This window comes from Camarhynchus parvulus, chromosome 10, assembly GCF_901933205.1.
Source record: "Camarhynchus parvulus chromosome 10, STF_HiC, whole genome shotgun sequence".
Lineage (NCBI taxonomy): Eukaryota > Metazoa > Chordata > Aves > Passeriformes > Thraupidae > Camarhynchus > Camarhynchus parvulus.
The window spans coordinates 2,616,704-2,894,000 of NC_044580.1; the positions used below are offsets into that span (position 1 = coordinate 2,616,704).

A 277,297-nucleotide genomic window follows, 5' to 3' on the forward strand; every position below is an offset into this window, starting at 1 on the left:
GCTGATCCTAGATAATATCTTTATAGGTTCTTAATTCACCAGCTCTAATCCATGGAGCACATCAGCCCCACCTCCTCCCCCAGCAGATTGATGTTTGGATGGTGAAGTGCAGGCAGGAGGTTTGACCAAGGCTGCTCAGATCCCTGAGCTGGATTTGTGGTGCTGGGTGTCCCTGGCCAGGGACAAAGCCCTGCTCCTGTGTTTGGTCACTGATCCTGTTCAGTTCTGGAGTGTTCAGGGGGTGACTGTGCTCATTGCTGGGGTGCTGGCACGAGTCGTGGGGTTTAGGCACTCAAGGTCTGGGATTAAAACCAAAAGCAAAGAGAATTTAACCCATGTATTGGGTTTTTCAGCAGAAAGCCCTTTCTCAGTCCCATGTCTGGCCAGGCAGGGGATTGCACAACACTGCAGATGTTCCAGCTGTGCTGCTGCAGTGCTGGGTGTTGCTTCTGTCTTGGTTTACTCTGGGCTTTGGCAGAAAGATGATTTCCAGGTGTTACCTGGCACAGTCACACTGGTGACAGCAGGACAGGAGTGTGACCCTCTGACTGGGGCAGGAGACCCCAGACTGTGGGACACAGAGCTGTGGGACATCAGGCTGGGCATGAGGTGTGGTTGGAGCTCCCTGGGGAATGTGAGCTGGAAAGTTCATGACTCCCAGTAATTCATTCCCTTCCTGGGGCTGTCTGAGCTCTGTTAAGACTATCCAGAGATGCCTGGGGTATATTTATTTTCCTCTTTTTTTCCCTTTGATGCCTCCTTCCTTACTGTGGGAGACTCCTGCAGCTCAAGGTTGCCTTTCTCTGCCTGGGCTGGCTGGGGCTCCCTTGGTGAGCAGGTATTAATGGCAGGGGAGGGCAGGACCTGTGATAACTCAGCCTGGCAGCCCCAGCAGCACCGAGCTGATGGAATGGTCTTTGGAGACCCAGAGAGCTTCAGTCAGCACTTCTGCCTGAAAGGAGTTGTTGTGAAAGGGTGAAGGAAAGTCACCCCAGATGCAGGGAAAAAAAGTCAACCCAGGATGCAGGGTTCTTCCTTTGGGAGGGTGTGACTGGATTGCTACCAGCAGCGTGGTTTCATTTCAAAATTCATTTGAACAGAGAATTAAAGAAGAGAATAGATTTCCCCTCTGCTAAGGATTTATCCCCAACCACTCCCACCCCTTCACTGAGCCCCAGGCAGAGTTTTGGGGGCTGCTTGTGGCTCAGTTTCCTGCAGCAGGAGCAGGGAGTTGGGCTCTGTGTTCCCCAAATTCAGATGTGAGACTCTGGGGGCAAAGCACAGTCTGGAGCACGTTCTGTGGTGGCCCAGTGTGGCTGCAGAAACCTCCTCTGTTCTTGCAGTGGTGCTGATGTCACTGTGCCATCCTATTCCCTGCACATGGTTTTCATCACCCTCCCATGAAGCCAAGCCAGCCTGTTAGCACAGCACATGTCCCAGGGCCCAGATTTGTGAACCAGATCTGCTGCAACACCCAGTGGGCTGTTACAAAATGCTTCTTTCCTCATGTCCTATCAGCCTGGAATTATTCCAGGACACCTCAGGGATAGGAAGCACCTTTAGTTTGTGAGCAGGGTTGTCACTTATCCCTGTTGCTCCTATTTTCATCTCCCCAACTCAGTGCCCAGGAGGGTCACCCCAGCACTTGTCCCCTACAATTTGGGACACCTTGTCACCACTGTGCATGTGGAGGTGCCTCCTGATGTCCATTCTGGGGTGTTACAGGAATCCCAGCTCCCTGTGTCACTGCCTTTCATCACCTGCAGCCCCAGTGCTGGTTCCCAGCTGGAAGGGGCTGCTGTGGGGCTGGCAGGATGGGAGCCAGGCTGGCAGCTGCCTGGGCAAGGGAACACTTCAGGCATCACACTGGCCTTGGCCCCAGTCAAATATTTTCTGTCACTGATCCTTACGAGTTTATGGCATCCCCAAATGAGGCACAGGGGATTACAGAGCAGCCAGCTTTCCTTTAAAGCTTGACCTTGGCATCAGGCTGGTAGCATGGCAAGGAAGAGAGATGAGTTAGCTGGCAGCCTGCCTGTGTGTGCCAAGGGGTCTTGAAAGCCTCAAAGGATGCATTAGTTTGATGTCAGAAGCTTTGTTTGTGGCATTCCCTGGCACAATCTCCCTCCCTGTGTGTGTGTACGTGTATTTCCGGCCTGCATCCCTGCTGCTCCCCCATGCTGTGTCCAGAGAGCTCAGCTAGGCAGCATGGACAGCTCCAGTGAGACAGATGGACATGGAGCCAGGCCTCTGTGGGGACAGCTGCACCCCTGACAGTCCCCTCTGGTCATGCACCTGTTAGGAGCTATACTTAGCATGGGAAAACTTTCCAGAAAAGAGAAAGCAGGGCAGAAGTGGGGAGGCAGAAAGGCTGAGAATTTGGCCTCATTCTCCTCAGCAGGTCCCAAAGCTCCAAAACTGCCTCTCAGTGATAGCATCCAGAAATGCCAACCAGGTGAGAGCAGGCAGTGCTCTGAGGCCTGCTGGCACTGTGTGGGGACAGCCTGAGCAAGTGATGGCTTCATAACTCCTGGGTGGGATGCCATGAGTGCCATGTGCTTGTCCTGGCAGCCCCTGAGCACTCAGGAGCTGCCATGTGGGAGCTCTGGGGGATCCTGGAGCAGCCACACTCCAGGGGTCACTGTGCAGAGCCCTGTGTCCATCTCAGCTCACCCAGGGCTGCTGTGGCTCCTCTCCCTGCTCCTGTCTGCTGTGCTCCAGCCTGGCTGCCACACTCAGCCATCCTTCCTCAGCCCTGGGCACTGCCAGCTGCCCGTGGAGCTCAGGGTGCATGGATGGATGAGGAAACCTCCTGCTGGTGCTGGGCAGGGCTCTCTGTGAGGAGACAGGAGGCTCTGCAGCTCTTCCTCTGATAAATGAAGAGCCCTAAGTTAGGTGCTCACAAATAATTGTGCCTTGTCCCCCTTCTTGCAGCAGGGGCTCCCTGGGAGCCTGGCACAGGGGCAGCAGGTCTGGGTGGGTTTTAAGGCCAAGTTTTTGTTGTGTTCTTTTCCTTTTGTAAGCGCTGAGCTGCATTTTCAGCACCCAAGTGTCCCGTTGGCACAGGAGGTGCCCAAGGGTCACGTCTGCAGCCTCTCTGTTCCCCTCTGATCTTCATTTCTGGAGAGAGACTTGGGCTTGCCTTTTCTGGAGCTCCAGCTGGTGAGGAGTGAAACCCTATCCATGCCTGGTGACTGCAGGAAGCTGTGGATGGATGAGAATGGTCGGATGCCTCCGGAGCAGCGGGCGCTGCTGACAGGTGGCATCTCCTCCCTGGAAGGACAGGATCCCTCTCCAGCTGCTCCCTGCTCTGCCTGAGGCATGGCCTGTCCAATATCTGCTCCCCACTTAGCATTCCAGGAGTTATGGCCACCTGAGCTGGTGCTTAGCGAGGGGATTTGCTGTGCTTAAATGAAAAATGCAACAGGCACTGTAAACTGCTCTGTAGCTAAATTGAGCTGAGTTTTCCAATCCCAGCAGCTCTCACCTCTGCTCCTCTGCCCTCTTAGCAGGAGGCAAGGAAATTGTTAGGTTGCACTTAGGAGCCACCTGAACATCTACTAAATGTCTTCTCTGAGTGATGCTCTTGGTCAGTGCTTCCCCAGCCTCAGGAGCAAGGTCTGAGTGTGAAACCAGGAAAGGAAGAGGGAATACAGCATATCATGTGGACACCAGCAATGTTTCCAGCTGACAGGATAAATCCATGGTATTCCTAAATGCCTCATTGAGATCTTTGTAGCACTGGAACAATTTGCATTTGCACACCTGTGCAGAAATGTGAATAGGCACATCTTACAATTTCCAGGTGCTTGAGCCCTGCTGGTACCAGTGCCAGCCCTGGTGCCCCAGGATTGGTTTCTGTGCCATCAGAGGTGAGGAAATGCTCATCTCCTTCCAGTGGCACTTACAGCTTTTTCCTTTTAAGATGGAGAAAATCCTTGTCACATTTCCTAATGTTTCTGTGTGGTGTGAGGAAGTGATCATAGAGAGAATCATACCAATTTCTGCTTGGGAGTGGGAGGAACAGCAGGTCATTCCTCATCTCAGGCCTGGGCTTGGATTGAATGGACCTGGTAATCTGGGATAACTAGATAACCTGTATGGTACTTGCCAGGTGCTTCACCCTTCTTCATATGCCAGGAAGGCTTTCTTGGAACTGGAGGCATTGGCCAACATAAATTGCTCCTGTCAATGTGCTTTATTGGACTACATCAAAGTAGAATCGATAGAGAGTTAAAAAAGCCCCTAACAAAATGGGCTTTTTAAGGCAGAGCAAGTCATAAACAGACAGGAGTGTGGTGCAGCTCAGGTTTCACCTGGCAGCCAGGGAAACAGGGGGGTTCTGGCTCTGTCAGGGGTGATTCATGGCCCTGGAATATTTCAGGGGAGGGGAAGCATCCAGGAGTTGTTAACACACTGCTGCGGGGAGAGGGGCTCTGAGTGGGTCGGGTTTGTGCCTCCAACTTTGCTGTCACAGATTTATACTGATATCATCTCTATCAGTGTGAGTTATCTGTTTCCATTTAACCTAGATGAAAGCTTGAGTGTGGTTATTGCATTCTAAGGTTGCTGGAACTTGTTAATAATTTAGAATAATCAAGTCAAATTAATTCACTTTTAAAATTGAGCTTATTTGCATTGGCTGGTCTGGTTTTTTGTGACAGATCTCTCTACGGGCATATGTTTGTGTAAGCTTTTTGTGTGTGCTCGTGAGTGTTTGTGTGCATACGTAATTTCCTTCTCCATCTCTCAACCAACAGAGGCTGAGCTGGATTTAAATGTTGTGCAGGAAAAATGTGAAGAAGGTCCACCCCAAAGTGAAGCTGAATAGCTGAGGTATAAATCCACAGGGAAAAATGGGGTTTGTAATGGAAATGCTGCCTCATTTTAAATTATAGCCAGGCATCTGTGAGGCTGAAATTCCTGCTGCAGCATCCAGACGGTGCCTCAAGCTGGCTGCACGTTGCCAGAAATGAAGAACCCCCCCAGCTTACCTGCAGCCTGACCTTTGTGCTGACACTGGCGTGCAGCTTTTGTGCTGCACGGGGCGGGCGCGAGCGCGCGGTGACAGATTGCTGCTGACAGGGAGAGGCTCCTCCAGCTGCATTTCTCTGCAGCCCCTGCCGTATATCCAGGGGCTTGTTAGAGGAACAACAGCACCAGCCAATAACCAGTTGGTCTAAGCCCCTGGGACAGACCGTATGGCCCACACTCTGCTTGCTGAGCTGGGAGTGTGGAGTAAATTCAGCTGCTGCAGCCCTGGTGTTACACAGTGAGGGAACACACCCGGCCGGGCGTCTGTCTGTACCTATAAATAACAGTGTTTGTGTGTGTGTGTGCATATTTATGGGTCTGTGTATTTATTGTGGGTGAGGCTGGTTGTAGAGCAGCCCAGAAAATGGAAATCCTTTTGTGCAAATGTGCTTGCATGGAGGCAAGGAGAGCCAGGAGAGCAGGGGTGATGAATTGGCCCTGGACTGCGATGACAGTCCTTTCTTTAAAGTCAAAACAATTTCAGGGAAAGGGTCTCCAAAAAAAACCGTCCAGTTTCAGGAGGTAGCACAATTGAATTTCTGGTTGCTGGCTGCCTGCCTGGAGGGCCTCTTGTCACTTCTACTTTCTTCCAACAAGGCAGAAGGCGGAATTGACAGCAGCCTTCCCGCCAGGCTGTTAGGGAAGCAGGGAAGCCAGATGCTTTGCCTCCCTGCTCCCTCCCCTTCTGCGGCCCGAGAGCCAGAGAGTTAAGTTGCTTAACTCTTCCTTTCTCCCTCTCCAGTGCTCCTGGTCTGATCCAGCAGGGATCCAGAGAAACAAAATGCCTGGGAGTGGGCACAAAGGGTCCTCACTCTCAGGGTGGGAGTGTGTGTGTGTCAAAATAAAGAACCTTTATGCTTTGTACAGAACAGGAAAATTAGACTTTTATACAGAAAGATTCTGCAGAGAGGCACATGGTGGGAATGGGCTGATACAGGAGCCTCTCTCCCAGCAAACCCAGGGCAAATCATATGATTTCAGAGCTTCCAGCCCAAACCCACTTCTAAACTCTCCCTCAGCTCCAGCTATTTATATCACTACATATAGGATACCGTGTAGGTGGGAACTAGAATGTTCCTGTAATTTCTCCAGCAAGGACAGTATGCTCAGGCCTCTCTTTTCTTTGTGTAGAATTATCATCTTTGGATGTTAAGGGATGTGGAAGGCTTTGGTTGCTGTTGAATTAACATTTCTATATGCATCATTTCACTAGATAATTTGCTGACTCTAAAATTTTTGTGTAATCAAATTGGCTGGCTGTTTTAACATTTGTCTGACACCATTTTTAAGTGGTAGTTAAATGAAGTGGAGAATGGAGCCCTTTCTTTAGACTCAGGCTGTAGCAGGGTGAGGGTCTCCAGTATGTTTTTTTGAGACAGGACCTGCTCTGTGTCAGGGGTTGGGCATTTCCAGCACTCACAACCCACAGAGCCCCTTTTAGTCTGCCCACAGCTGCAAAATGGGGTGACAAAGTGGTAGTGGATGGCCAGGAACTGATACCCTCTGTCTCCCCACGTTCATCTCATTGCCAAAACCTTGGTACAGTGGTTAAGGTGAGAATCCTTCTCCTCTTCTACTAAGGACAAGAGGAAAAGGCCTCAGGCTGTGCCAGGGGAGCTTCAGGTTGGACATCAGGAGGAATTTCTCCATGGAAAGGTTGCTCAGACATTGGAATGGGCTGCCCAGGGAGGTCTGGAGTCTCCATCCCTGGGGGTGTCCAAGGAATGCCTGGAGGTGGCACTCAGTGCTCTGGGCTGGGGACCAGGTGGGGATCAGTCATAGGTAGGACTTGATTGTCTTGGAGGGCTTTTCCAACCTCAGTGATTCTGTAAAATAGCTGCAAATGACACCAAACCAGGGCCTTGAAGGGAAAATTGTGCCAGGGGAGGTTTAGACCACATATTAGGAAAAATTTCTCCACAGAAAGGATGGTCAGGCATTGGAACAGGAAAGTGATGGAGCCACCATTCCTGGAAGTGTTCAAAAATGATGTGCAAATGGCACCTGAGTTCATGGTTTAGTGGTGACCACGGTGGTGCTGCTGGGGGGAGAGTTGGACTTGGTGATCACAGAGGTCTTTCCCAGCCTCAGTAGTGCTGTGCTTCTGTTTCTGAAGTTCACCTGCACTGACACTGCCAGGCTGTGGGCTCTGCTGGAGGCCATCCAGGTACCTCCAAAAGCAGGGAAATTGCAGAATTTCCTTAAAAGCCATAGAGCCCTTTCCCTCCTGTGTGCCTCTTTATGTCTCTCCGTGCCCAGGAGCTGGATCTCTGTGCTTGTACACTCCTTGTGCCAGCAGTCCCTGGGTCCCTGTGCCACCTTCCCCAGGCAGGGAGGAAGGTGATGGAGCAGGCATTCCTCTGGGTTTGGCATGCTCAGCTCAGGCAGGAGGGAACACCAGCCTGAGGCAAACCACAAACATTTGTCACCTGCAGCAAGGCAAAAAGTGTTGCCCAGAACAGCCTTTGGAAATATTTTAATTACCTCTGGTTAATCTGGCAATTGAGGAACTTGAGGTAAAGATCACAAGTGGAGACAAAGTCTAAGGGGAATTTTATGCTTGGAGTCAAATTTCAGCAATGTTTTTGAAGTGTTTCTAATTGGGATGGTTTAAGAGCCATCCCCAAACCTCCCTGAATCCAAACAGTTCTGATGTAAGTGGGAAGCAAATCAGTCATGCAGCTCTAGCCCAGCACTGAGAGCTGGAGCAACACAGGGCTTCTAAAAGAACCAGCCTAACCACCGAGGTCTTTCTGTGCAGCTTTACAGTGAGAAAACTTCTTTAATGGACTATAAATCAGAAAAGGAAATTTATGTTTTTGTTTCTCCAGGCTTGAAAGACGAGCATGCATCTGCCTGACAGCTTTCAGAGCGAGCCATCCCTGCCAGTCAAAGCAGATTCTCTGTGCCTGCTTCCAAGCAGCACAAGCTGAAACAACTGGTGGCAGAGTGGGGTGTCTCTACAGTCCTAGCCATGAAGAGAGGTGATTATTCCTCCCTCCTAATTCCACTTCCCATACGGAAATTATCCTGTGCTGGAGGCGTGCACCTTCCTCTGTTCTGTCAACGTGTGTTGCTAGGAAGATTTATTTCAGTAATAAGGTCTTAGCAGTGAAACTTAACAAAAATGAGGGGGCAAGTTTATTAATTATATATTTTACAGTTAATTAAAGATAATATTTAACAGAAATAATTGCAGGCATCTGCATTGATGGCACAATTAATTTCCAGTGATAAACGGGTTGTGTGTCCCTTTGTTGGGCTGATCAGAAACAAATCCTGCCTCGTGCTAAACCCCTCTTATCTCTTTGCATTTGCAGGAGATGAAACATCCTCCTGCTCACAGCACAGGGAAGAGGCTGGAGCTGGGCTGCTGTCTCCACACCTGTAGAACTGTGGTGAAATGGGGATTCTTTGTGTTTAATTGGCTTCTCTGAGGAAAACAGTGACCTTGAGATGAGACAGAGCCTCGGGGTGAATGCAGCTCCCAGCACCAGTTCTGCCAGCACCCCCTCCATCCCATCCTGCCTGGCAGCCCCAGCTCTGGGAGGCAGGAAAGCTTTGTTCCACAGGACTCAGGTCTTTCACCCACTCCTCAAGCTGCTTCTAAGCAGTCTCTTCCATTTGTGCTGAAATGCTGTGTAGGAGCACTTGTCACTCATCTCAGCTTGCATTCAGCATGTTCCCAGAGCCTGGGCATGGAGGGAGAGGAGCTGTCCATGTGGGAACTTGCTGGGCTCTCAGAGCACCTGCCCCTTTGGGATCTGACACAAAGGGTGCCCCCATGTGCCCTGAGGTCTGTGCAGTGGGAAAGTTTATTCTGTACTGTCACTGGCAATGTTTCTATTCTCCTGACACCTTTCAGACAGGGTGGTAGGTTCTACCTTGTGCAGGTGTCCTTGTCCCATTATCTTCCCCCTACCTGAGGTACACACAGAGCCTGTGACACACAGCTGAGTGATTTTTATTCCCTCCACTTGAGGGAAGTAGCTTACAATGTTATAAACTGGTCCTCTGTGATTGACTCATGCCACCTATTTCTGAAACACAGCCAATAAGGTAAGAGTAGATTTAGAAAGGTTTAAAGTGTCCAGATCTGTTTAGGACAGGAAGGGAGCCCAAAAGTTGAATAAAATACTGTAAAGAGCCAAGCCCAGCACAGCTGCTCAACACAGAGCCATCCTGTGACAGTGATGCTCCTTCCTGCTTGCTTTTTCATTTGTTATAGAAACTGTTGGTGCAGCTGGGGGGTTCTCCCCAGGGGCAAAGAGCTGCTCCAGGAGCTCTGCACCCCTCCAGGCAAGGTCCTTCCCATGGAGGAGGTGATGGGGGCTGGTCAAGGAGGTCCTTTTCCAAAGGCATGCCACAGGGATCAGGGCTTCCAGCCTTTTTATTGTCTTCATGAATGAGGTAAAAGATGGAGTAAGCAGCATGTGAATGACATGGAGGGTGAAAGGAAGAGAAAGCCATGCCAAGGGCCAGAGGAAGTCCCAGGTCCCAGCCTGGCCAAACTGAGCAGGGCTGGTCTGTGTCTGCTGTGGGCTCAGGAGAGCTGGGGCTGAGCCTGGGCAGCCTGAGCAGCAGGCTGGGTTTGTGAGTGCAGCTTTGAGCTGAGTGTTGGCTACTCTGCTCTAAAGCCCAGCTTTTCTGCAGGCCCATCTTGTAAATATTTAAATGCAGGAGTAGCAGGCCCAGCAAGTCTGTGTGGGGCTTTGCAGGCAGGGAGGGGAGCAGAGTGTGTGAGCTGCATGTCTCAGTGTCTGCACCCGTATGTGCAGTCTCCCAGTGCCTTCCAGAGAGATTTTAATCCAGAGAGCTCTGACAGCCTTTCAGGCATCAATCACCCAGCAGCACAACACCCCTGCAAGGTCAGGCAGTGTTATCAGCCTCCCCTCGGAGCTTTGTGCCTCAGCAAGGAGGGATGGGCAGAGGGAGAGCAGCTCTGAGTGTGTGTGAGATTCCCTGCAATCACAGCTTTCCACATTCCTAGAGCCAGGGATGGATCCAGCTCTCCTGGAACCCTGCTCCCTGCCCTGAGCACTGGAAACACTTCCTCCCCACAGAAACCTCACCGTGAAACCACCCAGCAGAGCAGGGCTTTGTAGTTTGGCAGGCAGAGCACAGGCTCTGCTCTACCCAATCCACAGGCACATTTTTGGGGTTGTGTGTTTACTGAAACCTTGGCTTTGCTGGTCTGCAGAGAATAAAAGTTGATTGTTGAGCAGCCAGGGCTCGGCGTCGCCCTGCCTGTACGTGTGAATTCCCTGCACAGCCAGGCCAGGCCAGGGGGGATCTTTGTGGGGCTGCAGCCTGCTCATGTGAGGAGCCTTGTCTCTGCTCTGTGCTGAACATGTCTCTGGTTACCTGCTCTCACTGGAGCTTTTCTACTTTCTCCAATCCCTTCCTTGGCTGCTCTGGCTGCAGAGCCTTGTGATAACTGGCTGGCTTTATTTATTTAATAATAAAACTTAAAGAGCAAGTTGTTTTCCAGGCAGTGGCTGTCTCTATGGAGCCAGGTCATGATGGGGTTAGTGTGGAGGGAAGCAGGGCTGCTTGGGGAGCTTAAAACCTGCCAATCCCACTATTCCTTCTGCTCCTCAGCCTTCTCCAGTAACCCCTTTCTCCTGCACTGGCAGGAAAATTCATGGTGCTGTACAGACCTTGCCACTTCCATCTCTCTCAGGATGTGCCAGGGGTGGTACAAGAGGGAGTTCACAGCCCAAGGCCACAAACAGGACAATATGACAGTAAAGAGAAGATGATGGAACGCAAAGAGTGGGCCTTCCTTTGGTTATTTCTCCTGTGCAGATCCCTACAGTTATCACAGTATATGTCTCCTGTCTCTAACCTTTTCTATAAGGGACAATGACATCCTCCCCAGAGGGCTTAGCAGTGCTGTCTTTATTCTCATGGCTGGGAAGCAACTGCACTCTTTTGGAGGATGGATTAGTCAGGGGTTTAAAACAAAAGTCAGAGGTTTGTGCTCTGGATCCCAACCTGAGGCATCTGCTGCTCCTAATCTGAAGGATTCCCCCACCCCAGCTTCACTCACAGTACTCCCAGGTTGAATGGGCCACTATGCTGCTTTAGGAGAGTTGATTTTCTTCATCTCCATGAAATCCTGTTGTGTGGTACCTGCCTGCCAGCACTGCTTTGGGCAGAGGTCCGTCAAATCAATCCCACTCCATCACCAGTGGGAAATCCCCTGGGATTTCCAGCTGGATGAGGAAGCCCACCTCCATCACTCCCTGACCTGGGCTGGGCACTGTTCAGGTGCATCTTAAAGATTTCACGTGCAAGAGGCAGGAATCTATCACAGCACAGCTCAGTGCCTCAGGGGGGAGGGGGGTTTGTTCCCTGAGGGTTTGGCTTCAGGAATAAATCTGTACCTCCACACTCTGCCCATAAAACTGATAACACCAAGATTGCTTTACACATCAGCAACAGAATGGAGACAGCAGAGGCAATCAGGACCCAAAATAATTATGTTTATCATCTGTAATCATCACACAGAGTCTAACAGCACATTAGCACTTCCAGCAGGCAGTTTTCAGGAGCAGGGAATGCAGGCAGTGTTTTGGAGGATGCACTGATTATTTTAAAGGACATCAGCCACATCTGAACATGCCATGGGGAATTCTCTGAGCTGCCAGCACACTCTTTTATTGCATTGTGGAGTACAGGAGCAGGGCCAGTCCTGAACCATCTCTGTAAAGTGTTACTGGGTGTAGTTTCCAGAGTCAGGCTGTGGAAACAACAACTCAGCCTCTTTTTGCCTCATCCCAGGGATTTGGAAGGTGTCATCTGGAAGAGCCTACAGCTGCTTGAACCCCTCTCCATGGAAGGGATTATTCCAAGGGAAGTCTCTCATGTTTCCCCTTGTGATGCTGCCTCTGCTCCTCCCAATTTTCCTGCCAGTCCTGGAATACACACAGACTTCAGGGCTGAGCTCCCTGGTGGAGAACTACCCTCCCCTGTGCTACTGCACAGTCTTGGGGGTCTGGGGCTACAAATGTCCAAGCAAATCCAAGTGGTCTCACTTCAAAACAGGTCCCTGCAAGCAACAGAACCCAACATCCTTCAATCCATGTCCTGCAGCGTGGTCCTGTCTCTCCTTGTGCTGCACTGTTAGGGAGGGCCAAACTTTGCAGCAAGGGAGAAGAGGCCAGAGAAAGTCCTGGTCAGGAGGAATGCAGTCAGTCACTGCATTCAGCCTTTTGATGGAAGGGCTTAGTAACAGTCTGCTTGGAAGGAAAGGAAAGGCCTTGGAGCCAGATTTGTATGTGGAATTAGTTGGAACCTTATCAAAAGCCCACAGCGCCTCATCTCTTCAGCAGAACATCTGAGATGCCGCACATTTATTTGCTGTGATGTTCCAGGTTATAAAGTGGCTTTACAACGCCTTGTTTTCCATGATGATCCCCAGGTGAAGGTGTAAAATCCATCCTTACAGGATGCCTCCCCAAGGTGTGTCTGGGTGTGAGGGAGGGGCAGTTCCCATCCTGTGTCTGTCAGTGGGAACTGGTGTTGGTGTTTCTTCTGCAGACAGCACCCCACTGCCAAGAACTGCTTTAGCAAGGCTCTTAGGAACTGTTTTCAAACCTGGAAGGGTTTTTGGAGCCAAACATTGGTCTAAGTGCATTTTTTACTGAAATTCAAATGCAAACCAGCCAGACTTTCACTCCAACATTTCAGCTTTCCTGCAGATTGTTTTTCCAGGGGCACCCTCTGGCTTATCCACAAGACTGTGGGAATGCTGTCAAGACAAGAGCCATTTTCCTGGGTGCAAAAGGCACCCAGCTCAGGGACTGGGCCTCTGCTGTGGGTACCTCATGCCAGGGAGCTGAGGAGGAGAGCTGAGCTCCAGGGAGTGCTCTGGGGCTCACTGGGAGAGCCTTGCTGTTCCCTGTGCAGCTAGGACTTGCCCGTGGTGTCAGGGATGTGTAGTTCCACAGGCAGTGGACAATGGGGTGAAAGGACATTCAGGGAGTCTCCAGAGCCAGCTGGAGCCAGTGAAGTCCAGTTGGTCTGGCCATCATCCAGTTAGATTTTGTTTGTCTTCAAGGGCAGGGATTGTTCTGCCTCTCTGGGTTCCTGCCCTGGATAATTGGGTTTTCCTGAGCACAGTGCTCAGCACTGAGTGTGAAATCTTTTCCAGAATCTTGGCCCTTTTCTATGCTAGCAGAGGTTCTGCTTTCAAAGCAGGTTTATCACTGACTTAACACCCACCAGGCTTCCCCTGTGCTCCTAGAGCTCCTCCAGCCTCTTTGTGGGCTTTTCCAAGTGCAGAAGGGATGATGCCAGCTCCCATCCAGCGTGTATCCAGGGTGGTTTAGAAAGGCACTTTATAACTTGGAACATCACAGTAAATAAATGTGCAGCATCTCAGATGTTTTGCTGAGGAGATGAAGTGTCACAGGCTTTTGAAGGGATTCCAGCTAATTCCACACACAAATCTGGCTCCAAGGAGCTCCTTCCCTGAAGACCACAGAGGACTTGGGGCCAGTCCAGACCATTGCATGCCCTGGCCCAGCTCAACCAGTCTAGGAAGAGAGTGGGACCAGTACAGTGAGGGGCCTGAATGTCCCTCCCATGGTCCTTCGGGAAGAAATGCATCAGAAGAGGAAAATACTGAAGCTGGGGAAGCTCTTGTGGTAGATCCTCAGCATGAGAGCTGCAAAGCCAAGCTCTGTGGTGTGGAATTGCACCAGGGAAAAGGAAGAGGCTTGTCCTGGAGAGCTCCTGCCAAAGTGTGAGACTGGTGGAGGTGAACAGAGGAGCAGTGAAGGGATCCTGACTGTGATCCTGGTGCTGTGCTGGCAAACTTGCTGTAGAGTCACAGCAAAAGGAGGTTTTGAAGACAAGTGAGGAGCTTTCTGGGTGTTTTTCCCCTGCTAGAAGCATGAATAAAGAAAAGCACGACAGTGCTTCCTTGGAAATCTGGTGGGTGGCCTGGTGCTAGGAGCTGATAGAAGGTGGGGGCTCATTCCTTCATAATGAATGAAAGATGACAGATGGGGAGAGGCAAGGAAAGGCCTTCAGCACTGGTATAATTAACTTACTCCTGAGAACACTGGGATGAGCTTTTCTCCTAATACGATAGAGAAAAGAGAGGATGTTTGAGAGTAAGGAGATAATGGGAATTGGAGAGGTGAGTGTGGTTGTCCCTGTGTTCCTGAGACACTGGAAGCAAAGCCTCCGTGCCAGCTTCAGGAGCAGATGTGGAGGATGGATTCCCTGGTCTGGGGCAGGGGGGGTGGGCTGCACCTCCTGGGGAGCTTCTCTGAGCTTAATCCATAGCCCTGAGCCCTTGGCTTGGAGGAGGAGGTGAGGAGCCAAGCCCCCTTCACAGCAATAATGACTTCACACCCTGACTTTTTCCCCACGAGCCTTTTCTCTTGCACACTAACGAGTCTGAGCCTACTTCATTGTGCCTCGGTAATTGTGCTTTTAATTATGCTGTGTGTCTGCCACCATCTGTTGTGCTCTTTTCAGAATCTGTTTCAGTTCTGATATCCCCTTTTGAGATGAAGGGACCACGAGTGCCCGCAGTACCCAAGGTGTGGATGAATCATAGATTTTTCTGTTCTGTTCTTCGCTTTCCGAATGATTCATTCCACTTGATCTGTTTCTCGATGGTTGCCGAGCCTTGAGCCGACATTTTCATGGAACTGACAGCTTTATGTGGAAAAATGAGGGCTGACTGAGAGAGGAGTGAAAAAGGTGTCTGTTGGAAAGAAAAATCCTGATCTTTTCAAGATGAGTTTATTTGGACAAGGGCTATCAGAGGACTCTGAAAGGAGAGAGGTTACAATAGCTCCCAGTGTGAAGTTGCTGGTGCTGGGACAATGCTCAGTCTTAGGGACAGACAGACAAGAGCAGCATGGCACCTGTCCCCCCGAAGCAAGGCTGCAAGGGACAGGGACATCAAGCCAGAAGAGGGAGCTGGAAAGGCTCCAGCTGCAATAAAGGAGATGAAGAGGAGCAAAACAAGGTTAATGAGCCAGAGAGCTTGTTAGGAAGGGAGGACAACTGCCAGTTTGGGCAGAGGATGGCTCCTTTCTCCTGGTGTGCAGGGCTGTCCTGGCCTGTCCCACTGCTGATACTGTGCTGTGTCTGCCTCTCAGCACCTTGTTCTAAACAGGGTGACCTTTCTTCTGTTCTCTTTGCTCTCTAGAGCTCTGTCACAAACCAGCCCTGACACCCAACAGTGTGGCTTTGTCTCACTGCTGTGCATGTTCTGTGCATCTGCAGGATGCTGCAGCTGGCTCTGGTTTGGATCTCTGCGTGGGATGTGGCAGAGTGGGTATCATCCATGGTGCCAGACCCTCAGTATGTGTAGAAAAGTCTTATTCCATCCCAGGCCAGACAGATCATCCCTTGACCTCTGGCAGCTGCTCCTCATCTTGTCTTCTTAGCATCTCTTAAAAACATTTTGGGCTGCCCTGATGTGATTTCCTGATGCTCTTTCTGCCCTTGCTCTTTCCCCTGGGCCTGACACCTTGGTGCTTCAATGCCACCCCCATGGTCATGGGAGAGAAGAAGAACCCCCTGAGCCTCAGTTTGCTGTCCCTATTCCAGCTCCTGGACACATTTCACCTCCAGCTTCCTACTGTGGGAAAGGATTGTTGTGTCCTTCTGCTTTTGCTGGTTTCTTATTCAGGGAGGATAGAGAACATAAATAGCTCACAAATCAGCTCAGGGGCTCTCTCTGTGTCATTCCTGCATTCCACAGGCAGGTTCCTTTCCAGTCTCCTCCTGTACATGCAGAGTGAGGAGCCAAGCATCAGTCACAGGACAGGACTGTGAATGAGGTTCCTTCCAAAACCAGTTCCATTTAGCTCAAAGCCACAATGGGAAAACCACTGTGTTTCCATGAAATCCACTTTGTATCAATCCATGGAGCTGGGCTTGGGTGAGAGGTGCTGGGATCCCAATAGGCCACTAATTAATTACCTACCCACACTCTTTATTGGCAAGGCAGGGCCCTTCTGATGGTTAATTAGGGTGGGAGCCAAGGAGAGGCTCTGTCTCAGTGGTGATCCACATTCCCTCTGGCTTCCTTCCTCGCAGACATGTCCTGGCACTGGGAGGGGAAGCCAAGGCTGAACATATGGCTCACTGTGGAGCTCTGACCTTCCCGGAGCGCGCCTGGAATCCCCTTCAAGCGCCACTCCAAACCTACCTGATGCTGTGGAAATCCTCTGTGGCACTTCTGGGAAAACAAACCCTTGGCCCAAGTGCCAGCAGTTGTTATTCCCTCATGTTCTTCCTTCCTGTGCACCATGGGCAGCTGAGAGCCTTGCGATGGTGCAGCAGGAGACACCTGTGACTCCCTTGTGGGCTCTGTGCCCAGAGGTGCCAAACAGCAGCTCAGCTCCACAGGTGCTCCCTGCATGGCTCTGGGAATCCAGGGCAACACCATGGGCTGGGATGTGGCTGCAGCTCTCTTCACAGAGAGCAGCAGGCACAAGTCTCTCCCAGGATTTTTCCTGGGAAAGGCAGTGAGAAGCTCAGAGAAGAAGAGAAAACAATTCTTATCTCTGTTCACTGCTCCTGCTGTTTTGCACACGTGGAATATGTTATGGAGATTGGTTACCCAAAGTGATTTGTTAACTGGACACCAGTGAAGGTTGTTTGGATTCCTTGGCCAGTTGGGTCAAAGCTGTGTCCTGGCTGTCTGCAGACAGTCATGGGTTTTTCTTCAGTATCTCTTTAGTGTAGTATCCTTTAGTGTAGTATTAGTGTAATATAGTATAGCTGAATAAAGCAATTGTTCAGCCTTCTGAATCATGGAGTCAGAGCACATTATTCCCTGCCTCAGGGGCTCCCTGCATCTATATTGGGATGCCTGAGGCGAGCCCCACACAGCTCTGTTGGGATCTCCCCTGTCCTCAAGCACATTTAGGGTGAGTCATGGTAGTTCAGAAACTGTCCTGCTGCTCTGGAAGTGGAATCCATGACTGGCTGGCCAGAGAGAGACCTTGGATAAGTGAAATGTAAATGCTCACAGAGCCTTGCCAAGATCTGAGTGGGAAAAACCTTCCTTGGAAGAGGATTTCCTGTCTCATCCCAAGGAGTCCCAGCTGCTGAGTGTGCTTTGTTGTCATGGCCTCGTGTCTGGGATTTGCTTTCCCAAGACCTTGAAACCCATTCCCCTCCCCAACTCCTTGAGGAGCTTGATGCAGCCTGTCTCCAGAAATGCAGCTGCTTGCTCCTTCTCTGGAATCAGAGAATATTTCTACTTTCTTTCCTCGTGCTCTGCAGTGACCTAATTATTTAACTTTGCATTGCAGCCTCTTCCTGCAGCACTTGCCAAAGAGCTCATCAAAGCCTCCCGTCCCCAGCGCTGGGGGAGCTGGATTATTAATCTCTCTCTGCTCAAGGTTACAGGAGATGTTTCCTCCTCTCATGGACAACTCTTCCAGACAAATCTTTGGCTTTTCCACTTGGTTCCTCCAGGCTGCACTGGAATATCACACACTTAATTCTTGGCATAACTTGATCTGTTTGGTCTTGGGGTGGCTGGAGGAGTGTCTGGTCTCCCTCCTTCCTTGATAAAAGAAGGGTCATAATTAGCCATATTCCTCTTGTTTTAGGAACACCGGTGCCAAAAATCTCTCACCTCTGGCTGTGATTTCCCAAATCTGTGATGTTCAGGAGCTGTGGCAGTGCATGGAGCAGGGGGGATGTGAGAGGTGGTTCAAGCCCATGTCCTGCACTGGGGTTTCACATGTGGATGCCTGTGCTGTGTGCAGGAACAGCTGCTCAGGGCTGACTCTGCCCAGAGTGTTGCTCCACAGGAATGCAGCATCTGGGAAGGAGTGTCCAGCCAGCCCCCAGCACTGCCTCCCTTCTCTGGGGGGGTTCTGTGGGGCTACATGGTGCAGAGCTGCGTGTGGGATCAGGACCTGCAGTGGGTCTAAAGCCACTGAAGCCCCTTGGCCACCCAGTGGCCCCACTCCAGGAGATCATTTGGAGTAATGTCAAGGGACAGGGAAGTAGGAAGAGAGCAGGAGATACTGGGAGGGTGTTGGAAGTTGCTGTCAAAGTCAAGGGAGCTGGATCTGACTGGTGCTGGACCCAGGATATGAGTAGGGCAGAAGCAAGTGAGGTGGTTTAGAGTCACCCCATCCCTTCCTTATTTGAGCAGCTGTGCCACTGCTGCTCTCTCCCCCAGCACCACCATCCCAGGACCTGTCCCCTGCCCTGCACTGTGCAGTGCTTGGGCTGGAGAGCAGCACCCAGCTGCCCCCATCCCACCCTGCACCTGTGGGCTGCCCATATCCATCATCCTGTGGCTGCTGGTGCCCAGCATCTGCCCCTGCTCCTGGGCAGCAGCTGCCAAACCCATTTGCTCAGCAGGTGTGCTCCTGCATTCCCTGGGAGAACAGGCTTTTTGGGAGAGAGGAGGGAGAGAACAGAGGAAAAACTGGAGGGAGAGCAGGAGGAAATAAAAGGAAGTAGGAGAGAGAGGGAAAAAGCAGCAAATGACTGGAAGAATTAGAGATGGAGTGTGGAAAGGACTGTGTATCCCCTGTTGCTTTGAGCACTCAGCAGATCCTGTGGTGTGTCTGCTTTATTACTGACAGAGTTCTCCCTTCTGTCGGCTTGTTTCCTAATTGCTGGTCTTGTAAACTGCTTGATTTATGGCTCTGTTCATCAGTTCTGGCCCTCGGGTATAACATGCTTTTCCTTCCAGGCTGGGAAGTGAATAACGAATTAACAGCCTGCCTTAGGTTCAATGAGGAGCTGAGCATTCAGGGATCTTTATTGGGCTGCACGTGCCAAATAGAAGTGCTTAATTTTTACTTCTCATTCACAGAGGGTATTCAGAGAGTCCTTCCCCAGGGCAGCAGCAGCGTTGTGGCTGCGTGGTGCCTTTGAAGTGTCCCACAAGAGAAGCCACCAAGGAATGGTTTTGCTGTTGGCTTGCACAGAGAGCTCAATCTGCCTCCTCACAGCTTGCTCTGAAGCTGGCATTGTGTGCCATGTGGGTTTGTCTCACACAAACTTCCCTTCAGAACAGCCCAGGGATGAAGATGAAGATGAAGTCAAAGAATAAATGGCCCTGCTGAGCTGGAGCTGTGCCTTGTGCTTGCCAGCAGCCAGCCCCTGGCTGTCACCCTGAGAAGGGCTCTGCCCTAAACCCTGGAGTTCTCTACAGTCAGTGTGGCTGAAGTCTTCACTGAGTGACTCAAATAGCTCTGCTCCCACAGCCCTCCATGGCAGTCCAGTGCCTTCCACACAGCTGTGATCCTCCATGGTCACACCTCCATGCTCCTCCGTGGTCACACCACCATGCACCAGGTTTATGGAGCAGCCAGGCCTTGGAATGCTAAGCCCAGGGTGGGAGGTTCCTTGGGTTCAGGGCCTGCCTGTTCTCCTTGCCCAGCTCCCAGCATTGTGATCAGGAAGTCACATCATGTGCCCCCAGCAGCTCTGCAGCACCCAGACACGCTGTGGGGGGACACCTGAGAAGGAAATGCCTGTAAAACAACACCTTTGTGGAGGAAGAAAATCTTGTAAAGAACAGAGGAACTGCTGTAGCACTGCAGGGCTCTTCTGTGAGCACAGTGCCCAACAAGTGTGAGCTCAGGGTCTGCAGGTCTCCAGCAGATAAAGTTTAAGCTCTGCCCTCAACAGCCTCTCAGGATGCTGCTGCTGCCTCTGAGCTGCTTCTTGGCTGTGGCAGGTGAATCTGATGTGCCTGGAAGGGTGAGCTCAGGAAAATGGCTCTGTAGGGCTCGCCTCAGCATCATGAGGCTGCCACTGAGGGACAGAGCCTGCAAAGTCAAGTGCAGCATTCATGGAAGGCTGCAGCACCTCAGGGGCTGTAAAGATTCTGTTACAGGGAGAGTTGTAACACACCTGCTTGTCACACTTGCTTTAACACACCAGCCCTCACTTGTCTGTGGGAGCTCAGCTGGATGGAGTGCTCTCTTCCAAGAATCCTACAGCAGGGAGAGCTGCTGGTATCTGGTTTCGCTCTTGGGGCACACAGAATAATAAATAAACTGCAAGGTATGGTGTTTCTTTCCTCCTGGCATTAGCAGCACATGATTACATGGTCCTACACCTCCTGTGTGCTCTCCTCTTGCTGTGCCTTCCACTGATGGGTCTGCAGGATACCTGGGGAGCTTCTGAGGAGCAGGGAACAGTGCCTTGGAGCACCATCATCATCATCTTTGACTTCTCACAAGGCTCAAGAACCTGTCCAGCCCCTGGGGAAAGCTGAGCCCACGTGTCCTTATGCCATATCCATCAGGACTCCTCCGTTTTTATTTAAAATCCATGATTTCTCACTCAGCTGCCTCCTTCCAGCAATCCCAGCAGGCTGTAACAGCAGGATCTTGGAGTGCAGAGCAGGAGAGGACACAGCAATGTTCTTCATGGGACACGAGCACCCACCTCCCATGGCTGCAGTCATGTGGTTCCTTGTGCCATGGAGTCCAGGATCCAGGGGAATGAAGACAGAAGATCAAAAGAGCTCTGGCTGGCATTTCACACATGCTATCACCAAGAATATTTACTACTAATCACTAAACTAGTCTGAATACATACCCAAAGTCCAGGTGTTATCACATCCTGATAAAAAAACTTGAACTGTGTTTGGTTCAGCATGTGAGTGTGCTCACACCCTGCACAATCTGTGCCACACTTCCTAAATTGCACAGCAGGCAGGATGGCTCAGGAGCAGGAAAGGCAGGAGGCCCAAGGTTCTGCCTGATCAGCCTGCCGAGGCTGAAGGAGCAACAGTCCTGGATCCAGGCTGAGGGTGGGCAGAGGAGGTGCCTGCACCCTTCCCCTTCTTCCATGCACAGGCTGGAGTAGTTTCTAAGCTTAAGTCCAATCCCTGTCCTCTCTGGGTGCTGCTGTGACAGCTCAGCACAGGCAGCCTCTCCTCCAACCTGTTCCTCCTGCTCACACTGCACAAGAGGCTGGAAACAGAATCGGAGGGAGATGCTTCCCTTTATACTCCACATTCACATGGTGAGATCCTCCCTCCTCACCTCTGACCTGGCTGCCAGTGTGGTTCTGAGCAGCACAGTGTTTAATCACCTTCTGGACCATTGAGCAGAGCCGTTCCCAAGCTCTCCCTCCCCTGCCCGTGAGCAGGAATTACCTCGGGCTGGCTGTGCAATGTGTCCATCAGCCAGCGTGGCTCCCGTTGCCTGGATGCAGGTTAAAAAAAAGCCTGCTGGTAGGAAGGGGATATCTTACAGCTGAACGTGTGCTAGATGAGCATCTGTTCTGTCCCCAGAATGGGATTTTTTGAAGTTGGTGTATTTCAGCAAAAGGTTACGGCCCCTCTGCTGGCAGGGCTGCTCCTGCAGCTCGGGGAAGTGGCTCTGTTTGTGTGTCTGTTCTGGGCAGGGCAGAGTCACACAGGGCTGGGTGAGGGCCCTGCTGACAGAGCTGCTCTTGTGCCCAGGCTGACAGTGTCAGTATCTGACCCCCAGCAGGAGCTGCCTCTGCAGAGCCTGCCCTGGCTCACCAGAGGGGCCCTGGGACACTCCCCCCCAGCAGGCACTTGTGGCCATCCAGCCCTTTGGAGCTACAGGAAAGGATGGAGTTGGGGGGTTTGGGGGGAGCCCTGGATTTGAAGTTCAGCAATAATGTTGGTTCTCAGGTCAGGAGCACAACCAGGACTGTGCCCTTGGCAGAAGAAGCTTCTGGACCAGCTGGGCGAGGAGGGTCTTCCTGGCTGAGGGCTCAGAATGTTTGGTGTTGGAGCTGTGGGGCTCATCTCAGCAGGCCTGTGTCCTCCTGCACAGGGGGCAGGCTGGACATTTTGATGGCTCTCACCCACCAAAGACCTTGGCCAGCTTCATGGTGATTGGATTCAGCCTTGAGAGCTCTTTGGCTGAAGGAACAGGGATTGCCAATGTCTTCCTTATCAAGCTGCAGACTCTGGAGACTTTATGGGTCCAGAATCCCTGTGTTCCATGGCTCCATTGTGGTGCCTGGCAATACAAGGCTGCCCTGAAGAGCACAAAGTGAATCCCTCTAAAATGGCCTTGGCTGAGGGATGTGTGACATAGGTGGGGATTGGGAGGGCTCCTGAGGAGCAAGCTGGGCTGTGGTCTTTTAAAACCTCAGGAAATGATGGATGTGAAATGTGGGACACCAGCAGTATGCTGATAACTCCTCATGTGCATTCCCCACCCATCCATCCATCCCTCCCACAGAGGGACAAGCAGGCAGAAGGGAAGTGCTCCTGCACGTGTAGGGTATGGAAAAAGACAGCTCATGTTGGCTGAGCCAATTCAGGGAGCAGTGAGAGGCCACCCCAGCTGGCAGATGGCACAAGGGTGGTCCTTGGGAGTGGGCAGTGACAAAGCTGGCACAGCTGCAGCTGAGCTCTGATTTTCCTGCTCGTGTACCCACAGTGTGCTCTTCCCTTGGCAGCACATGGAGCCTCCTTCCCTTCTCCCTACCCACAACACTGCTTGCAAGCTAGAGGGAGAATCTGGTGGCAGGCCCCACAAACGTTTGGGTGCTTTCCAGATCTCTCCCACTCTCTGTAGCAGCTCTCAACTTGCTTGGAGTCAAGGACACAGATTAACTCTCAGTTTGCCTTTCTCTCTCCCCCACACCACCCATCAGCTCCAGCTCTGCTCCCAGACAGGGATGGGCTTTATCAGGATACCTGCAGGGTGACAGGAGACTTCTGATTGATCCATTCTGAGTTCCCTGGAGCCAAGCTGGGGATGCTGCACTGCTGAGTTTGCTCTGGGCATCACCCCTCTGGGTCCTTGGATAGTGTCACACAATCATAAAATCCTCCAGGTTGAAAAAGAGCTTTAAAATAATCAATCTAAGTTCTGAGCATAGAGAAGAGAGCTGTTTAGACTGGTAAGGTGTGGCTGACCCTCAGCTCAGACAGACTTCTCCTTTTAGATCCAACATTTGGTCCCTAAATCCAACCAACCCAGCTTTGGTTCTGTGCCCTGCTTGGAAGCAAAGGCAGAAGTTGTAGCCTGAGCTCCTGGGCTGGCCAGAGCTGTGCTGCCCCCGGGGCTGGCTGGGGCTGTATCCCCTCTCCTTCCTGACAAGGCTGGGCTGCAGGGGGACAGGGCAGGGCTGGTCTGTGATCATCCCCTCCCTGCTGACCCCCCAGCAGGGCAGAGCCCCTTTCCCATCCCATCACTGCTGCGGGGATGAAAGGCCCTGGCAAGGCAGGAGCAGGGAAAGGGAGGTGACTTTCCTCTCTGGTTGCTTTGTTTGTTGTTTAGGGGTCAGGTGGAAGAAAGACTTTGCCGACTCTATTAAGGAAGTCATTGTTTAGTTGAGGACTTATTTGTTCTTTGGGAAGAAGATCGTGTTTGCCTTTTGGGGGGACATTGTGCAATGTCAGTTCTTTTTAATTAGTTGTTGTTTCTTTACCTTGGCTTGGTTTAGCCAGAGAAGAAGATTCTGAAAAAAGCCAGGGAGAGGAAACAGGAACACAAAAGAAAGCTCAGATGTGGGGCTGGGATTTGGGATCCATGCTTCTAGCTCGTCCCTGCTATGCACACACTTAGCAAGGAAAGCTTTTACCACAGAGGCTGAGGGTGTGCCTCCTTGCTTTCCCACTATTCCTGACCTCTCCATCCACTTCAGGGATGAAGGAGGGAAGGCTGTGTGTCTCAGTGCTGGGATCCAGGGCCATATGGAGATGAGCTGAATGTACAATAGCCTGTTTCCCAGGAGAAGGGGCCTGGACCAGCAGCCGTTTGGCCCAGATGTCTGGGAGGGCTGTACCTCTCCCCCTTTTATGTGAGCACCTGGTCATCTTCCTTCAGCCCTTCTGTCTTTGAGGCTGGGTGGAAAGATCTGGGGATCAGGGCAGGCTGCTGAGCAGAGGGATGTGTCATGCCACAGCTTTGAGGGGGTTTAGGTACCTGTTTGTCCGACTTCAGTGAGAATGAGGCACTAAACAGGACAGAGGAGCTTGCCCTCCCCTCCCTCCGTACCCACGCTCGTTTCTATCCATTTTCCTCTCTCACGGCCTCATGGGGAGGGAGCAGGGGGAGGATTCCCCTCTCTCCTCCCTGCCGTGTTTTCAGGCTGCAGCTGCTCAGGCCGGGCAGTGTCGGGGCCCTTTGAGCCCCGGCTGTGCCTCCTCAGCAGTCTGGCCCTGGGCTGGAAGGCGGTGACAGCCGGGGAGCAGCGACAGGCAGCTGCGGGTCAGGGGAGGGTTTGCTTTTGTGCAGGCCATAAGGAAAGGAGCCCTCGTGGCACAAAGAGAGTTAAAATCGTCTCGGTGAAAGCCCTGGGGCTGGCCGGAGCTCGGCAGGCTCCGTTTCCAGGCTGGTGCTTCGCTGGCAGCCCCCGGAGCAGAGCTGGGTGCCTTCTGTCTCCTCCATTCTTCCCAGGGCACCTCCCCGCTGAGCGGGGCTCAGGGAGCTGGGGGTCACTCCCTCTCCAAGCCCTGCTTTCCCCTTCCCTTTCCAGCTCCTTGAACAACAGAGGGGTTGAGGGAATTTATACCTCTGCCTGGTAACAAGGCAGATCAGCGAGACGCTGTCACGGTTTTCTGAGGGCTCCATAGATTTTTATTGCTTTTCAGTCCTTGGGTTCCCAACCTTCCTTTGGCTTGTAAATTGCCCACAAAATGCAGACACAGCTCCTATTCTGTGAGTCCCTTTGATGATTTTATTTATATCTCTGGCTTTGTCTTGTCTTTTATTACAGGGAGACTGCAATTAATTATTATCCCATCAGCTTCTATTTAGGCTGACAGTACAATGCAGTGCACAGTGTCCAACCTTGCCCTGCCCCTGTGTGCACGAGCAGGACACTATTCTGGGGAGGAACAAAGGCCTGGCAGCTTCAGAAAGGGACGTGCTGCTAAAGGGCAGCTGAGAGGCTTCAATAGCGCCAGCAGGGTACAGTTGTGACAGAGCTAAAGTGGCCAGGCATCCCAATTCAGTTGTGATGCTCCTGGTTTTATCTGCTCATCCACAGTGTATTTTAGGCTTTTGCTCTTTGGGCGTGTTTGAGCAGAGACAGGGCTCCTGTGTCTTTTTTTCTCATGTCTCTGATTGACCAGATCTTTTCTTTTATTCATAAAATAGAAATTGCACCTGAAAGATCTGTAAACCAGTCCCTGCCTCAGTGGGGGACAGGAGATGCACACACCAGCAGAGATGAGCAGCAGGTTGGAGCAATCAGAGTTCCAGGGAACATTTGCTCAGGGAGCAGACAGAGAGAACTGGGCGTGTTTGGGCAAGATAGCACCTGGTGATGATGCTCTGGCAAAGAGGGAGGGATGGGTCTGTGCTGGGAGGGCAAGAATGCCCTTAACAACAAGGGATATTCAGTGTAGGTGCTGGGAAAGTGGTAAGAATAGTAACAGTGTGAGCAGATCTCCTGGGCTGGAGAGGGACAGTCCCCAACGGCTGGAGTTTCTTAGGAGCAGTTGGGATACATTTCTGGCTTGTTCTGTGTGTATGTGTCGGAAAGAACTGATGCCAGGCACAACCCTGAAATAATAATGACTGAAGACCTCCAGAACAAGCGTCTGTTAGACAGGGAAATGTCTGATGGTAATTTCAGGGCTCATTTCCTATCCAGTGTTTGGTTTTGTTCAGGGAATATCAGTTTTCTCCACTGGCCATCCTGTCACTAGAAAACCAGTGAAGCTGTTTTTATTCTTCCCCTTTATCTTCACATCTTGTGGGAAGGTTTGTTTGCCCTCCTAGGATGGCACGGCGCTGATGCTGAGCAGTGCTGCTTATGAGATAAAGGTGTTTTGACAAGATCCAGGTGAGTGGAAGCTGCTGTTAAAGCAAATGTTTGTTCACTGCTTTTTTCTCTGCTTGTTTGATATGTTCATTTACACCTGATCTTGGCAGCCTTTGCAGTGCAGCTCTCGCTCTGACGCCCCCAGACCAGCTCATGACAACAGACCAGAGTCTCTGGGCAGTCTCCTTCTGAAAATTCCCTGTGGGTCTTCCCTGGGATTAGCTCAGGTGGTCAGAGCATGGTGCTAACAATGCCAGGCTTGTGGGTTTGACCCCTGTATGAACCATTCTCTTAAGAGTAGGACTCAGTGATCCTCATGGGTCCCTTCCAGCTCAGAATGTTTTGTGATTCTGAATTCAACACCAGCTCCTCTCCTGAGCAGAGTCCACTCCATGCTTCAGAGGAAGCTGGAATTGGGCTACCATGCCCTAAATTCTGAGGTGTTCCTCACTCCTGCCCTCCCCAAATAACATGTGCTCACTGGCCCACATGGCTGCCAGCCATTGCCTGCCAGAGGTTTTTCAGTCCAAGGGAATGTGGCTGTGGGGCTGTGTGGGGAAGGAAGGGCATGTCTGGGCAGGGAGGCTGGGCAGACTGAGCTGGCTCTGCCCCTGCCCCAGCCAGGGTGGGAGAGATGGGAATGGCAGGGCTGGGGTGCTGAGCTGGCTGTAGGAAACAGGCTCAGGTTTAGGGTGATCTTGGCTCACCCCACTTAATTCACCTTCCTGGGTGCAGTCCTGCTCAGCTGGGAGCTGGGGTGGCCTGGATCCCTGTTTGGGGGAGAACTGAGCTCACCTGTGCACTCCTTCCTTGGAGGATGAAGGTAAAGGCAAGAGCAGCAGCTCTGTGGCTGATTCCCTGTCTCTCACTTGAATACCCCAGTTGGAAGTGAGATCTTCCACCTCCATCCCAGCTGCATTTCTGCTGGATCTGTCATTGCCGTGATAAAATTGCATCTGAATTCTGCCAGCTTTGAAGCCTGAACTAGGAGGGGTGGTCTTTACATCAGACATGTAATTACCTGTCTACAAAATTATGAACGTGTACAAGGGAAAAAAGGGAAAAGCAAGATCTCTGTCAAATGGCAGAAAGGCTGTCATTTTCCCTGTTATTTTTTGGGTTGATTTCCTCCATTCACAGCAGTGCTTAATCCAGCTGGGAACCTGCTCCAGAGATCATTCTGCCTGATAAGCTCCCTTGTCAGTGCTGACCCTGAGATCTGTAAGGACACAGGACTTGATGTTAATAAAGCCTGGAAAAATTCTCCAATCTGCAGCATCTTAGAAGCAGGAAAAATCTGTTTTCCTGTGTAAGAACATCTTTTTATGGTGGCTGAACACTGGCTGACAATCAGGATGGCAGTACTACTTGTTAAATGCAAGTCACTGAAATACTTCATTTTGGGACTAATTACACAGTGCCTGGTTGCTCCAGAGATCCCATGTAATTAAGGAGAAGGTTCCTGCAGCACTGCCACGATGTTGATGGTGCTCGTGGAGAAGAGACTCAGAATTCCTGGTAGGGCACAGATTATGTGCTAATTCAGGGGTTACCTGGAGTGTGTCCTGTCCTTGGAGACAGTATCTCCTCCTCTCCTAGAGAGATCCTTGGATTTGAGCAAGGTCCCAGGTTATCAAAGCCTCCCATAATTTTAAATATGTGCTTAAAACCTTTTGAAGTCAACAGTGCTTAAGGACCAGCCTCAGTTACACTGAATTTTGCTGCTTGGTCAGGGATGAATCCTCACTGGTGCCTGTTCTTCCTCAAGGACAAAACTCATCCCTTGATCCAACACAGCAGGCTGGAAATGCCTCAGTGACTGTCACACTTAGCTTTATTTCTTTTAAACTCTTAAGAGCTTGAAAAGGTTTTTCTTTCCCTCGAGAAACTAAATGGGAGTTTATGTAGGAGGAAAAAAATATCATCTCTGGCTATATTATTTTACTGTGCCAACCACTGAGTGGGGAGGCTTGACAGAGGATTATGTAGTGAAAAAGGCCCAGTTTTCCAATGCTTTAATGACTGGACCTTTGTTTTACCTCCCAACTGTGACCATTTAAAAACTACTTGACTGACCTTGCCCTCAACACAATGTTGAATGTGGCTTTATTGTCTTGGAGAACAGGGTTGAAATTAAAATGTAATTTTATGATTCAGGTGGTAACACTGGTTACCCGATAGCTGCATGTGGAGTGAGCCTTTGGGAGCATCCTTTGATACCAAAATGCTTCCCTGGACAAAATTTAATTTACCAGTGCTATGTGGTTAAGTTCTCAAGTCATGGAATATCAGAATGGTTTGGGTTTAAAAGGACCTTAAAGCTCATCCCATTTCACCCCTGCCATGGCAGGGACACCTTCCACTGTCCCAGGCTGCTCCAAGCCCTGTCCAGCCTGGCCTTGGGCACTGCCAGGGATGCAGGGGCAGCCCCAGCTGCTCTGGGCACCCTGTGCCAGGGCCTGCCCACCCTGCCAGAGAACAATTCCTTCCCAATATCCCATCCATCCCTGCCCCCTGGCAGTTTAAAACTACTGCCCCTTGCCCTGCTACTACCTGCCCATATAAAAAGTCTCTCTCCTTCTTCTCCCATCTTTAAATCCCGCGTGAGGAATCTCAACTGATTGTTCAGCCAGCAGGAAAATGAAAGAAAAGTCTCTGCTTTGACTGAAAGAGTTGGAAGCAGATTTTGGCATCTTTGCCCAGAGGACTCAGGGAGATACCTGAGCTGCTCTGTCCTCTGGAGAGTTCAGGTTTAACCAAGGCAGGCTCGAGGTGGGAGGGAAGGCAGCTCTGGGAGGAAGGTGCTGTGCCTAAAGGTGGCACAAGAGGACAGGAGCAGAGCTGGAATTGCACCCCAGGCCCCAGTGAGTGTCTGTGTGCTGTGCCAGCAGCAATCCCTGCAGGCTGGGGCTGCCCCCTGAGCCTGGCAGGGGCATTCAGCTGTGGGTAAACCCTTTGGGGAAGGACATTATTGCCCACCATGGTGGGGAGAGGAACTGTAAGAAACAGGTAGTTTGGCCACTCAATAGCTTTTTTGGTTTTTGAGGAGGTGGGCTTTAGTAGTTTTATTAGAAGGCAATGGTGGGTCTGTGGTTGGAAGCTCCTGGGTGGATCTGCTCCTCTCTCTCTTGCCCAAGGTGCTTCACCAGGGTCTGTAGCAAATCAGATCAGATAAATCCCACTTTGAGTGTCTTGTGCCAGGCTTAATTCCTTGTGCTGTGTCTCTCTCTGAAAGGAGTCAAGAATCTTTGACTGTGGCTGCCCTCTCTGCAGTGATAGTTCTTTCATGCTTCCACTTGTTCCTGTGCCCTCTGGCTCACTTTTAGTCCAGCCCATTCCCAAAACAACCCCACAGTGGCTGTGCTCCATCCCAACAGAAACAATAACAGGAGGCAGAGATTCCAGAGGAATGTCCTTCCAAAATGTTCATTTACAGACAGCCTGCAGCTCAATTTTTTTTTTAGGATGTATAAATTTACTGTAACAGAAATGAGTCAGCATGGATATATTGCAGGTAAATCATGTCAGACTAATTTGATCACTTACGCTAATGAAATAACTATCAGGCTAGATAGTATAAATCTATCTGGTTGTCCATGAGGCTTTAAGAAAATTTTGCCTGATGGATTATGGTCCAAACTCCCTAAATGTAGGTTAAAATAATCTATTATGGAAAAGAGTAAAATAAAAAAGGAAGAAGGCTCAGAGCTCAGGGTGAGTGTCAGTGAGGAGGGGGCTGAGCAGCAGATTCTCTGCTGGGGCTCTTTAATATTTTTATTAAAGATTTACAGGACATGACAGCATGTAAGGTCATTAAATTTGCAGTTATACAGTGCTAAAGGGATCAGGCACGACTTACTGGTCTTTCTTTGCAGAGAAATTACTTCCTGGCAGTAAAATCTTGCTGAATTATGCAAGGAGACTGAAAACATGATCCTGACTGGACCAAGATGCTCCATGGCAGTTGCAGAGCTGGAGGTACAAACTGGGGTTTTTAGGGTGGAGATGGGGAGGTTTGTACTGGGAGAGTGAGGGCAGAGAAATCACCTGCAGGACACTGAGAGAGTTTTCCTTCATTTTTAATTTTTTTGGCTCCTTAAGACACTCTCACCATAAATGTTTGCCCAGTAGTGGTTGATAGAAGGTGACTGGGAGTAGTTTCCAGAGTGATGTGCTGCCTGTGCTGCTCCAGTGGCAGAGGGACATGCCTTCCTCTTCCAGCCTTTCCAGGAAAAAAGCTCAGACTTGGGAAGATGTTCTGTAAGTAGCAGCTGATTTGTCGCATGAGATTCTGAGCAGGGGAAGAGTGAAAATAACAGGAAAGTGGTTTTTCCTCTATTTTGGTCTCTGATTTAAATCAGCTCCTGAGGCAGAATTCATTTCTGGGAGAAGAATGATGCTTTTGAACTGAGATTTCTGCAAAGGGGGAGAACACCAGTGTTTCTGAGCCAGTGGAAGTGTCTAAAGGCAGCCAATCACACTTCCAGCACACCCAGGTGCCACACGCCTGATTCCTTCACCAGTGAGACACTGAAGTGCAAACCTTATCATTAACAGAAGGGCAAAAATATTAACATCTAACCCAGAAAATAAATCTGCTCAATAAATCAAAGATAGAAGCAAAGATGAAATCTGAAATCCCCATGGAGTGGGAATAACTCATTCCTGGTGCCAGTTCAGAATCAACCACCACAGGAGAATGTAACAATCCTGGCATTTAGTGAAATTAGACTTGACACCGGCCAGGGCCCTGTTATTTTGGTTAGGTAGGATTTGCAATTGTTTGCCACCCATTAGAAATCCCAGTAACCTGTTCTAAGGGCAGGCAAATTAAGATTCCCTCTCTGTGCAGGATTACTCATCACACCACAGCTCCACATTAATTGGAAAATAACTGGTGGCTGAGCACATCTTACCCAGGCTGTCATCGGAGCCCGCGAACGCCAGGCTGAGCTTACACACAATTTGTTGTACACACAACAGCTCACAAAAACCTTGCAGGAAATTAAAGCTCCAATAGCTTATCAGATGCAAAGATAATTATTAATCCTTAATGATCCTGGTAATTTCTTTATGGGAATTCACCTCCACTTCCTTCAGGGCCTTCCAGCATGAGAACACACCGTTCTCTTCCTGAACCTCAGCTCTGGATTTTCTTTTATTCAGAGCCCAAATTTTATTTAGATTTTCTTTAGATTATTTAGATTTTCTTTTATTCAGAGGCTGACAGTGAGTTGGAGAAGTCTGAGGGTTTGATTGTCCAAGCCAAGCTCCCAGGGTGTGGACCTCTGCAGGCTGCACTCACTCACAGACAAGAGGATAATCATGGAATCACAGACTGGTGAATTTAAAGCCCATCCAGTCCCAACCACTGCTGTGGGCAGGGACACTTTCCACTAGAGCAGGTTACTCCAACCTGGCCTGGAACACTTCCAGGGATGAGCTGCTCTTGGCAACTGTGGGCAAACTGTGAGCTCCAATCATACCAGCTTCCCTCTCCTGCTAATGGGAATCTTGTTTAGCTAAACCAGAACACTGTGGAAGGGGGGAGATTTCACTAATTGGGCTGTGTTGGCTGTCTGGGAAGCACCATGAGGTCCTGCAGGGAGACAGGCAGGGGCAGAGAGGCTTCCTAGAGATGCAACCTGCACTAGGAAGCAGGAAGGGGCAATATGGACAGATTTGGGGGGTGAAATGCCCAGTGCTGGCCCACTCTGTGTTTCGGGAGGAATTTCTCAGGATAGGTTTGGTCTGGCCCCATGGCTTGGAGCATTCAATAGCAGAATGGGTTCTGTGGGTCTCTGGGGCTCTTCCCATGGCTGAAAGGACTCCAGTTCTGCAGGCTGGACCTGACTGTAGTAATTGGCAAGGTCAGGAGAGTCCCCTCAAAGGGGCTGCCCTGCTCCAGACAAAGCAAACACCAGCACAGGCACTGGATGTGCAGGGAGCTGTCAGAGCAGCTCCTCCTTCCTGGAAAGAGCAGATGAAAGTTAATCTGGACATGCACAGCCTGGTTTATTGTTTTGATAACACATTCACTCTGAAATGCTGTTGTTCCAGGGAAGCAATAGCTCCCAGTCAGGAAGTTGCTTGTTTTGTGATTAGAATCGCTGTAGCTCCCAAGGGAAGGGATGGCACCGTCTGGGCAGACTTGGATCTGCCAAGAACACTTGCACCTGGTACTCCCCCAGGATCTGGTCTATGGTGGAAAAGTTGTCACTGATGATGTGGGATTTAGGAGCCAAGACACAGGGCAAGTGGGACACAGCACTGAATGGGAGCAGTGAGAAGTGGAGTTCACCCAGTGCCACGAGCTCACAGCTTGCTTTGGCAGGAAGCTGTACAGGTAAGATCAGTTTACTCCATGCATTCACTTTTGTATCCAGGAAATACACTCCTTGTATCCCCCTCCCCGAGTCCACGTGTTCCCTGTGTATCCAAAGAGCAGCTTGTGACAGTTCAGCTTGCACAAACCAAGGCAGAGATGGAAAAAGACCTTTGTGCATCAGTGCTATGATGGATCGCGTTTTATTTTTGCTCCGATGCCAGGTCTGGATTTGAAATAGAAAAGCAGGATCATGTTTTGTGGAGTAACTTTTGGAGGGGGCCCTGAAGGAGGAATGTAAGACAGGCTGGAGAGATCAGACAGGAGCCAGGAGAACAAAAGCTGCCACTGTTGGGGATGTGGGAGCTGGTGCTGGATGAAGCAGGACCTCCCGCTGTTCCCGGCTCGCTGCTGCCGTGGCCAGGCTGGCATCCTGTGCAGGGGGAATGCAGGGAAGAGCTAATCTATGGAAACAGAAGGACAGACTTAGCTTGAGAGGATGAGCATGCTGAGCTGGTTTCTGCTCTGTTACACCCTGAAACCTCGCTGATATCCGTGCAGCTCCCCAGCTGGAACTCAGAGCAGACGGGGGTTCTTTATGCATTTTCTCCAGAGCCAGACTGGTGAGGATTTGTTGAGGACTGGAGAAACTGATACTGAGATTTTCAGCTCGGCAGGAGGGAATCTCTGTTTACTTAATTTGGGAAGAGACAGCCCTATAACTTACAGTATGTAAAGCTTAAGCAGGAGTATCCCCTTGTGTAGAGTTTGAGGCAGCCAGGAAAAGTCTTCCAGGCTGCCTGAGCCATTCCACAGGCTTCCTCCATTCCTTCAGATACAAAGAGACACTTGCTCCAAACAGTCTGTGCAAGGACCAGACCCCAGTGTAGTAATCCAGGGAGTCCATAGTGTAACCAACCCCCTGTATAATTTCTCCCAGAGGTGAGTTAAAGAGCCCCTTCTGGAAAACACCTGACCTCATCATTTCACCTGGTGCCCTGGGAAGCTCTTCCAGTGCTGGACATCCTCCATGGCTGTTTCTGCTAGGTTTTACTTCAAGGTTAAATTTGCAATTGTCTTGGAAGAGGTATCATTGTTCCCAAGAGTCCTCCCCACCAACTGCCATCCCATATCAGTGCCTGGAGCAGTGATCCTTGACAAGTCACATCCTTGACAAGCTGACACCTTGGGCTCCTTCAGGAGAGCACTGGGCACCTTCCACTTCCCAGCCCCAGAGTCACTGTTTGGCTTTGAGGAGTTGCTCCTGTATTTTCCCTTTTTCCATTAAGGAAGGAACAGAGCCTGATCATGGCCTTTCAGCAAGTTCCTGGAGCTGTGTGCCAGAAGGAATCCTTCCTGCTGGGATCATCCATTGTCCCTTCTCAGCACTGAGGGATCACAGTCCCCCTTTATGGCAGCTTTAGGGCTACAGCAAATCTCCAATGCCCTCCAAGTCCTTTATCAAACTCTTCCTTTCTGAGGCAGCAGCCTGTGAGTGTAACCTGTGTTTCTGGTTTCAGTTTTCTTACCTTGTGTTTGGCTGTTTAAATCACGTTTCACTGGCATGTGGCCAGCTCTCTCTCACGTCAGATCCCAGTGTATTGATAGCCCAGTCCTGCTTCTTGTTCCCCTCCCACCAATCTCCTTGGCATCTGCAAACTTTCCCATGACAAGGATTTATATGGAGTCATTCAGATCATTGATAAAAATATTAAATAAAAGAGCAATGGGAGTTTCACTCTTCTTTTATCCCAGATATTTTTAGTCAGTATAATATTGCTGTGTGTTTATCGAGTCGTGGCTATTGGAACATCCAGTAAATATGTCTTTGAAGAACAGCCAGTTTCCAGGAGTGCTTTCCACCTTAAATGTGCATTCCCAATCCATTATGCTGGCAACTGAGGCCTGGGAAAACACAAATGTTAAATGCATGGGTGTGTGTGTCACTGCTGGTGCAGGTGTTTGCACCAGTGTCACCAGACCATGCCCTATGGTGTGAGGCAGCTCACTGGCCTCTGGATCAGGAGCTGACTCCTTGGCCTTCTGAGGTCCAGCAGGAGGTTTTCCATGTGGATTGCAGCAGTTTCTGGGCTGAAGGTGCTGTTGTTTGGGAAGAGCTCCTGTTCTGGCTTTATGAGTTGGAGCTAGGCCTGACTGCAGCTTAGCACAGCCATGCAACTCTGCTTTGTGCTGTGTGTCAGCCACGCTGGGCACTGTGGTGCTGGACATTGTCCTTGTGGTGGTGCCCACCCCCTAAAACAGTGTTAATGCACATTTTGAATGTTGCTTTTCAGTTGCCAGCCTGGATCCCAGGGGGACCAGGGCTGCTGTGATTGCCATGGACTGAGCTGGATCTGCAGGTTTATCCAGAGCCAGGTGTGCACAGGTCGGTGCCAGCATTCCCTGAATGGCAGCGTGGCACGATGATACCTTTGCCACCAACCTTCAGGTTTGTGGGTTGTTCAAGACCTCTCATGGGGAGCTAATTTAGATTCCTGGTTATGAGGTTATAAACCCAGGGAATTAATTATAAATATCACCTTCACCCTCCAAATCTGCAGCTGCCACGTGGCTTTGGGAGGTGTGGGCATGATCTGGCTTCCCACTTCCACAGGGCAGAGTTAGATGGGATATTAGGGAGAGTCTTCCTTGTGAGGGTGGGGAGGCCCTGGCACTGGTTGCTCAGAGAAGTGTCCAAGGCCAGGTTGGATGAGGCTTGGAGCAACCTGGGAGAGTGTAAGGTGTCCCTGCCCAGAGCAGGGGTAGGATGAAATGATCTTCAAGGACCCATCCAACCCAAACCAGCCTGGGATTCTGGGATTTTCTGATTCTATGGTCTGCCCCTTTTGCAGCACTTCCCAAGAGCAGAGGTGTCACTGTTGGAGGGAGGGATAGAGGTATCTCTTCTGCTGGCAGCTGTGTAGCAAATCTCCCTGCAGAAATACATCTCAGAATCTCAGAACTCCTCAGAACTGGCCAAATATCCCCAGGCTGGTACAGCAGAGCACAAAGGAAGTGGCTGATATTCAGATCTCAGTCTTTAGCTTTGTAAGAGCTGAAAGCACAGGCAGGGCTGTGCCCCTGGGAGAGTGGCCTGGGCAGCCTTTGGCACAGGAGCTGGAGCTCTCCTGTGCTCCACGGGAGACAGATGAATTTTTATTTAAAGGAGGTGCCTTGGCCCGTGCGGGGATGCCGCAGCTGCCCCGCTGTGCACAGCCCTAATCTCACTGTGGGGTCAGCTCAGCACAGACTGCTCTGGAGCGGGGTCATGGCTGGGGAGCTTGGACAGGAGGAGAGGAATTCTGCCTGTACACAGTATCATCCAAGTGCTCCATGTCAGGGCTGTTGCTGATGGCACACAGGCAGGAGGGAACACAAAGGGAGGGCAGCTGAAGGGAGTTCCTGCTACAGTTGGCTCAGTGTGGCCTAGGAAGGCTTTAGGCAGCATATCCCCCATCCCTGTCTGCTTTTCATTATTGTTTTTATAGCCAGAAATAAGAGCTTTATTGGCTTTATTCATCTCCTGTCAGATGCCCAATCAACATCTGGCAACGCAGTAATTCCCAGAAAGTGCTGACCTAGTGAGAGCCAGTGGAGCAGGAGGTGTGCAGGAAGGTCTCCTTCCCCCTTTCCATCCCTGGCTGCCCTTTTCATTATCTTCCCAGCACAAGTGGGATGTGTACCCCTCCTCACTGCATTTCAGAGCACCAGGCTCCTGGGAGATCCTGGGGCTGGAAGGCACCTGACAAAACAGCTGGGGCACGGAGATAGGGGCAGGAGGAACTGAGCAGGAGACAGGGCATCCCAAAAACCCCTGCTGGGGTGGAGTCAGCCCATGCATAGGGAGGAGATTGGGCAAATGGATCAGAAAGGAGCTGCTCCATTCCTTTGAACTGGGCCAGTGTAAGGGATGCACCCAGCAAGGCAGAGCAGCTCAGCTCCCCCTCCTCCCATTTGCCTTCGTTTGGGTTTGCACAGGACTCAGAACTCAGACATGAGAATGCAGGGATCCTTCCCAAGGGATCTTTGACAGAGTTTCCTTCATGTTAGAAGATTTTAAGATCCAGTGGAAGACTGAATAGAGAGGAACCCATTTTTATTTCTTGGGTGCCTATTGGACTCATAATAAAAACAGGGTGTAACAAGCCAGAGGCAAGTTGTGTTCCACTCAGAGATTAGCTGGAGTGTGGCTGCTCCAGCAGGTCCAGCAGGTTCCCTGTCAGATCCCGGGGCTCCCACACTGGATCTCCTGAGCCCCCTTTTCCCACACGGTCCCGCCCTGTCTTCTCCCTCAGGTGTGGGTGGCTCGGTTTGTGCTGGATTGTGGGAGCTGCCTTTCCACATCTTGGCTTTTCTTTGCCCCCTCTCCTACATTCCAGCTCCAGCCAGTTGGTCAGGGCAGTTTCTCCCTCTTCTCTGTCCCACATTTGGGTCCTTTTCTGCTGGCCACTTCCATGGCATGTTCCCTTCTGTTCCTGTGGCACTGTTCCTGTGGCTCTCATCGTGCTCCTGTCCCAGACCAGTGTCTGCACAGCTCTTTGATGGGCTCTCCTGCCCCATAAATCCTCCATGGGCTCTGCAGCCCGTCTGGAAGCCCTTCCCAAACCTCCATCCCGAGACAGCATCCAACCAAGGCCACTTTGTGACTTCAGGTGGTTTTGTCACCTTGCGCTGGCACTTTGGTGCCCGTGATGAGTAGAGTGGGTTCCCCTTTCCTCTTGCCCAGAAGTGGAGCCAGGGCAGGTGGTCTTTGGCTCCAGGAGGGAAAAGCTGTATCCCAACATGGATATTTCCCCTGGAGCAGCAAACCCTGCCATGAACAAGGACTCAGACCCTTGTGGTTCAAAGCAATGCTGGATACCTGCAGCCCACTCCCATCCTGCCCTTTTCTGGGACATGCAGTGTCCCCAAGCCCCCAGAGCTGGGTGTCTGTGCCCATCCTCTGCTCCAAAACTGCAACAGAAGACACAGATCACTCAGAGGAAGGTCCCAAACTGCCTCATCAGCTGCCCACTCACGTGAGCAAATGCCACCAGTGGGAGCCGAGACATCGCAATCCAGCCCAGAATGCTCCTTTGAAGACATTTCAGCAGCTCAATTAAGTTTCTACTTGTGTGTTTTCTTTTCCCCCCCTTTGCTTTCATGGTCATTTAAAACAAATAAAGTGAGCAGAACACGGCAGCGTGATAACCACCCTTTAATTCCCTTCCCACGGGTCTCCTGATTATTTGGTGATTCAGCGGCAGCGGGGGGAACATTTACGGAAAGGAGGGTGGGAGCTTCCCACAGGGACCCCGAGCTCTGGGGAGGAAATGCGTGCCTGGGGCTCTCCTTTTCAGCCTCGGGGATGTGCTGAATGCCGTGCAGTGCAGGGCCCTGGGTGAGCAGCGGCCCCGCTCTCAGTGCCCTCGTTGTTCTCGCATTGTGCTCTGGGGACGGCACCAGCGCTCGGGATGTGTTTCACGCTTCTGTGCAAACACAATATGAGATGAAGAATTCATACCCTCGCACAAGACCAGAGTGGATTTTCTCATAACAAGGAAAAGCAGCCAGATCGGAGCCTGCCAATTCCTGCCCCGTGCTCCTGCCTTCCCTGGGAAGTTCAAACAAGCCTGTGCTTTTAAACTGGTGCAGAGAAGTATATTACATTTTTTAAAAAACCAACACAAATCCTTTTGGATCTTTTTTACATTATTCCCCCCACCTCTGTCTCGGTAGGTGACTTTTCCAGCCCTCCCCCACTTGGTCTGCTGGGTGTGAGTGGGGGTGGAGGAGAATTCCATGTGTTTTATGTGTGTGAACAATTAATAGTGGGACTGCGTCTCGCTGGAAGAGCATGTAAAACACACCCCAGGAGGGGGAAAAGAACAACTGCCCAGCCTGCTAAACACTCCAGAGCTTTTCCTGTCCTGCAGGAAAACATGATGTGGGGGTTTGCTTATTCATCAGCAGCAGTAAATAACGGGCCTCACCTTGAGCTCTCCTTCAGCCACTTCTGCTTCTCCTTTTCTCAAAGGAAATTCTTGCTGTCCTCTGGGTGACAAATTGGAGGTTTATAGCTGTTCACATTTTAGCTTTTGTTTCCCCCCTGAAAAGCTCTGTTCTCATCCTTGTGGCTTTGTGTTTCCCAGTATCCAAAGTGCTTCTGCCAGTCTGACACTGGAGGTGAGTCCTGACCCCAGTGCCTGAGCTGTCAGTGCCACATCCCAGCCAGGCATTGTGCATGCAGGTGCTTTTCCTGGGCAGGAGGCAGGGTGCACCTGAGTCATTCCATACATTTATAATCTGATCCCTTGGAACAGCTCTGTCAGCAGCTTCTCCTCCCTCGTGCACTTCATGGAGATGTTTCCATCCCTGGGCGCCCTGGAAGTCCCAACAAGCCACGAGTGGCCAGGACTTGCCGAAGCGTGTTGGTCCAGACACTGGGTCCCTGAAACCTGTGCTTTCCCCAGCACCTTCATAAAGTGTCCTGAGTTCAAGTGATTCAGGGAGCACATTTCTGGGCTGCCAGTGAGCTGCATCCATCACTCCCCTGAACATGCACCAGATTGTTAATGCTCCAGGCCAAATACCACGTCTTTTTTAATGCCTACCAAATGTAGTGCGTGCTGCTGGCTTTATATTTATAATAATTATTAAAGTAATGGCAGTAGCTGCATTCCTATAGGCTAGAAGTGGCCAGGAACAGACAAAAAAAAATGATTCATTGTTCCAATTAATGCTCGAACTCACACCGGTGATTAATTAGCCTGGCGATAGCGCTATGCAAAAGATCAGGGTGAGAATTAATAGGGAGACACGTGCTGACTTTTAAGATGGTTCCAGCACTCTTTAGAGCATTTCCTTGGGCCTGTTTAATTAGAGGCAGTGCCACAGGCTTGCTCCGCGCCGACACCCCCGACGGCAGGCACTGAGGAATATTTATATGACAGGGTGCCGTGGAAAACTTCAAAATTAAATTCTCATCCAGGTCTCTAAATATAATTCTGAAATGTCAGAGATGCTGGGAAGAACGCTGGCGCTGGATGAAGTTGCTGTCAGGGAGAGGCAACAGTGTGCCAGATTTATACAGGCCTGAATAGGCAGGTGACTTTTCAGTGTTTAAGGAGCCTGAGGTGCTCTGATGGATGTGTTTCACCTGGTGGGAGGCACAGGATCCAACAGGAACACATGCTGGAGCCCTGTGTGCCTGGTGTGGATGGGGGAGATGGAGCAGGGGCAGCTCCCAGGAGCCTGCGAGTTCCCAGAGGGCACAAACCATTCTGGAGCACCAACTTTTGAAGGTGAGCCCTGTTGGCAAAGTTTCTCCTCCTGGTTTTATTCATCTCTCTTTCTGTAGCCTCATTATCTCTCCCTTCTGCACACTGGTGCCTCCCACCACCCCAATTCATTTTCCCCCATTGCAGCAGCTATTGAGTGGTTTATAGAGATGGGCTTGAGCCAGTCCCCCCTGGCTGCTCCCAAATCGCTGACGAGGCTGATTCCTCTGTTCACACATCAATCTGGGAGCACCAGCAAAGTTCCATCTTGCCTGACTTAATTGTTAGGAGCTGCAACCCCAATGTCTTTGTAAATAAAATAGTTTAATCTCATGGGGCCTGCCTGGAGAGAGGGGAATAAATACATCAATATGTAAATGGATCCACAAGAGGAGGATGAACTGGGACTTTGAAAAACTGATAAAGCATCTTAGGAGACGCGTTGTCACTGCACTTTGTGCATATTCTGATGAAGCAGACAGTGAGGCTGGATCTCAGCCTGGGTTGGGGAGGGAGGGAGGGAGGGAGAGAGAGGGAAATGAAAAGGGAGGGAGGGAGAAGTGTGGGCACCAGCACACCGTGACTGCAATTCTTGTATGGATTGATTTGACTCAAATATATTCTGAGGCTGGTTTAATTGCTCCTTTAGTCTCAGGCTTTGATTTTCCTGTTGTTTTCACATCTCTGCCACTGAGACTTTCCTGCATTTCAAGCAGCCTGGCTGGGGCACTGTCCAGCCTGAGCTGCACTTCTGTGTGACTGGGAGTCAGCAGCTGTCCTTGCCCAGCCCTTGCCCAGAGTCTCTGCAGCACAGTGGGCACGTGTTAATGTCAGCAAAGGTCAGGCTTTTGCTGGATCCGTGTTTTCGCTGTGTAACAGCATCGGGGGTTATTTTGGAAAACAAATCCTGAAGCTTTTGGGATGCCTTGTTCATGATGAACCTGTGCTGGTGTAACCCCCACGGGAGATGGGCGGGAACTGAGGGAGAGGAACTGCAAGGAGCACGGGCAGGAGAAGGTGCAGTGGCCAGTGTGCACCCTGCAAGATCCTGCCTGGCTGTCCTTTTCCTTTTCCTTTTCCTTTTCCTTTTCCTTTTCCTTTTCCTTTTCCTTTTCCTTTTCCTTTTCCTTTTCCTTTCCCTTTTCCTTTTCCCTTTCCCTGTCCCTGTCCCTGTCCCTGTCCCTGTCCCTGTCCCTCCCCGCTGTCCCCGGCTGCCCACCCCCGGCAGACGCTGCAGCCGCGGCACTCCCACGGCACAGGTGGCATTGCCAGGTTCCCCTGGCCACCGGCAGCTCCCTGCCCTGTGTCAGGCAAGAGCAAACCTGTCACCCACGCCGGCCCCGGGCACTTCTCCAGGATTTTCCAGGCCGGGAGAGCAGCAGAGCGCTCCCTCCCGCCGCGCTGCCTGCGGCGCTGCTCCCTCTCCGCGGGTGCAGCTCCAGCCCTTGTTTTGCAGAGCGCCACGTGGAATTTTATCACCTTCAACAATGAAATCTGTCACCTTCAAGCTGCCTTATTGTGATCTGGAGACTCGTGCCCGGCCGCTGGAACTGGGCTCTGTCACAGAGCACTGCGTCCCTCCCCAGCATTTACGCCCACGACCGACTTGAGGGGACTTTAGGGACCACAATTGTGCTGTTTTGTCCCCGAGATCAGGTCGTTAATTGATCTTTTTCCTTTCTTTCTCTCCCTCTGCCTCCTCCTGTCTCGTGTGCATCTCAATCTGCTTCACCCCCCCTCCAACTCGGAGAATAAATCCCAGCAGAGCCGCAGTAGAGCCGCTGTTCAGGAGGAGATCCGGGAGGTTAAAGAAGCATAAATACATATTTAAATACATATTTAAAAGGATGGCACCCTCGTGTTGCATCAGGTATAGAAACACAGGAGTTTGAGTCATTGCCTGCTGGACTGTTTCTGTCACAAAGTGATTTTATAGTAAAGCCAGGGAGTGGGGCCTCCTCAGCAGACACAGCTTGGATGTCACAGCTCTTCAAGGGGGCTTTGTGGGAACCTTTCTGGGGACACTTTGGTAATAAATTGACTTTTATTAATCTGCTTTAATTACCTGCTAAGATCAGAATGCTTGCTGCATTTCTCTGGTGTGTATTGTAGCTGCATTTTTGCTTTAGGGGGTGAGTAGTTTCCTCTGAAATGCAGTTATGTACATTTGTGTACACATTTGTATGGGCTAATTATAAACTCACCAGCAGCACTGCACTATCTGTACAGCAAAAGGGTTGTCACTGCTTGGAAATGCCTGCTTTGGAGCAGAAATCAGACCTTTTTTGTGAAATCATTTGGTCACATTTTTGGAGTTTAGATTTTCAATGAATAATCAATACCTGCAACAAAAGATTTAAACAAAAAAAAAAGGTGTTCATTGAAGTTTTTCCACAGGAAAAAATCGATCCCATGTATTATTAAATACAAAGAGACTTATGTCTTGAGTTTCATCTCACCACAGCTTATAATAACCCTTCAGAAGCTTGAAGCAGGGCTTTTTTTCATTAAACAAAATGTTGGGTTCCCCTGAGCATCTCTCTACTTCATTATAGGCATGTGTTGGAAGCTGCCTGTGCCCAGCAGCTCTGGCCTGGAGGGCTGAGCTCATCCCTGCCTGTTTTCATAAAAAGGGGAATATTTATTTCCAAAGTGGCTGCAGACGGAGTGTCAGCACATAAACAGTGATGGGTAAGCACATTTTCTGGATGGCAGGTTTAAACTTCTGCCTCCTGAGCACCTGGCTGGGGAAGTGGGGCCATGGAGAGGTTGCTGGTGACTAAAGGTGCAGTGGGTGATGCTGCAGCTCATCCCCTGGTCCCCCCCAGCCTGGGATCCCTGACCTCAGAGAATTCCCCATCTCTGTGCAGTTACTGTGCACTTATAGACACTTTAGGACATAACAGCATCCAAGGGCTGGGAACACAAGGATTTCCAGCACCACGAGAAAGCCCTAATTGCTCTGTCCCTTTATCTTTGGATTTTCCAGAGGTGGGACTCCAAGGCAGCCTGGCAAACTTGGAATAAAGAAATGCTTCAGTCGTATTTTCATTCCCCATGGCCAAGTTCCAGTCTCCAAAATGGGATTAGCAGGGTGAGATGCAGCTGAGTTTCACCTCTGCCAACCCTCAGCAGCTTCTGTTGCAGGCCTGGCCCTGGCAGAGCTCTGGGGATGCGCCTCTGTGGGATGTGCCAGGCATCTCTTGCTGTCCTAGGCCAGGGTGTCCCACTGACTGCCCCAGCTGCAGAGTTTTTGTGACAAGCCAGTGCAAACCATTCCTCCAGCACACAGAGATTTGTTTTGCAGGGCAAAAATCAGCAGCAATGCAAATATCTCACTCTGTTTCATTCCCCCTGCCTTTTTTCCCCTCTTTGCTTCAGGAAAGCTGGAGGAGGCGAGGCAGGATTGACACTTTCTCCCGCCAAGGGCTTTTCCTAAGAAGCCTGCTGGGAACACTCCTGTGTGTTTCTCTTTAGGTGGGAGCTCTTTTGATTTTCTCACTGCCAAAGTTGCACCAAGGCGCCTGGAGAAGGATTTGCTGCTTGCTTATGAAATCCATTCTCCCTCGAGGATCTGCTCTTTCCAGCTTGATAAACTCTTAATTCTTGCTGTCTAACAACACCGAGGGACTGTGTTTTGTGCTTTGATGAGTGTTTGGTGATTGATGTTCATTTGTGCTTGCAGGAGATCAGTAACCTCATTTCAGTTTTGCCAGAACATCGGGACAAGAGCTCTGTGTCCTTCTCTGTTCTTGGTCATGGAACAAATGAAAGAGAAAGTGAAGAGGCTGCAGCTTGTCCAGAGCTACCCTGTCACCCCCAGGCTCTGTCCTGGCACTGTCTGTGCCCCACTTTGCACAGAGGCATTGGGAAAGGACACACTTGGCTATTTTTGCTATTGTTGTTTTATCTTTCTTTTTTTAGTCTTGGTTCTGTTCACTGTCTGGGATATTTGGAAGGAGCTGCTGTAACTTGGCACGGGAGGAGATTGCTTAAATATTACCTCACAGAGTCGATGTTAATTTAGAGTAGATAAGACTTGGACTCCAAATACCTTTTTTAACCCTTTAGTGTCTTTTCCAAGTCCATGCCTTCTGCTCTTTCTGAGATCTTTCCAGCAGTTTTGAGAGGAACATGACTCCTGTTTTATCACTTATCTGTGATACCCAAACAGTTTGTACATGGCCAGCAGAGAGATCTTTCACTCACCCCCACAGGAGCACACACACAGGTACATCCTCTGGGGAAGGATTTATCAGCAGAAGAAATCCCAGAGGAAAGATGCCCATAATGATGAATGCACAGAAAATAAATATGCAATCCTACATCCAGATAGCCAGATAATATCATCCACCAAACTGAGACACTGTTCTCAGAGAGTAAATGTCATTTCCCTCTAAAAAATCCATTTTCTTTCCTTAGGGGAAAGGACACTTGGAGCACCTGTACCGAAAGGGAGAAAGGGAAGAAGCCTGTGAGCGTTCCCTGTCTCCTCTGATCTTATGCAGATTCTAAACACAGGTCTGGTTGTTTCTTATATATATTTATTTTTCCTTTCTGCTTTTTTTGCTTTGAAGTACCTGCCTGTGTTCTCAATGAAGAACAGCTGAGAGATCAGCAAAATGGCTTAAGAATTCAGCAGGCTGTGAGCTATTTGGATTGAAAACAGTGCCTGGGAGAGAGCTCTTCACACTGCCTTGCTAAACAATCTCCTCCTGTCACCATCCGGGGTTGCTGTCCTTTGTTTGTCACCTTCCCTCTGACTCAAGAGCCTTCGGGAGAACGAAGGAGGCTCCTTTTATTTTTTCTTTGTTAAATTCCCCCAAGTCCTCGTTTAAAAACCCACAGCACAGCCCTTATGGCCCATCTGCTGTTGTTTCAGGTTTTCTCCATGGCTTTGTTCACCATTTCCCCATTAAGCAAACCCTGGATCCTTGGGAGCCACGAGCAGGACCCCAGTGTCACCCTGAGCTGCAGCTCCCCCTCGGCATCCTGCCAAAGAGGAGTTGCCCACAGATTCTGGAGTGTCTCTAAAGCCATTTTTGTTCAGAAATTGCTGTTGTTGTTGTTGTTCCTGCTGACCTCTGTGGGCTGTATCTTTTCCAAACGTTTCTGACGTTTCTCACAGGGTAATCGGTGAATGTCACAGACAACAATTCTGCTGACTTCACTTTGGCTTCTGTTCCCCATTGGATGGGCTCCTCTCTTTATGGGGGAATGCCTCCAGCCAAAAAGAGAGGAAAAAACCCCCAGCCCCTGAGCTAAGTGAAAGCAGGCCCGAAGGGAAGCGCGTTCCTGCCGCAGTGCCTCTCGCTGGCTGGCTCCTGTTCCGTGCTTGGGGATGTGCCAGACTCCAGTGCCTCCGTGCTTTTGATTCCTGTTTATCCCCAGCAACATGATTGTCTGTAATTATATATAATCTCCTCCTTGTTTACTCTTCTTCCTCCAGGTCTGAACGCAAGCTCGATGGCAACTCTCTGCTCCGTCTGCCAGGGCTCCGGCTCCAACCGCTCCTCTCCATCCTCCACCTTCTTTTTCCAAAGTAACAAAGCCATTGGATTTCCTCCCACCCCTTCCCTGCGCCTCCCCTCCCCCTCGCTGGCACCGGGGTTATTTATACAGAATGTGGAAACAATTTGCAGGAAAGTGAACAATGTAAGCGGGAGCGAGGGAAGGGAGGCGAGTTTGCAGTGCATGCTGAGAGCCCCAGCAGTGGAACGCTGCTTTTTGGGGAGCAGACGGTTTTCCTTTCTTCCTTCTCCCCTCTCTCACCATCTCCCTGAGCTCCTTCCATCCTGCTGGAGTCGAGGCCAAACCAGAGCAACGAGATCGGAGTGAGTTTTGGAGGGTGTTCAGGTTGGATCCCACCCTGCACTGCCGCTCCATGAGGCGATATCTGTGTACTTAATCCCCTCAGAGGTTCTGCTCTCGCATCATCCCTGCTCCTGGATTAGCATTAATGAACAGCATGTGTGCTCCAGAGGTCCTGCTCCAGGCCCTGGAGCTGCAGCACTGCCTGGTGTTAGACACAGCTATTCCCAGGAACAGTTCAGCTCAAAGAGGACATTTCTGGGAGTGAACAAGGCAGGAACTTCTTGCAAAGTCTAATTTCAGTCTTTCTGCCCTCACCTGATCAGCACTGCATTTCCAGGGCATCCCAGCAGCTCCACTGGGAGTGTGTCTGTAAATCCAGCAGTTTCCCTGAGTGCTCTGGGCTGGGGGAGCTGAACCAGCACTCACTCAGCAGCTCTGGACAGTTCTGGGCTCTTTAGACCTTGCTCTGCATGGTGAAGTCCTCAAAGAGAGATAATCCAAACCCACACATCCTTTGTGGAAGGGCCATAGGCATTGCAGACAGAAGGGAATGTTATCCTGGGTTCCAGGTCAGAGCAGAGCAGCTGCCCTGGCCACAGTGGGAGCCTCCTGCCCTCCTGGGAATCTCCTTTCCCAACAGCCTCCAGCCCTGGGATGGGATCTGTGCAGTGTGCTCAGCTGGTAGGGCAGGGCCAGGAAGCTGCCAAGTAGGACAGTGTGTTCCTCCCTAAAGCAGGCAGATTCCTGGCTGAGAACTGTGCAGCTGATCCACTGTGCTCCAGTGGCACAGAGGGACAGGCAGAAGGAACCTCTGGTGGGCTTTTCCTTCCTGAGAATCCATCTTCTCCACTTCCCAGTTCTTCCTGCTCCTTCTCAGTCATTGTCCACACTCCCAGTGTGAACTTGCCGTGGATGTTTGCTCTGGAACCTGCCATGTCTGCTCTCCCATGTGGAATGGCAGGTGGGTCTGCACAGGCTGGGCCTCCCAAAGCTCAGGGCACAGCACAGCCTGTTCCAAATGCTGCTCCCTTTAGCCAGTTCTTGGCTGAGTTCACAACTCCAGGAGTAAAGCCCAGGAAGGGCTGGAGCAAAGACACTTTGGCCACTGATGGTTTCTGGTCAGGGCAGTTCAGCTCTTTGGGTTCTCCTGATTCTCACTGACTCTGAGAAGGGCCCAGGAAAACAATTTCTGTTTTCCCTTCCAATCCAGGCACCAACATGGACTGGGAGCAGACAGAACCCAGGCCCAGCAGAGCTGGGGAGTCACTGGTTCCCACTGCAGCCACGCCGTGTCCAGGAGCACAGCATGAGCCACAGCCTGGCTGCTTCCCATCCCTGCTCCTGGCAGGAGCCTGGTGGTGTCTGAGCACCTGCCCAGGCTTGTTCCACACTGTGCTTCCCTGCTGGCAAAGGGAGGGATGGGAGAGAGCTTGAATCTCTCATCCTCTGGAGAGGGAACCCCTCGTGCAGGCTCGGGCAGGAGGGCAGCAGCTCTGCTGCTTAGAGGGGCCTCTGGGCAGACACAGACATTTCCAGTCTCTCTCTGACTCCCAAGGGTCTCCCCTCATCTCCAGGAGAGATGCAGCCTTGAGTTACACTGCATGGAGAGCTCTCAACTCACTTTTGACAGGTTTGGGCAAAGTGGAGGCTTGAAGCTCCTACAGAGACTAAACTGCAAAGACCAGAGGGACCAAGGTAATTTCAGGGCAACAGCCATTGGAACACTTGTGCTTTTTCCCTTCTGGTTCTAAATGTTCAAATTCTCACAAAAATATAGACAAACTCTCCTTGGAATGACTGTGCTGCTGAAAACATTTGGAATTTCCTCTTTCATCTGGTTCTTTCTTTTTTTTTTTTAAATTATTCTGAGGGTTCTTTAGATGAGAACAGATTTGCATTCCTCTCTCCCTGCTGCTCACTTCCCACCTGAAATCTTCGGCTGCTCTTTGCAGTTCCCAACACAATGGTGAGCGAAATCCTGAACAGAGCATTCAAACTTGAGGTGAGGAAAAGCAACAGCAGCAGATGGGCTTGTAAACAGCAGAGACCTGGCTCAGGCACAGAGGTCCTGGTGGAGCAGGAAGGAGCAGGAGGGTTGGTAAACACAGAGCAATTTCCATTTTCTGGGCTGAAATGTGGGGATCTGGGGAGGGGAGGGCGGTGGAGGAACAGCAGTTCTCCCATTCTGGCACAGTCAGCTCTTCCCAGCAGAAGCTGTTCCTGTCAGAACTTGCAGCAAATGGGAGAAGATGGGAAAGTGGGGGACATTTTCCAGCATCAGGGAATTTGTGGGTGATGAAAACAAGATTTCCAGCAGCCCTTTTGCACTAGTCTTGGTTTCTAAAGAGGTATCCTGCTGTTTTCCTGCCATTCTTCCCTTTCCTTGAATTCCTTCTGAAAATCAGTCAGCAGCATTGGGAGTAACTTCACCAATACAAAATTCCCAAAAGTTACCTGAAAGTTTGCAGCTGGACAGAGGAAAAAGAAACTCAGAGCAGAGTCCCCACAGGTGGAAGAAAAAAGCAGAATAAGGAGGCTCAGTTCCATAGTTTATTGAACCCAGAGGGATTTCTACAAACCACATGGCATCAGGTGTCAAAGAAATGAGGAATGAAAACCAATGTGGAACAAGGGAGCAGCCCAAAACTCCCACAGCCCAGCGAGGCTCCAGGAAGGTTGGAGAGTTAAACAGCCCCTTAATGTGAGTGGGCTGGCCATGAGCAGCCCCTCCACCTTGTTCTGTCAGGAGAAATCCTGACTGATGTCATGGGTGTTCTTTCCTTGGACAGGGAGACTCTGCATGTCCTGTGGAGTCCAGGAGTCACAGAAACAGAGACTGATGAAAGATGGCTCTGGGCTGGGATTTTGGAGAGGTTTGTGCTTGAGCTAGGGTTGAAGGGCTGTTGTTTCTGTTTTTCTTGGGGATTGAGGGGGGAGAGGTTACTGAGTCCCTGAGCCTTAATGTAACATGATTAGAATCTGGAACAGACTCCAAAACAGACATTTAGGGACTACTAAATGTACAAACAGCTTGGATATCTATCACCAGAATTTATCCTGGAAAAAGCCTCTGAAATGGGCAGTGCTTTAACAAAGTACAGATGTCTGGGGACTAAAAATACAAGGAAAAATTATGAGGAGGAAGAGATAACACTTTCTCCATTTCTTAGAGAAGAAGAAAATGCCAAAAAGTTATTAATTTTATTCCCAGGACTGTGGTAGCTGGACAAGGATCCAAGGTTAAGGTGATCCCCATGACCTGACACTTGCAGAACAAGTGGGCTCCCTGCATCCTGACACGAGGAGTTCTAGGGAGATCTGTAATCCCCAGTAATAACCTCACAGGTTAATTGGTGTCTGGAAATGAGTTTATTAGGTAGGTGGGCTAGAGAGAGTTTAATTACATGTTTAGATCAGCGTTGCTTCAAGCATTAATTTTGCCTGGGAAAGGAGGGTGTAATGTCAGGAGCAACACTTTCACACTGCTTAGATTGGGCCAGGGGGGCTGGAGAGAGCCCCTGGACTGCTGGGGAGGATGGGAATGAGCTCTGAGTTCAAGCATCTCTTTGTTGTTTTGGGCCAAAATTCCCTGGACTTCGTGTAAGGCCCAGTTTCCTGAGAATGGCACTCAGCAGTTTTGGACAGTCAGGCTGTCAGAAGGAATCCCTCTGAAATACACATTAGATTTCTTTTTTTGGGCCTTATTTCTCTTTTCTGCTTTGTGTCATATTCTCCTCATGGCTTTCCAGAGCAGAGTTACTCTTCCACTTGTTCCCTTTTGCCTCCTGCTGAGTCAATTCCTTTCTTTTCCAACATTATTTGTACTGTAGTCACTCCCAGAATCTGGGAAATCATCCTCAGAAGTCTCCCCATCTCCTGAGCTTACTGCCAACTCTCCCACTAAAGCTTTGAATTCTTTGTTATAAAGAAGAATAAAAGGCCAGCAAAGTGCACCTCGACACCCATTCAGGTGCCATTACCCTGTAATTCTTTAAAAACTCCGTGTGCATTTATAGTCACTGGGAAGTGCTGGACTGGGAAGCCTCTGGACTAAATTGGTGTTAGCACATGAAAGAGAGCCAGTCCTGCACGGGCAGCAGGCTCTGGGCAGGTTTGGGCACCAGCTTGCTCGGTGGGCTTGGGGCACTCATTCCCTGCCTGTGCCCCTGCTGGCAGTGCCCAGCTCCAGCTGTGCCCGTGTGGATGAGGATCTCCCAGGGACACAGCCTGGAGCTGCAGCAGAGCCTGAGCTGAGCAGGGAACACAAACAGGGATGAGAGGAATGCCCAGACAGCAGGGCAAGGCTCCCAGACACGCTGCCCTGTGAGCATGGCTGGAACCCTGGGTGCTGCAAACTGTCTCTGTTCCCAGGCCTTGGCTTCTCTCTGCCAGCCAGCAAAGTGCTCATCACTCCCAAATACAGCAGAGAGGTGAACTGGCAGCTTCCCAGTTCCACTGGGAAACAGGGGAAATCACTAAACTCACTCTGCAAACTCAAGCTGAGCCTGATCAGACCCTCCATCCTGCCTGGAGCTGGGTCACCTCCCTGCAGGTGAAAAGCTCCTCGTGTTTCTGAGCCATCCCATCCCATCCCATCCCATCCCATCCCATCCCATCCCATCCCATCCCATCCCATCCCATCCCATCCCATCCCATCCCATCCCATCCCATCCCATCCCATCCCATCCCATCCCACCCACCATCCCACTCTGCCCATGCTCCAGCCTGTTCCAGCTTGCCAGCAGAGAAATCCATTTTCTCCCCTCCTCCCTTGTTTGAGGAGCTGCAGACACATCCCTTGGCTTTCCCTCTTCTCTGCAGGCTTTTCCAGAGCCCCTTCCTCCTGTTGTTTGCTCGTTCCCTGCACTCCATCCCATCTTTTGCCTCCCTCCCTGCTTTGATACAGCATCTCGCTGGTCCTGCCTCACACTCTGAGCAGGGGTATTAGATGGATTCCCCATAGAGTATAAATTGAATGGAGAGAAGTGGCTGGTTTCCCAGCAATAATTTATCTGATTAAAAAAATACTCCCCAAACTCCCCCTCCTCTGCCAGTCCTACACCCCCTCCAAAAAGCACCATTGGCATCAGGGCTGGGGTTTGAACTGTGTGATTCAAATTGCTGGAAGAGGGATTTAGATGGGAAAATAACTGGCAAAGGATGGTTCTCAGGGGGCTTTCAGTGCTGAAATTTGGAACCTGGGTTGTTGTGTGGAGAAGGCAGAGAGTAAATAACTGTGAGTCAGGTACCTGGGTGGTTTGTACCTTTGCCCCCATGTGCCCAACACCGGATGCACACGCGTGTGCTCTCACACGTGTCTGCCCAGCACACACCCTGCACAGCACCCTGCTCCTGCTGCTCCCTCTCTCCTCTTTTCCTCTCTTACCTCAGGGCTGGTTCCAAATAAAAGAAGGAATCTGCCTCACAAAGGGCATGTCGCCTTGTTTGTTACTTGCAAAGGCTTCATTCCTTCCAAACAATTTTCTTCTCTGACGTTCCTGTTGTAATTATGGGATGGAAAAGCCACCCCAAGGCCCCTCTCGGGCAGTGGGTTTGGCTGGTGCCTGTTCCTGTGTGGGTACCAGGCAGGTATTTGCAGGTATTTACATCCCAGAGTGCTCCCAGAGCACCGGGATTTACAGCAGGGGCTCCCCGGTGCTGTCAGGGGCAGCCCTGCTACTGCCACCCGAGTGTCTGCAAACCTTCCCAGGGCCTGGCATGGCCCCAGCTCCCCGGGCTGCTGGACATCCCTCTGCTCACAGCTCCTTTCTGGCCACTGGGTGAAACGGGAACGGGCCCGGCTGGAGCTTTTCAGCCCGGAGCACCCTCAAGCCAGTGGCCAGGGCTCAGGTTTCCAGCGTTTGACAGGAGGGCTGCTCAGATGAAACCTCTCTCTGCTCCTTCTGGAGGATTTACACTGCCACAAGTCCTCATTTTTTCCAGATGTTTTACCTAATAAATCAAGGAGTCTCATCAGAGGATTGGGATCCAAAAGCTGTTACCATGACTTCAAAGGCACAGGCTGGAGTGGAAAGAAGTGGTGCAGACATTTTATACCACTCTGTATGCACTGATCATGAAAATACACCCTGCTCCCGGGATTTTTTTGCTGTGGATACCAGAACTCCAACCAAGATTAAATAAAATGGTGCTGTGCTCCTTCAGCCAACCTTTGCTGAAAAGAATGGAGCTGCAGGAGCCTCGGGCTGCAGGGCTGGCAAGAACCAGGCTGGGGCTGGTCCTGAGAGAGGCTGAGCTCTGCCAGCCCCTGTCCAAAATCCAGGAGCATTAACTCAGGGCTGAACTCGCTCCATCTCTTCAGATCAATATTCAACTGCATATTTTCTCCCAGTGCTGGTTTAAGCAATTCCCACATAAAGGAATCAGATGTTCATCTTCTTCAGATGTTGGGAGAGAAAAAGATAAAAAGAGTTACATGGCTGTAAAATGTGATTGTGACTATTCAGACCAGTTTGTTCCTTGATCAAGAATGTAACTTTTTTTTAATGTAGTGAAGGCTTTTTACAGTGTCTACATGGTGTCATTTTCTTTTGCTGTTCCATTTCTAAAGATAACTGTGTTTGGAGAAGCTGTTACGTGTTTCTATCACTCCATAGCACAGGGTGCTGCAGGAGACAGAATGAAGAAAAGCAGCTGAAGAAAGGAAAGCTGATCCTGTGGTGGGTGAGCAGCAGGCCCACAGGGTTGGCTTTTGGTTCCCCCTTTCCCAGAGCACTGGCCTGGCATCAGAGATACATGAGCTCCTCTGCCTTGAATTCCATTGGATCCTGTTGGATTTGGAATCACAGAATGGGTTGGGAGAGACGTTAAAGCTCATCTAGTTCCACCCCCTGCCATGGGCAGGGACACCTGCCACTGTCCCAGGCTGCTCCAAGCCCCATCCAACCTGGCCTTGGGCACTGCCAGGGATGCAGGGGCAGCCACAGCTTTGTGTCCCCTCTCTGCTCAGTGCTGCAGGGCTGAGGGCAGGGTGCCAGGCAGGGACAGGCTGCTGGGGCAGGAGGCTCAGGTGTCCTGCTTGTGGGGAGCCCCTGCAGCACGGACTGAGGTGCCCGGGCCAAGTATTCAGTTTCAGGAGAGTTTTTGGGTTTCCTCCTGCACATGGCTGAAGCACAGCCATGGAGGGGAGGCCCTCACAACCTCCTGGGGGTACCTGCAGCAGGTGATGTGAGCAGAGACCTCGGCTTGTGCTGCCTCAGGATTCTGGGATGTAAATAAGTTGTCACTTAACAACAGTGGGAACTGTAGCACTTGGAGTTCTGGGGAAATCCTGTGCACCCCCAGTAGGCACTGTAGTTATGTAAAACACAGGACATGAATTCAGTCCAGGAGACTGTATTTTGTGTTTCATGTGTCCCAGGCAGTGGGGAGCAAGAGGGCATTTGGTTCTGCACGATGTTTAAGCAGATCTGAAAGCCTCACCATGGAAGTTTAGGAAGAGGTGATGTCCCACTGCAGCCAGGTGGAAGGGAGCACCAGGTGCAGATCTCCTGTGTTCTAATGGTATGTTCAGCCTGAAAAATAGCCTCATCTAAGTACTAATGTTCAAATAACAGTCACTACAAATCCATTTGTTCCTGCCACAGACTTCAGAAAAATTGCTGCTTGTCTTCCCTCCCCCACAAGGCTGAATCCCAGCACCCCAGATTGTCGTGACTGCCTGGGATTGGTGACATCTCCAGTGAAATGTGTTGGAGCATCAAAACAGAGTGGGAGAAGCACAGCCTGGCTCTGGGAGCCAAAAATAGGTACTATCACTTCTGAGCTGAAGCCTCCCTTCTCCTTCCCCACCCAGCCCTGCCTCCCTGGCACGTGCAGCACATAATCATGGTGTTCCCATCAGACCAAAGGAAAACCACATTCCTAAAGCAAGCAGGGCATTAAGTGGTGGCCATGCTTTGGAGGCAGAGAACCTGAGGACATGGATTCTAAATTAGGGAACATCAGTGGTGATGGTTTGTAGATTTTCTGTGGGGAATGGGTGTAGAAAGGAGCACGGCTCATCTCCTGCAGTGCCATGTGGAAAAGCATCAGAGGTACACCATAAAAATGGGGAGCTTGAATTCCCTTCATTGCACAGTTGCTCAAATCCTTGTAATTGAATGAGTGAATGATGAATGTAGCACGTTGGATTTCTCCCTGGATCCTTTCTCTCCTTTATTCTGTGACTGTGAATCTCAGTCATGCTTTCACCTGTTTTTTTTTCAGTCTGTCCATTGGAGTATTTGTCCGCTTCTGCCAAACCCTAAAAGCTCCATTTCATTAAAAAAAAAAGAGATCATTTGGGAAGGGTGAAGTTTGATTCACAAAGATAATGCTCTTTGAAGGTGTCTGCTTCTTTGGCAGTGACTGATTCAAAGCAGTTCCATTTCAGAATGTCTGTTCTGCTGCTCCCAAGGCTGCCCAGAGGAGGAGGGGTTGTGAGAGGCCATATAAATCAGGGGCTGTTACAGGGATGTCAAACACAACTGCACCACGGGGTGCTAATGGTGAGCAGGTGAGGAGTCAGAGCAAGTCAGAACCAAAGAAGAAAAGCCACAAAGCTCCTGTGTCTGGTTCTTGATGCTTCCCAAAAGTGCAGTGTCTGCACACTCCTGTCTGTCCTGGGAAAAGCGCAGGCTGCTCCTCTGATCCGTATCACAATTTCAAAGCGCTCCAGTAATTGGCTGAGTAGGTTTGGTGGGAACATCTTTGGTTCTCAATTCTCCCATCAGGAAAGATCTAAATGAAGCTATGTGAGCACACCTCCAGCTCAGGCTGTTTTCCCATGTCAGCCCACTGGATTTGTGCTCACCTGAGGCAGTGGTGACCAGGACACTGGACACACAGCAAGGGTCCTGCTGGATTAAACTTCCATTGGAGTGGAGGAAGAAAACACATAATCTTTGTGCATGCAAATAGGAGTTTCCTCCTTTTCCAGCAGCAGTTAAATCCCAAAGCTCTGACTCCAGTGAATTCCTGAGTGCTAGAGTAAGAAGTGATTTGGGATTTTGGTGTGCAGCTTTTAGAGAAGGGGCCAGTGCTTGTGCTTTTCCCCTTCCTCAATCCCATGAGCATTCCAGGTTTCCAGAGGTTCCAGCTGGCTCTTTCCATGCAGACTCAAGGCTGTGTGATGGACCCTGAGGTTTGCGGGCACAGAGCAAGGGGGATGCCATGGGGGAACAGTTTTCTCTCCCACAATGATGGTATGGTCTTCACAGCTTCCCAAACGCCTGTTAGTCAGGAGAGAAGCTGAGCTCGAACCAAAATGAAGCTGTTAGAGCTTTAAACCAGGCCATGAGACTGCCTTTGTACAGAAGGAACTGAGGCTGGTGGAAGGTTTCAGGGAATGGTTGTGAGCCAGGATGGTGGATGACCACGAGTCCGTTGGACAGGCTGTGCCTGTGCATGTCCCTGCGAGCACATTCCACCGTGGTTTCTGCACCAGTTTTTGTTATTTCTCAATATTCCCACTAATATTTCATGTATTTATCTTGGCTGTGGGTAATTTCAGCAGTGAAAGTGCTGACTCTGATGTCCTTCTGGGACATTGGCTTGGGACAACCCAAAAGTTTTGTGTGGGCCTGCAAAAAATGTTCTGCCCACTGGTCTCCAATCCCAAGAACATTCCTGTTTTCTCTGCAGATCCTTATGCACAGCACTGATAGAAAGATTACATTTGTGTAGAGGAATAACCCAACAATTACAAATATTATTTATTTTCCAGGACTTCTGGGTCACTAGAATGATGGGACAGGAAAGACTGAGGTGCAGCTGGATAACTCCAAATCCCTCCCAGTGGGGTTTGTATTTCCCTTCCAAAGCAGGCCAAGCAGAACCTGCTCCTCCTCCTCAGTCAAGGGAGTGTGTGAGGAAGTGGGAGCTGAGAGAAAGGGGAATGTTGGCTGTTGTCCTCTGGAAGGTTTTAATGATCTTTAGCTTCCATATAGAAAGAGGCTCCTTCTGGAACCAGGAGAGCTCCTCACTTGAGGAACAAAATCAAGGTCAGCTGCAGCCCTCGAGCCCGAGATTTACCTTTCTCAAGCATCTCACATCTCTCTGGACCCCAGGGTTAGATGGGATATTGGGAAGAAATTCCTCCCTGTGCGGGTGGAGAGGCCCTGGCACAGGGTGCCCAGAGCAGCTGTGGCTGCCCCTGCATCCCTGGCAGTGCCCAAGGCCAGGCTGGATGGGGCATGGAGCACCCTGGGGCAGTGGAAGGTGTCCCTGCCCATGGCACGGGGTGGAATGAGATGAACTGTAATGCCCCTTCCAACCCAAACCATTCTGGGATTCTGTGAATCCTCTTAGTGCCCTCAGGCTGACCCTGTTATTTGATATCCTCTTTCACTTTACTTTAGTTGAAAAATGAAGATTTTTTTGTGCTGTACCTTCCACTCTGGCTCTTGAAAAGTTTAGCAGTGACACTGGGAAACACCATGGAAGTATTGCTGCTCTCCACTGGAAAAACAAGGGACATCTAAGGCTGCATCCAAGCAGAGACAGAAGTGAAATGTACATAAAATTTAGACACCTTAGTCCGAAATCATGATCCCGGAAAACCTGCTTTTGGCTTTCCCTGCTGCAGGGCCTGCCTGTGCAAGGCAGACTCTTAACCCTCAGTGTTTAATTTCTTCCTCTGCCATCTCCAAGCACTTGAAGGGATGTCTTCCCACTCAGACCTTTCCTGCTGACAAGACTGACTGGTATTTCTCCCTGAAACACTTGGATCACAATGGCCTCAAGTCTGGTGACAGAGGGCAGGAGCTGCTTCTGCTGGGTTGGCCGTGTGTCCCACGGTTGGAGCAGCCCAGTCCCCAAAGCCAGCTCATATCTCTTTACCTGCCCTTGAAAAGGCCAAATGACCCAAGTACACTGTCCAGGAAGTATCCCATGTTCAATGCCAGCCTTGGAACTCCTCCTAAAGTTCCTTTGAGCTCTGCACCTCTTGGGAACAAGGAGGATTCCCATGATTTATCAACATCTCCTGCCCAGGGGTTTGTGTGTTAACTCTGAGTGACATCATCACCTCGTTGCAGTTTGGGGCACCAGGGAGTCCCAGACCACACTGCAAACAGGGCAGGTGGCGCAGACAGAGCTGAGCAATTTGGAGTTAAACAGTCTCAGTTATTTAGGGAATTCACATCCTGGCAGCCAGAGCAGTGAAGACAGAGAGGTATCACTTTAGGGTGCTCAAAGTGGGATGGGGAGAGCAAAACTACACCCAGCTAAGTCTGTAAGTCAAGACTAAACTATCTCTAATTGCAGCCAGGTGAAACACTCGAGTAGACAGTCTGCAAGTGCTTTACAAAAAGTGGAAAGCTAAAGCTTTTTGTACAAGCATTAATCTTGATGCCTCACTGGGGTCAGCTGGGAGTGCAAGGAGAGAATTCAGCGCAGTCAGCACCGGGCTGTAAAGATCTATGTCCAGCTTTGCATTTCATTCTGTTTATCTGGGCTATTAATTAGCTCCTTTCAGTTTCCCTGTGAAGATCTGTGTGTTAGGGCTCCTGAACACTCATAAAGATCTGTCATTGATTGCTTGGGCAGCTAAATTGGGTCGACACTTCACCACTCAGAGGTTTCTTAACTTTGCATCCTTTTCTGCTGCGCAGGAATACTGGGGATGACTTCAGCCTTCTCAGAGCCCACTTGTCCACATTGCTTTCCTAATTTCATCCTAGGTATGGCATTTCCATTACAAAGGAGTTGTGTAGTTGAGCTCTGCTTGGTCTGGGTCTTTCAATAGCTGATCAGAGCTTCTGGTCATGTGCTTGTGCTCTTTTCCCTCAGAACAAAACATCCTCTACACAGATCCTGGACTATCAAAGCCCCCGAAACAGTTCAAGTGCCAAACACAACCCCAACAGCAGCCTGAGAAATGATGTTTCCCAGTGGGGCTGTTGAATATGCACAAATGTATGGTCTGTTTTCCAGCGTGCCTGTCAGAGCCCTGCTGCTGCCTCCAGCAGAGAAAAATATTTGTCATAGGCCATTTCCCCCCAAACTTTACTGCTTGCAGGAAATAGAGAATGTTCTTTTCCAACATATTTATTTGTATTTCACTGTAATCACAAAGGGTTGTGTTTTCCCCCTTCCTCTGGTGACCCAGCAGGGTCCACTGCTGGCAGTTCTGTCATTATCTCTCACAGAGCTCCAAGCCTTTTCACCCTTTCCTCTGGTGTCAGCTGCACTCCAGGTAAAAATTCCATATAGGAGATGAGCTTTAAGGTGGCTGTTCTCATTTCAGATTTACTGAGCACCCTGTGCAGGTTTTCCAATTTTTAAAATCCCCATTCTCTTGTTCAGGTACCTGGGGAAGGTGTTCTGATGTGAACAAGGCTTTCCAACACAACTGTAAATGCTGCTAATTTTTCCCACCATCTCTTTTACTGTCTGTGTTTTCCCATCCATTGAACAAGGGAGCTCTTTGGTCAGAAGGAAAAATCCCCCCTGTGGGAGCTGACTTGGAGCAATGTCACTGCTCACTCCCCAAAGTCTGCGTGTAGCTTTTTGGGTTAATTAAGTTCCTAGAAGTTTGTAGGTTGGTGTACAACTTGAATATCTTTATATCTTGAATATCTTTATGAATAACTTATCTTTGAGGTTTGGACCCTCCTGCTGCAGTGTCACCCCACCTATCCTGGGACCAGGAACTCCAAACAGGGATTTTGTCCATGTTCCAGGCTGTGTTGGCATTCTCACATTCTTGATCACAGAATCCCAGAAGTGTTTAGTTTAAAAGGGACCTTTAAGACCACCTTGTTCCACCTCCTGCCATGTGTGGGAACACCTTCCACTTGCTGTTCAACCTGGCCTTGGACACTTCCAGGGATGGGGCAGCCACAGCTGCTCTGAGCAACCCCTGCCAGGGCCTCAGCACCAAACACAGCCAAGAATTTCTTCCCAATATCCCATCTAAACCTACCCTTCTTCTGGTGCCAACTTTAGGTGAAGTGCAAGATATCTTACCTTAGTCACATTTAATGGGACAGCCATCATTCACTTGTCTCAAGTGAGAATGAGTGAAACCTTTCATGTGTCAGAACCGCCTGTAGCCAGGAACAAGACCAAGTTCTTCCTCTTTCTGGTGTGGAAACTGCTCACAGCAAGCTCACTGCTCTTGTGTCTAAGTTCCCACTGCTCCCTTCCTACAGCAGGTGCCTCTTCAGGAGCCTTCTGGAGGCACCTCACCCCAAGGCACTGCTGCATTTGCCTGAAACTGGATGCAGAACCTAAAAAAAAAGAGAGAAGAGAGAGAGTAAGATAACAGGAGTGGTTTTGAGTTTTTTCTTCCTGATGTCTTTCACTGGTACTTTTTACAGCTTTCTTTTTAAGCTGAACATAATTCATGGACTCTGCTCTTTAGAAAAAAAAAACCAAACAAGACACGTTAACAGCAGTAGTAAACATAAAAACAAATGTCAGTCACACTATTCCTTGTGGTCCCCTGTGCTGCCTTCTCCAAGGGCAGTGGTTCCCAGAATGTCCTGGCAGCCTCAGGAGTGGTGGATACCACAATGACACCCCAGAAGGAGCAGCTGAGTGCTGCTGATTGCTGGAGGTCAGCAGGAAAATGCTGGACTCCCATCTGAAAACACAAACCCAACAGATCATGGACTGAGCAGCAGCATGGAAGGGGGTGAGAGGCAGATTGTGGCCTTTGGGGACTGGGAAAACAGGAGATTTGTGAGAAAGCTTTTCTCCCTCTGTCAAATCTCTGTTATTTGTTACCTGCCTCAGAGGGCTCACGGCTGAAAAATACCATTGCTTTGCTTCATGGAATCGAAATGTCCACATGATACAGACATAAAGCTCAATTCCTGCTCAGCCCTCACCAAAGGTTTTTGGTCACGGAAGGAGAGTCTTTTCGAGAAATTGATTTTTGTTGAATACCTACACTTCTGTGCTTTCAGAAACGAAGGACACTTCTGATAACAACTTCTGATAGCCTGAACATCTTTCTTGACCAATTCCCCACTTTTAGCAATATAAGTTTGTTCCAAGCATCTGAATTCTCTCCAGTTTTTGGCAGTGATGCTTTTTAGCTGAATTTCTCTGGGAATGTGAAGGCATCTTGCTTGTGCACAAAATGCCCATTGCCTGTTAGCATAAGAGCATTTTCCTCCCAGATTCCCCTGCCAGCATGTGCCTTCACTATGGGAGGAGGAGGAAATGCATTTCCACTTTTGGTCCTTCTAAGAGCATCCCTTAAAAATGTGTATTAGTGCAGAGGGAAGCAGGTGGAGCAACAGCCTGGGCAACATTTACCCTGTGGTGGTTTCTGGTCACAGGGAACCTGGACCAGCACCTTCACCTCTTCTTGGGGCGGTGCTGTTCAAGCCCCACCAATCCCTGCTGGAGTCAACTCCCCACCTTTTGTTTCCTGCTGCTCCCTCTGCCCCATTCAGTGTCTCTGAAGGCCTTAGTGTCTCACTTGGACACAGAGTCCCATTGTGACCTCTCAGACACATTTCATACTTCCCAGAATCAATAACTTCCGCTGCAGTTCCAGGAATAGCGGGCAGTCGATGAATCCCGTCAGGTTCCGTTAGGAGGAACAGAGGAGCAGCCTGAGGATGACATTTCTTAGAGAATGCTACCCAGGCATATTTATTGTTTCAAGTCATCTGACTTCAGGGCTCAGGCAGGGCCTGCAGCCTGTAGCACTCATGTAATTTGATTTTAAACCTGCCACTGAGGTGCTGAGGGAATAATAGCAGTGGTAGAAGCCCTGTGTGACAGCAGACCCAGCAATCCTGACGTGCAGTGCCCAGACCTGTCAGGGAGATCTGAGGGCTCACGGCTCCATCACCCATGTTCCACATCCCATCAGAGCCTCTGGTTTGCTCTCCTGGCTTTGATCACCAGTCCCCTGGGATGAGCATTGAAAGGTGGGAGAAAGGTGGTGTTTTTGCAGAAGTATTGCCCTCAAGGAATGTTTAAACAACAACAAAAAAAAAGTGAAATGAATGTCTGTGAGAAGTGTCAGATTGAAGCTTGAGGAGTCAGACTCTTCACCTGTCTGAAGGCTGCCCACATTCTCCCTGCCAGAGCTCTCAGTACAGCACCGTCCCTTGGCACAAAGTGTGTTCTTTGCTTTTCTTTTATGTCCCCATATTGCTCAGCCCTGCAGCTGAGAAAGAGTCAGACTGTGCTGATGGGGTAAGAGGTTGCATTGGTAACACTAGGAAGGAATGTTGGCTAATTCACCCTGGTTTTAGAGATGCTTAAGAATTGCAAGAAGTTAGAATGATTTAAAAAAAATGTATGCAGAATGAGCCAATAACTCTGATTTTAAACCAGGACCTGCTGGGAACAGAAGCTTGTTTCTCTCCTTAGCAAATCAGGGCTGCACCCCTGCTATTGCTCTCTGGGAAGAGACCTCCATGCTCTCCTTTCACAGCTATGTCACCAAGGTCTTGTCCAGACTTTTGCAGCATTCCCAGGTGCTGCAGCACAACCTTTCCTGGCAGGAAGGTGATTTGGGAAGCACCATGATCACAGTGTACAGGTCCTGTGGCAAAAGAAATCCCCCAGGGCTCCAGGCATCCTTCTGTGGCACACTATGAGCTTGGGGTGGAAGCCCTTTGTAAACCAGGTCTTGTTCTGAAAAGTTTAATTTTACAACTGTTCAAGTTTGTCCTTTTGTCAGATAATGTGGCAAAAATGAAGAAGTCCAATATTTCCTCCATGAAAAATTCATTTTATTTATAGGAAATTCCTTCATAGCATTTGAAAGGGTGATGAAGTTTGTTTGAGCATTCCAGTTGGAGGAACCAAAGCCAAAACTATGACTTTAAAGGGCTGTCTGAGAGTGCATGAACAAGATTATTACAGCAAACAGGACTCTGTCCCTGTCCCAACCTATTGTCCAATGCCTTTATTCCTTCCTGTTTCTGTGGTTCATTGTCCCTGTCTTCACTACATCATAGCAATGACTGGTTTTGAATTGTTGAATTAGTTTTGAATTGTTGATTTGCAGACTGAGGTAATTTTGCTCTTATTTACTCTTCCCTCGGTTCTAATAGCACTCCAGTTCCTGCCATTTAAAGCAGAGGGACACTTCAGCCACCATGTCCAAGCAATGACTCCTGGAATCATTGTTCCTGTATATTCAGTTTTAAACACCTAAAATCACAGTCTGGGATACAGACCAAAAGGAAGGACACTGTGGGAGTTGTGGGTGTTGACACAACAGTCAAATCTATTTGGTGTCAAGTTTTATGTGTGGACTTGCTCATCTAACTCTGGCTCATCTGTTTGTATCTCTCACAGATAATGAGAGATTCTTTCCATTTCCAGGAAACACATGTGATTCCAGCTGTATGACCCAACACCTCAGCTGACCCTTTCAGGTATCACACAGAAAGGGCCGGGCTGTGCTGCTGTTGGTTCCTGCCATGGGCAGAGGTGAGGTTTGTGAGGTGTGCTGGGATCCCCAGGCGTGATGGGCTGTGTTTTCCAGGCATCCTCTGCTGCTGGTCTAAGGTTATTTCTTTGATTTCCCAAGCCCAGAGGTAAATGACCATTTCTCTGTGCTGAGCATCAATTCTTTCCCTTTTGTTCTTCTCCTTTCTCTTCTCCACAGTTTTCCTCTCGCTTTAAATTCTCTCAGAGCGCTGCAGTCTCACTTCCCCTGGCACAGGAGAAAACGTGGTGGTGTTTACAGAGCAGAAGCACTGGGACTCAGGAGATGTGGAAGGTGGCCCTGCTGGCTCTACCTCCAACAGCTCTCCATGGTTCTGACTTCCTGTCAGGATAACCTGCACTAAAACCCCTCTGTCTGTTCCTGTGTGATCCTACAGTGTCTAACACAACCTCAGGTAAGACCTTTAGGCACTCCCATTATATGAATGAGAACAAGATTGTTGGTGTCAGTAATTAACATTCTTGTGGGATTGTTGGAAAAGCTTTGGGATAAACACCACCTGGAATCCTTGCCTGGCTTATGTGGTTTTTAAGAAGCAGAGGAGACTGATCCTGCTCGCACGAGAGGGCATGGACCATCTGTCTCCTCTCTTACTGGATGTGCAGAGTCTGTCAGTCCAAAGATCAGTTGTTGCAGCTCAGGGAGAAGTGGGACACTGCAAAAGTGAGGGCATGGTCAGTGTGTCCCCAGTAATGATCTCATCTGAGAATAAGGACTGATGACAACCACCAAACCAGGAAAACACAGTCACTGTGTGCACCTGTGGCACAGTGTCATGCCAGGACAGGCTTCCAGAGGTGAAATCTCACACTACTGACATGGATGACAAAAATCCCATTGACTGCAGTAACATCAGCCTTTCCCCTGGGGGTTACTTGCATTTCTCTCCTTCTGGATGCCCAGAGACCCATATCCCACATCATTATGTACTTCTTGATAACACATGCATTATCCTTCTCTTTTAAATTGTGGATTGGATTCCAGTAAACCCTGCCTTTTGGATTCTAGGTTCCCTCCATCTACCTCTGAAAATCCTAAATAAACAAACATTGGATTAGACCTCAGCAGCTCCCTTGCTCAGCAAGGGAAGCCTTTAAAAGCATTTTACACCAACTGCCCTGTTTATGTTTCAGACTCTGTCAACCTGGCACTCAAGGAGCTCCACCTTCCTCTCAGCCTTCTCAGGGAACTCACCTCAGTGATTGGAAGGTCTGTCTCCATTTATGACCCTCCCTGATTCCAGTGAGGAGCTGGAACTGCTGTTGACCTCAGGAATGACAGAAGTATATGCTGGGGTTAGGGGGTTTCTGGCATATGACCTGCTAACCTAGAATTTGCTTGGCAAAGTCCAGAGGATGACTTTTAACCTCAGAGCAGTTTGCAAAACCACATCTGTGACCAATAAATGTAAAAAAATAAATGAAAAAATAAATCTAGCTCCTATTGAAGGATGAAAGACAGCACACCTTGCTGGGCACTGCTGCTGGAATCGGGATGGAGATTGGGAATAATCGGACAGGCCATGTGCCAGATGTTGTCCATGAATGGAGCCAATGCCTCACACAAGGGAGGCAGCACAGCAGGTTAAACTGAAGGTATCTCACACCTCTAAGTCTTAAACTTAACGAGCCACGTCTTTATTTGTGCTGCAGCCCCTTCTTATCCCAAATTGCCTTTACCAGCTGCCAGAGGATGCCTGGTAATGGAAAATTCTCTGGATAACAATAAATTGGTGTAACGATTGAGTGTCACCTCACATCCTGCTAAGCAATAGAGAAATCACGATGAGAAAAATAGGCATGAGCAGAGTGGCACTGAACAGTGCAATCCTAATTCCATCACCCTTCTTGTGGGCCACAGATAACCCAGAGCAATTTACAGCTGCTCTGAAGCGGCTCCAAGTCTCAGCAGGAGTCGGGAAAGCTCAGTGCAGCCTCGGGACTGAGGAGTCGCAAAGATCAGGGGAGTTGTTGTTCCATAACCTTGCCTCTGCACCAAAACCAGGGGGCTGCTTTGGAATGGGAAGCACTCCAAGCAAAACACAAAATTTTAATCACTGAAATGAAGGTCCTCCTCTGGCTCCCTCTCTGGAGAATAGTCTGTCTCTGATGATCGTGCACAGATTCCCAAAGAAGGTAAATTTTGGATTTAAATCTCTATGTCAGCGTGTGAATGACACCGTTAAATCTTGGCTGTAAGGCTGAGATATCTCCAAGAGGAGAAAAACACTTTTTTCCACTTAAGTGGCTGAGGTAGAGAAGGTAAATATATTGTCTCCCACTATTAAAGGGCGAGGAAATCATTTATACATGTGTATTACACCTTTGCACCTAACAGTGGAGTTCTTTTTTAAATTCAAGAGTCTAAAAGTTTAGAAATACCAACATTAAGGTGACCTATGCAACTGTAATTTGTCCCTTCCATGCATTTGCATTATGATACAGTATTTAATTCTAATTAGATCACACGCTGTTCTTTCAACAGGTTCCTGGCCTTACTCATTGTACAGAATAGACTGTGCTCACTAAGTAATAATTTTATTTTCTCCTCGCTGTTCACTGTGTGGCCCGTGCTTTATTTACAGCAGACTATTCAAATATTGTTCTGAAGACAGATTTATTCATTTCTTCCTGAGCTTTTCCATGGGACTCATCACTGTGGTATCCAAGTGCTTCACAAACTCTAATTCATTTTCTCAACACTGTAGCGAGAACTGGTGTTGCCCTTATTTTACAGACGAGGAACTCGGGTGTACAGACAGAATAGTAAAAAACATCTTTCATTTCAGAGATCCAATTAGAAATACTCAATGGCCTGATTTTGTCAGAAAATAGAACATGGCCAGGCATCTAATTGAGTCAGAAGTTGTATAAATTCTCAGTTATTGCAGATTTATCTGCAAGAGTTCTTCATTTCTGCAAGTCAGGCTTCAAAATGTGAGCCCAGGCACCTGGGCAGTGCTGACTGCACAATTAGTGCAGCGCTGGGAAGGTCTGTGTAGGGACTGTGCTTTGCATCCCACAGATTCCAGAGGCTAAAAATCCTTTCTGGGAGCAGCAGTCACCTGCCCCACCCACAGTGCTGTGCTTGCTTGCCCAGCAGTTCCTCACAAGGTGCATGAAATACCTACATCTGATTTTTGCAGTAAATGAGGTGGAAGTTTTGGGGCACTTGCTTGGGTTTCCTGACCTTGGTTCAGTGTCTGAGCCTGGCATATCCTTTCGCACTATTTGCCTTTATCCTGGTGTTTGGTAACTGGGGAGTGTGTTACTGTGCAGCCTGAGTACTGTTGCTTTATTGAATATGTACTTCTTTCCCACATAGAGATAACCCCAGTAATGTAATCCTGAGTTGACATCGTTGCAGGCCATCAGCAATGTGGAAATTTCCCTCCGTGAGGGATGTCATAGTTGGCACAAGCCAAGGGGGTGAGGTACATTCTCAGTGTATTTCAGGTACTGATGAGTGCTTTCCAGGTGGTCTTCATTCCCATTCCCAAATCCTCACCTTTCTGCTCTGTCTCCCTGCCCCAGTTTCTGTCATTCCCATTCCTACATCACTGTTCCTAGTGAATTCCCTCTTCCCACAGGCCCTGTTGCATCTCACACCCAGCCTTGGGGTCCTTTTCCCTTGCCCCACTGCAGCTCTTCCATTGCATTCCCTTTGCCCAGCAGGCTCTCCCTCAAACCTTGTCCAGAGCACAGGGACAGCTCCCAGTCCTGCCAGGCTGCATGTCCTCCTCCCAGCAACTTCTCCCATTTCCACTCTGGTTTAAAGCCTTCTCCCAGCAGCCTGGCTTCCAGACTCCTTCTTATGAGCTTTGCTTTATCCCTCCCTCCAGGCAGACCTGTTTTTCCTTCTGGCTCCTCATTCCCTTTCACCACCCCGGAGAACCTGTCTCTCTCTAGAGCCTCTGTGCCTGCCAACTTAGCTGTCCCAGACCCAGTTCCTGTCCCCACTGTGTGCTTTTCAAGGAGCTTCCTGCTCTGTGTTTCCCAAGAAGACTGGAAGGACAGGTCTGCCCTTCCTACCTGCAGACGTGGCATGGTCCAGAGCAGCCAGGAACTGGAGCTGCAGGTCCAGCTCTGATCCCACAGCCCTGGGCTGTGGTGAGGATGGAGCTGCTGGGGAGTGGAAGCGCCAGGAAGCCCCTGCCAAGAACCAGCAGGACTTTCAGGATGGTTTTCATAGCAGGGTTTGAGGGAACACCTCTGACAAAGTGACCACTCTCATTTTCAGACTAGAAAATCCCTGACAGAAGAAACAAAAGGAGAAATGTTTATAATTTAACCCAAGGTATGAACTTCAGATGCCTAAATTTCAGCACAGTGGTTAGTCTGGCCCTATTAAATGCGACTGAGGGCAGGATTTTATGATGGGAATTGCTAACCAGCTTTAATAGGAGTTACACTACCAGTCCTGCCTTTTAATCACCGCTTCCATTTTCAGGATAAATTGCAGCTGGTTGCTGGTAATCCTTGTGGCATATCAGATAGCAGCGTAGCTCGGCAAGGGTAAGCTGGAGAAACCCAAACATCCTTCTGAGGAGGTAATTATTCCATTGTGAAAATGCCCCAGGATATTTTTAGTGGCCAAACCCCCTGTTTCCTGACAGAAACATAAAATAATGAAGCAAGCTTCACAAGGAGAGACGCCTCAGACACCTGTATTAGCTGGTGCTTTGCAGCCACGTCAGCATTTAATTTGCTGTGTGCATCCCTGTACGGCAAAATCCACACCTGCGTTTGGGGCACTGAGCACTCTGCCAGCCTCTGCCTCGCACAAAACCCTCTCCATAAACAAATCTCCAAATCCCGCTGGATCAAGAGGAATTTCACGGGAATATAGAGCTGCCTGCAACAAGAGGGACACCCTTGCCACACACACCGAGGTTATCAAGGGAAACTTTGCTTAACAGGAGTCTCACAGCCAGTGTAAAAGCCTGGATTTTTGGAACAAATGACTTAAAATTAGTTGTAAAATGTTTTGCAACGTGTTTTGCAGGGGACATACCCATGTTTCACGTCCTGTGGTGCCTCAGGGGTCTGGCTCTCTCCTGGTTACCTCCGGCTCGGGTCCCATGTAATTTATGTCCTGAAAGAGACGATTCAATTAGTCGATAATAAAATGAGCAAGGACACCGTATGCATTGTAAAAATATAATTTAGTGGGAAACAAGCTGAGATGGAAAAAATATCAGGGTACACTCCATATGATTAATGAAGGAGGAATGTATATTTATAGTTTTTATTGTGTCCTTTCTAAGGAACCTGGATCTGGCAGCAGGGCTGGAACGGGCTGGTAACGATGCGGCATTCCAGTGATTTGGATTTGAATGGCAAATGCTGTATAAAACTAATTACCCCCAGGAGGATGAAAATACATCACATTTGCCTTTTTGGAGCATGTCTGGCCTTTTCTTCACGTTATTTATCTTTGAGAAGCATGTTTACTGGGAGAGGCGGCATCCCGAACAGAGCGGCAGAGTCGCTCCCCAAGAAAACAAGTTTCTGCAAGTTATTTTTCTACATTTAGCTCGATTTCGGGTTTCTGGGCGGCTCTGGATTGCTGGTAACCAGCACCATGGCAGAGAAGGGCTCCCTCTTCCCACACCCTCCGGCTCGCCACATAGCGGGCATACCCGGATTGGTGCCGAACCGTCTGGTTTTCCATGTTTTTACGTGTGGAAAACGCGCAGGTCCCGCACTCATGCTGGGCTGGTCCAGGAGAGGGGAAAACATGCATTTATTGCCTTAAAACCCACGAACTTTACGCACCAAACGCCTGAGGGGAACGGGGGGCAAAGCGTCGCCCCTCAGGGGAGGGCGGCGGCCCCGCCCCCCCGGGCGCGCACGCGCAGGCGCGGTGGCGCGCGCGTGGGTGTGGGCGCGCGCACACCTGGCGCGGGGGTCGGGGGGCGGGAGGGGAGGAGCGCGCGCATGCGCGAGGCGGGGGGCGGGCGGGAGGCGGCGCGCGCCCCGCGGGGTCCGTGGGAGGGAGGGACGGAGCGAGCGAGCGGCGGAGCCCGGCCCGCGATGGAGTGAGGGAGGGAGCGCGGCCGCTCCGCCCGCCCGCCGCTCTCCCTCCGCCGCCTCCGCGCAGCCCGCCCGGTAGGGAAGGAAGGCAGGAGGAGCCCCCCCGGGGGAGGGGCTGGCGCTGGGTGCAGCCCGGCTGCCGGGCGCGGGGAGTGGAGCGATGGCGGCGCGGAGAGCCCGGCGGCTCCTCGGCTCCCTGTGCATCGCCCTTCTCTTCGCTCAGCCCGCACCGACCGGCGCCGCGGCGCGGAGCGGCTCCCGGAGCCTCCTGACGGGTAAGAGCGCGGCGAGACCCCTGCGGCGGCAGGCGCGGAGCTGTGCAGGGGCGCGGAGGGGTCCGGGGGGCGGCGGGGCCCGGGGCGGCCCCGGCAGGGCGAGCGGTGCCGAGGGGCTGAGCCCGCTCCACTCCCCCCGTGCGGGCACCAGCAGGGGCCACTGCGAGCCTCGGGGAGCGGCGGCGGTGCCTCCCCGCCAACAAGGGACACCTGGAGCCCCGTCTGCGGGGGATTGAACGCTTCACCCACCTGTGCTCCCGGCTCGCTGGTACCGGGGAGGGGAGCCAGGCACACATGAGGGGAATCAGCCTTGCAGCTCACAGGGCACACCTGAGGGGAATCGGGCTTGCAGCTCACCCCTGAGGGGAGAAGGGCACACGTGAGGGGTATCGGGCTTGCCATTTACCCTTGAGGGGAGCCGGGCACGGGCGGGCTCTGCCCCGGCTCGGGAGGGTTGCTGGAAGCGGCACGGACTCGGTACCGGCAACCTGTGGAGAGAGAGGAACTTGCCTGGGAACTGCCGCAGTAGCCCAGAAATGAGCGGTCTGGCAGCGTTTCAGCCGCGGTAGTTCTCACACCTTTTACCATTGTTGTCTTTAATGGTCCATGATTGAATCCTGGTTCTTTATAGACTACGGAAAACGTAATCTCAGCCAGGTGAGGCAGGAGAAGGCTCTCTCAAAAGCCCTTGCATGAGACCATTAATACCACAGAAGCCTCCTTAGCTTTGCAGCGATGTTATCTGCTCGTTATGCCAAATGCTGGCTTTAAAAAGTAACTTCTTTATTTCCTTCTTGCCAGCAATAAGCTAGTAGGATGCTTGAAAGAAAATCTGGTCTTGAATGCTGAGTGCTGGGATTAAAAAAAATACCCCCTATAGGTTGATTGAATCCTCGTATTTTAAGAGAGAGCTCTGTGCAAATGGAATATGGAAAAAACTGTTGGTCAAATGAGTGTTTTTTAGCAAATTGGGAAAGTAAGAATGGTTAAATTCTGATATTAAATGGTGTAATTGTTCTGTTTCAAATCACATGAGGCAGGATCTTCCACGGTGGTTCTCATCTTGGACACCACTGATGGAACCATGTGAGCTGACTCCTGTTGACAGGGAATATTTTTATTTATCCTCTTACACAGTACAAACTTTGCAGATTCCAGGTCTGAAGTAGATTTTTTTTCTTTTGAAAAATATTACAGTTTGACTCAATCTGCAGAACATGTGTAACAGATAAGTTACTTTGTTATGTGTAAAATCTTGCCACGTAGTGATTATTTTCTGATATTCCTGCTCTCCTGGCAGCTCAGTGGTCTTATGGTTGTGTTAGTAGCTCTTTACTAGTTTAAAATAATCTTTTATGGTTTGAGGAAATCAAATTAATAGATGAAGTTCTGTCTGTTGGAGCCAAATATGTGAATTAAGTCTGCAGAGGGGGGATGATGTGCTGAAATGATGTGGAATAAAACCTTCACTGGAGCTGTTTATCAGAGCAGGAATTTAGGAGTATCATTGTGGAAATCTTGGAAGTTGTGGTGAGCTCCTCCTCTCGTGTCTGTCTCTTGTGGAAGGTGTCCATGGATGTGTCCTGTGGGATCCCTGGGGAGCACCAGGAGCTGGGCTTTCCCTGTCTGAGGGTGTTTGTACCAGTCAGTTAGAGGAAAGGGAGAAAGGCTCTCTTAGCTCTTTGTCTCAATGAAGAGGGTGTGTAGTGGATGAAGTTCATTTTAATTCACACTATTTCCCATCTAATTGTCAGTAGTTTTTCTTAAATACAGGATGTTCCACATGCTTTATATGAGCAGGTGCTCACAGGAGAGGGACTTTGGTGCAGATGTTCCATGGCATGAAAGTTCTCTTGTTGGAGTTTAGATGTGAGGGGGGTAGTGCTGACTTCTGTTCCGTGCTCTGGGTGAAGCTTGATCTCTTCAGGATGCTGGAAGAGCCTCCTTAGGCTGATGCTGAGGGCTGGAGAGGCAGAGGAACAGCAGGTTTGTAGGTCCAGGTGGAGCTTTGGCTGTGGGACTCACAGCTCTCCTTGCCAAGGCTGAAGTGCTGCTTGTATGTCCAGATCAGGGCGTTTTCATGAAAAAAAAAAACCAAAAACAACCCATGCTGGCAGTTTGGTGTGGGTAAAAGTGCCATAAATGAGCAGAAGTTGCAGATTTGGAAGACTGTATTCTTTGTATGGAGTCATGTGTGTTGGAGGGACATTTGATCCTATTTATAAATAGCTCATCATGGCTCTCTGAAGAAGAAAAGAGTGCAGCTGAATTATTTTAGGAGAAAACTGTGTAACTTCATTTATTTGTGTATCTGCAAACATTAGTGTGTTTTCCATTGTAGCTGGTTGCTCTGCAGATAAGGCAAGATGAGCTGCTGATTTTAGAATTGGGACAACATTTCACTTAGCTGAGGGAATAAAACAAATCAGGAAGAAGCATCAAATTAAGCTAAATCCTGCCTCCTATAACTGTTTGTAACTGAGTTGAGATAAGCATGAAAACTTGGATCTATACAGATTGCATTATTAGAAATAAAAATGAAGCTGGTGTCACCTAATTTTTAATAGGAAAGTTGTGATAGCCTGTATACACCATTAAGATTGCAAATGAGATTATTCAGAAGGAGGAAATTTGTTCTGTCTCTCCCTGGTATTCTTGAAGTCCTTGGAATTGATATGTATTTTGTTTTTAGAGGACAAACTGCTGCTTTGGGAAGTCCCAATGGAGCAGAATTAGCAGTTGGTGGGCCTGGAGCTGCAGGAGGAGCCCAGAACTGAAGGGGTCTGTGAGCAGCAAGCTGGGAAGTGCATCCAGGTGCTGCTGCCAGGGATGCTCCTCCTGGGGAGTAATGGAGGGTATGGAAAGCTAAGGATGGCAGCACAGATCAGCTGGGTCCCTAGAAACAGCAGGTTGTCATTTGTTTCTGTTTTGTGTGTGCTGCTTGATTATTTCTAATTATATCCCAAGTTAAAAATAGAGCAGAAATATTCAGGTCTCGGTTACGTCCCAAGTCAGTTAAGCACCGGTCTCCCTGCTTGATATTCCTGTTCCATATGGACACGTTGCATATGGCTTTTGCACTGCATGTTTATTAGTCATCTAAGAAAATTACTTGACTGGCTTATGAAGCTTTCCTAATAAACTAACACTTCAGTTTCAAAGTTGTCAGGTGTGTACACACCTGTGCCTAATGTTCATCACAGTGAAAAGCAGCAAACAAAAAGTGTCATTAAAAAAAAAAGCTTGGCTTAGTTACCTGGTGTTACCTTATCAGTGTAAGTAAGGAAGTTACATATGGTAGATATTTCCTTATACAAATAAGAGTATTTGGTTGTTCCTGATGATAAAATGCCCTTGTGATTTACACGAGGTTTACCTTCAGCCAGAGATTGTCACAGAAGTCTGGAGACTCTGTAGGCACCTAACTGGAGTTTGTTGCATGGCCAAGAGAAAGAGAGTGATAACAAATGAGTGAGGAAATGAAGTGGGAGTTTAGGAAAACTACACAAGGAGCAGTGCAATATTCTGCTTAAGTTTTGCTTTCAAGCTCTAAAAACATTTAACTTGGGCAAAATCAGCCTGAGTGTCACGGGGCATTTGAAAGTGAATTTTATTATCATCACCAGTTTCATGGAGATAATTTGGTGTGTAAAATGTGTGCCAGTGTCTGTAGCCAACTCTTCTGAGCATGCAGTGGTTTTATAGATGCAGGATGTTTAAATGCACTTTGCATTGCCTATGAGGAGGTGTAACTGGAGTTGTTGCTGGAGCTGGTTAGTGCTGGTTTCCCACGAGGAATCCGTGCTGATGTTGGGATCTCACTTGGTGGAAGGGAAACTACACTTTGACTTAGCTGGTTTGTAGGGGTCTCAGTGGCTGCAGGACCCAGGCTGCAGCTTCCATGCTGGTTCCAGAGGAGTTTTCTACCTTCCTCCAAGGGTTGTGGATGAAGTGTTCAGCCCCTGAGAGCTCCAAAGTCTCGGTGCAGCCTTTGGGAATGGCCATGGAGGCACAGGCCTGTGTTTGCTTCTCTGTGTGCCAGCCTGAGAGGGGAGAGCCGCCTCAAACACTGGGGTGCTGCTTGGATTGTCCTGCCAGAGTACACCTCTGGGTCTCCAATATTGAAACATAATGCCTGAGGCTATTGATTTTTTAAAAAGGCAGAATAGTTCTTAATAGAGCAAATGCCTCAGCGCAGTGGAAACAGTCATATTTTACTGATTGGGTGCTATTGATTTCGTCCTCCAGTGAAATTGCCAAGATGAAAGTGGTAATCCTGATTAATTCCATATAAATAGATAAGCCTGATTTGTATGTGTAGAGTTGCAGGGTTGTGTAGGAAAACTGAAAGTCTGCTTTATGTGGTCTATTAGGTGCTTTAATTTCCAGGGTTTTTACCATTTAGTATTCATGCAGAGGAGCAAATTTTACAAAATAAGCAGACTATCAATTTATGATAAATCCTTTTTGCATCAGTTAAAATATATTTTTTTCCTCATTAAAGCTGCCCTAACCAAAGGCAATGAAGGAATTGGATTATTCTGCTGCTAAACTTTCTTGGGATTTTGGATAATTCCCTGGAGTGTGTAACAACCACAAGCTGTTTGATTTGTGCAAAAAGAGAAGAGGTTTAATTTTAATGAAAAGTAATACATTACTCTAAAGGAATTTTTTCTTTTTACATCAACACTAAACTTATCACTCCATTTGTTGCTTCTGAGTGTTTTGGGATTGGGTGTATGAGTATGAAAGAAATGACAGTTAAATCCATAAAGGTACTGTTCACACAGGACTGCCCATCTTGGGAACTCACTGGGCTCCAAATACATAAACTTAGGTATTTTTTAATGGCATCACTGATTCTCATTGCCAGTCTCTGAACTTTCCTGGTTCAGCTTTGGGTTTGCTGTTGTGGTATGACCAAGACTGAGTATGGCATTTTTGGGAAGGAATATAGTGGTCATTCAGTTATTTAACAATGTTTTAGTTTCCTATTCCTCTGACATTCTAGCTTTCGTAGTTTTCCAGTGAGAAATTTCATTTTAAGTTGATTTAGAAACAGTGAATTGTACAGTAGAGAGAGCTTTTCCCCCCTCAAAGTGTGTTGTTCTGCATATGTTAGCTGTGAATTTTCTTCACTGTGGAGCTGTTTGTGCAGCTGGCTTGGTGTTGCTTACCACTGAAGCAATTCAGATGTTCTGCTTAGCCTGAATTTCTTCATTTGTACATTTTAATCTATTGATCTTCTTTTCCTTAGTGCATTGCAGAGGTTTTAGCTTGTATGATGGACTGTTGTTGATGGTGTGGATTTTGATGACTTAGTTCTTTTGGGTCTCATCAAAGCATGGCATTTTGGTGATAATTTTTGGTATCCTCTAGTCATACAGTCTTGTTTGGAGATCTTTTAAAAGTGGAAAGGCTGTTTTGTGATGAAATTACCCACATAATTCTTCTCTCCGCTCAAAGAAATTGCGCACTACTGTCTGTTGTAGTCAGATCAGATTTTAATTGTTATGTATATGGGTGTGAATCTTACTGTGTCTTCATTATGTTTTGTTTTGTTATTATCTTAAAACCCCATGTTTTTGTACTTCTGCCTGCTGGTTCCCTTTGTCTCTCCTAGTAGGCACCTCTGTGCTTGGTATCCTTTGGGGTTTCAGTGCTTCATCAGTATAGCTCTGTTGGACTTTGCCATCTGTTTGTTTTTTTAACTTTCTTTTTGGCTTAGAAATTTGTGTGACTTACCAGAGGGTTTAATTCTAGCTCATATATATGGAGTCCAAATGTATTTTAGCTTTGTTTTTGTCTGATGCCTGTCTTGGATGTCTTGGAGCTGTCAGGTTTTGTGACACTGGGTCAGAGCATGTGTCAGTAGCCAGCACAGTTGTCAGCTGTTATTATTACGATACTTTGATGAATTTATCTTGTTTGATGTGTTTTTAACTCGTGACATGTGTCCAGTGTTGCTGCTGACCTCGGGGTGAGCAGCACAGAGCAGGCTGTGTGCTGAGGGCTGCACCAGTGTAGCCTTTGCTGCTGTTTCTTGCCTGTTGACATATTCAAGTTAGACTTGATATGGTTCTGAAGAGACATTGTGCTTATCTACAGCTTCCATTTATTTCATGTTCTGCATGGAGTTTCCAGCCATTTAATGAGTGCTTTTCTGGGCAAGTTTTGCTTTATTTGTTGTGTACTTTACAATGGTATTTTGAGCCATGTTAAATCTCAGTTTGTCTTCATGTTTATGTGACACTATGAATAGATCCAGTATCTTTCTATATTTCAGATTGTGTATTTATAACACAGCACTGCTCCCTACATTGTCTGGGAAGTAAAAGCTCCAGCTCTGATTGTGTTGGTTCCATTTCTTCCTTTCATCTTCCTTTTGGCAGAGCCACCTTTGTGTTACTGCCATCACTAACAGACTTGAGCACTTGGAGGCAGCTTCCAGGTTTTTTTTCATTCCCTAGTTCTCAGTGTAATTGTCCCACAGCTTGCTTCCACTTGGACTGAGATGGAGTCGAGCCCTGTATAAGCTTCATCTTTCTTGGCTTTCCTCTGTAGTTAATGAGCCCGAACATCTCCTCTTAACACGGCTCTGTGGTTTGTGCATTGAAACCTTATAATGTAACTGTAGTGAGGAAGGGAGAGCCACAAATAGAGGTGTTTGGATATTCCTTCTAAAAGTAGAACAGCCTGCCAAAAGTCATTTAAGTCATTAGACCTGTCATGACTTTTAAAATTGAGAAGTGGAGTCTAGCTTGTCTTCAAAATTTTAAGAGAGGTCACATTGCTTTAAAAAAACAAACAGAAGAATCATTAAGGTTGGAAAAGCCCTCCAAGATCGAGTCCAGTCATTTCCTCAGCAATGCCTAGCCCACCACTAAACCATGTCCCCACGTGCCACACCCACATGTCTTTTAAATAACTGAATAATTACTTGAAATTATGGCTGTTGTAGTGCTGTGCATAGCAGAGAGGAAAGCTGGGTGTTAACAAGAAGATGAAATATTTCCAAAAGTGATTTATAAAGCCAAATGTTCCTGTTTGAAAACAGGCAAGGAAGGAAGTATAAAAAACTGGAAATAAAGGAAAACTGCATCCAGAACCATTTTTTGCTGTGGTAGGATACCTCAGCAGTTTGTAGTACGCTCCAGTGCTGTTGGGATTGGAATTTTTAGTGGTGGGTTGTCAGTGCTCACCTTGCAGAAAATCCAGGTATTTTGTTATCAATTTGTGAGTCTTCCATTAGAAATGTGCTTGGCCAGATAGGAAACGCAGGCGAGATGAAGTCGTAGCCAAGTGTTAATCCTATTTTGGTGTTTAGTTTCAGTGTTTCAAGCTGGCAGTGCCACTGCAGTGAGGGGTACTGTGCCCTTCCTTGGCTTTCCTGAGTGTTTGTGGAGGATGTAGAGAATTGGATCAGATCCCTGCTCTTCTGCCTGCATCAGTACTCGTGCTGGCAGAAGGGAGAGGGTGACACGGGCACAGGGAACGCTGCCACTGCTTTTCTGGTGGGGTGGGGATTGGCATAGAATTGGAGTATGAAAAGCACTGTGAGCAAAATAACATTGTGTCTCTCATCTCACCATTTTAATCTTTAATATTATGTATTACAGCATATAGATTTCAGATCTATAGACTGAAACTTTCTCAGAAACTCTGCATTATTTATTAGCAAATTCATTGAAAAACAAATGTTTCATAAAAGTTCATTTTCAGATTGGTAACGAATTCTCAGTTCAGCTTAATTACTGCTTTGGTTTGTAACTTTTTTCCCACACTGAAATTTCATTTGTTTGTCTGGTTCTGAAGTGGGAATAAAGCTACGTGTTTCATCTTAAAATACTTAGCCTTGAGGGGAAAAAAAAATGCAAAACTGCCCAACAGGTTGTGGTTTCAGAAAAGGATGGAGGCCTGACAGCTCTGAATACACTCACTCGCATAAGTCCAGAGGGAACCTCGATTGATGATGCTTGTCTTGTGTAGTGTATCATTTTTAACAGCTGTACTGTAGCTTTTTGGGGCCTGGACTTTCACAGTCATCCCTGTATCAATAATGAAATCCTGGAAGGGCAGCACTTCATAGAAACCTGGTTGGAAACATAAGAAAAATGTAAGTGTTGTAGGGCGTGCCAGTATGGTTGTGAAGGGAAATGGGAAGCACTCTTGACAGCCAAACCAGCCCCCAAGAGTGAGGAGAATGGCAGCCAGTTGAATGGCTCAGGATGACAGGATTATTTTTTTCGGGGTAAAAAGAAGTTGAAATGAAGTGCTGGGGCTCTACATGTCCTGGGTGGAAAACTGCTCCCTGCCTGCACTGGGCTCTATTGTGCTGTCTTCTTGTTGGTTCTGCAGAGCAGATAAGGGACAAAGTGTTTTGATTTGTCTTGGTTACCCCTTTTTACCGAAGGAGATGTTGGTGATGCAGAGGTAGAAATCATGGGGCTGATAGACCAACCTCTGCCAGCCCCTGTAAGGGTGCAGTGCACTGTGCCTTGTTTGTGGTGAAGGGACAGACAGTCCCAGGGATTCCAGCTGAAATCACAGCATCTGTTCTTACTCATTTGCAACAGCAAATTTAATACATTTTATGGGACACTATTTTCATTAGCATTAAGAGCTCTTAGAGACTGCACCACAGATTTTGGGTGGGACAGCCCTCCTTCATCATTTTCCCAAGTTGCTTCCTTTTCTGGAATCTGACAAGGCTTGTCTTCTGTTTGAAGTGTAAAATAGCTTATTTATCCAAATCTTCACATGTTCTTGTTTGCTCATACCTACTTCAGGTCTTCAGAGCCTTAATTTTAGGTTCTATAGTTCTTCTGTTGCTATGGATTCTTTTTACTTATCTCCTTATTTGAAGTTATGGTAGGTTTTGAAAAATACCTGGATAGTATGAGATAAGAGATGGTTGAGATACCTGCAGTGATTTGGTAACCAGCTTGTGTTGTGGTTTTATGTAACTTTTTGGAGATGTGGATGAAAGAAAACCCACACAAACCATAACTGCAGAAAATGGAGTGTCCTGTTGGCACAGCTGGAAAACCTTGGCAGTTCCACTGAGTGTAGGTTCATGTTTTCCCCCTTTCAGTGTGTTTGTAAGTGCAGATATATAGGATTTCTTGTAGGTGATGTAAATATTGTAGGTCTGCTCTAAACTGAGGGGCCAGAATCTGCAAGGCAACACCACAGCATGTGAATAGAGGTTTTTGTATTTCACATTGGAGACTTTTGGAGGGGAAAATTGACTTCTGAATGTGGAAAGAGGAGAACCAGGCATCAGATGCACCCAAAGCAGGATCCAATGCATTCCACATTCTAGGTAGTGCTGGTTAAAGGCTTTTCCTGGTTCAGCTCAGTTGGAATCTCTTGTGCTCATGGTAACAGCATGAACAGCCCCAAATCTGAAGTGTTGGTTTTCTAAAGTAATGTTTTCCAGTTGTTTTCTTTGCTGTTGTTGCCAGCTTTTCATTTCACTGAGGAAATCAGTCTGAATGGAAAAAGGCAGCTGGAAATCTCTGCTAGATCTGATCTGTGTGTGCAATCTGGTTTGTGCTGTTTGTTGTTCTCTCTGGAACTTCCTGTGGAGACACCACTGCTCGGGGCTCTAGCAGGGCTTGAGCCTGTGCTTTGGGGTTTCATCTTTGCTTTCACATTCATCCTGGGCAGACTTTATGACTTCAGCATTTTCAAGCGTGTCCTTTACTGATTTACTAAAATAAGGACCTGTAAGAAGTAGATTTTTGCCTTTACTTTTGTCTTATGTGGTCTTAAGCATTTTCTCCAAGTTTAGCCCATTCAAGACATCCTTGTTTCTTCAGAAGGATTTGAAAGGTTATCAAGTGCATGTTTCTGTTATTACAGGTGAATATATGGAGCATATTGATTGCTTAAATCTAATTTAGCTCCTGTCATGTGAGCAACTTCATCATTCTGAACTTGTGTGCTGAAAGCCTCTTGGTTGTTGTGTGTGAGCGCGATGAGTGGAGGTGATGGTGTTCATTAAAAAAATAAAATAATAACTGGTCCTTGTGTGTTGTGCCTCAGTGATGGTACTGAGAGCCTTGTGGAACCATTACCAAGCGCAAAGCTGGGTTCACTGCCCTTCTTGACAGCGATTCCCTTGGGATGCAAAGCTGGATTGAGTGAACTGAAAGTCAAATCACCACCCGTTCAGTGACCTACCATGTTACTGGCATCTGATTTCTTGTAACTTGTGCAGTCTTTCAGTGTTGTGAGTGGATGGTAGGTTGAGTTGATGCTTTATATCAGCAACCCAAAGACTGAAAATTTATTCGGGCGACTCTTGTCATATAACAAAATCTAGGAGTGGTTTTAAGTTACAAAGTTTTAAAGTAACTTTCAAGTACTGGTGGGGTGGGACCAGTCTGTTACCTTGTAGCCAGGGAACTGTTCTGGATGTTACTGCTGGTTTTCTTAAAACTTTCTCATAAGTGGTGTCAGAAACCGGGGGTTCATCTTCTTTCAGGGCTCTCCGGAGGTGCTGTGTGGGTAAGGAGCCATTACCCATCCTCTGCAAAGGAGCAGGAATATTTCTGTTTTCAGGAAACTGTTACAGCTTTTTAGGCAGAGCTTTGGAATTCTGCTAACAAGAAGCCTGTTTGCTTTATCGCCTGGAAAATTCCTCTTCAGGCAGTTTTCCTAGAGATTGATAGGCAGGTGTTAGATGCTGACCAAACTGGGTATCACTGTGAAAGCAGAGCCACATTTAATTCATTCTTCAGCCTTTAATGATAATAACAGTTACATTTGTGCAGACTTACAGCAGTTGGAATCAGAAACATCCATGCTCCTGCTGTAATTGCTTCTATACCCTTCCAAGGCTGTAACACAGCCTTCAGTGGTGGCTGTGCAGATGTAATTTCATTTTGAGGTGCCATTTCCTAAATGCTTTTAGAATAAAAAAATGTAATACTTGTTTCCAAGCCTTCTGATCTGCATGTGAAGGGAAAGATGGGTTGAGGAATGGAACTGGAATGGTCTCTGCAGGTGTGTTACTGCTCACTGTGAATCAGGTGGGGTAAGTAAAGAGTGAGCTTGAATAGACCAGGAGGCAAAAACCAACTTTTAAACCCCCCAAACCTTTTAGTTTATGTAACTGTAACTGCCCTGCATTTTTGTATACAAACGAGCACACACACGACTCAAAACCTGATTAAGATAGTATAAATATTTGACAAAAATAGCTCATAAATGCTATCTTTGAGCAGGCTTTTGATGCAGGAAAGGAGCAGCTGGACAAATTTGCATTTACAAATCATTTACCTTAGGAGAAAGCTCAAGCTTGGTGCCTTATCACAAAGGCATTGCACGTTAATTATTTATCATGTGCTTTGATGCCGGGTTCTTGCTTTAATAAACTGTTCTGGGGGAGGTGGCTGCTGCTCCTTTTAGCTCAGCTCCTCCCTCCCCTCCCCTCTGGGTAAACCCTGCAGTGCCTTTCCTCAGAGTTTGCCTTCCAAGTTGCTGCTAAGTTGGATTTCACAACTTTTTGTTAAAATTAGAAACGTTGCTGTGATATGTGTTTAATTGCTCTGCCTCTGTCATCCCTGTGTCTAACTTTGTAATCTCTATAAAGATAGAACTGGACCTGATTTAATTCCTCTGTTTTACATGTGTTTTTGCATTTTCAACATTTTCTTTACAGAAAACGATCAATAAAAATGTTTATCATGGAAGTCTGATTAGAACTGTCTGTGCCATCTGTACTTGGCTTAAAAGTAGAAATTTGGTGGTCTCAACACAGAAAATGTAAACTGCTCTGGTCAGTAGGACAGTCACTTCAAGCTTGTAAATTCTTGAGAAACTGCACTGATAACTTGGAGATTGTTTTGAGCATGACTGTAACACCATGTGAGATCTTTCTGAAGTTGCTTCATGATTTTTGGAGTACAAAAATAAAGATTTTTCTTAGACTGTACTTCTGGAATGTGGACATCTTGTGTTATCCACAAGCTAAAATTAAATAGCAATTAGGAAACTGTAATTCTTGTGGTTAAAATCTGTGTTGGAGTTTTAATCAGAAGTTCTCTGTATAGATCTGTTTTCTGGTGGCTTTTGTTTTCAAGTCTGGAAGAATCCTGTATTTCCCTTTGCATCCCCCAGCTCACAGTGTCTTTGGGAAGGTGTGTGAGATGGATAATGTACACACAGCCATGGGTTTGTTTAGGTTAGAAAAGTCCTTTGGATTGTTGAGTCCGGCTCTTCCCCCAGCACTGCCAAGGCCAGCACCGAGCCATGTCCCCAAGTGCCGCATCCGCACAGCTTCTAAATCCCTCCGAGATGGGGACTCCAGCACTGCCTGTGCAGGGCCAGGCAGCCCTTCAGTGATTGTCCCCGATACCCAACCTCAGCCTCCCCTGGGGCAGCTGGTTCCTGGGGGCTCTGGGGACCCTCTCTGCCCTCCTGTCAGGGACTTGTAGAGGACAATAAGGTGTCCCCGAGCCTCCTTTGCTCAGGTTTTGTGTCTGGCTGTTCATTCCCGGGGCTCTCTGAGGGTGTTGGAGCTGTCGGGCTCCTGGGAGGTGGTGTGGGGAGGGGACAGTTCTCTCCCTCCACCCCAGAATTGTTAAGGATCACGTGTATGCTCGATTTCTAGCTGTCAGCAATTAGCTTTTCAAGTAAACATTGGAAGGATTTTTAAAGATGTGAAAAGGAGTATAATTAAGGAGAATGTTACTACCTTAATGTGGCCTGGAAGCCACACTGGGATTGAATAATTTTATTTAAATATATTTGCTTGGCAAAGGAGGTGAATGCTGTAGTGAGGGCCTCCTTCTTCAGGACCGTTTTCTTTGTTAGCCTGGTGCTTGGAGCCTTTCTCAAGTGTTCCTCGTTGTAGAAAAAATGGTTTTCCTTTCTTAATTTTTTTTAAAGCACTTTAACCCTTGAGCACTCTGTATGAAGTTGAATAGGAGAAGAACAGAGTAGCTGGCTGTGCCTGTGCCCGGGATGGAAATAGGAAGAGATGTTTTGCTTTCTAATTTCGCTTGTTCTCGTGGTTTTTTTCCCTTAGTGTAAGTGCCAGAGCAGGAGTCTGCCCTCCTTAATGAACACTTCCAAACGCTGGCTGCATCCCACAAGAATGTGAAAGTACCAGCGAATTTTTAGAGGTCTTAATTTGTCAGCGGCTCAAGCCGCGCCGTTAGCGCTGTAATTGAGGGTCATTCCCGCTCCTGTGACCCCCCAAAGCCGTGGGTGCCTTTCGGGGGCCGGGGATGTTCGGGAGCCGCTGTCTTCCCCAGGGCTGCTCTAATCCCCTCGGGGATATTTTCATTGCCTGACAGAGCACAGGAATGTCTGAGGCCGCCGCGGGGGGCTGCGGAGAGCTCTCGGCCATCGGCGGAGCGGCTGCGGCCGTGCGGGAGCGGCTGCCCTGCCCTGGGGAGCGGCCGGAGCCCGGAGCGCGGCGCATTGTCCTGGCCGGGAGGAGGAGGAGGAACCCACGCCCGCATCGCGCTCTTGCGGCGCGGGTAGGGCTGAGGATGGGTTTCTGCAGCTCGCTTTGCCTTTCTGTAACGCTGGGCACAAAGGACCACGATTTCAGCCTTCACCTGCAGCCACACTTGCCCTGCCCTGCCCTCCCATGCCAGCCCTGGCTGCTGGGAGTACCAAACCCGCAAGTTTTCAGTCTGGTAAATTCTAGAAAGACTGAGAACTCCAACTACTGCTTCCAGCGTAGCTGTTGGAGACAAAGCTTTTCCCAATCCATTGTGGCAGCTTTTCTACGTGGTTATTGTTCTTAATGCACGCTTGCACTGGAATCCTTTGCAAGGGAAAAGCTGTTTTGGTGATCTATACAGAGAAATAAATCCTGATTCTTACACATTGGGGGAGAAAATGTATACTGTGAGAGCTAAGTGGGTTTTGTTACCCCAAAGTCAAGTGTAGAAAAGCCTTGAAGATGTAAATATGTTCAAATTCTATTTTAGTCAACACAATTGATTTCGCACACGACTTGCATCAAAAAAGTAATTTTTTATATTTCTGAGGCTAAACAGTTACAATATTATTCTGAAACACTGCAAAACACTGTGTTGTGCACAAGTTACAAGGAAATGTAGCTGCTTGCACTTATGTTGTTTATCCAACCCTTACTCAATGTTGTAGCTCTTTGATGTAGCCTTTGCTTGAAGAGTGTTCTGAATTTTGCTGTTAGATGTTAATGATGCCAATATTAAGTCAATTCTTTCTGAGTACCTAATCAATATACAGAATTATTTTTTTATGTGCCAGAAATTGATTTTAACACTACTTTTCTCTCTCTAGCTTTCCTGGGTTCTCAGGACATTATTATGAGAAACAGGTACAAAAATGTCTTTTACACAGGTATTAGTTTTGTGGCATGGTACAGATCTGACAAAGGAATTAAACTTATTAAGTATAGAGTCATTGCAAGGATTTTTCATGTGGGCTAGGCAATCTAGTTTTTAATATATTAAAGCAGGAGTTTTGTGGGAATATGGCACAGTGAACTGCCTGGTGTCTTGAAAGCTCCACAGAAAACTCTGTAATTACGTTCACTAACTTAGAAGAAAACAATCTGTGAATTTGACTCGACAGATTCTGTCAGACACAGATGTCACAAAAATATCTTAAGTCCTTGTTTTGGTACATTTGCTGGACTCTGTTACCCATCCAGAAATCTCCAAGATATCGAAACTTTGGGGTCCTTCTTTAAATGGCATCAGGTAGAGATAGAGGATACCATGCATACACATTTGTGCTGCTAAATTTAGAATAAACCCTAACATTAGCTCAGAGACTCAGATCAAACCAGTTTAAAAACCAGACTTGTCTGTTGCTCTGGGGTAGCCCAGATGAGCTCACCTGGTGGGGTGCAGCCTCTCTCCAGTGCCGTTCTTGGGGTTGCTATGCTGTTTGTTTTGCAGAAGACTGGAAATTAAAATAAGATGTCAGTCTTTTCATAACCGTTCTCATATGGAAGGAAGTCGACTTGGCTTGTTACTCTGACAAGTGGATTTTATTGTAATGTGTTGGTGCACTGTTGTTTTGTGCACATTACACCATTCTTATGCATATAGTCTGGTCACAGAATAGTTTATTCATCACTAAAATTGTTCTGGAAAGTGCAGAGCTACCAGCAATTGTCACTTCCCTGAGTCTTTCTGAATGGCTTGAAATCACTCTGAACTCTTGAACTGTCTTTTCTTCTTCCTCTGAATATTAACCTTATCACTTGAGAAACGAGCACAGTTTGGGTGCGGAGAATACACAATACTTCATCCTTTCAGTCCCTCAATTTTACTTTGCATGGAAATCAAAATACAAAATTCCAAAAGCCAAGTGTTCCCACGTGACTGCAGGGTGTAAGGTGACCTTCTTGGCTCTGGTCCCAGTCCAGGAATGTATCGTTTCTTTGAGTTAGACTTTGAAACAGGTATTACTTTACAATTTAATTGGCTGCATACATCTCAAAAAGGATATAAACCAGTGGGTTTTTCCACTATGGAGACATAAAGGCTTGTTTCACAGGAGAGGAGGCATAAACAAGCTGGTACAAGGAGCCCTGTATGAACTGAGCTATACTGTATACTTCAGGGGGAAAAAAACAGTCGGAATTTTTTTTTTTACCTTGTGGGTTTTGGCAATGTAAAACAAAACAGTCAGTGTTCTCTTATAAAGCTGAAGAATTCTTTTATATCTTGAAAACATATTTAAAGACCCCCCCCTCTGCCATGTCTTTGTGGATCGCTGCAGATGTTGTTCAACCTTAATTTTGCTGGAGGTTCTTCCTCAGTGTGGTCACTGCCGTGTTTGGTGCGTGCTGGTGACAATTTCAGAGCTGGGGCAGCAACCAGCTGCTTTGGAAGCAAAGGCCACTGCCAATTAGAGACAAGAAAAAAAGAGAAATTCAGAACATTTTGAGTGGTAAAACCTTTGTTTTGGAGATTTTTTCCCTTTTCTCTTTTTTTAATAACTGAAAGCGATCTAATTAGTGTCTGTAGTTGGATCTGAAAGGCTTTTGCTGACCTATATTCAGACCCCTTTCATCAGCTCCTGTGTGGGGAAGATCTCAGTAGCAGTTATTTAGCAGTAAGGAGCCAGACGTTGCAGGGAGGGTGGATAAGCCTCTTAGTTCTTTGAATCTTGTTTTGCTAGTTGTTTGTTCATTCCTGACTTCAATATTTGTGGCTTATCTGCAATTTTAATCTGACTTTACTGTTTTGACCCTTCTTTCTTTGTAATCTGTGGCTTTTAATGTCTAAAAGGTCCTAAATATTTGATCAAAATAAGACCTAATTCCCCTTCTGAAGGAATAAATCACTTTAAAAGTGGCAGAAAGAGAAACCATATGCAGGGAAAATGTAGTTTGAGGGGAAAGATGGAGCGTGCAAGCAGACCCAATCAATTACTGAGGCTTGGCACTAATGTTCCCTCTGCTCCCCACTCAGCCACTTGCAGGCTTCTGGTGCAACTTTGGGAGTTTCCATTAATCTGTTTAACATTGAGAGCTCTGAGCACACAGCTTGGGCCTGGCTTTTTCTGTCCACCCCATCCTGGGTGCTCCATTTGTGCTCCAGGTGCACTCGGTGTGCTTGTTCCTGTGGCAGCTGCACTGGCGTTTGCTCTGGGATTGTTTGGAGCAGAGGACAGGGATCTGAGTTCCTCTGTGGTTCAGAATTCCAAGAAGGATGTTGAGGTAATGTGTGTCCTTCCTAATGCTGATTTAGCAGAGTCTTCCTGCTCTCCACCTTTCACCAAAGAGAGTTTGTTAGAGCTGATGATGAAACCACCACGTGTGAGTTATTCAGACATAGGACTAGAGGATAATATTTTTCCTCTGAACTCCTCAGGGTTGCAGCACTTGACATCTTCAGAGCTCCTTAACAAAGATGATAAGCAGCCTTCATCCTGGGGCTGAATTAATCAAACTGATAAATGCCCAAAGGAGATGCAAGTTTGGGTAACATCCATGGCAAAATAGCTCCTAGTTATTTGCTGGAAGAAAGACTTTTAGTCATGAGGTTTTTCACGTGTGGATTTGGTTGCCAAGAAAAAGTTGGAAAAAAATTACTAGAAATTATCACTGTTCTCCCATTTTACAAAATGTCATTTTCAAGCAATTCCTGACCTATTAGCTCCTGGAAATTTTGTTTATCTTATCTGAATATTTACTGGCCAAGTAGTTAAAATATTATTTAAACACAGGCTATCATTTATAGCTGATTTTTTTTTTAATAAAAGCTAAATATTTAAAGTTGAGCTTGCTTTAAAGTCAACATTTATATTAATGCATAACTAAATATTCTGGCAGCACAAGCCTGACATTTAAAAGAAATTCATATGAGTAGGAAGGGGGAAATCACTGGATAAGCACTGGCAGTTGAGTTTAAGTAGTAGCTGGATTCTGACAGATATCAGGCTTTATGCTGCTGCAAGGAAAGTTCAGTGGATACTTCATTCAACCCTAAAATATTCATCAGGAACAGGAAAATCGGGGCAACTGTGTCTTCTGCTCAGTCTGGGAGTGAAGAGGAGCATGTGGGAAGTGGAGATCACAGCAGCTCGCGATCAAAGCTCTGCACTCCCAACCAGAGAGGCTTTTGTTCAACACATCTCACATCTGCACAACATGGCAAAACTCAGAGTCAGGAGCCTTTAATGTGTGCTGTTTAAAAAGACTCAAACAACACCCAAACAACTTCTCCCTGTGTTTACAGCATTCCAGTTAATTCCCCAGAAAAGCAGCTTGACACTGGTATTGAGTAATTTTATGTCATAAATATTTCTTTTGAATGTAATAACATGTGAAAAGTAGTACAGATGGGTTTTAAGCAGTCTGATGTATATAAAATATCTTTCTTGCTCCAAAGATTAAGGTTTGGTGCTGTGATTATAGGTTATCATCATGAAAATGATCAGCCTGGCCTCTAGGGGAGGAGCTTTGTAATAATAGAGTGATGATTTTTAGAACAGCCAGAGGATGGGATGACCCAGTAAAACTGTTTTCTTGTTTTTTCAGAGTAACAGGATTAACAGATCGATCCAAATAGATCAATTCTTTAGTCTGACTAAGCATTGAAAGGCCACCACCTGTGAAATCCTCACTTTGAAGTCCTGGTGATCTAATTGTTTTACTTTCAGGTGTAGCATTTCTGTGGAAAAGAAGTCTGATGGAATTTTTAGTAAGTAACTGATACATTACACAATAAGATCAGTTGCAGGTAAAATTGTGTCATGTAAAAACAAAACAAAAAGGGTGTGTTACATGTGCAGACCACATGGCTGTTTTGGATTTGAAGAAGAGGGAAAACCAGGAGTTTGGAGCATGAAGCATCAGGTTAAATGTGTTGTGAAGGAAATCCTTCTCCCCAAAATGACTGGTGATTTACTCTGTGTTCCCCTTCCCCTTTCAGACTTGTTCCCCTTCCTCTTTCAGACTCATTCCCCAGCCTGGTTTTCCATTTGTGGTCAGGTGCCCTGCTGCTTTCAGACAAATCAAAAAAAGCCCAAGATGTTGGGCATTACCTGACCAGTTCATTCCTTTTCTCCTCTTTGGAGTGAGAGGTTTGGCCAAAAGAAAAACCCATTGTTAGGGAGCCAGGAATGGGTCTGTGTGTGCTGTAGGAATGTGCTTTTAATATTCTTGGACAACTTGCCTCTCAACAAGAATTGTTGGTGTTGGAGCTGCAAAGACTGAATCAGCTTCCTGAGGGGAAGCAATTGTAAAATATCCAGGAAGCTGTTGGGAAATGCAAACTTCTGCTCCTGCCTGCTTGCTCTGGAGTGCTCAGCTCTCAATAGCAGCAGCCACAGGAAAATGGAGTTGTTTTCAGTGGTAGAAAACTTTCTTGTAGCCTGGGTGTCAGAAATGTGGCGTCAGGTACTGTTAAGCTCAGGCCCTTGCACAGGTTTGTAACCATGCTGAGAAGAACAGCTCCTGGCAGGTCTTTGCAAGGAGGACTCTGCACTGCTGAGAGAAAGGAATCTCGTTGTCATTATTTTTCTTGTTGGTCCAATTTTGATTTTGAACACCAGCATGTCAACTTCAGTGTACTTCTGTCTGGGAAAATAGGCAAACCAGAAAAAACAGCCAAGGGAATAGTGGGAGAGGCAGGTGTGAGAAGGAGCAGAAGTGTGTGTGTGATGTCTGCTTTGACAGAGTCCCCCTGGTTTTCCTTACCCGAGCTTCTCCTCATCTGCAAACAGCCTTGCAGTGGGGACCTGTATTGTGCTTCCTCCACTAACACTTTGTATCAGTGGCAGAGTGACATAAAGTGGTTTTTGTTGGTTTTTCCCCTCTCCCTGCCCTGGTTGGGCTGCAGCCAGGTGGGAGTCCCTGTGCTGCTGCACTGCTGTCCCTGTGAGCTTTATCCTCACTACATCACATGGATTTTAAAAGAGAGGAGGAGATTCCTTTCATGTGATTAAGCGTTCCTTTTTGTTTTTTAACTGATGTCTGTGAGGATAAAGAATATCTTAAGTGATGAAATGTGTTCTTTGGCTGCTGTAATGGACATGAGTTCTTTTTTTGTGTTATTAAAGTAAAGCAGATCTGGCAGTATGTAAGTACACGGTCCCAGGATTGGGTAGCAACTGCTGCAAAAGTGTATAATCAGTCTGTCCTCCTGCCTTATGATTATGTAGACAAGGAATAACATTTTTGTATTTGAGTATGAACATTTTCAAATCTGAGCAAGTTTGAGTTCAGATTTTTCCTAAGTCTTGCTAACACAAAATATTGTCTCCTGAATTTGAGAAAGTTTGTGAAGAGAACTGAAAGGCTTGAGAAGTTCTCAGGGTTGAAAGAAAAAAACGTTAACGTGAACTTTAAGATATATTTTGTGGCAGTGCTTTCACCATTTGATAGGTGAAAATGAACTTGTCTGAGGTGGTTTCAGACTTGCTGTCCCTCAGGAAATGAGGTGCTCGACCCCATGGCAGCAGTGCCCACCTTGTGCCCTTGTCCTGGGCACTGCTGCTGGGGAACTGTGGGCACAGTTTCAGAGTGCAGCTTTGTGTTCCTGTTCTTTGGCCTCTGTAAGGAAGGAGGGAAGGAATTAATAATTCTACAAGCCATGGAATGAATCCTTTTTGAACATTTGTAATTAACATTGAAATATTCTCTGGATATTTTCATGGTCTAAAAAGTGACTTTGTGGCCGTTTTCATCTTGAGAGCATCAAATCCTTTCTTGATTTGATTCAGTTTTTATTCATTTATGGGAATTCTTTGAAATAATCTTTGTCAAATATGCTCAAGATTTGCAAGTAGACTCGGAGTTTCTGCAAGTGGGGACTGTGTGTGCTCAAATATAACATAAATGTACATAATTAATGTACTTATGTACAAAATGAGCCTTTTTTTACTTAAAAGCAGCAGCAATATTGATACAAATATGGCTGTTTGGTGGATTTTGGTCTTACTTTTTCCATCTCTGACATGCAGACCATTGTCACTGCTTAGCTAAATTACAGTTTGAGCATGGATTTTGGGGGTTCTTTTTTTAGCCTTGGCCTCTCAGTGGGTTTGGACATTTTTAACAGCTTGTAGAATGAGTTAGCAAATCTCAGTGTTGTTCTGTGCAGTCTCACAGTAGCTGTCCTTGCCTGCTGAAACTGGACTAATTGGGGTCTGATTAAACTGATTTACTTCTGAAGAGAACAGAAGTCTAAGTACATCACTAATGAACTCTAAAAGGTCATTTAATTTGTTTCTTTTCCTTCCTTCTGTGCATTTTCCTGTATAGACTGGAAACTGCAGGACTTACCACGGAGTATTTTTGGGCAGCAGTGAATTCAGTGATAGCCAAACTTTGAAAGCTTTCAGCCACAGTGCAGTGTGAGTGTTGCTTAAGCTTGAATGTACAGGGTTGATCTTGTCCTCTCTGCCCCTCTCACAGGTTAGGAAGTGATTTGATAAAAGAAAGTGAAAGAAAAGAAAAGAACTTTGACAGTGTTTTATTCTGGAATTAATAATGTAAGAAGTGGTGCTAGAGTTTGATCCAATATTTATATATTTCTGCTATCTAAGAGTTAGAACAGTCTCATGAGAACAGGCTAAAACCCACATTTGTAGTAATCTCTTAAAGCTGAAAGATTTGTGGAGTCCTCAAGAAAAGTTTTGTAAAGAATTCAGTAGTGAGAATTGTACATATTCCTGTTCTGTTGGGTTCTTTGTTTTCACTGGAAATACTTTTTTCCCACTGCTTCAGAATTTTGCCATTGTTCCTGCAATATAATCCTTATATTATTGAGGTGTTACAGACCAGGTGGAACTTTTGGCTGAGAACTCTTGTACTCACCCAAACCCACCAGACCTGGATCTTTAAATCCTATCACCCATCAGTGTCTCTTGTTGAGCCTTCTCCTTGAGGGCACTCAGTGCTTTCAGTGTGGTATTGCTGAGGGGTTGGCCCCACTGCTGGCTGAAAGTGAGGAAGTTCTGATGTATCTAATCTATGGGTTCATCTTTGCAGGATCTGAGTTTGGCTTCTGTGGGAATCCTCACCCAGTCCCAAACTGCTCCCCCTTGGGGATAAGGACTCAGGATTGTAACATGCCAAGTATTTTCCGCTCTTGTAAAATGCCAAGTATTTTCTGGGACTTTGCTCATAAAATTGTTACAAAGTATTGCTCACCTACGTTCTGTGCAGGGCTGGAGCCTCTTGTGTTAATGAATGAAGGTCTGAAACCTGCTGGAAGAGGAGGAGGAGGAGGCTGCTGGGACAGCAGGAGTGTGCTGGGGCAGCGCTGCTGTTGGGACTTGAGCTCTCCTAGGCCACCTTGAGAGCCACAGGCACACAGAGAGTGTTCTTTCCACGCTTCAATCCAGAGTTTCCTTTGGATTACCCAGGGTCTGGGCAGCTGCTCTCTCTTGGAATTGCACTCTTGGTGATGCACTGAGCCTTGTAGAATCCACTGTGACACACGTATCTGTGGATTTGGGATGGAAAAGCAAATCCCATGTGCAGAAGAACCCCTCAGGAGGCTGAGAGAGCCTGGTGGGTGCTGGCCAGGTGTCACTCAGGCCCCGGGGAAGCTGTTGAGTCCCAGCAGAGGCTCCCTGGGATGTGGCCCATGACAGTGCTGTATTTGCCTGGGCTGTCAGTCTGTCTGGCTCTGGTGTCCTTGGGTGACTTGGAGCCTGGCTGTGTTACAGCCAGCACTGCCAGCGCTGGTCCAGCTGAGGAAACGGGCAGTAAACTTTGTCAGGACTATTTTTGGTAATTCTGAAGTAGAGAATGCCTGAGCATAAATAGACTTCCCCATGCCCTAATGAAAGCACTGGGCTTTAATTTGACTTAGTGTGTTTTCTGGTTATGCTAAATTACTTTTATGTGGCCCTTGTGGTTATGTATTGAATTTTTTTTTTGTTTGTTTGCAACAAACTGGCTCCTCTGGCTTAAAGCCTGCATGGACCAATGCTGGAGCAGAATTTTTCTGGTAAAGCCTCAGTAGGTGTAAGCACAAGAAGGAAGACTTTGATTTGTTCAACTGTAAGTCTGGTGAATGTTGACTAAACGTAGTTTGAGGCAGGGGTAAGGCTTTTCAATGTAAAAGCGAATTTCAGCCTAAAGGGAAATTTTGAATACAGGCTCTAGTTGTGTTTAAACAAAGTCTCCAATGGTATGTGGGTAGGACTCCCTGCTGTGCAGGATTTATTTTAAATTACCACTGGGTTGAAGTTTGCCATGTGTTGGGTTCCCAACAGTGCCAGTGCTGGGACTGCTGATTATGAAGGTTTTCTGTGAGGATGAGGTAATTTTTAGTTGATTTCCAAAATTTTTACCCAAAATACCTTCAAATTTCCACCTGTCTCTGTGTGAGAGTTTAGCCTGCTGTTTTCCTCCAAGCTTTGTGCCCCTTTGGAAGCCCCTCTTCATGTTTGTAGTGGTTTGTGTTTGAAAGTGTTTGTAGTGTTTGTGTTTGTAGTGTTTAATGTTTGTGTTTGAAAGTACTGGAGATTCTCCTTAGGACCTTGTCCTTTTTGGTCTCCTTGTCAGAATGGTGCAAGAGATGTCCTCCTCAAAGAGCAGCACTTCAGGGGGCAGTGTTGGGTGGGCAGGGAAAGGTGGTTTTGTAAAACCTCAAGCAACTGCTGTAGCTCCTCTGAGCTGCACCAAAGACAGATGGATTCAGTTACTTCAAACTTGTTTATTTATGGCATAATTCACTGAAGAAATGTCCTGAAGTGATGCACATTTTTAAACAGTCTGTCCTGGCATTCTCCATGAAATAGTGGCTTGCCTTAGGATCGCGTGTGAACTGTGCCTCTCCCGATGTACTATTCCTAATCACAAAGAACATGAATGATTTGCCTTTGACCATCTTGAACAATTCCCTGCCCTCCTGGTGTCTGAGCTCACTTCACCTGAGGTTAGCTGAGGAGAATTGCTCCAGCCTTTACTCTTGCCAGGTGTGTGGTGCACAGAGAGGGCCGGGCTTGCACCTTGCTCTGGAAGCTGCTGTGAGGGGGAAGCAAACCTTGGGGTGGAGCTGGACTTGTGGCTGCGTGAAGGGGTGGAAAACACATCTGCAAGGACAGCCAGAGCTGTGGGCTCTGTCACATCACGGCTCCAGGAGAACAATAGAAATGTGTTTATTCCAGTGGGAGCTCTGTGATGAAGTTGGTACTTTGCTGCCTGGCTCTAAGTACTAGATCTCTGTCTTTATGTAAATTTGTCTCACTCTCCACAAGAAGTCTGCTATTATCTAGGAAAACAAAAACAGTCTGAACACCTGCTTTGAAGACTGAAGAAAGAACATTTATGTACTGCTTTGTAGCAGTTGCATAGTTCGTGGCTGGACTGCAGCATCCCACATTCCTGCAAGCATCTTCCCCAAGATCAATGGGTGGACAGTGATGCCAAGCAGTTGGATTTGGTCATGCAAAAATTGAGGGCTTTATCAGCTGAAGAACTTCCTGTCAAAATGGAGTATCAGATGTGAGAACTCACCAAAAGTACTGCAGGTTCAGTGCTTTTCTTGTGTCTCAGTGAAATTTGTATTGTTCCAGTTCTACTGATAAGCATTGACCTCAGAAGAAATCGGGTCATGTCCTTCAGCAGCAGTGGCCTCGTTAAGATGCACTCTGAGCAAAACAGCTCAAATCCAGGATTATCCAGGAGAGGGGCTTCATTTAAGAAAAATGGCCTCACAAAGGAATTAATTTAGGCTCCAGCTGATTGCATGTTTGCATTTTATTTCATTATTTGATACTTAAAGTTGTTAAAACAATTGTTTAATGATCTGCCAATTTGCAAATTAATTGTTTCACCTTGAAGCCTTTTGCAGATTTAATAACTTCAGTAGTTGTGCAGCGACAGCAACGTAAAAGTACAGAGAGGGGATGGGGTGAGCATCCAGGTGCTGTCCACAGCCATCTCCAAGGAGTGGCAGTTCCATCTGATGGATATTCTGTAACTGGGCACTGCCTCGGTGGTGCCTGTTTGGATAATCCCTGTTTGGAGGGGCTGTCACTGCTTCATCCCTCCTTTCTGAGGACATGGATCACAATGCCTGAGCCCGTGGAATTGCAGGACTGCTGCCTTTGTTCATTGCTTCCCATTAGGATTCTGAAATCCCCCAGGCTTGAAAACTTGTGATTAAGACCTTAGATAAGTTAGAGGCCAGTTAAAAAAGGTATTTGCTACTATTTCAATTTATTGAGTTGTTACAATAAAAATGCTTATTTTATAAGGCATTTCTTTAAAGGAAAGGAGGAAAAACCCAATCCTGACATTCAGAACTCTTACATTAAGGTCGTAAATAATCTTGTCCTTTTTAAAGTCCTGTGTGTGCACATTCAGCAGGAGTAAAAGCTGGTGCCACAGCAGAAGGGATTTTGGTTAATCTAGTTTTTTTCCTGTGCTTTTGCTCTACAGAGCTGTATTAATTATTGACAAGACTGGCCTAATCCAAAGTCACTGCAGACTGAAGCATTAATTTACCCTGTAGCCTGCTGTGAGTAGGGAAAAAATGAAAATTGAGTCTTTCTGCATGTGAGTACCATATTCCTGAAGGCAGTAGTGTGGCTTGATGTATTGTTGGGTGTAAGGCTGGGGTGGGCTCAGCCTGGGCTGGAGTGCTGTATCCATAGCCAACCTCAGCTTCTGTGGCAGAGAACAAATTTCATGTTCACTGCAGAGCCAGCCAGGGCAGCCACTGCTGCTCTGCTCAAGGGGTGGTGAATTCACAGAATCTTCTGCAAAAATGGGGTTAAATCTTGCTTATTGGTGATTGTTGTAGTAGCACTCAAGCTTTGAGCCATCAGCAGTCAAAGTTAAGGTAAATATGATGGTTTTGAGTCTTGGCATTCCAGAGAAATGGTTAATTATGTTTGGAAGGTTGCATTGCCTTGGGTTTTTTTCTGTTGAGCTGTACTATGTTCCAGAGTCCCAGTGGCTTTAAAACACTTAATTTGCATCACTGAATCAGTTATCCTCTTGCTGACTTTTTAATTTGCTTCCTCCCCCATCTTGTAGATTCACTGCTAATCTGCCCTTCATTTTGAATAACCACTCACCCCCAGTGCAGCATGCACAATATACTGGTCAGTCATTTCAGTTACCTTTGTAAGAGCTGCTACAGACCTGTCACCTATGGGTTTAGATTAACAGCAAGATATTTCTGTTTATATATGAATTTCAGCAAGTTCCCTTGTTTCATGTAAAGTATTTCTTAACATCTAATCCACATCTGGGAAAAAAGGCTTTTTGTAGAGGCTGTCAAGAAAGGATACTGTATATTCTTATTAGATCTTACAGAGGGATTTGGGCAAATTAGGGGAAACTGATTTGGTCTTAGTGATATTTCCATTATTTAAGTTCTTTGTAAAATCAGATTTGTACTGTGGAACTGGTGGATGGCTGAGGGAAGTGAGCTGTTTGCAGGTGCCTGAGGAGGTTCTCAGATCCATAGAAGGCAAATAGCTGACTGGTGTGGGGAGCTGTGGTGCTGAGGAGATGCTGCTGGTTGGACAGGGAGTGCCGTGGGGAGAAACTGCTCTGGGCTGAAGAGGTGATGGGGAAAAAAGAGATGAGTTTGTGCCAGGAGGTGTGAAGAGCTGGTGGGTGGATGTGGGAGCTGGTGGATGGATGTGGGAGCTGGTGGGTGGATGTGGGAGCTGCTGCTGCCTGCTGTTACAGTGTGGGTCTGTGCTGCTCCAGGGGCCTGCTGAGCAGCTGTGGTGCCATTCTGGCCCATGGGCTCTCCATTCTCAGGCTTCATCCCTGGTGATCTTATCTCCCTCCCTTGTAGCACCTGTTATGCATGAAAGATCCAGTTCCTGCTTATCAGAGGTGGGAATGGATCCTCTCCCACCCCCATGAATCTGGGCCCTGTGTAACTCTGGTGTTTGGGAGCCCCCCACACCACCCAGCCCCTGGAATGGCATTGCTGCCTCACAGGATGGTGTCCTATGGTCTCTTTGCCTGTCTTTAACTTCTTGGTGTCCTGGGGGACTTCATAAAGATCACTTCCTCCAGCAAAGCTGCTGACATGGAGCAAAAGCCATCAATAAATTATTCATATGCTGTTCATTTTCTGTGTTTAGGAATTCATGCAGCTTCGCTTCAAAATTCCCTTCCGTGGCTGAAGTTGAGTGAAAGTGTTGCATACTAAGTTACTACGTTTTCATTTTGGGTGAATTACTGTGCATTTGGAGCCGAGGCTTTGAAACAAAGTTGCAAAATCTCCCACTGTAATATTAAATACTGTCAGTAGGTCCTATTTGAAAGGATTCATGGGATTTACTGCGAGGAGGGCTGGTTTTTGGACAGTCACTCATGTGAAGAGAGGTTGTGTACTGTTTAGAAGATAATTTGTGCTACTTCAATACTTTTTGAAGCAGAAGCTTCAAACTAGGTGATTCTGAAGTCCTCAGGTGTTGGTTTTGTTGAAGAACAAAACAAAACTCACAAGCCACACACCTCAACTTCTCCAAATCCCCCAGGCCTGTGGTGTTGATTGCTTCTATCACATTTATCATGTTATTTTTCAGGAAGGTGTTCTCTTTGTAATTTGAAAGAAGTGTGAAATTATGTTCTTTATCTCATTTTAGCAATTATCCAAGAGGCAAAGACACAGATATGCATATAATGTGTATCTCTATATAATTCTGTAATACTCTCACTCTTCACTTGTCTTTGGCTATTTTTTTTAAAGTCTTGGATTGTGCTTCTGGACTTGTGGGAAATAATCACTTTTCTTTAGACCACAGATTTAAGTGTTCATGAAAATGTCCAATTTTCTTCCACAGACACTTTATTTCAGGCACTGAAATGCTGGGAAGAACACACTGTGGAGGTAGATGGGGAATTTATGTCTTTGAAATGGCATAAATTTCAAAAGATGTAAAGATGTTTGAAAGCATTTTCCCGTTTGCAAGGGCAGCAAATGAGCAGTTCTGTTGGCCTTGCTTATGGGAAGGAGTGACAAGCATTAGTGTTTCCTGCCTGCTTGCTAAAGGAGCACTTTGAAACAGCTCAGTCATCTCAAAACCACTTTTATTTTTCAGTGTTAGCACAACTTGTTATTGTAGTTTGCACCGAATTATACAAAAGAAAAGAGAGAGTCAATGTTTAATTTCTGTGATGGCCCTAAAAGGGTTTCTGTGATTTGACAGCATTTGTCCTGTTACTTTGTCTGAAGGTGTTTTGCCTTGGGCACAACATGTAATTCACTGCAGCTTTTACACCAATTTCCTTCTCTTGACAGGCTGGAGAAGAGCCTGAGGTAGATCCTGCAGTGGGATGAGTCACTTGGTGAAACCAGGAGCTCTGTTAAGGAGGAGTTCCAGAGAAGCACAGCCCACAGTGGGGATGGAGCTCCTGGAACTCACTGCCATGGGAGGCCAGAGCAGGGGGAGAGGGGCTGGGGGTGGTGGGGAAAGGCAGCCACAGTCTGGGCAGTGATTTACCCCCAGCAATTTGTGTGTGTGAGCTGTAGGAACTGCAGGAGTGCAAGGGGAATGAGTTCAGACAGTGCCAGGCTCTGGTGTTCTCACTTGCAAAGGAATAACAGAACAAAGCTGCTGTTGGATGGCTGGAGCTGAGCTGTAGGTCAGGCCCAGTGTGGTGTCAGGTGGGTTTTCTTAGTCCAAGTGGGGACAACTTTAGGTAATGCAGCAGCTTAAACAGCAGTGAGGCTTCCAGCTGGTTCTCATGCATTCCCTGCACCCTTTTGTGGCACTGCTCCTGACCTCTCCATTCTGGAGTAGAGTGTTTTGCAAATCATGGAGCTGGTGTGCAGGTTCTCTGCTGCAATTAATGCTTTCTCCTTTCTCAGTGCCCTGCTGCCCTGGGTCACTCAGAAAACATAGTGGCTCTCCCTCCTCTCCCTGACTACAACTGGGAACTGTTGATACGCTCCCAGCTTGAGTCTGTTTGCACTCAGTACCTGTTAACCAGCACTTACAGCATTTATGTATGATTGCTTCCAAAAAGCTTCAAACCAGTGTGCCTTTTTAGGATGCAGGATGTCCTGTGATGGCAAATACATCCCTGAGAATCTTTCCAGTCTTAGTGATGGGGAACTTTCCACTCTTGTTGGTCATCCAGTCAAGTGGTCAATTATGTGTGTTAAAACCTAACTAAAATTTATGGAGGAAGAATTGAAATACATTCTAATGTTTTATGGGATCATTCTGTGTACATAGCTACTGCTTTGGAGTTGCATTCAAATTCCTCAACCTAAAAATTAGGTTTGCTGGAGGGGCTTTCTGCATCACTGACTTTTATAGGCATTTGTTGTGTTGACTTCTCAGTTTGTAAGTATGGCCTCTTTTGAAGGAGTTGAATCTGAATATAGATTTCTAATAATATTTTACCCTTATCAGAGCAGAATTCATATTTCATGTTAAATTTTTGTGATGATGTGACTGTAGAGGGGGTTATGGCACACACATTTCCATTTGTACTGGCAGCACTGGACCATGTGCACTTGGGGACATGGTTTAGAGCTGTGTTAGGCTCAGTCTCAACTGTCTTGTACAACCTAAATGATTCTATGATTTTCTGATTGCTCAGGATTTGAGGTTTTTTGAGCACTAGCAGATTGATGCCTGTTTTCTCCAAGTTAATGTAAGAGGAGAGGTGTGAAAGGTTGGCCATGGTGTTCATTAAATATTTTGAAACCTGTGTTTGCCTTAATCACAAAGCTGTTGTTTTGTGCCTTTTCCGAGGAGTTCAGAGTCTCTCACTGCCAAGTGCACCAGAGAGCTCCCATCTCTGAGGAATGAGGAATTGGTATCCAGGGGCTCTGAGGTTACAGCTGAAGCTGGTGGGAGGGCTGGCATCAACCAGGGACCATCTCTGGCACCAGCAGATCCCACAGTGCCTTTGGCTGATAGGCCTGTCACGATTTTCCTGGGAGGGGGCAGGTGTGGCACAGAGATGGGCCTTAGGAGGGTCTGGAAGGAGCTGTTCAGGCCTGGAGCAGTGCTTAGTGCACAGTGCCTTAGAGAGCAGGAGGTACATCTCCAGTGATTGCTGCTAATAATGGGGTGGATTTGAAATGGAGCAGAATGAAAAGAATCTTGTTTTCTGGGAGCAGTTGTGTTCAGGTCCCTGCACAGACACTTCACAGAGCTTGGGGTGATGGAAGGGGCAGAACCCCTTGTAAATCAGGGGAGCTCAGTGTGTGCCCTCCTATAGGGGAGAAAATGTGAGTCAATTCTGAATTCTGGCAGAATTACCCACTGTGACCTCACTGTAGGACCAGGACTTCCATGGTGGAGCAGTCTCTTTGTCAGGAAAACCAATGTTCATATTCTGAGGTTCAGGACAGATCTGCAGCTGAGGCCTGGCTGCATTAAACATGGTGCAATTCCATGGTGCAGACACATCCCATCCCTGCCAAAGAATTAAATAAGGAAAGAGCAAGCCTTGGGAATGGCATTGAAGTTGTACAGGAGAGTTTAGCAGAGACTAAGCCCCCAAATCTTTCCTTTTTATGTTTAGAAAAATGCTGTTGTTTTTGTATAAACATCTGGCTGTTTTGTGTTGGCTGCTGCAGCCTCATAGATACAGCGTCTGCTGCTTTTATTTAAATTTCCCCTGAAGATGCAAATTAAAATCAAAACCCCACAAGGTTCCAGCCGTTCCTGCTTCACTTTGCTGTGGAATTCTGCTCTTGAAAAGCTCTCTTAGGCTTTGGTGGATTCTTTTCCTGCAGGGACAAAAGAACACACAAGTCTGAAATGCAGCAGAGGAAGTTGGAGCGACTGCAGGAACAGACCTGTGGGGCTGAGAGTGTTCCGTTGCAAACACTTCCATGGTGGGCTGGGAAGGAATGAACTCCACTTAGGGGACAGACTGGAGGGATTCAAAGGGGAGTTTGGGCTTAGTTTGGGACACCCTAATGCAAGCACATCTTTGAGGGGCGTGTTTAGCTGGGTTTAGAGAGGAGATTGGCTCCTGGGAAAGGCAAGCCTGGCCTTGGAAAGCTGGAAAGACGGGACCTGCAGCAATGAATTTCTAGCTGACCCTGGATTAATTTGTCAGCAACAGCATTGCAAAGCCACTTTATTTTACAAAATTCTCAAGCTTCAAGAATATCTGTTTCCTGGATGTGGAAGATTAATGCTGTTTGTATTGGTGATGCCCATCTTTCCAGATGGCTTGTTTAAGAGCACTTGTTGGATTGATTTTAATTTTTGTTAAAATTGGTTAAATAATAGCTTCAGCTTTTTCAGTGAGACTCAAACTGGCATCCTGGGAGACCAAGCAGCTCACAGTAGCTTCAGTTTGCACTCAGGAATCGAGAAATAACTTTCCTTTGAGTGTGTCGTGGTGTTGTTAATCCACATCTGGCAGTTCCCTTCTGTGTACAGTTAAAATCCCATCACTGTTCTGTGGAGGATGGAAGCAAAGTATCCAAAACACCATTATTGAAACTCCTGCCATGGAAAGCTTGCTGCTGCTATCTCCTAATCTGTTATATTCTTTCATTTTTTTGAAATTGCACAGCTTAACCCCATTTTCAAAAATACTATTTGAATTATATAAACCTGCTGAATTTGCTAGATATCATTATAAATGTAATTTCAAATGGAAAATACTCTAAGCTTTATTTTTTTTCAAGAGTGTCTTCTTATTTCAGTTAATAACTGTTTCATTCTCTTTCCCTTTTTTTTTATTTTCAAATTGTTTGGTTTGGAATGAACCTGATGAAAGAGGGACAGATAAATCCACCAGATAAAGCAGGTGAAGGGGAAAGTCTGATAGAGCAAACATGGACATTATAGTTTGGTATCTGCAGGAAGGTGACTGTCAACAAGGAGTGCAAGTGCTGCCTCTTTGCAGCCTCTTCTCTTTCTGCTCACACCTCGGGGGAAGGAGATTGTTGTCCAGCCTTGCAAAGGGAAGACTGATGATTTTAAAGTGCTCAAAGCAGTGGCCTTTTGTAGGAGGAATTGGAATTTATCTGAGTTTCCATCCAGTCTTACTGGCCCTGGAACATCCCGAGTGACTCAGCCAACAAGAGTAGGGGAGGGGGAAATTGTTCCTAAGCTGAACTGGTTTTGTGTTTACCTTGATTTCATACACCAGACTTTGCCCTCAGCACCTCTGCTGTCCAAATCCATTCTCTTTCACGTTGTGGATCTGATTTTGTTGCCTTTGTGGAGCTGCAGTACTGCTCTGGACTGTGTCAGTTTTCATCTGGAGCGCTCTAAGTTTGTTAGAACACGTGGTCTGGGGCTTCCTTCGAAATTTCACAAAATTCTGGGTAAGTCTGGTTTTAATTTTGACTACTGCCATCAGGTTGAGAGAGGCAGGAATTCGGTCAAGTATTTAATTTCTTTGTCCTGATTTGACACTGTCATGTCTCTCCTTGGTCTCTCTGTCTTGCCTTTCTCAAAAGTAGGATTACTTCTGGGAGACCTGTCTGGCAGGAGATGATGAGAGCCACTGCCTGAAGGTAGTTGGGTTTGTCAGCTGGAGTGTCTTGGGAAATGCCTGTCTATAACCCCCATTCCCGTATGTTTTTCAGTTTATAAACCTCCCAGAAATAATAAAACACCATCAATCTGGTGAAGGCTCAACGTACAGAGATTGCAGGTGGCCCTGTGTCTGTAGCAGGGAGTTGCTGTGTTTTTAAGCCCCGCAGCTGGGGTGGAGGAGGCACTTTCCAGAACCTTTTTCCCCCTAGAAGAGCCGTTTTACAGAATGAGTAGCATTCCTCACCGAGGGCACAGCCCATTGTGTTGGTTGTTGTGTTGTACTTGTGGCTTGTGAAGTGCTCCTAGGAGAGAGGAGAGGAGAGCTTCTGGTGATTGCCCATCGAGGCCCTGAGTGGCTGAAAAGAATTCCCTCTTTCCCAGGGTCTCTCTCCGTAGGAGGCCAGGCTGCTCTGACCTCACACCAGGGCAGGGCTGCAGCAAGCAGTGCCTCTCTGCAGGGATGGCATGGAGCAGGAACAGGACCCTCCCTGGCCACAATCCTGCTGCAGACACGACACTGGGAACATAGGATTTTCCCCACAAGAGAATTCCTAGAGTAGATTTCCTTTTCCTGCTTGCAGTCTCTAGAACTGCATTTGTTACTCAGTTGGGAGCTTTGGGAAAACCCAGAGTTTTTCTCCTAATGTTGCTGTGAGACACATTGAAATTGCTTTGCTTTGTTTAAAACGAGGAGCATAGGAAGTCTGCAGACCGTGCTTTATTTTGGATACACTCTCCTGATCCCAGTGGAGGATCCCAAACCTCAGGTGGTGGGGATCTCTGTGGTACAACTGCAGGGACCAACAGCTCCGTGTTTCCTGTGGGAAAGGGATGCTGTGAGGAGCTGCAGGCAGGGCAGAGTGTGCAGTGACCAGAGAGCACATCAGCCTTTCACAAGGAATTCTGGAAATTACCTTCCAGACACAGCCACGTCTGTGGGGCTGGGGCTGCTCCAGCTTGGGCAGGAGGTGGAGGCTGGGGGATTGGATTTCCCTTAAAAGCTGCCAGGATTTCACTGAGTGGAGTTGTGGAGACTGAAAAGATGAAGGGATTCATTTTTCTTGCATTTTGTTGCTTTTTCTACTAAAGAGGTTTTTTTGGGCAGCCTCCCCAAAGACTGTTTAGTGTTAATAAAGTGGCCCTTGCTTTTTATCCCAGTTTGGAGAATTTCACTTTTTTGCTCTTAATGTTCTGTAAGAGAAACTCCCTGTCTGTGCTCAGTCAGGGGATACATGTTACCACCTTCCCTGCCTGCCATTATGAAATCATTAAATGTTCATTTTTTATAGGTGACTGGCCAGAGAGGAATCCTAGAATTCTCTGTGCTAGGCAGTTGTAATAGTATGGAATCATCTCAGCTTAATTGAGCTAGAAACATTTTTTCTTACTCTGATATAGAGCTTCTGAAGCTTTACCTTGCTTCTCCTGCATAATTTATTGTTCAGTCATATGTAACCTTATGAACAGTAAGGGTTTTTTGTAAGAGAATGGATTTGCTCCCATTTTGATTTCCAAGGAGCTGCTTACACCCAGAGGTTGTACTGTAACAATGTGCAATAAAACATTTCAGCAGGAGTGTGAACTCGTTATGCATCTGCTTTACGTGGGTTTATCCTAAAGCTTTATTCAAGTGTGTTTTATTATGGTTACTTTTTGTGCTGATAACTCTTGTGGTTTTTATTGTACTCACAGCATTGCAGGCTGATCTGTAGCTGTCTGGTGAGGTAAACTGTACGTGTTTTCTAATAGGGTTTTCAAAAACTTAATTTTTATGATTTTTTGGTAAATAACACGTGTGTGTGGGTTTTGCTTTATCATCTTCCTGGACTATAGCTTCAGTCATTATGCCTTTCTTCTTCCAGTTGTAATGAATGAGTCACTTCTGTTTATAAGGATTTGGTTGTTTACTCTGACAAACCCTTGATAGGAGACACTCGACAAGATCTCAGTAAATCAATTTGTTCAGGATCTATAAGCATCTCATTAGCATTTATTTGCAATGTTCATTGTAAGCTCAGCTGCAGCTGTTGAACGCCCTGAATCTCCCAAAGATTTCCAGGATTGTAAGCATATGTTTTGAGATTGTGCTTTAAGTGGAGGAATTTTGTGGGCTTTTTCCCCCTCTTTTCATTGCTTCTGCTAACAAAGATCTTTTTGAATGGAACTGCAGGCTCTGTGTCTATAATCTTTCCCATTTCTGACTGCTGAAAGCTTCCTTGGAAAAAACATTATTGCTGGAGTGGCATGACTGAGAGACCATTCTTCTGCCCGTCTTGCTTTTCTCTTCCCCATTGGTGGTAGGACAAGGCTCCCATTTTCACTATGGTTTCTGCAAGAATGCTTCAAAGGAACACGAGGCTTTTACCTTGGAGTGCCGGGTGGAGCCGGGTGATGTCATTGTTTGGGACTGCCGGGGCACCGGGGGGACAGCTCTGCTTCAGCTGCCCCTGTGCTGCCAGCACAAAGGAGCCCAGGGCTACCTGCAGCTCCTCACCATTGATTTCCTATACAAATCTCATCATGGCCTCTTCCAAAGGAGTGGGGCAGAAAACCAGGCAGATCCCGGCAGCTCAAAGGGAGCTAACAGCTCGACTTACCTCTTGCAAGGTTTTTACAAGGGGAAGTTATTCTCGGGTTTGTTTTCATTTTGCAAACGAGGCTGCAGGGAATGAGAAAATCAAGTGAAAAAACAGCTTTTTGAGAGAGAGAGTGGGTAATTGAAATAGTATTGAAATAGTGCCCAGCCCAGCTTGGAGCCAGTGCTGTGTCCAGGGCACTCAGATCACACTGATGTCTGTTAAAGCTCCCCTGTAACTTCTTGGCAGTGCCAGTCCTGGGAAGGAATGTGTGTGCAAAATGGTTCTTTTTTCCTCTTTTGCCATAGCAAATGGCAATGCCTTACTGGTAAAGCAAACGTGGGGATTTAACACTTACCCATAATATTTAAATTCCCCTGACTCCCTACCATCCATACCTCCCCTTAACTGAGATAACCCGAGTTTATTTTCATTTTCAGGCTGGAGAACTGGGGCAGGCTGCCTGCTGCTCAGGGAGCAGCCTTCAAAAATCACCTTTGTTTCTGCAAGTGGGGCTCACATTCTTTCACTGAAACCAGTACCCGATCTGCTGACGTTCTCCTACAAGTAGCCTGCACTCCAGCAAGCTGTTTAAATATTATTTTCTAAGTTCCTTTCCTTGTATGGCGTCAGAAATACCAGGGCTCATTCCAGCTGCCTGCTTGGAGATTCCTGGTGCTCCATGTATCTTGCTAGGCTTGACCTCACGTGATCAATAGTTCAGTGAAAATTGATAGTGTGTTTTCAGCTTGGCTCAATAATAGATCAATGATTTGGGGAGACTCAAAATACCACCTGTACAAAATACTTCCCATGGCAAAACTGGTATTTGTGGCTGTACCATTTATGCTGAAAAAATGATCTAATAGAAATGTGAGGTGGAATTGCAGGGCAGGATGCTGAATCTGAATGTACAGCTTTGGGGTGAAGAGGAAAAACATGATAGATTGTGTCAGTATTCCTGCTGTGTGACACCAAAGAGAGCAGAGTTTGGAATGGGCACAGAACTCCAAGGTTGTACTTCAGAAGATTGAACCAAGGTAGCTGTGAAGACAAAGGGCAGGTGTCCATGTCTTGAACTAATGGACTCCAAAAGGCCCGCCCTGAACCTCCAGCAATGGCTACATGGGAGCCATTCCTGTCCCAGAGTGGTGTTCCCATTCACCTGAAGCACCAGAGGAGTTCTCCAAAGCCTTTCCCAAGCCTGGAGTGCTGCTCCCTGTTGCTCTTGTTCACCGGCTCCAGTCCTTTCCCTTTGGGTCCCTGAGCAGGCAGTGGCCACATCCTCCTGCCAGCTGGGAGCCTGCCTTCGTTCCTGCCTGACCTCTCAGCCCCAGGCAGTCCTGCTTGGCTGCCTGCCATTAGCCAAGGGCCTTTTCCATCCCTTTCCATCCCTTTCCATCCCTTTCCATCCCTTTCCATCCCTTTCCATCCCTTTCCATCCCTTTCCATCCCTTTCCATCCCTTTCCATCCCTTTCCATCCCTTTCCATCCCTTTCCATCCCTTTCCATCCCTTTCCATCCCTTTCCATCCCTTTCCATCCCTTTCCATCCCTTTCCAGAGGCTGCAGTCATGACCTAACATTGTCTTCCAGACATGGGGAGTAGTAGCACACCTTCCTCACGGAAATAAACCCTGTTGCCTCCTCTGCTGTGCTCTTTTATTCCAGAAGTGTCTTTGTGTGTTCAATTATCACTTTTTAAAGTCTCCTTGTTAACTGTGAAATGGCAGAGAGTAGACTTGTCCCACCATGACCCACAAATAACACAAGGGTGGCCAAATCCTGCAGTGGCACTTGGGGGTGGAGGTAAGCCTAGGAATTGTTCTCTCCTGACACTGGGATCACAAAAAGGTGATGACAAGCATGTGGCTAAAAATGCAGCTTGAATTTAATTTAAATTTAATCTTTCAAATAGTGTAGTCTGGTAGGATACTCAAATTGTAGCTTGAAATAATATCTTTTTTTAAGCCCCTTTGTTTTTCTTTAGTAGCTCCACCTGTCCTCTTTTCAAGGTTACTGGTGTACGATGGGAGGAGGAGCTGGCTAATAGGGGAAATTTGGAGTGAATGAAATAGAGGGGTTTTTGTGTGGTGACTGAAAGTGAGGGTCTGAGGCAGTTCTTAACAGTCCTTGGAGATCTGCAGTTTTAACCTTGAGTTCTATAGTGGGGGAAGAGCTCCCATTTCCCATCTGATCACTTAATGAAGACTCAATTAGATTTTTGGCATAGCATTTAGAGAATGATCTATGAGTTGCATGCAAAATTAATGACATTTAATTTAATCGATGAGATATCAAAGACACCTTAGTCTAATAGTAAGTTTTGACCATGATTTTTTTTCCCTATGAACTAAAAGCAAGTTCTGCAAAGTTAATGAGCTGCTCTTGCACTGTTCTCAACTTGCTGCTTAGATGTGAGTGTGACATCTGCTGGGCTCTGGTTTGGTGGGGTGGTTTGCAGTCAGCAGCCCTTCAGACAGGTGGGTTTGGTGCAGAAAGAACTTGGGACAGCTCATTGTGCCCTGTGGCTGTGGGATCCTGCTTTTCTCACTCACGTGTTCCAGACAGAGCCCTCATTAGTGTGTCCTTCTGTAGTCTGTGTTTTTTCTGTTGTGTGGTCCTGCAGCGTAGCCCCAGATTCTCAGTATTTCTAGATAATTATTGTTCTCAGATCTCTGATTAAATATCCTCTGGTAAAAATAGCTCACCTGGATTACCAGTTTGGAGAAGTGGCACTGGTATCTGGAGTTCCCTTTGTATCTGTTAATAGTGAAGTGGGGAGATGAACCCCAGGGACTGCAGCCATGCCAGAAGTGGGGCTTTGTGCTGCCCTTGGCCAGCTCAGCTCCCACCTCCCTGAACAAGCTCATGAGGAGCACTCAGACTGCAGGAGCATCCAGAATTAATTTGGATGCTGAAGTGGATCTAATACCATTTTTGGTTGAATCTCAAATGATCTTGTCTATGCTGTATCAAAGCCCGTGGGTTTATTCATAGGTCTAGCTTAATTTTTGCTTTAGAAATCAGCAGGTACATCCATTTGCACAGGTGTGCTGATGCTTTTCCATATAAGTATATAAAAATAAGTCAGTATATAACTCAGTGTAAGATGTTTAAATGCTTGGGTTTGGGCTGTCTGCCTCGTGTGCAGCTGGGGAGATGCAGGTGACCCAGCTTTGGGTGCCCAGATTTGATATTGTTATATAATATCTCATTTCATAAGATTCCTGACACACTTCAGCCTGTGCCTTGCTGAGCTCTGGCCCATCTGCCTGCCCTGATTGTGGTTCCTTCATTTTTGTTGTTGGCACAGACTCCTGTGACAAATATTTGAGTCCCCTCATCCTCAGCCAAAGCAGGGATGGAGCCCTGGGTGCTGTGGCTGGGGAGGAGGTGCTGCTAGAACTGAAACTGCTAAGCAGAAAAGTGGAGTAATTTTACCCTCCCTCTCTTCCTTTGTGTTTACAGAGATAAAAACAACTTCTATATATGCAAGTCATGTATTTGAAAACTTTGGGAGACAAAGTAATTACACTTTAATATTGGCTGTAAGAAATCTGTGCTGCAGAAAAACCCTAATCAAATAAAGGCAAAGCATCTTACTTTGCTTAATATTCTGTGATTTATATTCTCTTGGATGTGCAAGCAAGGTAATAGTGCAGCAAGGCAAGGAGGACCTCAGTCGTGCCTGGTATTGAGACAAAGCCAGAAAATCCAAGAAAAGCAATGTTTTACACCAACCTAGCAGGTTTTGAATTTAAAAAAAAAAGTGAATATGATCAGGTTTTGTTTGTATTGTGCTGCTCAAGTGCATCACGCCACAGATGCTGCTGCTTGTGACCAGTTCCTGATCTCTGTTTTCCCCCCTCCTCCCATAATCCCATCTGTAGCGTGGATGTTCCTGTTTTGGAGCTGATACAATGATTTTACATGCTCTTGTCTGGGACTTTTTCATGGTTGATGGTGACACAAGTGCTTGCTTCTCCTGGCAAGCTGAATTTCACCCTTCTCACAGCTGAAAGGAGCCAGTTCAATAGCTCTGTTTTCTGCTGTAGTTCCTAAAGCAAACAAAGAACCCCACCACATATTAAATGACAATTTTTCTCGTGGAATTTTTTTGTTTAGAAAGTGTAAATTACTCTGCTAGAAAATAGAGCTTCCCTTTTGTGATAGTCATCATGTGCTGTGAATTACTTGAAATAAAGCTTTTTTATCCCCTTAAACATAGCTTGGAAGTGCTAATGGCAGACTTAGAGGGACCACAATCTAATTATCTGATTATGCCGTGATTTAGGTGCCTTTAGGTTGGGAGAGTTTCTCAGGAGAAGGCTGTGCAGGCTATTTACATAAACCCTCGGAAGGGACAGGGAAAATGAGACCAAAGGAATTTTTACCTCTGGTGGTGTCTGGTGGTGGCTCTGTGGAGGCTCTGCCCTGCAGCTCCCAGCGTTTGTGCCTTTCTCTGAAAGGTGCTGCTTGGGGACTGGGACAAATTACAGCAGGAGTTCTGACAGAACCTGGGAAAGGCTGTGTTGTTACATCTTCTGGAGCTGTGGAAAGGCTTTGTGTTTGAATGCACTCCTGTCAATGTGCAGTATTTAAAACAGAAAGCTTGTTGTGACACGCACTGACCTTGATGCAGATGGGAAAGATGTGCCAAAACCATCACATTGTTGCTGCCAGGGACCTTGAGTGGAGGAGAAAGGCTGCCCTGGCAGTGTGGATGGTTGGATTTAAGGAGAATGAACCAAAGACAGCAGTGTAAGGGTGCTGAGGTCCTTGTTCTGTGCTGGTGGTGATGACTGCTGACCTGGGGCGGAGCAGTCACATCAGAAATTGTAACAGCTCTCCCCAGATGTGCAGCTGAGGAGTGGGATCTGCCTGTGGTTTGGAGCTGGGCCAGAGTGCAGCTGAAGTGAGGAGGTGTTTGGGGACCCTGAGGGACACTACAGCAGTGAACAGTTCCCAGTCAAGCTCAGCCATGGCTCCATGTGTCTCTTGGTCCCTGGACTCGTGTGCTGGGCTCTGGGAGCCACAACAGCCCAGGTTATGTGCTTGGTGGTACAAACCAACCCATCACTGCAATGACAGCTCCACACCAGGCACTTTGTGGAGCTTTTACTGCTGCATTCCTCAAAACACATCTTTCCTAGTGTTGCCATTATTGTGGCTTTGCGACTTAATTTGTAGATGCTTAATTAAAGCTCACAGTTGTGATATGTCAGGAGGGAAATAATGAGAAGCCATTTTGGGGGTGTATCTCTCACCATGCTTTGCTGCTTTGGATGCTCACACACTTCTTGCTTGCTCTCTTCTATTGTTGGGAAAATGTTCCTTGGGGAAGTTTGAAGCTTGGCTGGCCAGATCCCTGAGCAACCTGATCTAAATAGACCTGCTTGGGGCAGCTGGCTGGACTAAATGAGCTCCAGAAGACTCTTCCACGAAAAGAATTGCATTTCAATGATGTTTTGTGAAGTATTATCATCCGAAATTTTTCGTTTGGGCAGTGAGTTGCCAGGTACTTTGCATCTGCTGTCCAAGCAAATTGAAGAGCTTTTCATTGCAATAAAGGTAAATATTTCTCTGGTGAAAACACTGGGATTAGATTGCAGTCTGTGAATTGGAACCACTGTTGAGTGGTAGATGCTTTGTGTGCTGTCTTTCCCTAACAGCCCCCGTTCAGGAGCTCACACTTAGGCTCTGCCTGCCCAGGTGAGCCTTTGCCTGCTCCAGGCAGGGAGGGCAGAGCCAAGGCTGGGACGGGCCCGGTGTGCCCAGGCCTCAGGAGCCATCTGCCACACGGCTGGGACTCGGGCACTTGGCACTGCTGCCAACAGGTACTGCTCTGTTTCTGTGCACTTGTTACTTCCTTCTGCACTTCTGTTGCCATAATTAGCCAAATTAATATTTCATCAGGTCTGTCTGTTTGTTTAACAGCTTTAGAATGAAGTGGTGTGAATGGAGTGCTGTTCTCAGACGTGATGCACAGAGTGCAGGTCTGGGACCTGTTTTGATGTTATTATTTCAACTGAAAAATTCTCCTTCGTGTTAAGCAGAGCAAAACCTTGCAGAGGAACCTTTCAAATAACCACCCAGGTAGCTGTCAGTGCGTGCCAATCCATAGCACAGCCAGGATTAGCCAGAGCAAAGGCTTGAGGGAAGCAGCAGATCCAGAACTGTGCATCCAGTAATACCCATATCTATATGATAATTCACTTAATACATGCAGTAATTGTATTTCCACTCTTACATAAGTTCTTTTGAAATGTACTTTCCCACTTTGAAATAATCTGTGTTATATAAATGAACAGAGAAATCTATTTTTCCCCTCACATGTATAAAACATTTGCCAAGCTAATACTTGCAAATGTTTTTACTAATATATTTGCAAAGCTACAGTTGAGCTTTTTCCTTCATTCTGACAAAAGCTGCGCCAGTCAAAGCTCCAGTGGTGCCTGGGAATCGGGGAGGTGAAGGCAGTAAACAGGGGAGATGAAAGGTGCTGCTTGTCTTCACACACTGCCACAGGAAGTGTTTTCATTAATGTGCTTTGAGGAGAGACAAGAATCTGTGTAAAGCTTTTAAAACTGCTCTTTCACTTCATTTTACTGTACTTTCAACTGAGATCAAATGGGGCAGGCATGGCTGTTCCACACGCTCCAGTTCCAGCCAGGGTTGTGTTACCCACTCAGCTCAGCCAGCTCCAGTGCTTTGGCTGCTGTGGGGAATGAATGGCAGGGATACCCTGGGGCTGCCCCTTGCCCTGCCAGACACGGGGAGAGAACCGTGCACATCCCACTCCCCGTGGGGAAAAGGAGACACTGAGAATCACGAGTTAAATTTGGAGGCATTTGGCTCTTTTTCTCATGGCTTTTCTTGGATTGTGAGACTTAGGAGCACTCAGAGCTTAGTAGGAATCTGTTACAGAGGAATCTCAGCTGGGTGAAATAACACGGCTGCAAAGTTACAGTAAAGGATTAGTGCAATTAGGTTTTTTTATAGATCTGTTTAGAATACAAATACACTGTTAATAGGCTGCAGTTGCCTTCCCAAAGTGTAGCTGCTTGATTTCTTATATAGCAAATAATAAACAAAAATCCAATAATTTGCTCTACTCCACGTACATTCACTGTACTTGAAATAATTAAGTTGTGGTAAATAAGACTTGGGGATATTTTGGGTTTTATTCCAGATCATTTTTGTGCATTTCATGAAGAAGGGGCAGAAGATTTGCAGATACTCCCTCGGGGAGGGAGTGCTGGGCCAGGCAGAGCCCGTGGCTTTGGTGAACAGGAACAGGCAAAGCATGTAAAAGGCATTAAACGTTTCAGGATCAATATGCAGAGTTCACAGCTGAGAGGATGAAAAAAAGCCAAACAAGCCACGGTTTGTTGTGGAGGTGGCACAAATGGAGAGTTTATCCACCACTCAGAGTAAAGAATGAGTAACTTGAAGGAGCTGTTGACTCCACAATGCATGTTCAAGGTCCTGCTTAAGCTGCTTTCCTGGTGGGCACAGGTCTGGGATGTCATTTCTTGGTTTCTTTTTCTAACTTGCACAGTTAAAATGGTGCTCATTTGAATATTGGAGTTGATCTGGATATCAGATTTAAATATTATATATATTTTTAGCAGTTCTAGATTTGCCAAGTCTTCCTGAAATCTGGTGCAGTAACATACTGGTTTTGTAAGCCTTGTTATGTATTATTTCTTTTATATGGCTCATTCATTGATGATACTAGCAAGGTATTTAGTGGTTTTGATGGGTGTTGTAATTTTTAAAGGCACACCTGATGCTGTGCTGTGGTCACTGACCAGAGTGGACATCTCTGAGGGGTTTAGCTTTGCACTCCACAGCTTTTAATCTGGGCTTTGCAAACACAGGCACAAACCGTTATGCTCAGTGGAAGTCCAAGAAAACCTGGGATACCTCTGGTTCTCTTATCTCCTCAGCTCCCCCAGGGTATTACCTTGGTGCTGGTGTGACTAAAATCTGCCCCAGTTTTCCATGTCATTGAGGGCACCTGCTGCATCCCTCTTTTCCTGTGACTGGTGATGTGCCTGTCATCCCACTCTAACCCTTGCTGCTGGAACAGTCTCAATCTGGAGCTCTCTGGTTGGCCAGCTCACTTTTACAGGAGTGTTAGGAGTTAAATTTGTGAGGGGCAGGTTTTATTGCACCTGATTTATCCCCAGGTTAAGCCACAACAGCACCAAATGAACTCTGCAGATAACTTTGAATTTTATGGGATGGAAAACTGGTGTAAATATGTTCTTAAAATAAGATTCTTGGTAACATTGTAACATGTGTGTGGTAGTGTGGATGTGCATAGTCTCCACTTTTCTACTGTTCCTTTTTTTTCACTACTGCCCTGAAAGATCAATAAAACCCTCATTAACACATTGCTAAGGTTATTATATTTTTATGTATTGTGAATTGGTGTGATTGGGCAGTGCTTGGTAGGAAACCAGAGAAGGGAAGGGCTGTACAATTATTGTGCTGAGTGCACAGAATTTACTGATTATCCTGATCTCTCTGCATTAGTCCCCTAAATTAGGGACCCTCAAATCAAATTCTGAACTTGTATTTGTTTTCCTTTTCCCTTTGTCCTTCCTTCTCTCTCAGAAGGCAGCTCTGAGGTGCTGGCAGAAGATTCTGGCTGTGCTTTCCCCCCAGCAGCTGCTGAGCCAAGGAACAAGCCCTGGTGTCCCTGGGCTGGGAGAGGGAGGGGCTGGGGCTGACTCTGGGGGGCTTTGCTGCTCTTGGTTCTGCCCTGGGTGCTCCCAGCATCTGCTCTGGGCTGCTGGCACAGGATGCTGAGTTCAAGGCATTCCTTTTGCTCTGATCCAATGCTGCTGTTCTGTTTCCAGGTCCTCTCAGATATTCCTTGCTTGATCTGACATTAAAGGTATTTGTTAAGAATTTTTTCCTCTTTCATGAAGTATGACAAAGAAAAGACACTTTTTTTAGAAAGACACTGGAAATTATGTTCAGCAACTTTCCATTTGATGCTTCCTTGCATCTTTTTTTTTCATGTTCATCCTTTTTTTCATTTTATGCTTCTTATAGAAACCATTTTTTTTTTCTTTTCCTGCCAATATTTCTTCCTGTGTGGCTTTTCTGGCCATTGCATTTCAAGCCCTGACTTGGTACCAGCTTTCCCCCTGCCCTTCACACTTGTGAGCATCTCTGTGGTCTGCCTGGAGCCCTGGACTGAAGAGGTGGCTGGGGGAGGGAGATCGTTCCCTGAGTGCAAAGCTTGCCTCACTTAAAGAACATCTTAAACTGAATTAGTTCTGTTGGGTGCCCCATAACCTCCTTGGCATCTGAGAAGTGGTAAAACTGCTTTCCCCTTGATGCACAGTTCTTGGATGCTGCAGCGTGTTTACACTTGGGAAATATTTAAGTAATTGGTTTCAGCAAATAATTCTCTTGTGATGTGTGGGGATTTTTTTTTCTGTATTTATATTCTAAACCGTTTTTGAAATACCAGTCTGGCAAAAAAACCATCCTGTCTGAAGCAAGGAATGTGCTCCTTGATTATCTGGGCTTGGTTTGCAGAGCAGCAGGGCATCTCCACAGGGAGCTCAGTGCCTTGGGAGGGTTTGGGGAGCCAGTTCTGTGCCTCTGAGCAGGGTGGTTTGAGTGGAGCCCAGGCAGGGGGAGCAGGGCAGGATGAGGAAGCTCCTTGCTTTGTGTGCAGTGTGTATTTTGAGCCTTACAAGTGGGTTTTCTGTTTGTCCTTAACCCTCTGAAAGCCACTCTCTTTCACATCTCTGTCTGAAGAGGTAAATTAGGTGCCTGAGTGCTCAGAAGACTGGAACTCTAGGAGAGGAAATCCATTACTCCAGGAAAAAATGGAAATTCCTCTTCACCTGCTGTAACAACTGCAGCATTGTCAGGAGCCAACATCTGGGAGCTATTTCTGGGGAGAAGTCAAAGTACTATTGTTCGCCCAGAGGAACAGAAATGCATTTTCTTCCTTTTGTAGGTGTCTTTACAGTGCCCTCTAGGAAACTTGTGGAGAAATGCTGGAGGGGTGTTTCTCAGCCCAGGTGGAGAAAATAATGAAAAGAGGCCCTGGAAGAATTAAAAATTAAATAAATAATGGAGCTCTGGTCCCCTGGGACTGAGGTGCTTTTTGAAGAAAGCACTGCTGATATTAAAAACTGATAGTTTGAAATGAGAGAAATGGCTTTAGTATTCCACAAAAAAAGAGAAAAGTGGATAAAATCCTTTAAGCTCTCCTTCTGAAATGGTTATGAGAAGGAATTCTGCAGTTTGGACCTTCAGAGAGCTTTCTTCACTGGCTTAATTCAAATATAGGGTGTTAGATGGTCTGACTTGTGTTCCCTTTGATTTACAAAAGCAAAATGACCTGAAAGAATGTTCCTTGCACAAGGTGAGAGGTTTGTGGGGCTCAGCTGCTGCATGAGAATTCTGTACAATCCAAGGATATTTTTAAACAACCTGAAAGAAATCCACATTTCTAGTGCTTATAAGGGATTTTTTTTCCTGCCACACCAGGAGGAACAAAAGGTGCACCAGAAGTTGTTTTTGAAGCACAGCTGGCAGGCAACTTTTATTTTCCTTTTTTTTGGAGTATGGATTTAAAGCAAATGAATACTGTTTCCTACTGACTTCCTTGTGAGTAGGAAACAGTTTAAGAGTGAGAATTTGGACTGAACATGAGGAGCACTTCCTTGGTGGGGATTTTTTTGGGACCAGTTGCACAAGGGTACTACAAGAAGTGGTTCCAGTGGGTCCTGCTTTAGGTGAAGAGGAGTTGGTGCCATCTTTTCTCCTGTAGTTCTCCAAGCTGAACAGAGCTGCAGCCCCACAATAAAGGGAGAGAGAGGTTGTGACCTGGTGTGACAGTGCTTGGGAGCAGCTGCTGAAGGGAGCCAGGGCACAGCACCTGGGACAATTAACTGTAATTAATAAAATCACTTCCACGTGTTCCAAATCCAGGTAAAAATGTCTGTCTCTCTCAAGGGGTTTGAAAGGCTGTGGAACTGAACACCAGATAAATGCATCTCCACAGACATCTGATCTCAGAGATTACAATCTGTGTTTGGATTTGGCTGCTGATCATTATCGTGTTTTTCTTGCCATTATTTAATAATATATGAGGTGATGGTATCACTTACAGAGGGAGTGGTTGGAGTAGATGCAGGGATTTCCTTGCTTCCTTGCAGTGATTTACTGCAGACACACCACACTCTTTGGAGGCTTTTAATTCTATTCCTGCACACTTTTTTAATGGGCTAATTTTTTCAGATATAATTTTGTGCTTGACGTCCATCAAGAAGGTCAGTTAAGATTAAGCCAACAATAATTTGTTATTTAACAAATGAAAGGTGTAACTGGAAATACAAACAAAGCTCCAAAGGCGTGGTTGCAAAATATGGCTTACTTTGCTTGACTGGCTCTTTGTGTATTGGCTGTGCTGTCTGGATACTCCCGAGTTACTGAGGCCAAGTCCTGAACCATATCACCTCTTTGTTGCAATTGTGCCATCATTGTGGGGACTGGCTTGATTTTTGTGTTCTTGTTGGTACATGATGCCAAAAACCTTTTCAGCTCAGTAGCATCATAAAATCTGGGGATGGTTTGTGTTGGAGAGGACCTGAAGGATTATCCATTTCCACCCCTGCCATGGGCAGTAACACCCTCCACTAGCCCAGGGTGCTCCAGGCCCTGCCCAACCCAGCCTTGGGCACTGTCAGGGATCCAGGGGCAGCCACAGCTGCTCTGGGCACCCTGAGCCAGGGAGAATCTCTTCCACACGTCCTCCTCCATCCTGAAAGGATCTCTCTCCCTTGGGGTTTCAGAGCAGCCCCTTCCCTTGTGGGCGGGGGGAATTTGAGGCAGCCCAGCAATCCTCAAGCACCATTCCCAGCCCACAGTTCCCAGCCATGCTGAGGTGAAGAGGAGTTACTCTTTGTGATGGATATCTTTGTTACAGCGTGTTAAATCATCAGAGGAGGAAATCTGCTTGAGCTGAAGGAGAAAGGAATCTACTGAGTCTGGGAAAGTCTGGATTTATACAAGGCATTACTTATCTCATAATGTTCCGTCACTTGCTCTGCCAGGTTCCACTGTCAGCCCCTGCTGGAATTATGGAAGTACCAGCAGGATTTATACTGTACTCTGCAGTCTGGGGTAGCTCTTACACTCCCTCCTTTTTTTCTTGATGCTTAAGTGCAATTTAATTTTTTTGTCTGGTATAATTTGTGGATTGCAGAGTCTTTGTGAAGCAGGACCTGAAGTGGTGTTGAGAGAACAGAGTTTAGAAATGTGACCTTGGTTTTTGAGTGTGGTGAACTTGCCAAGCACTGTGTGTTTGATTGGGCTTTGGAAGTGCTTTATGAAAGTAAAATCAAAAGATGTTTGGCTGGTATATTGCTGTTGTAGTTTAATTTGATCAGGTGGTGTATAATCTCTATTGCCTGTAAGAGGAAAATGTAATGTTAAGCAGAAAATACATCTTTGTCTAAACATTGGTACATTGTAGTATCATAGATAAATTTTGCTTATTGGGGAATGCAGAATGCTTCTGATGCTGTCAGGACAGTAAATTACCAAGCTGGAAGTATATACATTTATTTAGAGATTACCACATGCAGCAATTTGCCCACATAGATAACGTGCTCCTTAGCCATGAATATGTGAACAAAACCACAGAACAAGTTCCCTGTGAGCTCCTGCTGGCAGCTTGCAGGGAATGGTGTGGGGAACATCTTCACTTAAAGCACGTCTGGCTGGTTCTGGAGGCAGCTTTTTGTAATGATGTAGGTTAGGAAGGGCATAACACTGTCTTTAGGATTATAGAGGCCATTGGGAACGTTCATTAAATTCTGAGGAGAAGCCTTTTAAAAGTGCAGTCCTGCAGCCAGAGAGCTTGGAGCTTTTATCATTGACTCACAGTGAGAAGGGGCTGTCTAACAGTTCCTGCCAGTCTGATCAGGACCTGTCAGATGCTTCTGTTTTACATGTCAGGCTTGGAGGGTGTCATATCCATGCTCCTGAATTGCCTTGGAGAAGGACAGAAGGACAGGTATTGCCCCCAGTGCCACATCATTCCTCAGTTCCCAGCAGTGAGTGATATCTCTTCATCAAAGCCCAGTTTGACTCCTTCCAAACCAAAGCCTGGTGTACTGCTCATCAGCTAATTGTGATGGCAGCTTTTGGCTGCCTTAATTTATCATCCTGTTTGGAAAAAGGAGTTCTGAAATGATACCTGTGCTTCACATTTTCCTTCTGGGTGGTTGTTGCATTTGGTCCTTGTAAGATGTGCTGTGGTTTCTTTGCAAAGTGAAGGGAAATGAGGTGTTGAGCCCTGTGCTTGGGCTGCAGCTGCTGCTCGTCCTCAGGAGAGCATCACAACTGGGCAGTTCTGGTGGCAGCATGGAATCCCAGTCAGATCTGTGGCACTGCTGGGAAAATCTCCAGACACTGCTGCTGTGCACCAGTTTGAGGTGATTTATGTGGAGTCAGTAGGACTGAGATCAGAGTGGTTTTGTCTGGAGTTATTTTCCGAAGTGCTGTAATTTCTGATGAGCTCGTGGCAGGCGGTTGTTAAAGGATGCATTTGGGTGATTTAAGGTGGATATTGGAGTGCTTGTGTCTTCCAGAAATTAACTGGATAACGAAGGGAAGCTTCTTCCCACTTGTGCAGCTGCTTGGCGTTTACTGTTCTACACATTGCTCACATGAAGCCTTATCAAGATGTACCTCTGCACAGAAAATGGTGCAGGACAGGCTGGAAGCACTTCATGGTTAAATACTGTCAGATTCCTTTGGGGTGATGGGTTTTGTCTTGGCTGAAACAGTGTCACAGCTGATGGTTAATTGTGAGACTTTGAGCAGAGAGGAGCTACAAGGAGGACTAGAACACCCCAGAGTATTTTTAATAGTAGAGGGTAGGAATGTATGAAAATAGTTAATTGGGCATCAGTTCCTGGACAAATAGGTGAGGTGATCAAGCTGGTGATCAAGCTGAGTGCCTGTGTGCTGGGATGGGCACAGGAGTGCTAAGACTGACTGGGATGGGCACAGGAGTGCTAAGACTGACTGGGATGGGCACAGGAGTGCTGAGCCCAGCTGGGATGGGCACAGGAGTGCTAAGACTGGCTGGGATGGGCAGAGGAGTGGTAAGACTGGCTGGGATGGCACAGGAGTGCTGAGCCCGACTGGGATGGCACAGGAGTGCTGAGCCCGACTGGGATGGGCACAGGAGTGCTGAGCCCGGCTGGGATGGGCACAGGAGTGCTAAGCCCAGCTGGGATGGCTGAGCCCAGCCCTGTGCACTGGCAGGGTGAGTCAGGGAGCTGTGGAGTTTCCAGGACACAGAAATGACTCCGTGTCTGTGGCTCATTGAGATCTTGTCTGTGCCAGGGCATTCCATTGGGTTTTGGCACATCTGGCTCACTGCCACTCATCTCCAGAGCAGATCTGGGGAGAAATAAACTCCACCCTGGTGGGAATGAATGAGATTTATCTGTTCCTGTTCCTACCAGGGAGACAGACTTAGCATAAGCTCCTTGGCCAGTGCTAGCACAAATGGAGGCAGTGGTGTGTACCCACCTGTGTATGCAAGTGTGTGCAAGGGGAAGGACTCCCTGCACCAAATAAACACCCATTCTACCCAAAATAAGATGTTGTCATCGAGCTGAGTAATCACTAGGTTGATGGAGTGGGAGAAATGGCTTGTTGGTACAAATAGAAGTTTATTAAGGTCAAGGGTGTACAAACCCTTCTTGTGCTGAACTGAGGCTTGAAGGAGACTCGAGCTTAGCTGGCTGCAGTGTGGTTCTCCAGAGTGCCCCAAACCCAACTGCAGATCCTCTGAAACCAGATCAGAGACCATTTTTTAACTTCCTTCAAGCTGGAATGGAGTTATTCACCAACTCTTCACATTTTGTCCCCACTGCATTCAGTGCAGGAGCACAGTGATATCCTGGGACAAAGCAGCTTGTGCTGTGTCTTCCCAGGGCTCTTGGCAGGAGTTTGGTACCTCTGAAGCCTGGCTGAGAACCTGCTTCCTTTCTTCCTCAAGGTTTATAATCCCCGTGGAGCTGCTCTTAGGTCTTGCTGTGACCTCTCTTGGCATCCTCTGCTCTATTTCCTTGGACACATTGTTGCTTCCAGGGCAAGAACAATTTTACTCTATCGATGGATTAGATCTGCTCCAATCTCCGCTGGAGACTGGCAGGGCAAACAAAAAGCTGCCATTCCCCTTTTAAAGGTTTTCTGGCTTTTCTTTGAAAACTCAGAGTGAAGCAAAACTCAGACCAGTGTGTTTTGTTCTCTTAGGGGTCCAGATTTATTCTGGAAAAATTTGGAGAGGCTGGAATTGAGGTGGGGGGGGGAAATGCTTCCCTTGGAAAGCCCAGGGACCGTGCAGCTCAGTCTTTAATTTTGATAAGAACTTTATGTTTCTGCTGCACTGGAAGAGATTATAGGGATAAAAACGTCAAAGATTTCCCTGCTGTTCATGGCTCTTGTTTCTGCTCTGCCTTTCGCTGCTTCAGAGCTGACACTCAGAGGATTTCAGAGGCACAGAGAATCGAGAACATCCACACACAGGTGCCCTTGTACAAACCAGAGTAACATAAGCAGCTCCTAGATATTTTTTAAGTTTTATTGATTTTGGTTTTTTTTTTTTTTTTTGTGGTTCTGTATATTTGGTTTGGGTTTGTTTTTTTTTTTTTGGGGGGCGGGGGAGAAGTCTCTATTATCCTCAAGAAAGACAATCCCAAGGATTTGGATCCCAACCTAACAGGTCTCCAGCCTGACTCTGTCACTGGAGAAATGTCAATCTTTCTAGAATGTTTTCCTTTATTTCCTCTTTGAATTCCTGGAGGTAAGAGAGCGTTTGAATGCTATCAGCTGCCAAAGCCTCATTTATCTGTTGTTTCTTTCACACCACTCCTGCCTTATCTCCAAGTTGCTGTGAATTGTGAGTGGCAGAGACAATGGGCTCTGTGCAGGAAGGCTGGAGTCCCTCCGGCGGGAAGCTGGAGGCTCTTTGGAGACCAGGGACTCTCTGTGTAGTTCGGTGATAGAGGAAATCACATCAATTTGTTAATTAAGGTCATTTTAGAAGGTAAATCCGATTTTAAAAACACCACAAAACAACCAAGAAATGGGAGAAGCTGCAATGTTTCCAGGACAGCCTTTGTTTGCAAGTAAAGGTCGCCTTCAGAGTTTGTGCTTTTTCCTCAAACCCCAGAATTATTCTGTGGCTTAATTAAACAAATCATGTTATTAAATGCATATTTGTCTTTCAGGTGGTCTTAAAATATTTCACCATTTTTTTATTGACCATGAGATTAAATGGTCAATGGTGAGGGATGCAATGGTTTTGAGATGAGTGCAGGAGTTTGTTAGTGTTATATGAGTGTTATTTCTAAGGTGGGCTTTAAAAACTGAGATGCCCTTTTCCCTGAACCCAGGGTTATGCTGATTGAAAACTGTTCTTCTCTGGAAGAATTTGTCTTCTCTTTTCTATAGATGATTAAATTAAGACAAGTCAAAGTGATATTGACACACAGTCGTTCTGCTTGACCAAATACACCAGAAAGACAGTAATTAAAATTCACTTCTTAATGCAAACTAGATGTTAATTACAGAACTCTTTGGGGAATACTTAAAATGAAAAAGTAATCATGTTTATCCTGGGCTAGAACAGAAGTAAAAAACCACTGTATGACACTTACAGGATGTGTTAAGCCCAGAAAGGGAGACTTTCTCCTAAGGGCTGAATGGTTTGGATGGTTCCCAATCTTGGTTCCACAAACCAAAGGACAGCACTGCTGGGAGGGGACCCTCACCACTGAGGCCGAGAGCAGAGCAGGGAAATACATTTTAGGGATGAAAATGTCTGGGAATCTGAGGGTCCATGATATGAATAATCAAAGCAGAAAACACTGTCCTGCAGACCAAGCTGGTTGAATGTGTTCAGGGGGAGGATGTGAGCTGTGCTTGTGCTCATTCCAGTATCTTCAAGGAGGGCGTGTTTCACATTAAAAACTCTGCAAAACTCACCCAAAAATTCTGTGATGCTTTACAGAATCACTTGTGAGAACCTTCACTCCTTTCTACTTCCTGGTGGAGCCCCTGGACGTGCTGGCAGTGCGAGGGATGTCGGTGATCATGAACTGCTCGGCGCAGTGCGAGAGCCCGCCCCGGATCGAGTGGAGGAAGGACGGCTCCTTCCTCAACCTCGTGTCCGACGACCGCCGCCAGCTGCTGCCCGATGGATCTTTATTAATTAACAGCGTGGTGCATTCCAAGCACAATAAACCTGATGAGGGATATTATCAGTGTGTGGCAACTGTGGACAGCCTGGGGACCATCGTGAGCAGGACAGCGAAGCTCACCGTGGCAGGTAAGGCTCTGCTCGGGAGTGTGGCTGAGAACGTGGTGATGGAAGATGGAACGTGGTGGTAGATGAGTGATGTGATGGCTGACTCTCACAATTAAAAGGAAATATCATATATATGTGTTATGAGAAGTTTTTACAGATTTATAGTTAAGTTTCACCCCCCTTGTGTTGTTATCAGGGGTGACCTGGGTTTGGGACATTTGGGAGGGTCAGCTCCTTACTGTGGCAGCTCCTGAGCTCCAGTCAAGATGTCAGGAAGTGATCTCCACCACTGGACAGATGGACAGAACTTTGGGGGAACTAAAGGGTAAAAAGGCAAAACCTCCATTGTGTGGATGAGCACATGGTGGGAAAAATCCTCTGTTCCTGATGCTGTAATATTTTCTCTATTCACTCTTCTGTTGTATTTTTGATAAGGTTTTAATAAACCTTTTCAATTTTTGGAAGTGAGTATCATTTCTCCCAGAAAGGAATGCTCTGCCCTTGGAAAAATGGGAAGATGCTTCCCAAGGAGCATGAGCTGGTTCCATCAGCTCAGGGAAACTGGGACTGTGGCTCTCATTTTACTGGCTGGGAGTTGGCATGTGTTCTGTTCCTGTAAGCAGCTTAATGTGGGGTATTTCTCAGGAAATGCTGGAGATCAGCAAAGCTGCAATGAATGGATTAAGAGAAGTGTCAGGTGTCTGAAATCACAATGGAGATTTACCACAGCTTAGAAGGAGGAAGAAAACAGGATTTTGCTTTCTTTATGTATAAATAACCTTAAAATAACTTTCTGTGCTTGTATGAGGAGAATTACCTGCTCTGTCTGAAACATTTGGGAAGCTCCTAATAGCAATGTGTACAATCCCTGCAGGACTGGGAGATGGGTAGGGATGGAGTCCTGGGGAGTTGTATTTCTCTGTTTCTTGAGTATCAGGTGTGAACAAGGAAGCCTGAAAAGTAACAATGAACCAAATGCACACAAATTTTCCATGAAAAAGCCTAAGTCATAACCTCTGCTTCGGTGTTTTGAATACCTTTTAGGCTTGATAGGTGATAGCTTTATTTTTGGGGGTAGGAAGCAGTGAAGGAGTGAAGTTTGCGGATAAAAATAAAGACTGTGTCTGGGAAAAGTGATTTGTTCTGTCACTTGCTTATTTCTCAGGGCTTGGTATTGTCAGCTTGTGTCTTGTAAACAGTAAAGCAGGAAGAGACTTGTAATTACTGAGTAAGGGTGAGACTTCAAAAACCAACCCAACGAAAAAACAAGGTAAACTAAGGCACTGTAACTAGAAAAAAAAGCCTGTGAAGCGATTTCCCTTTGTTTCTCTAATGATGTTTGCCAGCCTTTTTCAAACAGTTTTTTTTTTCCTTTGCTTAATAAATGTCTGGGGGTAATGAATTCTTCCTGAGTGGTGCTCCTGCATCTCCCAGAGCTGCTGCTTCCATCGTTTGTATTCGGATGTTGTTCCCATTAACTTGGCTTGTAGCATTGTTGTGGAACATCAGTAGTGTCAGAAATAGAAAAATTGGGGTTTTATACCTTAAAAGAGTGACTTTGAGAATCTCTTAATGAGGAATAGATTTCCGAGCTTCTTGGCAATGAGGACAATAAAGGCAGTTCTCCCACACTTCTCTGCAGCAATTACCACCTCCTTGCCTCGCTGCTGTCGGGATTAATTCTGCTGCTTTCCACATGAGAGCCTTCAGCCTCCTGCCTCTGCTATCAGACAGCTCTATATGATCATTAGGTGAGGTTAATGGGGTTAAAAATGAAGGTAAGCCAAAATGTCTGCTGAATTTCCACTTCCATTTTCTCCTATCTAGGTAGAAGGTATGATTTCAATTGATATTTTCTAAAATGATGGAATCTTTAAGAGCCTTTTAGTACTTGTGGAAGAACCCAAGTACTTGGGGAAAGAAAAAGGAAACCCAAGAGCTTACTTAAAAAAAAAACCTACAACAAACAACAATGCAGTTCTGGTGAGGTTTTTTTTTCCAAAAAATCTTAAGTAGAAAAGAGAACAAATGCAGTCTAGCCCTAAACAATAAGGACCTTCCCCACACAACCAGTTGCCCCTTTGGCACACATTGGCCTGACAGCTGTGTATTTAGATTATTGATTAATTCCATGCCATAAAAATGGTACTTTTACTGCCCACAGCTAGAGGAAATGCTGGTGACACATGTTGTGCATTGCCTTTTGCCATCCTGTGCCTTGGAAAGCTGCCCCAGAACATCCTCTGGCTGCAGTGCTGCAGAGCTTTGGCAGATGTGGGTGTGTGAAAACCTATTTACCACCCCAGACAAGTGCCAAGAGCTGGGCAAGACCATGCTGAGTTTAATCCTCTTGTAGGGGAAAAGGCACTTTGGTTGCTGAAGGCTTTGGAATAAGAGGTGGAATATTTAAATCCTAGTTTAGCCTGTTGCTTTTCTTGTGCTCATTTGAATCCCTTAGTTTTAACAGTGGTTTTTAATATTCCTTCCCACTCTTTGTTTTAATTGGCAGCTTTCAGGCTGTGGTGAGCGTGGGCATTGTTGGCATAGGAAGGGTTCCCCTTGGCCTCAAAATTCCAGTGGGAGGGAGCAAATTCCCCTCTTAATTGAGCAGTGGTTCCTCTGCTGTGTGAGTGTGGTGCTGCCATGCACCCGATCTCTAAAAGGGAACATTATGAAGTGTAGGTTGCATGTTTTAACAGCTTCTTACTCATTAAATAACTCTTAAAAATGACAAGTTTAGGGGGGCAGGGCAAGGAAATGGAGTAATAACATGTTGTGGATACAGGGCTGGAATTTTCAGTCTTGGAACTGCACAGCTGGTGGATGATGCTGAGCATTCCACCTGCAGGAAAGTGCCCAAATTTGGATAAGTTTCTCAAGTTATTTAAAGGACTTCCTATATATTTTAGTTTGAGGGATCTAAATTTTTGGGGTTTTGGAATCTGAAGCTCTTTTGTTGCCATAGGGTGACAGGGGTTTGATTAGTGAGCCACTGCATGAAAAACTCAACCCAAAACAGGCTCTGAGTGCCTGGGCCTGGAGTGCTGGGTCAGGGCTTGCAGGAATTGTGTTAGAGACAGGCTGGCTGGGCTTTCATCAATTTGTGGGTCTGAGTCTGACCCTGCTCTGAGTGTGCTGGGACAGGGACTGGGTCATGGCAGCTTCCCTGGGCAATGTGCCCTTAAAGGACCTTCTCTGTGTGTGATTATCCATGGGAAGACTTTGCTCTTTTGGAGGGGTGAGGATCAAGAGGTCCTGTGGCAACTGAGCCTTGTAAAGAAACTGATCTTTGCTGCCTTTAGATTTCTCAAAGTCAGAGGACATGATAAAATATTCCATTGTGAAGAACACTTGAGTTAGTCTGTAACTTGAAATTGTGTGCTGTATACCTTGGTAGGAAAGTGTTTGCTGTTCTGCCAGGCTTGTAGTAGTAAATCCTTGACTTTTAGGAGCAAACCTAAATTTTGAGGTTGCAAACAACCATAAATGTTAGTTTTCTTTAATGAGCAGCAGTTTGAAGATATGAGTATCTCTTTCTCATTCAGTGTGAGCTCCACAGTTTGGTTCCTTCAAGCAGATGAAGGTTGAGTTTGCCATCACCAGTTTCTAAGGGCAGTGAAGGGAGAAGGTGGTCATACAGTCCATGTAATGTGTGGGATTTTCCCATTGTTATGATGGATTTGAAACAGGGAAAGTCAAAGGAACTGCCTAATTTATGTAAAGCCACAACACTTTAATCAGTGCCTTGGTACACTATGTTTTTTAATTGGCTTTTGAAATGCAAATCTGTCTTTGATACTTAAGTGCTAGTTAGATCTTAAGAAGGGTAGGGGGTTTAAAAAAGCTGCTGTAAAACATGGATTAAAATAGATTTACAAAGTTTTCGAGATCTGTGTCAGTAATTCATCTTGGAAAAATAAATATGTATGTATTTTAATAAAAAGTATAATGACACAAGCTGAAAATATTCCCAGGATGATCTTTCCCTAGTCCCTGGTTACTGGGGCTTGGTTAAAGCTTTTATTAAGAGCACAGATACACGAGGATCTAAAAGTTGGGAAGTGTGACAGGGACACTGAGTTTGATCAGGCAGACTTATTTGCTCTGTAAATCCATTTCAAGACTGTTCACTAAATTATTTGTTTCACCTCTTGTCATCTTCTTTCCCCAAGTGAATCCAGCTGTTTTTCTTCCTCTTCTTCCACTTATCCTTGCATTTGATAGTTCTTGGCTTTGAGCTTCGTGTCATTTGCTTGGCTGTGATGAGGCAGCTGTGGCACTGCATTGGTACAAACTTCAGGTGTGTCTGTGTTACATTAATTCAAAAGCACTCACTGATAGCTTCTGACTTGTTTTTTCTCACCTCAACTAAATAATCTCCTTGAATTATTATTTCTCATTTAAACACTCACAGAAATTTTATTTTCAAGCCTTCATTTTGTAATTACTTTTAGAAAAGGTACAGACATATCACTTCTGTTAAGAAATGCTCCTGCCATGTCAAGTCAAACTCTAAAATGGGTCAGAAACCAGAAATAGATTTGATATTTATTTTTTTAGTATAAGTGTAGTATCTCCTTTGGAGGCATTGAGCACATTGCAGAGGCAGCACAGGAGGAGGATGTCCCTGAGAAGTGACTCTGGAAATGCCACAGTGAAGTTTCACGTGTTGTTTTGTGTTGAGGCTTTGGGAGACTTCTGACTTCAAATTGGGGATGCTGGAGTGGGCCCATGGTGTCCATACCTGGAAGAAGGATTTGGAGCAAATCCAGCCATACTCAAGCTCTTTGTTCCTGAGCATGGTGTTGTTCTCTGCTCTGCTGACCTGGGTAAATCCCCTCCTCCTGCTGGTCCATCCATGGCTCCTCAGGACTGCTGTGCTGGGGCACAGGGCTTGGGGCAGCTCATTGACAAAGTGGGCACTCCAGAAGTGCACCCAAAGCTCCTGTGGCTGCTCCCTGTGTGGGGTCAGGTGTCCCCAGGTTGCTGTGACCATGCCAGGTGTCCCAGGGGCTCTGCAGGGAGGAGGGACCTGCTCTCAGTCAGGTTTTGCTGCTGAGAGTTCCTCCAGACATCAGACAGAGGGAATGGTCTTTGCTTGGGGAATTGCTCCAGTTTTTAGCTGACCACATTCCCGCTTCAAGATTTATTTGCATCTTATTTGTGTGTGTCCAGCTTGGGGCTTCCAAAGTGATGACTGGGAGAGCTGCAGGAGGCCTGGATGGGCTGTGGTGGTTCCTGAGGCCTGCAGGAGTTAATGGAGTTCTGAGCCAGGTGATGCCAGGGTCTGATCCTGCTTCTGGTGCAGCTCATGACACAGCTCCAGATCCCCATGCTTTGCCTTCTCTCCGTGGGCTAATAAAGAATTTCTCTACCATAAATTTCAAGTATTACTTGTTATAATGCACCAAGGTGCTGCAGATGAGGAAGGCAGGTAGAGATAAGGAATTCTGTATCCATTACAGAATGGATGGCAGGCAGTGGGTGAAGTTGTGGCCAAGAAATCATTATCCATTATCAGGCCATGTAATCATTATCCAGGCCATTCCCTGAGCACAGCCTGTGGGAGGGAGCAGGACCTGGAGGGATGTGGGCTTGCAGTTCAAGGTAGAGCTCTGCAAAGCTCAGCCTCAGAGGTGTGCTGTGCTTCCTTCTGGGGTGTTAGAGCTTAGCAATTGAGTATCAGTCACTTATTTCTGTATGAATAATGGTGAATAGATTAGGATATTTTTCAAACATTATTTTGAACTGAAATTTTGTCTTTGCTTTTTTTACCATAACTACAAGGAGCTGCACAGAAGTAGCTGGATTATTTGGTTCTGTTTGCTCATGTCCTCTGAGAAGTTTGCCAAGCTCTAAAGATTATTTCTCACTAGACTCCATGTGCCATCCCAAAGTGAGAGAGAAGCTCAGAACAAACTGTCCCAGCTCTGCAGAGATGGGGTTAATTTAGGAATAACAGCACATTTTTATTCAAGATTGCACATTTCCTTTAACAGCAAGGAGAAAAAAGCAATCTTGATCTCATCTTTGTGAATAAAGAACATTCTGTATCTTGGAATTGGAAAAAAACTCAGAGCAGAGATTCTTCAGAGGAGGGTATTTAAGAGCACTTAGCCAGTAAGTGACATGGGTGATAAATTTTCCTTGCAGAAATATGTTTTTTCTATGAAAAAAGCATCTGTGTTTTTTATAAATTGGCTTAGATCAAAATGCATTTCTTCATGACAGGTAAATGGCAAAGGTGGTTTTAACACAACTGCAGTTTGTACAGGTTCTGTCAGCTGTTACTGCAAGTGTGAGAGTTTAGACACTTAAGACAATAAATACTCTCTTATTTGTCATTCTCAATTCTTGCAGTTCACATTTGTCCGGTTAAAGTAGCAAAGAAAATCTATGTGAGCCTTTGAACTGGTTTGCAGTTCTTGGACTGAAGGCAAAGGTCCAAGTTCAAAACTATTATAAATTTATAGTCTCAGATTGGGATTTAATACCAGAGCCTCTTGCCATGTCCAGAGCAGAGAAGGGCAGGACTTGCCTGCAGCTGGATTATCACTGCAATCCTGGGGAAAGCCCACAGCAGGGAATGTGACCTGCTTGTTTTGAAACTCTTCATTGACATCTAATGACCAAGGCAGAGCCCAGGTGAAGAGACTCTTAATTGCTTGCTTAAAACTAGTTCCTATTGGAAAACACAGCTTATCTTAAGCTTTTATATTTCAAATTTATTTCACCTTATATCAAACCAAACCCAGCAGCTCGTTGTGACTAATACTATCCCTGTCCTGAATTCTGTGGGTCAGTGAGCCAGTTAAAGCTTATTTGTGCTTGCTGGAGGGTGACAAATGCTCTGCTGAGGCTGGAGCAGAGGGGGCACAAGGAGATGTGTGGCACTCGTGCCTGAGCTTCCTGCTTTGGTAATGATGTAATAGCACTGCTCAGAAAAAACCCTCGTGTTTTCTAGACTGAAATTCAAGTGCCGTGCAATGCAAGTCTTGTAACTGGCAAAGGGAATATCCTTTGTGCATTTAGTTCATGGGCAAAGTTATATTAATATACTTCAAAATAATATAAACTTACTGTAAATCATAAGAAATGGGAGCTCTTTGCAGCATATGTTCCATCTTGACCTTTGCCTTTGAAAATATGGCAGGTGATAGAGTTAATCTGTGGAGAAACAGGAATTTGGTGGTAGGGAGTTGGGAGCAAATCCCTGAAATCCATGAGCTGACGCTCAGCTGGGGGGTCTGGGTGGTGAGACAAGGACAAAGTGACACCATACTGATGCTGCATCAACACCCCTGAACAAGAAACTTGGCTGAACTTTGTTTAGATTGGATTCTCATTTGTTAATGTTTTGACTCAGATCAGATTTTTCCCTCTCTGTGCTCTGCATGTCAGCACCAGCAATCCCTGTGTAATTCTGTTTGACAAGTTAGCGCGGAGCTCGCTCGGAATCCCGAGCTGTCAGCACAGTGATGGTTACATCTGCAGCCTGTGCTCCTCACTCCCTGCCTGCTCCTGTGTGCAATCAGCAAGAGATTGCAGCTTTATTACTGCACAGTGAAGGCTCTGTGTGCTGACATTGTTCAGGTTTCTGCCTGACTCAATATTGCTTTTTGAAAACGATAAGAAGCTGTACTATTGCCCCAAGTGAAGGGTGACACAAAAGCAGCAAGGGTAAGAAGTATCAAGGCACAAGAGTATCTCTGATTAATGTTTTCTTTTTCTGTAACAAAAATTCAAGATGAAATTCAATGACCCTGAAAAGGAGGAAAAATATTTAGAATAAGGAGAAATTAGGTTATGACATTTGCTAGGGTTGAGTTCAGTGAGGTTAGTTCTCGGTAACATTGTTAAAAGCATAGGGTATGTTTCATCCTTCACATAAATATGCTGGGAATAAAGATGTTAAAAAATTGTTAACTCTCCAAGCCCTATTCATTTGCATATAGAAAACCCCTATTTTGGGGGGAACATGGGGAAATGTCTCTGGATAATTTGTATGTTTCTGTAAAGGTGTTCTTATTCCTTCTGTGACAGCCTCTGAAGTTGGCCCTGGCTTAAATGCACTGTCAATCTGCTCTTAAAAACAGAGTAAAAATTAGGCAAAGCAAGGCTCTGTTGTGGAGAGACCTCTAAAAACCTGTTTCTCATACTCTGAGGTTCATGGCCAGCAGCTGCTGGGGGGATCACTGGTGTGCTGATGCCACCTGAGCTGCGCTGGTGTTGGATAATTTGCAGTTATACGGCTTTTAGTGTTTGCCTTTATCCTGCCACACACCCTTGTTGTCTCCAGACACCTCTTTGAGCTGCATGTTTGTGTCTGTAAAAGTTCTTTGTGTTTTGTGTTTGTGTGCTGTTCTGTCAGCCTCCAAGCTCCCTGGTTTTGGGGCTTTCTTTGCCATTCACACATCCCGAGGAGTTTGCAGTGAAATTGTTGGTTATTTCCTGTCTCTAAATGCCTGTTGTCAGGTACCAGCTGTCTTTGTCACTGTCTATAGAGTTGCCTGCAAAAGTTTTTCAGATCTTTCCTTTCTTCCAGTTTTGTGATAAATTTATCCTGACAGTCCTCTCTGTGCATTAATCTTCTTTGAATAGCTTGTTCACATGAGCTTCCGTAATTGATAGCCTCGCCTGGAACTAAAATTATTTAACCTGTCAAGCTCTTTTCTTCCACCACAACCCTCGGATCTTATTCTTCTTTTGTTATGGCTCTTGATTTTGTTTTAGAAAGAGTAATTGTGAGCCTGTAGGGTTCTTATTTTTAGGCAGTCTATTGATGAAGACCTGAAGTTCCTTAAATGATGAGGCAATCTGTGTGCCTTATCTTTAGGGCTTCTCTTGAAATCCCACTGGGGTTTCATTGGTCTTGCTATTAGAATGATCTTCAGCAGCAGCAAATAAATGACTCCATGGTTTGCATGTCCTCCGTTCATTTTTTCTGGCATTAGAATGTTGTTTTAGCTGTTTCTTGGTGTCTGTGGAAGTCAGATTCATTAGCTGCTGCAGCTTTTCCTGCTGCTGCTGGAGCTTTTGTGTTGTTTGGCCCTTGGACTGCCAGTCCTGTCTCCAATTTTCATGATACTATTTCACCTCCCCCATCAGAAGATCTATTTTTTTGGTCTGTGCCATTTCTTGCAGCATTTCTTCAGCCTGACCATGTGCTATGGACAGACATCCCCACCTCACTTCCCACTGCTTTTCTTGTAGTTGTGGTTGTCAGTAGTGACCTCTGTATTTTGGAAGATCTTTAAGTCATTTTGTCTCTCCCATTTCATTTCTGAAATAATTGATTGATCTCCTCTTGATATCCCCTAACTAGAATTTGGAATTACTTGTTTTGCCAGGTAGAACATCATATTATGCTGATGTGTTTTCCTTGTCCAAACACCCTCTAAAATTTTTGGATGTGTAGTAGATAAAAGGGAGAAATTGTTCCCTGTGAGGGTGGTGAGGCTGTAGCACAGGTTGCCCGGAGAAGCTGTGGCTGCCCCTGCATCCCTGGAAGTGTCCAAGGCCAGGTTGGAAAGTATTTTCTGCAACATTTTGCTATTTCTCACTATGGTTTTTTGTGTACCTTGCCCATGTCATCAGATAATTGAGCTTGAAAGGGGCCTTGGGACGCCTGGAGTTCAGTTGTTTGTTCAGAAGAGCTCTGAGGTGGCACCAGGTCACTCGGTGTGTCATTGTAGTGACAGTACCTGTGTCTGTGAGTGTTACTGATGTGTCCAGTGACATTTTGCTCTCACTCTGGCCCAGGGACACTGTTTTGAATCAGCACATACCACGTTGTCATGGCTGTGTTTAACCAGGTCAGGATTGTGGTTATGCTCTGACATTTCTCATTTGTGTTCTGTATTCCATATACTTCCCACCTCTGTTTATCCAGCAAGGACAATTTTTAGGTTTTCCTCTCTCCATGTTGCAGTCCTTGTAAAAATCCCTATCCCTTCCCCAAGGAGCTGCCTCCTGCCCAGATTTTTGGTTGTTTTTCCCCTGTCTGCTTTGCCTAAAGCAAAGGGGGAGAATGATGTGCTGCTTGGTGTTTGTAGCAAGGACTGGAAGCATCTGGCCTTTTCCTAGTTCAGGTGCTGCTGGACTTGTGTTCTGCAGGAGTGTTTGTAATTACAAAGTCTGCTCCATGTGCCAGTGAGATCCATGAAATATGGCTCATTAGCAGCAGTGTATTTTAAGCCGTTTCACACCTCTGCCACTCCAACAAATGATGCTGAATAATGTTGGAGAGTAGGAGCTGTGATAATTTAATGAAGTGTCCACAGATGGCTGGACTTATTAATTTTTTAGCAGGGTTGGGGTGAGGAGCTGATGCACTAACAAAATAGGCAGCATCTTTGTGATGGCTGTGCTGCTGAAGGGTAGCAGATGTTGGAGCTGTCCTAACAATAGGGGATCATGTTTCCATTCTCCAGGACCTCCTCATGGTACTGAAATCTCCACACTCCCCAAGAGGCTGTTTGGGGAAAGGAGTTACAGTTATGGATTTGTCATGAGTTCAAATTCGATCAGGCAGACAGGAATGGGGGAAAATTCAAGTGGCTGGAAATTGTGAGCAGTTTGTGGTATCATTTACAGACTAGTTGGATGAATTTCAGATGGAGAATGGAAGCTGTAGGGTGGAATGTTTGGAGCTGGTGCTGCTGGAGTTACTTTAGACTTGGGTAAGTTAGGAGAAACTTGAATAAAAGTTAACTCTGGGCAGCAAAGGCTTTTCACAGATGGTATCCTGGAGGGAACAGGATGGAAAACCTGCCAGCTGCTCCTGTGCTTTGCTTTTTCCATATTGCAGTAGGAATGGGGGGAAAAATGGAAAACATTTGCTGAGCACATCGAGATGTCACAAGAAGGCCTGAAACCAGCCTTGGGAAAATGTTAATTGCACAAACATGTGTTGTGTGTGTTTAGAGCAGTCTAATGCTTGTACAAAGTGTTATCTTAAATTCCAGTCAGAGCAGTGGCAACAGAGGGGACACAAGTGAGGAAAACTCCCAGAGGCTTGTGACCACTCCTAGAGCCCTGCCCCAGGCAGGAAAAGGGGATTCTTCCCTAGAGATGAGGAGATGGTTCTCATTTCTCACTTCCCTTTTGCAGTATTGCATTGGTGAGATGGGTCCCAAAGGGTTGGCAGGACCCTGGGGGGGTTGAACTGTGCATGGCAATGGCATCCACGTTAACCAGAGCAGTGTTTGCAGTGTTTCTGGCAGGCTGCAGAGCACAGGCAGGTGTGACTCTGCAGTTACTGCACTCAGGTGAGCCAGTTATGTAGTAATGGTTGATAATGAAGCTTTTTTCCTTTCAGTCTCCTTGGAAATGATTGGCACTGGCTGCAGTTGCAGGGAGGCTGCTGAACTAGATTGGCATCTGGCTCAGGGCAGTGAATTCCCTGATTCTGCAGAGTCCAGGAGATGAAATACTGGCTCCATTGAGGGCAGGAGACTACAGCCAGAATTTTAACCATCTGTGTTTTCTAGGAGCATGGGAATTATTGCTCTTCTAGGCACATCTTTTTCAGAAATGGAGACAATGAGCCACAAATCTCAGTAAGGCTGAGGCTGGGAATGCTGATTGAATGCACCACATTTGCATTAATAGATTGTTCATTCACATTCCTACCATTGCTCTGGGCTTGGATGAGGGGAAGGAGGAAACAAAAGGGAAGGAGAAAAGAGGCACAGAGTTGACTTCCCCACCTTCTCTGCCATTTGCATTGTCCTGGCAGAAATGAGGGGTTTGGGATGCATCTAATCCCTGTTATGTGCACGTGAGTGCACTGTTGCTTATGTGTCCTCCTGCCTGTGTTTAGAGAACATTCCAAATGGAAAATCATCCTTCCTAAATTGAGTTTATTAACCTGCATTCTTGCTAGGTCAGTAGTATTTTCCTTTGGTGTCTTGAAATCGATACCTAATGTATGTGCACTGCCACAGAATGATTAATGTGTGTACAAACATGAAAAAATTGTCTTCAATGTCAGAAGCCCAAAGTGTCATTTATCATGACATTCATTTACCAAAAGATGGGCTGATGTCTTCAACTGATTGTCCTGCACCACATGGCTGAGGAGTGGGGGCTGCTTCCTCAATTAGGAGTGTATCTTCCATCCCTGGAGTGCCCAAGGCCAAGTTGGATGGGGTTTGAAGCACCCTGGGACAGTGGAAGGTGTCCCTGCACAGGGCAGGGGGTGGCACTGGATGGGCTTTAAGGTCCCTTCCACCCCAAACCATCCTGGGCCTCTACTCATCATTAGAACCCCTTGCTCAACCTTCTTGGTTGAAGTGTTTGGGAAATACCAAGCACTGAGAAAACTTTTTTTAAATTTAACTTTAAAAATGGTTTTAAAAGTGTTTGTAGTTTAACTAGACTGAGTTGGCTCATATGGAAATGCCTCTAAAAGTGACTATAGAAAGTTCAGGAAATGCTGGCTTAGAAGTTGGTAATTGATGTTTTGAAGGGAGCAGCTCTGTAATGGAAAGGTTCTGGGCTGGGAGATGAAAGGGTATTTTCTAGTGGCTCACTGCTGCAGGAGGTGTGCCAGCACTCTGGGACCTGCTCCTGGATTTATAAACAGATCTCCAAATTAATAGTAATTAAGGCCTGGATTTGGAGTGCTTTTTGTAATGCATCATGATTGTTTTGTGGTTGTTTGTTAGCTAAAGCAAAGGGTCCTCCTCCACAATGGAGGCTTTTAAGCAGTGCAAATTGCCAATAATTGTAGAATAAGAGAAAATTACTCTTTAGGACAAAATTATAGGCTAGGTTAAAATGTATATTTTAAAACCACACAGGACTATGACGAAATACAGGTTTTAGTGGCATTTAAGATGACTTGGAAAATGAACTGTAATTTCATTTCCAGTGAGTAATGAAACCATCTTGAATAAAGCTTATTTAACCTCAGTGGAGCACCTGCACACAACAGAAGGCACAAGGTCTGTCTTGTCCAGGAAATGAACAGCACTTGTCAGGGATTAAAATGAAAGGATATTTGAGCTGTATGTGAGAAATTGCAGGGCTTCAGTCCTCCAGGGGCTTTCCTGCTTGTGCTTGAAGTAGCCAGTGTGGGGCTGTACCAGTGGGAGCTGCTGGGAGCAAAGAGATGGCAAAGGTGAGCTGAAAACAGAAGTCACAGGGTCACCTGGCTGAAGGAGGAGACCCAGGATTCCCTCCCAGGATGGGGAAAGAAATGGCTTCATATGCTTCATATGCTCTCTTAATAAATGAGAATATTGAGAGAGATAAGAATCAGAGGTAATTATGAACATATAATGGCTTCTGTCAAGGAGGAGATTTTCAGAAAGGACAGATGCTTCAGAGACTGGAGTTCAGAGGCTCAGGGTTAACAGCCTCATCAGCTGTAAGAACAACTTATTTAGCCACTGAATTAGTGAGTGTGGCAAAGGAGGAGACCTTGTTACCCTTGCTGTGGCCTCCACGGTCTCACAGGAAGAATTAAGTCATGCTCCAGACTGACTCATGCTGGAACTTGTGAGCACAGTGTGCAGATCAGGCAGGTGCAGAGGTACCTTGGGGTTGTGCTGGGACAGAGGGATGGGTGATGCAGGACAGGAAATGGTTACTTGGCTTCTAGGATGGATTGTGCAGAGCCACTGAGATGGTTCCATCTTTGGGGAAGATGTTTTCAATAGAGAAGCAGTTTTGTACTATTTCTGTGGATATTTGTGATCTTAAATGACTCTAGGCACTGGGGTTTGTGTTTCTGCCAGGAGTGCTTGGTGGAGAGCAGGAGGCATTGGGGTCAGTTGGAGCAGGGCAGGTTCTGACTGGGTTTAAAGAGGGAGTTCTGCTCCATGAGGTAGAAGAGGTTGCCCCAGGGTTGTGCAGTCTCCACCCTTTGGGGATTTTTGAGGTCTGACTGGACAAATCCCCAAGTTACCAGCTCTGACCTTGTAGCTGATTCTGCTCTGGCTGGGTGCCTTCCTTCCAAACTTATCCCAGCAATCTGCATCTTTAAAGGTGAATGGGTGTTATGGGAATGAGGGAGAGAAACTAAAGATTGTAGCTTCATTAAGCAGAAGGAAGGTTGAAAGAAAGAAGTTGGATTTTTTTGTTCCTGTGAATACCTTGGAGGGACTGATGGATAAATATCAAAGATGCAAAATAATACCAAAACAATGTCAAGATCAAAGGACTGCAAGATGGTCGGGAGTACAGTGGGAGGGGAAACTAGAAACAAAGTTTCTTGGAGGAATGAAGTTATGGAAGGAGTCCCCGGGTGGGACTCAGAGAGGGAAGAAAATATGTAACAGTTGGAGCTGAGCTGTATGGGGTTGTGGAAGGAACTTGACAGCACAGAAGTGATTTATATGTTAGGATATATAAATCCTAAATGTTAGGATATATGAATCCTCTTCTGTTAGGATTCAGTCTGGCTGTCCTGCAGGATCAGTCCTTCTACTGGTGCATTCCCAGTGCATTTGTGATAGGTATTAAGTGAGACTTGTGAAAATAGGGGGTTGAACTGTGGCAGCTTTGATCATTTCCTGTGCAGAATGCTTAGGATGGGGTGACCGTGGCTGCCTGCCCATCCAGCTGTGCCCTCGCTCTGCTCCTCAGCAGGATGGAGAGGAAAGAAGATTAAAGTTACTGAGTCAAGATGGGATCACTCCCAGCTACTGTAATGGCAGAACAACCTTGATTTGTGGAAAATTAATTTAATTTCTTGACATCTAAAGTCATTTGAGTGGTAAGAAAAAACCAAAGTACTCTCCCTGCCTGCTCCCCATTTCAATGTTCAACTGTCTGCCTTCATTCCCAATTCTTCAGCCTCATGCTCTACCCTGGTTTCCCCAGGGTGGCACCCAAAGCTGCCCTTCCTCCTCTCCCTCCTCCTCCTCTGACCTGCCCACTCCAGGACTGTACCTCACCCTTCCCTCACTGCTGTTCTGTGGTATTCCCTGTCTTGGATGTGCCCCCAGCTTCACTGGCTGCCTCAGCTGTGGCTCCAGCTGTGTCCTCAGCCTCTTCCCACCACTCCCCCAAGGTTTGGCCTCTCCAGCCCAACTGTGAAGCCATTAAGTGGGCTCTGGGTGTTCCTGGAGAACATTTTTATGGAAAAGGTGACACAGGTTGTGCAGTGCTGCTGGGTCAGCTCTGTGGTGTGCCCTGGAGAAATTCCAGTCTCAGCCACACTGGGAATGTTCACATACAAATGTTTATCTCAATATTTACCTTGTGGCACCGTACAGAGGCTTTTGCAGCTGGAGGTAGTAAGTGAAGATGTTTTATAGGCTGCCTTGTAGAAGTTGTGGCTGTTCCATCCCTGGAAGTGTCCCAGGCTGGCCAGGGCTTGGAGCACCTTGAGATAGTGGAAGGTGTCCCTGCCCATGGCAGGGGGTGGGACTGGGTGAGCTTTAAGGTCCCTTCCAAGCCAAACCATTCCAGGATTCTGTGATTGTTGGGTCTGTTTGCCTTTACACAATCCATGTTTAGCGCTGTCCTGTCAGCTGTTAAGGTTTTTAAAGAGTTGGAGAGCATCTTAATGTCACCCTGATTTTTTAAGATTTTCTAAGCCTTCTGATGTTTACATTCTTGTAACAAGCTTTCTCACACACTTTCTGTAAATAACTTCTTGTTTTGCATTCTTCTATGGAGGAGGAGAAATTTGATGGACTGTTGGTTTGTCCAGTGTCATTGGAGAGGTGGCACTGTCACCCTCCAATCCACTGTCTCTTTTAGAAAGCGATAAATGTTAGAGTCAGAAAATAAACTTCCCTTTTTACCTTGAGAACAGCAGCGTGTCCATGTTGTGTTATTTCATGTCCTGTAGTGATGTGGAAAATGTGTATTTTTGAATGGCTTTTTGCAAATATTAAAATGAATATTATATGTGTTGTGTTAGAAAGTAATGCTGTATTAATTCTCTTAGGTAGTGTGTTAAATATAGTTTTAGGTTATAACATAATGTTAAAACAGAAACTATGCTATGTAAGATACTTTTTTTTCTAAAGAAAAGACTCACACTGAGATAGCAGTTACAGGACACCAAATCTTTCAGAGAAAGAGAATTTATTGCTCCATTATCAGGAGAAATGAACTTCTTCCCACCTCGCTCAAGCAGGATGACACTTTTAGGATTAAGGTGAAGAAGCTGACACTGACCAGACAGAATCCTGTGTTTGAATGGAATTTATGCATCACGTATGAAGTGTATGAATATGCAACAGGTTATTGTTTTTAAGGATTAATCCTCTGTTATCGTGGGTCCTTTTTCGGGCTTGTGCTGCCCAGAAAAAGGTACCTGGACATCTGTAACTCTTTGTTTCAATTGTCTCATATTGTCCTAATTCAAATTGTCCAAATTATTATCACTCTAATTGTATTACTATTTTTATAACCATTTTATTACTATTAAACTTTTAAAATTTTAAAAACAAATGATTGGCGTTTTTCACAATGACATCTTGACTCTTCCAAAACTACGTTCTTGAGTCTTGACTTGAACTTCCAGTCTTTGGTGTCGTGCACAGACCATCTCAAATCCGTTATCCTTTTGCTTTTCTCGCAGGTCTGCCCAGGTTCACGAGCCAGCCGGAGCCCACGTCCGTGCGCCGCGGGGGCAGCGCCGTGCTGGGCTGCGAGGTGACGGCCGAGCTGGCGCCGCTGCTGCGCTGGGAGCGTGACCGGCAGGCGCTGGCCCCGGAGCCACGCGTGCTGCAGCTGCCCGGGGGGGCCCTGCTGCTCAGCAACGCCTCGGACAGCGACGCGGGGCTCTACCGCTGCGCCCTGGACAGCCCCGGCACCCCCAAGTACAGCGACGAGGCCGAGCTCAAAGTCCTGCCAGGTACCCGTGGGATGTGTTCTCTGAACCTCAGAGAAGTGTGGTCTTTGTGAGGGTGCCCAGGATGAGGGAAGAGATGAGAATCTGACTGCATGTTCTCAGAAGGCTGATTTATTATTTTAGGATATTATATTATTGTTGCAGCCTGAATTGCTGCTAGTAAAGTGCAAGGTAAAGAAGCTAAAAGGGCCTTTGCATAATATCCACAGATGTTGAATTCAGCCACGTGGTGAGATGTTCCTATCCCAGACCCACACACCCCTCAAGGTCCAGCTCTCTCCCCCAGGGGCCTCCTGGCTGACCTTGGTCTCCTTGGGGCGATAGGTGGTTTGTTAGATGGGGGTTTATCGATCCCAACGACAGGAGTGTAGGTTGGATGATTAAGGAGAAGGTGAGTCATGAAGTAAGCATGATAAAAAATCAGGGGCTGGGGTTTAGTTGAGGCATACCATTAAGGAAGGAGAGAGTCTTCTTTCTTTAGCTGAAAAGCTGGTTCACAGCTTCTTAAGGATTAGGATGATATTAGAGAGGATCAGCTTTCGAAGTTAGCGGGCGGGCAGTACAAAGATAAGGGCCAGGCAGGGGAATGGGAGGGAGTGGCTCAGGAACACCTATGTTCCGACACAGGAGCAGGGGAAGGAGCCAATGGGGTGTGACTTAGGAGATGCCCCCTCAGGGCTTCCACATATTATATTAAAAGAATGCTATACTAAAACTATACTAAAGAAAAAGCAAGGATACATCAGAAGGCTTAACAAGAACGATAATGAAAACTCATGACTGACTCCTCAGTCTGACACAGCTGGCTGTGATTGGTCATTAAATTAAAACAATTCACATGGAACCAATCAAACATGCAGCTGTTGGTAAACAACCTCCAGACCACATTCCAAAGCAGCAAACACAGGAAAAGCAATCAGATAATTATTATTTACATTTTTCTCTGAGGCTTCTCAACTTCCCAGGAGAAGAAATCCTGGTGAAGGGATTTTTCAGAAAATATCACGGTGACAGAGAAGCAGAGAAAAGAATGATCAAAACAGTTCTTATCTCATTGGCTGCTCCTGTGTTGTGCCAAAGTTGAATGCAATATGGAGATGGTTTACCCAAAGTGATGGTGGTTTGTTTCCTTGGCCTATAAGGGCCAAGCAGGCTGTCAGTCAGCAGAGAGTCACAAGATTTTGGGCAGTTGAGTTGAGTTGGGTGTTTGTGCAGATTCAGTTTAGATGTACTGTAATACAGTATAGTATAATAGTAATGTAATATAGGGTAATATAGATGTATAGTATAATGTTTGTACATATTATATATATTTCTATATATAATATATTTTTAATATATTATATATTATATATTTTTAATATATAATATATATAATATATATAATTTAAAGTAATATAATATAGTGTAATATATATGTATAGTATAATATGTGTGTATATTATAAATATTTTATATATATTATACGTATTTTTATATATTATATATCTAATATATACGATATACATAGTATAAAGTAATATAGTGTAATATAGTATAGTAGAATAGTAATGTAATATAGTGTAACATATATATGTATAGTATAATGTTTATATTTTATATATATATAAAATATACATAGTATAATATAATGTAATATAGTGTAATATAGTATAGTGATTCTATAGTATAGAATAATGTAGTATAATAAAGTAATTAATTGGCCTTCTGGTATCCATAGAGTCAGGTGCATCACTTTCTCCCCATCATCAGGGTTGCCCTGCCTTTACTGTAGGTACCCACTGCTGCTGTCTGTACTCAGCTGCTCCAGGCCCTGAGCTCTTCAGGGCTGGACACTGGTGACACTCACAGGCTGCTTTCCTGTTCTAATGGTTCAGCTTTTAAGGCATTTTGGGGGAAAAAAAATTAAAAGCTGCCAGTAATACACTTCCATTGAGTTGTGTTACAAAGGGGAACCAACTGTTTCTTTGAGTAGAAGTGTCTGGGGACTTGTACATTTTTTTCAAGTTGAATCCCATGTTTCAAACCTTGTGGAAGCTTTGCAAAGAAATTGGTGCTGAGTCTGTCACTCTTGGGATGCTTAAGCTCAGGTGGTTTTAATTCTTCCCATATGCAGGAAGTTAGACCATCTAAACATTGGGACCTTTGGGGGAGTCTTCAACTCAGGGTCTTTGTCCACAGGCCTGATCTTTTCACAGTGGCTGGAAACAGGCTGGAGACACTCACAGGCTGCCTTCCCATATTTAATGGTTCAGCTTTTAAGACATTTTGTGGAAAGACTTCTTAAAAAAATCCCCAGTAGTATACTTCCATTGTGACATGATACAAAATGGGAATTGACTGTTTCTGTGAATATAAAAGTTTGGGGATTTCTAAGTTTCTCAGGTTTAATCCCATGTTTCAAACCCTGTGGAGGCTTCCCAAAGAAATTGATGCTTAGTCTGTTGCTCTTGGGATGCTTTAGCTGAGGTGCTTTTAATTGTCCCAATATTCTGGAAATTGATTGTCTAAGCAGTGGGACTTTTTGGGAAGTCTCCAACCCTCAGAGGAGGTGACATTTTATTTTGGAAGGTTCAGCTTTGCCTGTTGTGCTGAGATGTTGAGATATTTTTGTTAGAACAGAAGTCCAGTGCTGATGTAAACTGTTGGCACATTCAGTGTGTTCTGTTCCCAGTGACACCACCAGCTGTTCTAATACAAAGGTTTGAAAAGTGACCAAAAATAGGACAGGAATGTGGGTTGTGCTTTCCCAAAGTAGGGAAATACAGCCTATGTTTCATATGGGGTTCCTTAATTATTCCCAGAGCTGTCTCTTCTGGTATAGTCTCCATGTTAGAATTCTCATTCAGTTGTTACTCTTGGAGAGCTGCTGGAGGGAGTTGCTGAATTTCCACCTTGGGAATCTCTCAGGGTTAGGCTGGACAATGTCATGGTTGGCCTGACCTGGTTTGGGCAGCAGGTGGACTTGAGGCAGGTGGGGGCACCTCCAGGGGTCCCTTTCAAGGAATAGCTCTGTTTCTTGTCACTATGGCCCTTCTCTACTAAGAATACTAAATTATTCTGTAAATTACCCCAATTTTTACAATTGTTGCTGTCTTTTGAAATTGGAGTGTTGGAAATGAATCATGCTTCAAGTAGGACTGTTTCTTTCAGTTCTTTGGCCTTTCCAAAGCCTTGTCTCTTCTCCAACTAAGGATACAGGGCTTGAAGAAAAGCACTTTTGGAAAAGATTGATTGAATTCCTGTAGTTTGGATTGCCTTCATGTTTCTGCAGCCCTTCAAATGCTGAGGATTTTGCTGATTTTTTTTTTTTTTTGAATACTGAAGATTTCTTGAAAACTTCCATATTACACTGATCTTTTGAATCCTTTTTGGTTGCAGCTGTAGTTTCCTTGCTTTTGTAATGTTTTGCTGAAAGTGATGAAATAGAGCTGTGTTAGGGAATTTAAATGATGCTGTTTCTTTGCTCCATCATGAATCCAAAAGTATTGATGGTGAAGTTTGGTAAAATCCCTCCCAGCAGGCTTTTTTTTAGAAAGTGGGATTAAGCTGTTGAAGGGAAAACTCCCTTAGTCTTGAGCAGCCCCATAATTGATTGTTTGGCCTGAGAAGCATTTGAAAGAAGGATTTGGATTAATCTGTCCTTTATTCACTTTATTCCTCATTTAAATGGTTATCTGATGTGGGGCTGACAGTGAACCCAGCACTGTTTCCCAGGCTTTGAAACACACCCAGCACACTCCTGCATCCCAGGGATTGGCTTCCTCAGTGTTCTGCTGCTTAAACGTTCTGCCAGGCTGCCACTGAGCAGAGAGATGCTTTTCTGAGCTCTGCCACTTCACAGGGGGTGCTTTCAAACTGCAAGGGAAAAATGTCACTTACCTCTGGGATCCAGTTTCCATTTACCTGGGAGCTGAACTCCCTCCTGGGAGCTTGGAGCAGTGGGAGTTGTGTCTCCAGGGAATCACCCTGGCTCCTGTCAGTGTAAGCATGGCTGCCTGGAGGTGTTGTGCCCCTGCTTTGCAGCCTGGCTGCTCCACGTGCTGCTCCAGGTCCCTGTCACTTCTTCTTCCCCACGCACAGCAGGGCAGGCAGAGCAGTTCCTGCCAGGAATGTGGCCAGAGCTGCAGGGATGGGACTGGCTGATCCAGGACTGCTCAGAGCTTGGCTGCCTCTGCCTGTGCCAGCTCCCACATGGGATTTCCACCTGCTCTGCTTTCCCCAAGTGTCCTGGCACCTCCTCGTGTTGTGCCTTGGGGCTCCTGTGTGCCCTGAGCTCAGTGCTGTGAACACTCAGTTTTATTTTTAGTGTTTTGAGCTGAGGAACACTAAAACAACAACTTCCTGAAATCCCTGTGAGTATCACCTCGGGCCCAAGTGAGACAGCAGCCAAAGATGTGTGTGATGAGACACAGAGGGTGCTTCATTCAGGGAGCAGGAGTAGGGTAGGTACAGAATACTCTGCCCCCATTTGAGGTGGCCAGAAATAGTTTGAGGCTTTGTTCAGTTGTGGAGCTTTGCTGCCATAACTCCTTCAAACACCTCTCAGAGTGCTGGCAATGCAGGGTGAGCCCAAAGTGCAGGTGCTCTGCAGAGCTCACTTCACCTGGGCACAGTGCAGGGCACAGACAGAGGGAACACGCTGTAGTAGGGACTGAACAAACATGTCAGTGCCTCCTGCTTCTTCTTAGGGGTGGGAGGAAAAAGGAACAAACCCCACTCAGCCTAATCCAATGTAGAACCACTTCAGAGGATTCCCTGTTTTCGTAAGGATGGAGAGCTGTGGTGGGGCATTTTTATTTTGTGTTATTCAGCATGCACGTTCTTTGGTTGTTGTATTTTACTTGGGGTCAGTCACTGCTGCAAAAATTTCATTTTCCAGTGTATAAAAGCACTTCCTCAGGAGGTTCCCTGATGAAGACCAAGGCTTGCTGGACAAACTCAAACCTGCTCCTTTCTTTCCTAAATCTCTGCTACCTGAAAGTTCTAGTTTCAGAGCTGTACTTTTGAGCTGGAATAGTTTCCCAGGGAGCTGGAAGAGTGAGAATCCCAAAAGTGGGGAATGACTTTGCATGTCTGGAGGAAATGGTAACCAGGCTGGGAGAGGCTGTGGGTGAGGTGGGGATGGAATCCTCCGGAGGGGCAGGAAAGGAATTAGAAGTTTCATTTGTGATTTTCTTTGGCCGGTTGGGCTTTGGTTCAGAGGGTTTCTGGTGGTTTTTACCATGAGTTTGCACCCGGTGCCAGCTGTGCCCTGTCCTGTTGCAGATGCAGAGGAACCACAGAAGCTGGCGCTGCTGAAGCCGCCCTCGTCCCTGAGCCGCCTGGCCGGGCAGAGCGCCCTGTTCCCCTGCGTGGCCGCCGGCTTCCCTCCTCCCCTCGTCAGGTGGACACGGAACGGGGAGGAGCTTCCCACCGATGGGTGAGTACCGGTTGTGACAGCCCTGTCCCTGTCTGATGGCAGCCATCAGCTGGAATCAGCGTTTGGGGTAGTGCACTCCTTCATTTCGGCTTGAAACCTGCAGAGCAGAGCCTGAGCCCAAGTGCTGGAGGGCTTCAAGGCTCACTGTTGGGATAAGGGAGACTTTGGAACAGTCTCAAGGTATTTTTTTGCAGCCATTTGAAGCCAAGAAATCTTGTCTGAAACGGGGAGGTTATTAAGAATAGACTACTTTTAGACTGGCACTGGAGTAGAAGCAGCAATTGAGGATGCTACAGGAAAAAGAGGATGACTTGACTTGAGGTATTCTGAGTGTGAAGCTCTGCACTCATTCTTTCTGCAGTGGAAATGTCCACTCTGTGTCAGAATGTCCCACAGGAATGGAACAATAAGTGTTTAAAGCAAAATGACACATTTTCCTCATTAAAATAGAATGATAAAACTGCAGGCATGATGGCAAAAAAATCAGTGAGCTTTCAGAGCTGTACAGAGTGAGAACTTATACATTGTCATTGCTGGCATAGTCAGAATAATGTGGTAGGAAATCCATATTAAAATAGCAGAACAAATCTTATCAAGGCTGTTTTTGTCCATGTAATGAACATGCTTCCTAGAACCAGGATTTCAAACAGATATTTGAATGTTTTCCATGAACCTCAAAGTCAGCAGTGAGATTAATGGGGAGCCAAGTTAATCATGGAACAAGGAGAGGTAAATTGTGACACAGAAAGCAGCCAGAACAATGCTCAAGTCTCTGCAGCACCAGGGATATAATATATCTCTCTTTTGGCAACTCTTAAATTAAAAGAATCCAGGGGCTGGTAATTTGAACTGTCTTTGATGGGAGGCTGCTGTGGGAAATGACAAACAGCCCCTGAGAGATGGTGCTGTGTCAGTGTGAAGGCACATGATTTAAATTCAGGGGGTTTGAGAAATATAAGAACTCACTCCCCTACAAAAGCTGGTGCAGACTCATTAGAGCAGCACAATCAAATGGGGTGAAATGGCAGAATAAACGTGCCTGGCAAGAGCTGAATTTGTTGTTCTTGTATGTAAAGTGATGTCATGTCACGTCTTTGGGAAGTTTTGATGCCCTGTCCTTCTCTAGGTTGTGGCACATTCAGGGCACAGGGAGGTTAAAGCTCTCCTTTTATTTTCTTGATTTTTGAGACATAAAGCCCAGATTTTCCCACCACTGAATACAGTGCTGTTAATTCCCTTTGGAATTTGCTTCCCTCATTCTCTGAGGTTACCATGATAACTTCTCAGGGCTTCACAGGTATTTTCTTTTTCTCATAACTCAGAGTGAGAAATTGTTCTGGAGGGCTGGAGCATAACATTAGTAAATATACTTGATCTTGAAATGTACACAATTTAAACCAAGTCTAACCTGATTTTTCAGAATATTTAGCATTAGTTTTTAGTGGTTTGCCTTTTGTTACAAGAGTTGGGTTCCAGTTGACTTTTTTCTTTTTGCAACACTTAGCTCTTTCCTTAAAGTGAAACGTGCTCATTGCAGGCTTGAGTTTTAAGGTAGGTAAAGGTAGAAATTTGATCTTTTCCCCCTCCGTGGGGTAAACTGTTTTCATTGTTCCTTCAAGTGATCAAACTGAGCCAAAGCTCCCAAGTCTGCTGCTTGTGACTGTGGCTGAACAGGGCAGAGATTCAAAGAGCTGAGAACAGAGACCTCTTAAACTCCATTGACCCTCCAGCTATTGTGTTATTGGTGTGAATAGAATAACTGGAAAATCTCCAGAAATTAAGATTCTTTGTTGGAGAAAAGCCTGCAGTTACTGTTGCTAAATAGCTACCTTAGCTTGTTATGCATGGTCTGTTAATGTAATTACAAATTAAATCACATTTAATTTGTATTAAAATCCCCTTTTGATATAAAAGTACGACTTTCTTAGCATGGATTTTCTTTATCCCAAGAAAAAACGGATTCTTTTCATCTGGGCAGGTTTTAATGTCCCTTCTGCCTGGGAAAAGCTCTGAAATCCCAGGTTTGTTTATGCACACCCCCATCCCAAACATTAACATACATATATGTAGGTATGGCCATATATAATGGGACATTTCTCTGTGTGTGTCTGGCCTTAGGAAACAAAACTCAGACAGCATGGGGAGGTTATCCCTAATTTTGACCCCTTGTTAAAGGACTTTACACAAAACCTTATTTTTACTTTTGTCATAACTGTGGTAATTAATTAATACAAAATAGAATGTTTGCCTTTCAAGTTGTATTCCTAAGGAGAATATGGATGGGAGCCTGTATTTATAGGAAAATAGATGAATTTTAAGGATAGGGAGTGGTGGGGTTTTGGTATTAATATTTGTTATAAGATCTGGAGAAAAGGGAAGGTGATTAAATTTGATGGATTATTTGTTGAAGACTGCAATAAGATTTATGTTAATGGATAAATATGAGTAAACTTGAGTGATGGCAGCCTTGGCAGTTGTTCAGACAGCCTGTAATGCAATATATTGTGAAATTAGTTGCTGTGATAAAATATTTTCCAAATTAATTAGAGTGTGAGAGAAGGAAGCTTTGGGTGTTGGGTGAGAAATGGAAGTTAACTCAGTGCTCCAAGTTTCCATTGGATCAAGGCTCTTAGAACTCCAAGGAGTCCTTCTGAACTCACTATGTTGAAGATTTTTAAAGAAATCTGAGAGACTGCTGACTTCTTGGTTCTCCATAAAGAGTGCCACTAAAGACTAAGAAGCTTTCCCTTGAATTGGTTCACTGGCCCAGCTTGTAATCTTCATATTTTATAGTTTTCCCAAATCTGCACTGTTTGTAAAGAAGGGAAAAGACTAAACCCTGCTCTAGGAGCTCCAAAACCCAAAGGAGGGCTCCAGCCTGGTGTGTGATCCATGGTGGCAGGTGGCACATGGACAGATGTCATCCATGGGCTCAGCACTGGGAATGTCCTCCTGATTTCCAGCTGGATTGGCTCCATGGACTCCAAGTCAGTGGTGTCTCTGCCAGGAATGTGGAGAATACTGAGGGAAAAGGAAGGAACAGGGAAGGCTCTGAAGTGTGAAGTTATTGGTATAAATCTTAGGCCCTTTATGGAAAACTTCCTAAAGGAAAATCTCCAACATTGCCTGGTACAAAAGGTTAGAATGGAGCTGTTCTATTCAGGCTGAGTGGCTCTTCAGGTTTAAGCCAGCTTGGAGCCTTTTCTACCCAGTGAATATTTTTTATTTCAGTCTCCATTCTGGCTGAGGATCCTGCTGTGTGAAGAGTCTGTTCTTCAGCAAGTGCAGGAGTCACTTGGTGCTTTTGACAATTCCTGACTTGGGAAGGGAAGCTCCAGGTGGCTGCCCAGGTGGATTTGTCCCCAGAGCTTGGGACACAGGCACAGAGAAGTGTCTGTGAGGTTATCTGCTCTGAAAACCGTGCAGTGTGTGGATCAGTGTGTGCTCCACCAGCATATATTGTATCTTCATTTATCCTGGGACATGTCTGTGGGAGAAGGAACAAATGCAGGTGCCACAGGTTCTGAAAAACCTGCAGCAGATGAGATGCTTCATCTGAAACTAAGCCACTGAAAGGACTTGAGCAGTAACATTTTAATGTCTGCAAAGTCCAGCAAGCTCTGCAGCAGCTTTCTACTGTTCAGCTTAGCAAAATTTCGTGTAATTGAAAAATTCCTGCAGAAACATGGTTGTACATGTAATACTTCCCTGCAGTGAGGGGATGACAGCTGAGGGCACTTGTGCCATGTTCATTTCTGCTCTATGAAGTCTGTGATTGTAGGATCACATCCACATCCCTAATGCAGGGTTTTCTTTAGTGCTTCCCACCAATGTGAGAATATTACACATTTCTGTTTGCAGGGTTCTGAGTGATTGGTACCAAGTGAATTACACTTGCCCAGCTCAGGAAAGGTTAAGCATAGCAGAGTAATTATGGAGATTTTTCTGGTAGTAGATCCCACAAAATAATCTAATTTACTGTCTAATTTTATCTGCTGTACTTACTGAGACAGCAAATAGATTATAAGATGTTTGGGGAATAGTAATTTAAAAGAGGGAAGAAAAGCCCAAACCTCAGGGTATAACTGACAGTTTGACTACAGTAAATTAATAAAGGCTCACTATATTTTGTGATAATGAAACACAAAGAGCCTGTGAGTGAGGCATCCAGAGTAGCTCAGTAATTGTATGTTATGGGGTGCAAGTGAGGCCTGTATGGAATGCATATAAAAGGCTGGAATTTGATTTTCCTCTTCCCTGACATCTGAGTGATCAATCTTTGTTGTTTTTAATGACACTTTAAATTATGTTATCACTTTTTTATTAAGCTGATTCTTTGTCTCCAGTGTCTGAAATCTGATTGCCTCACTCTTTTGTGAAAATCCTTCATTGTCCTTACAAAATTAAGATGTTTTGCTTTATTATAAAAGCAGCTTTGCTTTAAGTCCAGAATTTTTCCACAGCTGATTCATATAGAGGGAATCACCAAGGAGTCTGGCAGATTAATTGTTTTCTTCCATTAAACTCCCACTAAATCACCTATTGGGAAATTGAACTCAACTCTGGGCTTTCTGGAGGAAAATAATCAAAGGGAATAAAAACATGGCACATGTTGAGATGGCTGAATTCCCACAGATATTCTGATGCTGGGAGTGGTTTGTGAGATCCCCTAGGACAAGCTAAAGTGACAAGGAGGAATAGTTTAATAGTTTTAGTGACATCTTAACTGCTGTCAGTAACTTTTCCAGAGGCTGGCAGTGGGAAAGGAGCACCCTAAGGCACGTGTTGCTTTCAGAGGGTAACAATGGATCTCCTGGAAAAGGCATTAATGTCCTCAAAATGCCACAGACATGCTGATGGCCTTTGATCATTCCTTCAGGATGTGACAGTGGCAGTTCTTGGGGCACAGCTCCTTCCCTGCTCCGCGTCCTGCTGTCCTGGCAGATCCAGCTCCCTGCTTTCATCCCAGCCCTCAGCTCATTCCCTGCTGCAAGAACAAAAAGCCAAAGCTGCTCTTTTACATAATAAAAGAAGGTTGAAAATTTCATGGATGATGTGTCAAGGTCCAGGCTTGTCTTACTCTGGTGTTTTTCTTTAGGCCTGGTTTTGGAGCCTGTCTGATGTGCCATTCCCACGCAAGCCTGGGACATTTTTCCCAGCATTTGGGAAGCTCTTAATATGATTTTTCAAACTCATATCTTCACTCAAATTCCCTGCACTTCTTCCAAGGCAGCCTTTCTGTAGTCCTGGTGTTTCTCATGGGAACTGTGTGGCTTTCCTTACAGAGCATCTGGACAGGGACATCTCTTAGGTTGCTTTTAACACTTAATGCCAGAATGGTTTTGTTTGCTCTGCTTTTAAATTATTTGATCAGCACTTAAAATAGGATCATAAATCAATATTTATCTGAAAAATAATAGCGAGATGAGGCAAAACTCTGTGTCCCAACAATTTACCTGTCCAAGAAGGTCAGAATTGGACCTACTGATGTAATTCTAGGAAAATTTCAAATGGAGAAAGCACTGAGGTTGATTTTTGTCCATTGGCCATTCATTCCAAATAGAGACCAAGAAAGGCAGTTGTTGTAATATTCATATATTGACAGAATTCAGTTCCTTCCTGTCCTTGAAAGTGCCAGGCAGGAAGCCACCAGGTTCCCTTCCCTTTCCCCCAGAGTCTTCCTTTTCCAGCTGCAAATAAGAATGGCTCTGGGTCAGCATCCGGGCACAACTTGTCCTGGCTTGGGGTTCTTGGCATTTTATTGGAAAGTTTATTTGGTATTTCATATGGGAACTTGGAGTGTTGAAGGAACTTGGAAAAATCATGCACAAATTTGTATCAGGTGAAGGTCAGTGATGGCTGCAGGGGAGGAGGATGTGGCTGGAGGCTGAGGGTGCTGCACTGGGCATGAAGTGCCACCTTTTTCTGCCCCATTTAGCAGCAAAAGCAGACACATTGTAAGGGCTGGGTTAGAAACCCTTCCCTGCCCTTTGCAAGTCAGAGGGGGAGCTTCTGTACAGACCCTTTGTCACCTGAGGAATCTGTCTTTTGAATTTCTTAGAACCTCTATCTTATTCTGAAGTATTTCATCTCTCAGGGATGGCTTACCTTCTCACAGAAATTCAGTTCCTGTACATTGTACAAGGTGCACTGCTGTCCTTGTGTTGTAAAGGCACAGTCTCTCCTGTTGTACCTCCCTCAGCTTTCCAAGCAGTCATTGCAGCTGGATCTGCAAAATGCCTTTTTCTTAATTATGTGATTACAATACCTCATTTTTCTTCAGTTCTGGCTGCTCTTGACTAAATACCTTGGATCACATTTAATTAAGAACAAGTGAAGCTACAAGTGCAAAAAGATGAGCTGCTCTCGTGGAATTGATAGGGTTGAACTCAATTTTCAGTGTGGTGTAATTATAACTCCTCTGTGTCCCACACTGGGGTGGTGTCCATGGAATGACCCTGTCCCTGTGTGTGCAGGTCTGGCCAGGGGATCCCAGGGACCTGGGCTATGGCCAAGGCCATGTCCATGGAATGACCCATGGAATGACCCATGGAATGACCATGGCCTTGTGTGTGCAGGTCTGGCCAGGGTATCCCAGGGACCCAGGGTATGGCTGAGGCCATGTCCATGCAATGACAGGGTCCCTGTGTGTGCAGGTCTGGGTGCTTCCAGCTGCTGGCCAGGGGTATCCTAGAGATCTGGGACATGTCCATGGAATGGCCCTGTCCCTGTGTGTGCAGGTCTGAGGCCACGTCCATGGAATGTCCCTGGAATGACCCATAGAATGGCCCTGTCCCTGTGTGTGCAGGTCTGAGGCTGTGTCCCTGGAGTGACCCATGGGACATCCCTGGGGTGACCCTGTCCCTGTGTGTTCAGGTGTAAAGCCATGTCCCTGGAGTGACCCATGGAGTGACCCTGTGTATCCCTGTGTGTTCAGGTGTGAGGCTGTGTCCCTGCAATGTCCCTGGAGTGACCCTGTCCCTGTCCCTGTGTGTTCAGGTGTGAGGCCGTGTCCCTGCAATGTCCCTGCAATGTCCCTGCAATGTCCCTGGAGTGACCCTGTCCCTGTCCCTGTGTGGGCAGCTCTGAGGCCGTGTCCCTGCAATGTCCCTGCAATGTCCCTGCAGTGTCCCTGGAGTGACCCTGTCCGTGTGTTTCAGGTCTGGCCGGTTCCAGCTGCTGCCAGGGGGGGTGCTGGAGATCCGGGATGTGACCGAGGCCGACGCCGGGACCTTCACCTGCATCGCTGAGAGCGGCAACGACACCCTGGAGGCCCAGGCAGAGCTGGCAGTGCAAGGTGGGTCAGAGGTTTTCATTTGCACAGAAAACACTTCTCCAGATGACGAAATATCTAAGTTTATTCTGTGATGAGTTCTGTGCCCCGTTAAAAACTGAGCCCCCTCCAGTCCTGTTGTAAATATTGTTACTCTGATTGATTTCCAAACTGCTTATGATTTCCTAAATAGCCAAATGAGCAATGTGCTTCTGTAATACAGCCAGAGGGTGCTTAAAAGCTGCTCTGTCTATCAAATGTGGTTGATGTCATGTAGCTGAAGGAGGGCCAAGGCCACAGAGTGGCTGATCCCATCTGAAAGCCAGCCTGTGGTACTGCAACCTGACTGTCTTTGGAAAGGACATCTCTAATGCATTTTTCATAATCCTTAAATACATTATTGTTTTCATTGAGCTTGAGAGAAGATGCAAGCAGAGATATCTGGTAATACGCTGGTTTATTGTGTGTGTAACTGTTTTGCTTACTCTTGCAAGCTATTTTTACTAGAAAAGGTACTGAAATATTGATAATGTAGTTTTAAAAAGCATCTTACTATACATAAAAAGGTAAATAAAGCAGAATGGGTAAGCAAAGAAAATAGACTGGAAAGAATTCAGGTAAAAGCTTGCCTTCCTTGCCTTTCTTACCTTCCATGAGGAAATCTCTTTTTTATTGATTGGACCCTAGTAGGGGTTTCCAGTTCTTTCTCTGGAGTTTCATGGCAGGGTCCTTATAAGAGCTTACCTGACTTGGTTTACTGTGGACTTTGGTACTACAAAGTTGATCTAAAAAGTAATTCTGGGGGGAGAAATTTATTCACTGAACATCCATAAATGAAGGGTTTTCTAGAAACAAAAGGAAGGGTTTTCTGACCAAAAGGAAGCACTCAGACTCTCTCTGGTCACAGATAAAAAAACTCACATTTTTCTTACCTTGTATCTTGACCAAAAGAAAGATTTGGTGCTCTGGCTTGGGAAATACCTCCAACTAGAGGCTTCAGAAGGCTTTACTATGGCTTCAAACAGCTCATGTGTGCTGTGTTTAATTCAGTTCCAGCCTCTCTATTTTACAGAATTGGCTTTGTGTTTTATGGGCAGTGACAGCAATTAATAACATTAATGATATGATGCAATTAAGCAGGTTGTGGATAAAGCTGAGAGGAGCCTTAGTGCAGCACATCCAGCTGGGTCACCTGGGATGAAAGTGAACTGGGACAACTCTTTTGCTCCTTATCTGAACCATTGTCAAGGATTTCTTCATTTGGTTGTGAAGATTTAGAATGTTCTGCCAGGCCTTCCATGCTGATGTTTTGTTACACACCTGGCACTGGAAAGAAAATCCTTTATGCTTGAGTATTAAAATATATTAAAGATTCTACAGAGTGCATTTCAGATATGACATTTCTGATTTTACTTCTTAGTTCTCATCTTAATTCTACTTTCTTTGAGAGGTCACTGTAGGGAGTAATTGTATTTCTGCATTACTGTACTTTGGTGCAGGGTTGAATAGCTTGAATAACTGTTACCTGATCCCTGGATCATTTCCTTCTAGACCGAAGAAATTGTCATCTCTCCCCACCTAGTAACAGCATGATTTTGCTTAATTTAAGTTCTTTCTGCCATTCTTGGAAATGAGTCTGGCAGTGTTTCAGACAAAGAATTCATTTTTGAGCACTGTATTTTTCTACAGCTCTCCTTGAAGCCCTTGTTTTCTGTAAGAGGTTTCACTCTGTACTTGGGGCTGTGCTTAGGCAGCCAATCATTTTCCTTCTAATGACATTTCTTCATGGCAGTTTAGACATGGAATTGTGTGCCAAGGGGGTGATGCCATTGCTTGGCAGTGTTAGGGCAGTGGAACTGGAGAGGTGTTCCTGTGCTGCCTCTTGACTGAGCTTTCCTGGCAGTGCCAGCTAGGGGCTGACTGAAATTTGCAGGCAGAAACTGTAGGGGGATAGAATAGAAGAAAATTGAGATAGTGTAGAAAGTAATCTGACCCCTAAGGAGCTGCAGCTGGGCCAATTATCAAAGCTCAGGAACAGGCCTGACTTCACCAGGCCACAGCTGTAACCAGTGAAAAGAAAAGTGCTATAAAGAGTGAGGTGGCTGGGTGAAAAGGGAGCTGGGGTCAGTTGGCTGCTTTGTGAAGAAGAAAGAGTCAGTGCTCTGAGGAGCTGCCCACGAGAAACACCCAAGAAGGTTTGGAACTTTTGTGATAAGGAGACAACAGAATGGAACCCCTGTGATAAGATGACAACAAGAAACAATCTGCTTTATCCACTTGTAAGTTTGACTTTGCATGGACTCAGGAATGCTCTTAAAGGTCCCTCTGCTCCCTGATCAGCTTTTCTGTGTCCTCTGAGAAGGTTACAAAACGCTGCAAGCAAATGAGTGTCTCTGGTATGGTGCTGACCACTGGAATTCTCCTTCCATGGCAGTGGAGATGAAATTCCTGCCCATCCCTGGGGGAGGGTGCCCTCAGGTGTGTCACACTGGGGCTGTGCTCAACTGGCAGGAAAATACCTGAGTTTTACCCTGGGTGTGTGGAGGGTACGAGGGAGTGCTCGGGGAAAGCTTATTCCAGTTTATATGGGACTGTACAGCCACCAGTCTTGGGAGTTCCTGGGGTGTTTTCTGTTACTTTTGGCACCATTTCCAATTGGGAGAAGTGGTACCTTCAGTGCAGTTACTCAGATCCTACTGGTAACACTTAAGGATGTCACCAGTTTCACCTACCTGAGAATAGTTGAACCCCTGTGTCATAAATGTGAGGTGCTAGAGGAGCCTTCTGTTGCTCTCATGCTGGGTTTAAAAAATGATTGGGATTTGTTTCCTTACATACATCCCAGAAGGACTGAATCAGGAAAATGGCCTTTAACTTGACTACAAAGGAACTGAAGAGTCCAGAAGAATTCTACACAAATTTTCTGTCCTCAATCTCTTTATGTGCATTGTGTATCTGGGAGGTAGAGTCAAGAAATGTCCTTACCTTTGGAAGGGAATTTTGGCTGCCCTATTCCTGAAGATGTTCCAGGCCAGGCTGGACAGGGCTTGGCACAGCCTGGGCTGGTGGAAGGTGGCCCTGCCATGGCAGGGGGTGGGTGTGACCTGTCAGGTGCCTCCCAACCCAAACCATTCAGTGATTCTATGTACCTGCAAACTGGAGATGTCATGGACCCGCTGGCCACACACTGAACCTTTGCCTGGTGCATCTGAGAAGTGATTTCATGTGGGAGAGAGCAGGGAATGTCCCAGGGAAAGCTGTGGCTGAGACAATCCCATCCCCTAAAGCTGGACATTGCTGAATCCTGCCCACACTTGGGTTAGGGCCAAGCTCTGAATGCACAAAACGTGGGCACCTTTGTACCCAGTGTCACAGAATGGGCAAAAAGGACCTCCTCAGTTTTTCTGGGGTGCAAAAGCAGGGGACACTGTGGGAAATGGATTTGTAGAGGATTCTCAGGGCCTGACAGAAAGCTCACATATCTGTATGCAAACCTTGAGATAAGAAATGCTGACTTAGAAATGCCATGGAATAGGACAGACATTGTGGAGAGAGAAATGGAACTAGAAACAACTTTCAAAGGATGGCCTTGCAAATAAGACCAGGTACTTTGGAGAAATAGAACTATGAAAGATGCATTTAGATTATTGGCTTTAAAGCATTTCCAGCATGGTGTGACAAAAGCTGATAGGCCAAGAAATGCTTATAATGTAATTAGGAAATACTTGGCTTCTGATTGTGATGGTGTGAATTATAACATCTGTATTGTCTCACCCTTCTCATGAGACTGAAAATGGAATAAAAGTTTTTAAAACACCTCTCAGCTGCCCCATCTCTGGGTCAGAAAAGGGTTAAATCCAGCAGGTCACCCCAGTCCAGGCCAAGAAAGGGCAGGACACTTCCCATGGTGGAGGCAAGAATTTGGAGCCTGAAAAGTCACCTCTCTCTTGGCTGTAGTGGCAGTGCTCTCCCCTCACTGTGGGTGCTGCCACCAGGTTATTTACAACACCTGTAATGAATTGAGAGCACTGGAAAAATTTGTTTTGCTCTCTCCAGGCATGAAAGAATCTGTAGCATTTCCCTCAGATAAGGCTGGGAAGTGATGACAGCAGAGCTGGGCAAACAGGTAGTTATTACTGTATTTCATGTGCTCAGCCTGGGAGAGCCAGAGTGGCAGTTAAATACTGGGAAGGTCACGAGTTCAGCCCTCATCTGGGCAATATTTCAAATTTATGGCTGTGCCCAGCACCCTGGGGGTTTGTGCTGGGGCTGGGGCTGAGTGAGGTCACCACAGGGCCTTCCTGTGGCCTGCCTTGGTGCTGGGGTGGGACCAGCAGCTTGGGGGGACTTTTTCTCCCTGTTGAAATATTTCCTGCAGTTAATAATGAACCAGAAAAATCAGAAACCAACAAAAATTTCCATTTTTATTCTCCTGTAAAATTGACATGGCAGGTCTGAAGCCTCTAAAATAAATAAGTCCCTGTGTTTGTGGGAGAAGAGTGAGAGTTGCCCTTTGCTGTTGCTTGTTATTGCCTTTCAGTGAGTTTTTGGAATAGCAGAAAATCAACTTCTGAGTTGTCTAGGACAGCATTCAGTGTCTGATAGTGTATCTTAAGTATTATGCATGAAATGTCTCACTGTGTGAATGTAACTAAATCTAAAAATAAAACAAGAGAAGCTTCTTTTGGGGTATCTGTAATGATAAATCAGAGATTGCATGTGGCAACTGGCTGATCACGGCCTCGTTCGTGCTGCCAGAGCAAATTGTGTGGAAAAAACCAAATGCAGAAATGTTTTGATGGAATTGTCCACTTTGTGCTTTAGAAGGAAGTGCTGGAAATATTTTCAGTAGAGCTGACAAGGCTCACAGCAATGGCAAAGCCTCATTCCAGCAGAAAATAGGATAATTTTGAGTGTTGGTCCTGCAGTGTCAAGAACAGTGATTTCTGTGTTCTGGAGGGTTGGCAGGATTGCCTCACCTTGATTTCCCTGCTGCCTTTGCTCTTGCTGGGATGGGGTCTCTAGTGCTTGGATTACTCATGGCATGTCATTATTTTAAAATGTTAATTGAAGATTTTGGCTTAAAAAACTAGTTGTGATTATGCATCTATTAACATATGACTTGTTATTAAAATAAAATGAGAATGTGCCAGGATGTGTGAGGCAAGTCAAGGCTTTCTTTAAAACAAAACCAGGACAGCTGCACAAGGGAGAGCCTGAATGTGAAGAACCCTGGGCTTGTTTTCCAGGGCTCTCTGGGGCAGCTGCTTTGATAAAAGCTGCTGCCATCCACCCCAGAAATTGTAGCTGTTTGCAAAGCACATTAAATCCTGCAGCAGCAGAGTAATATGTCTGGGTAACTGTTATTTTTGCATTAAGCTTTCATTATTATTGAAAACAATTCCAGGGAAGAAATTTGAACCATCACTGGAAATTGCTCAGACCTCTCTCATACCTTCTAGATGATCTTCATCGATTTCCCTCTCTAATTAAACTCAGTGCTGTATTTGATAATGGGCTGCTCCTCAATTAGAGATTCAGGAGATGCTGCATGAACCTGAACTTGTTAAAGGCTCATGTGGGGGACAAAATATTGTCCTTTTTGGGGGTCTCAGGATGTGCTGCTTGGGGAAGCTCTTGGAAAGAAAAACATCACCTTGGCTTCACAGGAGTTATTTCTTGCCCTGAAAATGTAATGAGTAATTAGAGACCTTTCTTCTGTAGTGATGCAAACAAGGGCAGAGAGTCCAGGAGTCTGGTGTGGATGCTGGATGAGCTGAACTCCCTGGAGTTTGGGTCTCTACCACTGCACTTCACTGTTTGTCTGAAAAGGCTTTCTGAAAGTCCTCACTGTTGCTCCTTGGTGTAGTTTAATGTGAATGGAGTTCACTTGTGAATTGAACTAACTGGGAATTTTTGCTTCTTGCATTTGTACTCAAGGCAAGGCTTGCTGGTGGAAAAGTTATAAACAGATATTCAAGGGCATGGGAGAGGAAGGGCAGGGGAGTGTTATTTCAAGGCTACATCATTTGTTCAGATTGTACCTGGACACCAGAAAAGCCCATCTTCAGGAGAGCTGTCATTTTTAATACTAAAGATAACCTTCCCCAAGATGTTCTTTGCATCATGCGAAGGTCCCACTGCTGTGTTCAACACTGTGACCTGATTTCTGTCCCACAGGGCTTGGGCACAGCAGAACCTCTGCTTTTCCTGCTCAGTGTCTAAATCTTGTTCTGTAGCTGGACTGTTGTAAGTTTGCAGGTTTTTTGGTCTGTCTGGATGTTTTTCTAAGACCAGGAGGAACATTTGTCCAGCCCTTGACACGTGGAAGAGAGCTTGCCTTGGTTCTCAATGGGGGCACCAACATTTGTTTTCTTTAGCTGCATTTCCAAAAGTCACCAGTGAGCTTTGCTGGAATTTCAAGGAGCATTCTCTGGTAGCAGTGCAGATGTTTAACATTCTGTGGGGGTGTCAGAGAGCAGGGAAATGTGAAATGTGTTGTAGGAACAGCTGAGGGAGCCCTGCCAGGCCATGATCTGTGCCTTGCTGCCGTGTTCCAGGCGGGGGGCACTTGGCAGCTCAGGGCTGGGAAGGATTTACAACCTTTCCTGGGCTCAGGCTGGGCAGGGGCACCTGCTGGGTGTGCCTTGGTCAGTGGGATGGATTCCTGTGGTCAGGAGGAGGCTGGGGTGGTCCCGGGATCATCCCAGGGATGATGTTCAGCCCCTCTATATGGACCATCCCCAGCACCATTGGGTGTGCAGCCCCCAGATAATCCTGCTGCAAGGGAGGCTCTTCCTCTTCCAAAGTCTCTTTTCCAAAGATCTGACAACATTTAATCATGAGGTTTTGTACATGAAACATCTGGAATTCCCTGTAATTGTAAAGGCAAATTCCCTGTATTTGTAAAGGTGAATTTGTACCTGTGCAGTGTGGGAAGAAACAGCCCCAGATTCCACCTTCAGTAATTGTGGAAAGCTGAAAGATTAATTAGAATATTTTTGTGCAGTGAATGGCACAGTTTACAAAGATTACTCCAAGTCTGATTATATCTGGAAAAGTTGTCTTTGTGTTACAGAGGTGCTGCAGAGCTTTAAATTGGATTTTTGTGGTGCTGAAAAAGTTACAGAACAGCCCCCAAATGAGCAGGAGTGAATGAGGACAGGGATGAGATCCTTTGGGGTGGGTGTCCATAGTGCAATGGTGTGTGGATTTGGGAGGTAAGATCCGGAAGTGCACATGCCAGGGAGATGGGATACATGTGGAATTTAAAAAAAACCTCTTTGTGAGATATATATATTTATAAAAATCCCATTAAGAAAGACAAAACCAAGTGATCAGTAACCCACAGAATTCACACAAATGGTTTTCCTTGTAAATGTTCTTGAGGAATCCTTGGGGATAATGAAAATGTTACTAAATTAAGCAGCAGTGTCTTAAATATCTACAATGTTGAAACTGATATTGAACTGAGGGAATTGTAAAGGCTGCTTTCTCTTTCAGGCAGAGTTTCTAATAAATGAGGATCGTATTAACAGGGGTTTGAACCAGCTGCTGCTTTAGGGACAGAAATCCTTTTCCCCCAAAATGGCTTTTAAAACAGAACGCTGAGGCTTTGCCTTTGGCCTAGACAGGCAGTTACAAAATGCAGGGGTTTGCCCAGGGTTTATATTTAGGGATGGGGATTTTTTTTGGTTTTTTTTTTGGTCTCCAAACCAAAAATGTGCTTTTTGGTTTGGAACAGGCTTTGCCCAGCCCAGGATTTACTCTTTTTGCCGTGTGTTTTTCATACAATGCTGTAGGAAAGGTAAGCCCTGCTTGGCTTATGGTCCCAAGTGCCTCTTGGATGCTTTTAAGGATTCAAGGACACGGTAGATGTATGTACTAGAGATAAGCTATAGGGGTTTTAATACTGCTTTTACTCCCCATCAAAAGGAGATGACAGAATTTCAATTGCAAACTAAAAGCTGAAAGATTCAGTAGTAATTTTTAAGTTGCACATGCCAGAGACTTCCAAGAAATGTGAATGTGTGAACTAAGCAGCTCATTAAAATGCCTTTTGCCTCCAAGTGAGACTCTTTTTATAGGAGTTGTGCCCTAAATGGTGAGTACTTTTCTCTATTCATCAGGGTCATCCTTCCATTTTAATTGGGTGAACCAAGCTCCAAGTTTAATTTTTGAATTTATGGGATTTTAAATATTTTTTTTCCATTTCAGCAGAAACTTTTGCACTGTTTTCACACCACCAAATTTCGTGATGAAAACTGAGGGTGATGTTAAAGTTGAAATGCTGAGGAACACCACGCATCAATCAGTCTGGAGAGGGAGTCCATACCATAAAGTGAACATATACTTTCTTTCAAGTTAAATTTTTATGATGGTTAAGCTGACTCTCATCCAGCAGATAATTGATTTCTCTAATGGGAGCCAGATTATTGCCATTACTGGATGTCTCATTATCCAAGCTCTAGTCCTTGGCAGGGAAGTTTCTCCCAAAGTTGCAGAGATGAAACAATCCAGTAATTTGTGGGAAGGAGGAGGGCTCTTATCTGTGGTGGCTGATTCCCTCCATAGTCTTGCAGTTAATTAGTTTGTCTTCGTGAGGAGAATAATTTAAAGGAAAACCACGGTGGAGTTTGGGTTCCTGGAGTAAACAGGGTTTGGTTATGAAACTTAAACACTTGCAGTGTTCTGGAGGAGATGGGAAGCCCTGGGGGCAGGTGGGAGCTGCCTAATAAAGGTGTTTTGTGCTCCTCAAGGTGCTCTCTCCAGAGGGGTGCTGGGGGCAGGCCTGGAGGAAAGGTGGGAACAGGATCTAAGATACTCACAGAAGGAACCCAGGCTCAAACTGGGCTGGTTAATGGTTAATGAAGGGCAGAACATTATTTTATATTGAATATTTTTCTAACCAGTCCCAAATCCTGGCAGCTCTGCTGGTCTTGTTTGTTTCCAAGTGCTGACTCTAAGGTTGCATCTGTGATCTCTATTTTCACGTCCTTAGGAGCTTAAATGTAGTCTCAGTATAACATGAAATGAAGCCCTTTGCAGGTGAGGATGTAAATTGCTGTGCTGTGGTACCTCAAAGCACCCTGTGCTCTGGCAGTGCCACTCCCCAGGCTGTGTGTCTCTCACATCAGATGCTTTTAGCTTCAGTAAAGCACTTGCTTCTGTGAACACAATTTGAATAAAAGGGGGTTTGTGCTCATCCTGAGTTACAATGCTTGAAAGGCCCCCTGGAACCTCCCAATTACTGGCAGGTTAATGCACAGAATGTAGGATTACTCAGGATTTCTCTTTGTATTGCCTGCAAGTTGCAAAAGCTTCCCAAAAAAGTGCTGCTTGTCTGTCAGGAGCTGGACCAGGCAGCCCAAGGAGCAGTTCCTTTGGGCAACACAATGTATTTGTTCCATAGCAGTGTGGCAGAGTTGAATGGGGCTTGAAGGAGGTGCAACAATTTTGGCAGCCTTTGGAAATAATTCTGCTTTGTGTTCTGTAACTCAGTGAGCTCTGTAGTGTTTTGGAGCTCCAACCTCCAATTAATATTTGTTTATCCTGATGGGATAATGTTGATGAAGGACCCTGGGAAGCACAGGGCAGTCAGTGCCACCTCAGTGCCCAGCAGGGTCATGGAGCAGCTCGTGCTGGAAACTGCAGGAAGGCACAGAGGTGAGTGAGGGAAGAGCAGCAGAACCATCTGCCTGGGCCTTGTGCAAAGCATCACACCCTGCCCTGGTGATCCCAGCCTCTGGAGAGTCACGGATTGGTGTGTGTGCCCCTGGGTGAGTGAGGAATTGTGGCCCTGGCACAGGGTGCCCTGGGGAGCTGTGGCTGCCCCTGGATCTGGCAGTGCCCAAGGGCAGGCTGGGCTGGGCTCTGAGGGGTTGGAACTGGTCCCTTCCCCACCAGCCCATGGCTCTGTGACAGGGATGGAGCTGCTGCTGGCCAGGGAGCTCAGGCAGGCTTTGTGCACAGGGTGGAACCAAAGAAGCTGAAGTAGAACTTCAAAAAGGTCACTTTTCTGTACTGAAAGTCTCTTTTGAGGTGAGTTTATAGCAGCTCACAGCTCAGAGCTGAGTCAGGGCTGCAGAACAAACATTTCACTAAATTCTAATGATTTACTATAAGCTGTGTGCCTTGCTTTGGAGAATCTTTAAAATATTATTTTGCCTTTCCTTTCCCCTTTGGGCAAATAATTTTTTCAGCTTTCCCAGTACATGTATAATTAATAACTTTGTTTACTGACAATGTCAGCACTAACATAGCTCTGATTTATAGTGTTTATCTTTTGCCTGTTTCCTGTAGCACATCATAAGATGCCACATAGAGAAGAAACTGTATTTTAGGAAGGTGCTTCCAGAAAAATAAGAGTTCATTAACACCACCCTGGTATGTTCTCTTGGCTTCAGAAGAAACCATAAGACTCAAATCATTGTGCTTTAAATAATTGGCTGAAACTTTGCTTTGCTCTCTGGGAATTTGCATGGAAAGGAAAGAGCCACTGGAGGCTTTGTGGGGCTGGGAGGAGGCTCAGTCCCACAAGCTCAGATTTCTGGGCTGGAGCAGCTTTGGCTCTGTCCTTGGCACTGGCTGTGCTTTTGCTCCCAGTCACACACTCATCTGCACAGTGCATGCTTCTTGCTCTGCTAATTTGCTTAAACGATCATTAGTGTGATTAACCATTAGCGCAGTGATTGCAGAGCTGCTGATCTCCCTGCTTAGCGTGATTAACCCTTAGAGGGGTGATTGCAGAGCTGCTGATCTCCCTGCTGCTGCTGCTCAGATTGCAGCTGGGCTGGGCCAGGCAGACACACTGAAGTGAGGGTTTCCACAATGAACCTGGGAACTCATGTAAAATTCCCCTGGGTGTAAACAAGTGCTGGAGCACATGAAAAAAGCTTTTATGGAGCCTCCAAAGGGTTTCCATGGGCTGCTGGTGCTGTTAGCAGAGCTCTGCATCATCACATCAACCACAGTAATGTTCAATCAGGACTTGGAGTACTTGGGGAAAGGATTGTGGGTCCAAATGTTAAGCTGGGTTCTGTTGGAAAACTGGAACTAACTTCTTTAGTTTCACATGGGATTGTAATTGTTGAGTGTTGTTTTCCAAGGAAAAGAGAAAATTCTTTGAAGTGCAGGAAAATCTTAGGGATTAAAGGGGATATTTGAATTTTGGATGTGGCACTTGGGGCTGTGGTTAGTGATGGATCTGGCAGTGCTGGGGTAATGGTGGGACTCAATCTTGGGGGTTGTTTCCAGCCTAAAGGATTCTTTGGTTTGCCTGGAACAGCTCAGATGTGTAAAATGTCATTTGGAAGAACATCTTTCCCTTGTAGGGATCCATTGTTGTACCACCTTGCCAAAAATACTGTTCCAGGAAAGTATTTTAGAATTATTGACCAGAGTTTTTATAAGGAGGCTCCTTTGCCTCTGTTAAACTGGTCACTTTAATTTACTAATTTGAAATCTGAAGACTCTTAGAACTTCCTAATCTATTAACTGTTACTAATTTGTAGTTAAAATGTGTGAATGCTCTGCAGTCTCTCTTTGAGGGAAAATTCTTTTCTAGAATATCACAAACTTTAAATATGAAAAACTTCCTTGGATTTGAGATGTGCACCTTATCCATAATACCTGTGTCAATTTCTTTGCCTTTACTCAAATAGCTGGATTTTATTTAAGAAAAAACCATTACTGGAATCTGTGCTTTCCTGAATTCCTGTTCTGAATTCCTGCTGCTCTCACTGGCCTCATGTGCTGGGCCAGGTTTCAACAGAAGAGATTGTAAAGGCAAATTTGTACCTGTGCAGTGTGGGAAGAAACAGCCTCAGATTCCACCTTCAGTAATTGCAGAAAGCTGAAAGATTAATGAGAATATTTTTGTGCAGTGAATGGCACAGCTTACAAAGATTGCTCCAAGTTTGTTTTGTATCATTCTGTACCTCAGTGGTTAGAATCCATTTGTGTTGGGAAGGATGAAACCTGGACAAGAAAGTCTCACAGATATGTCTGTTTAGCAGAAAGATTTTTGAATGTAGAATCTGAAGAAGGAATAGAAATGAGAGCAAGTTTTGATATAGAAGAAAAGAATTGCTGAGCCAGTGTTACTGGCTAACCAAGGAGGCAAAGGGGATGTTAGTTAGAAGGGTTTTTATGACTTAGAGCAAAGGATAAACCCACCTCAAACAAGAAAATGATTTTACATATTTGAAGATAAAAAATGTAAAAGGGAAATGAGAATCTCTTTTGGTAGAGTCCCCCAGGAGCTCCTGTTGGATGGTGACAGCTCTGGTCCCAGGCAGGGAATGCTGCAGGATCCCATGTTCTGCCAGTGTCCAGAGGCAGATGGCTGAGGGGATTTAAGTAAAGGGTGAGAACAGTTCTTATTTCCCCTGGGTCATGTCCTGTTCTCCAGGCAGAGTGGGGTTTCCTCTGTGGTTTCTCCATTATTTATCAATCCCCCATAGATTTCTTTTCAATTATTCCATTTTCTTCTCTCACTCCATGTAAACATCTTGTATCCCCCTCATCCCATGGCTCTGAGAAGAACAGCACCTTCTTTTCTTTATTTTGTGCCAATCTGGTAAATTTATTTGGTTTTTCTTTTCCCAGCTTTCATGGGAAAGGCTGAGCCAGTCCACCCTTATTCCCCCACTATGCCAGGCATGTTTATCTGGGCCTTTATTGAGCTCTTGGAGTTGTTTCTTTTCAGGCTGCAGAGTCTTGTTTGCTGGTTCCTTACACAGAAGCTGTTATTGAAGTGGGTTGTAATTAAGGTTATTTTTGGGATTTGTAAATTAGAAGGGACTTTGATGTGAAGATGGGCCTGCATTCACTGAGCTGGAAAGGAATCAGAATTGATGTGGAAAGGCAGCCTGCAGAATTTGTGTCATTACAAGACAAAAACATGGAAAAGCAGTAACTCTGTGTTTTCTTTTGAACTTGATCAGAAAAAAGCTGTTTTTTGTAGTGCCAGGATGTGCCTGGATCCAGCAGCAGCTATTGGTGAACATGAGAGGGGCCTAGTTGATCCCATAAATTATTTTTACTGTTCCCAACCCTAGTTTGTCTTTTCCCCAAATGATCAGAAGCAATCTATATTCAGTGAACAAACAGCTTAATATTTGAAATAATCTTAAAATGTGTGTCCTTCCTGGCCTTTGGAGCTCCTCAGTGTGCAGCACACAAATGAACCCCCTCACTGTGAGGGCTGCACTGGGAAATATTCAAAGATATGGGATGTCAAGGCTTGCTGCCTTTAATTTGTCACGTCCTCTTTTCCCTTCTTATGGGATGAAGTTAGGAAATTCTTAAATGTGTGCTCTCCTGCTGCTTCTCCCCAGGATCTCACTGCCTTGTGCACTGCACAAACTTCACAGTGCTACTTTATTGAGAAAATACTCAATATTTGCTGTTTTTCCTTATTCAGGGGGTAGTCCCATGATTTATTTATACTGCTCGGTTCAAATCCATATTTATTCCTGTTTTGGTATTCAGCTCCATGGCACCTGAATCATTCATAACCACTAATGAATGTATTTTTGCTCTCTGCTGAAATGAAGTGGCATTGAATCCATTTAAAAAATTGACTGGGACACAGAAAAATTAAGAGGAAATGTATCCAGCTGTTTTAGTGCCCAGTGTGAGACACTTGAGCATTGATTTTTCAGAATATGCATCCCATAATCTGTCCCTTCAGAGCTGTGACTGCCCTGCAGAAGGGGCTGAGGGGCCACAGCCACCTCTCAAATATGGGATTTGCTCCATAAATGTCCCCCCAGTGCCATCAGAGGGGCAGGGCTGGGGAAGGCACCTGGGGTTCCAGGGCACTGTCACATCCAGGGAGGGCCAGTCCTTCCCTCTCCACGGTGCCTCTCTGCTTTCCAGGCATCTCCCTGACATCTTCAACAAAGTCAGCAGTTTTACTGTTATTATTATTATTATTTTTAAATCTTCACATATGAAAATTATTGGAACAATTGTAAACTTAGGATTTGAGTTTTTGAAAGTCTCAAGGAAAAAAAAATAAAAGTGAGAAATGTGCCATATTCCAAATTTCAGTTATAAAGCACTTCTTACTGAGGTGTTGGGTGTCATTCTGGGTGGAGGGAGGACTCAGCCTTATATCCACCATATATATCCAGAATAAACATCCCTAAATCCTGGAGGAACACTGTATTGTTCACGGTGATTGCAGCAGTGCTGCAGATCCTCCCACCAAGGAGTCCCAGGGTGGATGGAGGATTCCTGCTGGGGATTTGTTTGGAAGGGGCAGGAGGGATCTAAACAGACACCAGAGGCAGCGTGGTGGGAACTGGGATTGGGGGTTTTGCCTGGGAATAGCTGGAAATGGGAAACAAGGCCCCAAAGGCTCTGGGCCTTGTCGTGCTCAGGGCTGTCTGAGGCCTCTGCTCCAGCTCAGCTTTGTGTGGAAAATGAGGGCTCTGGAATTCAATAAAAATTTCATTGCCTTTGGCAGTGCTGTAAGAAGTTTAAATTTTGATGAGCGTTCTTGTTATTCAGATGTTTCCATGGTACTTGGAGTAGATTCAGGGTCAAACAGGCGAGATTTCTCCTAGAAGGGCTGGGGAAGGAGAGCTTAGTAAAACAGAGAAATAATGAATGTAACAGTTTTACATTATTGATGCCTAGATTAAGGTTTTTACTTCTAAAAATCACCCAAGAAGTTGTGTGGAAGGCTCGCTTCGAATGATAATCAGTAATACCCTTGGATAAGCGTGGAGTGAGCTCTGCTCTAGTTTATTACAGCTGATAAGCTTTTCCATGTCATCTGGTGAACTCATTTCCATCTAGAAATCTCTTTTGTCATCTGTTCTTTGTCTGAGTTCCTCCTTCACTGGGGAGTTCACCCTGAGAGCAGCAGGTTGATCCCAGCCCGTGCCTCCCCTGTGCAGGTTTTGGGAGATGTCCTCCCACAGAGGGTGGGCTCAGTCTGAACAAGAAGGAAATAAATCTTTGGTGTCTCTGGACATGGAGGAGTCTTACTGGGAGCACTGCAGGGGAGGTGACAAGTGCAAAAGGTTTAGAGGCCAAAACTCTCCCATAGAAGGAAACAGGAATCTGTAAATTTGTACAGCTTCAGTGTACAGGTGGTTTGAGTTTTCACTTGTGTGTTCCCCTGTTGTGGGCAAAACATAACTGTTGTAGTGTGTTTTTTATTTGGCACATTTTTTGTTTGATTTGTGGTTTTGTAGTCCTTTTGTGTTTTTCTCCCCCTGTTTTTACAGTGACCCAGACCTGGTTTTGTTATTTAGTTGAGCCAGGTGTTGGTTTATCTGTTTTATATTAGTGCACGACAGGCACTCACTGCTGGGGCCAAATACCCTTGAGGCAGACTCACAGAGCAGTTGGGATTGGAAGGGACCTCTGGAGACCATGTAGTCCATTCGGGGTCATCCAGGAGGGTTTGGGGTGTCCCCCAAACATGGGAGACTTCACACCCTCCTAGAAAGCAGCTCTTCCTCACAGTGAGGTGGAACTTGTGATTTCATTTTTATGCCCATTGCTTCCTGATCATATTTAGAAATTCCTGTTGCTGAACACCACTGAGAAGTGTTATGGAAGCCGCTTTTCACTGATCTTGGACAAAGCTCAGCGTTCCATCCCTGCAGGGAATAGCTGAGGGAGCTGTGGCACATCTTCCCCTGGGCTCAGAGTGGGTGGGGATTCCATCCTACAGCCCTGATCCATGGGGGTGCTGTGGGTCAGGGCAGCACCCACCTGGTGTCCTTCACCCTGAGGCACACAGGAATTCCTTCTGCTGTTCCTCTGTGGGGGCCCAGGTGTGCTTGTCCCCCAGGAACAGCCCTTCCATGGCCACACAGGCAAAGGAGGGCTTTGTGTGTGTTTGTATTGACACCTCAGGTTTGGCTTTTATAGTTTTCACATTCTGTGCTGCTTTAGTGTGTGGGTCTGGGCTTCATATTATGGGATGATGAGATCTCTGCACAGGCTAGGGAGACAAAACAGTTCCTGCTCTAGCTGGGCACCAAGGACAAAGGATCCAAATCTCAGCCCAAGAGCATAAACAATGGTGGAATAAAGAGTGAAAACAAGAAGGATGGGACTTCATGGGCTGGAGCTGTAATTGGACAATTTATTCCAATATGCAAATGGGGCAGAACTTACAAAAGTGAGAGACCCCATGACCTGTGGTCCATTTTTGTGACCATTTTGGTTCATCTTGCATGTAGCTCTGGCTGGGCTCTTGTGCTGCCCAGGGTGGCTCTGTTGAGGCCTTCTGATAAATCCCTGCTTTATTCTTGAGGTCTGTCTAGTCCTTGTTCTAGGTCAGCCTTCCCAAGGCATCACAAAGGGCACAGAGGTTCTCCAGCCCCAGCTTCCCTCACTGTTCTGATGGAGCTCAGCACCATGGTGGCACTGAGGGGCCCTCCCTGCCCAAACACCAAAGCTCCCAACCCCACAGCAGAGCCAATGGCCTTGTCATGGAAACCATGAAGAGTCCAGGCTCAAACCCACCATTTATCAGGGTATGAGGGCTGTAAAGTGATGGCCATTCCTGGGTGGTAACACCCATCACCACCATCAGTATTTAGTTTTGTAGAGGGGGATCTGTGTGATAGGAGTTAACTAAGAATAAAATAGTTTGAGGATGGTTACTAAAAACACAAAGCAAAGGCACAGCCCAAGAGGTTAAACAAACACTGGGCGCGTGGTGTTTGTGTTCACAGTGAGCATCCAACACCAGTGAAAAGTTACCCTGGAAAGAGAAAAAAAAGCCAACTCCAAACCTCCCCAGAGAGCTCCTAAGGACAAGGGGAAGGAATTATTATTCTCCTGTTTATTTGCAAGTAAATTAATACAAAACTTTCAGTCATTTGCTGATAACATACAGATCTTGTGATAGTTTTTTCCAAGCCTGTCAGAGCTGGGACATCTGCCAGAGACAGCACAGGGTCAGCACATGATGGAGTGTGAGGAGAAAGGGGTGAGAAGATGGCCTGAAGCAGAAAAGTGAATTCCTGCTGTCTGTGTTCTCTGCAAAATTGGAGACTTTTGTCTTAAATTGTATTTTATCTTTTCAAATAGAGGGAGCTGGAGAGGCTGTACCTGAACTTGCAGTGTTAGTAAAATCTATTTCAGAGCAAACCCCTGAAGTGAACAGTGAGGAATCATTGGGACCAGATGGTCTTCACTCCACATTTCTTGAGGAGCTGAAGTGTGAAATCCTGAGTTCCCAAGAGTGCTGTGTAACCTAGCACCTAAATCAGCAGACTGAAAAAAATCAGACTAAGGAGATTTGGTCAGTGTGACATGAGGGTTTTAGAAGCCTTTCAGGGGAGATTTGGGAAAATGTGGGTGAGTTAATCTGATATCTGGACCTGTTAAAATGACAAAAAATTAAAATACAGTGTTGGTAGATGATTGAATCCATCCATGTGTATTTTGTGTGGAAAAAGCCACACTCTGCTATGGAGAACCTTTTGCAGGATGTTGTTGCCCTTCCTTCCCCAGAGCCTTTCTGCCAGTGTCACTCAGTAAGAGCCTCAAACACTGGTGCTGGGAGTCAGAGTGAATTCCCTCCTGCAGGAAAAAGGGAATGAATTCATTGTTTAATAGGAAATTAGAGGGGGAATGAGGTGTTGTTTTTATCTTTGGAGCTGAGTCTGCACTGCTGAATGTGGAAAAGGGGATTTGGGGTCTCCTGAGTTCATTAGGGTTGTGGAAACAAATGGTGCTGGTGAAGAACTTTGGGAGCACCTCGTGATGTGTGGAACATCCAGGTGGTGAAATGACACTGGAGTTCAGTGGATTGCACAGGGAAATGCAGCTCTGCCAGTTCCTGTAACACAGCCATGGTCTCCGACCTGGGGCTTGGCATGGCCCTGAAATACTGAAATTGGAAGATGCAGGTCTTTGGAAAATGCAAAATCTTAAAAACCAAATGAAATAGTAGGAATTGTTAGGAAAGGAATAGACACCTGGGCAGAAAAATCATTATGGGACTGTCTAAATCTGTGCTGGTCCTGGATGTCAGAAAGTGAAAAAGCCAGACAGAAAAATCCTGCTCACTACAGGATGCTGCAGAGCTCACTGCATGTCTGTACACCCAGGGAGCTTCCCAGGCAATTCCAGCTGTGGATTCATGTCCAGAGCCCTGCCTGCCTGCAATCCAAATGTCTGTGCCAGGCTGGAGCCCACAGCTTCCCACAGGAGCCTTGCTGGAGATGGGGCTGCTGCACACGAGAGCTTCTTCGTGGCTGTGTGCAGGGACTGTTGGATTCTACTGCAGCTCGTGCTGGGAGGGAATCCCATTTCCATCCCTACGTGCAAGAGTGAGCAGTTAATTGTTTGGAGTGTTATCCCAGGCCAGGACAGGGATGGAGATGTTAGTCCTGTGTCATTCCTCCTGCACAGGAATGATACATAGATATAGATAGATATCTATATATACACTAATTTCCTTTCTGCAGCACTGAGCATTTCTTTGTTAAGCTCCTGTTTGAGGTATCCACTTCCATGGTTGCATAATCCTGCCTTTGCTCAAATAACTGATTCCAGCTTTTCAATTTTTCTTTTGGAGCTAATTTTCTGAGTCATTGATCATTTTCATTGCTCTCTTGTAAATCAGAGTTCATGTTTTCCTTCAGGGGTGTGTTGGGTGGAAGGAGCTGCTGCCAGCCTCCACATGGGCAGCTCTTCCATCCCCCTGTGACACTGGCACTCATGTCCAGTTTGTGAGAAAATCCTTGTTTCTCAGGTCTTTTGCTGTGAACTTTAGTGCTATTACTTCCTACTCTATACATCTACAATGTATTATTTCTGCCTAAAAACACCCCACATATGTTGAATTACAGCTTGAGTTTTTTACTCTCTAATTGATCAGTATAATTATACTTTATATTTATTCTGTACTATTCATGCTTACCTGGTTTCTTGGTTGTTGTCCTAGCATTGAATATTGGATTTTAGTTTCTGCCTCTGGAATGTTTGTTTAGGGGCTGGTCTCTGAAGCATGGATCATATTTAGCCATTTCTGAATGAAAGCTTTTCAGTGTAAATGTAAAATAGCTGTTTTAATTCAGCCCTGCCCTTCTGCCACCACTGGAACCAGCTCTCTCTCCATGGAGCTGGGGTTTGGCATTTCCAAGGGAACTGTAAAGCTCTGAAAGTCCACAGGAGCAAACCATGGCCATCAAATGCTCATTTGGGGCAGTTCCAGCTGCTGAGCAGAGGTTAACAAGGTCACTGGAGCAGCCAAACCAGGCCCTCTCTCTGCTTTGGCTGTGCAAGAAGAGTGAAAGATTCCCACCAGTCAGGATGCCACAGGCACCAGTTCTCCCTAGGGACATTGGCTTTCATTTTTTTTAAATATACATAAAAAACCTCATTTAGTACATTAGAGAAGTCACTGCCACCAAAACTGTTCATAAACTGCAACTCTGGCTTTGCTGCAAAAAAAATTGCTGTAGTAGTTTACATTTTTATAACCTTTTTGTGTCTTGGTATGCTGATTTTTGTACATTAATTTGACACTTTTCTGTATTTCTCTAGAGGAACCCTTTTTGTCAGCTTGTGTTTGCTTTGCAAATTTTGTAGCTGCATATTAAGTGTGTTTTAAGGACATCACAGCCATGCTCAGGGATTGGGAAGAATTTGTCTTGCCTGCAACATAGTTCTGGGGTTTAAATATCTTTTTTTTCCCCAAGTATTATCCATATACTTCTGCTGGTTTTTAAGGAAGAATGTTATGACTCCTCGTTTTCATTTAAAGTGTAAATTCCTTTTTTGTTTTCAGAATACATTTGAAGAAAATCAACTAATTTGTATACAACTAACTCATGGAATTAAAAGATAATAATAAAAACCCCTGCTTTCAAACATCAATTCAAACATTTTTTCTGTGTTTTGGGGGAGGGACAGGAGGGGATGGATTAACTGGGTAATGGTCATGTTGCAGTTTGATCCTTCTTAGAAACTAAATTGCAGTTGTGAAAATTGCATTTAACTTTATAATGATTCTAATAGGATTTGGAGCATATCCTAATGGAATAGGTTGTTATCCCTGGAGGAGGAAATAAAATCCCTGTGGACCATTTCAGGCTGATATGAAATGGGCTTTATGGTAAAATGTCCATTTTAAATACTGCTGGTAATCCAGATTTGTAACTGAAAGACAAGCTGGGGATTGTGCCCTCAACATCCCTGGGAAATGGGATATAAATGGAAGTGGCCAGGAGTGCTGGAGTCAGGAGGATTTGAGATACTCTGGGAAAATGTGGCCCCTGCTAAGTTTGTGTTTGTGCTCCCTTTCTTTGGGCTGTGGGGAAGCTTCTGGAATGAGCAGATGATTTGTAAGGGGTGCCTGGAGATGCTCTCCATGGCCAAAGTGTGGGAGGAAGGGGGTGAGGAGGGGTGGCAGGAGCTGGGGTTTCACTGGCTGACCTTGGAAAGCACACTCCTCATTTCTAGGGACCGAGGGCGCCCGGAGGTGCCTGAGAAGCAGGAATGGTGCTTCAGTGTTGTCCTGGACATTTCCAGTTTGGAAATTCAGCCTTAGGCTGTTACTGGAGTTCCAGCAGTGTCTCAGGAATAGTCCTGGAAGTGTTCCTGTCCCTGGCAGTGCCCAAAGCTGGGTTGGATGGGGCTTGGAGCACCATGGTCCACTGAAAGTGTCCCTGCCCATGGCAAGGGGTGGCACTGGTTGGCCTTTGAGGTCCCTTCCAACCCAAACCAGTCATGGATTCTGTGACTTGGGAGTGTTTGGAACCACTGGTTGGTCCCGTTCTTTATTTCTTTATTTTGGGTTTGTTGGCTGCTGTGCTTAGACCAATGTGGAATTCACATTCTCTGAAAAAATCCCTTTGCCCAGGATTTTTCTCCTGGGAAGCTGACGAGCCTCAGAGAGAAGGAAAACAATTCTTATCTCATTTGCTTCTCCTGTGCTGTGCTCATGTGCAATGTGTTTGGAGATTGTTTACCCACAGGTGATTGTTTCATTGGGTTCTGCTGTGAGTTGTTTTCACTCTTTGGCCAATCAGGGCCAAGCTGTGACAGGGCTCTGGAAAGAGTCAGGAGGTTTTTTTTTTATCTTTTTAGCATTCAGTAAGTATCCTTTCTGTACTCTTTAGTCTAGTATAGCATTCTTTAATATAATATAGTATCATAAAGTAATAAATGAGCATTCTGAGACCATGGAGTCAGAGGCATCATTCCTGCCTTCCTTGGGGCAGTTCCCAGCAAATACCAATCCTAGACCAACAGCTGATTTATTAATGCTTTTTACAAAGAGAATAGGTCTTTTAAAATGATCTTTACAGCCTGTGTGTCCAAAGGAGACCATTGCTGTGCTCCTCCTGTGCAGCAGAGCTACAGACCAGTGGAGTTCAATTCCATTTCCTGCTGATCACCTGTACTTGCAGAATGGGATCCATGTCCAGCATCCATTCCTGTTTCCTCATCACCTTTGATGCAATTCCTGCTGCATGTGTGCAGTTCCTCAGCTCTTCCCATCCTTTAGAGCTGTTGGCTTAAAAAAGCATCTTATTTTTCAAATATTTCACCTTTATTGGGATGTAGCTTAGAAGTTTGAATCAACTGCTGATGTAGGTTGGATTGGGTTTTTTCTTAATCTTTTGATCATTGTTGTGATCAAAATATTTTCTTCAATCCCCAGAAGGGTGGCAGGGCTCCCTGGGGGTGTGAAATTCTGTTCAAGCATTTTGCCTTTTCAGGAGTTGTTCTGTGCTGACACGAAGAGGGGGCTGAACTGCCAAGTTGTCTTTGAAGTTTAATTGTGTGTTTGGCAACAGAGCACAGCATCTTCCCTTACAAATCTGGTTTGCTGTGGTAATTGGCTCCTTTGCTCACTGGTTATCAATTGAACTTCTCTACCACAAACATCTGTACTTGCATTGTGTTAATGCTAAACACTGACATGGTTAAACCAGAAGAGTGTGTTTGAAAAGCATTTATTAATTCGTTAACTGGGAAGTAATTGATAAAGTGAGCACTCCTCATGTCATTATCCCTTTGTGAGCAGCTTGGCATTTGCTCCATGAGCCAGAAAAGCAAAATCACTTTGAAAAAATAGGGTGTTTCAAATTCTTAATTTCCTAAATCAAAAGTAATTGAGAGTAGGTAGGAGAGTATCTACTTCAACTTCCCCTTTGTGTCAAGAAAACTCTGCCTCTTACAATTCAAAATTAATGCCTCTTGCTGGATGATGTCCCAAACTGGAGCAATATCAGTTGCCAAAGATATTTGAGTTCTTTCCAAATGTCTTCATTACAAGTTAAATATTAGTGGAGAACACAGAGTCAGAACTTTCCTGTGGTACAGTTTGGGCATTCAGTTCAGTTCTTCCCTGGCAGGGTGGGCAGGCCCTGGCACAGGGTGCCCAGAGCAGCTCTGGCTGCCCCTGCATCCCTGGCAGTGCCCAAGGCCGGGTTGGACAGGGCTTGGAGCAGCCTGGGACAGAGAAAGGTGTCCCTGCCCATGGCAGGGGTGGGATGAAATGATCTTCAAGGAACTGTCCAGCCCAACCCAGGCTGGCATTCCATGCTGAGTTTTTCACGCGAGTTTTTGTGCTTTTGGCAGTCACTGGTACCAGCTTGTGTCTCTTTGTGTTCCTCTGACAAGATTAACATGTGGCTAAGGAATTCAAACTCACCTGTAATGAATGTTTTGGAAGCATTGTACATTCATGGAAAAACAACTTTTCCAATTCTTGTATTCCCTTTTTTCAACTCTGCAAGCAGCGCAGAAATCGATCGTGTGTGTGAGTAGAGCCAGAGATGGAAGGGAAATGAGAACATCAGAATTGATCAGCAGGGTGAACAAAATGAGGCATTAGTTAAAAAGGGCTAACCACGAGCAGCAATGATTGGCCCAGGCTGGCAGGGGATGCATGTGGGAAGGGCAGAGGCAGAGTGATGGACTGGGTGAGGGATTTGCTGCAGTGCTGCTGTGGTATTTATGCCATTTGTCAAGGCACTGCTGAGACACAGCTGAAATTCTGTGGGGACCCAGGACATTCCTCTGGCTGCCCTGGGTAATTCCAGACCCTGGCAGGGGGCTCAGAGACCTTGGCACAGAGTCAAAACCACCTGTGCTTTGGATTTTAGCCCATGGAAACAATTACCAACTTTGTGTGAGGAGTTACAAGCCACAAGAGTTTGAGTAGCATGACAGTGAATTTGTCACAGGGTGAAAAAGTAGAATTTTGGGGTTTTAGAATGGGGGTTCAAGAAGCAAGATGGAGGAATCTGGGCGTGTCCTCTCCTTCTTCTCCTTGGCCTCCATCTTCTGCTGTGATGGTGACACTTTTGGATTGGTTTAGGATAGAGACAGACTGTCTAACATAGGTGATAGGTATTGGAAAATTATTGTAAATAAAGTACAGGTAGTTCTTAGTATAAAAAGGTAACATCACCCCAAGGGCAGGGGCTGTGCTACAACCCAACCTGCTGGACAGATTTCAGCAGATCAGAGAAAGAATGTAACAGGTAAGAAAAAATAAACAACCTTGAGAAGCAGAACCAACGAATCTCGACTTCTTCTTCGGTCATGGGGCTGGGAAAAAAGACTTTCTGATATCTTGGGGGTCATCTCAACCACAGAAACCTGAGAAAATTCCATGTAAATGATTGAAACTCCACAGGCTCTGGAGATGGATTCAGGCTGGAGCACATCCAGGGCGTTGGGAGGAATTGTCACAGCAGAGCAAACGTGACTGGTTGAGGCACCCAAAATAAGGCTGGGTAGGGGAAGGGAGGGAGCAGTAGCACAGCTTGTAATAAATAACAGTGCTGAGGATAAATACCAGGGAGGAATAAAAATAATTTTCATAGAGAATAAATTACAGCAATTTGGTGGCAAATAAATTCAGAAGAGAGTTTTTAAATGTCAGTGTTGTGTGGGGTGGTAGCAGCCATCAGAGAGTAAGCACAGAAATATCAGAACCTTTTTAAGGTGGAATTTATGATGCGTTTGGTACATTTCTGGGAAGCTGGTATGACAGGGGTGTCTGAATGCACAGGCAGCTGGGCTCAGCCCCATCCAGCTTTTTGCTCCTGTGTGAGAGTTAGAGCAGTGAATGTACAGCTTTGTGTAGCTTTGCGCCCTTACCTGAGAGGTAAACCACCTCCTTACTCTAAAGTATTTCCATTTATTAATGTTCTCTTTATTCATTTATAATCCAAAACATAAGGGGGGGGAGTGGGGGAGCTGCTCACCTCCAACTGTTTTAATTTAAAAGTATTAAATCCATCTACAAACCTTTGGGATCATTTCAGAGGAAGAAGTAAAACATGACCTAGGATTCCTTATCCACAGCCCCAAATAAACCCCATTGAGAGGCCAACTGTGTAAATTGTTTGTCTAAACCCCATGGCCCTTCCATATTGACTTTCTTTGCTAAATATTAAAGGGCAAAAGGCTGCTTTGGGCTTTCCTGGAACTCCAACAATGTGAGCTGCCAACACAACTAAGAGAATTGTCCTGTGCTGGGAGCACAATAAACACAAATAAACAGGTGGGTGTTCTCTGAAGAGGATACTCCAGGAGTGAGGGCCTGCAGGGCTTGGTGCTGCAGAGGCCCTGCATGCAGATGGAGGCTCCTGTAGGAGAAACTGTGTCTGTGCACCAATCACTTGGGGCTGGTGTCCTCAAAAAATCTGTATCTCAGAGTTTGTGTGACTTTAAATGTGTTTGATGGAATTAATCTCACTCTGGGATCTTGAGGACATATAGAAGGCAGCCAAGACCCAGAGTAACGCCTTTGGTGCATGTTGTAAGTGAAGAACTTCTGTTCTTCCTAAAATTTATGTTCAGCTTCTGCTCTGCTGTGTTATAAATACACAGCTCCCCTCCTGTACGCCCATGAAATGTCATCGCTGTGGTACAGGGGCACCTGGCTGCTCATGGACATCCTGTTTCCTTGGCTTCCACAGGCCACAGAAGAAACTCCTGGCCTCAGTGCAGCACTTTTTGTTTCGTAACCTCAGCTCCTTCACTGGAACATGAGGCTGTGGTGCCCTGGGAAAGTTTCATCTCAGTTTTGTGTCCATTCATTTTTAAAAGTACTTTTTGATATAATGGTACCTTTTTTTTTCCTATTGACTTGAACTCCCTGAGGTTTAACTTGCAGTTTATACACCTCAGTTCCATTTCTTCTTTCATGTGGTCTCAAGAGGTCATTCCCAATTGGCTGGATGCTCTTGGAACCCTGGATGCTGAGAATTTTAAACTTTCTCTGCTTTAAGGCACAGACCCTCAAGAGAGCACTGCATTTGACCTGAGGCTGGGGAGAAGACTTTAAAAATTGATTGATAGCACTGGGATTATGGGTGTGTAGTTGGTTAGAACTGTGTAATATCACAGGGTGGAAAACTTAGAGGTTGGAATTTTAGAATATAGAAATAAATGTGAAGCAAGATTGAAGTTTTAAGGCAGAGGCAAGTTATTCTTCTTTACCTTCTTCCTTCTTCTCCATGGTTTTAGGTGATGTTTTGTAATTGGACAGAAAAGTCCACATTGCAGGCTTTGAGCAATCAGTTATTGGGTTAAAAGAGAAAATAATCTAGGTGTCATTTCTGAACTGGATAGTTTAGTCTTAAAAGACCTTGTAACAAGAGATTGTTGGCCATTTTGTGCCTTGCTAATGAAAAGCTGCAGAACTCATGGTTGTGAGGCTGTTTCACTGATAAGAAATAATCAACACCTGGGTCCAAACATGAGCTACCATCTCAAATACCTTCAACCCCAACCTCCAGAACCCACAGGATCCCAGGATGGTTTGGGTTGGAGGGGACCTTAGAGATCCTGTCATTCCCAGCCCTCTGCTGTGGGCAGTGACACCTTCCCCTGGACCAGGCTGGCCCAAAAGTGATTCTAGAAGAACTCCCAGCTTGTGTGGGTGTCTGTCAAAGCTGAGCTGCACCTTCCTGCTGCCTTTGCTGCCACTCCTGCCCAAGTGCCCAGTCCATCTCTTGGTGTCGAGCTGGCTGTGTGTGGGACTGTCAGGTCTCTTTCTCTCTCTAACATCATCTCCTTATCTTTGTTCCTTCCACCCTGAAGTTCCCCCCACGTTCCTGAAGCGCCCGGGCAACATCTACGCCCACGAGTCCATGGACATCGTGTTTGAGTGCGAGGTGACCGGGAAACCGATGCCGACTGTCAAGTGGGTCAAGAACGGGGACGTGGTGATCCCCAGCGACTACTTCAAAATCGTGGTGAGTGCACTGCCCATCTTGCATGTGTTTGGCCTGGCAGTTCTCCATAGTCATGGAGATTGGGTTCTTCTCTAGAACCTGCTTTTGTCCTACTGATGTTGGGTATTGCCAGCTGGGGGTTATGTACAAATCACAAACAGGACAGGACTGCTAGGAACAAGCCTTGAGCTGTTTTGTTTTCCAGCATCACTCTCATTACATGGTTATGACAACGGGAAGGTGCCATCAGCTCACATCCCAGGCATGTTTTTGGCCTGTCAGTTCTCCATAATCATGGAGATTGGGTTCTTCTCTAGAACCTGCCTTTGCCCTGTTGATGTTGGGTATCACCAGCTGGGGTCTCTGTACAAATCACAGACAGGATGGGGTTGCTGGGAACAAGCCTTGAGCTGTTTATTTTCCAGCATCACTCTCATTACATGGTTATGACAATGGAAGATGCCACCAGCTCACATCCCAGGCAGCAGAGCAGGAACTTAATGTTACAACTCACTCTAAAATTTTTTTGGCCAATCACACAAAGCAAAAGCACATTGACAGCAGTTCCATCCAACCACTGTAAGCACACGTACCTTTGGTTAAACAATGCTTGCTTATTTTGAATACAATACCTGCTTGTAAGCCTTAAAACACAATGCACAGAGCTCCATTATTAAGCTTAGAACTCCCTAATATCTCACTAGATAAACTTTTCTGTAGCTTAGGGAGTTATTCTAGCCAAGTGTTAATACACAGACCATTGTTCTAGTTGTCCTTACTTTTCTACTTTTTACATAATTTTTCTGCTGACGAATCTTGTGGCTACTGCTTATCTCTAATTGCAGTTCTGCTGTCTCTGAGGCCTGCCTCTTGCAGCTTTCCCAAAACCCTCTGATTTTATGGATTCTCACAGTTTGGGACCTGGAAGAGAAATGGTTTCTTGAATCCCTTTCATGTACATTGCTTATGTTGTAAGAGTTGATGTCTTTATAGCTTGGAATTTCCAGGAGACTTGGGCACACAGGGTGGCAAAATGCCCTGTCAAAGGATGAGCTCACTATGACCACTGACTGTGTGTGCTGCAGTCTGTGCCCCATGAAAATTCCAATTTCTAGCAGGAACTGAAATAGAAATGTAACTGAGCTGTGGATGGTGAGTTTGGCACAGGGGTGCTTCTACAGGGAGATTTTAGGTGCAGTGAAAGGCTTTATTGAGGCATTTGAGAAATGAATGGCTGTGTAATGGGGTGTACCTGACTTGTAGGGCTGTGAGGTTCAATCAGGGTCCAAAATACCACCAGAACAGCTGGGGAAACATTAGGATTTGCTAGTGCTGTGTGATGCTAGAAAATTATAGCCATTAATGAGAGCTTCTGCTGCTTTTTGTAGCCACTAGAACATGAGGATTCAGGGTAGGGGAGGTGAGATCTGGGAGCTCCAATCACACTTTTCCCAGTTGCTGTCAGAAGTTTCTCCTGGCACGGTAAGGTGCCCTGCTGATACCATTGTTTTGGCAATTGCAGCCCATTCTAAGTGTTGTTTTCTCCCTTTGCTCCTCAGAAAGAACATAACCTGCAAGTTTTGGGGCTGGTGAAGTCTGATGAAGGATTCTATCAGTGCATTGCAGAAAACGATGTTGGAAATGCACAGGCTGGAGCCCAGCTGATAATACTTGACCTTGGTAAGATACACTGTGACAGCAGAGAGCCAAAAGTGGGGAGGGACCATTCCAAGGGACCTTTCCACATGGTGGGTTCAGTCAATAGCTCAGCCAATAGAGCAGGGTGATTTTTTTAAAAATCATGTGGGTGATCCAGTGTTGTTTCCTGTTCACTTAGTGAGGAGAACTGAAGGAATTCTACAGGATGCATCCTGTAGTTTGAATAATATTTGGTGCAATAATCAAACATGGTCAGAAATGTGGCATGCTGAGGTTTACAAGCAATAGCAGAGTAGTCAAAATGAAAACAGTCACTAAAATCACAAACCTGGAAGAGAAGCACTTATGGAGCACACCCCAAATCACCCCAAATATTTTATATCAAAGGAATTCCAGTGTCAGAAGCTTTTTTCTGCTATTAGTGTAAAAAACAGTGAGCTTTGTCATTCCTGCAACCTGCAGCTGCACATCTGATGGTTTACAGCTGCAGTTCAAGGTAAATATTTGTCCCTGTGCTCCAATCAGTGGAACTCCTGCCAGTGCTCCCTGAATTGCATGGCTGGGGTGGCAAAGCAGAACAATTGGTGTTATGATTAAAAACCCCAAAAGAGAGGTGCTGCAAATATCATCACTAAGGCATCAGGTTGTTTTGCTCTTTCAGGTCACAGAGTTCTGAAAAATAATTTCTAAGAGCCCAAGGAAGAAAACCCCAGAGGATGAGGGGTGCCAAGTCAGACAGGAAAATACTAAAAGTGTACTGAGGAGGGCTTTGTGTTGTCTTTTTGGAGGGGGGTTGTTTTAAATGCTAATTTCTCTCTTATTTGGATGGAGAGGATTTAGGAGAAACAGTCTTAGCCATGGCTGGAGGTTTGATGGAACTTCACACCTTGAACAGGTGTGACTCTGCTGTCCTGGCTTTGGTGTCCAGTGTGCAGAGAGTAAACTTGGAATGAGCCATGAAGAGAGATTTCCTGTTTAATTTCCAGTTGTTTTGTTGGATAGCTGTGCACTTGCTACTCCCTCTGAATTCCTCTTTGGATCTGGATGTGTTTTACTGCTGGCTGAAGAGCCACAGGTACTTCCCACAAGGATTTGGGGAATGCAGGGTGCCCTCTCCTGGGGTCAGGAGCTTTAATGCCACAGAGCAGTGTCAGGAGTCTGCATCCAGCACTGCCCTGCTGTCATCAGATTGCCAGAAAAATGATGAAAAGGAATTTAATTTCTGCTCTGTGCATTAATCACCTGAGTGGTTTGCAGCCCCTTCCAACAGAAGCATTATTCCATATTTTCCATGTTTCAAACACTGAATAATGAATGGCCTTGGCTTTGGGAGCCCTGCCCAAGCCTGTGCTTGCACCCAGCTCCCAGCAGTGGTTTCTAAATGACTCTCACTGTTGTTATTGGAGTTCCTGTGGTCTCACTGCTCTTCCTTTCCCTCCCCTGCTGTTTGTCCAGTGGTTTCTCCTTCCTGCTCTGCTCCAGCACCTCATCCTGCTGTCCTCAAGGACTTTGCTCATGATGTCCTTTCTCTTTTGCATGCTGCCAGAGGATTTGGGCTGCAGTGGTGGAGTCTCACTGGGGGTGTAGAGACACACCCAAGGCCGTGTCCCTGGAACTCTGGGGCTATGAGATGCTGTTCCCCAGCAGTGGGACACCCCATGGAACATCTGAGTGCACCTGTGCTGTGCAGGGGGCTGTGATGCCATGAGGAATGGGTGTGATCTGTGAAATCTGACAATTCACAGGTGGAGGAAATACAGATATTGGGTTTAAAATACCTTCTCTCAATCCATGAGCAGTGGAGAAGGAAACTATTCTGGGAAAGAGGGAAAAGGTATCACATGCAGTAGTGGCAGCTGGCTTGGTATGAAAATTCAAACCCCTAATTTGAGCAAAAACTATTCTGAACATTTCAGTCATTAATTCAGAAAACTTTTTTGTTTGTTTCATAGCTGCTGATGAGAAATGCCAACTTTACCAATTTGAAAAGTAACTTCAGTGAACAAAATGTTGATTAAGTGTTCATCAAAGTTCTTCCCAGTTAGCAGTGCTTCCCTTCCCGTGCTGATCTGTTTTCTCCTTCCTGCTGGAATTGGCAAACATCTGGCTATTTACAAACCATTTCTCATTAGCCCTTTTGCTTATCAAATTGATCTTGAATGAACTAAATGCAAATGAGCAAGTGGAAGCCCTGGGGAGTTTCTCAGGGAGGCCACGTGAGTTCTCTCATCCAAGTGAAGTCCCACATCTGTGCTCTGTGCTCCTGGAAGGCAGTGGAAGTTTGAAATGCAGGGAGGGGAAAACATTCATCTGCTACAAAGGGAGATGTCTGTGTGTCTGTGTTTGGACAGACTTCTGACTTGGAGAGAGCAGGAATTTCGTGGTTCACCTTCTGCACAGCCTGGGCACAGCCCCACAGGAACCTGTGTAAAGTCTGTCTGTGACTCTCATCTCCTGCCATGAGCTTGATGTAATCATCCATATAACATTTTAGGCTGGGCTTTTTGGGTTTGGGGTGAGTTCTGGGTGGCTTTCAGTACACAGGAAAGTGGAAAATGTTAAAGCACAGAATTGAAAGGCTTCTTGAGTGGCTTTCCTCTAAACTTTGGTAATTCTGTTAATACATTTAGAAAAGTTTGCACCTGGAAAGGCATTGGCCATACAGAATCCACAGCCCTTGCTTTTTCAGGAATGTATGAAAGAACTAGGATGTTGAGAGCAGAGACTTTTAGGACAAGTGTTTGTAGTTGAGAAGGTTGGAAGGATAGAAAAGAGAGGAAGATTTGGGTCAATGGTCTGAGTTAAATCCTCTTTATCCCTGTACTGAACATCAGATGTAGAATTCTGCAAGGAGCTTGAAAAGCCTTTGTGTGCTTTCCAACCACTTTGGGATTTGAAGCTGTGTCCCTGTTTCTCAGATACTGGCCCTGGACACTCATTGCCTTTCAGAATTTCCCTGGAGTGGCTCTGCTGCCTGCTCTGCCTTTCAGGAAGAATTTGGGAACTCCCTAAAAGAAGGAAGTTCCTCAATGACCTCATTGCTTTGCATTTGAACTTCTCATTCTCAGTGCTTCTCTCTTTGCCTCCTTGATGAAGAGATGAGTGGTTTGGTGTCCTGCAGATGAGGGGTTTGGTGTCCTGCAGATGAGGGGTTTGGTGTCCTGCAGATGTCCCCATGGAGGATTCCTGCCTCCTGTCCCAGAATCTCCATCGTGCCTTGGGAATGCCTTTCTCAGCAACCTCAAATCTCTCCTCCCCCATTTTTACACAAACCCAGCTAGCTTTACTTCCAATCCTCATTGCTGAGCCCCTGAATGTCCCACTTATGGAGCAGATACTGAATTACAGCAGAGCCATTCCTTGTCATCACTTTTACAGCATTTTTGTGCGTGTGGGGTGAGACCCTCGGGGTAACAGAGGCATTTGGGGTTTCTTTGGTGCTGTAACCCAGCCTTGTCCAGGGAATCTGGCCCTGCTCACGCTGCCATGTGGGGACTGGGAAAAGAACAGGTGGCAACAAGTAGGAGGAGGGAGGCAGATGGTTCCCTGTCACCCTGTGTGAAAGGCATTGACGAGTACTCAGGCACCGGGGAAAAACAGGAGTGATGCCTGAACACTGTGGAAAGCATGGCTTGGACTGTAAACAAATATGCTGTGCTATGGGAGAACAATTTCAAACCATCCTTTCAGATGCACTGTGTCACCTTCACAACTGAAGGGGGGTGTTTTGTGGGGCTCTTGTACTTTTATACTGCAAAATTGGGGTTTTTTACTGGGTTGTGACTTGTACAGGAGTGAGATCTCAGAGTGAATGAGTTGAATACCCTGCTGTAGGAACCATGTTAGGATTGTTTGTAATGGAACTGTTTCTATAAAATCAGTTTTTTCATGAAAAAAGGTCTGTGTCCAAGCAAGGGTATCCTGCATGTGATGAATTATTCCCAGCATGGAGAAGCAAGGAGGAGGAATTAGAAATCTGTATGTAGTTGTAGGGCTGTGAGGCTTTGGGATCACAGAGACATCTGGGGATGGCTCCATGGGACGGTGCAGGTTCCTCAGGGAGGAGGGGCAGGGAATGGGTCACCCTCAAAGGCTGATTCCAGCATTTGCTCACTTTGGACAGGGTGATGAGGCAGCCAGGAGCACTGGCACAGGGGTCAGGGGATGGGAGGAGGGCAGTGTGTGTCTGCTGGAGACTGGGTCCTGCAGGGCAGGGAGGAGATGGAGCTTTTAACCCAGCCCTGGTGCTCCTGAGGGGTTTGAGCCATGTGGGGGTGCTGGGTGTGCTCTGTGTGTGACACTTGGAGTTTCCAGAGTAAGCTGGAATTCATTGCCTGGGTCTGGCTGGTAAGTGGAGCTGAGAATTCCAGCCTTCAGCTTCCAGACAGGAGGTTTTAGCTTGTTTGGGATATTTTTGGTAGGTTTCCATAGGAGACTGTGTTAACAAGAGGCAAACCATTTGATCCTGAAGGACCAAAGCACAGCAATGGTCTGCTCACAGGGCAGGGGTTGGGGGTGTGTGTCCAGGAGAGCAGGAGGGATAAAGAAGGAGCTGCCAGCTGGACTCCAACACAAAGTAAAAGCCCAGGGAATCTGGAATCAAAGCAGAAAATTGCCTGGAAGTGCAGGGATGTAGGAAAGACAAAGCTCAGCTGGAGCTGGAACCTTTTCAGGGAAGGCTGTGGAGCAAATCCCCCTGGTGGCCGTGGTGTGGGTGCATGAGGGGGGTGATGGTTGGGACCATCAGCATGGATCTGCCAAAGGCCAGCTGTGCCCAGCTGTTCCCATGGCCTGCTGAGGGGAAATGGCTGGGCCTGTGCTTGAGAGGAGAGAAGCAGATTTGGTTTGCTTTGCCTTTAACCAGGCCTTTGGTGCTGTCTCCTGCTGGGTGTCTGTGGTTGAGATGACCCCCAAGATATCAGAAAGTCTTTTTTTCCAGCCCCACGACCGAAGAAGAAGTCGAGATTTGTTGGTTCTGCTTCTCAAGGTTGTTTATTTTCTCTTACCTGTTACATTCTTTCTCTGACCTGCTGAGATCTGCCCAGCAGGTTGGGTTGTGGCACAGTCCCTGCCCTTGGGGTGGTGTTAACTTGTTATACTAAGAACTACCTGTACTTTATTTACAATAATTTTCCAATACCTATCACCTATGTCAGACAGTCTGTCTCTACTCTAAACCAATCCAAAAGTGTCACCATCCCAGCAGAAGATGGAGGACAAGAAGAAGAAAAAGAAGAAGGAGAGGACACACCCAGATTCCTCCATCTTGCTTCTTGAACCCCCATTCTAAAACCTCAAAATTCTACTTTGTCACCCTGTGACAAATTCACTATCATGCTACTCAAACTCTTGTGGCTTGTAACTCCTCACACAAAGTTGGTAATTGTTTCCATGGACTAAAATCCAAGGCACAGGTGTCTTTGACTCTGTGCCAAGGTCTCTGAGCCCCCTGCCAGGGTCTGGGATCACTCAGGGCAGCCAGAGGAATGTCCTGGATCCCAACTGTCTCCAGGAGTATCCCTGAAGCTAAACTGGGGCAATCCAGAGTGGATGATGGGATGTGTGGAGAACCATGGAAACTGGGAGATGGGAGGTACTGGATGTGCTGAGTTTGATTCATCCTGGAGCCCCTGTTGCTGCTCAGGCAGGGATGGGGACACAGGGCAGGTGGTGGGGACAGGGAAAAGCTGCAAGCAAAGGAGTTTCTGATCAGACAAAGCAGCTTCACAGGGAGGAGCTGCAGTCCAACAGCTGCCCAGGGAATCTCTGCTCTTGGCAGGTACTCAGGGCACACCTGGACAAGGTTGAAGGTGGCCCTGCTCCAACTGGGCTTCAGGGGAGCCCCCAGACCTGTTCTGTGGTCCTGGCACATTGTGAGGCAGGGGTGGGGATGGACCCTCTTGGTGTTGGTGCTCTGCATGCAATGGCCAGATCTGACAATTCCATGGGATGGGTGATCTCCTTGGAGAAGCACCAGTGCAGGTGTTGATGGCAGCCTGACATCACAAAGGATGTTTGAGTAAAGTCTGACAGCACTGCACGATCCCAGTGCCTCTGCTCAGTCACATTCTGGGGATCCTAACTTGGAGGGAGTTTTAAAGGCATCATTTATTGCCCTAAATCAGTGCTTTATTGAAGCAATTGAGTTCTGTCCAGGCCTGGTGCTGCATAAACAATTCCTTTTAGTGTTGGCACCTCTCTGCCAGGGTTTGGCCCGTGAGCTGTGTGCAGGCTTGGAGCACTGAAGGGAGCTGGGTGTGCTGGGGGCTTCTCTGAGCCCCACAGAGGTGGAGAACATCAGGAATCTGATCCAAGTTTCCCAAAGCCAGCACATTTTAGTTAAGATTGTGCTGGAAATCTGTCATTTCTGCACTGCAGATGGTACTGGACTGTTTGAAGTCACTTCAGGCTGACTTGGAGATTCCCATTCCTCACACAGAGGCCATTCCAGCTCCCCTGACCTGACTGAAAAGATTCCCAGCTACAGCTGGATTTTAAAGGCAATGTTAAAAGCCTTATTTCAGTCAGGATAGATGAAATACTCTGTGTTTTCCATAACTACAAGCTTCATTATGCTGTTTTAGGAGGCAAATAGAAGTTCTTGTTGACAAGTTTTGGCTCCTACTGAAAGAAATGCAAAAGTTGGCACTGAGAGGCCAACTGTGCTCTGCTTTGAAAAACTCAGTTCCACATTTGGGTATTTGCCATGTGTAAAAAATCCCATAAATAGGCCTTGCCTGGTGGAAGCCCTGAGGCAGACTCCTCTCCTGTCACCTCAGGACCTATTTTGGATGTTTTTACAGATCTCAGATGTACCTTCTCAGGCTCTCTGTCTGACAGAGGTGATGCTTTAGAGTATTTTTTAGTTACATATTGTGAATGAAAGCATTCTCAGTCCATGGAATTCTTGAAAAATCTGCAGGGTGTTGTGAATGAAACGCCAGAGCAAGATAAAAATATATTGTTCTTATTCAAAGAGCAATAAAGGAGGACTCTGGGTGTTCCTCTGCAGGGTCTCCTGTTTCCTCTCTCACACAAAAACATCCTCATGTTCTTTCTGCCTTGTCCAATTTTGCATGTCTTAATGGCAAGAGGTCCCTGTGGTTTCCAGGAGTGGCTTTCAGGAGTCTCAGCATCCACCAGGAAGAAATAGATAAAAATTGAGCAGGGAGGCTGCAAAGCCTTGCAGACCAAAATTCACATTTTCTGCCAAGAGGAAAAAGTACTGAAAGGAATGAAGTGTGGATTTTGGGGGAGTGGGAGATGGTGATGGACCTGGGGTGGAACAGGATGTTCAGGCAGCACAAAGAGCCCATGGTTCTGGGAGAGCAGCTCTGTGCTGAGGGCACCTGGCTCTGTGCACTGGGGACATGGGGAAGAACCTCTGCTCTGGTGGAGTGGGAAGATCTGAAAGTCAGAGAATGGAAAATCCAGTGGGATGAGCATCATCAGAGCCAGGAGTAGCAGGGGAGCTTCCTCCCTGCTTCTGTCTATTTGATCTCCACATATCCCTGAGGCTTTCCACCCACAGGATTAAAGTTTGTCCCCAGAAAGCTTTAAAAGCAGCAAATGTCAAATCCCAAGCTGCACATGGGGAACATTTAAGAACTCGTGGCAGTGCTGGGGCTCCCCAGAGCTGAGAGCATTCCTGAAGTCCCTGCCTGCATCCTGGCCCTGCAGCATGCACCCAGCATCAGATGGATGCTGCAGGAACAGCTTGGGAGCCTCATTTGGAGAGCTGTGCTTCAGGAACATAAACAGCATCTGAAATCACAAACTGACTTCAAACACTCACAGCCAAAGCCAAACTCAGAGAATGTTTTGTACTGGTTGTGTACACTCCAGTGCTAATTTTCTGTAAACACAGCAGTGTGTGCTCCTCTTTAGTGCTGAAAGAGTGGGGGTTTGGGGTTTAATTTTGATTTTAATTTACATTACTTAGCTATTATTCCTCAGGGAAAGGCAGCATTTGTGTTTCTCATGGCTGCATGTCTGTTCAAAATGGCCTGGGAGCTGTTTGAATTCAGTCAGTTCCATTTCTTGACTCAATTCCTGTTTAATAAATGATCTTTATTTATTCCTTTTTTATGGGCCTTGCTAATATATAGTCTTATTGAGAAGCAGAACTGATTAAGCCACCCTAGATCCCAAACTTCTTGAACGTTTAACTTGATGAAACGAGAGCTAAGCAGTCCTCAGTAGCCTATTCATGTTTAAAGCTGGCACAGGCTTGGAATAAATTGCTCTAATTTAGATTAAATTAGGAATAGATTAATGTTTGCCAGCGTGCTGTGAATTGCAGGGAGGCAGAACAGCATTTATATTGTGCTTATTAGTTTTCATTTCTTGTTTTATGGCTGTATTTACAGTTGGCTTGGCACAGAAGTGGGAATTCACCTCCTGATGGAATTCTTACAGGGTTGGGTGCCCTGACTTCAGTCTGAGCCCACAAATAAAGGGTCGTGGGGATGCTGCTGGTGCTTGGAAACACTGGCACCTTGAATTTTGGTTTTCACCAGGGGATTTGGTGGCTAGAAGGAACTTGAAGAAATGCCATGTCATGTTGGAAAAGGAATGATAGGTAAGGAATGTTCAGTGGAGGCAGAGCAAGGGCCTGGAGGAGCAAAACCCTTCAGTGTTTTATGAGAAATACACAACACACATTAATACCAGTTTGCTGTCCTCCACCTGTATTATCCCATATTTATTGTCCCACTGCAGAAGTGCACTGAGGTAGGATGTGTATGGAAAGCTGTGAGTCCATTTTATCACTTCTGGCTAATCCTGAATTCCTGAGAGAGTTTCTCAGTCCCATAAAAATCTCTTGGCCACCAGAAAGGCTGATTATTAACACCAAATACACCTCCCTCAACAGCACTGAAATCCACCCATTCCAGTTATGTTTATCATCATATTTTACATATTCCTGGCAGCTTGGCTGGGTGATGTCATGTCAGGAGTGCTTTGTCCTGGGAACAAAGCAGTGCTGATGGCTCCTCTGCCTGGTTCTGCCTCTGGCTGCTGCTTGGAGAGGAAAATACAAATAATCAGGAGTGGATCACGAGGGCTGTTGTTTTTAGTGGCTTTGCTTTTTCCATCCCTGGATGAGTGGAAGGGCAGGGTTAGCTGTAGCTTGATATCCATCATGACTACCAAAGGCATTTCCTCTGCCTTTATTCCTCACATCCAGGGCTCTGAAGATTGACACAAACACCCTTAATTTGTAATTGATCCCAGGCTGGTGTTGGAAAGGGAAAGATCAGATTTTGTCAGTCTCACACCAGCGGGGAGAACAAACACATGGGCTTGGTCTTAATTGGTTGCTTATATTTCAGAGTTGCTAAATTACACAGGAATAGCAGAGACAGCAGAATGCCATTTGGGGAGAAGGGACAGGATTGGTTTTCACTGGCTGAGTGGGTAACAGGACTCATGCTGATGAAGATCTGGAGCTGGGAGAAGCCCCTGGTCCTTATTGGCAGGATAACCTGCATGGGCTCATGGGGTTTATTCCCTAAGGAAATGCCATAAATCCAACAAAGAAATGTAATTTTTAATAATGTGTGTTCAGTATTGAAGCCAGCTGTAAAATGTCACTGTTGTCACTGGGATAGAACAGCCTGGAGTGGAGGATTCTTTTTCCTGGTTGTTTCCCCTCTCTTCTCCCCAAAAAGAACCTCATAATTGTGCATCCAGAGTCCTTAAAGGACACGTGGATTCTGTGTGGTTTTCCTGGTCACATATCAGCACTGGAGGTGTTGAACGAAAAGAAAGAGGGAGAAAAGTCATGCCTGGATCCAGTCACAGCTGAATGAGGATGGACATTCCACCTTGCCCCTTCTTCAGCACCAATCTATATTTATAAACTGCTTTCAAAACTTTTTTCTTGGGTATTTTTAACAGTGGTCAGTGACCACAGCAGATGCACATTTAAATGTTGCATCTCTTGCTGTAAACCCATCATGTACTTCTGGGGAACAACCTTCAATCCTTGTGTGCTGGGAAGTGCACCCCAAATTCCCCAGCCCCTGTGCTGAGAAAAGCAGCTGTATTCTGAAAATACTCACAGGGTTCCCTTTTTCTGTTAGAATTAGAAATATGAGGAAGCAAGTGAACAATACAGGTTTAAAATGAAAGAGAAGAAGTCTTAATTAAGAGTTTATAAGATTCCCAAATATCTTGATACTCCTCTAGTTCTATAAAAATGGCTGGGTGTGAGGTGGGCAGCAAGGAGCGCTGTGGCCTTTAGCAGAGAAATCCAATGAAAATTAATAAAATATCCAGTACCACACCTAACAGTGCTGCTCTGTAGGTGGTTATAGACTAAAAGAGGAAAAGGGGGTTTGAGGGGGTCTTCTCTCTCTTAAAAAATATTAATTGTGTAGATATAAACCTAAATGGAAGGAAAACGGAGCATGGTAGATACATGTAAGAAACAAGTAGTTTAATAAGCCATTAATAATTAGTTTAAGTAAGTTTTTTAAAGAGCTTGGAGAAACAAGGACAGTTTTGACAGCAAGCAGCTTGTTCAGCCTCATCTGCTGCAGCTCCAGTTTGGCAGAGCTGGTGCTGCCAAGTTGTTCCAAGTGGCAGCAGCTCCCAAACAGAAGGGGAAGATGTCCCACTTGCAAGGTGGTTTTTGGAGAGAAGCAGCCACTGGTGGTGTTGTAACTGCACAGTGAACCCTGTGGCAGAGAGCAGTGATGCACCTGACTCCGTGTTCTCAGATCTTGGGATTCTGCTGCTCACAGTGACCATGAGATGTGTCACAAAGTCTCTTTTCTGACACAAAAGAAGGAGTCAGAGCTCTTCAGTTCTCGTTCTCAAGGTTGTTTATTGTTTCTTATCTATAAAATTCTTTCTCTGGCCTGCCAAGGTCCATTCAGTGGGTCAGACAGAGGCACACTGACCACCCTCAGCATGGTGTTATCTTTTTATACTAAAAACTACGTGTACAATATTTACCATAACTTCCCAATACCTATCACCCATGTTAGACAGTGAGCTTCTACTCTAGACCAATCCAAAAGTGCCAACATCACAGCAGAAGATGGAGGCCAAGAAGAAGAAGGAGAAAGGCTGGACACACCCCGATTCCTCCATCTTGCCCCCTGAACCCCCATTCTAAAAACTTCAAAAATCTATTTTTCACCCTGTGATAAATTCACTATCATTCTCCTTAAACTTCTGTGGCTCGTAATTCTTCATCTAAGGTTGGTAATTGTTTTTTCTAAGGGCTAAATCAAAGGCACAGGGGTCTTGGGCTCTGTGCCAAGGTCTGTGAGCCCCCTGGGCAGGGACTCGAGTCCTCCAGGGCAGCCAGAGGAATTTCCTGGGTTCCAACAGTCAGAAGGTGAATTTGTTACTTTATGATTCTACATTATATTAAAGAATTATTATACTATATAATATTAAAGAATACTATACTAGACTAAAGAATACAGAAAGGATACTTACTGAATGCTAAAAAGATAATAATGAAAACTCCTGACTCTCTCCAGAGTCTGACACAGCTTGGCCCTGATTGGCCAAAGAGTGAAAACAACTCACAGCAGAACCCAATGGAACAATCACCTGTGATAAACAATCCCCAAACACATTGCACATGAGCACAGCACAGGAGAAGCAATGAGATAAGAATTGTTTTCCCTTTTCTCTGAGGCCTCTCTCTGCCTTTCAGCATAAAAACCCTGGGTGAAGGGATCATGTTCAGAGAATGTGAGTGCCACAATGTAGGGTGACACTGAGCTACAGCCCCTGTGCCCCTGCAGTGTCCCACACAGGGACAGGGACTGTCCAGAGGCACTTGGAGGAGCATGGCAGTGCAGATGAAAGTCAGGCTTATCAGTGATGTGGGAGCAGCAGCAGGATTTGTGTTTGCTGGGTTCCTTTCTTTCACTTCAGGCTCTTACTGTGGTGTTCCTTGGAAAATACATCCTGAAATAGTTGTGGCATGGTCATGGAATCTCGGGGTGGTTTGGGCTGGAGGGACCTTAAAGCCCATCCCATGGCAGGGAGACCTTCCAGCATCCCAGGGTGCTCCAAACCCATCCAGCCTGGCCTTGGCACTGCCAGGGGTGTCCTGATCCTGCTCTGCCAGCACAGCAGCAATTCCTGCACTGTCTGCCTGCAGGCTTAGGGGGCATTTTTGGGATTATTGGGGATTTTTGGGGCATCCCCAGAGCTCCCAGCACTGTGTGACCCCTTCCCTTGGGAGTGCCAGCTGAACATCCCTGTGGGAAGGGAAGGGAAGGGAAGGGAAGGGAAGGGAAGGGAAGGGAAGGGAAGGGAAGGGATGGGATGGGATGGGATGGGATGGGATGTGCCCAAGGGCACCAGAGGAGTTTTTGGTAGGACCCAGGGGAACTTCAGAAGCATCTTGAGCTCTTCAGGTGTGCCAGTGGCTGTGCAGAGCTGAATCCTTTGCACAGAACATGGGGTTTTGTCTGTCACTGCTCCTCGAGGGCTGTGCTTGAACAGAGCTCAGTTATTTGAGAATAAAGTCACAGCTCTGCTGCCATTATTAAAGTCAGATTGCAGAACACTCTTGCAGGCTCTGCTGATCTCAAGACATTTTTTTTAATTCTTCAGAGGAGTTCAATTGATGAATATTCACAGTAAGAGGAAACTCTGACCAGGGTTTTTTGGGGACACTTCCAGGCAGTTTTTCTGCCTCAGGTTCTGTATGTGGGTTTTGTATGGGGTTTTTGATTCTTTTTTCTTAAGGAGTAGCTGTTAAAAAATATTTAATTCTTTAAATAATTGAATCTTCACTACTGAATTTGAAGGTCATACCCATCATTTTACAACATGTATTATGGTTTGAATTTCTTTCCAATGACAAAACGTGTTTCAAAGCCGTTTTGCACTCCCTGGGGACAGGTGAGGTGTGTTTGGCTTATTTCCCTTTTTTTAATAACCTGAGTCTCATGACTGAACTCCCTGCAGGGCTTTTTCCCCTTTCCATCCTGCCCTGGAGCTCTGGGCTGGGGCTGGAGCCGGGGGGTTCCTGCTGCCTTTCCTGGAATGCGTCAGCGGGGCTGTCCCGCCTCTTTAAGGGCTGTTTTATGAGACAGGAAAAAATCCAATTGTTTCCTCTACACCAAAGCATTTCATGCTGAAAGGGGAATGGGAGGAGGGCTTGTTATCAGGAGGGGTTTTATGACTTCCTTTAAAACACAGGCTCTCAGTCAGAATGTGTTTATCACTGTTTTTATATATCCCAGTTTATTGAGCACCCAGCAGTGCCCGTTCACGATGTGAAACAGAACCAAATGAATGCCTAAAAATCAGAATCACTGAGTGCCAGTTAGACACTTGCTTGTTCTGGATTTTTGGGGAATTTTTTGCACTCAATTTGTGCATTGAGTGAAGAGTAAATAACAGCTCTCACTCCCAGTGGTGATGTAAATTTATCTAAGGCAATTAAGAATTTAAAATAAGGCATTTTACCTGCTCTGAGCTAAACTTGTCAGCATAGAGGAATAAATAAGGAAGAATCTCCATTTCATTTATGAGGAAAATGAGGGATATTGGTAGGGGAGGGTCTGTTCAACAGGGTGAGAGTTGAATTTGGGGTTCTCAGAAGGCTGATTTATTATTCTATTCTATTCTATTCTATTCTATTCTATTCTATTCTATTCTATTCTATTCTATTCTATTCCATTCCATTCCATTCCATTCCATTCCATTCCATTCCATTATGATATGATATGATATTATGAATGCTATACTAAAGCTATACTAAAGCAATAGAGAAAAGGATCCATCAGAAGGCTAGAAAAGAATGATAATAAAAACTCATGACAGGCTCAGAGTCTGACACAGCTGATGGTGATTGGTCATTAAATCAACACAATTCACATGGAACCAATCAAACATTCACCTGTTGGTAAGCAACCTCCAGACCACATTCCAAATCAATCAGATAATTATTGGTTTCATTCTTTTCTGAGGCTTCTCAGCTTCTCAGGAGAAAAATCCTGGGCAAAGGCTTGGAATTTCCAGAAAATATCATGGTAACACAGGTGGTGGCACTGCCAGGTGGGCACCCAGGGGACTGGAGTGTCCCTAGAGGTTCAGATAAGGCTGGAGCAGATAACATTCCTGTCCCCACTTCGTGTGGAGCTGATGGCATCACTGGAATGTTGTTGCCAAACAGGAGGAAACCTGGATATGCCAGCAGGGGGAAGGCAGGAAAAGGGAAATCTGAACACAGCATGGAAAGTATTTCCAGTGATTTCATAACAGCCAGAGGGTTCAGTGAGTGGTTTTCAGGTGTGGCTGGGTTGTTTAGAAAAGATCTCCTGGGCCCCCTGGCTGGTGGAGCAGCTCTCTGGGCAGGCTCCCTCTCTTTTTTACCCATGGTTTTCCTGCAAGATGAAAATGTGGGGTCACACCCACCCCATGGACACCTTCACCTCTTGGATGTCACCAGCCCAGTGCTGGGGCAGTTTAAAACTTGTTACTGATTGATTCCAGTCCAAATCCTTGTGGCTGTTTGCACACCCTGCAAAGTATTTTGATAAAAGAGTTGTAGAATTTGATATCAGCTCAGAAGGAGCCCTGGGAAGGGCAGCTTGATAGAAGGGCTTGAGGATCAGCAGCTGAATCCTCACCCTGCATCCCTGGGATTCCTCTGGGGCTGCCTTGGCTGGCTCTGTTGGTGTCACACCTGAGCAGCACAAACACATTCCTGTGCCTTGGAATGCTGGAGGACGTGGGGAAAACCATTTCCATGGGGAAAATAATTTCTAGGACAAAGTTTAAAGTTCTGCTTCTGATGTGGCTGGGAATTGCTGCAATGGCCAGGGGTGGAACTCTGCTGCCTGGAGTTGTGCTCCAGGAGTTCCAGCATCCCTCTGGTTCCAGTTCCTCCACAGCAGGAGATAAATTGTGGTGCAAAGCACAAGTCACTTGCTGAATGTGCTTTTAAAAAATGAGATTCATGAAAACTGTGTAGGAATAACTGCAGAGAACAGCCCAGAGCTGGAGTTACTGTTTAAGAAGTGATAGAGATGTTAGAAGAGATTTGAGTTGCTTCTTCCATAGTGCTGAAAGCTGGAAAGGACAAAGCCATTCCCTGATTGGTGTTGGAGCTAATTGGGGTGTAATTACTCATTAACACAGCTCTGAGTGCTGAGCTCTGCTCACCCAGCTGGGGATGAAGCCTTTGTAACAGCACTTGAGGCATTTGTAGAAAACACAGGGGAAAAAAGAAGGAAATCCCTAAATCTTTGGGGTACCTCCCCCAGCTCCTGGCAGCCCCAGGAGTGTTGAAGTGCAGTTCTAGGCCTGGGGGGTTTCAGGTCCTTGCTGCTCTCTCTGGGTCTCAGCTGGTTTTTCAGGCATCATGATGTTTTGTTGTCTGTGAGTGCTCTCCTGTGATGCCGTGGGGAGGAACGTTCCTGCTCTGAGCCCTGCACCAGGCTGGAACTGGGTGTCTGTTCTCTGGGAAATCCTGGCAGCTCTCCCAGACCCCTCAGCTCTGTGTGCACATCACTGCACAAAAGATGGATCCATTTCATGATCTGGGAAGAAAAACACACAAATGTGTGGGGATGGGGTTTAGATGAAGCAGATGAATTTAAAAAATATTCCACTTCAACTCAATGGAAGGAATTTTAATGATAGGTAAGGGGTGGATTTTGCATCAAAACCATGTAATTTGAAGCAGATCACCTGACAGACAGGTTAGAGAAACCCAAGTATGAGTGATTGGAAATTGAAGTGGATTGGAAATCAAGCAGGACAGTGGGAACGGTGCTGAAAGCAATGAGCACCAGGCAGTTCCATCCCTTGTTGCTCAGTGGGAGCACTGAGGAAGGAGCTGGTCAGGTGCAGTGAGGGTCTCCAGTCCAAGGGAGCTGATGGCAAGGGCTGGGATTTAAACACAGGGAAAGCCTGGTGTGATACTGGCTCAGCCCTGGAATGTCATTCAGGAGCAGGGAGATGCTTTGGGAAGATCCCCTGGCCCCATCCTGGGCTCTCCTGAGTGATCTGCAGCAGCAAGGGACTCCCTGGGGAATGGGATCCTTCTGAGGCCAGAGGAGCTGAAAGTGGTGCATTCCTGCAAGAAATCCAATGATGGGACATAAAAAAAGGGGGTTTAGATAAAAATAGATTTTGCAATGAATGTGAAATTAATGGTGTCATGTATTGATCAGGAGGGGCTGCTGGAGAGCACTTAATTGGGATCTTTAGCTATTAAAGTGTGGAAGGGATAATTAAGGAGGTACCCTGGAGTGTGTGTCTCTGTGATGTGCATTTGGAATACCAAAATGGTCCTGGCTCTGGGATCTGTCTCCAGTTCTGCCCACAGGCTGGTGTTTCTTTGTACAAATCTGATGAAATCCATGGGTACTTCTTAGGTCTGTGTCAGGACCTGCCCAGGAAACAGAACAGGAAAAATGAGAGTTCTGCCAATTGAAGAGTTCTCCCAAGCTGATGCTTGGGTTGACAAGGGGCTTTGACAATTTAAAATCAGACTCCTCAGTGTTTTTCCCTGAAGGTTTGGTCATTCAGACAACATTTTCTCCTTTAGTCAGGTTTTCTGGGAGGTTTTCTCATTGTGTATCAGAACACAAATCCACATGTTCTGGTGGAGATGCTGCAGCTCAAAGCTCAACAAGCTTTCTAGTCCTGAATTTCTTTCTGGGTAAAAGCAGAGCAATTTTAGTTAGTTTCCATAATTAATGAAGAAATAAATGTATTTGGCAGCATGGGTTCCCATGTGGAAAATGTCATCAGGTGGTTTAAGCTTGGTAAATAGTTCAGAATGCAGAAAAATTCCATGTACCCTGAGCTTTGGGGGTTTGTTACTAATTGTGCTGCTTGGAATACTCAGAGGTAATTGGGGTCCAGCTGCTCAGAATCTCACTGTTACATTTACTGGCTGGATTGCTTTAATAGGATTTGGAGAGAGTGGCTCTTCCTATGGTTCAGCTTGTGCTGTTAAATCAGCATCCTTTTAATGCAATAATCCCTGGATTTATCCTGCCTTGGAGTAGCAACATAGGAAGACATGACTGAGGCTAAAAGTTTGGAGAGTGTGGGTGTAATCCAGAGCAACAGCTGTTTCTGCTTGTTAGAGTCACTGTAAAATGATGAAATGGGGGCTGTGGGACCGAGGAAGATGGCAGGAAAACAGTGGAAAAAGGGCTGTAGCTCCAGTGCCATGGGCAGCAGCAGAACCCAACCAGGGCAGGACTGCAGGGTTTGACTGGATGAGTTTGCACTGAAAGGAATTCTGTGTTTTCATCTGTCATTTTGTTATGATTGAGAACCATGTCAATGAATTGTGCATGTTAATGAGCTACAGTAGGAAGTGGGGTCTGGGTGTGCATTTGAGTAATAACCAGAGGTTGGGGTTTACTGTCACACATGTGCTCCAAAGCAATGACACTGTGGTTTGCTGCTGGTAATTCTCCTCAGGTTTATTTTACCCCCAGTTCCACCCTTCCCTCCCCTGCCACTTCCATTACAGTGGAGATTTGGTCTGCTTGCCTGACAGTGCCGTGTCCTGTACTCCCCATTAGTGGTCAGTAGTTACCTCTGCCTGCATGTCAGCCTTCAGTTTAATGGCCTTTTTTGTGTGTTCATTTTCTTCTGTTTCCCATCGTGGTTTTGTTTATTTCTTTTACGTTTTTTTTTCTTCTGTTCTCTTTTTTTTTTTTTTTTTTTTTTAACCCGTGGTGATGTTTGCCCTTCATATTCCCCAATGTTTGCACATGCCAAGATGTTGCCATCCCAACATTACCTCCCACTTCACTGACCAGTGCCACTAATGACCATCTAGCAGCAGCCCCAGCGGGACCCCTGCCCTCGGCCCCGCGGGACGTCGTGGCCACCCTGGTGTCCACCCGCTTCATCCGGCTCACCTGGCGCCCGCCCGCCTCCGACCCGCACGGGGACAACCTCACCTACTCCATCTTCTACACCAAGGAGGGCATCAACAGGTAATCATCCCCTGGGGAGGGGCTCTCCTGGGCTTGGCTGCCACAGCCTGAGGTGGAGGGGTGGTGTTCTTCTGCCTCCTTCCCGAGCCTCCTGGAGGGAGGAGTTGCACAGGCACTGGAGGAGTTTCACACTTCTTGGGGCACTGGAGGAGTTTCACACCCCTGGAGGAGTTACACCCCTGGAGGAGTTGCACAGGCACTGGAGGAGTTTCACACCCCTGGAGGAGTTGCACAGGCACTGGAGGAGCTTCATACTCCTTGGGGAGTTTCACACACTGGAGGAGTTGCACACTCCTGGAGGAGTTGCACAGGCAGTGGAAGAGTTGCACAGGCAGTGGAGCAGTTTCACACTCCTGGAGGAGTTTCACAGACAGTGGAGGAGTTGCACACTCCTGGGGGAGTTTCACACACTGGAAGAGTTTCACACACTGGAGGAGCTGCACACTCCTGGAGGACTTGCACAGGCAGTGGAGGAGCTGCACACTCCTGGGGGAGTTGCACACTTCTAGAGGAGCTGCACAGGCAGTGGAGGAATTTGCACACTCCTGGAGGAGTTTCACACTCCTGGAGGAGTGTGAAAGTGTGATGCACAGGTAGTGGAAGAGTTGCACAGGCAGTGGAGGAATTTTCACACTCCTAGAAGAGCTGCACACCCCTGGAGGAGTTGCACACTTCTGGGGGAGTTTCACACTCCTGGAGGAGTTGCACAGGCAGTGAAGGAGTTGCACACTCCTAGAGGAGTTAGACACTCCTGGAAGAGTTTCACACTCCTGGGGGAGCTGCAAGGGCAGTGGAGGAGCTGCACACTGCTGGAAGAGCTGCCCAGGCAGTTTCACACTCCTGGAGGAGTTGCACACTCCTGGAGGAGCTGCACAGGCAGTGGAGGAGTTTCACACTCTTGGAGGAGTTTCACACTCCTGGAGGAGTTGCACAGGCAGTCCTTGAGCATGGTTGGATTGGCTGCAAACCTTCCAAGAGCTGCCACCTGCCCTCAGCAGCCTGTTGGGGACAGAGCAGCAGGAGTGTCACAGCTCCTCAGGGAGCACAGGAACATCCCCTGGAAGCCACGCTGGGAGCCAGAGGCACATCAGGCTTCAAACCCCCTGCAAATCCCCCCTGACCCAGGGACAGCTGTGTGGGGGGCGTTGGTAATGTAGGGAATGCCTCACAATCACCACTTGTGATGGATTATCCCAGTGGATGATATCAATCTACCCCTTCTCCTTCCTGATGGCATCTACTGCTCAGAATTACAGTTTCAAATGGTGATAAGTTTGAGGAAGCTGAAGTGAACATTCATTTGGAGCAATGCTTAATTAATTGCAGATTAGCTTATCAGATTTATTACTCAAGGGAAAATTATCTGTTCACTTTATTGATGAGAGTGTGAGACACAAAGTCATTTGGAACAGAAAACACTCCAGAGGGGAATTCCTACTCTTCCTCAATCCTGTGCATAGACATCTTGTCCAGGCTCATGGCAATTAACTGAGGCAATTTGTAACTTTTTATTTGCCTCACAAATGTTGTTTTTCTGTTACTCCCTTAATTTGGTGATATCCAAGGTGCTCCAGGCCAAGCTCTGGGACAGTGGGAAGTGTTCAGGAACACCCAAATCCTCTGAGGGTCTGAAATTCCAGCTGCCTTGGCCTCTGCTGGCTGAGCTCCCTTCAGTGTTCAGGGGGGGAGACCCAGGACCGTGGCAGTGCCTCCTCACCTCTGCCCCTTGGACTTATTTGAGGGGGGATTGTGCCCCACTGCCCCCTCAGGTGAGACCCCACCTGCAGAGCTGCCCCAGCCCTGGGGCCAGCACAGGGAGGACACTGAGCTGCTGGAGAGAGCCCAGAGGAGGCCATGGAGATGCTCTGAGGGTGGAGCCCCTCTGCTCTGGAGCCAGGCTGGCAGAGCTGGGGGTGCTCACCTGGAGCAGAGAAGGCTCTGGGGAGAGCTCAGAGCCCCTGGCAGGGCCTGAAGGGGCTCCAGGAGAGCTGGACAGGGACTGGGGACAAGGGATGGAGGGACAGCACACAGGGAATGGCTTCCACTGCCAGAGGGCAGGGATGGATGGGATATTGGGAATTAGGAATTGTTCCCTGGGAGGTGCCACCCTGGCACAGGGTGCCCAGAGCAGCTGTGGCTGCCCCTGCAGCCCTGGCAGTGCCCAAGGCCAGGCTGGATGGGGCTTGGAGCAGCCTGGGACAGTGGCAGGTATCCCTGCCATGGCAGGGGGTGGCACTGGATCACTTTTCATTTCTAACCCAGCCTGTTCTGTATTCCAAGAGGAGCATTGCAAAGGGAGGAGGCAGCAATGGAGGGGACATTTCTGCTTCAGGGGCTGCCCAGTGTCACCAGCTGTGACTTGTCCCACCCTGGCCTGGTGCCATCATGAGGCTCCCCTGGAAGCAGGGAGGTGGGAATGAGGGGGTGGCTCCTGTCACACCCCCTGGGGACCTGGGGGAATCTGATCAGGTGGAAGTTCCTGTCTCACACAGCTGCAGGGTTATTTCATCCCCAGGTATTTATTTACTCCACACTTAAGGCAGTTCCCCTGGAAAGGGAATGAAAATTTCAGATTCTGGGGAACTTTGGATAAGCACTCAGGCAGAAGAACCCCAGACTTCAAGATTTGGACAAAAAAAAAAAAAAAAAAAGAAGTAATGGCACATTAAAAGAATAAAAATGGCACATTGCTGGTCTGAGGTAGTAAATTACACATGTGGGATGTTGAAACACTGCTGAATTCACAGTTAACTGTGGTGTGCTTCAGACACAGCAAATGGAGCTTAATTATGTGTAATCACACTCAGAATGCCTCTGGAGCTCCCTGCCAGGCCCCACAGCTGGCACACACAATATCCACTCCCTAACAGCTCCCCAAAGATGCTTTTTTAGATATAAGTGCAGCTTTCACCTTGGCACCTCCAGCCAAACTCCAGGTTGCACTGAAGGCTCTTCCATGGGTGCTTGAGAGTTCTGTGAACCTGGAGCTCCCAAAGCTCCTGAATTGGGGATTAGAGTGGAGCCATGGAGCAGTTGTAAGCATCTGCAGGGTACTGCAGTTATTCTGGACCCATCTGCTTGGTGCTGTTATCCCAACCTGAGCACGTTGGGAAAGGTGCTCCAGGCTCCCCAGGAACAGCCATAAAGGAAAGATTCACTCAGCACTTAATTAGATTAATCTCTCCCTATTTTTACCAAGCTGTTGTGAAGCCACATCCCTGGTTATTACTGAAAATCTGCAATACTGTGACATGTCTATTTATTTTTGGTGGCTGTTGTGTCTTTCCAGTAAAATAATTTTTTTTTCCTAATTTTAAATAATAACCTTAGTTTGCTGATTACCATTTTTTCTTAGATCAAATCAGGGAGTGCACTTGCACTTGAGACAGAAAATGCTATATTTTGCATGTTAATGGGAGCTGGATGTTACCTCACAGCTGTGAATCCATTGGCACTTAGGCTGGGCTCTCAGATCCCATCCTTGTAGCTACAGCATGTCTAAAGGAGGCTCCACTTGGAAACGTGTTTTCAAGAAAATGTTGTGCTCAAAGTGGAAAAATTAGCAATGAAAATTAATAAAAAGCTGAAATAAATGAAGCTGTTTATGCAGTGCCATTTTAGCTGAGCTTATGAAGGGGAACATTCTAGAAAAAGGATGTAAATAGGTATTTAGTTACAGAGAGTGCATTGTTCCCCTCTATAGATACAGTTTAATAGTGCAGGAACCAACAGGGATTTCAGAATGTTTTCAGCCAGGTTCTGCTCAATCAACCACACCAGTGGATGTAAAAAAAAAAAAAAAAAAAAGGGAGATTTGGGATCCTATTTCCCTGATAAAAACTGAAGCAGAGTGGCTGGAAAGAGAGGAAGAGGAGTCTGGGATGGTTCTGCTGGAGTTCTGTGTCAGAAATGCTTTAACAGGCTAAGGCCAGCCTGTCCCTGCCCGTCCCTGTCCCATGGGGAGCCTGGCAGCCCAGAGGGGCTGCATGGTGCTCAGAGCAGGCACAGTTCCCTCCATTTACTCAGTGGGAAGTTCCTGCTTGCTCCTTTTGGAGTTCTTGGCATTCCCAGGGAGCTCCCTCCCAAGGAAGGACGGATGGACAGACAGCGTTACCCAGACACAGCCCCGAGCAGCTCAGCTGCAGGGCAGTGCCTTGAAATGAAGGTTTAATGATTGATCTCCTAATCTTGCCCTCAATCCCTGATAAGAGCAGCTGGAGTTTCCTGGATGGTGGTTGGCAGAGGCCTCGTTCCCCAGGGGGTTCCGGTGCCAGGGTTGGCTGGAGGTCACTGAGCAGCAGCAATGCCCCTCCAGGTGCCCCACACATGACCTGTGTGCTGCCAGCTGGGTCAGAGCTTCCAGCTCACAGCGTGCTGGCCTGGAAGAGATACCCCTTCCCATGCCAAGAGTGCTCCTTCTGTGGGGTCTGCTGCCCTGGATCTGCCTCCAGGAGGTGCTGGAGGTGGGAATCTTCACTTCACCTCCACTCTGTGTGGAAGCAGTGTCAGTGCCATGGCTGTGCCCTGGGTGTTCTGAACAAATTCAAATATCAGCAAGGAGCTGAGGCAAGGCTGGAGGTAGAAGAATATGTTAAAGCAGCTCCTTTGAAAAATCCCCAAAAGCAGCCCCACAATATTAACAGGAATGCCCTAAATCTCGCCAGACTGTGCCTGCTGCTAAAATAGTTTCTGTGCTGGCTCCTGAGCTGTAGGATAAACTGTCACTGTGAATTATCACTTGCTGTCACGGGGATAACAAAGAAACCACTCCGAGTTTGTGGGTGTCAAGTGTAATTTATTCTGTTCCTTCAGTGCATTCGCTTTTGTGCAAAGGGAAGTTGCAGAATTGGGAGCAGTTTGTCAGCAGCACTTGTGGCACACGCTCGTGGTGTTGTGCAGGGAGCACAGTGGAAATCCCACACCATTTACACACTGGCTACGTTCAGATGGGACAGGAGCAGCTACTCCTCATTTACTAATCAGTGCTGGTGTCTGTGCCCAACCCTTGTGTTTCCCAAAGGGAACGTGTGGAAAACACGAGTCGTCCTGGAGAGACGCAGGTGATGATCCAGAGCCTGATGCCAGAGACAGTTTATGTGTTCCGGGTGGTGGCCCAGAACCGGCACGGCCCCGGCGAGAGCTCGGCACCGCTCAAGGTGGCAACGCAGCCCGAGGGTGAGCCAGGATGTCCCCGGAGTTCTCCTCACTTGGCATTGATACTGATTGGATTTCTTTATTCTCCCCGTTCACAACCTTTCCCAGAATCTTCATGCTTTTTAAAAGTTGTACTTGCGGATCACAGTTTCCAAAGATTTTCTGTGTTGATGGGATTGTGGGATTTATTGTCAGCATTAAGAACTGATAGGACGTTTGGAAATTTGGTCCCACTTTCCACCCTGCAGTGGATCCATGTGGAGTATCACAATGGGAAAATCCCCCCTTTTCCTGGGGTGCTGGCCAGGCTGGACAGCCCAGGCTCAGGACTAACGCAGTTCCCCCTTGTGTTGCAGTCCAGCTGCCCGGCCCTGCTCTCAACATCTTGCTAAATTCTCTAAACTGTTCTAACAGGAATACTTCTTCCTATTACTTGGCATTTGCCTGAAGTTTTGTCTTTTTCAGTTAATGGTCATTAAGTGAAAAAGAGAAAACTTCAAGCAAATGCCAAGTCACTTGTGAGGGTCATTCTAGACAAAAGGGACTCAGGGAGCAGGAGCTCCTTTGGAAATTTGGTTCCACCCTGCAGTGGATCCATGTGGAATGTCACAATAGGAAAGTCCTCCCTTTTCCTGGGGTGCTGGCCAGGCTGGGCAGCCCAGGCTCAGGACTAACAGGGTTCCCCTTGTGTTGCAGTCCAGCTGCCCGGCCCTGCTCCCAACATCCGCGCCTTCTCCAGCTCCCCCACCAGCGTCACTGTCACCTGGGAGACGCCGCTCTCGGGCAATGGGGACATCCAGAACTACAAACTCTACTACATGGAGAAGGGACAGCACACAGAGCAGGTACAGGGCCTGCTGCACCCACTCAAACTGCCCTGAAGGGCTGCACACACCTTGGGGAGGGTCTGCTTTCCTAACAGACTGAATGCTTTAGCCTCAGATGAGGGAACACGTAAAATCAGAATTTCAATGTGAAATGTTTGTGTCTGGGTTGGGAATGAAACTCATTTTATTGGTGATGTCCAGTTTTGATTTGTTAACATCAAGTAGCTCTTGGGGAATTCCATCATACCATGAGAGGAGAGGGCAGAGAGCAGCCATGTCATTATTGACTTGTTCTGGTGCAGATGATATTAAAGATGTTTGCACAGAGTTATGGGCTGGGCTTTAGCAGTTCAGGCTAAATACTGATTTTGGCATGATCCCTAATCCAAACTTTTTTGAATTCTTGGACCCAGTGATTGATTTTGATATTGCAGAGCATCCAATTAATTTAATTTTCATAGTATTCTACCGAAGCATTCGATGTGTTCTGTAAAAGTATGGGCTGCCACCTGAGAATAATGAGGATTAATCCCAGCCATGTTCCCATCTGATTGCATATCAGTATCATTCCAGCTTTAAAAAGCAAAGGGAAGAATATTCTTCTCAGCTTTTAAATATTTTTTTACATCAGTTTTTGAATAGGGTTGTTGCCCTTTGTAAGTCTGCACCCCTCTATATCTATTATATGTATCAATATCTCTCTCTATATATATAGATATATCACTATATATATAGATATATCACTAATATAGTGATAATGTTATATATTATTATATATTATTATTTATTATATTATTATTGTTGTTGTTGTTGTAATATTATTACAGTGATAATACATATAAACCATATTATGATGGTTTTGAGCATTTCCAGATTCCTTTTCATGTCCAGGACCAGTGTCCATGTTAGGATTTAAATAGGACAGAGAGAGTTTTCTCCTGGAAACTCAGAGCTGGCATCCTCCCAAGTCCAGGCTGTGCCTGAAGGTGACACGGAGGTGTCACTCCTGCCGTGGGTTGTGCAGGAACTTTATGATGCCTTGTAAAGGCTGACCTAAAACAGAGATTAGATGGAGCTAAAGAATAAAGTAGGGATTTATTAAGAGGCCTCAATAGATCCACCTTGGGCAGCACAACCCAAAATGGACAACCGGTCATGGGGTCTGTCACTTTTATAAATTTTGGCCCATTTGCATATTGGAGTTAATTGTCCAGTTATAGCTTTAGCCCATGAAGTCCCATCCTTCTTGTTTTTTTCTCTTCAGTCCATGCTGTTTATGCCCTTGGGGCTGAGATTTTGGGTCCTTGGTCCCCAGGTAGACCAGGAATTGTTTTGTCTCCCTGCTCTGTGCACAGAGCTCACCATCCCCTAACACGAAGCCCAGACCCACACACTAAAGCAGCGCAGAATCAGAAAAATATAAAACCCAAAACCTGGGCATGAGCAGACTGAGCTGATCTTGCTGGGGGTGTTGTTGGGGACAGGATGTGGACGTGGCAGGGCTGTCACACACGGTGACAGGGCTGAAGAAGTTCACCGAGTACAGCTTCCGCGTGGTCGCCTACAACAAGCACGGCCCCGGCGTCTCCACCCACGACGTCGTGGTGCGCACCCTGTCAGACGGTGAGGCTGCTCCACTTCTTGGCATTCTGGGGGTTTCCAGCAGTTATCTTAGCAGGGATGTTTTTGTCCAACGTCCAGGAGAAATGATGAGGGGGACTCTCAGAATCTCTGCTGCTCAGAGTGAATCTGAGATACGTACAAGCTTCTTTTTCCCAGCCTGCATCAAAGAAGGAGTCAGGATTTTTGTGTTCTCATTCTCAAGGTTGTTTATTGTTTCTTATCTATAGCATTCTTTCTCTGGCCTGCTGAGGACTGTCTGGCAGGTCAGGTTGAGGCACGCTGGTGTTATTTTTATACTACAATCTACATGTACATTATTGACCATAACTTCCCAATACCTATCACCCATGTTAGACAGTGAGCTTCTGCTCTAAACCAATCCAAAAGTGCCAGCATCACAGCATAAGATGGAGGCCAAGAAGAAGAAGGAGAAAGACTGGACATGCCCAGTTTCCTCCATCTTGCCCCCTGAGCTCCCATTTAAAAAACCCCAAAAATCTATTTTTTCACCCTGTGATAAATTCACTATCATTCTACCTAAACTCTTTTGACTTGTAATTCTTCATATAAAAGTTGGTAATTGTTTTTCCGTGGGTCAAGATCAAAGGCACAGGGGTCTTGGGCTCTGTGCCAAGGTCTCCGAGCTCCCTGTCAGGGTCTCGAGTCCTCCAGGGCAGTCAGAGGAATTTCCTGGGTTCTGACAGGGGACTCCATCTTATCAGAAGGCTAATTAATTATTTTATTATACTGTCACTGTCATATTTTCTGAAAAATCCCTTCACCAGGATTTCTTCTCCTGGGGAGCTGAGAAGCCTCAGAGAAGAATGAAAACAATAATTATCTGATTGCTTCTCTCTGTTTTGCTGCTTTGGAATGTGGTTGGAGATTGTTTATCCAACAAGTGGTTGTTTGATTGGTTTCATGTGAATTGTTTTAACTTAATGACCAATCACCATCCAGCTGTGTAAGGACTCTGAAAGCAGTCACAAGTTTTTATTATCATTCTTTGTAACCTTCTGTCTGTATCCTTTCTCTATTCTTCAGTAGAGTTTAGTATAGCATTCTTTAATATAATATCAGTACATAAAATAATAAATTAGCCTTCTGAGAACATGGAGTCAGATTTCTCAATTCCTCCTTCGTCCTGGGGACCCAGCAAATACCACATTATACTGTATTATTCTATTCTATATTACATTACATCTAAAGTGATTCTGCCAAGCACTCAACTGCTCAGCATCTCATGACTGTCAGCTGACAGTCCTGGCACACACACCTGCATTCAATTGGCCAATGAATCAAAACACTCACACCAGAATCCAGTTATCAGTTCCCTTCAGGTAAACAGTCTTCCACCATGCATTCCACTTGTGAACAACACAGGAGCAGTAAATGAGATAAGAATTGTATTTTCTTTCTCTGAGGTTCAGAGAATGTGAATCTCAGAAATATTCTTAGGAAGTTGTGCCTTGCTTTTCTGGGTGAAGAGAAATGTGGCTTCATTATCTGGCAATTTCCGACAAGTGAATCTTTAACCAGACTTTTATGGGGTTTGGTTGTTGTTGCACGTGGCTGTTCAGGGTCAGAATCCCCCTGGAGGCCTTCTAGAATTGACTGAAGGAAAATTGCTACACCTGCAGAAGGGTCTGGGATTGTGATTCCAGAACAATGGTGTCCTTCATTCCAACATCAGCCATTTATTTCATGGGCTATTGAGCCTACATTGAGTGTGGACAGAAAAAAAAAATACACTGAAGGCACCAACTTCAAATTATTTTCTAAGTTCTCTCACATATAAGCAGACTCTTGGTTTTGGAGTGCTTTTATTTTAATTGTGTTCCTGTGCTTGCTCTGCAGCACAGGTATTGTTCAATCCATTGCACAGAGTGGTGAGAGCAGGATGTGAGGTCAGTATTTTTATAAGGCAGATAAAGAGGTGATGTGAGCAAACAGAGATGCATGAGCAACTGCAGAGTGAGCAGAGTTAGTGATAACTTGTATCTGTTAGAGAGAAGTTTATATAGAAGAACTCTCAGAAGGAAAGGGAGCAGAGCCTGGATCCTCTCCCCAGGAGTGCCCAGGAGCAGAGGGGAATACTGTCCTAAACTCTCTCTGGGTCCAGGTTTGTTTCTGGGGCACTTCCTCACTTGGCAGTGTTTTCTGGGTATTTGCTAATTCAGTTCCTCTTCCTTGAGACCCTGTCAGCATCTCCTTGAACCCACACCAGCTTTTATCCTCAACATCAAGTGGGCAAAGGTTCTACAGATAAAAATCCCCCCTTTCTGTCTGTTCTGCCCCTGCTCTGTGTTTGGGTCCCTTGTTGCCTGGGGCTGTGCTCCTGAAGGAGGAATTACACTGATTATTCCTCTGTCCCACTCCTCATTCTGTGGTTCTTTGCCATGCTCTCCCTGGTTCATCCATTTTTCAGATTCCAAAGACACAGGATTCCATTTCTCCTGTGGAAGCTGACTCAACCTTTAATGCCCTTTCCTGAACTTTTCTCCAGGTTCCTTTTCTCCCTTATTTTAAAAACTCAGGTAGAGAGGACTGCAATGGTACCAAAGGTGTAAGTGAGGCATTACTTGCATTTGAGGAGCTTTTTGGGCTCTTCTGAGCACCAAGAGGAATCAGCCTGAGGTCTTTGTGCAGTTCTTCACCACAGGATCACCCCCTGGGATCTCCCCAGCTCATCTCCCCCCTTCTTCTTGCTCTGGACTTTTTTACAATGAGCACTTCCCTCCCATCCCCTCATTGCTTAAAAGTGAAGGGACTTCCCTTGAAAGACAGAGAAATCCTTACTCTATCTCCTGCTTTCTCAATTTCATGCTGTTTTGTTACTTTGGTTGATTTGGTGGAAGTTTCTGACCCAGCAGGTGGAGTTTGAGTTGTTCCATTTTAAAGCTGGCACCACTTTGCCACCTCTGGTATCAAAATAAACTGGGAGAGGTTACAGAAGTCTTGCAGCTGTTTCATTCTTCAGTTCCTTGAGAATTCCTGTGTGGATAAGCCTGGCAAGAGGTTGCTGTTCCCTGTGTCTGACTCTTCCATAATCCCTTCCACTGACACTTCAGTTGGAGAGACCTTTGGGAATCCTTTGGAAGGGTGTCAAGGAAACCTCTCCTTTCCCTTCCCCTCACTACCAATGCAAGGACAGACTTGGGTGGCTTTACCTTTGTCTTTTTCTGCCCTACCTGACCATTTGCTCACTGATTTCTCTAAAGGGCTGCCAGCTCCTTGGTTGTTTGAAGAATTTATTATTAGTTACAATATCATTCTAAAGTTTTCCCGGAGTTCTTTCTTCTCCAGCTTCAGTTTTCACACTTAACCTATAGGTCCTGACTTTCTAAAGCTCTCTGAAGGATGTCATCTTGCTTCTTACAGTCTCATAACCCTGGCAAGCTTTCAGATCCTTCTAAAATGATGCACATTTTCCTCCCATGTTTTCCTGTTGTGCTGTCCAGGAGCAATCTCCATGTTCCCTGCAGGGATTTCTCCCTAAGCTTCCTTTAGCCCTGATTTAACAAAGCATCTGCATTTTTATGTAGGTTTTTGCTCCTAATCTGTTCCAGAGCCTTGTTGCAGGGATAACTCTGCAGGTATTACCATTTGAACCCAGGTTTATGTGCTGCTCCTGAGGATTGCTTCTCCTCTCCTGGAATTCCTGATCAGGGATTACAGCTGGGAGTGGACTCGGAGTCTCAGAGCCTGATTGAGGCCCTTCCCTCACAGTCCCTGAGCCATCAGCATGTCCTGGTGCTCCTCAGGCTGCTCTCCATGTGCTGTCCCCCTCCAGGAGATGCCTTTCCAGAGCAGCTGTGCCTGCCCCTGGACCCCTGCAGTGTCCCAGGCCAGGCTGGACGGAGCTTGGAGCAGCCTGGGGTAGCAGGAGGTGTCCCTGCCATGGCAGGGGTGGCACTGGAGGAGCAAAGCAAGCTTGGTTTTGTGTCCTCTCCTCTCCACTGTGCTGCTGTCAGGCCCCTAGCTCTCCACCCTCAGGTGTGGTGATTTCAGGCTGGGCTGGCAAGGGAAGGCAAATCCTGCTCCTCTCCATTTCTGCCATGGGGGGGTGGGTGAGGGAGGTTTCACCCCATCCTTTACAAACTCTTCTTGCACTTCATGCCCTTGGGGGGGGTTCCCTGGCATGTTACTGTGGCTGGGCTGAGCTATTTGGAAAATGAATTCTGCAGGCTGGAGCAGTCCTCATCCCTCTTTATCCCTGTGCTCCTTACCCATCCTTGTTCTTCCCTGGAGCCTCCCCTTCCTGCCAGGGAAGCCTCAGCTCTGCCATCTGTGGAGCCACAAGGAATTCCCTGCTCCCAGGGTTTTTCTTGCACTCCCTTTTTGCCTGGATTTCACTGCCATGGGGAGTGAGTAAAGAACAGGCAAAGAGTGGGAGTTCAAAGGCAGCCCCAGTGTCTGAGATGCCCTTCACCTCCTCACTGTCACAGGGCCCCAGGGACTCAGAGGTTTCCTGTTACACAAAATCAGGATAACAAAACCCAGGTCAGAAATGTAAATGTGGGTTCCCCTAATCAAGCAGTGTGTTCAGGAAAGATTTACCTTGGGAAAAACCTGGATGGAATACTTTCTCTGAGAGTTTGAGAAGTGCTTTTAAATATAAACCACATTTTATTTAGATAGATGTGAAAATAAAGACCTAAATAAAGAGTTTTTTCTTCAGGATGAAAATACAGAACCCTCCTCAGCCATTCACTGTGTCAAAAAGAACCTGTGGAAGGACTGGTAGTTCCTTTATCTGCTGCTTAAACCAGAATGGTTTGTAGTTCCATAGCAAATGAGAGCAGAGAGTAGTTGGGTGTGGAAATGCAATATTTGAAAGTTTTGGGGTTGTAATTCCTTTAATGTTTCCAGTCCCCAGTGCTCCACCCCAGAATCTAACGCTGGAGGTCCGGAATTCCAAGGTAAGCTTGGAGCATTTCCTGCTGGCAATGGGTAAATAAAGGGTTGGGGGGGAGGTCTTAGATTGGCCACATTTTGGAGCTGCTTTGGGTCTTTTTTTCCTCCCATGCAGCTTTTGAGCTCTTTAGGGAGAACATTCTGATATTTCTGAATATCTTTATGGAGAATATCTGAATGGAGAATATATTTCTGAATATCTTTATGGAGAATAAATGAATATCTTTATGGAGAATATCTGAATGGAGAATATATTTCTGAATATCTTTATGGAGAATATCTGAATGTGGGGCTTGGAGGAGCTGCAGTCCAGCTGTGGGCTGTGATGGGATGCACTGACAGTGCTAATGATGGGAGGGATTTAATGAGGCTGGAAGGATCAGAGCTGGAATCCCTGCTCGTTGTTTGCAGCATGGGCACACACAGAAACGCTTCTGGAGTGCCTTGGGCCCTTGAGAAAATGAAATATTTGGCCATTAGACCTTTGGAATTGCATGTGGAGATTATTTTTAAAGCTTTCCTAAAGACTTTTTTCCCCAACACCTGCCTGTGCTGCCTTTCCCAGAGCATCCTGCTGCAGTGGCAGCCCCCTCCTGCCGGGACCCAGAGCGGGCAGATCACGGGGTACAAAATCCGCTACCGCAGAGTGGCCCGCAAGAGCGACGTCACCGAGAGCGTGGCGGGCACCCAGCTCTCCCAGCTCATCGAGGGTGAGCAGCCCCTGCCCCCTGGGGCACCTGGTTATGGCTGGGGGGCTCAGGGACAGGATCCCATTGGGTTTCTGTGGAGTCCTGACATCCTTGGTTGTGTTTAGTGGGCTCAGGGACAGGATCCCATAGGGTTTCTGTGGGGTCTTGTCCTCCCTGGTTGTGTTTGGGGGCGCTCAGAGACAGGATTCCTTTGGGTTCCTGTGGGGTCCTGTCCTCCCTGGGGTCCCTGGCTGTGTGTGAGGGGCTCAGGGACAGGATTCCATTAGGATTCTGTGGTGTCTTGTTCTCCCTGGCTGTGTTTAGTGAGCTCAAGGACAGGATCCCATTGGGTTCCTGTGGGGTCCTGTCCTCTCTACAGGTCCCTGGTTGTGTTTAGGGGGCTCAGTGACAGGATCCCATTGGCTTCCTACAGGGTCCTGTGCTCCCCAGGGGTGCCTGGCTGTGTTTAGGGCGTCAGGGATAGGATTCCATAGGGTTCCTACAGGGACCTGTCCTCCCTGGTTGTGTTTAGGGGCTCAGGGACAGGATCCCATTGGGTTCCTGTGGGGTTCTGTCCTCCCTGGGGTCCCTGGCTGTGTTTAAGGGACTCAGAGACAGGATTCCATTAGGGTTCCTACAGGGACCTGTGCTCCCCAGGGGTCCCTGGTTGTGTTTAGGGGGCTCAGGGACACGATCCCCTTGGGTTCCTACAGTGCCCTTTCCTCTCTGGGTGTGTTTAGGGGCTCAGGGACAGGATTCCATTGGGTTCCTTATGGGGTCCTGTCCTCCCTGGCTGTGCTTAGGGGGCTCAGGGTCAGGATCCTGTTGGATTTCTGTGGGGTCCTGTCCTCCCTGGCTGTGTTTGGGGTCTCAGGGACAGGATCCCATTCGGTTCCTGTGGGGTTATGTCCTCCCTGGGGTCCCTGGTTGTGTTTAGGGGACTCAAGGACAGGATCTCATTGGGTTCCTGCCTTGGAAGACAAACAGAAGCAGCTCCCAAAGGAGTTCTGTGGGCTGCAGGTGGTGCCTGGGGCCTGGAGACCTGATTGCTAGCCCTGATTTGGCCATGGATTTGCTAAGTGGACTGGATGATTCCTTATAAAATGTTTATAAAAGGCCTGGAGAAAGTGACTGGGCATTTTGTGCCCAAATGCCAGGGATGAAGGTGAGGAGGAGGAGGGCAGAGGAGCAGGGGCTGGGCAGGGTTGGCACAGGCACCTGGGCCCAGCTCTGAGCCCTGGGAACAGCTGACCTCGGGCATCGCTTCAATATCCCACCTCATGTCCAGGGAATGTTCTAGAGGGAATGCCTTTCATCCTTTTGTACACTTAAAAATCCAGGCTAGTCCCTCACTTAGTGTCAGTCACGTGTTGCTACCAGAGCCACAGAACAAGCAGTGCATGAGAGCAGGAGCAGCACTACATTGTGTTCCTCTTTAAAATCCCTGTAAATGAATACTTGATCAAAAGAGAAGAAACTGGGAGATTCTGGAAGAGTTTCTAACAAGATACTCTGATTTTTTCTCAGCAGCTCCAGCTGTGACTTAGCAAGACTCAGTTTTCTCACAGAATTGAGATATTCCTGTAATTCCAGGATATTTCTGCCAGCAACAAAACCTGCTGGAAAGGTTCAATATACCAAATTTAGAGTGCCTTTTCACAGTGCTCTGATTTTTTAGTACAGACTCTTACATGCATTAATCAGGTGTGTGAGTTTGCTCACCTGCAGCCTCTGTGCCACCCTCAGGTTTGGTGGTGGTGGCAGTGTTCCTGTTCTTAAAACGAATTCATTAAACTAATTACCAGAGTTAAGGCCTGGCCGCCAGCAGGCCCTCCCTGTCCCTTCCAGCACTGATGCTGGGGGGCAGTGGCAGTGGAAGGCTGGGTTATCCATAGTTCTGGGATTTAACTGGGATCTGTGGGAATTGCCAAGATGGTGGAGCTATGGGAATTGCTGGGCTGATGGAGCTGTGGGATCTGTAGGATCTCTGGGAATTGCTGGGCTCTGGGAGCTGTGGGAATCCCTGTCCTGATGGACCTGTGGGAATTGCTGGGCTGATGGAACTATGGGATCTGTAGGATTTGTGGGAATTTCTGTCCTGATGGATCTGTAGGATCTGTAGGAGCTGTGGGAATTGCTGGGCTGATGGAGCTGTGGGAATTGCCAGGCTGATGGACCTGTGGGATCCCTGGGATCTGTGGGAATTGCTGAGTTGGATTGGGAATCTCTCCTAACTGTGAATTGCTCCCGAGAGTGTAGACCTACGATGGAGCTGTAGACTGGGAATTGCTGTCCTGATGGATCTGTGGGAATTGCTCTCCTGATGGATCTGTGGGAATTGCTCTCCCGATGGAGCTGTAGGGATTCCTATCCTGATGGAGCTGTAAGATCTGTGGGAATTGCTGGCCTATGGGATCTGTGGGAATTGCCAGGCTGATGGAGCTGTGGGACCTGTAGGATCTGTGGGAATCCCTGTCCTGATGGAGCTGTGGGAGTTCCTCTCCTGATGGCTCTGTGGAATTGCCCACCCTGCAGGTTTGGAGCGAGGCACCGAGTACAGCTTCCGCGTGGCCGCCATGACCGTCAACGGCACCGGCCCCGCCACCGACTGGGTGTCAGCTGAGACCTTCGAGAGCGACCTGGACGGTGAGAGAGAGCCCTGGGCGGGGACAGCAACGTGGGGAACCCATTCACTTCATTTCCCTGAAAAATGGGGGATCCATTCACTTAATTTCCCTGAAAAATGGGGGATCCATCCACTTAATTTCACTGAAAAATGGGGGATCTATTCACTTAATTTCCCTGAAAAATAGGGAAACCCATTAACTTCATTTCACTGAAAAATGGGGAACCCATTAACTTCATTTCTCTGAAAAATGGGGAACCCATTCATTTCATTTCTCTGAAAAATGAGGGATCCATTAACTTCATTTCCCTGAAAAATGGGGGATCCATTCAGTTCATTTCACTGAAAAATGGGGGATCCATTCATTTCATTTCACTGAAAAATGGGGAATCCATCCACTTCATTTCCTTGAAAAATGGGGGATCCAGCCCCTTCATTTCACTGAAAAATGGGGGATCCATCCACTTCATTTCACTGACATCTGGCTGCCTCTGAACAGCAAACCTCTGTGTTTTCACTTCTGTTCTAGGTGTACAGTGGGGTTTATTTAGGGTTGACATCAATTTCTGTCTTAACAGAAAATTCTCACCAAGTCAATAAGGTGGCTTGAAATGGAACTCTGCTTCCTAGAGCTGTATGTTAATGCTCATTCATAGTGACAATGAGATGTCACGGTAGGAAAGAAATCATTGAAAACATTCTCAGCCTCAGCCCTTTGCAGTCTTACCCTCATGTTGGTGCTGTGCTTCCTTTGACCCACAGTAACCCATTTTGCACAGAAGAAAAGGGAGATGAATTATATTTTCTATATTTTCTGCACCACATCTCCCATCAGAAATTCTGTTGTAGGTATTAAATATAAATTCTATTGGAGTTGTGGGTCTTAGAATAATTACATTGAAAATTCTGATGATGGCAGAAAGGTTCCTGAGCTTGTTGGAGCATTAAATGGGATATTCCAAAGCTCTTTGCATGTGCTCTAAAGGGTTCTCCTCAACAGAAGGTCTGCTCCAGCAAGCCCATGGATTTGTGTGCTGTGTCAGAGCAGCTCTGCCATCCTGGCAGCTGGGAGGTGCAGTAATGGAAATGGGTCAAGATTTGCTCTCTGCTGCTGCAGGATCCTTCAGCAGCCTGGAAAACCCTTCTCCCATCTCTGTCTGGGCAAAGCTGATGCTCAGCTTAATCCTGGTCCTTCTGCTGCTCCTCTGGTGTGAACAGAGCAGTTCAGGGATGTGGGGAGTGGGAATTCCTTGATCCATGTGTCTGTTGGCCCTCAGTGGATGTGACACACCCTCGGAGCTGCCAGGTCCCCACAGTGGGCAGAGCTCTGTACATGAGCATCTCACAGGGCACTGGAAGTGTCCCTGAACTGGAGTTAGCAACACTTTGCCAGAGGACAGCACCAGGATTAAATTTAAATTTCAACAGGGCAGAAGGAGGAAGAAGAAAAATAACTTTTTCCTTCTCTGTTAGCTTTGTCATTTAAATTTTTTTCACCTCCATTGCAGGAAATCTGACTTTCTACACATTCTTTCCCTTGAATAAAGTAATAAAAATTGACATTTAAGACAACATAACATGATACTCATATAACTCTGCACACACCTGTGAGATCTTTGTGTGCACACACTGTGTTTCTTGGGTTTCTTTCTTTAGAAAGCTCATGTGAATAATTTTAACACATGCAAATGCATTCACAGCTCATCTTGCATTTCTTGGGTTCAACAGACACATGAGGCATCATTTCTTTTGATTCCATGGCTGCTTTTTGAGTTTAAATAGAAAAGAATTCCCAGAGGAGTCCCATGGATGTAAAGGGGAGCAGGAGTGTTACAATTCCACACTGGATTTGGAGCAGGTTCCCCCTGAGTGCAGAGCAGGAGGTGTTGAGCAGTTGTACAGAGTTTGTCCCCAGTGCAGTGGAAATGTCACCTCTGGTGCTGCTCTTGGAGCTTTGCTGTGTTTGATAGTTGGGAACTGGAGCTGCTGGGCTGTGTCAGCAGCAGCCCCAGAGCTCCCTGGGCTGGGGGCCAGGGCTGCGCTGTGATCCTGCTAATCCTGTCGTGGTGCTTTATTAAATGTTTGTAGAGGAATGCAGCATGTTCCATTAAAAAGAAATCCCTGCAGGAAGCACAAGTCCTTGATTCCGTTTGGAGTGGGGAGCTCTGCTTGCTGGTGCAGGGAATTATCCCTAATCCGCCAGCACCCGACAAAAGGATTGATTTCATTTTTGAGGAGTGAACCCAAAGTTAGGGACACTCCAGGGATGGGTGGCAGATTGCTTTAGGTTCCACTCAACAGTGGGGAAAAGCCTCTTAGGAGAAATATTAGGGGCTTACAGTGGCACATTGTGGAATGTGGTGGAGTTAGGGATCCACATTCTGTGTCTGTGGGATGGGGTGAGACTTGTGTTGCTTTTGGGGGAAGGATCTGAACATTTGATGTGGACTCTGTATTTTCTGTGCAGTTCCTGCTTGTGTTGTATGAATTATGGGAATCCAAGGATCTAGGCAGGGACAACTGTAGGACAAGTGAGGAGAACCCTTTGCAGTGCAGTTCTTACAGCTGTGAAATATCCCATTTAATGCTACAACCAGCTCAGGAACTTTTCTTTCATCACCAGAAAAGTGATGAAAAATGTGTTATAGTAACTTCTTTGGGCCAGGTCTAATAAGCTTTTGGAAACCTATAACACACCTAAGATAGCTCAGCTACTTTTGGAGGCATACAAATCAGCAGGATGGCTTTTGTTGCAGTGTTAGAAATAAAAAGGTTTAATAAAAGGCAAAATAACAAACAGAAAAAGTGAGCTAGGTGCTAGATGTTCTTGCTCCCGGTAAAAACACTTTACAAAAGCAGTTAATTTCTTTGTTCTCTTCTTTTTCTACTAAATTGCCTAGGCAGGACTTTTTGGCTCCTGTCCAATTAGCTATCCTTAAGTTTGAGGTGAAGTCCCCTGGGTCCTATGAGGTGTCTTTTCACTTAATAGAGGAAAGAAACTTCTGGGCTTTTTTCCTTTTAAGGGGACAAAGGATAGTTTTGTCACTCCTTTAACAGGGGGCACACTCCTACACCTCACCCTTTCTATACATTTATAAAGAAAGAGGAGAAAGGAATATGAATTTAAAAAGTTTTATTTTTGAAAAATTCTTTTCCATGTACTTACTGTAATACCCACAAGTAAGGAATATGATGGAATTGAAATTAGATGAATTTGTGGAGGGAAAGGATGGGATAAAACTGGGTGACGACATGGGCAACATGGATCTGCCCAAACAGATCTGATACAAAAACCATCCCGACCCCCTAAGCTTCAGCACAGCTGTGCTGCCTTTTAAAGGGTGAATCTCTTGGAATGTAATGTTAACATTCTGCTCTTGGAGCTCTTTGCTCTCTGCTGCACCCCAAAGTTTCATTGTGCTCATTCCAACACACACAAGTGCTTTATTTGCCCTCCCTGCCTCCTGGTGTCCATGTCAGTGCCTTTCTTTGAGAGAAGGCCTTGCACTGCCTCCCTCTCGGCGTTTTGCTGCTCACAGTGACCCCAAGATGTGTCACAAAGTCTGTTTTCCCAGCCTGGCGGTCAAAGAAGGAGTCAGAGCTCTTCAGTTCTCGTTCTCAAGGTTGTTTATTGTTTCTTATCTATAAAATTCTTTCTCTGGCCTGCCAAGGTCCATTCAGCAGGTCAGACAGAGGCACACTGACCACCCTCAGGGCAGTGTTATCTTTTTATACTAAAAACTATGTGTACAATATTTACAATAACTTCCCAATACCTATCACCTATGTTAGACAATGACATTCTACTCTAAACCAATATATAAGTGCCAACATCACAGCAGAAGATGGAGGCCAAGAAGAAGAAGGAGAAAGGCTGGACACACCCAGATTCCTCCATCTTTCCCCCTGAACCCCTGTTCTAAAACCCCCAAAAATCTATTTTTCACCCTGTGACTAACTATTGTTCTACTTAGACTTTCGTGGCTTGCAGATCCTCATACAAGGTTGATAATTTTTTCCATGGCTCATAATCAAAATCCCAGGTGCCTTGGGCTCTGTGCCAGGATCTCTGAGCCCCCTGGCAGGGCTTCTGGCAATCCAGGCCAGCCAGAGGGACATCCTGAATTCCCACCCCTCCCTGTCCCTGCAGAGAGCCGTGTGCCCGAGGTGCCCAGCTCCCTGCACGTGCGCCCGCTGGTCACCAGCATCGTGGTGAGCTGGACCCCGCCTGAGAACCAGGACGTGGTGGTCAGGGGCTACGCCATCGGCTACGGCATCGGCAGCCCCCACGCCCAGACCATCAAGGTGGACTACAAGCAGAGATACTACACCATTGAGAACCTGGGTGAGTGCATCTGGGCCCCAGCCCAGCCTCCTGAGCTCAGCACTCCTGAAACAGCTCCCATGTGAGCAGCAGCCCGAGCTCGGCGTGCTCCGTGCGGAGCTGCGGGAGAAAAAGGGACTGAAATGTCACCAGCCTTCACTGGTGGCTCCTTTAAAAGGAAAATAAAGATTCACCCCTCCACAGAGCTCTCTGTGGGAGGTGAAACAGTCTGAGAGTGAGAGAAATAGCAATATTGGGAATTCCATCTAATCAGAGGTTTGACTCATTTTGGTTTTGTTGTTCTGAATTGTTTTTCTCACTCCTGATTTGGCTGTGGTTAAAGGTAGTAAAGGCTGTGCTGTAACTATAGACTTGAGCTGTGCTGTCCCTGCCCAGGCAGGGGATGGAATGAGATGGAATTTAAGGTCCCTTCCAACCCAAACCAGTCTGGGGTTCTGTGGCCATGAGCAGAAGGTCTGTGTGGAGACTTCCTCAGCTCAAATCACATATTCCAGTTCAAAATTAAAATATGGAACAAAGAAGATATGGAGAAGCAGAAAGCAGGATTCACTGGCTGTGCTGATTTCTTTTTCCCTTCAGATCCCAGCTCCCACTATGTGATAACCCTGAAAGCCTTCAACAACGTGGGGGAGGGGATCCCCCTGTACGAGAGCGCTGTGACCCGGCCCCACTCGGGTGAGTGCTGCCCCCAGCTGGGATGGGCTGGGGCTGATGGCAGGGTCCTGCTGCCAGCTCATCCCCTGCTCTCTGTCCCTGTCACTGCTTGGCCTTGCTCGTTCTGATAAACCACCTAAATTGGGCTCATTTGTAAGCTCCAAACTCACCTGACAACTACTAATGGATGTTCTAACTCCAGGTGTTCCCCCTACTGAGCACAGCCCACCTGGGAGCAGTTCTAAAGGCCCTGGGCTGGGGGTTTATGGTCTTTTGCACTGAGATTTTTTAATATGATGCCTGTGTTTGCTTTGTGTCCCTCTGTTGTCACTCACACTAAACAAAACCTGGGCAGTTTTTATTTTGGATTTGTAATCCATAAAGGGTTTAAGCAGAGCAGTGTGCAGGTGAGCTGTTGCCATGGCTCACTGGGCTCCCTCCCAGCCTGAAGGCACCACCCAAGAATTTGGTGGAGGTGCAACACTTGGGGTCAGTCCTGATGAGCTGGAATGCTTGGTGATTCTCCAGAGGGTGCTGGAATTGCAGTTTCACAGTTACTGCAAGTTGGTTTCTCACTGGAACCTTCCTTTGAAGGTGCCTTTTGGGAGGTCCCCAGGTGTTTGGGAAGTGGCACCTGCCCATCCAGAGCTCCAGCTCTGTGTCCTGCTCTTTGTTTTCTGGGAGAGGACTCAGTGACACTCCATGGAAATGAAGTTACAGTGACTGAGTGTTTGGGGTTCCCAGGCCATGGCTGAGTGCCCTGGGCACTAATTAGGGCTCTGCCAGCAGGGATTTGTTGTCTTACGGTCTGGAGGAGGGAGGACAATGCAAGAGTGATGTTATTGCCCAGTCTAATGTCACCTATTAACTCTGGCTTTTCTCTCTTTCTCTCCATTCCTCACCTTCCATCTCATTGCACTTCCCTGCATCCCCTTTTTTATTTTGGTTGACATTAAAATGCCACCTCCTCCCTTTTTTAATTCTAAACCACGGATTGGGCAGACACTTCCGAGGTTGATTTGTTTGTTATTAATGCTCCATACACTCCAGTGCCAGATCCGTCTCCCATGATGCCCCCGGTGGGAGTTCAGGCTTCCATCCTGAGCCATGACACCATCAGGATCACTTGGGCAGACAACTCCCTGCCCAAGAACCAGAAGATCACGGACGCGCGCTTCTACACCGTCCGCTGGAAAACCAACATCCCTGCCAACACCAAGTACAAGGTACTGACTCCTGGGGAGCTGCCCAGCCAGGCAGGGCGAGGCACAGCTCTGGGAGCACTGCAGGATTCCTCCAGCCCCTCTCCCAGGGCAAGGCACAGCTCTGGGAGCCCTGCAGGATTCTTCCAGCTCCTCCCCCAGGGCGAGGCACAGCTCTGGGAGCACTGCAGGATTCCTCCAGCCCCTCTCCCAGGGGAAGGCACAGCTCTGGGAGCACTGCAGGACTCAGTCCTCTCCAGGGCGGCACAGCTCTGGGGGCGCAGGATTCCTCCAGCTCCTCCCCCAGGGCAAGGCACAGCTCTGGGAACTCTGCTTGAGCTCCTTGGAGGGGCAGGATTCCTAATACCCAGTCGGAAGGCACAGCTCTGGGAACTCTGCTGGGCTCCTTGGAGGGGCAGGTTCCTCTAGTTCTACTCCCAGGGCAAGCTCTGGGAATGCTTCTGGGCTCCTTGGAGGGGCAGGATCCCTCCAGCTCCACTCCCAGGGCAAGGCACTACTGGGCTCCTTGGAGAGGGCAGATTTCCCTCCCAGTTCCACTCCCAGCTGAAGGCACAGCTCTGGAAACTCTGCTGGGCTCCTTGGAGGCAGATCCCTCCAGTTCCACCCCGAGGGCAAGCTCTGGGAGCACTGCTGGCCTCCTTGGAGGGGCAGGAGCCCTCCAGCTCCTCTCCCAGGGCAAGCTGTGAGAGCTCTGCTGGCCTCCTTGGAGAGGCAGATTCCTCCACCTCCAGGGCAAGACACAGCTCTGGGAACACTGCTGGGCTCCTTGAAGGGGCTGGGCTCCTCCAGCTCTACTCCCAGGGCAGGGCAAGCTCTGGGAATGCTACTGGGGGCTCCTTGGAGGGGCAGATCCTCCAGCCCCACTCCCAGCTGAAGGCACAGCTCTGGGAATTCTGCTGGGATGAGCCTGGGGGCCTTGGAGGGCCAGGATTGCTCTGGTCTGGTGGGAGCAGTTCTTTGGTGTCTCCTGGAAGGAGCTGAAACTCTGGGGTGTTGTGGCAGAGCTGTTCCAGGGAGGGAATGGAAGTTTCCAGAGTTGTTCTGCTCTGTGGACAGTGATAGTCCCAATCCCTGGGAGTGCGAGGTGTGGGCTCCCCTCTGGAGAGTCACTGAAGTTGCAAGGGCTGTGTGTGACTGGGTCCCCTCACTGAGCCATGCAGGGAAAACAGATTTACCCCCATGGTTTGGAGTTTCCTTTTAGAAACTTTTCAGTTCCTACAAAGCTAATAGTGAACTTTTCCTTTGGGAACTGACTGGCTTCACAATACACAACAAAAATTTTATTATATCCTTGCCTTCCTCCATTTTCATGTGTTTTGATTTGGAGACTGGATTTGGGGTTTTGTTTGGTGGTTGGTTGGATTTTTTTATTAATTTTCAGAGTTACCTGGAGGGCTCAGAGCTGCTGACTGCAAATTTCACATTTGTAATGAGACTCAGAGGAACTGGTTGTTAAAATACCCAGCCAGTGGAGCTCCCTTTATGCTCCTGCAGAGCCAGCTTGTTATAATCCAGATCTTTTCTTTACTGAAATGAAAAGATGTAAATATGTGTGTATTCCTCCTCTAAAGGCTTCTGAGCCACATTCCTGAGTCATGTGCAGAGGATGTCTCAGGAGTGGTTTAAACAAAGCTGCAGTTTCATTAGCTAATTGCTTAAAAGAATGAAATAAAATAGAAGATGGAATAAAACAGCAAATTTACTATTCCTGCTGTTCCAGTGCTGGTGGTCAGTGGGCAACAAGTTTTACTGTGACCAAAACCAACACAGAATGATGGAATATAATTTAAAATTACTCAGAAATGTAGAAAGGATTTGCCCGAAGGAGAGAAGTTTGAGCAATTTGCTCCAGTCACGTGTAACCTGTGGTGTCTGGAGAGCCCACATCCTGCTTTCCTCCCCTTGTTTCTGTTGGAAATGCTCTCCTGCCCTGCTGGATGTTTTTTGGGAGGTCAGAGCCCCTGCTGGGAGTGCTGGGATCTCAGTCAGGCTGAGAACCTCAGTGCAGAGAGTGCAGTGCTTGTCCTGGCCCCTCTGCAGCTCCTGCTCTTCATCCAGAGGCTTTGGGGTCCCCATTCTTGGGGACAGAGCTCCTGAGTCACCTCTGCAGCATCCAGAGCTGTATCTGCTCAGCTCAGAAGGGTTTCATCCCTAAATTGGGTGTTGGGGCTGTTCACTGAGATGTTCTGTTCCTGCCCTGTCCCAAACTGCTGGGGAAGGAGCTGTGTGCTCCCTACACCAGTGCTTCCTCCCTGAGGAGCTTTGTTTGTGCAGGAAACTGGGGAAAACAAGGATTTCAGTGCTCAGGGCAGGATTGGGCCAGTCTGAGCCTGGAAACCCAGGAACAGATGGGAGCAGCTCCTGTGTTTGAGCTGTCTCTGCAGTAACATGGTTATTAGAACCCTGGTTGCTGAGAAATTTAGACTTTCTATGCTGTCAGCCACTGACCCCCAAAAGAACACTACATTTAACCTGAAGCCATAAAAAAAACTTCCAAAACTGAATAACAGAACTAGAATTTTGAGTGTATTGTTTAAATAGAAATGTGTAGTATCACATAGCAGAAAACTTAGAGTTTCAAGTTTTAGAATATAGTAATATATATAAAGCAAGATGAAAATTTTAGAAGCTAGTCCTACTTTTTTACCTTCTTCTTCATGAATTTTAGTATTGTGTAATTAGATAAAAAAGTCCACATTGCAAGACACAAGTAGTTAGTTATTAAGTTAAAAGTAAAAATAATTTAAGTATTGCTTCTTAATTAGACAGTTTACCCTTAAAAGACCTTATAAAGAGAGAAATAGAGCTCTATTTTTTTACCTTATTAGTGAAGCACTGTAAAACTCACAATTTATAAAACTGTAACAATGGAGCAGTTTTCCAAAGCTCCTTTCTAGGTGTGTTGGGGTTGTCCTGCAGTTACCTGGGATCCATCAGGAATCAATGAAAATATTAAACATTGGATCTTTTAGGACTGCATAAAAGAGAAACAAATTGTTCAGATTAACATTTATGGAGTTTATTTCTAGGAGGTGAGCAGGGTTTGGTACTGTGGGATAGGCTGGGATGTTAAAATAATGAAGTGCTGTTAAACTGGGGGGGTCTGACACTCCAGGGGGGCTCAGGTGTGTAATTTACACTCAGTGGGATGCACAGGGAAACTAAAAGATCCCCACATTCAAAACCAGAGATGGAAACCAGAACTTTCACCTGTAGAAGGAGCCCAGCTGCCACATCAAATAATCCAAATATTGGAGTGCTTAAATACTGCTGGGAATTGCAGCATCCTGGAGAGGAAGAGCTTTTTGGGGTAAGGCAGCTGGGAATGGCAGATGGGAGGGAAAGATTCCTGCCTTGGACTTGTCACTCCATCCCTCCATGAGGACTGCATTCCCCAGGGAGCTGTGCCCCTTCCAGCTGTGCCCCTTCCAGCTGTGCCCCAGCCCCTCAGCCACAGTCCCACCCACTGCACAGTCCCACCAAACTGCACTGAGCCTCACCAAGGAGAGGCTTAAAGCCAATGCAGGGGTGAATTTAAATTCATTTGACGAGTCTTTGTTGTCTGGCCACAGACAGCAAAGCCCTGGGCACAAATCCCTGCCATCCCTTGGATCAGCATTTCCTGAACTTCCATCCCTTGGAAGAAAAAAGAACTGAAGAGATTGGAGATCTCAGGGTTTCTTTGTCACTGCTGGAGCCTTCAGGAAAGGTGCCTTTACCTTGGCAATAAATCAGCTGCACTCAGAGGTTTCTGGAGGCAGTGGCTGCTGCCGTTGTTGTATGGCCCTGTCAGATCCTGCAACAACTCCTTAATTCTGTGTTTACAGCACAGGTCAAGGTGGGGAATATACTTATCTGTAAATACAGCTTTCCCTCTTTTTCCATGGGCCTCCAGCACATTCTGTTGGTGCTGAAGCCATTGATAACAAATACCAGATCTTTAGAAATGCTGAATTACAAATTCCACTATGACCCATGTGGAGTTTCCTTGTGTGATCCTAAATCACCATTTTTTTCCTGAAAAGAATCTACATCTTAGTAAAGCTTCATTCTCTTCGAGTCTCACAAGTGTGTCTTTAGTTGATTATTACATTTAAGGTTGCTCTGGAAATTCCAGCAGGGATCTGAGAGGCAGCTCCAGGTCCCCAAACCGGGACTGTTCCTTGCTGTGCTTTTTGTTTTCCCCAGCCAGAAGAGTTAATGAAATGCTGTAAACCAACCCCAAGGTAAACAGAGGTTTAACCACTGCAGAACAAGTGGGCTCTGGCCCTTGGATTGTTGGTTTTTTTTTCATTTCTAATTGACTGCTGCTAAGTGCTCCTGCTGATTGCAGCATTTCTAGTGGAGGATAAACGTTGATATTTGATTAATGAATTTGCACGCCAGAGAAGAAGCAGCCCTAATTAATGACTGTGGTTATGGAAATGCTGGGAGCAGGGGCTGGGGCTGTGCTTTGGGAAGTGCTGACCCTGCTTTCCTTTGCAGACTGCAAATGCCACCACCCTGAGCTATCTGGTGACGGGGCTGAAGCCAAACACCCTCTACGAGTTCTCGGTGATGGTGACCAAGGGCAGGAGATCCAGCACCTGGAGCATGACAGCACATGGGACAACCTTTGAATTAGGTACTGCTGGGATATTCCCAAAGAAACCTTCATCTGAAATGGTTCTGCTGATTAACACTTGCTTGGGGGGTCTGAATCGTTCAGTCAGAAATTCTGATTAAAAAAACAACAACATACTTGAAAATTGCAAGGGATGATTGCAGGAGAATTTACATCAAATTACAGAGAAGTCATGAATAATGTACCACACTTCATGGGCAGGAGAGAAGAAAGTCTCACAAAAAGCACCTTAACAGCAAATACAAAGAAAACACTTCAGCAAATAATAATTAAAATTTGCTGCAAATGTGATGATAATTGTTACAGAGTAAGAAGGTGCATGAGCAAATGAAGACAAAAAAATCTCAGTAGGCATTAAGACATCCAAATGAGCTCTGAATTCCTGTTCAGTGCAGAACAGAGGAGGGTTTGAGGCTGCCAGGAACAGCTCAGGCTCAGGGAGGGACTGTGAGGGCCAGGCCCTCTCCCTGACCTGCCCTCATTAGCTCTTCTTGCCCTGCAGTGTTAAATGAACTTTGGGCAATTAAATTTACTGCCTATTATGGGTAGGATTTTCTTTAGATGGGCTGTGGAGGACAAGAAGCCCAGAGTCCAAATGAGCCCAGAGTTCTCCTTCTAAGACAGCCAAAAAATCAATCATGCAAAGAATTAGTGAGATTTTCCAGATAGTCTATAGTAGAAATTCTTTAATTTCTGCTTCAGAAAAAGCAAACCCAGGATAAAATCTGAACTCTCTGAAGTCCCAGTGAGCTTCAGTTGCTTTTGAAACCATTGTGGTGGTTTTGGGTGGAAATTCCATGGTGTGGGGCCAGCTCTGGGCTGGGGCTCCTTTCCCAGCCCACATTAAACACTCCATTTGGTGTTTCTGCTGACACATGTTCAATCCTCAGCCATAACTCTGCCCTGAGTGCAGGGACTGTAAAAGCTGCACAAATAAAGGTTTTTAAATGAGAATTTGACACAAAGCCCCTGAGCAAGGGCACAATGCAGGAGGGCTCAGTGCATTTAAACAGGAAGGCTCAGGTTGAAGTGCTTGGAAGGAATATTTGCAAATATGACCCAAAAGCTGGAGAACTAAGGAGAAAATTTGAAACAGAAATTAAAAAAAAAAGGCTAAATATATTTTCTCATAACAGATCTTGTGATTTATAATACTGGCCAAATTCCTGAGTGAGTGGCTCATTATTTTGGGGTACTTCTGAGAAGTTGTACAGGACTTGCTCCTGACAGGAAAATAGGGAATTCTGGGCTCTGTGTTGTCTGTATATTCCTGATCTCCTGTGGGCTACTCCTGATTTTCTATTTTTGTTTTCTCTGAATCCTTTTTTTACATATTTGGGGCAATAGTTACAATAACTCCTGGGCTTTGGCTGTCCCTGGTTTCCAGCTCTTCATCACAGGGATAATTGGTGGCCATCCCAGAGGATTTATGGATGGATTTCTGATAGGTCACCTCCATAAACCTCTGGAAAAGCAGAAATTTCAGTGCTAGTGTGGCTATATTAAATACCCAAGGTGGATTTACTCTGGGTTGCCCCCTCAGGAGCCTCCTGGATTTCAGGATGTGGCACTGCAGGGATGGTCAGTGCCCTCTGGAGCTCACAGCAAGGATTTCAGCTTTCTGCTGGAGCCATTTGTGCTGTTTCCTGAATTCTTGGCAGGAGAGGCTGATGGGAGAAGGAAAACTCTCCCCTCCTTTCTTTCCCTCAGTGCTGCTCTCTGGCAGCTCAAGGAAGAAGGTTGTGTTCAGCAAATCCTTCTGCATTTGAGACACTCTGAGGTGCAGATGCCTTCCAAATTACAAATCATTCCTCAGGAACTCAATCAGCCATTACAGGTTTGCCCAGAGGTTGTTCCCAGAGCAGCTGTGGCTGTTCCATCCCTGGCAGTGCCCCAGGCCTGGCTGGGCAGGGCTTGGAGCAGCCTGGGACAGTGGCAGGTGTCCCTGCCATGGCAGGGGTGGCACTGGATGGGCTTTGAGGCCATTCCCAAACCATTCCAGGCTGGTGTAATTCTGAGTTGCTGCTGGATTTACTTTGCTGATTGGGATTTAAGTGGCAAATGGGCACTGCTGGGTCTGAGTCCACCATAAACCTGGAAACAGGGAGATGTTTCAGATGCCTGCCTATATAGAATGTGTCTTTCGCAAAGTTTGGAGGATTTTTGTGATGAGTGAAGAAATTCAGGTGAGAAGTCAGTTGTGTAGATTTTTGAGGATGCTCAGTCATGGATCACAGCTGGTGCCAGAAGTGCTCTGGAAAGGGGGAACTCCACATGGGAGGGAGGCACTGCCCCTGGATGGCACTGGTCAGTGAGGGGGGGATTTAGAACAGTAAAGAGAATAACCCAAATATACACAACAACCCAAATATAATCAGATGGGGATCCAGGCCCTGAGCTGGCTGTTCCCTGGTGTGACAGGGCAGCCCTTGCTGACACTCTGGCTCTGTTTCAGTGCCAACCTCACCCCCCAAGGACGTGACTGTGGTGAGCAAGGAGGGCAAGCCCCGCACCATCATCGTCAACTGGCAGCCACCCTCCGAGGCCAACGGCAAAATCACAGGTGGGCACCAGGGCCCTGGGGCTGCCAGCTGCTCTGCCAGCCTCAGGAGCTCACATCCATTGCTTACTGCTGTTCCTCACCCAGATATACTCACATCTGAACTAACTGCAGTGGGAAATGCAGCTGGAATTTAAATATCTCCATAACCTTTGTGCTGTTCTAATAGCAGGTCTCCAGCAATGTCCCCTCTGGCCCATCAGAGGTTTGTTTAGGAGAGGCCATCCCAGTGCTCTTTGTCATCTTTGTGGCATGTTTGTGCCACAGAAGAGACTTCAGAACAGTTTCCTGTTCCCCTGACAGAACCATTAGGAGTAAACTGTTATTTGCCTTTAACTGCATCACTGCCACACAGGATAAATCTCTTTCCAGACAGTAATAATTACTGATTCCCTTCTATAATTTCTGTTCAGATTCCCATTTGGAAGGGCTTTATGAGATAATCACTTCATTTTTAATTTGTTTAAAGCTGAAATCAGATGTGAATGGCAGTGTGTGGTTTTGGGTCTGAGCTCAGGATTAACCATGGTGCAGAATCAAACCTGGGACACTTGAGTGGGCAGGACTGGAGCCCAGGCTCTGCACAGGAGACTAAAACTGATTAAATCACTGAAAAGGCAGCAAAATGTTTCCTCTCCATGGAAAAGGAGGATTGGCTGGAGACACAGGAGCCTTTGCTGGAGGGATTTGTGCCCCCAGTGAGGGGCACAAATGTCTCACACTGGGGCACACCCAAGGGAGGGGAGAGAACTACAGAGAGCAGCATTTACCTGCACAGGGTTGGCCAAATTATCCCATTGTCCAGCTCCCAAATCCCTTGGCAGTGAAGGAAACCCTTGGAACAGAACTGTTCAGTATTTATCAGCTTTTGCACAAGCAGCAGTTAACAGCTTAAAAATGAACTAAAGTGGTGATTCAGGGCTAAGCCTGAGTGCAGCAGGTGCCAGCTGCCCTTTCCCAAACCCCATCTCCAGCTCCCCTTTCCCATCTCCAGCTCCCCTTTCCCAAACCCCATCTCCAGCTCCCCTTTCCCATCTCCAGCTCCCCTTTCCCAAACCCCATCTCCAGCTCCCTTCTCCCATCTCCAGCTCCCCTTTCCCAAATCCCATTTCCAGCTCCCCTTTTCCAGTGCCCACACAGTTTTTGGGATGTGGGGCCCGAGTGCCCTCTGCTGGGAACATCCCCATCAGCTGAGGCACTAGTTAATTCCTCATTAACTCACTCTGTGCTGTCAGTGATGCCAGAATTCCGTGTGGTGATGTCATTCCATTGCCCCCTGTCCATGGAATGCTGAACTGGGCCACTCTGGGTCCCACATTCTCAGGCATCATTAGAGCTGCTGACTAATTAGGGCACTCTGAAATTAATTCAGTACTTGTGCCTCTAGACTGTTATAATGCTTTTAGCATCACTTCATATATATATAAAAATATAAATTTATTTATTTATATATACATTTATATATTGATATATGTCATACAATATATATTTTACGTATATATTCTCTACAAATCTACAAAAACATCTCCCACATTTAGATATCTTGCAGATGTAGAGATATATAGATAAACAACAGATATATATATATATAAAACAGATATATAGTAATATAAAAATTTGTATTCCATATATGTTACATTGAAAATAAATACTTGAAGCTAGATGTAGATATAAATAGTGATACAAATATATAAATAATATATGGAAATATATCATGAATATTGTGTTATATACAATATATATTAAATACAGATTCAAGTATTTATTTCTGTGTGTATATAAATATATAGAGGTTCAAGTATTTATTTTATGTTGATCTGTGTTTCTTTTATAAAATAGTTATAAAGTTTTTACTGCACAATGATTGGTGACTTCACTGTATTTTTATAACAGAACATAAATCCTTCCCATACCTTTTTTTCTGGGATGTGCAGGGCAGCCTCGGTTCTCTTCAGATTCTTGTTGCCTTTGTTAATACACTGAAAAATAATGAAATAATTACAAAAACAAATTGTTTTGCTGTGCATGAGAATGCTTTGTTGTTTTAATGTAATTTAAATAATATTAATTTGTGGTGTTGTGAGGTTTTTAGGACGAGGTGAGAGATGAGAATTTGATTCTAAGTTTTTTAGAAGGTTGATTTATTATATTATGATATTATATTAAAAGAAATTATATATTAAAACTATACTAAAGAAAGAGAAAGGATACAGATAGAAGATTAGACAAGAATGATAATGAAAACTCATGACAGACTCAGAAAGTCCAACACAGCTGAAGGTGATTGGTTATTAATTAAAAACAATTCACATGTTTGGACAAACAATTTCTAGACTACATTCCAGAGGAGTAAAACATGGAGAAGCTGAGGCTTCTCATCTTCCCAGGAGAAAAAATACTGTCAAAGGGATTGGATTTTTCAAAAAATATCATGGTAACATTAATCCTCTGAGGATGTTTTGATAATGGCAGCTTTACTTTACTTTATTGGTCTATAAATAGGTAAAGAGATGGAAATAGCAATTTGTCCACGTTCAGGGAATGGTGATCAGAAATATTTTAAATAATACTGATATTTTAAATGGCTTTTTTCTCTTACCATCTACTTTGAGCAGCTCAGAGGGAAGATGGGAGGGCTGGCTGATATTTGAAGATGATTTTAGTGTTTGTGCCAGAGTCAGAGCACACTTGTGAAGACGCTGGTGGCTTCCCTGGCACAGAGCCCATTTCCCTGTCCCTGACGGGTGGCACTGTCCCCTCCCTGCCCAGGCTACATCATCTACTACAGCACGGACGTCAACGCCGAGATCCACGACTGGGTCATCGAGCCCGTGGTGGGAAACAGGCTCACACACCAGATCCAGGAGCTCACCCTGGACACCCCCTACTTCTTCAAGATCCAAGCCCGCAACTCCAAGGGCATGGGGCCCATGTCCGAGGCCGTGCAGTTCCGCACCCCCAAAGGTACCCCCAAAGGGGAGGGGCAGGGCTGTGCTCCTGGGACAGGCAGCACTGGGCTCTGCAGGGGTGGTTGGGCTTGCATGGAGTGAGTCCTTGGAAGGCAAACCTGGCTGGCTCAGTGGGTACAGCATGAGAGTCTCAATCTCAGCGTCGTGGGTTCTGCCTCACGTTGGGCGCCAGTTAAAAATGTGGGTGTTACAGTGATGGGTGTTGCTGCCTGTCCCCTGTCCCCAGTGGGTGTTACAGTGATGGGTGTTGCTGCCTGTCCCCTGTCCCCAGTGGGTGTTACAGTGGTGGGTGCTGCCACCTGTCCCCTGTCCCCAGTGGGTGTTACAGTGATGGGTGTTGCTGCCTGTCCCCTGTCCCCAGTGGGTGTTACAGTGGTGGGTGCTGCCACCTATCCCTTGTCCCCAGCAAGCCACTCCTGTGGAAAGGCAGGCTGAGTTAACATTCAGGCAGTGCAGTCAAACCTCCACTCAGCACTCACCACATCTGGCTCAGTGATAGAGGCAGGAAAGGCTCCTCTGCAAGGTTTGATTCCAGCACAGTAACACTGTCACTGAAGGACACACCCAGGGAAAAAGAGAAAAACCATGTGGAGCAGGCAGCTTATAAAGGGGAAGGGGTGGTGGGCAGAGGGACCTGGTCTCCAGGGGAAGGGGGTGGCCACCAGGGGTATCAAGCCAGGAGAAACCAGAGGAAGTTGTGACACCAAGTCCACGGGGAGACTGTTTTTCCCTTTGGGAGGGATGACTCTGTGGTCAGTAGTTCGTGTCTCCAGGGCTGAGGGCTTGGGGATTGACCAAGGTGGGAGAGTTCATGGGATGCTGCATCCCTGTGGCTGGAGCTCAGCTCTGGGGTTCACTGGCTGTTCCCAGAGCCTGGGGCCTTTGCTGTTACAGAGCCAGGGTGGCTGCAGTGACAGTCCAGGTCCTGTGTGTCACTTCTTCTCTGGGAGTGGGATGGTGCAGTGGGAACTCCTGGGATGCAGCAGGCCCCTAATTTAGGAGCTGATGGTGATGGGCAAAGATAGTGAAGAGTAAAATGGGAGAGAGCTTGGGAAAAATAGAATTATGAGTTTATCATAGAATCCTATCACTGGGAGGGGCCTTACAGCCCATCCATGGGCAGGGACACCTCCACCAGCCCAGGTTGCTCCAAGCCCTCTCCAGGCTGGCCTTGGACACTTCTCCACATGAGTTTCAAGAGCTGTACCCTGTGCTGTGGGAAACTTGGAATTCTGTCTCACTCCTTCAATCCTTGTGATGTGTCTCTTGTTTTTTCCTCCCTGTGCTTGCCCCACTAAGCTGAGTCCTCAGATAAAATGCCCAATGACCAAGGTAAATGAACAGCCACATTTCTCCTCTCTCCATCCCTCACTGTTCTGTTTGCTGTCCATGTGCTGTGACATTTTCTGAGTGGAGCAGGATCCTGCTGCTCTGACTGGGGTGGCTCCTGCTGTGCTGACAGGGAGAGCTGGAAGGCTGTGGGTGGCAGGAATGTGAAGGGATCTCTGTAGAGATGTCCCAGAAGGGCCATGGGGGTTGTGCCAGCTCTGAATCCTGCTGGGGAATGGCTTTGGAGCCAGTGCTGCCCCATCCAGCCCTGCCCACGTACAAGGGGGTGGAAGATCAAAGGGATTCTGGTTAGCACAAGTGCTGCTTGTGAGGATTCATTCCATAATAAAGGCAGGGAAGCCCTGGAAAGCTCTGTGCAGGAGAGATTCTGCCCGTCAGCTCATTTGGAGCCCAGACTCTCCTGAGGAGCCCAGCAGTGGCTCCTAAAAGCCTTAAGGTTTTAAAATGTTTGCTTGAAAAATGGGAGCTTTGAGCTTCCCACATCGAATTAGAAGGTGGATGTCCCAGGGCACTTCTTGCTTTCTTCCAAATAACCTACAAGCCCCGTAAAAAGGGAGAGAATTAGTCTGAAGGGATGAGTTAAAAAGGCCATTGGCAAACAGCTTAGACATGCAATTAAAGAGATCCTAAAGGGGCTCTGAGGGAGCTGCTCCTCACTTGGCTCCTCAGCTTGGTACTTGGAGTCATTTATTAAATGTGCTTTTACTCTGCACCAGGTGATGCTGGCAGCATGGGCAGTCAGGGAGTAAATGGATCCCCATCCCTGTGTCCTGGAGGTGGGGCTGGCGTTTGGGCTGTCTGGGGAGCAGATGCTGCAGTGTCATTGTCCTGCTCACCTGCAGCAGCAGGGAATGGGGGAAGGTTACAGGGATTTAGGTGAAATTTGCTGTTTTCTGCTTCTCCCTGTTCCAACCCCTTTTCAGCCAGTGTTACATCCTAAAGTAACATCTTCTCCTAGACATGATCAATTTTTATCACATCCTATTATTTATAAATCATCAAAGCCATGAGTAGTGTTTGGGAATTCCTGAAGGACACTGGGAGAGCTGAAATCATGGCAGTAGCTGGAATGTGGGAAAGGGGAAGGCAGAGAAGTGCAGGAGAGGAGCTGAGGAGCAGCACTGAACTGCCAGGCTGGGACCTGCAGGGAGGAACCAGCAAGTTACTCAGGCTGGGAGCAAAACCAAAGGGGATTGATGCTCTGCCCTGAATGGTTCTATCCTTTTCTCTCTTTGTCTGCTTTAATGTTTCCCTCTGAACTCAGCACAGGATTCTGTTTTCCCACACCCTTCTGGAGCACAGAGCTTGGTCAGAACTCAGGGCCTGTTGCTCTCAGGCTTCAGGTGCTTGCACTGGCCTCATCCTAAAGCAAAGATTAAGGTCTCTGATCAAGTAAACCCATCCTGAAGTCACCCACAGTTAAAATGTTCTGTCTATTATATTGTAACAGGAGGTTCCCAGGCTGAATGAAAAACCATCCCAGCAAATGCTGTCTTAAACTGTTCCTTAAAACAGGTCACACTGCCTAAGAGATGGGGCTCCCTGGAATGCATTTAAAGGTTTAAACTGTTCATCTGTGGGTTTAGGAATTGGATCCTCAGAAGCACCTTGGCTGGGTACCTAAATTTCATCCTAAATTCATCAGGGAGGACATGGGTTCCACAAGGATCACTGTGCCTTGTCTCTCTCTCTTAGCCCTGATCTGATGTCCCTTGCTGGCCTCAGGGCAGTTGTTCCCTTCTTCTTTGTGGTGTTATTCAGGACACTGAGCTGCATTGGCCAAGCACAGGTCCTTGCACAACTCACTGGAAGCTTTCCTCCTGGATCATTCTCATTCTTCTCAGTTAATTTGTTGTTAATCTTGTTAATAGGCTCCACATGGTTTTTTTATGGTGCTATTTTAACAAAGCATTGCACAGCACTGTCAGATATTTCCTGGAAGCCTAAATGCAGTATATTTTATCTATTTCTTATTATATATCTGCATAGTTACTGTTACCAGCCACATTTATGGGCTGACATTCTGCTTCTTGAAGATATTTGTTCTCCATAAAGCAGGAAGATGGATGTGAAGTGTGTGCCATCTCCTCTCCACCCCTTTTCCATCTTCTCACCTGCTGTAAGGCTCCAGCTGCTACACTGGAAGTGCTCAGGGTGTCTGATTGCCCTCCCTAAATATTGCTGGTTCTTCATGTCCTCCTTCTCCCCCAGCTTCTCTGCCTGGAGCAGCTCCTCAGCCCCAGGCTCAGGGATTCTGAGTCCCTCTGGGGGTTCCCACCTTTCCAGGGCAGGTTCAGGGGCCAGTCACACACAAATGTATCACATAAAAGCTGTGGAAGATGCTGTCCCAGTCTGTCTCTGCTGCTGCAGGGTTATTGGTGCCCACAAAGGGAACCCTGGTGCTGTGTCTGCTCCAGCCTGGCAGCTCCCTGGGTCCTTCCCATGTCCCACTGTCTGTCCTGCAGTCCTTCCTCTCCCTCACTGCACACACAGAATGTTCTCCTTGTTCCCCTCCCCAGCTTTAGCCCCTGCCTGGTTTTGTCATTTGTCTTCATTTCAGGGACCAGTTCACAGCTCTCACTTGAGCTTCAGTTCCCATTTGTTACATATCCTTTAACACTTCTTACTTCTTGATTAAAGGGGATTTTTAACAGAAAAAATCCTTCTCCTGACTGTTCTCCTCCACACTGCCTCACTTTTTGGAGTTTTTATTTTTCTTGTAGATCAGTGTGAAAATGTGCAAAATACTCTGGATTCCTGTAACCAGAGGAATATTTTTCTTTGCACCATTGCTGAATGTTTCCCCTACTCCAGTGGTTTTGTCATTCATTTTGCATTAGTGCATTTTGATGAAAGCACAGAGTGGAAGGACCAGGTTTGGATGTAACTAATTTATTGTTCCCTTGGGTTTCATCAAAACCACTTTTGTGGTGCTTTGTTGTCACCTGTGGTGGTGTGCAGGGGAGAACAAGGAGGAGCTGAAAGCAAGTTTTTATGGCTAGGCAGGGCCTTAATATTACATTTACCATGCACATTTCCAGTGTCCCCCAGCTGCTGGAATTGGGTGTCAGGAAAAGACACCTGGATAATTCCTGTTTCAGGGTGATGAACTCTCAGTACAAGTGTGGCAAAACCATTTTCCTCCACATGTACCTGTGCCTTACTGCAAATGGGCTTTATTGTTGTTTTTAAAGTGAAATTAGGAGAGGCTTAATTAGGAAAATAATAATTGGGAAACCATTGAAGAGCTCCTTTGGAGAAGTGGCTCTTTCCTTGGAGAAGCAGGCGCTGTGCAAAGCCAAATTTTGTTGTAGGGACAGAAAAGGAGGGGAAAAGCTGCTCCTGGGGGACTTGGAGAGGTTCTAAAGAAGGACTCAGAGATGCTGAGTTGTGGCTGTGTGTGTCAAATTCCTCTGTGTCCAACCTTGCAGCCTCAGGATCTGCTGGGAAGGGGAGCCGCCCCATGGACCTGGGCCCGGACTACAAACCCCCGCTGGGAGGTGAGTGTGGGGCACAGCTTCTCCATGGGCACACTTTGGGTCAGCCAGGGAATGTTCCAGCAGCAGTTCCAGAGCTGTTCCTGCTGCTGCTGCTGAGCTCCCCTGGCATTCCCACACCAGAGCTGCTCCCAGCGTGGTGTGACACAGCTGCCAGAGTGGGACATCAGTTCTGTAGGGACAGATGAGCAGGGAAAGGCCTCCTGTGCTCCCTCTCCTGCTCAGTGCTGTGTGTTGGGGTTTTCTGTCCTCAGGGTCTTGGATAAAGGGTTTCCTTTGGAGCCAAGTGACCCCTGGAGGCTCCTGATCAATTCCAGTGGCTCCAAGGGGAGCCTGTGGTGCTGCAGGATCCCAGACTGCTTGGAGTGGGGAGCCTTTTGTGATAACTGAGTAGGCTGCACCTAAATTGTGATAGACTCAGTAGGAAAAGGATCTATAAATCAACTTCCAGATGAGCAGTTGTACAGAAACAGTTGGCAAATGCAGAGAAACAAACATTGCTCAGGAGCTCCATCCCCTCCTGCTGATCTGCAGGATTCCAGGCGTCTTTGGTGGGCACTGCTTGATTTCCTGTGTAATAAATGAGCCTTTTCTCCCCTCCCCAACCCTCCCAGGCAGTAACAGTCCCCATGGCAGCCCCACATCCCCTCTGGACAGCAACATGCTGCTGGTGATCATCGTGTCCGTGGGTGTCATCACCATCGTCATCGTCGTCATCGTCGCCGTCTTCTGCACGCGCCGCACCACGTCCCACCAGAAAAAGTAATGGGGCTGGGGCTGGGGCTGCCTTACTGAGCCTGTGGTTTAATTCTTCTTTTAGGGTTTATTCCCTTTAAATCCTGCAGCCTGTAGGTGCTGCTGCTGGGCTGCTTCTCCTGGCAGTGTCCCCGAGTTCCAGTTCACACACAAATCGGGGCAGTGCTTCCAGTGTGCCTGCACTTCCCCCCTCCCTCCCTGGGGAGAAATTGTCCTTTGTGGGGTTTGTGAGGTCCCCAGGACGAGGTGGGAGATGAGAATCTCTCAGAAGATTCTCACCATGTTCTCAGAAGGCTGATTTATTATTTTATGCTATGATATTAAAGAATGCTATACTAAAACTACACTAAAGAAAGAGAAAGGACACATCAGAAGGCTTAACAAGAATGATAATGAAAAACTCATGACTGACTCCTCAGAGTCTGACACAGCTGATGGTGATTGGTCATTAAGTTAAAACAATTCACATGAAGCCAATCAAACAACCACCTGTTGGATAAACAATCTCCAGACCACATGCCAAAGCAGCAAAACAGGGAGAAGCAATCAGATAATTCTTGTTTTCATTCTTCTCTGAGGCTTCTCAGCTTCGCAGGGGAAGAAATTCTGGTGAAGGGATTTTTCAGAAAATATCACAGTGACAATCCTTCACAAGTTTCCAAAGTGGAGCCTATCTATGTGTTGGGAGCTGGGAGAGCTCAAGAGCTCAGGCAGCTCCTCCCTCTTGCATTGACATTATCCTGTTTTTACTAGTACCCTTATCACTGGAGGGGAATCGGAGTGTGCTGCTGGATTCCTTAGGAAAGTGTTCCAAAATCCCATTGTTTGTATCTGAGCGCTTCCCTCAGAGCAGCTGCATTAATGCTGCAGCACTGATGCTCCTGCAGGGTCTCTCTGTGTGTCCTTTCAAAGACCAGAGCTACATTTGGAGTTTGAAAAGGGTATGTTTTATGCAAAACAGATTTTTAGGAAGTGCTGAAAAGCCAGGCTTGGCTAATCTGCAGTTGCCCTGCTGCAGCAGGACCACCCTGCAGAGCTGCAGGGGAGGGAGCAGGGATGGAGGAGCTGGCCCTGGCACAGCTGGCAGCTGGGGCTGTGCTTGGGAGAGGGCAGCAGGGGTGGGCCAGTGCCAGGAGATGTGTTTTATTTTCAGGGCAGAAATAACCCTGTGAAATCTGAATTTCTGAGTGCCCTCAGCCAGGGAATAACCTGATCCCTGTCACTCAGCTCCAGTGAGAGCAGGATTTGGGAGTGGCCCCTGCCAGAGGCTCTGTGGGTGACATTTACCAATGTCTGAGCCATTCCCAGGAACTCTGCTCCCAAAGGGGCCCATCCTCCAGCTTTGCCATGGCCCAAAGTGAGGAGTCAGCATGGCAGGAGTGCTGAAACCCACATTTGCTCTCACCAAATGCTGCCACCTCAAATCTCTGTGGTTTGCTGCTGCTCTCAGCAGGGTGGGAACCTCCCCAGTGGGATGTGTCCAGTCTGAACAGGGCTGGAAGGAACATTCCTGTCATTAATCCTTGTTCCCATCCTCTTGGGAGAACTGCACCTCCTTCTCCAGCTGCTGCTGGAGCTTGGTGAGCCTGGGGTGTGGGCACAGCATTGGAATGTTCCCTCAATGAGCAGAATTTCTGCAAACCTCATTCTTGGTAAGGAAGGCTGGGCTGCAGAGCCAGGGCTGCATTCCGTGGATGTGCTTTGAGGTGTCACTGGGGCTTGTGTGCAAAATTCAAAGCTCCCTGCCCAGTGGGAAACTTGTGCCCAGCTGGATGCAAGACCTGAGGGAAATCCCAGGGGAAAGTTCTCCCTGGTGAGACCCCATGTTCAGTGCTGTGCCCAGTTCTGGCCCCTCAGTTTGGGAAGGATGTTGAGATGCTTGAGCGCATCCAGAGGAGGCAAAGAGGCTGGTGAGGGGCTTGGAACACAAACCCTGTGAGGAATGTTTGAGGGAGCTGGGGGTGCTCAGCCTGGAGAAGAGGAGGCTCAGAGGTGACCTTATTGCTCTCTACACCTTCCTGAAGGGAGGTTGTGACTTGGGTCGGTCTCTGACAGAACCAGAGGACACAGCCTCAAGCTACGTCAGGGAAGGGATAGGTTGGATATTAGGAAGAAATTTTTCACCAAGAGAATAATAAAGTACTGGAATGCCCTTCCCAGGGAGGTGGCAGAATCACCATCTCTGGATGTGTTTAAAAAAAGACTGGCCATGGCACTTGGTGCTATAGTCTAGGTGAGGTGTTAGGGCATAGGTTGGACGCGATGATCTTAGATGTCTCTTCCAACCTCGTGATTCTGTGATTGTTGCCTTTTCCAAAAGTGAGGAACATCTCCTATGCTCTCCTCCCCAGGAAACGAGCCGCCTGCAAATCCGTGAACGGCTCCCACAAGTACAAGGGGAACTCCAAAGATGTCAAACCCCCAGACCTCTGGATCCATCACGAGAGGCTGGAGCTCAAACCCATTGATAAATCCCCAGATCCCAACCCCATCATGACAGACACCCCCATCCCTCGCAACTCCCAGGACATCACCCCGGTGGACAACTCCATGGACAGCAACATCCATCAAAGGAGGAATTCCTACAGAGGTGGGAGCCCATGGGGGGTGAGATGCATTTCTTGTGGCTGGTGACATCACTCTCTTGAGAGATGATGAAGTTCCTCTTCTCTGTTCTTATTTTCCAAGTGGTGAATTGGGTTTGTTCCTGGTTTCTGAGACTCTGGAAGGGTTGGATCATGTGTTTTAGTCAGGAAATGGAGCATCCTAGAGTTAGATCATTACTTTGTCTTGGTCAATACTGATTAGTAATGGGAAGATCATCTCACTTGATATTAAAGCACTGGAGTTGTTTCTGACCTTTCAGCCCAGAGCTGAATCACTGCCAGAAGAGAGAGTTTCTCCAGTTCCCAAAATCCTCACCCTCACCATCTTCTTCCCACCTTCCAGCAAAGGGGGAACGGGCTGCTTTTGTCACTGGTGGCTCCAAGAGCTGCCTGGGAGCAGGACGATGTGGGAATGCTGGTTCAGGAACTGGAGCAGAGCATAACGTGGCTGTTTCCCCTCAGGACACGAGTCAGAGGACAGCATGTCCACGCTGGCAGGAAGGAGGGGCATGAGGCCCAAGATGATGATGCCTTTTGATTCTCAGCCACCTCAGCGTAAGTGAACACCCCATTCCTGCTGGAGCCACTCCCTGCTCCCAGGAAATCCCATCCTGGGCAGCAGGGGCAGCTCAGAGAAGGCTCCTGAGCCCTCCTGATGTGGGCAGAATGAGACCATGTTAGAAGGGACTGGGAGTACTGGGGTGAGGGCAGGAGCATGGCCAGATCTGTCTGTCCCATTCTGGGGCTCTCCAGGGACAGCCTGTGGGCCTGGCTGCCTCTTGCAGTCATTCCCTTGGAACTCTGCCAGTGTCCAGCTGCTCCACAGGAGCTGCAGAGAGCTGGAATCCCTGTCAGGTTCCCCACTGTTGGTTTTCCCCTCCCAGCCCAAGCAGTCACCATCCCCTTTATCTCTGCAGCTGATACTCTCAGAGCCTTCTCTGACTTTACTCTGAGGTCCTTGAGACCTCTTTGCCCTGGGATCCTTCTCTGATACCAAAATTACCGTTATTATGAAATATTTTTGGAATTAAACAATGTATGTGGAGTTTTCAAATGACTCCAAGATGGAAAGAGACTTGGCTGAACCTCTGAACAGCCAGACTGAAACCCTGTGGGAGAACCCCAGTGAGAAGCTCAGGAGTTACTGTGCAGGGGCAGAACTGGGAGGTAAAATCAGCCCAAGCTCAGCCAGGCTGAGCTTTAGACTTCCCTTACATGTTCCACCTGTAGCCAGGTGGCTGCTGCCACAACCCCTCCATTTTATGGAATTATTTCAGAGTAGTTCATTACATCTCCACTTTCTGTTTTCTTCAATTAAAAACTGAGCTGAGGACTTGGTGTTCTTGATCTCTGCCTACTTTTTCAAGTGTCCTGATGACCTGATTGCTCAGTTTGTCAATCTTCTTCTTCTGTGACCTTTTTCCAAGAGTAGCATGTGGTTTCTTGGTTTTACACCAAGCAGTGTGATCTCCTTGTTGTCTCCCAGCTCTCCACGTGTGAGGAGGGAGCAGACGATCCACTTTGACACTAAATTCCTTGGAGCTGGTCTGTGTCAAACGTGGCTGTGTGACAGGTGCCCATCCCATGCCAGGCTCTGCTCCTGCCTTGCCTGGGGGCACAGACCAGGCCCAGGCCCTGCTGGAGCTTGGCGTTGAGACTTGGCCTCTCCATCCTGTTTGGGAGAGCTCCAGGGGTCTCCTGCCACAGGCTCTGCTTTGTGGGAGTGGAACATCCACTGTGGGGTCTGCGGGTGCCCTCCTGGCACATGAGGTTCTCTCTCAGTGAGCACCACCAGAACCATTCCATGTGTCCAGCTCTGGGCCTGCACAACCTTCCATGGCTTTCTTCCACCCACTGGAGAGTTCAGATGGAGTTATTAATTACCTCCTAAGTACTGAATTATGGTAATTCACTGTGCCATTTTAGTCTAATTTGCAGTCATGGTGTGAACCTAGTGACTTCCTTTTTTGCCTCCTGGAGTACAGAAATTCTGGAAGGGATGCTGGGAAGCAAAGGGCTGTTTATTGTTTAACACACCTCATTTCACAGTATATCAATATATTATATGTGGATAACAGATCTGTATTCTCTTTATTCTTCTTCTGAACTTTTCCTTGGAATCAAGCAGTGCATTAAGACCTGGTGGCAGCTTTTGGAGCTGTAATTGGGTGATTTTTTTTGGCCTAAGCACGTGTGAGGTGTGATAACCCAGGGGTTGATTCTGGGTTGTCAATCAGCCGAGGGTCTGGCTCCCTGCTGGAGGAGGGAGCAGGGAGGGGAGCCCCCAGCCTGTCCTGTGTGTGTGTGTGTTAAGTGTTTCTCTGTCTTGTGTTCATCCACAGCTGTGATTAGTGCTCATCCCATCCATTCCCTCGACCCCCCTCACCACCATTTCCACTCCGGCAGCCTCGCCTCTCCAACCCGCAGCTTCCTGCAGCACCAGCTCAGCCCGTGGCCCCTGGGCTCTGCCATGTCCCATTCGGACAGGGCCGACTCCACAGGTGAGACACCAAGCCTCAGGGAGCTGCTGCTCTGGGCAGCAGCCAGGGAAACACCTGGAAAGCCCAGCCTGGAGCTGGGCCAGTCTCCTCTGGGGGTTCCGTGAGGATGGGCTGGGCTTTCCTGGGTAGGTCAAATATTGATTCTTGACATCTGTGGTGGTGTCCTTGGAAAAGGGGGTTCATGTTTTACACATAGCTCCAAACAGGGATTCCTCCTGCCCTGCAGTCTGAAACATCAGATTGACTCTGAGCTGCTGCATGGGGTAACTTTTCCTCTAATTAGTACAACTGGAAACCAGCAGGGAAGGAAAGTCTAGGCTTGGCTATTGAGAATGGGGGCACACAGAGAATGAGGGTGATTTCCATGCAGCACTTTCAGGCTTGATCAGAATCATTAGCAGTAGTTTTAGAGAGCACTAAAGTGCTCTGGAAAATCCCAAAGCAATGGTGTTGCTAAATGTGCACATGGGTAACACATTGGGATGAAGCAAACTCTGAGCTTCTCTACTTTAAGGTCACCATTTGAAGGTATCACAGCCAGAAGGTGTTTCCTTATGAAAACAGTTCCTGAGGCTGCAAGGTTCCATTCCAGCCCAAACCATTCCATGAGTGTCAGTAAATGGATTTCAGGTGTGGCTCCTCTGTGATCACCCCAGTGCTGTGAAGAGTTCCCAGTTAAAAATGCCGATACTTTGGTACTCTGGGGTAAAAGGAGGCTGCAGATTCGTGTTCTGTGCTGTTTGTCCGAGGACTGGAACACGGAGCTCTTTCAGTGCCAAAGCGTGAGAGGTGGAATCTCTCAGCTCCTTTAGCTCCCGTTCAGCCGATGGTCACTCGGAGGGGCCAGGGGGTCACTGCAGCCCCTGGCAGGAGGAGCTGTGTCCCCGTGAGCCTGCTCAGCAGCGATGACCCCTGCTGTGGCTGTGTGTCCCTGCAGAGTCCGTCCGGAACACGCCCAGCACGGACACCATGCCGGCGGGCTCGGCCGTGCCCGGCGCGGAGCTGCCGGAGCCCGAGGGGCCGTTCCTGCCCGCGGAGGAGGAGCCGCAGGGCCCCCCCACGGCCCACGTGCGCCCCTCGCACCCCCTCAAGAGCTTCGCCGTGCCCGCCGTGCCCAGCGCCGGGGGCCCCTTCGACCCTGCCCTGCCCAGCACCCCCCTGCTGACCCAGCAAGGTGAGGCCACCAAATGGGGAACAAAGGGACGGCGGGGTTGGGCATCACGGGAAATACGGCAGAGGCTGGGGTGAGTTTGTTGGTGTCATTTTCTGTACATAGATAATTCAAATCCAACACCCCATAATTGAACCCTTCCTTTTCTCCTGGTAGAATCCTGTTCTTTCAGAGAACAGGAAATATATTTTCAAGGGGGCACTGGCATTGTGCCAGCATCAAACCATGGCATATCCCAGACTGCTTTGGGTTCAAAGGGAGCTTTAAATCCCATCCAGTGCCACCCCCTGCCATGGCAGGGACACCTTCCACTGTCCCAGGCTGCTCCAAGCTCTGTCCAGCCTGGCCTTGGGCACTGCCAGGGATGCAGGGACAGCCGCAGCTGCTCTGGGCACCCTGTGCCAGGGCCTGCCCACCCTCCCAGCAGTTCCTGCCCAATATCCCATCCATGCCTGGCAGTGGAAGCCATTCCCCCCTGTCCTCCTTGTGCTCCTTCCAGGAGCTCCCTGGGCAGGCAGCAGAGGCAGTGCCCGTGCCTGACGTGTCCCCCCCTCTCTGCAGCCCCTGGGCACCCCCTGCACGCGGTGAAGACGGCGTCCATCGGCACCCTGGGCAGGACCCGGCCGCCCATGCCCGTGGTGGTGCCCAGCGCCCCCGAGGTGCAGGAGACCACGCGGATGCTGGAGGACTCGGAGAGCGTAGGTACCCCTGCCAGGCTGGCAGGGCTCACCCTGGGGCTCTGTGGGCACCTGCACTGGCACCTACAGGGGCACAGGGGCTCGGCACTGCCACAGCTCCTCTGCCCGGGGATCTGCACGGGAAATGGGGGGAGACAGGGAGGGTCCTGCTGAGTCCTGCAGCTTCCCCAGCTCTGCAGGGCACTCCCAGTGCCATCCCCAGCTCTGCAGGCCATTCCCAGACCCATCCCCAGCTCTGCAAAGCATTCCCAGTGCCATCCCAGCTCTGCAGGGCATTCCCAGTGCCATCCCCAGCTCTGCAGGGCATTCCCAGACCCATCCCCAGCTCTGCAGGGCATTCCCAGTGCCATCCCCAGCTCTGCAGGGCATTTCCAGTGCCATCCCTGAGCATTCCCAGTGCCATCCCTGAGCATTCCCAGTGCCATTGCACATGGAACATTTGACATTAATGTCAGTGTGTTCCAAGCCATCATCCCAAAAATGTTTGTAAATTATCACAGGAGAATTTCCTTACTTTTGGGAAGGATGCAGCCTTGTTGGGCAGCTTTGGAAGCAGCTTTTAAGGAATGTTTTGGGTGTGAGGCACTGGAAGAGCTGTTTTCCTTTCAAATTGCAAGCCAAGGAGCTGCTCCTGTGGCCACTGTGGTCACTTAATACAGAAATATTCACTGCTGCATCACTGCTGCAGGAAATGCTCATTTGGAATTTACTTTTCTTTTTTTTTCTTCAATGTCCTTTTGTCACATGTTTTTTACTCTCCTGATTTTATTTCTCTATGTGCTGGTCTGGAAACTTGATTTTGTTGCCCTTTTGTGCTTCTGTCACTCCTGCTTTATTAATTTTGTTTGATCAGTACCAAACCCATACTCCACAACTCATTTGTAATATTTAAATAGAGCCATTAATACTTTTTTTCATTAATGTATTAGTGCAAGGTAGAGTCAGCACAAAAAAACCAGATTAAATTAAATTACTGGTTCAACTATGAGTCTTAAAATGTAAATTACATGTTGAACTGTGAGGTTCAGGGTTGGGTAGTGATTTGAATTAGTTCTGGGTTTTGAGGAGAACCTGTAGGGAGGAGTTTAAGGAAGGAGTTTAAGGAAGGAGTTTACTCCCAGCTGCTGCTCTTTATCCCAGTCAGGAGCTGGCAGGTGATGTGTTGGGCAGAGGGCTGGGATGACTTTGCTGTACAAGGCAGGGGTTTGGTAAAGTGGAGGTTCTTGGCTGTTGGAATGAAGGAGGAGGTTGGTGTGTGAGAACAGGACAGGGAAACTGCTCAGAACTGGGAAGGACTTGGTCAGGAGGGGTTTGGAGATGAGCCAGGCCATGGTCTGTCCACAGTGGGGACAGAAATGAGACAGCTGAGCCTAAAAATGTGTGGGTTTAGCAGCTATCCTGATCCCAAACAGCCTTGGTGAAGCATTCCTTTGACCTTTTTCCCTGGAACATAACTTTACTTTACTCACCCAGAGTAATGTCTGAGCTGTTAAAATGAAATGATAATTTAGCCCAAATTGACCAAATGCAGTGACAGGGATGGTCTTGTGGTCATTTGCAAGCTGATGTCTGATGGTACTGTTAAGATAATTAACATGTAGCTTTAAGTCATTGCTCCTTTGTAATACATGGATTGATCCATGACTTTAATAGTTCTGGTCCTAAGACCTGGATTTGACAATCAGAGGGGTTTGGTCTATGTTGTGATCAGTGCAGCTACTGTTTCTATTTTCAGGAAAATAGAAGTTTAATTTCCAGCAAAAGCAGGTTTCTTTCCATTACTTTGTGCTGGCTTTCCCCAGTACCACTTCTGCAATTTCTGGGTCTGCAACAAATTCAAGTGCAGGAGCAGCAGGCAGTGACAGGACCCTCAGTGTATGGGGGTGAACTCAGGACACCTTCACAGTCAAGCAGTTCTTCACAGTTGTATTTCTGTCTATTTTCTGTCTATTTACCTGTCCATGAATTTATTTCCAAAATGCACCATATAAAAGGTGCATAGGACCTTTCCCTAAGATCCTTCTCAATTTCCTGCTTTGGTTCAAAGGCAGGGATTGAGACAGGAGAACAGGGCTTGACCAGCTCTGAACCACAACTGTCCAAGGGTTGCACTTGGACAGAGAGCTCAGCTCCCCTCCCATGGCAGGAGCTGAGCTTTTCCAACCCTGCCAGGCTGTGTTCACACAGAATCACTGAGCTGGGAAAAGAGCTCCCAGACCACTGAGTCCAACCTGTGCCCAAACCCCCACTTTGCCATGGATCAATCCCCTTGTGCTGATGGCTGAGCTGGAGTCAGGGCTGCCCCAGGAGTGCCCTTTGCTGGCTCCTGCCCAGCCCCAGCCCTGTGTGAGTGCCCCTCTCCCTGCAGAGCTACGAGCCCGACGAGCTGACCAAAGAAATGGCGCACCTGGAAGGACTCATGAAGGACCTGAACGCCATCACCACGGCGTGAGCGCCCCAGCCTCGGACTCTGCCCTGCACACCAGGATTGTACAGAGGAAACGCTAAAGGAAACAACAAAAAAGAGAAAAAAAAAAAAAAGAAATCAATAAACCAGAAAGAGGGACAGCACATGAGAGCAATGGAGGGAGGAGGAGAGGAACCAGCCCCAGGTGACCCCAGTGTCACCCCCTTGTCCTGCAGGGAGCCACGTGGGGTTCCAGCAGCACCCAGCAGGACGGGCCACGCCAGGCTGGGATCCAGCAGGACAAAAGCAAAGCAAAGTGGACTCGCCATTAGTTTTTTTTCTGGTCAGGTTTTGTCTCAGTGGTGTGATTGCCCTGCCTTTTCAGTGTTGGACATTGGCATTTATGTACAATTTTATTTGTTGTTTTTATTTTATCTTTTTTTATAAAAAGGAAAAAAATATTGTAATAAAAAAAAAAAGGGAGAAACTGTTGTTTTCCACAGCCTAGGCTGAGGTTTGACTGCTTGTTCTATTGTGTATGAAAATTCATTGCCAGTGTGGGTTGTTCAGTTTTGTTTTTTATCCTGCGTATAATTACGTCCCCTTCTGGCAGTTAATCCATGGCCTTTTGGGATGCTGCACTGCTCTTTGTAAGCTTTTTTTATTATTTTTATATTATAATTATTAAAAGCCTGACTTTTCTCCTCTCATCACTGTGAGATTCCCGGTCTGTTTGAGTTGAGGTGTAATTGAGAGCCTTGTTTGTCGCTTTTTGTGCAGTTTCATATTTTCAGTGGGGGGAGAAGTAGCTGGGGAAGGGGAGGGGATCCTGGGGGGAGGGTTCATTCCTGTTGTTTTCCTGTCTTTTTCCAGTGACTGGGAAGACTGAAGAACAAGGAAACATCTTCAGCTGTACTGTGTGTCTGGTCACTGGGCCAGGAAGAGGCTCCTTTAGGAACATTCAGAGAATTCCTCCTGGGAATTTGGCTTCTCCTGCCTAGGTGACCCTACAGGGAGCTTCTTTTGGCAGCTGTTTTGTTGTTGTTGGTTTAAAGATGGATCAGGAGCCTGCAGGGCTGGGGTTGAGCCCCCTGGGCTCAGAGACCTTGAGGATTTTCTCATTCCCAACAGCCCAGATCCTGCCTGGAGAGCACTGAGTGGCCACAGGGTCCTGCAGGACCTGCAGGTCCTGTCCCAGGCCATCCCCACAGGAATCCTGCTCTGAAGGATTCCTCAGACACAAACCAAGGCAAAAATGTATTTTTTTACACTTTGGAAACCATGTAAAAATCAACCCAGTATTGGTGACCCGGGTGCTGTTCACAGACCTGCCTGGAAAGGGAGGAGAGGGAACAGGGAGGGAAGAGGGGTTTTCCTTCTCTCTTTGTGTGCTTGCCTGGCCCTGTCCTTCTCTGCATTAAAAAAAGGGCTGGAGTTCAGTAAAATGAGAAATAAAACAGTGAGAAACCCCAACCAGCTGCCAATGAACTCCTGTGCAATTTCACTTCTAGGATAAAAGGAATCCCAAACTCCCTGACGGTTCAAGGGCTGGGATTTGGGAAGCTTGGGCCCCTCTGTGCCTCTGCCAGGAGATTTCCACTGAAGTGGCAAAAAGAACTTGGCTTCCTTTGCTTCCCTTTATCCCCTGAAGTGGAGCTGAAGCTCCCAGTGCTGTCCCTGGGAGAAGGGAGAGCAGGGATTGAGGGTGGGGTCATTTCCTGCATTTATTTATTATTGAGGGAGGGGAGGGAATTAAATAAATGGTAGCACCATGGGCCACCTGGATAATTAATGTTTGGACTTTTAATCAGTACAGTTCAGGGCAAAATAAGCTACAGAACATGTATTTAAAGAATAAAATCCACCCCCTGGCCTGAGAAAGGAGGGTGTGGATCTGTTCCTTTGCCTATTTTTTACCTATACCCAAAGAAATGCCATCCTACACACACAGTATTCCCAGCTGGGGGCCTTTGTGAATATTCCTTATGTAGAACACCATGAATGTTAATATTGTCATTGAATTTGGGGAGGGGGAATATTTTTAATGATAAAACAACTGTTCAAAGTTGGTTTTTTAAGGTTAAACTGAAAAAAAAAAAGAAAAAACATTTATTCAATTCAGTGTACAATCTGTATTGCACTTTTTCACATTTTAATGCTACGTTTTCTTACATATCCTGTGATTTTAACTTTGGAACATTGTGTATCCTTGTAGTGTCATAGTCCAGCTGTGCAGTGACAACTTCCCTCAGACATTTGGGGAAAAGGAACAAACCAAACCTGTACATTGTTTTATGATTCTCATGTAGAAGAATTTCAAGGACTGCTGTAGATGTCGACCTTTCTGTACAATTTTTTTGCTTTTCTGTAGTATTTGCTGTATCCTCTATGGCTTTTTTTAATAACTTCATGTTTATTATTTTGTATTGGGCATCCAATACACTTTTTTTAATCCAATCAACTCCTGTCCTGCTTGGAGAGTTTGTTTGATTATTGGTAGTGGGGTCAGTGACCAGGTTTGGGGTTTTACTTGCCCTTTTTTTCCTTGCTGTGGGTTGTGAAGAAAGAAGAGAATTGTTCTCCCTCCAGGCTTTGTGCAGCCACTGAACTTGGAGCATTTCCCTATTTCAAAACTCCACAGTAAAAATATCACCTTTTAATTAGCAAGCAGAGAAGGAAGGGGTTCACATCAGTGGAAGTACAAATAATAGCCTTAATAAACTGGGAAATAATGAAAAAATAAAACCATAACCATGGGATATAGCACTTGCTGATTCTGGATTGTGAAGTGCAGGAATTGATCTCCTTGTTGCCACCCCGGTGCTGATGTGCATCAGCCCAGAGCCAGCGGCCTGGGTCACAGCCCTGTCCCTGTTCTGTCACTCAGATCCTGCTGGGCACTCCTTCCTTCCCCCTCCCAGCTCCCAGCCGGGCAGGGAGCCTGGAATTCCCCCGCAGGGATGGCCCGGGGCAGCTCAGCCGTGTCAGAGCTGCTGGGGGCAGGGGAGAGCCGGGGGAGCATTTCTGTGTCCAGGGAGAGCAGCTAAACCCTGCTGGACTCACCGACCTCCAGCTCTGGGCAAGGGGCAGGGGGGGCAGGAGCTGAGCTTTGCCAACCCTGCCCAGGCTGGGATTGGCATCACTGAGCTGGGAAAAGCTCCCAGACCATCAAGTCCACCCTGTGCCCAAACCCCACCTTGTCCCCAGCCCAGAGCACTGAGTGACACCTCCAGGCATTCCTTGGACATCTCCAGGGATGGGGACTCCAAACCTCCCTGGGCAGCCCCTTCCAATGCCTGACAACCCTTTCCATGGAGAAATTCCTCCTGATGTCCAGCCCTTCCTTGGGAAGGAACAATTCCCTCCTAATATCCCATCCATCCCTGCTCCATGGCAGTGGGAGCCATTTTCTGTGTCCTGTCCCTCCACCCCTTGTCCCCAGTCCCTCTCCAGCTCTCCTGGAGCCCCTTCAGGCCCTGGCAGGATCTCTGTGGTTTCCCTGGAGCCTTCTCTTGTCCAGGTGAGCTCCCCCAGCTCTCCCAGGCTGTTTCTGTGAGACCAGGGGAGGTTTCCAGCAGGTCACACACCTGCCCCATGAGCCTCCCCAGCCCAGCCTGAGGCCGTTCCCTCTGCTCCTGTCCCTGTCCCCTGGAAGCAGAGCCCGACCCCCCGGCTGTGCCCTCCTGGCAGGGAATTGTGCAGAGCCACAAGGTCCCTCCTGAGCCTCCTTTGCTCCAGCCGAGTCCCCCAGCCCCGTCCTCCATGTTCTCTGCGGACCCCTGGCTGTGTCCTGTGCCCTGGGCGGTGCCAGGGCGATGCCAGGGCAGCCCGGCAGGCACAGCGTGCCAGCGCAGCCCGAGGACAGCAGATGGCAGCGGTGCCTCGCTGCTCAGCAGCTTCAGCGCTCGCACAGCCCGAGCCCAGCCCCGGGAGGGACCAGGGGCCCCCAGGGGGAACTCACGGTGTAAATTCCACATTTTCCAGGGGAGCTTTGGCTTCCGACCCACAGCAAGGGTTGCCTCAAACACCTGCAATAAATTGGGCAACGCTTGCAGGCTTTTGCTCAGGGAGAGCAGCCACCAATCTCCTCCTGAACGGGTTTGATCCAAAACCCTCTGCAGCTCAGTAAAAGCATTTCTGCAGCAGCACCTCAGGGGGAGACAACTCAACAGCTTTTACCAAAACCACCGAAGCAGTGCAGCTTTTCTTAGCATCCCAGAATGGTTTAGAAGGAAGGGACTTTAAAGCCCAACTCCAATCCCACCCCTGCCATGGCAGGGACACCTTCCACTGTCCCAGGCTGCCCCAAGCCCTGTCCAGCCTGGCCATGGGCACTGCCAGGGATCCAGGGGCAGCCACAGCTGCGCCAGGGCCTCCCCTCCCTGCCCAGGAAAAAAAAGTCACCAGCCCCGGCTCCTGATGGCAGATTGTAGGACTCCGTTGGCACTATCAAACCAGCGCAAGTTGGCACCGGTGCCAGCTTGGGTCTGGGAGGCATCCTGCGTATCACAGATTTTCAGGAGCCAGCCGGCCACTCCCAGCACAAGGACCCTGAACAGAAATCTCGGCCCATTTCCATTGAAACAAAAGTCACCATGTAGGGAGAATGGTAAAGGGGCACAGTATTCCCCAATCAGTTGCAGCTGGGGCCAATTAAGAACAAGTGGCATATACACCTGTAAGCAATTACATACAAGGACCATAAAAGGGTGGAGTCAGCCAAAGGGCCAGAGTAAGAGCCAGATGAAGACTGCAGGATGAGCTACATGGCTGGTGTGAAATCTGCAGGCGAAGGCTGCCCAGGAACCCCAGTAGAAAAGAGAAGGATCCCAAGACCCCAGGAGAGAAAGACCGGAAGAAGACCCTGGAGGAGATGGACTCTGTTGTTATCAGAAGACCTTAGAGAAGGTGGTGAATTTCCCTGGAGGGGATGGACTGTGTTGTTATCAGAAGATGGACCCCAGGAGGGTAGACCCCAGGAGAGGGTTGAGAAGCTTTGGACATGCCAGGGCTCTGTGGCAGTCTGGCAGCAATATTCTTCATTGGATTGCTGCTGGATTAGCTGCAGATGCTCGTGGCTGGATACTTTGGGAAAAGCCCCTGGAGGGGAGGGACTCTGTAGTTGTAATGTTTACTGTAATGTATTAGGGTTTGTTGTAAGGCTTACTGTAATGTGTAAGTATTAACGCTTAGGGCTACTGTGACCCACTGGGATGGAGTGGGGGAGGCGGTGTTGGTGAAGCAGAGAGTGGCAGGTGGAAGCCACAAGGAGGTCCGGACCTGATTCCCTACAATCAAGACACCTGGGAATAGGTGAGCCACCAACAAGTAATAATTATGGGACATTTGAGGGATATGGTTTGGGATATTTGAGGTATTAACTTTGAGTTATGACCGCCGCGACTACCAGAGATAGACGCTGGTGTAATGTAACTGGTATAATTTATTACTGTAATGCATAAGTATAGTTGTACAATATATTAGAGTATAAGTATTGTTGTGTAATGTATTAAAGTATACGTATGAGAAGAGTTGTAAATGTGTTTAATAAAATATCACCAGCCCCGGTTCCTGATGGCAGATTGTAGGACTATGTTGGCACTGCCAAACCAGCCCAAGCTGGCACCGGTGCCAGCTTGGGTCTGGGTGGCATCCTGCGTATCGCAGAATTTCGGGAGCCAACTGGCCACAGACCCGAAATAAAATCTCCAGCCTTTTCCCTGGAAACAAAAGTCACCAGCCCCGATTCCTGATAGCAGATTGTAGGACTCTGCTGGCACTATCAAACCAGCCGGAGTTGGCCTTTGTGCCAGCTTGGGTCTGGGAGCCATCCTGCGTATCGCGGATTTTCAGGATGCCTCCCAGACCCAAGCTGGCACCAGTGCCAACTCGGGCTGGTTTGATAGTGCCAACAAAGTCCTACAATCTGCCATCAGGACCAGGGGCTGGTGACTTTTATATCAGAGGGAATGGGCGGCTGTTTATGCTTGTTTGGGGCCTCGTGGCCGGGCTGGCTCCTGAAAAATCGGCGATACAGGGGATGCTTCCCAGACCCAAGCTGGCACCAGTTCCAACTCGGGCTGGTTTGATACCGCCACCAGAGTCCTACAATCTGCCATCAGGAACCTGGGCAGGTGACTTTTGTTTCAGAGGGAAAGGGCCATTGTTTATGTTTGGGGCCTGTGGACCGGAGTGGCCGGCTGGCTCCTGAAAATCCGCGATACGCAGGATGCCTCCCAGACCAAAGCTGGCACCACTGCAAACTCAGGATGGTTTGGTAGTGCCAATGGTGTCCTACAATCTGCCATCAGGAACCAGGGCAGGTGACTTTTGTTTCCCAGGGAAAGTGCCGTTGTTTATATTTCGATGTCTGTCGCCCGGAGTGGCCGGCTGGCTCCTGAAAATCCACGATAGGCAGGATGCCTCCCACACCAAAGCTGGCCCCAGTGCCAACTCGTGCTGGTTTGATAGTGCCAATGGAGTCCTACAATCTGCCATCAGGAACCGGGGACGGATGACTTTTTCTTCCCAGGGAAAAGGGTCGTAATTTATGTTTGAGGGCCTCTGGCTGGCTGGTTCCTGAAAATCCGTGACGCAGGGAATCCTTCCCAGACCCAAGCTGGCACCAGTGCCAACTCAGGCTGGTTTGATAGTGCCAACGGAGTCCTACAATCTGCCATCAGGAACAGGGGCGGGTGACTTTTGTTTCAGAGGGAAATGGCCGTTGTTTATGTTTGGGGCTCAGTGGACAGGAGTGGCGGCTGGCTCCTGAAAATCCGCGATACGCAGGATGCCTCCCAGACCCAAGCTGGCACCAGTGCCAACTCGGGCTGCTTTGATAGTGCCAACGGAGTCCTACAATCTGCCATCAGGAACCTGGGCAGGTGACTTTTCTTTCCCAGGGACAGGGCCGTTGTTTATGTTCGTGGCTCTGTGGCCTGGAGTGGCCGGGCCGGCTCCTGAAAATCCGCGATACAGGGAATGCTTCCCAGACCCAAGCTGGCACCAGTGCCAACTCGGGCTGCTTTGATAGTGCCAACGGAGTCCTACAATCTGCCATCAGGACCAGGGGCTGGTGACTTTTGTTTCCAGGGAAAGGGCCGTTGTTTTTTTTTGGGGCTCTGTGGCCCGGAGTGGCCGGCTGGCCCCTGAAAATCCGCGATACAGGGAATGCCTCCCAGACCCAAGCTGGCACCAGTGCCAACTCAGGCTGGTTTGATAGTGCCAACGGAGTCCTACAATCTGCCATCAGGAACCTGGGCTGGTGACTTTTGTTTCAGAGGGAAAGTTCGTTGGTGATGTTTGTGGTTTGGGGCCCACTGGGCCGGTTTGGCTCCTGAAAACCCGCGATACAGGGAATGCTTCCCAGACCCAAGCTGGCACCAGTGCCAACTCGGGCTGGTTTGATAGTGCCAACGGGGTCCTACAATCTGCCATCAGGAACCGGGGCTGTTGACTTTTGTTTCCCAGGAAAAGGCGGGTGATGTTGTTTGGGGCCTCTGTTGGCCGCGGGCTGGTTCCTGAAAATCCGCGATGACAGGGAATGTTTCCCAGACCCAAGCTGGCACCAGTGCCAACTCGGGCTGGTTTGATAGTGCCAACGGAGTCCTACAATCTGCCATCAGGAACCGGGTCGGATGACTTTTCCTTCCCAGGGAAAGGGTCGTTGTTTATGTTTGGGGGTCTGTGGCCCGGAGTGGCCGGCTGGCTCCTGAAAAATCCGCGATACGCAGGATGCCTCCCAGACCCAAGCTGGCACCAGTGCCAACTCGGGCTGGTTTGATAGTGCCAACGGAGTCCTACAATCTGCCATCAGGAACCAGGGCAGGTGACTTTTGTTTCAGAGGGAAAGGGCCGTTGTTTATGTTTGGGGGCCTGTGGACAGGAGTGGCCGGGTGGCTCCTGAAAATCCGCGATATACAGGAATGCCTCCCTGACCCAAGCTGGCACCAGTGCCAACTCGGGCTGGTTTGATAGTGCCAATGGAGTCCTACAATCTGCCATCAGGAACCAGGGGCTGGTGACTTTTATTTCTGAGGGAAAGGGCCGTTGTTTATGTTTGGGGCTCTGTGGCCCAGAGAGCCCCGTCTGGCTCCTGAAAAATCCGGCGATACAGGGATGCCTCCCAGACCCAAGCTGGCACCAGTGCCAAATCTGGCTGGTTTGATAGTGCCAACGGAGTCCTACAATCTGCCATCATAAACATGGGCAGGTGACTTTTGTTTCAGAGGGAAGGGGCCGTTGTTTATGTTTGGGGGCCTGTGGACAGGAGTGGCCGGCTGGCTCCTGAAAATCCGCGAATCGCAGGATGCCTCCCAGACCCAAGCTGGCACCAGTGCCAACTCCGGCTGCTTTGATAGTGCCAACGGAGTCCTACAATCTGCCATCAGGAACCTGGGGAGGTGACTTTTCTTTCCCAGGGACAGGGCCGTTGTTTATGTTCGTGGCTCTGTGGCCTGGAGAGGCCGGCCGGCTCCTGAAAATCCGAGATACAGGGAATGATTCCCAGACCCAAGCTGGCACCAGTGCCAAGTCGGGCTGCTTTGATAGTGCCAACGGAGTCCTACAATCTGCCATCAGGACCAGGGGCTGGTGACTTTTCCTTCCCCGGGAAAGGGTCGTTGTTTATTTTTGGGGGTCTGTGGCCCGGAGTGGCCAGCTGGCCCCTTAAAATCCGCAATACAGGGAATGCTTCCCAGACCCAAGCTGGCACCACTGCCAACTCAGGCTGGTTTGATAGTGCCAATGGAGTCCTACAATCTGCCATCAGGAACCTGGGCTGGTGACTTTTGTTTCAGAGGGAATTGGATGGAGATATTGTTTGGGGGCCTCTGGCCGTTTGGCTCCTGAAAATCCGCGATACGCAGGATGCCTCCCAGACCCAAGTTGGCCCCAGTGCCAGCTCGGGCTGGTTTGATAGTGCCAACAGGGTCCTACAATCTGCCATCAGGAACCGGGGTGGTGAGTTTTGTTTCCCAGGAAAAAGGAGGGAGATGTTGTTTGGGGGCCTCTGGCTGGCTGGTTCCTGAAAATCCGTGATGCCGGGAATGTTTCCCAGACCCAAGATGGAAACAGTGCCAAGTCGGGCTGGTTTGATAGTGCCAACGGAGTCCTACAATCTGCCATCAGGAACCGGCGCGGATGACTTTTCCTTCCCAGGGAAAGGGTCTTTGTTTATGTTTGGGGGTCTGTGGCCCGGAGTGGCCGGCTGGCTCCTGAAAATCCGCGATACGCAGGATGCCTCCCAGACCCAAGCTGGCACCAGTGCCAACTCGGGCTGGTTTGATAGTGCCAACGGAGTCCTACAATCTGCCATCAGGAACCTGGGCAGGTGACTTTTGTTTCAGAGGGAAAGGGCCGTTGTTTATGTTTGGCGGGCCTGTGGACAGGAGTAGATGGGTGGCTCCTGAAAATCCGCGATACAGGGAATGATTCTCTGACCCAAGCTGGCACCAGTGCCAAGTCGGGCTGGTTTAATACTGCCAATGGAATCCTACAATCTGCCATCAGGACCAGGGGCTGGTGACTTTTATTTCTGAAGGAAACGGCCTTTGTTTTTGTTTGGGGCTCTGTGGCCCAGAGAGCCCGCCTGCCTCCTGAAAATCCGCGATACGCAGGATGCCTCCCAGACCTGAGCTGGCACCAGTGCCAAATCTGGCTGGTTTGATAGTGCCAACGGAGTCCTACAATCTGCCATCAGGAACCGGGGCTGAAGACTTTTCCTTCCCAGGGAAAGGGTCGATGTTTATGTTTGTGGGTCTGTGGCCCGGAGTGGCCGGCTGGCTCCTTAAAATCCGTGATACCCCGAATGCTTCCCAGACCCAAGCTGGCACCAGTGCCAACTCAGGCTGGTTTGATAGTGCCAACGGAGTCCTACAATCTACCATCAGGACCACGGGCTGGTGACTTTTATTTCTGAAGGAAACGGCCTTTGTTTATGCTTGGGTGCCTGTGGCCCAGAGAGCCCGGCTGCCTCCTGAAAATCAGCGACACGCAGGATGCCTCCCAGACCCAAGCTGGCACCAGTGCCAACTCGGGCTGGTTTGATAGTGCCAACGGAGTCCTACAATCTGCCATCAGGAACCAGGGCAGGTGACTTTTGTTTCAGAGGGAAAGTGCCGTTGGTTATGTTCGGGTCTCTGTGGCCCCGAGTTACCGGCTGGCTCCTGAAAATCCGCGATACGCAGGATGCCTCCCAGACCCAAGCTGGCACCAGTGCCAACCCGGGCTGGTTTGATAGTGCCAACGGAGTCCTACAATCTGCCATCAGGAACCGGGGCGGGTGAGTTTTGTTTCAGAGGGAAAGGTCCGTTGTTTATGTTTGGGGCCTGTGGCCCGGAGTGGCCGGGTTGGCTCCTGAAAACCCGCGATACAGGGAATGCTTCCCAGACCCAAGCTGGCACCAGTGCCAACTCAGGCTGGTTTGATAGTGCCAACGGAGTCCTACAATCTGCCATCAGGACCAGGGGCTGGTGACTTTTATATCAGAGGGAAACGGCCGTTGTTTATGTTAGGGGCTCTGTGGACCGGAGTGGCTGGCTGGCTCCTGAAAATCCGCGATACGCTGGATGCCTCCCAGACCCAAGCTGGCACCAGTGCCAACTCGGGCTGCTTTGATAGTGCCAACGGAGTCCTACAATCTGCCATCAGGAACCTGGGCAGGTGACTTTTGTTTCAGAGGGAAACGGCCGTTGTTTATGCTTCGGGGTCTGTGGCCTGGAGTGGCCGGCTGGCTCCTGAAAATCCGCGATACGCAGGATGCCTCCCAGACCCAAGCTGGCACCAGTGCCAACTCGGGCTGGTTTGATAGTGCCAACGGAGTCCTACAATCTGCCATCAGGAACCAGGGCGGATGACTTTTCCTCCCCAGGGAAAGTGTCGTTGTTTTTGTTTTGGGGCCTGTGGCCCAGAGTGGTCGGCTGGCTCCTGGAAATCCATGATACAGGAAATGCTTCCCAGACGAAAGCTGGCACCAGTACCAACTCAGGCTGCTTTGATCCTGCCAACAGAGTCCTACAATCGGCCATCAGGAACCGGGTCGGATGACTTTTCCTTCCCAATTGAAGGGTGATTCTTTATGTTTGGCGGTCTGTGGCCCGGAGTGGCCGGCTGGCTCCTGAAAATCCGCGATACAGGGAATGCTTCCCAGACCCAAGCTGGCACCAGTGCCAACTCAGGCTGGTTTAATAGTGCCAACGGAGTCCTACAATCTGCCATCAGGACCAGGGCCTGATGAGTTTTGTTTCCCAGGGAAAGTGCCATTGTTTATGTTGGGGGGCTCTGTGGCCCGGAGTGGCCGGCTGGCTCCTGAAAATCCGCGATACGCAGGATGCCTCCCAGACCCAAGCTGGCACCAGTGCCAACTCGGGCTGGTTTGATAGTGCCATCGGAGTCCTACAATCTGCCATCAGGAACCTTTGCAGTTGACTTTTGTTTCAGAGGGAAAGGTCCGTTGTTTATGTTTGGGGGTCTGTGGCCCGGAGTGGCTGGCTGGCTCCTGAAAATCCGCGATACAGGGAATGCTTCCCAGACCCAAGGTGGCACCAGTACCGCCTCAGGCTGGTTTGATAGTGCCAACGGAGTCCTACAATCTGCCATCAGGAACCGTGGCGGGTGACTTTTGTTTCCCAGGGAAAGTGCCGTTTTTTATGTTTGGGCCTGTGGACCGGAGTGGCCGGCTGGCTCCTGAAAAATCCGCACATACAGGGATGCTTCCCAGACCCAAGCTGGCACCAGTGCCAACTCGGGCTGGTTTGATAGTGCCAACGGAGTCCTACAATCTGCCATCAGGAACCGGGGCTGAAGTTGCTTTTGCTTCCCAGGGAAAGGTCCGTTGTTTATGTTTGTGGGTCTGTGGCCCAGAGTGGCCGGATGGCTCCTGAAAATCCGCGATACGCAGGATGCCTCCCAGACCCAAGCTGGCACAAGTGCCAACTCAGGCTGGTTTGATAGTGCCAACGGAGTCCTACAATCTGCCATCAGGAACCAGGGCAGTTGACTTTTGTTTCAGAGGGAAAGTACCGTTGTTTATGTTTGGGCTCTGTGGCCCGAAGTGGCCGGCTGGCTCCTGAAAATCCGCGATACAGGGAATGCTTCCCAGACCCAAGCTGGCACAAGTGCCAACTCAGGCTGGTTTGATAGTGCCAACGGAGTCCTACAATCTGCCATCAGGAACCGGGACGGATGACTTTTCCTTCCCAGGTAAAGGGTCGTTGTTTATGTTTGAGGGTCTGTGGCCCGGAGTGGCCGGCTGGCTCCTGAAAACCCTTGATGCAGGGAATGCTTCCCAGACCCAAGCTGGCACCAGTGCCAACTCAGGCTGGTTTAATAGTGCCAACGGAGTCCTACAATCTGCCATCAGGACCAGGGGCTGGTGACTTTTATATCAGAGGGAAAGTGCCGTTGTTTATGTTTGGGGTTCAGTGGACAGGAGTGGCTGGCTGGCTCCTGAAAATCCGCGATACAGGGAATGCTTCCCAGACCCAAGCTGGCACCAGTGCCAACTCTGGCTGGTTTGATAGTGCCAAAGGAGTCCTACAATCTGCCATCTGGAACCTGGGCAGGTGACTTTTGTTTCTGGGGGAAATGGCCGTTGTTTATATTTCGGTGCCTGTGGCCCGGAGTGGCCGGCTGGCTCCTGAAAATCCGCGATACAGGGAATGCTTCCCAGACCCAAGCTGGAACCAGTTCCAACTCAGGCTGGTTTGATAGTGCCAACAGGGTCCTACAATCTGCCATCAGGACCAGGGGCTGGTGACTTTTATATCAGTGGGAAACAGCCGTTGTTTATGTTCGGGCCTCTGAGGCCCGGAGTGGCCGGCTGGCTCCTGAAAATCCGCGATACGCAGGATGCCTCCCAGACCCAAGCTGGCACCAGTGCCAAGTCGGGGTGGTTTGATAGTGCCAACGGAGTCCTACAATCTGCCATCAGGGGCCAGGGCCTGGTGACTTTTGTTTCCCAGGAGGAAAGGTCCGTTGTTTATGTTTTGGGGCCTTTGGCCGGGAGTGGCCGGCTGGTTCCTGAACATCTGCGATATGCATGATGCCTCCCAGACCCAAGCTGGCACCAGTGCCAACTCGGGCTGGTTTGATAGTGCCAATGGAGTCCTACAATCTGCCATCAGGAACCTGGAGTGGTGACTTTTGTGTCAGAGGGAAAGTGCTCTTGTTTATGTAGGGGGCCTGTGGCTTGGGGTGGCTGGCTTGCTACTGAAAATCCGCGATACGCAGGATGCCTCTTAGATCTAAGCTGACACCAGTACCAACCCAGGCTGGTTTGATAGTGCCAACGGAGTCCTACAATCTGCCATCAGGAACCAGGGCAGTTGACTTTTGTTTCCAGGGAAAGTGCCGTAGGTTATGTTCGGGCCTCTGTGGCCCGGAGTGGCCGGCTGGCTCCTGAAAATCCGCGATACAGGGAATGCTTCCCAGACCCAAGCTGGCACCAGTGCCAACTCTGGCTGGTTTAATGGTGCCAATGGAGTCCTACAATCTGCCATCAGGACTAGGGGCTGGTGACTTTTATATCAGAGAGAAAGGGCCGTTGTTTATGTTTGGGGCTCTGTGGACAGGAGTGGCCGGCTGGCTCCTGAAAATCCGCGATACGCAGGATGCCTCCCAGACGCAAGCTGGCACCAGTGCCAACTCAGGCTGGTTTGATAGTGCCAACGGATTCCTACAATCTGACATCAGGAACCAGGGCAGTTGACTTTTGTTTCCAGGGAAAGTGCCGTTGGTTATGTTCGGGCCTCTGTGGTCCGGAGTGGCCGGGCTGGCTCCTGAAAATCCGCGATACAGGGAATGCTTCCCAGACCCAAGCTGGCGCCAGTGCCAACTCTGGCTGGTTTGATAGTGCCAATGGAGTCCTACAATCTGCCATCAGGAACCGGGGCTGGTGACTTTTATTTCCGAGGGAAAGGGCCGTTGTTTATGTTTGGGCGTCTGTGGCCGGAGGGCCGGCTGGTTCCTGAACATCTGCGATACGCAGGATGCCTCCCAGACCCAAGCTGGCACCATTGCCAACTCGGGCTGGTTTGGTAGTGCCAACGGAGTCCTACAATCTGCCATCAGAAACCTGGGCAGTTGACTTTTGTTTCAGAGGGAAAGGTCTGTTTTTTATGTTTGGGGGTCTGTGACCCGGATTGGCCGGCTGGCTCCTGAAAACCCGCGATACAGGGAATGCTTCCCAGACCCAAGCTGGCACCAGTGCCAACTCAGGCTGGTTTGATAGTGCGTCCGGAGTCCTACAATCTGCCATCAGGAACCAGGGCCTGGTGACTTTTGTTTCCCAGGGAAAGGGTCTTTGGTTTTGTTTTGGGGTCTGTGGCCCAGAGTTGTCGGCTGGCTCCTGAAAATCCACGATACAGGGAATGCTTCCCAGACCAAAGCTGGCACCAGTACCAACTCAGGCTGCTTTGATCCTCCCAACAGAGTCGTACAATCGGCCATCAGTAACCGGGGCGGATGACTTTTCCTTCCCAATTAAAGGGTCATTCTTTATGTTTGGGGGTCTGTGCCCCGGAGATGCCGGCTGGCTCCTGAAAATCCGCGATACAGGGAATGCTTCCCAGAACTAAACTGGCACCAGTGCTAACTCGGGCTGGTTTGATAGTGCCAACGGAGTCCTACAATCTGCCATCAGGAACCGCGGCGGATGACTTTTCCTTTCCAGGGAAAGGGTCGTTGTTTATGTTTGGGGGTCTGTGGCCCAGAGTGGCCGGCTGGCTCCTGAAAATCCACGGTACGCAGGATGCCTCCCAGACCCAAGCTGGCACCAGTGCCAACTCAGGCTGGTTTGATAGTGCCAACGGAGTCCTACAATCTGCCATCAGGAACCAGGGCAGGTGACTTTTGTTTCCAGGGAAAGTGCCGTTGGTTATGTTCGGGCTTCTGTGGCCCGGAGTGTCCGGCTGGCTCCTGAAAATCCGCGATACAGGGAATGCTTCCCAGACCCAAGCTGGCACCAGTGCCAACCGAGGCTGGTTTGATAGTGCCAATGGAGTCCTACAATCTGCCATCAGAAACAGGGGCGGATGACTTTTCCTTCCCAGGTAAAGTGTCGTTGTTTATGTTTGAGGGTCTGTGGCACGGAGTGGCCGGCTGGCTCCTGAAAACCCGCGATACAGGGAATGCTTCCCAGACCCAAGCTGGCACCAGTGCCAACTCAGGCTGGTTTAATAGTGCCAACGGAGTCCTACAATCTGCCATCAAGACCAGGGGCTGGTGACTTTTATATCAGAGGGAAAGTGCCGTTGTTTATGTTTGGGGCTCAGTGGACAGGAGTGGCTGGCTGGCTCCTGAAAATCCGCGATACGCAGGATGCCTCCCAGACCCAAGCTGGCACCAGTGCCAACTCGGGCTGGTTTGATAGTGCCAACGGAGTCCTACAATCTGCCATCAGGAACCGGGGCTGGTGACTTTTGTTTTCCAGGGAAAGTGCCATTGTTTATGTTCGGGGCTCTGTGGCCCGGAGTGGCCGGCTGGCTCCTGAAAATCCGCGATACGCAGGATGCTTCCCAGACCCAAGCTGGCACCAGTGCCAGCTCGGGCTGGTTTGATAGTGCCAACGGAGTCCTACAATCTGCCATCAGGAACCGGGGCAAGTGACTTTTGTTTCAGAGGGAAAGGGCCGTTGTTTATGTTTGGGTGCCTGTGGCCCGGGAGGCCGGGCTGGCTCCTGAAAATCGGCGATACAGGGAATGCTTCCCAGACCCAAGCTGGCACCAGTGCCAACTCGGGCTGGTTTGATAGTGCCAACGGAGTCCTACAATCTGCCATCAGGAACCGGGGCAATTGACTTTTGTTTCAGAGGGAAAGGGCCGTTGTTTATGTTTGGGGGTCTGTGGCCCGGAGTGGCCGGCTGGCTCCTGAAAATCCGCGATACAGGGAATGCTTCCCAGACCCAAGCTGGCACCAGTGCCAACTCGGGCTGGTTTGATAGTGCCAACGGAGTCCTACAATCTGCCATCAGGAACCAGGGCAGTTGACTTTTGTTTCCCAGGGAAAGTGCCGTTGTTTATGTTTGGGGCTCTGTGGCCAGGAGTGGCCGGCTGGCTCCTGAAAATCCGCGATACAGGGAATGCTTCCCAGACCCAAGCTGGCACCAGTGCCAACTCGGGCTGGTTTGATAGTGCCAACGGAGTCCTACAATCTGCCATCAGGAACCGGGGCGGTGACTTTTCTTTCACAGGAAAGTGCCGTTGTTTATGTTTGGGGTCTGTGGACCGGAGCGGCCCGGCTGGCTCCTGAAAATCCGCGATACAGGGAATGCTTCCCAGACCCACGCTGGCACCAGTGCCAACTCGGGCTGGTTTGATAGTGCCAACGGAGTCCTACAATCTGCCATCAGGAACCGGGGCTGATGACTTTTCTTTCCCAGGGAAAGTGTCGTTGTTTATGTTTGGGGCTCTGTGGCCCGGAGTGGCCGGCTGGCTCCTGAAAATCCCACGCGAAAGGAATGCTTCCCAGACCCAAGCTGGCACCAGTGCCAACTCGGGCTGGTTTGATAGTGCCAACGGAGTCCTACAATCTGCCATCAGGAACCAGGGCAGGTGACTTTTGTTTCAGAGGGAAAGGGCCGTTGTTTATGTTTGGGGGTCTGTGGCCCGGAGTGGCCGGCTGGCTCCTGAAAATCCGCGATACAGGGAATGCTTCCCAGACCCAAGCTGGCACCAGTGCCAACTCAGGCTGGTTTAATAGTTCCAACGGATTCGTACAATCTGCCATCAGGACCAGGGGCTGGTGACTTTTATATCAGAGGGAAAGTGCCGTTGTTTATGTTTGGGGCTCAGTGGACAGGAGTGGCTGGCTGGCTCCTGAAAATCCGCGATACGCAGGATGCCTCCCAGACCCGAGCTGGCACCAGTGCCAACTCGGGCTGGTTTGATAGTGCCAACGGAGTCCTACAATCTGCCATCAGGAACCGGGGCAGTTGACTTTTGTTTCAGAGGGAAAGGTCCGTTGTTTATGTTTGGGGTCTGTGGCCCGGAGTGGCCGGCTGGCTCCTGAAAATCCGCGATACAGGGAATGCTTCCCAGACCCCAGCTGGCACCAGTGCCAACTCAGGCTGGTTTAATAGTGCCAACGGAGTCCTACAATCTGCCATCAGGACCAGGGGCTGATGACTTTTATATCAGAGGGAAACGGCCGTTGTTTATGCTTGGGGTTCTTTGGCCCGGAGTGGCCGGCTGGCTCCTGAAAATCCGCGATACGCAGGATGCCTCCCAGACCCAAGCTGGCACCAGTGCCAACTCAGGCTGGTTTGATCCTGCCAACGGAGTCCTACAATCTGCAATCAGGAACCGGGGCTGGCGACTTTTGTTTCAGAGGGAATTGGATGGAGATATTGTTTGGGGGCCTCTGGCCGGCTGGCTCCTGAAAATCGGAGATACGCAGGATGCCTCCCAGACGCAAGCTGGCACCAGTGCCAACTCAGGCTGGTTTGATCCTGCCAACGTAGTCCTACAATCTGCAATCAGGAACCGGGGCTGGCGACTTTTGTTTCAGAGGGAAACGGCCATTGTTTATGCTTCGGGGTCTGTGGCCCGGAGTGGCCGGCTGGCTCCTGAAAATCGGCGATACGCAGGATGCCTCCCAGACCCGAGCTGGCACCGGTGCCGATTCGGGCTGGTTTGGTAGTGCCAACGGAGTCCTACAATCTGCCATCAGGAACCTGGGCAGGGGACTTTTGTTTCTGAGGGAAATGGCCGTTGTTTATATTTCGGTGCCTGTGGACCGGAGTGGCCGGCTGGCTCCTGAAAATCCGCGATACAGGGAATGCTTCCCAGACCCAAGCTGGCACCAGTGCCAACTCGGGCTGGTTTGATAGTGCCAACGGAGTGCTACAATCTGCCATCAGGAACCGGGACGGATGACTTTTCCTTCCCAGGTAAAGGGTCGTTGTTTATGTTTGAGGGTCTGTGGCACGGAGTGGCCGGCTGGCTCCTGAAAACCCTTGATACAGGGAATGCTTCCCAGACCCAAGCTGGCACCAGTGCCAACTCAGGCTGGTTTAATAGTGCCAACGGAGTCCTAAAATCTGCCATCAGGACCAGGGGCTGGTGACTTTTATATCAGAGGGAAAGTGCCGTTGTTTATGTTTGGGGCTCAGTGGACAGGAGTGTCTGGCTGGCTTCTGAAAATCAGCGATACGCAGGATGCCTCCCAGACCCAAGCTGGCACCAGTGCCGACTCGGGCTGCTTTGATAGTGCCAACGGAGTCCTACAATCTGCCATCTGGAACCTGGGCAGTTGACTTTTGTTTCAGAGGGAAAGGTCCGTTGTTTATGTTCGGGGGTCTGTGGCCCGGAGTGGCCGGCTGGCTCATGAAAACCCGCGATACAGGGAATGCTTCCCAGACCCAAGCTGGCACCAGTGCCAACTCGGGCTGCTTTGATAGTGCCAACGGAGTCCTACAATCTGCCGTCAGGATCCAGGGCAGTTGACTTTTGTTTCCAGGGAAAGTGCCGTTGGTTATGTTCGGGCCTCTGTGGCCCGGAGTGGCCGGCTGGCTCCTGAAAATCCGCGATACAGGGAATGCCTCCCAGACCCAAGCTGGCATTAGTGGCAACTCTGGCTGGTTTGATAGTGCCAACGGAGTCCTACAATCTGCCATCAGAAACCTGGGCAGCTGACTTTTGTTTCAGAGGGAAAGGTCCGTTGTTTATGTTTGTGGGACTGTGGCCCAGAGTGGCCGGCTGGCTCCTGAAAACCCGCAATACAGGGAATGCTTCCCAGACCCAAGCTGGCACCAGTGCCAACTCAGGCTGGTTTGATAGTGCCAACGGAGTCCTACAGTCTGCCATCAGGAACCAGGGCAGTTGACTTTTGTTTCCAGGGAAAGTGCCGTTGGTTATGTTCGGGCCTCTGTGGCCCGGAGTGGCCGGCTGGCTCCTGAAAATCCGCGATACAGGGAATGCTTCCCAGACCCAAGCTGGCACCAGTGCCAACTCGGGCTGGTTTGATAGTGCCAACGGAGTCCTACAATCTGCCATCAGGACCAGGGCCTGGTGACTTTTATATCAGAGGGAAAGGGCCGTTGTTTATGTTTGGGGCTCTGTGGACAGCCGTGGCTGGCTGGCTCCTGAAAATCGCGATACGCAGGATGCCTCCCAGACGCAAGCTGGCACAAGTGCCAACTCGGGCTGGTTTGATAGTGCCAACGGAGTCCTACAATCTGCCATCAGGACCAGGGCCTGGTGAGTTTTGTTTCCCAGGGAAAGGGCCATTGTTTATGTTTGGGGCTCTGTGGCCCGGAGTGGCCGGCTGGCTCCTGAAAATCCGCGATACGCAGGATGCCTCCCTGACGCAAGCTGGCACAAGTGCCAACTCGGGCTGGTTTGATAGTGCCAACGGAGTCCTACAATCTGCCATCAGGAACCAGGGCAGTTGACTTTTGTTTCCAGGGAAAGTGCCGTTGGTTATGTTCGGGCCTCTGTGGCCCGGAGTGGCCGGCTGGCTCCTGAAAATCCGCGATACAGGGAATGCTTCCCAGACCCAAGCTGGCACCAGTGCCAACTCAGGCCGGTTTAATACTGCCAACGGAGTCCTACAATCTGCCATCAGGACCAGGGGCTGGTGACTTTTATATCAGAGGGAAAGTGCTGTTGTTTATGTTTGGGGGCTCTGTGACAGGAGTGGCCGGCTGGCTCCTGAAAATCCGCGATACGCAGGATGCCTCCCAGACCCAAGCTGGCACCAGTGCCAACTCGGGCTGGTTTGATAGTGCCAACGGAGTCCTACAATCTGCCATCAGGAACCAGGGCAGTTGACTTTTTTTTCAGAGGGAAAGGTCCGTTGTTTATGTTTGGGGGTCTGTGGACAGGAGTGGCCGGCTGGCTCCTGAAAATCCGCGATACAGGGAATGCTTCCCAGACCCAAGCTGGCACCAGTGCCAACTCAGGCTGGTTTGATAGTGCCAACGGAGTCCTACAATCTGCCATCAGGAACCGGGGCAGGTGACTTTTGTTTCACAGGGAAAGGGCCGTTGTTTATGTTTGGGGTCTGTGGCACGGAGTGGCCGGCTGGCTCCTGAAAATCCGCGATACGGGAATGCTTCCCAGACCCAAGCTGGCACCAGTGCCAACTCAGGCTGGTTTGATAGTGCCAACGGAGTCCTACAATCTGCCATCAGGAACCGGGGCGGGTGACTTTTGTTTCCGAGGGAAAGTGCCGTTGTTTATGTTTGGGGCCTGTGGCCCGGAGTGGCCGGCTGGCTCCTGAAAATCCGCGATACAGGGAATGCTTCCCAGACCCAAGCTGGCACCAGTGCCAACTCGGGCTGGTTTGATAGTGCCAACGGAGTCCTACAATCTGCCATCAGGAACCGGGACGGATGACTTTTCCTTCCCAGGTAAAGGGTCGTTGTTTATGTTTGAGGGTCTGTGGCACGGAGTGGCCGGCTGGCTCCTGAAAATCCGCGATACAGGGAATGCTTCCCAGACCCAAGCTGGCACCAGTGCCAACTCGGGCTGGTTTGATAGTGCCAACGGAGTCCTACAATCTGCCATCAGGAACCGGGGCGGTTGACTTTTGTTTCAGAGGGAAAGGGCCGTTGTTTATGTTTGGGGCTCTGTGGACCGGAGTGGCCGGCTGGCTCCTGAAAATCCGCGATACAGGGAATGCTTCCCAGACCCAAGCTGGCACCAGTGCCAACTCAGGCTGGTTTGATAGTGCCAACGGAGTCCTACAATCTGCCATCAGGAACCAGGGCGGGTGACTTTTGTTTCCCAGGGAAAGTGCCGTTGTTTATGTTTGGGGGTCTGTGGCCCGGAGTGGCCGGCTGGCTCCTGAAAATCCGCGATACAGGGAATGCTTCCCAGACCCAAGCTGGCACCAGTGCCAACTCGGGCTGGTTTGATAGTGCCAACGGAGTCCTACAATCTGCCATCAGGAACCGGGGCAGGTGACTTTTGTTTCAGAGGGAAAGGTCCGTTGTTTATGTTTGGGGGTCTGTGGCACGGAGTGGCCGGCTGGCTCCTGAAAATCCGCGATACAGGGAATGCTTCCCAGACCCAAGCTGGCACCAGTGCCAACTCAGGCTGGTTTGATAGTGCCAACGGAGTCCTACAATCTGCCATCAGGAACCGGGGCGGGTGACTTTTGTTTCCCAGGGAAAGTGCCGTTGTTTATGTTTGGGGCCTGTGGCCGGAGTGGCCGGCTGGCTCCTGAAAATCCGCGATACAGGGAATGCTTCCCAGACCCAAGCTGGCACCAGTGCCAACTCGGGCTGGTTTGATAGTGCCAACGGAGTCCTACAATCTGCCATCAGGAACCGGGGCGGATGACTTTTCCTTCCCAGGTAAAGGGTCGTTGTTTATGTTTGGGGGTCTGTGGCACGGAGTGGCCGGCTGGCTCCTGAAAATCGGCGATACGCGGGATGCCTCCCAGACCCAAGCTGGCACCAGTGCCAACTCGGGCTGGTTTGATAGTGCCAACGGAGTCCTACAATCTGCCATCAGGAACCGGGGCGGGTGACTTTTGTTTCAGAGGAAAGGGCCGTTGTTTATGTTTGGGGGTCTGTGGACAGGAGTGGCCGGCTGGCTCCTGAAAATCCGCGATACAGGGAATGCTTCCCAGACCCAAGCTGGCACCAGTGCCAACTCAGGCTGGTTTGATAGTGCCAACGGAGTCCTACAATCTGCCATCAGGAACCGGGGCGGGTGACTTTTGTTTCCGAGGAAAGTGCCGTTGTTTATGTTTGGGTGCCTGTGGCCGGAGTGGCCGGCTGGCTCCTGAAAATCCGCGATACAGGGAATGCTTCCCAGACCCAAGCTGGCACCAGTGCCAACTCAGGCTGGTTTGATAGTGCCAACGGAGTCCTACAATCTGCCATCAGGAACCGGGGCGGGTGACTTTTGTTTCAGAGGGAAATGGCCGTTGTTTATGTTTGGGGGTCTGTGGCCCGGAGTGGCCGGCTGGCTCCTGAAAATCCGCGATACGCAGGATGCCTCCCAGACCCAAGCTGGCACCAGTGCCAACTCGGGCTGGTTTGATACTGCCAACGGAGTCCTACAATCTGCCATCAGGAACCGGGGGTGGTGACTTTTGTTTTCAGAGGGAATTGGCCGTTGTTTTTGTTTGGGGCCTCTGGCCGGAGCCGCGGCTGGCTCCTGAAAATCCCGCGACGCAGGGATGCCTCCCAGACCCAAGCTGGCACCAGTGCCAACTCGGGCTGGTTTGATAGTGCCAACGGAGTCCTACAATCTGCCATCAGGAACCGGGGCGGGTGACTTTTGTTTCCCAAGGAAAGGGCCGTTGTTTATGTTTGGGGCCTGTGGCCCGGAGTGGCCGGCTGGCTCCTGAAAATCCGCGATACAGGGAATGCTTCCCAGACCCAAGCTGGCACCAGTGCCAACTCAGGCTGGTTTAATAGTGCCAACGGAGTCCTACAATCTGCCATCAGGACCAGGGGCTGGTGACTTTTTATTTCCGAGGGAAAGTGCCGTTGTTTATGTTTGGGGGTCTGTGGACAGGAGTGGCCGGCTGGCTCCTGAAAATCCCACGCAGGGAATGCCTCCCAGACCCAAGCTGGCACCAGTGCCAACTCAGGCTGCTTTGATAGTGCCAACGGAGTCCTACAATCTGCCATCAGGACCAGGGGCTGGTGAGTTTTGTTTCCCAGGGAAAGTGCCATTGTTTATGTTTGGGCGTCTGTGGCCCGGAGTGGCCGGCTGGCTCCTGAAAATCCGCGATACGCAGGATGCCTCCCAGACCCAAGCTGGCACCAGTGCCAACTCAGGCTGGTTTGATAGTGCCAACGGAGTCCTACAATCTGCCATCAGGAACCAGGGCGGGTGACTTTTGTTCTCAGGGAAAGGGTCGTTGTTTTATGTTTGGGGCTCTGTGGCCCGGAGTGGCCGGCTGGCTCCTGAAAATCCGCGATACAGGGAATGCTTCCCAGACCCAAGCTGGCACCAGTGCCAACTCAGGCTGCTTTGATAGTGCCAACGGAGTCCTACAATCTGCCATCAGGAACCAGGGCGGTGACTTTTGTTTCCCAGGGAAAGGGCCGTTGTTTATGTTTGGGGCTCTGTGGCCCGGAGTGGCCGGCTGGCTCCTGAAAATCCGCGATACGCAGGATGCCTCCCAGACCCAAGCTGGCACCAGTGCCAACTCAGGCTGGTTTGATAGTGCCAACGGAGTCCTACAATCTGCCATCAGGAACCGGGACGGATGACTTTTCCTTCCCAGGTAAAGGGTCGTTGTTTATGTTTGAGGGTCTGTGGACCGGAGTGGCCGGCTGGCTCCTGAAAATCCGCGATACAGGGAATGCTTCCCCAGACCCAAGCTGGCACCAGTGCCAACTCAGGCTGGTTTGATAGTGCCAACGGAGTCCTACAATCTGCCATCAGGACCAGGGGCTGGTGACTTTTATATCAGAGGGAAAGGGCCGTTGTTTATGTTTGGGGGTCTGTGGCCGGAGTGGCCGGCTGGCTCCTGAAAATCCGCGATACGCAGGATGCCTCCCAGACCCAAGCTGGCACCAGTGCCAACTCAGGCTGGTTTGATAGTGCCAACGGAGTCCTACAATCTGCAATCAGGAACCGGGCGGCTGACTTTTGTTTCCGAGGGAAGGGGATGGTTTTTTTGTTTGGGGGCCGACTGGCCGGCTGGCTCCTGAAAATCCGCGATACGCGGGATGCTTCCCAGACCCAAGCTGGCACCAGTGCCAACTCGGGCTGGTTTGATAGTGCCAACGGAGTCCTACAATCTGCCATCAGGAACCGGGGCAGGTGACTTTTGTTTCCGAGGGAAAGTGCCGTTGTTTATGTTTGGGGCTCTGTGGCCCGGAGTGGCCGGCTGGCTCCTGAAAATCCGCGATACAGGGAATGCTTCCCAGACCCAAGCTGGCACCAGTGCCAACTCGGGCTGGTTTGATAGTGCCAACGGAGTCCTACAATCTGCCATCAGGAACCGGGGCTGAAGACTTTTCCTTCCCAGATAAGGGGTCGGTGTTTATGTTTGTGGGTCTGTGGCCCGTAGTGGCCGGCTGGCTCCTGAAAATCCGCGATACGCAGGATGCCTCCCAGACCCAAGCTGGCACCAGTGCCAACTCAGGCTGGTTTGATAGTGCCAACGGAGTCCTACAATCTGCCATCAGGAACCGGGGCGGATGACTTTTGTTTCAGAGGGAAACGGCCGTTGTTTATGCTTGGGGTTCTGTGGCCCGGAGTGGCCGGCTGGCTCCTGAAAATCCGCGATACGCAGGATGCCTCCCAGACCCAAGCTGGCACCAGTGCCAACTCGGGCTGGTTTGATCCTGCCAACGGAGTTCTACAATCTGCAATCAGGAACCGGGGCTGGCGACTTTTGTTTCAGAGGGAATTGGATGGAGATGTTGTTTGGGGGCCTCTGGCCGGCTGGCTCCTGAAAATCCGCGATACGCAGGATGCCTCCCAGACCCAAGCTGGAACCAGTGCCAACTCGGGCTGGTTTGATAGTGCCAACGGAGTCCTACAATCTGCCATCAGGAACCGGGGCGGATGACTTTTGTTTAAAAAGGAAAGGGCCGTTGTTTATGTTTGGGTGCCTGTGGCCCGGAGTGGCCGGCTGGCTCCTGAAAATCCGCGATTCAGGGAATGCTTCCCAGATCCATGCTGGAACCAGTGCCAACTCAGGCTGGTTTAATAGTGCCAAAGGAGTCCTACAATCTGCCATCAGGACCAGGGGCTGGTGACTTTTTATATCAGAGGGAAAGTGCCATTGTTTATGCTTGGGTCTCAGTGGACAGGAGTGGCTGGCTGGCTCCTGAAAATCCGCGATACGCAGGAATGCCTCCCAGACCCAAGCTGGCACCAGTGCCAACTCAGGCTGCTTTGATAGTGCCAACGGAGTCCTACAATCTGCCATCAGGACCAGGGGCTGGTGAGTTTTGTTTCCCAGGGAAAGTGCCATTGTTTATGTTTGGGCGTCTGTGGCCCGGAGTGGCCGGCTGGCTCCTGAAAATCCGCGATACGCAGGATGCCTCCCAGACGCAAGCTGGCACCAGTGCCAACCCAGGATGGTTTGATAGTGCCAACGGAGTCCTACAATCTGCCATCAGGAACCAGGGCGGATGACTTTTCCTTCTCAGGGAAAGGGTCGTTGTTTTTGTTTTTGGGTCTGTGGCCCAGAGTGGTCGGCTGGCTCCTGAAAATCCACGATACAGGGAATGCTTCCCAGACCAAAGCTGGCAACAGTACCAACTCAGGCTGCTTTGATGCTGCCAACGGAGTCCTACAATCTGCCATCAGGACCAGGGCCTGGTGAGTTTTTTTTCCCAGGGAAAGTGCCGTTGTTTATGTTCGGGGCTCTGTGGCCCGGAGTGGCCGGCTGGCTCCTGAAAATCCGCGATACGCAGGATGCCTCCCAGACCCAAGCTGGCACCAGTGCCAACTCAGGCTGGTTTGATAGTGCCAACGGAGTCCTACAATCTGCCATCAGGAACCGGGGCGGATGACTTTTCCTTCCCAGGGAAAGGGTCGTTGTTTATGTTTGAGGGTCTGTGGCACGGAGTGGCCGGCTGGCTCCTGAAAATCCGCGATACAGGGAATGCTTCCCAGACCCAAGCTGGCACCAGTGCCAACTCAGGCTGGTTTGATAGTGCCAACGGAGTCCTACAATCTGCCATCAGGACCAGGGGCTGATGACTTTTATATTAGAGGGAAACGGCCGTTGTTTATGCTTGGGGGTCTGTGGCCCGGAGTGGCCGGCTGGCTCCTGAAAATCCGCGATACGCAGGATGCCTCCCAGACCCAAGCTGGCACCAGTGCCAACTCAGGCTGGTTTGATCCTGCCAACGGAGTCCTACAATCTGCAATCAGGAACCGGGGCTGGCGACTTTTGTTTCAGAGGGAATTGGATGGAGATGTTGTTTGGGGGCCACTAGCCGGCTGGCTCCTGAAAATCCGCGATACGCAGGATGCCTCCCAGACCCAAGCTGGCACCAGTGCCAACTCGGGCTGGTTTGATAGTGCCAATGGAGTCCTACAATCTGCCATCAGGAACCGGGGAAGGTGACTTTTGTTTCCCAGGGAAAGTGCCGTTGTTTATGTTCGGGGCTCTGTGGCCCGGAGTGGCCGGCTGGCTCCTGAAAATCCGCGATACGCAGGATGCCTCCCAGACCCAAGCTGGCACCAGTGCCAACTCCGGCTGGTTTGATAGTGCCAACGGAGTCCTACAATCTGCCATCAGGAACCTGGGCAGTTGACTTTTGTTTCAGAGGAAAGGGCCGTTGTTTATGTTTGTGGGTCTGTGGCCCGGAGTGGCCGGCTGGCTCCTGAAAATCCGCGATACAGGGAATGCTTCCCAGACCCAAGCTGGCACCAGTGCCAACTCAGGCTGGTTTGATAGTGCCAACGGAGTCCTACAATCTGCCATCAGGAACCAGGGGCTGGTGACTTTTGTATCAGAGGAAACAGCCGTTGTTTATGCTTGGGGTTCTTTGGCCCGGAGTGGCCGGCTGGCTCCTGAAAATCGCGCATACGCAGGATGCCTCCCAGACCCAAGCTGGCACCAGTGCCAACTCAGGCTGGTTTGATCCTGCCAACGGAGTCCTACAATCTGCAATCAGGAACCGGGGCTGGCGACTTTTGTTTCAGAGGGAATTGGATGGAGATGTTGTTTGGGGGCCTCTGGCCGGCTGGCTCCTGAAAATCGGCGATACGCAGGATGCCTCCCAGACCCAAGCTGGCACCAGTGCCAACTCGGGCTGGTTTGATCCTGCCAACGTAGTCCTACAATCTGCCATCAGGAACCGGGGCTGGTGACTTTTGTTTCACAGGGAAAGGGCCGTTGTTTATGTTTGGGGGCCTGTGCCCGGAGTGGCCGGCTGGCTCCTGAAAATCGGCGATACGCAGGATGCCTCCCAGACCCAAGCTGGCACCAGTGCCGACTCGGGCTGGTTTGATAGTGCCAACGGAGTCCTACAATCTGCCATCAGGAACCTGGGCAGGTGACTTTTGTTTCTGAGGGAAATGGCCGTTGTTTATATTTCGGTGCCTGTGGACCGGAGTGGCCGGCTGGCTCCTGAAAATCCGCGATACAGGGAATGATTCCCAGACCCAAGCTGGCACCAGCGCCAACTCGGGCTGGTTTGATAGTGCCAACGGAGTCCTACAATCTGCCATCAGGAACCGGGACGGATGACTTTTCCTTCCCAGGTAAAGGGTCGTTGTTTATGTTTGAGGGTCTGTGGCCCGAGAGTGGCCGGCTGGCTCCTGAAAATCCGCGATACGCAGGATGCCTCCCAGACCCAAGCTGGCACCAGTGCCAACTCAGGCTGGTTTGATCCTGCCAACGGAGTCCTACAATCTGCAATCAGGACCGGGGCTGGTGACTTTTGTTTCAGAGGGAAGTGGGTGGCTATGTTGTTTGCGGGGCCGAGTAGCCGGCTGGCTCCTGAAAAATCCGCGATACGAGGATGCCTCCCAGACCCAAGCTGGCACCAGTGCCAACTCGGGCTGGTTTGATAGTGCCAACGGAGTCCTACAATCTGCCATCAGGAACCGGGGCAGGTGACTTTTGTTTCCCAGGGAAAGTGCCGTTGTTTATGTTCGGGGCTCTGTGGCCCGGAGTGGCCGGCTGGCTCCTGAAAATCCGCGATACAGGGAATGCTTCCCAGACGCAAGCTGGCACAAATGCCAAGTCGGGCTGGTTTGATAGTGCCAACGGAGTCCTACAATCTGCCATCAGGAACCGGGACGGATGACTTTTCCTTCCCAGGTAAAGGGTCGTTGTTTATGTTTGGGGCTCTGTGGACAGGAGTGGCTGGCTGGCTCCTGAAAATCTGCGATACGCAGGATGCCTCCCAGACCCAAGCTGGCACCAGTGCCAACTCAGGCTGCTTTGATAGTGCCAACGGAGTCCTACAATCTGCCATCAGGAACCAGGGCCTGGTGATTTTGGCTTCCCAGGGAAAGTGCCGTTGTTTATGTTCGGGGCTCTGTGGCCCGGAGTGGCCGGCTGGCTCCTGAAAATCCGCGATACGCAGAATGCCTCCCAGACCCAAGCTGGCACCAGTGCCAACTCGGGCTGGTTTGATAGTGCCAACGGAGTCCTACAATCTGCCATCAGGACCAGGGGCTGATGACTTTTATATCAGAGGGAAACGGCCGTTGTTTATGCTTGGGGTTCTGTGGCCCGGAGTGGCCGGCTGGCTCCTGAAAATCCGCGATACGCAGGATGCCTCCCAGACCCAAGCTGGCACCAGTGCCAACTCGGGCTGGTTTGATCCTGCCAGCGGAGTCCTACAATCTGCAATCAGGAACCGGGGCTGGCGACTTTTTGTTTCAGAGGGAATTGGATGGCGATGTTTTGTTTGGGGGTCTCGTGGCCGGCTGGCTCCTGAAAATCCGCGATACGCAGGATGCCTCCCAGACCCAAGCTGGCACCAGTGCCAACTCGGGCTGGTTTGATAGTGCCAACGGAGTCCTACAATCTGCCATCAGGAACCGGGGCGGGTGACTTTTGTTTAAAAGGAAAGTGCCGTTGTTTATGTTTGGGTGCCTGTGGCCCGGAGTGGCCGGCTGGCTCCTGAAAATCCGCGATACAGGGAATGCTTCCCAGACCCAAGCTGGCACCAGTGCCAACTCAGGCTGGTTTGATAGTGCCAACGGAGTCCTACAATCTGCCATCAGGACCAGGGGCAGGTGACTTTTGTTTCCGAGGGAAAGTGCCGTTGTTTATGTTTGGGTCTCAGTGGACCGGAGTGGCCGGCTGGCTCCTGAAAATCCGCGATACGCAGGATGCCTCCCAGACCCAAGCTGGCACCAGTGCCAACTCAGGCTGGTTTGATAGTGCCAACGGAGTCCTACAATCTGCCATCAGGACCAGGGGCTGGTGACTTTTGTTTCCCAGGGAAAGGGCCGTTGTTTATGTTTGGGGGTCTGTGGCCCGGAGTGGCCGGCTGGCTCCTGAAAATCCGCGATACACGGGATGCTTCCCAGACCCAAGCTGGCACCAGTGCCAACTCAGGCTGGTTTGATAGTGCCAACGGAGTCCTACAATCTGCCATCAGGAACCAGGGCGGGTGACTTTTTTTCCCAGGGAAAGGGCCGTTGTTTATGTTTGGGGTCTGTGGCCCGGAGTGGCCGGCTGGCTCCTGAAAATCCGCGATACAGGGAATGCTTCCCAGACCCAAGCTGGCACCAGTGCCAACTCGGGCTGCTTTGATGGTGCCAACGGAGTCCTACAATCTGCCATCAGGAACCAGGGGCGGGTGACTTTTGGCTTCCGAGGAAAGTGCCGTTGTTTATGTTTGGGGCTCTGTGGCCCGGAGTGGCCGGCTGGCTCCTGAAAATCCGCGATACGCAGGATGCCTCCCAGACCCAAGCTGGCACCAGTGCCAACTCGGGCTGGTTTGATAGTGCCAACGGAGTCCTACAATCTGCCATCAGGAACCGGGACGGGTGACTTTTTTTCCGAGGTAAAGTGCCGTTGTTTATGTTTGGGGCTCTGTGGCCGGAGTGGCCGGCTGGCTCCTGAAAATCCGCGACACGGGAATGCCTCCCAGACCCAAGCTGGCACCAGTGCCAACTCGGGCTGGTTTGATAGTGCCAACGGAGTCCTACAATCTGCCATCAGGACCAGGGGCTGGTGACTTTTTTTTTCACAGGAAAGGGCCGTTGTTTATGTTTGGGGCTCTGTGGCCCGGAGTGGCCGGCTGGCTCCTGAAAATCCGCGATACGCAGGATGCCTCCCAGACCCAAGCTGGCACCAGTGCCAACTCGGGCTGGTTTGATAGTGCCAACGGAGTCCTACAATCTGCAATCAGGAACCGGGGCTGGTGACTTTTTGTTTCAGAGGGAATTGCGTTGTATATGTTGTTTGGGGGCCAGTGGCCGGGCTGGCTCCTGAAAATCCGCGATACACGCAGGATGCCTTCCCAGACCCAAGCTGGCACCAGTGCCAACTCGGGCTGGTTTGATAGTGCCAACGGAGTCCTACAATCTGCCATCAGGAACCGGGGCAGGTGACTTTTGTTTCCCAGGAAAGTGCCGTTGTTTATGTTTGGGGCTCTGTGGCACGGAGTGGCCGGCTGGCTCCTGAAAATCCGCGATACGCAGGATGCCTCCCAGACCCAAGCTGGCACCAGTGCCAACTCGGGCTGGTTTGATAGTGCCAACGGAGTCCTACAATCTGCCATCAGGAACCGGGGCAGGTGACTTTTGTTTCTGAGGGAAAGGTCCGTTGTTTATGTTTGTGGGTCTGTGGCCGGAGTGGCCGGCTGGCTCCTGAAAATCCGCGATACAGGGAATGCTTCCCAGACCCAAGCTGGCACCAGTGCCAACTCAGGCTGGTTTGATAGTGCCAACGGAGTCCTACAATCTGCCATCAGGAAACCGGGGCTGGTGACTTTTTCTTCCCAGGGAAACGGCCGTTGTTTATGTTTGGGGGTCTGTGGCCGGAGTGGCCGGCTGGCTCCTGAAAATCCGCGATACACGCAGGATGCTTCCCAGACCCAAGCTGGCACCAATGCCAACTCAGGCTGGTTTGATCGTGCCAACGGAGTCCTACAATCTGCCATCAGGAACCGGGGCTGGTGACTTTTGTTTCAGAGGGAATTGGTTGGCGTTGTTTGTTTGGGGGGGCCGCGTGGCGGCTGGCTCCTGAAAATCGGCGATACGCAGGATGCCTCCCAGACCCAAGCTGGCACCAGTGCCAACTCGGGCTGGTTTGATAGTGCCAACGGAGTCCTACAATCTGCCATCAGGAACCGGGGCAGGTGACTTTTGTTTCCGAGGGAAACGGCCGTTGTTTATGTTTTGGGGTCTGTGGCCCGGAGGGCGCGGCTGGCTCCTGAAAATCGCGCGATACGAGGATGCCTCCCAGACCCAAGCTGGCACCAGTGCCAACTCAGGCTGGTTTGATAGTGCCAACGGAGTCCTACAATCTGCCATCAGGAACCAGGGCAGGTGACTTTTGTTTCCGAGGGAAAGTGGCGCGTTTATATTTGGGGGCCTGTGGCCCGGAGTGGCCGGCTGGCTCCTGAAAATCCGCGATACAGGGAATGCTTCCCAGACCCAAGCTGGCACCAGTGCCAACTCGGGCTGGTTTGATAGTGCCAACGGAGTCCTACAATCTGCCATCAGGAACCGGGACGGATGACTTTTCCTTCCCAGGGAAAGGGCCGTTGTTTATGTTTGAGGGTCTGTGGCCCGGAGTGGCCGGCTGGCTCCTGAAAATCCGCGATACGCAGGATGCCTCCCAGACCCAAGCTGGCACCAGTGCCAACTCTGGCTGGTTTGATAGTGCCAACGGAGTCCTACAATCTGCCATCAGGACCGGGGCTGGTGACTTTTTGTTTCAGAGGGAATGCGTTGGCGTTTTTTTGTTTGGGTGCTGCGGGCCGAGTAGCCGGCTGGCTCCTGAAAATCCGCGATACGCAGGGAATGCCTCCCAGACCCAAGCTGGCACCAGTGCCAACTCGGGCTGGTTTGATAGTGCCAACGGAGTCCTACAATCTGCCATCAGGAACCGGGGCGGGTGACTTTTGTTTCCCAGGGAAAGTGCCGTTGTTTATGTTTGGGGCTCTGTGGCCCGGAGTGGCCGGCTGGCTCCTGAAAATCCGCGATACGCAGGATGCCTCCCAGACCCAAGCTGGCACCAGTGCCAACTCGGGCTGGTTTGATAGTGCCAACGGAGTCCTACAATCTGCCATCAGGAACCAGGGCAGGTGACTTTTGTTTCAGAGGAAAGGGCCGTTGTTTATGTTTGGGGGCTCTGTGGCCCGGAGTGGCCGGCTGGCTCCTGAAAATCCGCGATACAGGGAATGCTTCCCAGACCCAAGCTGGCACCAGTGCCAACTCGGGCTGGTTTGATAGTGCCAACGGAGTCCTACAATCTGCCATCAGGAACCGGGACGGGTGACTTTTCCTTCCCAGGTAAAGGGTCGTTGTTTATGTTTGGGGTCTGTGGCACGGAGTGGCCGGCTGGCTCCTGAAAATCCGCGATACAGGGAATGCCTCCCCAGACCCAAGCTGGCACCAGTGCCAACTCGGGCTGGTTTGATAGTGCCAACGGAGTCCTACAATCTGCCATCAGGAACCGGGGCTGGTGACTTTTGTTTCCCAGGGAAAGGGCCGTTGTTTATGTTTGTGGGTCTGTGGCCCGGAGTGGCCGGCTGGCTCCTGAAAATCCGCGATACCAGGGAATGCTTCCCAGATCCAAGCTGGCACCAGTGCCAACTCGGGCTGGTTTGATAGTGCCAACGGAGTCCTACAATCTGCCATCAGGAACCTGGGCAGGTGACTTTTGTTTCTGAGGGAAATGGCCGTTTATATTTCGGTGCCTGTGGCCGGGAGTGGCCGGCTGGCTCCTGAAAATCCGCGATACAGGGAATGCTTCCCAGACCCAAGCTGGCACCAGTGCCAACTCGGGCTGCTTTGATAGTGCCAACGGAGTCCTACAATCTGCCATCAGGAACCAGGGCAGGTGACTTTTGTTTCAGAGGGAAAGGTCCGTTGTTTATGCTTGGGGGTCTTTATACCCGGAGTGGCCGGCTGGCTCCTGAAAATCCGCGATACGCAGGATGCCTCCCCGACGCAAGGAGGCACCAATGCCAACTCGGGCTGGTTTGATAGTGCCAACGGAGTCCTACAATCTGCCATCAGGAACCGGGGTGGATGACTTTTCCTTCCCAGGTAAAGGGTCGTTGTTTATGTTTGAGGGTCTGTGGCACGGAGTGGCCGTCTGGCTCCTGAAAATCCGCGATACAGGGAATGCTTCCCAGATCCAAGCTGGCACCAGTGCCAACTCAGGCTGATTTAATAGTGCCAACGGAGTCCTACAATCTGCCATCAGGACCAGGGGCTAGTGACTTTTATATCAGAGGGAAAGTGCCGTTGTTTATGCTTGGGGCTCAGTGGACAGGAGTGGCTGGCTGGCTCCTGAAAATCCGCGATACGCCGGATGCCTCCCAGACCCAAGCTGGCACCAGTGCCGACTTGGGCTGCTTTGATAGTGCCAACGGAGTCCTACGATCTGCCATCAGGAACCTGGGCAGTTGACTTTTGTTTCAGAGGGAAAGTACCGTTGTTTATGTTTGGGTGCCTGTGGCCTGGAGTGGCCGGCTGGCTCCTGAAAATCCGCGATACAGGGAATGCTTCCCAGACCCAAGCTGGCACCAGTGCCACCACAGGCTGGTTTGATAGTGCCAACGAAGTCCTACAATCTGCCATCAGGAACCGGGGCTGGAGACTTTTCCTTCCCAGGGAAAGGGTCCATGTATATGTTTGTGGGTCTATGGCCCAGAGTGGCCGGCTGGCTCCTGAAAATCCGTGATACCCAGGATGCCTCCCAGACGCAAGCTGGCACCAGTGCCAACTCCGGCTGGTTTGATAGTGCCAACGGAGTCCTACAATCTGCCATCAGGAACCAGGGCAGTTGACTTTTGTTTCCAGGGAAAGTGCCGTTGGTTATGTTTGGGCCTCTGTGGACCGGAGTGGCCAGCAGGCTCCTGAAAATCCGCGATACAGTGAATGCTTCCCAGACCCAAGCTGGCACCAGTGCCAACTCGGGCTGCTTTGATAGTGCCAACGGAGTCCTACAATCTGCCATCAGGAACCTGGGCAGGTGACTTTTGTTTCAGAGGGAAAGGTCCGTTGTTTATGCTTGGGGGTCTCTATACCCGGAGTGGCGGCTGGCTCCTGAAAATCCGCGATACGCAGGATGCCTCCCATACCGAAGCTGGCACCAGTGCCAACTCGGGCTGGATTTATAGGGGCAACGGAGTCCTACAATCTGCCATCAGGACCAGGGGCTGATGACTTTTATATCAGAGGGAAACGGCCGTTGTTTATGCTTGGGGTTCTGTGGCCCGGAGTGGCCGGCTGGCTCCTGAAAATCCGCGATACGCAGGATGCCTCCCAGACCCAAGCTGGCACCAATGCCAACTCCGGCTGGTTTGATCCTGCCAACGGAGTCCTACAATCTGCAATCAGGAACCGGGGCTGGCGACTTTTGTTTCATAGGGAATTTGATGGAGATATTGTTTGGGGGCCTCTGGCCGGCTGGCTCCTGAAAATCCGCGATACGCAGGATGCCTCCCAGACCCAAGCTGGAACCAGTGCCAACTCGGGCTGGTTTGATAGTGCCAACGGAGTCCTACAATCTGCCATCAGGAACCGGGGCGGATGACTTTTGTTTAAAAGGGAAAGGGCCGTGGTTTATGTTTGGGGGTCTGTGGACAGGAGTGGCCGGCTGGCTCCTGAAAATCCGCGATACCGGGAATGATTCCCAGACCCAAGCTGGCACCAGTACGAACTCAGGCTGGTTTAATAGTGCCAACGAAGACCTCCAATCTGCCATCAGGAACCAGGGCAGGTGATTTTTTTTTCCCAGGGAAATTGCTGTTGATTATGTTTGGGTGCCTCTGGCCCGGAGTGGCCGGCTGGCTCCTGAAAATCCGCGATACAGGGAATGCTTCCCAGACCCAAGCTGGCACCAGTGCCAAATCGGGCTGGTTTGATAGTGCCAACGGAGTCCTACAATCTGCCATCAGGAACCTGGGCAGGTGACTTTTCCTTCCCAGGTAAAGGGTCGTTGTTTATGTTTGAGGGTCTGTGGCACGGAGTGGCCGGCTGGCTCCTGAAAATCCGCGATACGCAGGATGCCTCCCAGACCCAAGCTGGCACCAGTGCCAACTTGGGCTGGTTTAATAGTGCCAACGGAGTCCTACAATCTGCCATCAGGAACCGGGGGAGTTGACTTTTGTTTCAGAGGGAAAGGTCCGTTGTTTATATTTGGGGGTCTGTGGCCCGGAGTGGCCGGCTGGCTCCTGAAAATCCGCGATACGCAGGATGCCTCCCAGACCCAAGCTGGCACCAGTGCCAACTCGGGCTGGTTTGATAGTGCCAACGGAGTCCTACAATCTGTCATCAGGAACCGGGGCAGTTGACTTTTGTTTCAGAGGGAAAGGTCCGTTGTTTATGTTTGGGGGTCTGTGGCCCGGAGTGGCCGGCTGGCTCCTGAAAATCCGCGATGGGGCAGGATGCTTCCCAGACCCAAG

The 277,297-nt window shown here is 47.8% G+C and overlaps 1 protein-coding gene and 1 long non-coding RNA gene across 10 annotated transcripts; one reads left to right on the top strand and one right to left on the bottom strand.

Annotated features, from left to right (window-relative positions):
- Positions 1–58,082: 58,082 nt before the first annotated feature.
- LOC115907660 lies at positions 58,083–67,443 on the bottom strand. 2 transcript variants are annotated; one of them, XR_004061055.1, is made up of 3 exons: positions 67,375–67,443; positions 66,611–66,691; positions 58,083–58,400 (listed from the first exon to the last, which is right to left on the bottom strand). It is a non-coding gene; the product is annotated as an uncharacterized LOC115907660 (long non-coding RNA). The 2 variants fall into 2 exon arrangements; XR_004061056.1 differs by having other exon boundaries at positions 67,239–67,428.
- A 155-nt stretch (positions 67,444–67,598) lies between these two features.
- Positions 67,599–242,444, top strand: NEO1 (neogenin 1). Of its 8 annotated transcripts, none has more exons than XM_030955349.1 (29): positions 67,599–67,907; positions 119,495–119,812; positions 136,338–136,613; positions 141,879–142,032; positions 149,193–149,329; positions 175,364–175,518; positions 177,057–177,177; positions 194,894–195,113; positions 200,134–200,288; positions 200,964–201,112; positions 202,579–202,717; positions 207,590–207,639; positions 208,200–208,344; positions 210,859–210,969; positions 215,100–215,294; positions 215,874–215,969; positions 216,951–217,174; positions 221,657–221,795; positions 224,251–224,358; positions 227,125–227,319; positions 228,624–228,656; positions 232,106–232,174; positions 232,786–232,933; positions 235,279–235,517; positions 235,996–236,088; positions 237,876–238,034; positions 238,972–239,208; positions 239,767–239,903; positions 242,272–242,444. In XM_030955349.1, the coding sequence occupies exons 1-29, from the start codon at positions 67,793–67,795 to the stop codon at positions 242,353–242,355; spliced, it is 4,401 nt and encodes a 1,466-aa protein (XP_030811209.1). In that variant the 5' UTR covers positions 67,599–67,792; the 3' UTR covers positions 242,356–242,444. The 8 variants fall into 8 exon arrangements, with proteins under 8 accessions (XP_030811209.1, XP_030811211.1, XP_030811212.1 ...); XM_030955351.1 differs by having other exon boundaries at positions 216,999–217,174; XM_030955352.1 differs by having other exon boundaries at positions 194,954–195,113.
- Positions 242,445–277,297: the final 34,853 nt, after the last annotated feature.

Bases quoted from the DNA above. Each gene is read 5' to 3' on its own strand.
- NEO1 (XM_030955349.1), top strand. From the start codon at position 67,793: ATGGCGGCGCGGAGAGCCCGGCGGCTCCTCGGCTCCCTGTGCATCGCC. The intron at 202,718-207,589 runs GTGAGGCTGCTC...TAATGTTTCCAG, and splicing joins GGTGCGCACCCTGTCAGACG to TCCCCAGTGCTCCACCCCAG. The intron at 239,209-239,766 runs GTGAGGCCACCA...CCCTCTCTGCAG, and splicing joins CCCCCTGCTGACCCAGCAAG to CCCCTGGGCACCCCCTGCAC.